At 36.8% G+C, this 288,358-nt stretch overlaps 9 protein-coding genes and 7 pseudogenes across 9 annotated transcripts; 6 read left to right on the plus strand and 10 right to left on the minus strand.

Annotated features, from left to right (window-relative positions):
* The first annotated feature begins 432 nt into the window (after positions 1-432).
* LOC132365913 (NTF2-related export protein 2-like) lies at positions 433-890 on the plus strand (annotated as a pseudogene).
* Positions 891-2,478: 1,588 nt separating this feature from the next.
* On the plus strand, positions 2,479-7,965 carry LOC132365952 (olfactory receptor 10R2). Its single transcript, XM_059923082.1, is given in 5 exon segments — positions 2,479-2,523; positions 3,713-3,856; positions 6,273-6,304; positions 7,060-7,906; positions 7,909-7,965. Coding segments are annotated over 5 exon segments (1,125 nt in total).
* Positions 7,966-20,054: 12,089 nt separating this feature from the next.
* LOC132352207 (olfactory receptor 10K2) lies at positions 20,055-20,996 on the minus strand. The gene has a single exon (XM_059902496.1). It carries the CDS (start codon positions 20,994-20,996, stop codon positions 20,055-20,057), a length of 942 nt encoding a protein of 313 aa, XP_059758479.1.
* Positions 20,997-44,519: 23,523 nt separating this feature from the next.
* Positions 44,520-45,484, minus strand: LOC132365987 (olfactory receptor 10T2-like; annotated as a pseudogene).
* A 6,924-nt stretch (positions 45,485-52,408) lies between these two features.
* LOC132352212 (olfactory receptor 10K1) lies at positions 52,409-53,350 on the plus strand. The gene has a single exon (XM_059902507.1). It carries the CDS (start codon positions 52,409-52,411, stop codon positions 53,348-53,350), a length of 942 nt encoding a protein of 313 aa, XP_059758490.1.
* Positions 53,351-84,743: 31,393 nt separating this feature from the next.
* LOC132366035 (olfactory receptor 10R2-like) lies at positions 84,744-87,072 on the plus strand. The gene is given in 4 exon segments (XM_059923358.1): positions 84,744-84,803; positions 86,056-86,701; positions 86,704-86,999; positions 87,001-87,072. Coding segments are annotated over 4 exon segments (1,074 nt in total).
* A 24,144-nt stretch (positions 87,073-111,216) lies between these two features.
* On the plus strand, positions 111,217-112,129 carry LOC132352221 (olfactory receptor 10Z1-like). The gene is given in 3 exon segments (XM_059902520.1): positions 111,217-111,682; positions 111,685-111,999; positions 112,002-112,129. Coding segments are annotated over 3 exon segments (909 nt in total).
* A 5,816-nt stretch (positions 112,130-117,945) lies between these two features.
* SPTA1 (spectrin alpha, erythrocytic 1) lies at positions 117,946-182,795 on the minus strand. The gene is made up of 51 exons (XM_059902531.1): positions 182,559-182,795; positions 181,357-181,482; positions 179,555-179,695; positions 178,615-178,761; positions 176,656-176,789; positions 175,959-176,103; positions 173,245-173,399; positions 172,162-172,297; positions 171,959-172,060; positions 170,335-170,472; positions 169,631-169,741; positions 168,219-168,296; positions 167,918-168,073; positions 166,361-166,565; positions 164,784-164,965; positions 160,820-161,063; positions 159,391-159,513; positions 157,582-157,799; positions 156,681-156,773; positions 155,077-155,214; positions 153,703-153,854; positions 152,884-153,070; positions 151,601-151,702; positions 147,127-147,218; positions 146,100-146,244; positions 144,409-144,590; positions 142,335-142,434; positions 142,023-142,220; positions 141,077-141,220; positions 140,439-140,542; positions 139,836-139,998; positions 139,442-139,573; positions 138,791-138,928; positions 138,501-138,605; positions 137,235-137,443; positions 135,923-136,043; positions 135,204-135,325; positions 134,579-134,711; positions 133,967-134,065; positions 133,033-133,195; positions 132,357-132,433; positions 129,249-129,458; positions 126,577-126,873; positions 125,636-125,748; positions 124,458-124,475; positions 123,936-123,987; positions 121,029-121,216; positions 120,080-120,133; positions 119,544-119,690; positions 118,619-118,763; positions 117,946-118,071 (listed from the first exon to the last, which is right to left on the minus strand). The coding sequence occupies exons 1-51, from the start codon at positions 182,793-182,795 to the stop codon at positions 117,946-117,948; spliced, it is 7,227 nt and encodes a 2,408-aa protein (XP_059758514.1).
* A 6,254-nt stretch (positions 182,796-189,049) lies between these two features.
* Positions 189,050-189,917, minus strand: LOC132366091 (olfactory receptor 6K2-like; annotated as a pseudogene).
* A 9,531-nt stretch (positions 189,918-199,448) lies between these two features.
* LOC132366115 (olfactory receptor 6K2-like) lies at positions 199,449-200,362 on the minus strand (annotated as a pseudogene).
* A 5,357-nt stretch (positions 200,363-205,719) lies between these two features.
* On the minus strand, positions 205,720-215,047 carry LOC132366160 (olfactory receptor 6K3-like). The gene is given in 3 exon segments (XM_059923715.1): positions 205,720-205,913; positions 214,089-214,221; positions 214,223-215,047. Coding segments are annotated over 3 exon segments (1,134 nt in total). The 5' UTR covers positions 215,030-215,047.
* A 19,958-nt stretch (positions 215,048-235,005) lies between these two features.
* On the minus strand, positions 235,006-235,953 carry LOC132366206 (olfactory receptor 6K3-like; annotated as a pseudogene).
* Positions 235,954-246,679: 10,726 nt separating this feature from the next.
* Positions 246,680-247,674, plus strand: LOC132366301 (olfactory receptor 6K6). The gene is given in 4 exon segments (XM_059923889.1): positions 246,680-246,859; positions 246,904-247,189; positions 247,192-247,475; positions 247,477-247,674. Coding segments are annotated over 4 exon segments (945 nt in total). The 5' UTR covers positions 246,680-246,682.
* A 6,553-nt stretch (positions 247,675-254,227) lies between these two features.
* On the minus strand, positions 254,228-255,160 carry LOC132352232 (olfactory receptor 6N1). The gene is given in 3 exon segments (XM_059902545.1): positions 254,228-254,295; positions 254,298-254,416; positions 254,418-255,160. Coding segments are annotated over 3 exon segments (930 nt in total).
* Positions 255,161-267,244: 12,084 nt separating this feature from the next.
* Positions 267,245-268,200, minus strand: LOC132352236 (olfactory receptor 6N2-like; annotated as a pseudogene).
* Positions 268,201-281,411: 13,211 nt separating this feature from the next.
* LOC132352240 (olfactory receptor 10C1-like) lies at positions 281,412-282,351 on the minus strand (annotated as a pseudogene).
* Between the last annotated feature and the right edge of the window lie 6,007 nt (positions 282,352-288,358).

A 288,358-nucleotide genomic window follows, 5' to 3' on the forward strand; every position in this document is an offset into this window, starting at 1 on the left:
TAATTCTATTGATTTGAGTCTTCTCCCTTTTAAAAAAATTTTTTTTTAAATTTATTTTATTTTATCTTTGGCTGCATTGGGTCTTTGTTGTTGTGTGCGGGCTTTCTCTAGTTGCAGTGAGCAAGGACTACTCTTCATTGTGGTGGCTTCTCTTGTTACAGAGCATGGGCTGTAGGTGCACAGGCTTCAGTAGTTGTGGCACACTGGCTCAGTAGTTGTGGCTCATAGGCTCTAGAGCACAGGCTCAGTAGTTGTGGTCCACAGGCTTTGTTGCTCTGCGGCATGTGGGATCTTCCCGGACCAGGGCTCAAACCCGTGTCCCCTGCATTGGCAGGCAGATTCTTAACCACTGCACTACCAGGGAAGTCCAGTTTCTGAGATATTCTTGACAGAAACTCATAACTCAAATCTCATAACAAGAAAATTACACGAGAGGACTTAGTAATGCCGTCACTGCTGGAACAGGCTGCTTTAGGCTCCCTGATGGCCATGTCCATGGATTTTAAACTTATGTAGATCAGGTATGCAGAGCTGCTGTGGAATTTGTCAATATTTACTATGAGACAATGGATAAAAGAAGACGGGCACTAACCAGGCTGTATCTGGACAAGGCCACCTTAATATGGAATGGAAATGTTGTAACAGGGCTGGAAGCCCTAACTAATTTTTTTGACATGTTGCCTTCTAGTGAGTTTCAGGTCAATATGCTAGATTGCAAGCCAGTTCATGAGCAAGCTACTCAGGCCCAGACTACAGTTCTTGTGGTGAACAGTGGAACTGTGAAGTTTGATGGAAACGGACAACACTACTTCAACCAGAACTTCCTGCTGACTGCTCAGTCTACTCCTAACAATACCGTGTGGAAGATTGCAAGCAACTGCTTCCGTTAGGTAATTATTGATACGTATGTTCCTATTACCATTTTCTTAATTGTTTTGGGTTTATTATTGTAGGTCTTTTCCATCTCTTGTGTTTCCTGCCTAGAGAAGTTCCTTTAGCATTTGTTGTAAAGCTGGTCTGGTGGTGCTTAATTCTCTTAGCTTTTGCTTGTCTGTAAAGGTTTTAATTTCTCCGTCAAGCCTGAATGAGATCCTTGTTTGGTAGAGTAATCTTGGTTGTAGGTTTTTCTCCTTCATCACTTTAAATATGTCCTCCCACTCCCTTCTGGCTTGCAGAGTTTCTACTGAAAGATCAGCTGTTAACCTTATGGGGATTCCCTTATGTGTTATTTGTTGTTTTTCCCTTGCTGCTTTTAATATTTGTTCTTTGTATTTAATTTTTGATAGTTTGATTAATATGTGTCTTGGTGTGTTTCTCCTTGGATTTATCCTGTATGGGACTTCCTGTGTTTCCTGGACTTGATTAACTATTTCCTTTCCCATATTAGGGAAGTTTTCAACTATAATCTCTTCAAATATTTTCTCAGTCCCTTTCTTTTTCTCATCTTCTTCTGGGACCCTATAATTCAAATGTTGGTGCGTTTAATGTTGTCCCAGAGGTCTCTGAGACTGTCCTCAATTCTTTTCATTCTTTTTTCTTTACTCTGCTCTGCAGTAGTTATTTCCACTATTTTATCTTCCAGGTCACTTATCCATTCTTCTGCCTCAGTTATTCTGCTATTGATCCCTTCTAGAGAATTTTTAATTGTATTTATTGTGTTGTTCATCACTGTTTGTTTGCTCTTTAGTTCCTCTAGGTCCTTGTTAAACGTTTCTTTTATTTTTTCCATTCTATTTCCAAGATTTTGGATCATCTTTACTATCATTATTCTGAATTGTTTTTCAGGTAGACTGCATATTTCCTCTTCATTTGTTAGGTCTCGTGGGTTTATGCCTTGTTCCTTCATCTGCTGTGTGTTTCTCTGTCTTCTCATTTTGCTTAACTTACTGTATTTGGAGTCTCGTTTTCGCAGGCTGCAGGTTCATAGTTCCCATTGTTTTTGGTATCTGTCCCCAGTGGCTAAGGTTGGTTCAGTGGGTTGTGTAGGTTTCCTGGTGGAGGGGACTAGTGCCTGTGTTCTTGTGGATGAGGCTGGATCTTGTCTTTCTGGTGGGCACGTCCACGTCTGGTGGTGTGTTTTGGGGTGTCTGTGGCCTTATTATGATTTTAGGCAGCCTCTGTGCTAATGGATGGGGTTTTGTTACTGTCTTGCTAGTTGTTTGGCATAGGGTGTCCAGCACTGTAGCTTGCTGGTCGTGAGTGGAGCTGGGTCTTGGCATTGAGATGGAGATCTCTGGGAGATTTTTGCCGTTTGATATTACGTGGAGCTGGGAAGTCTCTTGTGGACCAGTGTCCTGAACTTGGCTCTCCAACTTCAGTGGCACAGCCCTGACACCTGGCTGGAGCACCAAGAGCCTGTCCTCCACATGGCTGGTGGTCTAGTGGTTAGGATCTGGCACTTTCACTGCTGTGGCCTGGTTTCAATCCCTGGTGGTGGAACTGAGATCCCAAAAGCAGATGAGTGCTTTATTACCGACGATGTTAAAGCACAGGAATCAACAGCCAGATGAAGAGATTCATAGGGTGAGGTTGAGAACAAAGAAACTTCAGTCCTCTTGGAGTTTGGAGCCCAGCATGGTGGCATGTAGAGGCATTCTGCTTCACCAACCTGGAAGCTCTCTGAAACCCATTCTTTCTTCTTTATTCTGCTCTGTGGTAGTTATTTCCACTATTTTATCTTCCAAGTCACTTATCCATTCTTCTGCCTCAGTTATTCTGCTATTGATTCCTTCTAGGGAATTTTAAATTTCATTTATTGTGTTGTTCATCATTGCTTGTTTGCTCTTTAGTTCTTCTAGGTCTTTGTTAAACATTTCTTATATTTTCTCCATTCTATTTCCAAAATTTTGGATAATATTTACTATCATTACTCTGAATTATTTTTCAGGTAGACTGCCTATTTCCTCTTCATTTGTTTGGTCTGGTGTGTTTTCACCTTGCTCATTCATTTGCTGTGTATTTGTCTGTCTTCTCATTTTGCTCAACTTACTGTGTTTGGGGGTTTCCTTTTTGCAGGGTACAAGTTCGTAGTTCCTGTTGTTTTTGGTGTCTGCCCCCAGTGGGTAAGATTGTTTCAGTGGGTTGTGTAGGCTTCCTGGTGGAGGGGACTGGTGCCTGTGTTCTGGTCGATGAGGCTGGATCTTTTCTTTCTGGTGGCTAGGGCTGAGTCCGGTGGTGTGTTTTGGGGTGTCTGTGGACTTAGTATGATTTTAGGCAGCCTCTCTGCTAATGGGTGGGCCTGTGTTCCTGTTTTGCTAGTTGTTTGGCATGGGGTGTGCAGCACTAGAGCTTGCTGGTCATTGGGTAGAGCTGGGTCTTAGCGTTGAGACAGATATCCCTGGGAGAGCTCTCACTGATTGATATTATGTGGGGCCAGGAGGTCTTTGGTGGTCCAATGTACTATACTCGGCTCTCCCCCCTTACAGCCTCAGGCCTGCCACCCGACTGGAGCACCAAGGCCCTGTCAGCCACATGGCAATGAATGTGGCAGTCTCCATTATGAAGTCAGATTATGAGGGTCTGCAATAACTGTTCGGGTAGAACAGGCTGACTTGGTAATACTTTGTCTGTGAGGCTGTCTCCAGCAGCCGATGGCTAAAAGATTAGGTCTCTGCATGTGCTGCCAGAATCTTAAATGTTTATATAGAGATCTTCACTGTTTTCAGTCATGGATTTGGTAGAGATCGTCTCACAAACACCTTACTCTCTCAAGGTTGTGTGCTTGAAACAGCGCTTAAGTCTGAGGCTCTACAAGCTGCAGGAAGAAGAGACCGCCTGGTGTGGCCTGCAAGCCTTGATTCTTGCCATGAACCATGCTGTTGCCGTTATGGAATCTGGCTTCCCTCGCCACTCTGCAGTGAGTTTTCAGTGAAGCTTTTTCTCTGTGCTGATGAGATTCATGCTACCTGAGTTGCCCAAAGCCATAGAGTGCTTAAAAGTTGGGGCTGGCTTACAAACCCAGCAAATCTGGCTCCAAGGTCTGTGTTATGTCACCCAATGGGAGTTGGGAGGCCATGCACCTAAATGCTTCACCCTCGTGAGCCACCTCCTCATACCTGCACCACCACAGGAAGAATCATCTATGCCGTCATGTTTTATACCATGTTGCTTTGGGATTTATTCTTTTTCCTAATCCGTGATCAAGCATAGATTTATCTGAGACCAATATTTGTTAATACATTGAATAAAAAAGACTCTAAAATATTTTCATTTCTACTTGTTAGACTTTGAGGGGAGGTTAAGTGTTGAGTATAAAGAATAATTTTGATCTAAGATAATTTTACTTAATGGGATTCTACATGAATAAATACATTCTTGTCTTCCCAGTTACCAGGTTTTTATGTTTATCCTTGCTAGACTAGAAAGCCAAAACTATTCTATGTTTCTTTGTTTTTTTACCACAGAAGAGACTGTTGGAAATCCTGACTCCAATTTACAATGCTTTTCATGCCTCCCTGACCCATATACAATATTTTTTTCTAAAGGCAGTTTATATATCACAATTCAATTACCCTGCAACTGAACATGTTTTGATTTAAGTATGGTGGACACCACATGAATCTATAAATAGAGATGAGGATGGGTAAGGAAAAGAAAATGAAAGGTGTAGGATTAACTCTGGTTACTTAAGATTATAGTTATCTTGTGTATAAATACAGATAGTGAGTCTTTTGGTATCACTGGTTTGAATCAGCTGAAAACTGTTTTCTTCTTTTTCTTGAATGTCTATGTTGTGGTTGTTCAAAGGCGGGGGGGACATGTGAAATAAATTGTCATAATTCACAATTAACTCAATCCCTCTATACTGCATTCAGTAGAACCTCTTTCTCAATCCTCTGTTCAGGTATATTATCTTCTTTTCTGCTTTTTTGCATATACTTATTGCTATATTAATTGGAGTTTGGAGATAGAATTGAGCATTACTACCATGGTAAATCCTAAGTTGTCAGACTAGAAATGTACATAATTTATATTTAAAATTATTTAAAAGAATTTTTTGAAGATCTGTGATGTATTCCAGAAACACTGAAGCATCCCAGAGAAGGACTCAAATAATGAAAATTAAATGGATCCTGAAATTCCAAAGGTCTCCATTTAGTAATTAAAATAGATACATATATGAAAAATTAAATCATAAATATATCTGAATTTCCTTCAAGATAACCTTTTAAAAATAGCTTAATATACCATGAAATTCACACGTTTTATTTGTACAAATTTGTATCAAATCTTTTATTTGATAGAGTTGTGTGATCATTACCACAATCAAGTTTTAGGACATTTTCATCATCCCCAAAAGATACATCTTACCTGTTTGCAGCCAAATTCCATTCTGTCCCCATCCCAAGGTTATAACTAATATTTTTTCTGCTGATATATATATATATATATATATATATATATATATATATATATATTCCTTTCCTAGACATTTCATATAAATGGAATTTCCAATGTGTAGTCCTTTGCACTTGGTTACTACCATTTAGCATAATGTTTTTGAAGATATTTATGTTGTGGTTTGTACTATAGTTCATTTCTTTTATTGCTGAATAGTATTTAATTTTATGAGTATATCAGATTTTATTTGTCCATAAATTTATTTATTCATAAATGGATAGACAATTGGATAGCTTTCTTCTTTTGGCTATTATGAATAATGCTACTAAGAACAGTCAAATAAAAATATTTATGTGGATAGTATTCACTTCTCTCTGGTATATTCCTAGAATAAAATTGCTGTGTCATTAGGTAACTTTATATTTACCATTAAAACAAACTGTGGATCTGTTTTCAAAAGTGACTGTATAATTTTACATTTTCATCAGCAAAATGTGAAGGTTTCAGTCTCTCTGCATCCTCACCAGCACGTTTCAGTGTCTATCATTTTAGTTATAGTCATTCTAGTGCATGTGAACAGTCATTTAATTGTGGTTTTAACTTGCATTCTTCTAACCACAAGTGATGCTGAACATATTTTCATATACCTATTAGCCATTTGTCAACCTCTGCATTACCCTATCCAAAGGACTTTATCCTTTGATGAAATGTCTGTTGAAAGAGTTTGCCCATTTTTAAACTGCATGCTTCTTTTATTTTAATTGTAAGAGTTATATGTATATTCTGGATATAAATCCCTTATCAGATATATATTTTGCAAATATATTTTTCTCTGTGTGGTGTTCTCTTCATTTTCACAATTGTACCTTTTGAAGTGTATATTTCTGGACTCTAAATTCTAACCATTGTCTATATGTATAATTATATGCCAGTGCCATACTTTCTTGATTACTGCATCATTAAGGTAAGTTTTGCAATCAGAAAGTATAAATCCTCCATCTTTGCCCTCCTTTTTCACAATTATTTTGGCTACTCTAGTTCCTTTTCATAGTCATTTTGTGATCACTTTGTCAATTTTTACAAAAAAAGTTTATGATGAATATATAGATCAGTTTGCTCATAACTGCCTCTTAATAACGTTGAGTCTTACAACACATGAACATGGATGTCTCTTTGTTTATTTAGATTTTCTTTAATTTCTCTCAACAACGTTTGGTGGTTTTCTGTGAATATGTCTTGCACCTCATTTGTTAAGTTTGATCCTAGTTTTTTATTCCATTAAATAAGGAATTATTTTCTTTGGTTCATTTTTGCATTGTGTGTTCCTACTTGTAGAAGGCAGAATAATGTCCTTCCAAAGATGTCCATGTATCAATCCCAGAAATATGTAAATTGGTTAAGTTACATGAAAAAGGGGAATTAAGGCTGGAGATAAAATTAAGTTTGCTAACCCTGTGTCCTTCAGGTAGAGAGATTATTTTATATTATTTGGGTGTGACCATGTAATCACAGTGTTCTTAAAAGTGGAAGACAGAATCAGAGTTGGGGAAATATATACAACTTTCCTGGCTTTGAAGAAGGCGGAGGGGGACCATGAACCAGGAGCTGCTAGAAACTGGTAAAGGCAAGATCTTTCCAACACCTCAAGAAAGGCATACGAGCCTGCATACCCTAGATTCTTATATCCGTGTACCTGAATTCATTTACTTCTCTTTTCAGGTCTTGGCAGAAAACCTCACCATTGTCACTGAGTGACCTGTTGCTGGGTTTTTCAAGCCTTGGTGAAATTCAGTTTGTCCTCTTTGTGGTTTTCCTTTTTCTATACCTAGTCATTCTCAGTGACAATGTCACTATTGTTAGTGTCATCCTCCTGGATAAAAGCCTCCACACACCAATGTACTTCTTCCTCAGCACTCTCTCAACATTAGAGACCTTCTACACCTTTGTCGTCTTACCCAAGATGTTCATCAATCTCCTTTCTGTGGCCAGGACAATCTCCTTCACCTGTTGTGCCATCCAAATGTTCTTCTTCCTTGGTTTTGCTATTACCAACTGCCTGCTACTGGGAGTGATGGGCTATGGTCATTATGCTGCCATTTGTCAACCTCTGCATTACCCTATCCTTATGAGTTGGCAGGTGTGTGGAAAATTGGGAGCCACCTGTGGGATTGGTGGGTTCTTGGCCTCACTAACAGTAGTGTATTTAGTTTTCAGCCTTCCTTTCTGTAGTGCCAAAAAAGTCAACCATTATTTCTGTGACATCTCACCAGTCATTCATCTGGCTTGCACAAATACAGATGTTCATGAGTTTGTCATATTCATCTGTGGGGTTCTTGTACTTGTGGTCCCATTTTTATTCATCTATGTTTCTTATATCTGCATTCTGAGGACTATCCTGAAGAGTCCCTCTGCTGAAGGCAGACAGAAAACCTTTTCCACCTGTGCCTCTCACCTCACTGTTGTTATTATTCACTGTGGTTGTGCTTCCTACATCTACCTGAGACCAACAGCAAACTATGTGTCGAAAAAGGACAGGCTGGTAATGGTGACATACACTATTGTCACTCTATTATTAAACCCCATGGTATACAGTCTCAGAAACAAGGATGTCCAAGTTGCTATTAGAAAAGTGTTGAGGAAGAAATGATCCCTAAAATTATTTAATTGAAATATTATATTTCAGATTCTGTAATAAACATAGCTCTTCTACTATAAGAATGTATTTCCACATCTTTTTAACTGAACATTTTTATTTTTTGAGAGTAGTTGGTGCATTTTCATCTCTCAGCTTTTGTACCTCAATTGCAATATAGAAAAGCTCATATTAGTGTCACTTATGTGACACTAATGTCTGCTTTTCCTCTAGAATAAGATGTTATTATGAGGTTTATTGGTAAATATTGAGTTTGGAATGTTATTGTTTGTAAAAATAGTCAAATAGTTGGCCTGACCAGTGTTATGACCATAGTTAATCACCTTAATCACTCTAGTCCACATATTACAACAGACAGTATTTTGAAAGTAATATCCAAACATGAAATTATCCTCATGAACATGAGTGGGAGAAGACTTGCTTACAATTTAAGGAGTTTACAGAATATCTAAACCCATTCATAGACCCAATTCATGATAGTCCTTCCTCATGGCCAATCTTATCTAAATCGCTTCACTCTATTTTTACCATTTAATCTTTTCTTTTCTACTTTTGACATTTTGTTATAATGTTCCTTTTTACCTGTTTGAGAAATTATTTATATCATCTGTCACAGATTTTATGTTTTATAATTTGAAAATAATGACAGGATACATTAATTGGCATTTTGCATCTACTCACTAGATTTTCTTCCTGGATGTAAATGTCCCTTCAATGCTGAATTTCAGAAAAACTCACCATGGGGTAAAAAGAGATTCTATTCTGTTTAGGACAGCACATACAATTAACTAGACTAGTGCTGTTTTATTATGTCACATGCATTAAAAAAATTAAGAGGTGCAATCTAAAATTTAAAGTTTCTGAATATAGAGTATGTAGACATTAGGGAATTAAATTCTATACTGCAGGAAGTTGTAGCAGTTAAATAGAAAGCTCCAGAAACAGACTCTACACTTAATGCCTTGATCAACTTTCATAAAAAGTGGCTGAGTTTTGTGTCCAGCACTAGTGCTTGGAATATTTTCTACAGCAGCCTGATGCTAAAGTGCTTTTTAAAATTTTTTGTGTATCCTACTTTGTAGGTCTAATTTTCTATTATCCTCTTCATGTGTGGGCCCACTGAATGACTTTTTAATTTAACTCTTATCTTTTTCTTAGTGTTTCTATAGTGAACAGACTTAGAAGAGAGTGATATTGTTATTCTTTGGAGACAAGTGTGTTTATTGCCTATTCCCTATGTCAAAGCAAAAATGGTGCCAGACTATGTTAAACAGGCAAGGAAGCCTTTCTTCAAGGTTATTTTAGTAAAGGAGAAAGACTATAACAAGTCTGAACTTGGCAACTCTGACATCATTAGATGAATGGATAAAGAAGATATGATACATATATACAATGGAATATTACTCAGCCATGAAAAAGAACAAAATAATGTCATTTGCAGCAATATGGATGGATCTAGAGACTGTCATACTGAGTGAAGTATGTCAGACACAGAAAGACAAATATCATACATATATGTATAACTGATTCACTTTGCTGTACAGCAGAAACTAACACAACATTGTAAATCAACTATACTCCAATAAAAATCAATTAAAAAATAAAGTTAGGCTTTCAAGAAAGTACACATTTGTTTGCATACACAGAAACATCTTTTTCTTTCTATAATTCCAAAACTATCTATGTTTAAAACAATAAATTACTATTTACTGAACAGTTACTAAGTGTTAGGCACTATTTTAGTTACAGGATACATTAGTAAACAAAAATAAAAAATCCTGCCTTCATGGATCTTCTATTCTACTGCAGAGACATAAAACCTAAACAATAAGCAGGATATATTAGTAAATTATATGTTAGAAGATTATGTGTGCTATGGGAAAAAAGTGGAGCAAGGTAAAGAGCAGAGGTGTTGGGGGTGATGATTTTAAATAGAGTGTCCAAGAAGACCTCTTTAAGAAGGGGTCATTCAAGCAAATACATGAAAGAAGTGAGGAAGAACATTATAGAGACATAAATTGTCCCTCCTTTTTGTCACCTTTTATGAGTTAAAATCCAGTATCCATCCATGAACAAAAGTACCTCTCAGGGAGTTGGGGGATCCAGTATCATACACCAAAGGATCCAGGAGGAGTTTTTCCCACCTGTGCATTGGATAACAGGTAGATAAACCTTTTTATGCATTATGGAAATGGCAGGTATCTGTGAACTGGCTTCAGCCCCTCTTCATTACAGTAGGGGAGCACCTGCAAAGTGTTGACTTGGACTTACACCCAAGGGTAAAAGAGCCTTTGTAGAAGTCCTGGTTTACAGAGGAGAGATGTCAGCACTCTGTTGGAGCCAAAAAAAAAAAAACCAGAAAATACAAAAAAAACAAACACAAAACAGGTGCATTGGACAGTGTAAGAAGAAATTTGTCAGTGCCACCCGTCCCCCAAGGTTGCACAGCTTGGGACTGAACTAGCTGACAACAACCTCTCCTGAGGGAAAAGGGAGAGAAATGACTGAGTGCCCAGGTTCCCCAGCTGTGTGGGATGCTGCTGGAGAAAACTCTTTCTGTCCCAGAGCACCCAGCTACAGGCAAGACTTTCATGACTGGGTAGGGAGAGGAGATCAGGAAAGGCAGATAAAAATACGGGAGAGCATTTAAGGGATGTGGTTTCTGTTGACTGTGTTCAAGACTGTAGCAGCAAGTCCACCCACAAGCTGCTGGGAAAACCTCACTTGAGAATCCCCACAACTGGCCCATAGGCACCCCCAATACCCCAAGTGCAAAGCCCAAATCTCCCCCAACTCTTCAGCCAGCTCCTTGTGAATGTTCCTGAAGTGTCTGTGAGAGTAAGCTAAGGTAGACAGGGAGGGCAAACAGAAAACAGAAGAGCATCTATGAACAACGGAGAAAGCACAAAGTTGAGCTACAGCACCACCTTCAGGAAAATAAAAGAGAAGTTTCCAATATCTGATCTGACGTGTTGTAAGATCAAGAGAAGAGATACAAACTTAAGAATTCTGCTACATAAAAAGAAATGAAGGAGCTGTTACAGTGGAGGATTACTGGACTGAATGTCAATACTATGACATAGTATGAGTGTGTTTCATGTTTGGTAATTGCAATCATTGTTGCTTTTGTTGTGGTCATCCATGTACAATGCTTGGTGTCAGTCGATTTATCTCTTGTAAAAATAAAATACAGTGTGTGTGTGTGTGAAAAAAAAAAAAAAAAAAAAAAAAAAAAGAAATGAAGTACTGATACAAGCTGTAATATTAGATGAATCTTGAAAGCATACTAAGTGAAAAAAGCCAGTCATGTAGGACCACATCATATATGATTCCATTTATATGACATGTCCAGAAAAGGCAAATCTATACAGACAGAAAGTAGGTTAGTAATTGCTTAGGAATGAAAGTGGGGTGGGAAGATTGGGCATGTGGGCTACAGGTGTGGATTAACTTCTTAGGCTAATAAAATGTTCTACAATTGATTGTAGTGATGGGTGTATAACTATGTGAATATACTAAAAGCCATTTAATTGGACTCTTTACATGGTTGGCATATATGGTACATGAATTATATCTCAATAAAACTGTTAAAAGAAGAATTCTGCTACAAAAGGGAGCATGGATCAGGTGTATCCATGCAAAGTCAGGAAAGCCCAGGGTATAAGTAGGACCAACAAAAAGTATCTTCCACCTGAAGATGGCTAGTAAGGAATGGGGAAGGTGACAGCTACTTAAAATGCGAAAGTAGCAATGTAAATCTCCAAGATACACAATGAACCAAGGAAACATGACATGATCAAAAGATCACAATAATCCTCTAGTAAGTGAACCCAAAGACACAAAGATATGTGATTTGCCCAATAAATAATTCAAAGTAACTTTTTTGAAGAAACTTAATGAGCTAAAACACAAAAAGACAACTCAACAAAATCAAGAGAACAATACAGAAACGAAATGAGAAATTTAACAAAGAGATATGCCATTAAAAAAAGAGAGTCGTACAGAAATTCTGGTGCTTAGGAATTTAATGAATGAAATTAAAATGCAGTAAAGAACATCAACAGCAGAGTAGACCAAAGAGAAGATGGACTCAGTGAGTTAGAGAATAGGAACTTTGAAATAACTCAGAGAACAAAGGAAAAAGTATGAAAATAGCAAAGAAAGCCTATGGGATCTAATGGACATCATCAAAAGAACAAATCTCAGAATCATCGGATTTCTAGGAAAAGAAGACAGGGGAAGAGGACAGAAAGTTCATCTGGAGAAATAATAGTTGAGACCTTCTCAAACCTTGGGAGAGACTTGGACACCCAAGTTCATGAAGCTAATATGTTACCCCATTATTTCAATTCAGAATGATCTTCTCCAAGACACATTATAATAAACTTTCAAAAATCAAAAACAAAGAGAGAATACTAAAAGCCACAAAAAAATAAAGACTGCAACCTACAAAGTAACCCTCATTAGGCTATCAGCAGATTCCTCAGCAGAAAATTTACAGGCCAGGAGAGAGCAGAATGATATATTCAAAGTGCTGAATTAAGAAAAAAAGCCAGCCAAGAGTACTCTATCTGGCAAAGTTATTCTTCAGAAACAAAGGAGAAATAAAGATTTTTCCAAATAAACAAAAGCTGGGGGAGTACATCAATCACCACTAGACCTGCCTCACAAAACAATGTTGAAATGCTGAAAGGAGTTCTTTAAGCTGAAATGAAAGGATGATGATTAGTAATATGAAAATATACAACACACTGGAAAAAGTAAATATCTAGTCAGATTTAGAAATTTTGAATTTTGTAATATGATATTGTGTTAACTATTCAACTGTAGTATAAAGTTAAAATTAGAATGAGTATAACTACTATAATTTCTTCATGAATGCAAAATATAAAAAGGGTTAATTTTGACGTTAAAAACTTAAAAGAGAGGGAGTAAAAGAATGGAGGTTTTTATGCAATCAAAGGTATGTTGTTATCAGTGTAAGAAAGAAAACACAGTTTTAAAAATGGGTAAATGATTTAAATAGTCTCTAAAGAATACATGCAAATCTCTAATAAGCACAGGAAAAAATAGTCAACAGTATTAGTCGCTGGAGAAATACTAATCAAAACCATGGCATACAACTTCACATTTACTAGGATGGCAATACTATTACTACTACTACTACTAATAATAATAATGCAGAAAATACCATGTGTTGGCAAGGAAATGGAGAAATTGGGACTCATACATTTCTGGTGGGAATGTAAATTAGTGCAGCTGCTGTGGACAACAATTTGATAGTTCCTCAAAAAGTTACAAATAGAATTACAATATGATCTAGTAATTCCACTCCTATGTGCATGCTCAAGAGAATTAAATACATATGTTTACCCAAAAACTTGTACATGATTCTACATAGAAGCATCACACATAATAACCAAAAAGTGGGAACTACCCAAATGCCAACTGTTGATGAATGGTTAAATAAATTTGGTATACCTATGCAATGAAATATTATTCAGCCATTAAAAGGCATGAAGCCCTGATACATGTTACAACATATATGACCCTTATGCTAAGTAAAAAGAACCATATGCAAAATACCACATATAATATGATTCCATTTGTATAAAATGTTTAAGATAGGCAAATCTATAGAGACAGAAAGTAGAGTAGAGATTGCTGGGGGAAGAGGAGATGACTGCTAATGCTTATGGGGTTTCTTTTCATGCTTATGAAATGTTCTGGAATTAGATAGTGGTGATGGCTGCCCAATTCTGTGAATATGCTAAAATCCATTGAATCAACATTTTAAAATAGTAAATATTGTAGTAGGCGAATTATCTCTTAACTAAAAAAATCAGATCCAACCATGAATACAGACTTGAAAGAGGTTCATAATATACTCTTGCAGAAAAATGAGTTGCAGAATAATTTAAAGATAGATATCAGATATCTATCTATCTATCTTTCTGTCTACGTATCTATCATCTATCTATCATGTCTCTCTCTCTCTCTAAGTGATGTGTGTTTGTGTGTGCATGTGTATATATTTATAATCAGTCTAACCATAAATAGTGGAAATTCAAGGATAAGAAAGTTGAGGAAGAGAGGACATTTTAGGATCTATTTTATATATTGGTACTTTTTATTATCCTGAGGATCATATGTTATTTAGATAGTTTTACATTTATTTTTAAATAACAATATATTTTAAGTAAAAAAAAAATACTAAGTAAACCACTAAGAATCCTGCTGTTGGAACAGAGAGCAAAGGATATTTTTCCACTGCAACTAAATAATAAAAATTTGTTTAATAGAAATGGTGGCTCAGATTCCCCATCCCCCTCCTGCTGACAACCTGCCTTCGCTTCCTGCCCTCAGGTGTGTGAGAGGAGCATGTTTCTTTCCAATAAATACCAATACATCAAAAAAAAAAAAAGAAAAAAATGGGTGGTATTTTAAAATGAAGAATTGTGTTACGGGTTGAATTGTGTCCCTCTAAAATTCATATGTTGAAGTCTTAACCACTGGTACCTCAGAATGTGACTGTATTTGAGATTAGGGTTTTTAAAGAGCCAATGAAGTTAAAATTAAGTCATTAGAATGGTCATTAGAGATGACTGACACCTCTATAAGAAGAGGAAATTTTTCTTTAAAGGAGGAAATTTGAACACAGAATTATAGAGACAAGATGATATGAAGACATAAGCAGAAGATAGCCAAAAACAAGTCAAGGAGAAAGGCCACAGAAGAAACCAGCCCTGCTGACATTTTGAATTAGATTTCTAGCTTTCAGACTGTGAAAAAATAAATTTCTGTTGTTTAGCCAGGTCTATGGTACTTTGTTATGGCAGCCTTAGCAAACTAATACAGAACATGTGGTATAAATATGTTTTGCATATTTAGGAACTCTGAGTAGAATGAGATGGCTGGAGAGGCAGATGTGAGAAGAGAGAGATTTGAGGACAGCTCATGGAGGACCTTATGGCCATCCCTAAATGCTTACTTTTGTTGGTTGTAAATTGTGAACTTTTGAAGTTTTGAGGAAGAGAGGAATTTGATCTGATATTTTCTTAGGTTGAGATCCATGAGCATGGTCAATTTAGTAGTGGAGAGACTAATAGGAACAGAGATTTTAGGAGCAGTTTAGTGACCTAGGAAGATCAATTACCACCAAATAATTATGATACTTGACTGTTTGTCTTTCTACTATACTTAATACTGTACAAAATAGTCTCATCTTTATCTCATTTAAATGAAGACATAGACCAATATAGGAGAAGGCACCAATCTCCTTATTTTACAGATGAGTAGTCTGGGGCCCAAAGTAAGAAAGTAATTTACTCTTAGTAATTTTCTAGGTCACAGAGTAACGTCATGACATAAAATGTGCCCTCCTTCCTTGCAAATTTTTCCTTTGGATGGCCCCAGGCAGTGTGGGAAGTGAGGGAGAGGCAATAGTGCTGGTTGATTTATGAGGTTATCCACAGAATTGACTTCTATGTCACTACACGGGGAGAGGGTCATGGTGTCCAGGGGTGTGTGTGACAAGGTATGGGAAATAGTTTTCACCATTGTTGGGGCAATGCTAGTGCCTTAGTCATAGCAGGAAGCAGCAGGGACAGTGGCACTGGACATACCCATGGAGTGAAAATTCAAATGAGCTCTAGGAAATGGGTAAGAGAGTGGATTCTCTGTCATGTACCTGCAGTGTGATAATAAAATTTTATGTAATCTCTGCTATATTCAGTGTTTACAAATGTAGTAGTGGGCTGAAAGTCCTGACTTAGCTTATCTCAAAAATTTTAAAGAAATTGAATACACACAAAGACACACATACAGAAATATATTCCTCTATATATGTATATAAAGGGGGTTTGGGGGATTCATGATTAGTATTTTATTTGAAATTTGAGAATATTTATCATATTATCAAGCAGTGGATATTTGAGTGGAATTGATTTGAATTTAAAGATGAAATAAGGACAATTAGTATCACTACAAAATTGAGACATCCTGTCCTTGTAGAAAGTATCCCTATGATTATTCGTTTTATTCTGTATCCCTCGGAAAAGTTTCTTTACAGCTTCATTTTAATAGGTCTTGACTAGAAATTGTTAAATATATTTCTAAATGTTTTCCAAGGAAAATAAGTAAAATTTCCCATTTTTGCAAACACCTTCCTTTAATCTTTTCACACAGTTATGTTGAGGTTCCAAAGGAACTCATATATCCCAGACCTAACACTTTCCTCTTGATATCTTCATTTGTAGGCTGTTTAGGGATTTACTCTTAAACTTTTCAGAGTCCTATAGGCACATATAGGGTTTCTAGTACATCTTTCTACTACCCTGGATCACTCTCTGTAGAGTTCACTTCTACAAATTCCTTCTGAGCTGTTGAACCACTGATTGTTACCAATGATGTCTCTTTTGGTCTGTTGCCAAGCCCAGATAGATACAACATCTGCTCTGCAGCTGTGTTATCAAGTCCCCTGGAATGATTACTTCATTATGGTTTTTTTTTAAATTTATTTTTTGATACAAGTTCTTTCCATCTTGCTAATAAAGATTCATCAAGGGAGATGAGCAACTTTCTTGGCTGGGACATAAGGAATGAATATGCAAAAACTGAAATTAAGTTCCAAAAGATTTTCCATAGGAAAAAGTGCGAGATGAAGTGAAATGGTTGGAAAATCATCTCAGGAAGTATGGAAGGTTTATTTTTTTGGCGGGGGGAAGTATAAGAAGTTACTTCATGAGCAATGAATGAGTTTCAATTAATTCATGAAAGTTGAGTCAGTGCAGAAAGGACAAGGGATATTTTGCTAGAAGTTGGGGATTTTTAGAGTCTTATTTTTGCAATGAACTGATCACCTTCTTCCTATGAGTTATATATGGACTGTATTTCTGGTCACTGGGCTCAATGCCTTATTGAGACAAGTACACTTGTGCCACAGTCACATTTTAATTACAAAGATCGTAGGAAGAGGATGGCTCTACACATATAGAAGTGTGCATGTGTGTTTTTCTGAGGAATTGTTTTCTCAAATGAAAGATGTCTAGGAGAAACTTGTGCTAGCAGAACTAAGCTAGCACAAGTAGAATTAATCTTTTATTTTATAATAGCTGGTTTTCTGAAAAATGTGTGAAACTATTAGTAGCTTATTAAAATCACCAGGAAAGGTAAAAAGACAGTAAGGAATTTAGAAAAAATAATGCATTGAATTTTTTTCTCTGAATGTATCTACCCAATCAACCTATCAACTCTTAATCTTTGTGAATGTTTGTTTTATATCACTGATTAGGAAAACAAAAATCTATGTGTTTTTTATAATCTTTCACTGACTTATATGGAATATATATACTTGAGGCAGGAGAATCTTTGTGTTTGCTAAGCACAAACTTATTCATCTTTCTCAATGTAAATGTCTCTGTGTAGTTATTTAACTGTTGTCTCTCAGCTGTAATTCACCATTCTCTACTTTATATATAACTTAGGTTGAGATCTTGAAAATTACATTTTCTTGAATCATAATTGGTTCATCTGTTCAATGATAAAGAATGTCTTAGAAAATCAGTCCTAATATCAAGGCCAGCCTGATAGGCTACAAATCCAATTTCAGCGCAACTATATTATATCATGGCCAAGATCACAGAAATTCCCTAATTCTGCCTTGGTTTAAGCTTTCCTACAGTGTACTCAAAAGATGTGTATATATATATATATATATATATATATATATATATATATATATATACACATATATATATATAGATATATATATGTATGTATATATATATATATATATATACACACACATATATATAGATAGATATATGTATGTATATATATATGTACGTATGTATATATAGGAGACAATGATGAATGGGAAATAAAAACATACCGATTTATTATTATTGGTTGAATTTATGCCTGAAACTTAAGTGCAGATCTCTCCGTAAGTTCAGCTGGAATACATGGCCTAGTTTGAAGGCTGAAGGGGCTTTGTTTTCTCGCTAAAGCCAGCCCCAAATCCAAAGATCTTATCTCTTTCCTGCAAGTTACATATGACTAAAGAGGGGAGCTAAAATTAACCAAGGGTGTGTGTGTGTTTGTGTGTGTGTGTGTGTGTTTGTGCATGCATGTGTGTGAAAAGAGGAAGGAGAGCAAGATGTTTAGTTTTAACCCATGAGCACAGGCCCAAAGCCAAATTAATTCTTTGGTCACATGAAAAAATAAAAAGAGCAAGAATAAAATGCCAGAAGGAGAATCATTCTAATATACATAACCTTCTAACAAACAGTGATCCTACCCACTTGTGAGTATTCTGCTATCTGACTCAAAATGATGGTATCCACAAGTCTTGGAAAAGAACAAAGCAAAAGTTGGGAGTTTTCTTGTTCCCCCTCCCTCAACACCATATTACATCAGGATAGGGATTAACTATACCATATGATATAAAGGACATTTACCTCATACTTATCAGTATACCTTTTCTACAGATGTCACATGGTTTAGCCTACTGTTGAAGATGAATACTTATGCATTCTGAACTCCATTAATTAAGAAAGTCATAGTCGTCACAAAGGGTCATGTGAGAGCATTGCAGGAGTATTAAAAAAGGAAGTGAGTGATGTGGAATCAGTATTAATTCTACTCAGTAATAGGAAAGACATTTTAATTTTCTGAGTGTCAGTTTTCTCATCTATAAAAAGTAGATTATAATATACACTTCCAAGGGATGCTCTAAAGTTCAAATATGGTGACATTTTAAAACAGAAGCCCATAAGTGCAAATTTGAACAATTAACACATTAAACTGATTCACATTAAGGGTTATCAGTTTATTTCCTTTTCATGAGATGACTTGATAGGCTAGAAGTCTGGGCTGAGCAATGGGCCCAAGGAAAAAGAGAAATTGGTGGCCAAAGAAATTAAATTTGTTTTGGTCTCTGTGACCTTCAGGCCCCACCCTCAGGAAGTCTCAAGCTTCAGAGAAATGGAAGAAATGCAGTAGGCTTACATTCTTAGCAGACAAGCTCAGCATTCCACAATAAAAGAGGGCCCATGAATAAAACATCCAGTTCCTTCCCTCTTCCTTCAACCCCTGAAAGTGTATAAGTCACTGATGAGGAGACTGGTGGAAGAAAAGACTAAGAAATGAAATGATTCGGTCAGAAGACCTTTATTAACAAGTTGATCTTGAAAAAAATATATAAAGCAAGGAAGCAGCTCTCTCCATGGAGCTCCTTGTTTGCTCTCCTTTCTGTAGGAAGGAGAGATGAGTAAAATGTCTAATTCAAATTCTGGCCTGAAATGCACATGACAACTCCCGAGATTCATGAAACAGAAACTGTTTGCTCTTTACACAGATTTTTCTATTTGGTTACTATTTAATAAAATGGGTTTAAGCTTAGCCTGCCTTTCTTGACCACTCTGCGTAATTTTAGGTCTTCTCTTTAACCTATGCCCTTGTGAATATCTTTAAGGAATGCTGACCAAATTTAGATTTGTACCAGTGTATAAAAAAATTAGAAAAACCCCCAGCTCCCAGTAATAGAAACACAGAGGTGGAAAACTTTTTGCATAATTTTCTTATTTGAGCATTAATTAGATATAACTTATGCACCAAAAATTATAACTTTACAAATGTTATCTCATTTAAAAACTGTGATCTGACTATACTGAAAGACTGAGACTCAGGAAACATCCAGAAAAGGGAGAGATATAGAGACAGGAGAGTTAGGGTTGTACAATAATTTGTAGGACTGGTTTCCATTCTGGCTGAGATTGGGTAATGGTATTTGCCAGAGCCTAAAATTCTGAACATATAATTGTATTCCTACATCGTAATGTTAGCCATCCATCATTTTTCCATCAATTGAAAAAACTTCAATAGGCAATAATTTATGTGATCATGGCAAGAAGCTATTATTTTTTATTTTTATATTTGGAAACAAATGAGAAATGATCTCTGTTCTTGAACACTGTTCTCAATTGCTTGATCATTTTTGCTCAGGGAATTTTTCCCCACATACTTTGTGTTTTATTACTTGAAAAGAGCAGAATCTAGATTAATGTCGTGGCAGAGAAATTGTTCTTCCCACAACTCTTTGAAGAGCTGATTTGAACTCTTTATTTCTCAAGCTGTAAATCATAGGATTGAACAATGGAGTTAGGATAGTGTAGGATACTGATATGAGAGCATCCTGGCTTGAGGAGTAGTTGGACTTAGGCCTTAAGTAGATAAAGGAGGCACAGCCATAATGGACAATGACAATAATGAGGTGAGAAGCACAGGTGGAAAAAGCTTTGTACCTGCCTAATGTGGAAGGAAACTGGAGTATAGCAGAGATGATGTGAATATAGGATACCAAAATCAATAACAGGGGGATAACCAGGACCAATGCACAGAGCATGATAATGACAAACTGACTAAAGTGGGTATGGTGGGATGCCACCTTGAGAACAGGAGAAATGTCACAGAAGAAGTGGTGTAGTTGGTTGGAGGAGTGAAAGGGCAGGTGAAATACCAAGGATATGATGATCTCTGCAATAGTAAAACCACAGAGACAGGCAACAGCCACAAGTCCCACACACATCCCATGTCCCATGAGCACTGTGTACCGCAGAGGGTTACAGATGGCCACATAGCGATCATAACCCATGGCTGCCAGCAGGAAGGAGTGCGAGCAACCTAAGAAGAGGAAGGAAAACATCTGGATAGAACACCCCAAGAAGGAGATGGTCTTCTGTGCTAGCAGGTCAACCAGCATCTTGGGTACAATGACGAAGGTGTAGCAAGTCTCAGAGCAGGAGAGTCCAGCAAGGAAGAAGTACATAGGGGTGTGGAGGGCTCTTTCCAGCACAATGGTGGAAATGATGATGGCATTGGTGCCCAGGGTGAACATGTAGACGAGCAGGAAGACAACGAACAGCAGCCGCTGCAGCCCAGCCAGAGATGAGAAGCCGAGGAAGACAAACTCTCTCACCAAGGTCTCATTGACCCACTCCATGGAAGGCAGATCATCAGGAGACAATCTGAGAGAGAAGACAGTGCCAAGAAAACCCCCTGAAAATTAGAAGAATCATTAGAATGATCATTATATTGATCATCATAGCGTGTGTTCTCAGATTCTGAGTTCTAACTCATTTCTCCTCTTTCCAGTTTTTGTAAGACATGAAGAAGTATCTAAAATTATTCAAAGTGTGCATCCAACTTTGAGTCTCCCCAGTATTTTTAACACCATAGGAAAACTTTTTTGACATTTCCCAGATTTAACTATCCCTTCATCTCCATTCCCAGGATGAGGCTGCTATTAAAATTCTCAGCCTCTCACGCTGTTTACTCTGCAAAGCTAGTCCATTCAATTTTATTACCTTCATATTCTCCCACTTTCCTGCAGCTGCAAAATAAATCATCTGAATGCACTCACTTATAGATTACTTTATTTATGACTTTATATATAATCTTCAATAGTTTCTCATTATCCCTCTGCTTATACCTAAATGTCTACTCTCAGTTTAATCTCTCCATAATGTAGACCTACATTCTATCTAACTCTTTTTGCCTTACTTCCTGACTTGGATCATCAACTCCACCGTCTTAAATGCTCATTAAGCTGACTCTTGCTTCTGTATACGTATTCTGTTCCCAAATCTGGAAAACGTTTTCCAAGATGGAATACTTCTACACATCCTCCAATGTCTATCTCAGATTCTTTCTTCCTGCAGACAGAACCACAATCTTTCTTCAAGCCTCTTGTCCATTTTCATCACCTTTCATTAATGCCTACAAAAATCACCTTATGGTTATCTTTCCCATCACCATTCTCACAACTCTTCAGTCCATCTTTCCCCTGATGTCAGACTGATCTTCTGAAATATAAATTGTATCCTATTGCTCACCTCTTCAAAAATTTTACTCATGGCTATAGCACAAAGTGCAGTCTTTATGGTTTTTAAGGTCTCGTTTGGGAGCTAAACTATGTTTCACTGTTTATTCATAGACATTATGGGATGCATCGCTATTGTGCAATATGTTGTATTCTTCCTTGCCTCTATTCTTTGCTCATGTTAGTTTGTTAACCATTTTCTTCTCTACAAATATTTTACCATTATTCTGAAGCCTCAACCAAGTCTATTTTTCTGGGAAGTTTCCTTGGTATGTCGTCATAAAGGAGTTGTTTCTTCCTCAGAATTCACATAAGACATTGATTGCCAATTTGATTTGTTGTTTATTTAATTTTGAAATAGTGTGTTGTTTTTTTCTTTTCCATTAAATTTTATACTCTTAAGGGTAAGAAGAGAATCATAAGCATTTTTATTTAAATTCTCCTCAGCATCTAGAACCATTTTAATTGCCTAATAGTTTTTCAATAAAAATAGTCATATAAATAAAAAAAGCTAACTTGGTATGTTGTTATGTATCACATTCACATCACCACTTTCTTCCCAGAACTCACAGAGTAAGAGAATCCTCAGTGTTCTCTGATCCTTGCCATGAAGATTGTACAAGACCATAAATTTCTAAATATTTCTGTACTACATGGAACTAAGTTTTACCCTTTTGAAGCAAAAGAAAAATCTCAGTTTATAATAGAAAAATAGCACTGAAAAGAGCATCTGGTCACTGGAATTCTATGTACCTAGATTTATTCTCAATTCCTCGTACGTTTACAACTGTCTAGAACATATCAGAATGCAAATAAATGGGAGGGAAATTGTAAAGTGACTTTGAGTTTATCCCATTTTAAAAAGTATATCTTTCAAAATTATATCTTAACTGATATTAATAACAAAAATTAATGTCATCATACTCTACCTTAGATGAGAACCACTAAATCAAGACTATCAGGCACTATTCAACAATTATTAATCAGAATGATTACAACCATGTGTCAGGCGCTAGGTATGTGTTAAAAATACCCATATAAAAGATTTGGTCCAAGGCCTCAAGTTGCTCACATTTCAAAGGTGAGACGTATTCAAAAGAAGAGATTGTTATAAAACGATGTGGTTGAAGTGATGGATATGCATTTGCAATTGTGAGAAAACTGAGGAGACAATTTCTTTTGTATAGCCTTGGAAAAATTATTTTGTATTTATTTCTGAGTTTATTGATGTCTGTTATAGAAATGTTGAATTAAAGCATTCTTGGAAAAATATCATGAGTCTGGGCACTATTTAATTTCTATGGCTTTTATACAGATGTGTAAGAGTTCAGGTAACCACAGTTACATCTCCTGCCTTCTGGAAAGTGCTGCCCTGTCCCTTATATTTTCTGCTTCTATAGTTACACCTCCTCATCCCCCCAACCCAAACCTTGTGAAAGGGACAAACCTTCTCTTTCTCCATCTTATCACCCTGGTTCTTTGTTCAGTACTTAACACAGGATTTTTATTGCCTAGAAGGTATATTTATTAATAAATAATTAGTTATCTTTCTAATTCCAGGATCCTCAATTCTCAGGACTACTAATAAATTTCTACATATATAATCTTGAATTTTACCCTTACAAACACATGTAAAATTGAGTAATATAGGAATAAAATGTAGGAATTTTGAACTTAGATATAAGATTTAATCCTGACTCTAGCACTTTCTTTTGGTAAGATCTTAAATTCTCTAAGCCCCATTTTCTCATTGGTATGGTGAGAAAAGTAATTCCTACTTTCCAGGTTACAGTGAAAATTAATTGAAATCATGTATACAGAAGAGACTAATTCAGTACATAGTGAGTGCTCAATAAATATTTACCTCTTATCACTTTACTGTGGTTCTACAGGGATTAAAATCAGAAATATTTTCATCAATGATATAATGAGCATTTAACTCATGGCAAGTTGTTGAAGCTTCCTTTCTGTACTTTCTCGAGGGTGGGGAGTGGATTTAAGAGAGATTAACATTTTTCTGAATTCTCCAAGCTTGATTAAAAGTGACTTGGTTTTACATGGAGTCCTGTTCTGCACTGGAAGGGAAGCAAGTGTTACTGATCTTGAAGTTCCATGCAAGTTCTTTGGTATCTGGTTGTTCTATAGTCAGAGTCACCCAGGCAGTTGTCCATACCTGGTAGAAAGCAAAGGAGGTATCCTAAATTTTCTATTTTGGGCCGTAGGTTATAGGATAAACTTAGAATACAAAACTGTAATTAAACTTAGTCACATACAAATAACAATGTAGAAGTTTCTCATTATGGACGCTCTATAATTATCAATGATGCCTATTTTATATATGTTTTAATTTACATATTTAGAAATCAACCTCAACTCTTTATTGAGCTCTTAAAGTTTGCAGTAGATTGTTTCATAATCCTCATATTTTATGATTTTATCATTTTGATTATGTTTTAAGCACTGCAGTTATAAATGTGAATAAAATAATTTTTCCTTTCTCAGAGGAGAGAGAATCAAATAGCTAGCCATATTACAGGACAGACTATCATAAACACCACAAAGGAACAAGCAAAAAAGGTCTGAACATGTTGAGGAAAAAACAAACAATTTCATAGAAATCTTTGAAGAAAAAATAGTATTTGAATATTATCTATAAACATTTTGATAAAAATGTAGACTGAGCCTCAGTGACACTATTTATGTAAACATTGTGATAGAGCTGATTAATATTTTCCTTAATGTTGATTGGCCCTTCAGAATTGAACAAGTACCTGCTGTTTTGCTGTCATAGAGATACATCTCTTTTACAAAGGAAATACCTAAATTTACACAGGGCTGTGAAAAGAGAGACACACCTTTCCTCCCTTTTTCTTCCTTTTTTTCTTTACCAAAACCTTCACATTGGGGTCACAAACTCAAAAACAAACAATTCAATTCAGTTAACTTCTTTAGGGATCATCATCCCAAGTATCAGTCCATCAGTATTGCTTTTAATAGTTCCAGGAAGAAAAATAGGACATAATTTTGGTATTAATTTATTAACCAAAATTTAGATTCATTGTATAGAAATATAATGTGAACTATCATTTATCACACATTTTTTCATAGTTCAGACAGGGTGAAAATACTGTTATATATAGTCTCTCATTTGGTCATCATGATCTCGTGAAGTAGGTATTACATTTAATATCTTCACTATAAAGAAGAGTAATTTGAGAATCAAAGTGTTTGTGGGCTCCACTCAAGTTAACACAGCTGGGAAACTAGCACTAGACTATAGATCTTCTGATTGACATAGGAGTAAAATGTTTGCGTGTGTGTATGTGTGTTGGTGAGAAAGGGAAAACAGTATTCTGTCACCCTCCTTTCATAGGAAGGTATTTAAAGAAAAAGATTCCTGTTATAATCTTGTTACAGGCTCAAGTCCCAGCTCCTCTGTGTATTAGTTCCAGGACTTTAACATGTCTGAATCACTTTCCTCTTCTTTATAATGGGATTCATTCTGATATCTGCTAACCTAATTTTCAAGGTTTGTTCAAAATGAATGAGAAAATATCATTGCAATGGTTAAGTGTTACACAAATATTAGTTTTGTAATTATAATTTAGAGTTGAAAAGGGGCAGACAGTTTTGAGAATATTACTCTCATACTGCTTGGTGAAATCCATTGATTTCAGGAAGGGTTTAATAGGATAAAGATGACTTCCCTTCCCCCAAACTGGGGAAGGTATATTGCATTTTTTGTCCTTGTCTCATACTCGAGGATCTCCAGAAAGCTGGGGTCATAAGTGTTATAGCTGTAGGATACCTTAAAGACCTATCCTAGTAGTCTCATTTGACAGAAGAAGAAATTAAACCTCAGAGAGTACTGTGAAGATCCCAAAACCGGAAAGCAACTGGGTGGATGTGTTAGCAATAGAACAGAGGACTTATGTTTTTCAGATGAATGGGATTCCAACAGTATTGTGCTGCCTCCTGAAGATGTTTATTATGTAGGTATTGACTTGGCTCTCTTCCTGAGTCTGCTCTCTGTGACCTTGTGCTCGTGTTTCTGACTGTCTCTGATTTTATGTTCCCCAAAGGCAGGGTTTCTGTGTCTTTATATCTGCCAAGTAAAATTATTTTCAGAGTACTCCCTAAGTTCTCAAACCTGGATTAGGTATTGTAATTTTTTTTTCTAGATTTCACCTAATATAGCCATTTCTGGAAAAAAAAAAGATTGTGATTTAAGATTTTGTAGATATATATATATATATATATATATATATATATATATATATACATACAATGGAATATTATTTGGCCCTAAAAAAGAAGAAAATCCTGCCATGTGCGACAGCATGGATGTATCTGGAGGACATTATGCTAAGTGAAATAAGCCAGTCACAGAAGGACAAATTCCATTTGTATGTGGTATCTAAAATAGTCAGATTCATAGAAGAAGAAAGTAGAATGGTGGTTGCCAGGGCTTGGGGGAAGGGAGAGAGAGGAAGTGGCTGTTCATTGGATATAAAGTTTCAGTTACGTGAGATGAACACATTCAAGAGATCTGTTGTACAACATTGTGCCTATAGCTAACATTATGTTACTGTGTACTTAAACATTTACTAAGAGGGTAGATCTCATGTTAGATGTTCTTACTATAAGGAAACAAAAGATTTTGTGAGGAAAATGTTGAGCGCACTGTTGAATTAAATCAGAACCAAGACAGTGTCTGTGTAAATTTAGGAAGAGCAGTGAGTCAGTTAATTCAGGATATGTATAAAATTTATATGCATAGTTTTATAAAAATTCACTTTAAACCTTCATTAATCCTGGTTAACATTATTTGGAGTCCACATTCTTAGTTGTGGCTGTCTCTTTCTTTCACTGCACCAGCTTGGACCCATCACCCTTCTCTGTCTCTTACCTGAGCTGTGAAAGGACAGGTCCTTCTGGGGGATAGATGTTTACTCTTATTCCCTGTCCACTGTCCAGTTTCTCATTGCTGTAGGTGCTCAGTCCAACATGGTTGCCTGTTATTCATAGATAGTCCCCCATTTGCCACTCCCTCTCCCTAAGAGAAGCCAGAGGCACAGAGGCTACAGGAGACGGAATGCAAGTTGAAGGGAAAAGATCAAAATGGGGCAGAAGCTACTGATCTCTACTCAGCGGTAGAGATATGATGATGGTCTGGGGACTTAGACCCCGACCAAAATAAAGTGTAACCAGTTTCTTCCCAACTTTTTGTGCCAATTGACCAAAGACCGCAAGTCATATCTAATAGTGATCATAGAGCAGTTGGCACTTTCATTGAATTTATTGGTAACTGGCGGTTCTGTGGGTCTCCTGATGCCAGAGTCATTGTCATGGAGACGTTGCACTGGGTTTAATTAAACAGCTGAGTTGATTGTGGAAAATAGAGGCAAGTCATCAAATGCCAAACTGCTCCAAATTGAGCCCGGGCATTAGGGCTTGGGGAGTAGAAGGCTCTAAGCCATGCTCAGATGCAGCAATTTTTGAAAATTTGATGCATTTTAAGTTGGTTTCTCAATTTTATGTTACCAAAGGGATGAAAAGGTAATTACACACAAAATTCATGATGATAGGTACATTATAAAATATGTTTGTTTAGCTTAAAATGTGCTTTTGCACTTACGATTAGGAATGTAGCTTTCTGTCGGTCTGAGAGGGCCAGTTGAGCAAAGTTGCTTTCTGTAGTGAAGGCCCTGGTCAGAATAAGCTGAAAGGAGACTCATTTCACCATTAACCACTGAGTTTATTATTTTTTTTCCACCTCTCTATTCCATTATCCAGAAACTAATGCAGTGTATTGTTATACATAGGAGTCACTAAATAAATATGTGCTGAATGTTGGGTGAATGAACGGTCAGAGACAGCGATACCCTGATAATATAAATGACCTTTTGGTTTAAACAAAAATACCATTATTACTTTTCTAATCTCCAAAGTTTCTAGTTTCCACTTGCCTTGTGGCTAAGCTAGGAATGAATGATTTAAACATCACACATGTCAATGAATGTTAACGACACCTACCAATGGCTTGGTGTCTAATAAGAGCTCATAAGTATCTGACAGATGAAGAAATAATGATATTGAGAACAAAAGTGAGAACAAAGCGAGAGCAAAAAATAATTTAGAATAAGAAATAATGCCCATAAAGAAGTAAGAATTAAGAAGAGTGGACTTTAATATATTTGAATCTGAATGCTGAACCATTTTTTGTTATTGATGTCCATCATTCAGTCCAAGCTCACAGTAGTTTTTTAAAAAACTACTTCATTAAGCTATGATTGACATGGAAAAAGCTGTACATATTTAGTGTATATAACTTGATGTGTTTGATGTAAGTATACACTCATGAAACAATCACCACCATCAAAGCCATAGACATATGCATCACCTCCAAAAGTTTTCTCTCACCAACTTTATTATTACTATTATTATTATTAATTGTGATAAGAAAACTTAACATAAGATCTATCTTCTTAGAAAATTTTAAGTATAAAATACAGTACTATTACCTGTAAGTACTATGCTATATAGTAGATCTCCAGAACTTATCTTATATAGCTGAAATTTTGTACACTTTAACCAACATTTCTACATTTCCCCCCTCCTCCCCAGCCTCTGGCAACCACCCTTGTACTATCTACTTCTGTGTTTGACTATTTTAGATTCCAGACACAAGGAGATCATGCAGTATTTATCTTTCTGTATCTAGCTTATTTCACTTAGGATTACATCCTTGAGGTTCAACCATATTGTGGCAAATGGAAGACCTCATTTCTTTTTTAAGGCTGAATAGCACTGTGTTCTATGTTTTTTATCCACAGTTTTTAATCCATTTTCTTTCATGTGTACCATTAAGCTGTTCATATCTTGGTCATCATGAATGGTGCTGTAATGAACATAGGAATGCAGGTATTTCTTTGTGATTCTGATTTCAATTCTTTATAAATGCCAATAAGTGGGATATCTGGATCACATGGTAGTTTTATTTTTAGTCTTTTGAGGAACTTCCATACTGTTTTCCCTAATGGCTGTACTAATTTATATTACCACCAACAGTGTACCAGAGTTCCCCTTTCTCCACATCCTTACCAACACTTGTTATCTTGTCTTTTTGATGATAGTCATTCAAACAGATATAAGGTGAATCTCACTATGGTTTTAATTTTCACATCCCTGATGACTAGCGATGTGAGTAGGTTTCATATACCTGTTGGTTATTTGTATGTCTTCGAAATGGGGAAACCATAACCTCTTCTATAAATGACTGTGGGAAAAACTGGATAGCAACTTGCCAAAGAATAAAATTAGACCCTTATGCTACACCATACACAAAGATCATTTCAAAATGGATTAAGACTTAAACATGAGACCTGAAACCATAAAACTCTTAGAAGAAAACATTGGGGGAAAGCTTCTTGACATTTGTCTTGGCAACAAGTATTTAGAAATGCCACCATAAGCACAAGTAACAAAACCAAAAATCAACAAGTGGGCTTACATCAAACTAAAAAGCTTCTGCACAGCAAAGAAACAATCAACAAAATGAAAAGGCAATCTGTGAACTAGGAAACAGATTGGCAAACAATGTATCTGATAAGTGGTTAATATCCAAAATGTATAAGAAACTCATACAACTCAATAGCAAAAACAATAACTTGATTTAAAAATTGGTAAAGAAACTGAGTAGAGATTTTTTTCAAAAAAGAAATACAAATGGCTACTCCCACTACTTATAGTACCCCAATTTTATTTTATTTTTAAAACATTTTTTCTCATTCTCATCCAACTGATTCATCCTGAAATTTCAGGGGGAGCAGATGATCTGTACTAAGTCAGTCAAGACGTTGAGTTCTCTCTGTAGTGTTTGGCTATAATGTTTGGTTCAGGATGGGCATGTCATCCAAGTCTGTTCAATCAGGAACAAGATTCAGTCTCCCAACTTTTGTTTTCACATCCAAAGAAGTGAATTATTTCTTCCTCTTGACTAGATTTTGTGAGCTGATGTTGTCAGAGACTGACGAGTTTAGGCTAAAAATGAAGCCAAGACTGAATAGAAGAGCTATGAGATGCATCCAGATGACTGAGGATGACTGTTTGAGTTCTACCAAATATGGTGCTAGAACCATTGTACCACTGGACTTTTCAGCTTTCTTAAACCAAGAGATTTATTTTTTGCTAATGCCTGTTTAAGTTAGATTATCTTTTATTTTCAACCCAAAGAATCTTAAATTATAAGATTCTATTGCATTCCATGATGGATTTGAGATGACTTAAAATATGTACTATTAAGGCAAGCATAAATGTATTATGTAAAAATATAAGAAATTAGAGCCAAAGTAAAGTAAAGATATATGAATGTGAATTTGGGAGGGGTCATTACATAGAAATGTATATAGTGAGCAAATACATGTATTAAATTTACTCTCAAAATTAAACATCAAAGTTCATACTAGCTAATTCAAGAGACAGCATAATCAAGTCATATTGTTCTCAAATATAAAATATCTGAAGGATGTGATTTCCAACAGTACTTCCAGTAGAAGTACTGATCATATTAGTTAAACCATAAATCATCATTGGATATCCAAGCAGAATAAAAGAAGATCTATCAAACAATGTGACCATATCACACATCAGCCTTATAGCCTAAGTGGAAAGTGTAGGCTTATTTATCTACTCTCAGCCCACCCAGATCTCCAGTTTACATGAATCATTCCTCTGGATTAAGACGGACCAGACCTTCCCCAGGTGCAATTCCCACTCTACAACCTCTTCAAGGCCTCAGGAGTTAGGGATGACAAAACAAAACATCCCAGTCCAATTGCTCATGTCTCTTCTCCCTTCCACACCACAAACATGAGTGTGACTCTGAGACCCTGTCATGTTTACTTCAATTCTGTTATCTTGCTCCAATGTGCACTTCAAAATCATCTGATATCCCACATGACCCATCTTTTCTTTCCCTCCTCTTCCCAATAGTTTCTTCTTTTAAAGTTATTCTCAGTATTCTTCCACATTTTCACTTTGTCTTCTCTCTGGCAGTCTGAATTTGAGGAGTTTATCTTACTTCTTTGCTCTACAGGCATCTCCCAAGAGAAGCCAATAGGATGAGAGTCAAATATGTTTTCCTTTACTCAGTTGTTCTGCTTCAAAATCTGCTAGATTCCTCCTCCTGTGCAGTTAGGAGGATAAGCCACAGCTTGAAAGGGGAATAGTTGCGACGGAGGGGACAGGAGGAAACAGGTAGTTCGTTCTAAGTATCAAATCTCTTAAGTTCTGTGTTGTCTCTGGGCCAAGATGGCCCACAGCCAACCAGTGTGTTATTAGGTGGAGGGCAGGTCACAAAAGATAACAGGAAGGAATGTCTAAAACCGCATACAAGTGGATATTGGTATAAGTTAATTTCTTATTAGGAATAATAGGAAGTAACTCACATTAAAACAGATTACAGAGGGAAATCAAAATTATAGCAGAAATTTATTTATTCACTCATATTTATTGTACCTAATTTTACTATAAGTGGATCATTAAAAAAATTTAAATTAAATATATAATTAGTGAATAACACTCTATGACTTACATTATTCTGAACATTCAGGGGATGTAAGGATGAATGAGGTACAGTTCTTGTCCTCATGGTGTTGTAATGTATTCATGGAATAGGAAATAATTAGGAAACAATAATACTCTGTATATTAAAATACATAATTTATATCCATGTACCTTACATTGTCCACTAATCCTTTTCTTTTGTCTTTTCAATTTAGCATTTTCGAGTTGATTCTTTCCTAAATTTTAAGCACATTTTATTAAAGGGTAGCATACATCACAGAAATACACATCAAAGTATATATGTGAATTCACAGAGTGGTGTACCCATGTATCCACAACCAGATTTAGAAGTAGATTATTGCCCACCCCCTTGCCTGAGGAACCATTATTCTAACTCCTACCATCATATATTGACTTCACCATTTAAAAAAATATATGCATGCTATTATATAGTGTGTAATGTTTTTATTTTGGCTTTTTTCATGCAAATTATGTTTGTGAGATTTACCCATGATATTAATAGCAGTGGTAAATTTTTACTGCTGTATAACATTAAATTACATGAATGCACTTCAATTTATTTGTTAGTTGTACTAATGATGAATATTTAGATTATTTCCAGGTAAGCCTATAGTGAAAAGTGCTGTTCAGAACGTAGTTATACCTATCTTTTAGTAACATATGACTCTTAACCTGGTCTACACTAGCAGTGGAATTGCTGGGTAGTAGATTACTGCTGTAGATTGAATTTTTAGCCACAGCTCTTTATCTCTTTCTATGTCTTCTGCTCTGTGACATTGTAATCACTCTAATTAGATACAGAACATAATTCCCGACCCAAGAATTTTGGTTTGGTATTGATATTTACGTTAACCAATGAAATGTGAGCAGAAGGGATAATTCACTAGTTCCAAGTTTGGGGCAAAAGAAGCATTGCTGGTTTTCTGCTATCACCATAAGATAGCTCCCCTTGTCCTTTTAAACCTGGGATGTAGAATAGAAATGCTGGTGCAAATCTGATCCCAACCTATCAAAAGGGGCCAAATGCAAGAGACATGCAGTTTGAAGCAGAGTATTATGCTGAGCTCAGGTTAGATCAGCTAATCCTAAGGCAACCTGCCCACACAGCAAGAAATATTTTTTTGAGTGACGTCAAGGAAGTGGTGTCATGTTACAAAGCCAGTAAGAGAGGCAGAGCTGTGACTCAGACACAAGGATGCCTGTGTCTAGGGTCAGTGTTTTAAATCTCTATCTTTAAAGATAAAATTATATGACTAGAAGGACCTTCAAGATGGTGGAGGAGTAAGACGTGGAGATCACCTTCCTCCCCACAAAAACATCAAAAATACATCTACCTGTGGAACAACTCCTGCAGAACACCTACTGAATGCTGGCAGAAGACCTCAGACTTGCCAAGAGGCAAGAAGGTCTCCACATACATGGGTAGGGCAAAAGTAAAAAGAAAAAAACAGAGACAAAAGAATAGGAATGGGACCTGCACCTCTGGAGGGAGCTGTGAAGGAGGAAAAGTTTCCACACACTAGGAAGCCCCTTCACTGGTGGAGACAAGAGGATGGATGGGGGAGAAGCTTCGGAACCATGGAGGAGAACACAGCAACAGCCATGTAGAGGGCAAAATGGAGAGATTGGTGCCTACCAGCACTCACCAGCCTGAGAGGCTTGTCTGCTCACCCGCAGGTTGGGTGGGTATTGGGAGCTGAGATTCGGGCTTCGGAGGTCAGATGCCAGGGAGAGGATTGGGGTTGCCTGTATGAACACAGTCTGAAGGTGGATAGTGTGCCACAGCTAGCGGGGTGGGAGTCCGGGAAAAAGTCTGGAACGACCTAAGAGGCAAGGGACCATTGTTTCGGGGTGCACGAGGAGAGGGGATTCAGAGCACTGCCTAAATGAGCTCCAGAGATGGACACAAGCTGCGACTATCAGTGTGGACACCAGAGATTGGCATGAAACACTAAGGCTGCTGCTGCAGCCACCAAGAATCCTGTGTGCAAGCACAGGTCACTATCCACACCTCCTCTCCCTGGAGCCTGTGCAGCCTGCCACTGCTACGGTCCTGTGATCCAGGGACAACTTCCCGGGGAGAACACACAGTGTGCCTCAGGCTGTTGCAGTGTCAGGCCGGCCTCTGCCGCTGCAGGCTCACCCTGCATTCCATACCCCTCCCTCACCCCAGCCTGAGTGAGCCAGAGCCCCCTAATAAGCTGATACTTTAAACGCATCCTGTCTGGGTGGGGAACAGATGCCCTCAGGTGACTTACATGCAGACGCGGGGCCAAATTCAAAGCTGAATGCCAGGAGCTGTGAGAACAAAGAAGAGAAAGGGAAATTTCTTCCAGCAGCCTCAGGAGCAGTGGATTAAATCTCCACAATCAACTTGATGTACCCTGTATCTGTGGAATACCTGAATAGACAATGAATCATACCAAAATTGATGTGGTGGACTTTGGGAGCAACTGTAGCCTTGGGGTTTGCTTTCTGCCTCTAATTTGTTTCTGGTTTTATGTTTATCTTAGTTTAGTGTTTAGAGCTTATTATCATTGGTATATTTGTTTATTGATTTGGTTGCTCTCTTTCTTTAATTTATATATATATATATATTATTTTTTCTTTTTTCTCTTTTGCTGAGTGTGTATGTGTATGATAATTTGTGTGATTTTGTCTGCATAGATTTGCTTTTACCATTTGTCTTAGGGTTCTGTCTGTCTGTTTATTTTTTTTTTTTTTTTTAGTATAATTTTTAGCACTTGCTATCATTGGTGGAATTGTTTATTGGTTAGGTTGCTAGCTTATTTCTGTCTTTCTTTTTAAATCTTTTTGATTAATTTTTAATTTTAAATAATATTATTAATTTTTTATTTTAATAATTTTATTGTATTTATTTTCATTTTTTTTTCTCCCTTTTCTTCTGAGCCATGTGGCTGATGGGGTCTTGGAGTTCTGCCCGGGTGTCAGGCCTGAGCCTCCTGGTTGGAAGTTCCGAGCTCAGGACATTGGACCACCACAGACCTCCCAGGTCCATGTAATACCAAATTGCAAAGGCTCTCCAAGAGATCTCCATCTCAATGCAAAGACCCAGTTCCACTCAATGACCAGCAAGCTACAGTGCTGGACACCCCATACCACACAACTAGCAAGACAGAAACACATCCCCACCCATTAGCAAATAGGCTGCCTAAAATCATACTAAGTTCGCACTCACCTCAAACACACCACCGGACACGATCCTGCCCACCAGAGAGACAAGATGCAGCCTCATCCACCAGAACACAGGCACCAGCCCCCTCGACCAGGAAGCCATCACAACCAACTGAAATAACCTTACCCACTGGGGGCAGATGCCAAAATCAATGGGAACTACGAACCTGCAACCTGCAAAAAGGAGACCCCAAATGTAGTAAGTTAAGCAAAATGGGAAGACGGAGAAATACACAGCAGATGAACGAGCAAGGTAAAAACCCACCAGAACAAACAAATGACAAGGAAATAGGCAGCCTACCTGAAAAAGAATTCAGAATAATGATAGTAAAGGTGATCTAAAATCTTGGATATAGAATGGAGAAGATAGAAGAAACGTTTAACAAGTACCAAGAAAAACTAAAGAGCAAACAAACAATGATGAAGAACACAATAAATGAAATTAAAAATTCTCAAGAAGGAAACAATAGCAGAATAACTGAAGCAGAAGAACGGATAAGTGACTTGGATGGTAAAATAGTGAAAATAACTATCTCAGAGTAGAATAAAGAAAAAAAGAATGAAAAGAATTGAACAAAGTCTCAGATACCTCTGGGACAACATTAAACTCAACAGCATTCGAAATATAGGGGTCCCAGAAAAAGAAGAGAAAACAAAAGGGACAGAAAATATATGAGGAGATTATAGTTGAAAACTTCCCTAATATGTAAAAGGAACTAGTCAATCAAGTCCAGGAGGGTCAGACAGTCCCATACAGGGTAAATCCAAGGAGAAAAACAGCAAGACACGTATTAATCAAACAATCAAAAATTAAATACAAAGAAAAAATATTAAAAGCAGCAAGGGAAAAGCAACAAATAACATACAAGGGAATCCCCATAAGGTAACAGCTGCTCTTTCAGCAGAAACTCTGCAAGCCAGAAGGGAGTGGCAGGACATATTTAAAGTGATGAAAGAGAAAAAACTACAACCAAGATTACTCAACACAGCAAGGATCTCAGTCAGATTTGTTGGAGAAATTAAAACCATTACAGACAAGCAAAAGATTAGAAAATTCAGCACCACCAAACCAGCCTTACAACAAATGCTAATGGAAATTTTCTAGGCAGGAAACACAAGAGAAGGAAAACACTTACAATAACAAACCCAAAACAATTAAGAAAATGGTAATAGGAACATACATATTGATAATTACCTTAAACGTAAATGGATTAAATGCTCCAACCAAAAGACATAGACTGGCTGAATGGACACAGACACAAGACCCATATATATGCTGTCTACAAGAGACCAACTTCAGACGTTGGGACACATACAGACTGAAAGTGAGGAGATGGAAAAAGATATTCCATGCAAATGGAAATCAAAAGAAAGCTGGAGTAGCAATTCTCATATCAGACAAAATAGATTTTAAAATAAAGACTACTACAAGAGACAAAGAAGAACACTACATAATGATCAAGGGATCAATCCAAGAAGAAGATATAACAATTGTAAATATTTGTGCACCCAGCATAGGAGCACCTCAATACATAAGGCAAATGCTAACAGCCATAAAAAGGGGAAATCAACAGTAACACAATAATAGTAGGGGACTTTAACACCCCACTTTCACCAATGGACAGATGATCCAAAGTGAAAATGAATAAGGAAACACAAGTATTAAATGACACATTAAATAAGATGGACTTAATTGATATTTACAGGACATTTCATGCAAAAACAACACAATACACTTTCTTCACAAGAGCTCATGGAACATTCTCCAGGATACATCATATACTGGGTCACAAATCAAGCCTTGGTGAATTTAAGATAACTGAAATCATATAAAGTATCTCTTCCGACCACAATGCTATGAGACTAGATATCCATTACAGGAAAAAATCTGTTAAGAACACAAACACATGGAGGCTAAACAATACACTACTAAATAACCAAGAGATCATTGAAGAAATCAAAGAGGAAATCAAAAAATACCTAGAAACAAATGACAATGAAAACATGACAACACAAAACCTATGGGATGCAGCAAGAGCAGTTCTAAGAGAGAAGTTTATAGCAAGAAAATCCTTCCTCAAGAAACAAGAAACATCTCAAATAAACAACCTAACCTGACACCTAAAGCAATTAGAGAAAGAAGAACAAAAACCCCCTAAAGTTAGCAGAAGGAACGAAATCATAAAGATCAGATCAGAAATAAACGAAAAAGAAATCAAGGAAACAATAGTAAAGATCAATAAAACTAAAAGCTGGTTCTTTGAGAAGATAAAATTGATAAACCATTAGCCAGACTCATCAAGAAAAGAAGGGAGAATACTCAGATCAATAGAATTAGAAATGAAAAAGGAGAAGCAACAACTGACACTGTAGAAATACAAAGGATCATGAGAGATTATTACAAGCAACTATATGACAATAAAATGGAGAACCTGGAAGAAATGGACAAATTCTTAGAAATGCACAACCTTCCGAGACTGAAGCAGGAAGAAATAGAAAATATAAACAGACAAATCACAAACACTGAAACTGAGACTGTGATTAAAAATCTTCCAAAAAGCAAAAGCCCAGGACAGATGACTTCAAAGGCAAATTCTGTCAAACATTTAGAGAAGAGCTAACACCTATCATTCTCAAAATATTCCAAAAAATAGCAGAGGAAAGAACCCTCCCAAACTCATTCTACGAGGCCACTGTCACCCTGATACCAAAACCAGACAAAGATGTTACCAAATAAGACACCTACAGGCCAATACCACTGATGAAAATAGATACAAAGATCCTCAACAAACTACTAGGAAACAGAATCCAACAGCACATTCAAAGGATCATACACCATGCTCAAATGGGGTTTATCTCAGGAATGCAAGGATTCTTCAATATATGCAAATCAATCAATGTAATAAAACAGATTAACAAATTGAAGGAGAAATACCATATGATCATCTCAATAGATGCAGAAATATCTTTCAACAAAATTCAACACCCATTTATGATAAAAACCCTCCAGAAAGTAGGCACAGAGGGAACTTACCTCAACATAATAAAGGCCATATATGACAAACCCACAGCCAACATTGTTCTCAATCATGAAAAACTGAAACCATTTCCTCTAACATCAGGAACAGACAAGGGTGTCCACTCTCATCATTATTATTCAACATAGTTTTGGAAGTTTTAGCCACAGCAATCAGAGAAGAAAAAGAAATAAAGGGAATCCAAATGAGAAAAGAAGAAGTAAAGCTGTCACTGTATGCAGAAGATGACATGATACTATACATACAGAATCCTAAATATGCTACCAGAAAATTACTAGAGCTAATCAATGAATTTGGTAAAGTAGCAGGGTACAAAATTAATGCACAAAAATCTCTGCATTCTTATACACTAATGATGAGAAATCTGAAAGAGAAATTAAGGAAACTCTCCCATTTACCACTGCAACAAAAAGAATAAAAAACCTAGGAATAAACTTACCTATGGAGACAAAAGAGCTGTATGCAGAAAACTATAAGACACTGATGAAAGAAATTAAAAACGATACAAATAGGTGGAGAGATATAGCATGTTCTTGGACTGGAAGAATAAACATTGTGAAAATGACTATACTACCCAAAGTAATCTATTGATTCAATGCAATCCCTATCAAACTACCAATGGCATTTTTCACAGAACTGGAACAAAGAATTTCACAATTTGTATGGAAACACAAAGACCCCGGATTGCCAAAGCAATCTTTAGAAAGAAATACAGAGGTGGTGGAATCAGACTCCCTGACTTCAGACTATACTACAAAGCGACAGTAATCAAGGCAGTATTGTACTGGCACAAAAGCAGAAATATAGATCAGTGGAACAGAATAGAAAGCCCAGAGATAAACCCACACACATATGTTCACCTTATCTTTGATAAACGAGTCAAGAATATAAAAGGGAGAAAAGACAGCCTGTGCAATAAATGATGCTGGGAAAACTGGATAGCTACATGTAAAAGAATGTAATTAGAACACTTCCTAACACCATACACAAAAATATACTCAAAATGGATTAAAGACCTAAATATAAGGCCAGGCACTATAAAACTCTTAGAGGAAAACATAGGCAGAACACTCTATGACATACATCACAGCAAGATCCTTTTTGACCTACCTCCTAGAGAAATGGAAATAAAAACAAAAATAAACCAATGGGACCTAATGAAACTTAAAAGCTTTTGCACAGCAAAGGAAACCATAAACAAGACCAAAGGACAACCCTCAGAATGGGAGAAAATATTTGCAAATGAAGCAACTGACAAAGGATTAATCTCCAAAATTAACAAGCAGCTCATGCAGCTCAATAACAAAAAAACAAACAACCCAATCCAAAAATGGGCAGAAGACTTAAATAGACATTTCTCCAAAGAAGATATACAGATTGCCAACAAACACATGAAAGGATGTTCAACATCACTAATCATTAGAGAAATGCAAATCAAAGCTACAATGAGGTATCACCTCACACCAGTCATAATGGCCATCATCAAAAAATCTACAAAAAATAAATGCTGGAGAGGGTGCGGAGAAAAGGAAACCCTCTTGCACTGCTGGTGGCAATGTAAATTGGTACAACCACTATGGCGAACAGTATGGAGGTTCCTTAAAATGTTAAAAATAGAACTACCATATAACCCAGCAATCCCACTACTGGGCATATACCCTGAGAAAATCATAATTCAAAAAGAGTCATGTACCACAATGTTCATTGCAGCTCTATTTATAATAACCAGGACATGGAAGCAACCTAAGTGTCCATCGACAGATGAATGGATAAAGAAAGTGTGACACATGTATACAATGGAATATTACTCAGCCATATAAAGAAATGAAATTGAGTTATTTGTAATGAGGTGGATGGACCTAGAGAGTGTCATACAGAGTGAATTAATCAGAAAGAGAAAAACAAATACCGTATGCTAACACATATATATGGAATTTAAAAAAAGTGGTTCTGAAGAACCTAGGAGCAGGACAGAAATAAAGATGCAGACGTAGAGAATGCACTTGAGGACACGGGGAATGGGAAGTGTAAGCTGCGACGAAGTGAGAGAGTGGCATGGACATATATACACTACCAAATGTAAAATAGATAGCTAGTGGGAAGCAGACGCATAGAGCAGGAAGATCAGCTTGGTCCTTTGTGTCCACCTAGCTGGGTGGGATAGGGAGGGTGGGAGGCAGACACACCAGGGAGGAGATATGCGGATATATGTACATTTATAGATGATTCACTTTGTTATACAGCAGCAACTAAGACAACATTGTAAATCAATTTACTACAATAAGGATGTCAAAAATATATATATATATATATATATATATATATATATATATATATATATATATATTTTATTGTGGTTAAACAAAACAAAATAAAACAAAACACTTTATATAAAATTTACATTTCACCACTTAAGTGTACAGTTCAGTAGTGTTGAGTATATTCATAATATTATAAACAGATCTCCAGAACTTTTTCATCTTGCAAATCTGAAACTCCATAAACAACAATTTCCCTTTTCCTAAGTGAAATAAGCCAGTCACAAAAAGACAAACAAGACTCTTACCTACTGTGCTTTGAAGTGTTTTGTTACACAGCAAATATCAAATGAGAATATGCATATATTCCATGTGCTAGACTCTGCCAAACAGGTTTTCAAAGTGGTTGGACCAGTTTATACTCCGGCCAGTATTGTATGCGACTTCCGGTTGCTCCACATTTGCAACATTGGGTGAGAGTGAAATATGCTCTCCTTTCCTCAGTTATTCTCCCTCCACATCCTCTAGATTTTTCCTCTTGGTCAGTTAGGAAGATAAACCTCAGACTGAAATTGTATTGCAACTCATTTTCATTTGAGACATCCTGGTATGTGTGGGTAATCACACTTGCAATTTCATGATACTAATGAAATTGAACACCTTTTCACAACTTTATCATCCAGTTGGATTTTCTCCTTTTTGAGAGTTGTGTTCAATATTTTGCACACTAAAAAAGGGGGAATACCTCTTTTCCTTATTGATTAACAGAAAATTACGAACATTCTATAAATCCGTATTTAATTCGTCATGTGCATTTCAAATATTCTGGCTCTGAAAATTGCATTTCACTCTCTTAAGGTGTCATTTGATAAACAAGTATTCTTAATTTTAATGAAGTGTAATTTATCAATCTTATGCTTTCTGAGTAATGCTTTGGTATGCTGTGTAAATAATTTTTGCTTCCACAAGATCATAATTTTTTAAACTATTCTAAAAAGTTTATTGCTTACCCTTAAACTTTTAGTTCTAATATCCATGTAGAATTGATTTTTGTATATGGTATGAGATAAAGATTAATTATTTTTTCTTGTGGATATCTATTTGTCTTTGTACTATTTTTTATAAAGATCATTTTTTATACCAGATGTGAGAGGATGCACTTGAACTTCAGTGTCACTTTTTTCATGACCAAATGAATATATATGTATTGGTTTATTTCTGAATTATCTTTTTTGTTGCATTGCTCAAGGTATGTATACTTGCACCAATACTATACTCTCTTTTTCATATGAATTTCTTATATATTTTATATTGGGAACTATAATTCATCTACGTTTGTGCTTCTTTAAGATTACTTGGCTTTTCTTGTTCTTTTGTATTTTCATACTTCGTATTCTTAGACATAGAGATTTTCTTTTCTGCTGAAACTCAGAAATATAATTTATTTTTATATTATTGACTTTATCAGGTGATTTAACAAATGCATTTCATTTATTAATTCTTACTTATCTTTATATTCTTATGAAATTTCTATGTCCCTAATAATATATTCTTTTTTATTAAAGCATAGTTTATATACAATATTATATTAGTTTCAGGTATACAACACAGTGATTCAACATTTGTATACTTTATGAATTGATCACCACATTAGGTCTAGTAACCAACTGTCACCATACAAAATTATTATAATACTATTGACTATATTCCCTCTGCTGTTCATTACATCCTCATGACTTATTTATTTTATAATTGGAAGTTTGTACCTCTAAATCCCATTCACCTATTTTGCCCAACCCCTGGCCTCATCCCTTCTAGTAACTACCAGTTTGTTCTCTCTATATATGACTGTTTCTATTTGGTTATATTTGTTCATTTTTTTTTTTTTTTATATTCTACATATAAGTGAAATCAGACCATATTTGTCTTTCTCTAGCTGACTTATTTCACTTACTGTAACACCCTGTAGGTCCACCCATGTGGTTGCAAATAGCAAGATATCATTCTTTTTTATGGCTGAGTAATATTCAGTTGTATATATACACATATATATTAAGTCTTCTTTACCCATTCATCTATCAATGGACATTTAGGTTGCTTCCATATCCCAGATATTGTAAACAAAGCTGCAATGAACATAGGGGTGCATATATCCCTTCAAAGTAGTGTTTTTATTTTCTTCAGTTAAATACCCAGGAGTGGAATTGATGGATCATATGATAGTTTTATTTTTAATTTTTTGAGGAATCTCCATACTGTTTTCCATAGGGGTTGTGCCAATTTACATTCCCACCAGTAGTGTATTAGGCTTCTTTTCTTCTTCACACCCTCACCAACACTTGTTATTTCTTTTCTTTCTTTCTTTTCTTTTCTTTTCTTTTTTTTTTAAATAGTAGCAATGCTGACAGGCATGAGGTGGTATGTTATTTTGGTTTTAATTTGCATTTCCCTGTTGATTAGTGATGTTGAACATCTTGTCATGCACCTGTTAGCCATCTGTTTGTCTTCTTTGGAAAAAATGTCTATTCAGATCCTCTGTTCACTTTTTAATGGGTTGCTTTTTTTTGATGTTGAGTTGCATTAGTTCTCTTTTTTTTTATTTTAGATACTAACCCCTTGTTGGTTATATCATTTCCACATATCTTCTCCCATTTTGTAGATGCTCTTTTCATTTTGTTGATAAGTTGTTTGTTTGTTTTTGTTTTTTTTCTGTGCAAAACTTTTTAGTTTGATGTAGTTCCATTTGTTTATAATCACTTTTGTTGCCCTTTGCTTGATGAGACATGTCCAAAAAATATTAATAGACCAATGCCAAAGAGAGTAATGCCTAAAATTTCTTCTAGAAGTTTCATGATTTCAGATCATACATCTAAGACTTTGTCCCATTTTGAGTTTATTTTTGTGTACAGTGTGAGAAAGTAGTCATTTGATTCTTTTGCATGTAGCAGTCCAGTGTTTCTAACACTATTTATTGAAGAGGCTGTCTTTTTCCCACTATATATTCTTACCTCATTTGTCGTAGATTAATTGCCCATATAAATATGTGTTCATTTCTGGGACCTCTATTATGTTCCATTGATCTATGAGTCTGTTTCTGTTCCAATGCCATAATGTTTTGACTACTGTAGCTTTGTAGTATAGTTTGAAATCAGGGAGTGTGGTACATTCTGCTTTGTTCTCCTTCCTCAAGATTGTTTTGGCTATTCAGGGTCTTTTGTGTTTCCATAAAATTTTTATAATTATTTGTTCTAGTTCTGTGAAAAATGCCATTGGTTCTGTAAGAAATGCCATTGATAGGGATTGCATTAATCTGTAGATTGTGTGGGGAAGTATGGCCATTTTAACAATATTAATTCTTCCAATTCATGAGTATGGTATAACTTTCTATCTATTTGTGTGATCTTCAATTTCTTTCAACATTGTCTTATAGGTTGCTGAGTACAGGTCTTTTACCTCCTTAGTTAGATTTATTCCTGCATATTTTATTCTTTTTGATATAATTGTAAGCATGATGTCTCTGGCTGCAGGGCCTGGGAACCAGAGCTGGTGCCCCTTACAGGTGGGTGAGGCTGGTCCTGGGGCTAGTGATGGCCCACTGGTGGGAGGATCTGTGTTCCAGGGTCTCTGTCTGAGGGCCCTGGGCATCCTTAAGTTGATGTCAGACTCACTGGTAGGTGAGACTGGGTCCTGGGCCCTCTGGTGGTCAGGACAGGGTCGCTTAGGACCCAGCATGCTGGTGCATGGGCCTGTGTCCCTTCCTGGCTAGCTGATTGGTCTGTGACTTCACAGTACAGTCTTGTGGGTGACCAAGTCCTGGTGCTGATAAGCTAGAGGGAGGATTCTAAAATGGCACTTGCCAGCATGAGTGTTCTCATGTTAGAATGAGCTCCCATAAATGGCTTCTGCCAGTTACTATGTCCCCAGGGTGAGCACTAGCTGCCTCCTGCCTCTCCAGGAGACTCTCCAAGATCAGCAGGTGGGTCTGACCCAGGGTCATTTCAAATTACTGCCTCCTCCCTGCGTCCTGGAGTGTGTGGGATTTTGTGTGTGCTCTTTAAGAGCGAAATCTCTGCTTTGTACAGCCCTCTGGCTCTCCCAAAAGTAAGCCCTTCTGGTTTTCAAAGCCAAACCTTCTTGGGTGTCATCTTCCAGGTGCAGAGATTCTCCATAAGAATTGCAATTATCCTCTGTTTGTGGATTGCCCACTCAGGGTTATGGATTGTTACTATACCCCATCTCTGCCCCTCCTATCCTTCTTGTTGTGGGTCCTTCTTTATATCTTTAGTTGTAGAAGATCTTTTCTGCTAGCCTTCCAGTCTTTCTCTTCAATAGCTGGTCTGTAAATAGTTGTAATTTTGGTGTGTCTGTGGAAGGAGTTGAGCTCAGAGTCTCCCTAATCCACTATCTTGGCCACTCCAGTCAGAAGGACTTTCCAATAAAAAAAAGATTAATGTGACTTGAAGGCTTTACTTCTATTTTTTGATTAAAAAATCAATTTGTTTATAGAATTTAAGTTTTATCTAGGACACTTTCTTGAATATAACCTTCCTGACATATTGACTCACTCATATAGTTTTGGGAAATAAATATCTACTGAGAACCTTTCTCAGAGCCGTCTTCACTTCTTTATTCCTCAGTGTGCAGACAAGGGGGCTGAATAGTGGGGTGATCACTGTATAGATCACTGCCACAAGTTGGTCCTTATAGGAGGAGAAAAAGGATGTGGGCCTCAAGTACATAAAGGAAGCAAAGCCATAGTGGAAAATAACCACAGTGAGGTGGGAGACACAGGTGGCAAAGGCCTTATGCTGTCCCTCCGCTGAGGAGATCTTGAGGATGGTGGAAACAATGAAGACATAGGAGATGAAGATCAACACTAAGGGAACCAGCAATACCAGAATGAGGAAGAAGATAACCATCTCCTTCTGGTTGGTGTCTGTGCAGCCCAGTTTTATGACAGGGGAAATGCCACAGAAAAAGTGGTTGATTCAGTTGGAGGCAGAGAGGGGTACACTAAACACCAGGACGTTGGCAACCACAGAGATCAGGAAACCACAGAAGCCTGAGGCTAAAACCAACTGCATGCAGGTGGCTCAGCTGACAATGAGTGTATAGTTGAAAGGGTTGCAGATGGCAACATAGCAATCATAGCTCATACAACAATTAGGAAACAGTTGGTTTAAGCCAAGCCCACAGAGAAATAGAGCTGGGAAACACACCCAGAGAAACAAATAATCAGACTGTGGAAAGCCCTTGGTCAGCATTTTGGTACAATGACAAAAGTATAGCAGATTTCAAAGCAGGAGATGCCAAAGAGAAAGAAGTACATAGAGGTGTGCAAAGCCCAATTCAGATGAATGACAGTCATGATGGTTGCATTGGCCATCAGAATGGTCAGGTAGTCCAGGAGGAAAATAAAGAAGAGATAGATTTGCAGATGTCCCAGGTTTGAGAATCCTATAATGTTGGACTCAGTGATCATATTCCGGTTCTGTCTCTCCAATAGGCACTGGTATTCTGACTCAGACATCCTAACATTCAGAACAGAAAGAATTTGACAAAAGTGAAATGCTCCCATGGAAACCACAAATATGTTTCTGTACAAAGCTAATAATACTAGTATGAAAAAATGAGTAACAAGTTAAGCACACTGATCAGGGAATGAGGGGAAAGCAGGAGGCATGAGGAGTAGTGATGTAAGTAATATCCTAATTCAATGATATCTGAAGAAATTTATTTTTGTAAGTTGTTTTCATTCTTTGTATTCTTATTTGCACAGAAGATTCATATCATATAAAGTTCATTAAATCAGTAAGTGATTTCAAGCTCATCTCATCCAATCCTGCCATTTTATGGAAGAAGAAACTGAAGCTTAAAAAAATTAAACCATTTGCTTAATTGACATGAGTTCACCTAAACTTAACAGAAGGAGTAAAATGATGAACTTAGAGAAGAAATCAATCAAATATAGACTAGAAAAAGAACATAAAAAATCAATAAAACTAAAAGCTGTCTTTTTGAAAAAATAAACAAAATTGACAAAGTCTCAGCTAAACTAAGTAGAATGAAAGAGAAGACTGAAATAAATAAAATAAAAAATGAGAGAGAAGATATTATAATGTATGCCTCAGAATTTAAAAAGGGACATAAATGAATATTATCAACAATTGTGCACCTATAAATTGGATAATTTAGAAGAAATGAACAAATTTCTAGAAAAATTAATCTACCAAAACTGTATCAAGAAGAAATAGAAAGCTTAAACAGACAATTAACAGATAAAGAGATTTATCAGTAATCAAAAATCTCCCAGCAAAGAAAAGTCCAGGACCAGATGGTTTCATAGGTGAATTCTACCAAACATGCAAAGAATTAATACCAATCCTTATTAAACTCTTCGAAAAAATCAAAGAAGAAAGAACACTTTCAAACTCAAATTATGAGGCTAACATCACCCTAATACTAAGGCCATATTAAGACACAACAGAAAAACTACAGGCCAAGATTCCTGATGAACATAGATGCAAAAATCCTCAACAAAATACTAGGAAATTATTGATAAATGTAAGAGAATGTTAAATTTATTACATATTATTCTTTGGATGCAAGGATGGTTGAAGATATACAAATCAATCAATGTACTATACCACATTAATAAAATAAAATAAAATGCATGATAAAATCTATAGATGTAGAAAAAGTATTTGAAAAAATTCAACATCCAGTAATGATTAAAACTCTCTCCAAAGAACTTACCTTAACCCAGTAAAGTTTATACATGAAAAGCCAACAGCTAAATCATAATTGGTAGGAGAAAATTGAAAGTTTTTCTCTAAAATTGGATACAGTAGGGAGAGTTCCCACTCTCATCACTCCTAATCAGCATAGTACTAGAAGTCCTAGCCAAAACAATTAGACAAGAAAAGGAAATAAAAAGCATCCAAATCAGAATGAGAAAAGTTAAATTACTTCTATTTGCAGATGGTACAATCATATATGTAGAAAACGCTAACAATTCAATCAGAAAAACTATTAGAACTAGTAAACAAATTTAGTAAAGTAGCAGATACAAAATCAACATAAAATCAGCCATTTTTCTATACACAAACAATGAATTTTCCAAAAAGGAAATTAAGAAAACAATCTTATTCACAATATCAACAGAAAGAATAAAATATTTAGGAATTAACTTAGCCAAAGAGGTGAAAAACTTATACACTGAAAACTATAAAATATTGAGAAAGGAAATTAATAGAGAAACAGATAAATGGAAAAAGATTCAGTGTTCATGGGTTGAAAGAATTAATATTGTTAAAATGTCTATACTACCCAAAGTGGTCTACAAACTAAATGCAATCCCTATCCAAATCCTATAAGCATTCTTTACAGAAATAGAAAAAAAGTCTTGAAATTAATATAGAACCATGAAGGACACTGAATAGTCAAAGCAATCTTGAAGAAGGACAGCAAAGCTTGAGGCTGCACATTTTATGATTTCAAATTATATTACAAAGCTACAGTAATCAAAATGGTATGCCTATGGCAAAATCAAACACATAGACCAACAGAACAGAATAGAGCCCAGAACTAAATCTATGCATTTATGGTCTATCTATAACTTACAGATCTATAATTTAAGTTTAAATTTTTATATTAAGCAAAACATTTTCAGAAAAATAAAATCAAATATGTAACAATCATAAAAAAAATAGGATCAATTACCCTACCTAGTGTAAAAGCCCCTTTCTGTCTGTAGAGTATTTGTACAATAGAACAAAGTAGACTGAAGTAACCATAGGCAAGTCTCAATTTCTGTTTTTGTGTTTCCTGATAGAAACAACACTCCTTTGGAAAGTTACACCTCTAAACTACGAAGCGCTTCATTATGAAGTCATTAGAGGTAATAATGAAAAGAATCATTTCCGTCTCCCCTTACATTGATTCCCAGACTTACATATTCTTGTTAATGGAGAATAGGCACAATACATTGTTTGCTAGTTCAGAGTATACACTGCCTTGAGTAGACATGTGGGGTTCCATCATGTGTTGTCACACAGGCGGTGCTCTATCTGAGCCTTCAGTAAGCCATTTAATTTTCTATATGACACCTCATAATGAGTGATATGTACATAGAAGGAGCCAGGTTTCCCATTATTATTTTCTAAGTACAGTTTCCTTACTGACTTATGAGATAATTTCTATTAAAGACCAAGTTTCCAAACATACATAGATCAATGTCTGAGCTCTTCTTTCTGTCTCTTTGTAATATTTAACTCTTCCTATTCCAGTAGCAAGCTCTCTTTATCACTAAGGCATCTTACTATTGGGAAAAGTGAGCCTCTATATCACTTTTCCTTTTTCAAAAATGTCTTATTATTCCATGTAAACTTTAGAAATTTGTATTGTCAGGTTGCCTTCACAATTCATGCTGGGGTTTGGAATGGAATTATATTGCTTTTGGTTTAGCTTGGATGAAATTGACAACTTTATATATATAGTTATTCTAGTAAAAAAAAATTAAGATAACAAGAAATTTAATGATAATGTTCAAATAGGTTTAAGACACTTGTTAAAAATTTAGGTTTTGGCAGAACACCCCAATGGTTCTAATTAGGATTTCTATGGACAAAAACCTGAGAAGATAAATTTGCAATTAAGCTCTCTTTTGATTTATAAACACTAAATTTGAGAATCACTGGACAAATATACCAGTTTCCTGACTTAAAATTCAATGAAAAATTTCCACTTGGCCTCTGCATTACAGTCTTAATTGTGGTGATTTTCCCTTCAGAATCCATAACATATGGGCTCAACTTCCAGTGAAGACATGGGCTAATTATGTTTATGGCTCCTACTCCTCAGGTACCTCAACTAAGGCTACCTTTGAGAAACTTATGACATTATTTTCCAAAATAACCTTGACTTCTAATTAACCCCAGGGCAATGTCTCCAGTGCAGTAGATCAAGTCTCAGGAGTCCAACGATCAGTGTATACTTCTAATAACCACACCCCATGTTGGTCACCAGAATTTCTAAAGATAATGACTTTGGCTGGACAAGTTGAGAGTCCTGATGGATAGAGGAAGATGCAGAGGAGAGCTTCTGTCCCAAGGCAGATTCACTCTCTTTTGCTGATATTTCTTCAGGTTCTGGTCTTTGGCTTAGAATCTACTTGTCAAGGGATCGCAGATCCTGAATGTTTCTGTCTGAATTGAAAGGAGGAGAGCAATGTAGGTACTTACTGAGCAGTGGGAATATTCTCTAGTCTGGGGTTGTGGGGTCTAGACCTGAGTGAGGGCTAGTGCTTGTGAACATTGGCCCCCCATTGCAATTCTGGCAAGTGGCAAGGATAAGAAGGAGAATCATGGGCTGCTTTTAACTTCAGGTACTAAAAGTGATTTGGCATCGTCCATATAGTTCTCTGAATTTTTCTTAATGATCAGATTCGGTCATTTTTGCTGCCAGCTAGATTTTCTTTTCTTTCTTTCTTTTTTCTTTTTTTTGAACTGGTTGCCTCATAGACTACGTGAAACACATACTTAACTAAATCCTCATTTCTCTATCTGCTGTGTACTCATGGATGCATATTTTTAGTTATAATCTAATACTTAAGTTCCATTTTAATAAGGCAATTCAGGATTTTCATGTGTATCTAAGAATACAAAAATTCCACTTCTTTAATATCTGGGGCTGGGTACATAATTTCTCTCAGTTAATTGACTGATTTTTTCCCCTAAGATAAGTATTTGAAAACATCAAAATTTTGCATCAGAAAAATTTGTAGATTTGCTCCCTTTTTGAGGTACCCAGTACCCTCAATTATTGAGTCACTGTTTAAGTTTAAATTATATAAAATTTTTTGGAGCATCGAAGGAGTTAGAAAAATAAGGTGCAGAAGTGTCATCTCCAAGAATCATAACATGAATTCCATTGCTTGGTTCTAGAATATCATAAAGGGAATTTAGGGATCATCTAACTAGAGAATTTTGGAGTCTCTGAGTTGAAAAGTATCTTAAGGATTAGTATTCAAACTTTACCCTAAGTCAAAACTTCTTCTGCAACATGTTATTCAAGGAGCCTCCGTTTAAGTACTTTCAACAGTTTATTACAGTTATTGCTGTATCACCTTTAATTTTAAAAATAAAGAGACTGAATATCCAAGTTAAGTACCTTGCCCGAAGTCACACAAAGCTAGACCTGAAATATAGATCTTCTCACTCCAAACTGAGGGATCTTTTACCTTAATTTTATAGCCTGTGGGTATTTGCTGGAAGATCTTTTTATTCTTCTGCCCTTATGTCTTTCTATCCTTAGTACTGATATAACATGCTCTGTTGGTCTTTGATGTCTTCTTGAGCAGATGGGGGCTACCTTCTCAGATATACTGTGCCAGTGAGTCTCCATACACCACGAAAAGGGAAAATATATCAATCATACAACTCATTTAGACTGTGGGGTTATAGTAAGTGTATGTAAAAATCCCCTTAACTGAAATCAGCTGCTCTCATGGGTTTGAGTCACAAATAATCTAAACTGTTTTCTTTTTTGTTTTTTGTTTTTGGTATTGGGGAGAAACAGGTGCTCCTTCAGCATCAGATAATTCTAACTTCTGTGGTCTACTCTATAATTCATACTCAGTGGGGTGAGAATATAGTGGGGATGAGGTGTGGATTAGTTAACAGTAGATCCAGAAAAATCTTGGGAAAGTAATAAGAAAAGGATAAGCAATGATCATAAATTTAGATTTCCCTCAGTGTTTTGAAAGAGGCAGGGTCCCTTTGTCCAGGTGGAGGTATTATACAGGGAAACTGCCTTGTTAGTTTGCTATTCTTCATATAGAAAGCATATGTATATTATACCAATATATATAAGTATACACATACAAATATATGTATATAACAGGGATATATATGGTATTTACTTTCTTTATATTTATATATAATAGAGATACCTTTAGAGTTACAGAATGAAAAACATTCCTATTATTTGTGTTGAAGAACTTTAAAACCAGCATGTGTGACTATCTAATATTAACTTCAAATAAATACACCTACTAAGTTTGTGACCAATTTCTAGTAATTAAGAAAGAACAAAACTTATCTTCAAATTCTAAGGATAGGTACAGTGAGTTTCAGAAATTTCCGATCACTTAACCTAAGGTCTACAAAGCCAAGGTTTGCTATTATCATGAAAAATGCAAAAACAAAATTCTGGTAGCAGATGCAAACAATTCCTCAACACATAATGATGTAAAAGTTTAAATATACTGAAAAGTGTACAAATGAAGACTGGATACAACCAATAAATGTTAAATGATTTCGCATACAAAGAACACTTTCTTTACTTCTTAGGCTTAGGCAGTTGGGAAATACACCCATGAAAAAATGATCTGATATAAGCCCGAAAAACGACTTTAGAAATAATTTTTTCTAGCAGTTTGCAAACTGTGTTTAGTAGTAGAATATCCAAAAGGAATCTTATTGACATAACAATATGCAAAATATATAAAGCCTATGACTTGATCAGGAGTTGTAATCCTGGAAAACTGCCCAATTGTCACATTCTCTGTCACTCTGTGTGACAAGGAAGGTCTTGCCATTTTTGTAAAACTCTATTTTTCTGAGGCACCTCAGAACAGGAAAAGTGAAGTGTGTTTAAAATGCCACAAAGTAAATGAGACTCTTTCTAACAGTATGATGATTCTTCTCTTTCTAAGAAAAGGAGAAAATTTTCTTTAAACTAATGTTATCTTCTGTTCCACCCTTGGCTCAGTGCTCTAGTTTGTGGAACTTCCAGTAATGTTTGTAACTGGTCTGAAAATTAAAGTTTTTTTTCTTTTTTTCATATTGTTTTGCCTATTGACATAAAATTGTTATAATGAGTAATTGACATAAGGTATATGATATTTTTACCACATATCTTATCATATAATAAGTTGTCAATAAACACAAATCCTCTCACAGTTTTGCTCAGAGATAATCTAGTTCTTTTTTTCCTTCCCTATTTGTGGTTGGATAAACTGAAATTCACCTGCTGTGTCTGAACATTACTCATTCTTTCATTCCACTTTCTGATCAAGTTCAGATAGCTGAAGTTTACCATATTTTTCACTTTTGCAGAGCTGTTTTCCTTAGGCTTGTAGTGAGCAAGGAAAACACAATAATCCATAAGTAAGATACAAGGGGAAAAAAACAGATATTTCCTTAATCCTTAGCTAGAGAGATAACATGTTCTTGGTCTTGGAAAAAAGTCTTCTAATTGGTCATCAGTTGTTCTGTTCCATATTTAGCCTTAATTCTTATTTTGGCAGGTATTTTTGGAGAAAATGAATGAGTTCCGCCAAATATCTGGAAATGCCTGCCACCTGTAGGCTTTGTGCTGAGTTCCCCATGTATTTCTCCCTCCCTGGATCCTGGCCTCTGGCTCTGACTCTGGCTCTCCTAATAACATGACCATGGAATGGGTCAATGAGACCTTGGTGAGAGAGTTTGTCTTCCTCGGCTTCTCATCTCTGGCTGGGCTGCAGCGGCTACTATTCATTGTCTTCCTGCTCATCTACCTGTTCACCCTGGGCACAAATGCCATCATCATTTCCACCATTGTCCTGGACAGAGCCCTCCATACTCCTATGTACTTCTTCCTTGCTGTACTCTCCTGTTTTGAGACTTGTTACACTTTCATCCTTGTACCCAAGATGCTGGTTGACCTGCTGGCCCAGAAGAAGACCATCTCCTTCTTGGGGTGTTCTATCCAGATGTTTTCCTTCCTCTTCCTAGGTTGCTCTCACTCCTTCCTGCTGGCAGTCATGGGTTATGATCGCTATGTGGCCATCTGTAACCCTCTGCGTTACACAGTGCTCATGGGTTATGGGGTGTGTGTGGGACTTGTGGCTGCTGCCTGTGCCTGTGGCTTCACTGTCTCTCTGGTCACCACCTCCCTGGTATTTCACTTGCCTTTCTACTCCTCCAACCAACTACACCACTTCTTCTGTGACATTTCTCCTGTCCTCAAGCTGGCATCTCATCACTCTCACCTCAGTCAGTTGGTCATATTCATGCTTGCTGTGTTTGCCTTGATTATTCCACTGTTACTTATCCTGGTTTCCTATATCCGTATCATCTCTGCCATTCTAAAAATCCCATCCTCTGTTGGAAGATACAAAGCCTTCTCTACTTGTGCCTCCCATCTCATTGTTGTAACTGTTCATTATGGTTGTGCCTCTTTCATCTACTTAAGGCCCAAATCCCATTACTCTTCAAGTCAAGACACCCTAATATCTGTGTCTTATACCATCCTCACTCCATTGTTCAATCCAATGGTTTACAGTCTGAGAAGTAAAGAATTCAAATCAGCCGTTCGAAGAACAATGGTCCAGACTTCATATCCTGTTAATTAAAGAGCCAGTTATTAACTGTTCAGTTAGTTGTATGCCTTTTATGTGTCAAATAAAATGTGTGCTTTCAAATATTTTCTCATTTAAATGTAGAACATGCTGTAATGTAAAGACATTTTTCATATGAAGAGAATGAGGCTCAAAGAAGATAAGACATTCTGGTTCTCTGCCATGAGTAGTGCTCTAAGAAGGCTATGTAGACATGTGAAAAGATTACTAATTTCTAGAATAAATTTCATCACATTTTACTGCTGTAAAGATTTATTATTCAAAAACAAATAAATCCATTGATGAGAGCAAAGATGCACCAAAGCTGTCTAGTTCAAAGGAACAGAAGAATATATGACTATCTATTCCTACCCCTCCTGATATTAGTTCTTCCTTTCCAGAAGACAACAGGCAACCTTGGTCCCCTCCATTCTACAGCGAACTTTAGTGTCCCTTTTTGGTCCTTGGTTCCACCCCCCACCAAATCTACATATTGAAATGGCTTTGCCTTTACTTGGGATTATTTTGTCCTTTCCTTGTTTGAGACTGGAACCTTATTATGGACGACACCTTATTTTGTTCATTTCTTTCTTCTTGTATGTTATCATTGATGAGCACTTTCTATAATCTTCCTAGAAATTTCTCATGAGTTTAATAAATGATTTTTCTGTGTTCCAGGCTATAGTAATGCAAACTTTCCAAGAAAGCAAGTAAATGCCCCCTTTTACCAAACTATAATAACAGCTTCCTCTCTGTCCTTCAAATGCTTACCAACAGTGGCCTCAAGGCTCTTACACCTTTCAGTGATAGATTCCTTAAGGCTTTACAGATTTTCCTACCATCAGATTCAAACTCAATGCCATATTTTTAAAGTTTTAATTATAATAGCACCCTGACTTTAGATACCAAATTCTGTTCTAGTTATTTATTTCCATTTAGCAAACTACCCTGTAGTTTAGCTAAGATAGCAACAGTTATTTATCTTACATACAAATCCACAATTTTGGCAAGACTTCATGGGACAGCTTGTATCTACTTTTTGTGGGGTCACCTTAGTTGACCCAACTAGGGCTGAAGGGCCATTTACAAAATTGGTCACTTATGTGGCTCGTTAGTTCATGTTAAATGTTGGCTGTGTGCAAATCTGGGGCTATTGGGGCTTCCCTGGTGGCGCAGTGGTTGAGAATCTGCCTGCCAATGCAGGGGACATGGGTTCGAGCCCTGGTCTGGGAAGATTCCAGGTGCCGCAGAGCAGCTGGGCCTGTGAGCCACAATTACTGAGCCTGCGCGTCTGGAGCCTGTGCTCTGTAGCAAGAGAGGCCGCGATAGTGAGAGGCCCGTGCACTGCGATGAAGAGTGGCCCCCGCTTGCCACAACTAGAGAAAGCCCTTGCACAGAAACGAAGACCCAACACAGCCATTAATAAATAAATAAACAAATACTTAAACAAACAAACAAAAAGAAAAACAAAAAACAGTGGCTTAAAAAAAAATCTGGGGCTATTGAGTCTTGGTTTCTTACCACATGGATTTTATAAGGAAGGACTGCTTGGGCTGGCATGGTGGCTAGAGTAGGATATCAAGATGGCAGAGTATGAGGACACCAAGCTCACCTTGCTCCACCCACACATAAAAAATACAGATACATGTGGAACAATTCTCAGTGAAAACAAACTGGAGACTAGCAGAAAGGCTCTTATACAACCAAGACTGTAAGAAAGATCTACACAGGGTTGGGTAGGGAGGGAAGAGAAGTGATCAGGTTGGGACATGCACCCCTCGGAGGGGACACAGAAAAAGAGGGAGATTACACAGGCTGAGAATAAGTCTGAACCACATATTGGATGCCACAGCCCTGAGGTCTGACACCAGGAGGACGAGATCCCTTAGCTGGTTTGAAAACGATGAGGACTGACAGCAGGGCTGTAGAACCTAGACCCTTCTCATGAAGAGCATGTACATGCTTGCTTACACCCAAAACAAGGTAGAAGAAGCACAGTGAAGATGCCCAGAACTCTGGCCAGTTTTTCACAACCACCCCAGTGCTCACCCCAGCCCTGCTCTGGTCCCTCTTGCTCTGCAACACAGCTCCACACTAGGATGAAGATGCTGCAGCAGAGGAGAAGGCACAGTTTCAGGGGACAGAGACAGCTCAGACCCAACACAGTATTCAAACTGGGTGCTGGCAGCCATTATGGCATTCATGGGAGCAGCAGATCAGAAGTAGTCAGAATTCTGACTGATGCTGGGACAGCCCCAGCCTATGCCCTTACTCATGCCAACTCAGTTAAATGTAATAGATATACACAGGACATTCCATCCAAAAACATCAGAATATACATTTTTTCCCCCAAGTATACAGGGAACATGCTCCAGGATAGATCAGATACTAGGCCACAAAACAAGTCTCAACAAATTTAAGGGGATGGAAATTATATCAAGTATTTTTTCTGGTTCTAATAGTATGATATTAGAAATCAGTTATGGTAAGAAAAATGGGAAAAACACAAACATGTAGAGACAAAACAACATGCTACTGAAGACACAGTGGGTCAATGAGGAAATCAAAGAAGGAATCAGAAAATACCACAAAACAAATGAAAATAAAAACACACTTTCCAAAATCTAAGGGATGCAACAAAAGCAATTTTAAGAGGAAAGTTTATAGTGATACAGTGCTACCTCAAGAAAGAATAAAAGTCTCAAATAAACTACCTAATATACCATTTAAGGGAATTAGAAAAAGAAGAGCAAACAAAGCCACAGTCAGTCAGCAGAAGGAAGGATAATAAAGGTAAGAGAGAAAATAAATTAAATAGAGACCAAAAAAAATAGAAAAGATAAATGAAACCAAAAGCTGGTTTTTTGAAAAGATTAAAAAAAAAAATTATCAGCCAAGCTCAACAAGAAAAAAGAGAGAGGACCCAAATAAACAAAATAAAATTTGAAAGAATAGAAATAACAGCTGATGTCACAGAGATATGAACAAATCGTGAGAATATTACAAACAGTTAAATGCCATCAAATGGGCTAACCTAGAAAAACTGGATAAATTTCTAGAAATATACATCTCCCAAGACTGAATCAGGAAGAAATATACAATCTAAACAGACTTATCATTAGAAGTGAAATTGAATTTGTAATACAAAAAAAAAAAAAAATCTCCCAGCATACAGAAGTCCAGGACCTGGTGGCTCACAGGACAAATTCTATCAAACACATAAAGAAGAGTTAATGCCTATTATCAGACTATTCCCCCAAATTGGAGAGGATGGAACATCCCCAATTTTATGATACGGGACCCTCATTACCCTGGTACCAAAACCAGAAATAAAGAAAATTCAGCCAGTATCTCTGATGAATGTAGATGCAAAAATCCCCAACAAAATTTAGCAAACCTAATTCAACAATATATAAACAGGATCATACACCATGTTCAAGTGGAATTTATTTCAGGGATACAAGGATGGTTCAATATCTGCAAATCAATCAATGCAATACACCACTTTAACAAAAAGGAGGGGTAAAAAATCACATGATCATCTCAACAGATGAAGAGAAAGAATTTGAAAAAAATTAATATTTATTCATGATAAAACTATAAAACTCTCATTGAAGTTGGTATAGAGGGAACATATCTTAACATAATAAAGGCCATTTATGACAAACCCACAGCTAACATAATACTCAATGGTAAAATGCTGAAAGCTTTTCCTCTAAAATTAGGAACAAGACAACGATGTCCAGCCTCACCACTTCAATTTAACACAGTGTCAGAAATTCTGGCTACAGCAGTCAGACAACAAAAAGAAACAAAATTCATCCAAATTAGAAGAGAAGAGGTAAATTGTCACTATATTCAGTTGACATGATACTATATATAAGAAGCCCTAAAGTCTCCACAAAAAATATTAGACCTAATAAATGAATTCAGTAAAGTTGCAGGATACAAGATTAATACACTGAAATTTGTTGCTTTTCTATACACTAGTAATAAGCTGGTAGAAAGGGAAAGCAAGAAAACAATTCTGTTTAAAACCACATCAAAAAGAATAAAATAAATAGGAATAAACTAAACCAAAATGTGAAAGATCTGTAGTCTGAATACTGTAAAACAATGATGAAGGGAATTGAAGAAGATACAATGAATTGGAAAGATATCCTGTGTTCATGGATTGGAACAATTAATATTATTAAAATGTCCGTACTACTGAAAGCAATCTACAGAATCAATACAATTCCTATCAAAATATTCATGACATTTTCACAAGTAGAACAAATGTGAAGTAGAACAAATAATCCTAAAATTTATATGGAACCACAAAAGACCCTAAATAGCCAAAGCAATCTTGAGATAAAAGAACAAAGCTAGAGGTATCACACTCCCTGACTTCAGACCATTCTACAAAGTTATAGTCATCAAAACAGTATGGTACTGGCACAAAAACAGACACATATATCAATGGAACAGAATAGAGATCACAGAAATATACTTATATACCTATGATCAATTAATCTACAACAAAGGAAGCAAGAATATACAATGAACAAAAGACAGTCTCTTCAATTAGTGACACTGGGAAAACTGGACAGCTACATGTAAAAGAAAGAGATTAGAACATTTTCTCATACCATACCAAAATAAACTCAAAATTGATTAAAAACTAAATATAAGGTTGGAAACCAGGGCTTCCCTGGTGACACAGTGGTTGAGAGTCTACCTGCCAATGCAGGGGACACGGGTTTGAGCCTTGGTCTGGGAGGATCCCACATGCCATGGAGCAACTAAGCCCATGAGCCACAGCTACTGAGCCTGCTCATCTGGAGCCCGTGCTCCGCAACGGGAGAGGTCGCGACAGTGAGAGGCCCATGCACCGTGATGAAGAGTGACCCCCACTTGCTGCAACTAGAGAAAGCCCTCACACAGAAACGAAGACCCAACACAGTCAAAAATAAATAAATAAAAAAAATAAAATAAAAAAAAAAGACTGGAAACTATAAAACTTCCAGAAAAAAATACAGGTAGAACATGCTTTGACAGAAATCGTAGCAATATTGTTTTTTGGATCTGTCTCCTATAGCAAAAGAAACAAAAGCAAAAATAAACGAATGGGACCTAACTAAACGTAAAAGCTTTTGCACAGAAAAGGAAACCACTGACAAAAGGTTTACCCTACTGAATGGGAGAAAATATGTGCAAATAATGTGACCAATAAGGGGTTAATATCCAAAATATATAAACATCTCACACAACTCAATATAAAAAAAAGATTAAAACATGGGCAGAAGACCTGAATAGACATTTTTCCAAAGAAGATATACAGATGACAAACAGGCACATGAAAAGTGCTCAACATCACTAATAATCAGAGAAATGCAAATCAAAACCACGAGATATCACCTCACGCCTGTCAGAATGACTATCATCAAAAAATTTACAAATAACAAATGTTGGCAAGTATGTGGAAAAAAGGATACCCCAGCAAACTGTTTATTGGAATGTAATTGGTGCAGCCACTATGGAAAACACTATCGAGTTTCCTCAGAAAACTAAAAATAAAACTACCATATGATCCAGCAATTCCACTCCTTGGTATATATCTGAAGAAAATGAAAACACTAATTCAAAAAGATACATGCACCCCAATGTTCATAGCAGCTTTATTTATGATAAACCAACCTATGGAAGCAACTTATGTGTCCACCAACAGATGAATGGATAAAGAAGATGTGAGGTATATATATAAATATATATACACACAAGAGAATATTACTGTCACAAAAATAATGAAATTTTGCCATTTGCAATAACATGAATGGACCTGGAGGGTATTATGCTTAGTGAACTTAGTCAGACAAAGACAAATATTGTATGTTATATTTATATGTGGAATCTAAAAAAATAAAACAAACAAGTGATTATAACAAAACAGAGAGACTCACAGATATAGAGAACAAACTAGTGGTTACCAATGGGGAAAGAGAAGGCAGGATGGGCAAGATGGGGGTAGGAGATTAAGAGGTGTAACTTACTATGTATAAAATAAATAAACTATCAGTATATATTGTACAACAGAAGGAATATAGCCAATATTTTATAATAATTGTAAATGGAGTGTAATCCACAATAAAATTGAATCACTATGTTGTATACCTGAAACTAATATAATATTGTAAATCAAATAAACTTCATTAAAAAAAAAACATGTATAGGGAATAAAAGTTGATGTTCCAAGATAGCCAAGTGACACATGAAAAGATGCTCAACATCTCTCATTATTAGACAGATGCAAATCAAAACTAAAATGAGGAATCACCTCACACAGATCAGAATGCCCATCAGCAAAAAGTCTACAAATAATAAATGTTGGAGAGGGTGTGGAGAAAAAGGAACCCTCCTACACTGTTGGTGGGAATGTAAATTGGTACAGCCACTGTGGCGAACAGTATGGAGATTCCTTAAGAAACTAAAAATAGAGCTACCATATGATCCAGCAATCTCACTCCTGGGCAAATATCCAGAGAAAAACATGGTTTGAAAGGATATATGCATCCCAATGTTCATTTCAGAGCTGTTTACAATAGTCAAGACATAGAAGGAACCCAAATGTTCATCGACAGATGAATGGATAAAGAAGTACATATGGTACTTGTATATTGTGGTACATATATACAATGGAATATTACTCAGCCATTAAAAAGAATGAAATAATGCCATTTGTAGCAACATGGATGGACCTGGAGATTATCATACTAAGTGAAGTAAGTCAGACAAAGACAAATATCATATGATATCGTTTATATGCAGAATCTAAAAAATATGATACAAATGAACTTATTTACAAAACAGAAACAGCCTCACAGACTTAAAGAATGAACTTATGGTTACCAGGGGTAAGGGTTGGGGGGGAGGGATAGATTTGGAATTTTGTATTGACATTTACATACTACTATATTTAAAATAGATAACCAACAAGGACTTACTGTATAGCACAGGGAACACTGCTCAATACACTGTAATGGCCTATATGGTAAAATAATTTGAAAAAGAATAGATACATGTGTATGTATAACTGAATCATTTTGCTGTACACCTGAAATTAACACAACATTGTTAATCAACTCTACTCCAATATATAAAAAATAAGTTGATGTTCCAAGAATTAGGAAGTAGAAGCTGACAGGCTCTAGAGACCAGAGTTTATAAACCAATATAGCATCAATTTTGCTATAATCTATTGGAACAAATAGTCATTCAGCCTACCCAGATTCAGGGGAAATATATAGCTTTCAGATGAATCTTCTCACTGAAAGATTTCCTTAAGATCTAGCCATGGCCCCAATCTGTGACATAACTGAAGGAGAGAGAAGCCACCAAGTTCTAGTCATCAAATTCTTACTTAATACTTTGGAATTTTCTTCTCCTCTTCATGCCTGCAGCATCTCTGATATAATTTATACAAGAGCAGGTCACATGAGCCCCTGAGAAAGACATCTATGAGTGTCTAGTATTTCCCCATTTCTAGCCCAAAGTGTCTGGACTCACTGCCAGAGGGAATAAATATGCAATGTGAAATTAGGAGGTAGACTCCTGAGAAGTCTCAGCCAATACCTAAAACAGGGCACTATGACATCTTACTCCAGAACCCAAATTTTCTTTCTTTCTTTATTGAACAAATATCAATCACGCTCATGTTATATTCCAGGAACATATAAGTTTCTCATGTGTCTGAAAGATCTATGTTGCTTCTGCCCTTCTAATTTTCTGTCCTCTATTCTTTGTATCTTTCTTCCTCTCTTCTAGCTTTCAGAAATGTGAATATGAAATGGATATTTTTCTCAGAACTAAGAATAAAAATTTAGTCATTAGGTAGGGATACTCAAAGGAGGTAATTAACAAATTACCTGTCTGTTTTAACAAATAGGACCAAGAAAACTTCCACCTCTCTAATAAGTCCCCAGAGAATTTCTGGGAGGAAACCAACTAATTTCCACAGTATATTAGAAAGGGACTTTTCTTTGACCAACTAATTCTCATAGTATATTACCATAGTTCTACTTGTTAATTGGGGAAATTATGGGCAAGCATTGGGCAAAATGTGGTAATTAGATCCCTATGGAGATAAACATTTCAATTACTAACCAAGGCATTGAAGTCATTGCTAATGTAAAAAGGAAGACCATTGTCATACTCATTGAGGATATACCTAAACTATCCAAGGTACAGGTGATATTTTTGTGTGGAGCAATGTAGATAGTTTTCTTATAATGGTCCAGAGTTTGTAGAAAATGGTAGAAGAGCCCTTGGATATTATGACAGTGAAGATAATTTTGGTAAATTTCACCTAGAAACCTTCATAGAAGATTCCAGGATGTGTCCAAGAATGAAGACACCTGCATGTTACTGGGCACTAAACTCCGATTTGAAAAAAATGTGAAATTTTTATTTTTATTTAGGGACTCTTATTTCCATATTGAGAAGAGCAGTGACAATCCACTTATTTTTATGTCAAATTTTAAAATTGTTGAGTTTTCCCTGGAGCCAGTGATCTGTTATCCCCTAGTTGTTAGTAGTGGAAAATAGAAAATGTGATCAAATGATAGAAAGGGCAGTTCGATGGTGAAAAATGTAAGGATAAAGAAAGATCAAGATCAAGAGAAAGGCAGGGCCACAGGGTAAGTTTTGATTTTTTCATAAGGGGATACAGTATAAGAAAGAAAGAGAACAAAAATTTATACAGAACATGGAAATAAGGAGAACATAAAAAGTATTTTTACTTAGGAGGCACATGGTGGTGCAAAGGGGACCAAACTGCTGTAAAGTGAACTGAGATCATTATTAATTCATTAATGGACTATTTATTTATTCATCAAGACTTTATATTTCATATATTCCATATATTTAAATATTGGGTAATGTTTTGAGAATTCACAGGGCATATGTTGTGGTATTTATCCTTGAGTCTGTCTGGTCTATTGGAGAGACAATCAGGAGACAATAATTTGGATGTAACATGTTGAGTATTTTGATAAAGACACATGAAACAACCTTTAAATATATTAAGCTTTAAATATACTAGAAACAACAAATTCTTCCTAGACACATTAGACAACGTTCAATAACTGCTGACTTTAAAAAGTGTGAAGAATGAGTGGATCACAGATGAAAGTTAGAGGATATTTGTGGCTGACATTCCTTTCTCTCTCTCTCTCCAAGAAGTCTTGAAGTACAAAGGCATATATAGAAAACTCTATGTATTTTAGTGCAAGTCCTGTGTGATTAAAATTTAGGTTGCAAATGTAGATAAGGGGTAAAATTAGTTGCCTTTTTAACCAACTTAAGAAATTGGCTTTACCTTACAAGTGGTGAAGAGTTATTGAGCAAAATAATGAAAAATCAATTTGCTCTTTCCCCTTGTTGAAGAGGCAATTTAATTACCCTATATGTCCTTTTCTTTTTCCATCTTTTTATTTTCTCCAAGCTTTCCTTGAACGTGTAATATCCTCCTTTCCAAATTCAGAAAATAACAATACCACTTGTTCGTCCGCACACCCGAAAGACTGTGGCAGCAGCCTCCCTATGGCTCTTTTATAAAAGGTATAATGACATGAAATGGTCTGTAGGACCTTTACTTTCTTTCCTGCTTATGTCTGCATGTCCAAATCCAAAATATTCTCCCCAGCTTGTTTCAACTGCCATCTCTCTGCCATGCAGCTGTCTCAGATCCCAGAATCTGTAAGTAACAAATCTTTTCCCCTATAGAATTCCCATATTCCTTTTATGACACTTCATGTTCTATTTTGTGTAAAGGTTTTATCTCCAGTAGACTATAAGCTACTTGTAACCAGGGTCCTTGCCATTTCATCTTTTATTTACCCACAGTACTTAGCATAGTGCCTGGCATGTAACAGAAACTCCACAAATATTTGTCAATGAATAAATCAATAGCTATTTCCAAAAAACACAATCTGCTATTTACCAAATATTTTATGCAACATTCCAGACTGGGTTAAGTACAGTCAACGTTTTCCATAGTTAATTTATTCTGCAACTTCAGTTTCCACATAAGTTCTGTGGATAAGTTTGAAAAAATAAATGACGTATTACAGGGGTTAGCAGGGGAGGGTCAGGGAATAGCCATTGAGTAATGTGGCCTTTCTTTGCTTTCAGAAACTCCATCTGTCTTTGGGTAACTAGTCGCTGTCCTTTCCGAGGATGACCCTATAAAAGAAAAAATATTCAAAGAAAGGAGACCAGGAAGTTGGAAATGTAGAGAAGATATCCCAGGAGGAATAATAGGGGAGTCTTTGTTCTGGTCAAAAGCACAGGGTGTACTTCTTATTTATAAAGTTTAGAGATAAGGCAATTCAAAGATATCAGAAGTCCCATTTCAAAATTTTACTAAAACTTTGTCTAAGCAAAAGATCAAACAATAATAGAAATTGTATTATTTGTAAAGGACTTTAAGACCAATAGTAAAGTGCTGTTAAAATTTTAAAAGTTTATGTGATGAGATAATGGAGAAAACCATTTGATAATAAGAAAAGAAAATGAAAAGGCAGCACTTTTTTTCTTCCAGTTTTACTGAGAATAATTAACATGCAACACTATATAAGATTAAGGTATACAGCATACTGATCTGATTTACATACATCATGACATGATGATCACAATAAGTTTAGTGAACACCCATCATCTCATATAGGTACAAAATTAAAGAAATAAAAAAATAATAAAAAATTAAATAGAGGAAAGTATTAATAATTATATTTTTTCTTGTGATGAGAACTCTTAGGATTTACTCTCTTAATAACCTTCACATATAACATACAGTAGTTAATTATATTTTTTGGGGATGACATCAGGGATCAAACCTATGCCCCCTGCAGTGGAAGCACGGAGTTTTAACAAGTGGACTGCCAGGGGAGTCCCTTCAATGTTCTTTTTAAAGCTTAATGAATAAAACTGACATTCATATTTCATGTGTGACCTCCATTTTCAAGGTAAAATGTAACTGTATTCTCCCTTGAAATTTTACTTAGATTTTCAAATCAAAGTGTATAAAATAATCAATAAAGCTCTCATATTTTAAAATTACTACTTATATTTCTATTTTTGGCTCCCTGTTTTCAATTTTGTATTAGGTCTTTTTATATTATTTTTATTCTTACTAGTTAAATAATTAAGGCATTTTAACATCTTTATTGGAGTATAATTGTTTTACAATGTTGTGTTAGATTCTGCTGTATAACAAAGTGAATTAGCTATATGTATATATATATCCCCATATTCCCTCCCTCTCGCGTATTCAACTATGTTGAATAATAGTAGTGAGAGTGGGCATCCTTGTCTTGTTCCTGATTTTAGAGGAAATGGTTTCAGTTTTTCACCACTGAGAACGATGTTGGCTGTGGGTTTGTCATATATAGCCTTTATTATGTTGCGATAAGTTCCCTCTACGCCTACCTTCTGGAGGTTTTTTGTCATAAATTGGTGTTAAATTTGGTTGGAAGCTTTTTCTGCATCTATTGAGATGATCATATGGCTTTTATCATTCAGTTTGTTAATATGGTGTATCACATTGATTGATTTGTATATATTGAAGAATCCTTGCATTCCTGGGATAAACCCCACTTGATCATGGTGTATGATCCTTTGAATGGGCTGTTGGATTCTGTTTGTTAGTACTTTGTTGAGGATATTTGTATCTATGTTCATCAGTGATATTGGTTTGTAATTTTGTTTTTTTGTGACATCTTTGTCTTGTTGTGGTATCAGGGTAAGGGTGGTCTTGTAGAATGTGTTTGGGAGTGTTTGTCCCTCTGCTATATTTTGGAAGAGTTTGAGAAGGATAGGTTTGAGAAGAGTTTGAGAAGGATAGCTCTTCTCTAAATGTTTGACAGAATTCGACTGTGAATCCATCTGGTCTGGGCTTTTGCTTGTTGGAAGGTTTTTAATCACAGTCTCAATTTCAGGGCTTGTGGTCTGTCTGTTTATATTCTCTATTTCTTCCTGGTTCAGTCTCGGAAGGTTGTGTTTTTCTAAGAATTTGTCCATTTCTTCCAGGTTGTCCATTTTATTGGCAGATAGTTGCTTACAGTAATCCTTCATGATTCTTTGTATTTTTGCAGTGTCAGTTGTTACTTCTCCTTTTTCATTTCTAATTCTGTTGATTTAAGTCTTCTCTCTTTTTTTCTTGGTGAGTCTGGCTCGTGGTTTATCAATTTTGTTTATCTTCTCAAAGAACCAGCTTTTAGTTTTATTGATCTTTGCTATTGTTTCTTTCACTTCTTTTTCATTTATTGCTGATATGATCTTTATTATTTCTTTCCTTCTGCTATCTTTGGGTTTCTTTTGTTCTTCTTTCTCTAACTGATATGTGTATAAGGTTAGGTTGTTATTTGAGATTTTTCTTGTTTCTTTAGGTAGGATTGTATTGCTATAAGCTTCCCTCTTAGAACTGCCTTTGCTGCATCCTATAAATTTTGGGTCGTTTTGTTTTCATTGTCATTTGGTTCTAGATATTTTTGATTTCCTCAGTGATCTTCAGGTTATTTAGTAGCGTTTTGTTTAGCTTCCAGGGGTTTGTATTTTTTACAGTTTTTTCTTGTAATTTATATCTAGTTTCATAGTGTTGTGGTCAGAAAATATAATTGATACAATTTCAGTTTTCTTAAATTTACCAGTGCTTGATGTGTGACCCAAGTTATGATCTATCCTGGAGAATGTTCCATGAACACTTGAGAAGAAAATGTATTCTGTTGTTTTTGGATGGAATGTTCTATAAATATCAATTAAGTCCACTTTTTTATTAATGTGTCATTTAAAGCTTGTGTTTCCTTATTTATTTTCATTATGGATGATCTGTCCATTGGTGAAAGTGGGGTGTTAAACTGCCCTACTGCTTGTGTTGCTGTCGATTTCCCCCTTATGGCTGTTAGCATTTGCCTTATGTATTGAGGTGCTCCTATGTTGGGTGCATAAATATTTACAATTGTTACGTCTTCTTCTTAGATCAATCCCTTCATCCTTATGTAGTGTCCTTCTTTGTCTCTTGTAGTAATCTTTAAAGTCTATTTTGCCTGATATGAGAATTGCTACTCCAGCTTTCTTTTGATTTCCATTTGCATGGAATATCTTTTTCCATCCCCTCACTTTCAGTCTGTATGTGTCCCTAGGTCTGAAGTTGGTCTCTTGTAGACAGCATATATATGCATCTTGTTTTTGTACCCATTCAGCCAGTCTATGTCTATGTCAGTCTATGTCTCTTGTAGACAGCATATATATGCATCTTGTTTTTGTACCCATTCAGCCAGTCTATGTCCCTAGGCCTGAAGTTGGTCTCTTGTAGACAGCATGTATATGCATCTTGTTTTTGTACCCATTCAGCCAGTCTATGTCTTTTGGTTGGAACATTTATTTCATTTACATTTAAGGTAATTATCAATATGTATGTCTTATTAACATTTTCTTAATTGTTTTGGGTTTGTAATTGTATGTCTTTTTCTTGTCTTGTGTTTCCTGCTTAGAGAAGTTCCTTTAGCATTTGTTGTAAAGCTCTTTTGGTGGTGCTGAATTCTCTTAGTATCTGTAAAGGTTTTAATTTCTCCATCGAATCTGAATGAGACCCTTGCTGGGTAGAGCAATATTGGTTGTAGGTTTTTCCCTTTCATCACTTAAATATGTCCTACCACTCCCTTCTGGTTAGCAAAGTTTCTCCTGAAAGATCAGTTGTTAACCTTATGGGGATTCCCTTGTATGTTATTTGTTGCTTTCCCTTGCTGCTTTTAATATTTTTTCTTTGCATTAATTTTCGATAGTTTGATTAATATGTGTCTTGGCATGTTTCTCCTTGGATTTATCCTGTATGGGACTCTCTGCACTTCCTGTACTTGATTGACTATTTCCTTTCCCATGTTAGGGAAGTTTTCAACTATAATCTCTTCAAATATTTTCTCAGGCCCTTTCTTTTTCTCTTCTTCTGGGAACCCTACAATTCGAATATTGGTGCATTTAATGTTGTCTCAGAAGTCCCTGAGACTGTCCTCAATTCTTTCAATTATTTTTTCTTTACTCTGCTCTGTGGTAGTTATTTCCACTATTTTATCTTCCAGGTTACTTATCTGTTCTTCTACCTCAGTTATTCTGCTATTGATTCCTTCTAGAGAATTTTTACTTTCATTTATTGTGTTGTTCATCATGGTTTGCTGTCTCTTTAGTTTCTCTAGGTCCTTGTTAAACGTTTATTTTATTTTCTCCATTCTATTTCCAAGATTTTGGATCATCTTTACTATCATTTCTCTGAATTCTTTTTCAGGTAGACTGCCTATTTCCTCATCATTTGTTTGGTCTGATGGGTTTTTACCTTGCTCCTTCATCATCTGCATATTTCTCTGTGTTCTCATTTTGCTTAACTTACTCTTTTTGGGGTCTCCTTTTCTCAGGCTGCAGTTTCATAGTTCCTATTGTTTTTGGTGTCTTCTCCCAGTGGGTAAGGTTGGTTCAGTGGGTTGTATAGGCTTCCTGGTGAAGAGGACTAGTGCCTGTGTTCTGGTGGGTAGGGCCGGATCATGTCTTTCTGGTGGGCAAGGCTGTGTCTGTTGGTGTGCTTTGGGGTGTCTGTTGACTTAGTATGTTTTTAGGTGGACTCTCTGGTAATGGATGAGGTTGTGTTCCTGTCTTGATAGTTGTTTGCCATGGGGAGTCTAGCACTGGATCTTGCTGGACGTTGGGTGGAACTGGGTGTTAGCATTGAGACAGAGATCTCAGGGACAGTACTAGCCGATTGATATTAGGTGGGGTCAGGAGGTCTCTGGTGGTCCAATGTCCTGAACTTTGTTCTCTCACCTCAGAAGCTTTGGACTGACATCAGCCTGGAGCACCAAGACCCTGTCAGCTACACAGCTCAGAAAAAAAGGGAGAAAAAAAGAGTGAAATAAAACCAAAATTAAAATAAAATAATTAGAATAAAAAAATTACTAAAATAAAAAAGTAATAAAAAAGAAAAAAAGAAGAGAGCAACCAAACCAATAAACAAATCCACCAATGATAACAAGTGCTAAAGACTATAATAAGATAAACATAAAAATCAGACACAAGTCAGTTGCAGACAGCAAACCCCAAGTCTACAGTTGCTTCCAAAGTACACTGCCTCAATTTTGGGTTGATTTGTTACCTATTCAGGTATTTCACAGATACAGAGTACCTCAGGTTACTTGTGGGGATTTAATCCACTGCTCCTGAGGCTGCACAGAGAAATTTCCCTTTCTCTTCTTTGTTCACACAGCTCCTGGTGTTCAGTTTTTGTTTTGGCCCCACCTCTGCTTGTAGGTTGCCCTCAGGGTACTTTCCCTGCTGAGACAGGACACCATTAAAGAAGCAGCTGATTAGGGGGCTCTGGCTCTCTCAGGCAGTGGGGAGGGAGGGGTAAGGTAGTGATAATTGGAATGCGGGGTGAGCCTGTGGTGGCAGAGGCCGGCGAGATGTTGCAACAGCCTGAGGTGTGCCGTGTGTTCTCCCAGGGAAGTTGTCCCTGGATCACTGGAGCCTGGCAGTGGCAGGTTGCGCAGGCTCCCAGGGTGAGGGTGAGGGGCACGTGTAGATAGTGACTTGTGCTTGCACACAGGATTTTGGTGGCTGCATCCATAGAGTTAATATTTCATGCCTGTCTCTGGTGTCCGCGCTGATAGCCGTGGCTCATGCCTGTCTCTGGAGCTCGTTTAGGTCGTGCTCTGCCTTCTGTTTGCAGACAGGGAAGGAATCCCCTATCCTCACGTACCCAGAAACAATGGTCTCTTGCCTCTTAGACAGGTCCAAATTTTTTCCCAGACTCCCTCCAAGCTAGCTGTGGTGCACTAGCTCCCTTCAGACTGTGTTCACACAGCCAATCCCAGTCCTCTCCCTGGGATCTGATCTCCGAAGCCTGAGCCTCAGCTCCCAGCCCCCACCCACCTTGGTGGGTGAGCAGACAAGTCTCTCAGGCTGGTGAGTGCTGGTCGGCAGTGATCCTCTGTGCGGGAATCTCTCTGATTTTCCCTCTGCACCCCTGTTGCTACATTCTCCTCCATGGCTCCGAAGCTACCCTGCTGCCCATCCCCCATTTCCACCAGTGATGGGTCTTGCTAGTGTGTGGAAATTTTTCTTCCTTCACAGCCCCCTCTCCAAGGTGCAGGCCCTGTCCATATTCTTTTGCCTCTGTTTTTTCTTTTGCCCTACCCAGGTACATGCGGAGTTTCTTGCCTTTTGGGAAGTCTGAGGTTTTCTGCAGCTTTCAGTAGGTGTTCTGTAGGAGTTGTTCCACATTTAGATTTTTTTTCTTGTACTTGTGGGGAGGAAGGTGATCTCCCCATCTTATTTCTCTGCTGTCTTGAAGGTCTCTCCCCAATTAAGGCATTTAAGTTACTACATTTCTCTATAAGTACAGCATTGGTCATCTCCATTATTTTGTTCTGTTGTTTTTTTCCTTCCTAACAGTTTTGTACTTGTTATTTATTGCCCAAATATTTTTTGTTATTTATTGCCAAATATTTTTTATTTACTATAGATATTTCCTTGCTGTTACCTAAATAATTTCTGTTATTTATAGTTTTTTTTTTTGGTGTGTGTTAATGAGAGAATTATTTATATAAGTTCTACTTTTAGAATTTATTGGATTTCAATTTTCAAATTATTCCTTGTAAAGTATTTTCATTAAATTAACTTTCAGAGTGCATATTATTTTTTATTTTGTGTATATGGGACCCATCATGGTTTAATGGTACTGAATCCATATACTTCACTGCATATGCAAATTAGCTTTTTATTATATTTCTAGCAATATTGACTTACTAATTTTGTTATGAAATCTGTTTTTAAATTCTAAATAAATCTTTTGGAATTTAACATATATATTCTACCCCTAAATGCACCAAAATTACAGCAGGAGTATTAAAAACACAAAAGCACTCATTAAGAAGTCAAACAAGAAAGGACAACACACAGGAGATATTAAAAAATTATAGAAGCAAAAAAATTAGTTCCAAGTAGAAGAGTGAGTGCTGAAAATAGAACAGCACAAGGTGGGAAATAAATGAAAAGCAATGAATTCACAGCACAGAACTGTCTGAACATCCTCCTCTCAACTGAGTTTCTCAGATGACACAAAATGGGTAAGATTGGCTTAATGTCTTCCTAAGGAACACAGCTTCTCAGACAGTGCTTCTTAAATCATCTGCCATGAAGGACCAGTTAGTTTTCTTTTTCCATTTGATCACAAGCCAATACTTCAGCAAAGTGCAATAAAAAATGTATTGTTAGAAAACAGAATGAAAAACATAACTGTTCTATTCTTTGTTCCAAAGGATGTGTCCACTGATTAGATGTTTCAATAATACCAAATTCTATAAAAGTTGCTTAATACTTACAATTTTCTTTGTTTGTTTTTTTCCTTTTATTGAGGTATCTTGGCATACAGTACTGTATAAATTTAATGTGTACAGCAAAATGATTTGGCTAACGTATATCATGAAATGATTATCATATTAAGTTTAATGAGCATCCATCACCTCATATACATATAAAATTAAAGACAGAAAAAGTTTTTTCCTCATGGTGAGAAATCTTAAGATTTACTTTCTTAACTTTCTGATATATCATACAGCAGTGTTAATTATATTTATCATGTTGTACATTAAGTCTCTGTTACTTATTATCTTATGACTTGATGTTTGTAGCTTTTGACCACCTTCATCCAATTCCCCCTCCTCCCACCACCAACTCTGGTAACCACAAATATGATCTCTTTTTGTATGTGTTTGTTTGTTTATTTGTTTTTGAAGTATAAATGACCTACCACACTATCTTAGTTACTGTTACACAACATAGTGATTCAATATTTCTATAAATTTCAAAATGATCACCACGATCATGTTATATGACACCAATGATGTATGTAATTTGTATTACATACAAAAATGCTACATAAAAATTGACTATATTCCCCACACTGTACATTTTCATACAAATTCTCAGAGGAAATGTTAAAAAATGCATAGAATAGAAAATATTATAATTAATATACTCATATAAAATATATTGCATCCTTGGGCTTCCCTGGTGGCGCAGTGGTTGGGAGTCTGCCTGCCGGTGCAGGGGACGCGGGTTCGAGCCCTGGTCTGGGAGGATCCCACATGCCGCGGAGCAGCTGGGACCATGAGCCACAATTGCTGAGCCTGCACGTCTGGAGCCTGTGCTCCACAACAGGAGAGGCCACGACGGTGAGAGGCCCGCGCACCGCGATGAGGAGTGGCCCCCACTTGCCGCAACTGGAGAAAGCCCTCGCACAGAAATGAAGACCCAACACAGCCAAAAATAAATAAATAAATAAATAAAATTTAAAAAAAAAAAAAAAGCTAAGAAAAATTTAAAAAAAAAATATTGCATCCATGAAAGTACAGTACATTATGTTCACATTTTATGGAAATAAAATACACTGACAGGAAAGCAACAAATCATGATTGACATATTGATAAATTATCACAAAGTGAACATGCATGGGTCAAAAATTAGACTATTACAAACAAACACCTCATTACTCATTCACTCTTCTTCAACAGAAACAACACTCATGCCTTCTAATATCATGCATTAGTATTTGCCTAGTTTAAAAGTTTATAACAATAGAATTCTAGAGAATGTATCCTCTAGAACTATTTTTATAGTTTTCTCCAGTTTTTTCTTTTTCCCCCTCTCTTCCTATCTGCTTTTTTTGTCATGGCCTTGTTCATCATGTTTATTCAGTCTTATTTTTCTCCAAGTTTACACTTCATTTATAAAATGGTTTCTCTTTTTCTTTTTGACACTTCCTCCATTTGGTACATTATAGTAATTCACAATTTTTATAGGTTATATTCTGTTTATTATTATCAATATTAAAAAATATTGGCTATATTCCCCATATTGTACAATATATTCTTGTAGCTTAATTTATACATAATAGTTTGTACCTCTGAATCCCTTACCCCTATATTGACCCTCTCCCTCTCTTCTTCCCACTGGTAACCACTAGTTTGTTCTCTATATCTGTGAGTCTACTTCTTTTTTGTTTTATTTACTAGCTTGTTGTACATTTTAGATTCCACATATGAATGATATCGTGCAGTATTTGTCTTTATCTGCCTGACGTTTCCCTTAGCATAATGCCCTCCATGTCCATCCATGTCATTGTAAATGGCAAAATTATATATATATATACATATAATATATATATTATATGTTTTTATATATATATATATATATATACACCACATCTTTTTTCCCCCATTCATTTGTTGATGGACGTTAGGTTGCTTCTATAACTCGGCAATTCTGAATAATGCTGTGATGAATATTGGGGTGCATGTATCTTTTTGAATTAATGTTTTTTTTTTTTCCGGACATACACCCAGGAGTGGAATTCCTGGGTCATATGGTAGTTCTATTTTTAGTTTTCTGAGACACCTCCATACTGTTTTCTGTAGTGGCTGCACCAACTTACATTTCCTGAAATGGTTTTACTTTCATTTCTAGCTGCTTCCTGATGTTCCTCTGTTTCCTAAACTTCTCTTTCTCCAACCACTCATAACCGAATTATTTTGAATTATGATCTTTGTTGTTATTTCACATATTCTATCACTTCTAAATTTCTTTTAGCTTATTTTGAAATATTTGGTTAGTTTTCACTAATTTTATGAGTATATCTTCCCGGCTTTTGCAGGTTGTGTTCCCCAGGAAGCACACACTCAGAGCCCTTGGCATGTAGGATGTTTATTAATAAACGCCTGGGATTAACACCTGTGGAATGAAGGGGATGTATTGGGCAGGGAGAGAAGCTAAGCTGAAGGCACTCCTAGTGTCAGCCTCAGCTGGCCTGACAGCAAGATCTGTAGAGGTGTCCAGAGTTGGGCCAAGATGGCCAAGAGTTTAAAAACCTGCATCAGTCAGTGTTTGGGTGTGGGCTGCTACAGGAAAGGGCAGTAATTTGGGTGAGGTGTCTATGTTGTTTCCAAAAAGCCTGGAGAGGCAGACAGCTGAAGCCTGCCTACCCACAGCACTGCCATCAGTTGGGGCAACAAGTCCTTTGTTTTCAGGAGAATCTGCACAGTGCATCTTAGTTTTCACTACAGAGGCACAGTTATTTCCTATAGGGATGTTGTTCTGCCGTTTTTTTTTTTTTTTTTTTTTCTATAATAACTTTGAATGGGATCTGAGCATGCTCTTTTTCTGGGTTCATGTTTCTGTGAAACTGATTTTCTTGTACTCTTAGAAGGGGAGGCTGGTTTAGCACAGTATTCATCGTTTTGTAACTGTAGGGCTCCCTCTTGTGTTGTCATTAGAATGTATGCAACTCTTAATTGGAGCATGTGCACTTTTCTTGTTTTGGCTGATGTTCTCAGATTGGCCAATTGATGTTTCAGGTATTGCCTTTGGATGTTGTTTTTTGTCCTTGTTGTTCTCCTGATATTAGGACTGCTGGAAAAATTGCTCTTTTCCTCTGCTTTCTCTTTCATGATTCTTAATACCATATTTTGAGTTCCTTGAGTATATTTTGTTGATTTGTTTTTGAGATGTTGCCTTGGGGGTCTTAATTTACCTTTTGCGTTTACATTTTTCCTTATCTTACTTTTAAATTAAGGGATAATTTATGTAAATAAAATTCAGATATTTTAAGCGTTAGTTATTTGTGAGATTTTACAAATACATTCACCCATTTAACTACCACACCAATCAACAAATACAAGATTTTTGTCACCCGCAAATTATTTTATGCCATTTCCTAGTTGACCTACCTCAACTAGTTCCCTACCTCAGGAAAACACAGTATTGATTTCTTTTATCTAGCTTTATTGAGATATATTGGCAAATAGCATTGTGAAAGGTTAAGGTTTACAAAATGATGCAAAATGATTACCAAAATAAGGTTAGATAACATTACCATTATATCACATAATTATCTCTTTTTTTTTTTTTTGGTGAGAACATTTAAGATCTGCTCTCTTAGCAGCTTTGAATTATATAATACAGTATTGTTAACATAGTCACCATACTGTATATTAGATACCCAGAACCTATTCATCTTATAAAGGGAAGCTTGTACCCTTTGATCAATATCTCCCCATTTCTCTCAACCCCAACCCCTGGCAACCATCTTTCTAGTCTGTATGTCTATGAGTTCAACTATTTTGGATTCCACATATAAGTGAGATCCTATAGTATTTGCCTTTCTGACTGACATATTTCACTTAGCATAATGCCTTCAAGATCTATTCATGTTGTTACAAAAAGGCAGGATATCTTTTTTTTAATAGATGAATAAAAAAGAATTTTTACAATATATTTTATAGGGAACTAATATATATATATATACATATATTTACTTATTTTTTTTTTCTATCTTTAGCTCTTTTTTAATCTATGGTATTTCTTGTGTCTTGTCTAAGAAACACTTTCCTAAACCAAGGTTAAAGAAACATTCCCTTATATTTACTTCTAGAAGTTTTATAGCTTTAGCTTTTATGTATGCTGTGAGTTTAATTTGTTTATGTTTCATCTCTTAACCAAATACATTGAAGCATAATTAAATACAATAATACACCCATTTAAAGTATACAGTTTGATGCGTTTTGATGAGTCTGTATACCTGTGTAACCACCACCATGATCAAGATACAACACATATCCATCACCCTGAAATTTCCCTCATGCTCCCTCCCTATCAGCCCCCTATATCACCACCAGTCCCAGGAAACCAATGATTACTTTTTGTCACTAAAATTCTGTTTGACAGTACTAGAATTTCTTATGAATAGAATCACATAGTATCTACTTTTTGCTTTTTGGTTTCATTCACTGGACGTATTTTTGAAATTTATCCGTGTTGGGTGTGATGTAGTAGTTCATTCTTTTTGTTTCATTTTATAAATACACTACACTTTGTCCAGGAACATGATGATGGACATTTAGTTTTCTCTCAGTTTACAGGTCTTAGGAATAGAGCTATACAGATATTTGTGTACATGTATTTACATAACTGTATGGAGATATTTTTCATTCTATTAAGCAAATATCTAAGTGTAGAATTGTTGATTTATAAAGTAAGCATATGTTAACTTTACAAGAGATTGCCAAACAATTAGGCAAAATAATTTTGCTATCTTACACTCTCAACAGCAATGTATGACGGTTACCAATTACTTGACGTACTCAATAAAACTTGACAGTCTTAATTCCATCCCTCAAGTAGATGCACAGTGGTACGGAATTGTGGTTGGAATTTGAATTTCCTTGATGCCTAAAGATGCTGATTATCTTTTTGTGTGTCAATTGGCCATCTCTGTATTTTCTTTAGTTAAGTGCCTCTCGAATCTTTTATACATTTCCTAATTGGAATGTCTTTCCAGTTTTTAGATTGGATCATTTGTCTCTTTATTGAATTGTAAGGCGTTGTATTTTCTAGGTATAATTTTTTTGTTACATATATATTATGCAAATATTTTTACCATGCTGTGATTTGCTTTTACTTTTTTATCAGTGTCTTTTGAAGAGCGAAAGTGTTTTATTTTTTAGTTTTGCTAAAGTACATTTTATTGACATTGACTTTTATAGTTCATGTGTTTTGTCTCATATTTAAGAAATATTTGCAAAACCTAAGCTCACTAAAATTTATCTAATGTTATTTTCAAGAAGTTTTATAATATCAGTTCTTGCAGGCAGGATATAATACATTTCCAGTTGATTTTTTTATAGGGTGTGAGAAAAGTGCAAGTTTTTTTTTCCCTATCCAAATGCACCATTGTTGGAAAGATTATCCTTTTGAAACTGCAGAACACATTTCGGGACTTAGTATATCATAGGTTCTTCTGTCTCCACACAGAAAGAATTCATTAAGAGACAGAGTGACAGAGAAAAGAGGAAAGAGTTTATTAGTATAGGACACTTGTGAGAGATACAAGCGGGTGGGCAAGGGAGTGTTGCCCCGAAAGCTTAGTGGGCTACATTTTTATAATCAAAGGAAAAGTGGGTAGGGAAAGACCACCTTCTTCCTCATTCTTGAGTAGATGTCTGTCTTCCATTATTAGCTCCTCCTCCATATCAGGCAGGGGAGTTTTCTTGTCCTTACTTTGTCTCTTTACTCTGTCCCTATCACTTTCACCATTGAATTGCCTTGGCAGCCTCATAGAAAATTGACTATATCAATGTGGATCTATTTTTGGACACCGTATTTTGATCTATTTGTCTACATTTATACAAAAAACAGTCTATTTAAACGGAACTTTATAAATAAGTCTTGTATTTCCCTCTGGATTCTGCTCTCTTGGTTCCTAGGGGAAGCCATCTATGAGAGGGTGATATACTTCAAAATTGCTCGGAAGCCACCCTCTGGGGTCCTGGAGGAAGCCATTCATTCAAAGGTGCTTCAGTATGGAAATCTCTGGGAAATGCCTGTGGGGATGGTACTGCTGAAATTGAGAGGGAGTGCCACTGGGTGTCCCACATGCTGCTTGTCTTCAGGCAGAGGCAAGCACACAAGAACGAGGTAGAAAATTGTCTTCTAACTCTGGAGTCCCTTTATCACCTTCTACTGACAAAGCTTAGTATAGTGTCAGCTGGCAAGAGAGAAATATTCCAGGATCCCAGTTAGAGCAATCAAAAGAAATTTGTAACTGAAATGCAATTACATTCTTAATTTTCACAGTCTACTTAGAGTTAATATTGTATGACTATACCTGAAATGTAAAAGCTTTGGAATTATATAGATCCATTTACCCCTATCCTATTCTTTATTCTAAAGTGTATTACATCTCTATACATTAAAAACCCATAAGAAAATGTAATAATTTTTGCTTCATTCATACATATTCTAAAGAAATTAAGAAAAAATAATCTTTCATGTTTACTCAAATATTTATGATATTATTGCTCATCATTTCTTCTTGATGATAGGTTTTTAATGTCTATACTTATTCATAGTATCCTGAATGTAAAGATGAGATTTTGGAGCAAGGATAGATTATTATTATTTACAGCAATAACTGAATAGGTTTCCACTGACCTAATCCTTCTGAGGTTATATGATGAGAACCAGATGTCAGCCTACATATATGAGGGTCTGCACTCTATAATAGAAATCCTGAAATTAGAAAGCTGGAGACTACATAGGAATTGAATTGTTGTTAACCTCCCCCATTGAAATATAAACACATAATTATGGGAAGATAAATCTCTCACTAATTATTTAGCTATATTTTAGGTTTCAAAACTTGTCCTTTAAGCTAGATCTCAGGCTTCTTTACTCAGAAAGCCTAACTAAGAGGAAAAATAAGAATGTTCACTTTATGCCACCTAACAATTTGCATTTCTGTCTAGTATAATTTCTCTTTTCTTGAATAATTTCCTTTAGTATTTCAGGTAGTATGGATCTGTTGATGACAAATTATCTTTGTTTTTTAACTATATAAAGCTGTCTTTATTTTGCTTTTAATCTTGAAGAATATTTTTAGTGGAATTATAATCCTGAATTGGTATTTTTATTAATTATTTTTCTTTCATCATGTTTAGGATTGTGTTCTACAGTTCTCTTGCCCCCGTGCTTTCTGGTGAGAGCCAGCATTAATTTGACTCCTATTTCACTCCTTGTATGATGCGTGTCCTTCATCTTTTTTTTTTTCCCTTTTGTACTTTCAAGATTTTTTTTTTTATCATGTCTTTTAAGCAGTTTGACTATAATGTGCTTAGGCATGATTTTCTTCATATTTATCCTGTTTGAGATTTGTTGGGATTCTTGAATCTATAAATTCATGTCTTTAAGAAAATTTGTGAAATTTTTGGCCCTTATTTTTTTCAAATAATTTTTCTGCCTTATTATCTAGCTCATTCCTTTCTAGAACTCCAATTACATGTGTGTTACACCATTTAACATAGTTTTCCAGGTGCTTGAGGTTCTGTTTGCATTTTTTTTTGTTGTTTTCCCATCTTCTTCACATTGGGTTCCTTCTTTTGATCTATCTTCACATTCACTGTTTCTTTACTCTGTTATCTCCATTCTTCTGCTAATCTCATCCAATAAAGATTTTTTTCCAGATAATGTATTTCAGTTCTATCATTTTTCTTTTTTATTGTTTTTTTTTGTGGTTTCTATTTCTCTTCTAAAATTTCTTATATGCTTACAAGAAAGCACATTTTCCTTTACATCATTGGACATAGTTATCAAAGTAGTTTTAAAATCTTAGTCTACTAATTTCAAAATTGAATTATATATAATTAGGTCTACACTGACTGCTTTATTTCTTGAGAATGGACATGTACTCCTGGCTCTTTTTATGTGAAATAATTTTGGATTTAAACTACAATCTGGTGAATACTATGTTGTAGCAACTTATATTAAGGTGACAATCATTGGTCTTTTTAGTTTTAGCAGGTAAATAGCTTGGTTGGACCAAAATTTAAAAAAATTTCACTTGGGTAGTAGTTCAAATCTCTGTTTATTTCTTTTGTACTTCCGGACTGCTTTGAGTCTTTCTCACACATGTGTGCTTCAGGAGTCAACCAGAAATTTGGGCAAAATATATACAGAGATTTTGAAATTATCTCTCTGGCTCTCTCTTTCCAGGATTCTCTCCTCCCATTCCAGCAGTCCTAGTTACCCCAGACTCTATTTTCAGGTTCTTCATGCCAGGAAGTCTGTTGGTTTTTGTTTTAAATTTTAAACTTTTCACAAACTGTGGTGACTGTGGTCTTCATTCAAACTAAAACTCTATCAAAGAGAAATCATCCTGTGTACTTACCTTCTTCCAAGTTTTGAATGCATTCTAGATCTGCCTGCTTTTATTTATTTATTTATTTTTAATTTTTTATTTTATTTATTCATTTTTTTGGCTGCGTTGAGTATTCATTGCTGCGTGCAGGCTTTCTCTGGTTGAGGCAAGTGGAGGTTACTCTTCATTGCAGTGCACGGGCTTCTCACTGCAGTGGCTTCTCTTGTCACGGAGCATGGGCTCTAGGTGGGCGGGCTTCAGTAGTTGTGGTGTGCAGGCTTAGTAGTTGTGGCTCACGAGCTCTAGAGTGCAGGCTCCGTAGTTGTGGCGCACGGGCTTAGTTGCTCCGTGGCATGTGGGATCTTCCCGGACCAAGGCTCGAACCTGTGTGCCCTGCATTGGCAGGTGGATTCTTAACCACTGCACCACCAGGGAAGCCCCTGCCTGCTTTTATTCTATCTCCAGTGTGTTCAAGCAGCTGCTTTTTTTGTTTTTTCCAGAGTTTTAGTTGTTATCTTCAAGACGTTTGACACACCAAGTACTTAACTCATTCAGACCAGAAGCAAAATTCCTACTTGCCTTTACTTTTATGAAAGTTACACCCCAAAATTTTAATAAAATATTTTATGCAATTTAAATATTTTTCTTAATTCCTACTGAATCATTGATTCAGTTGAAAATAAATGCAGGAAATATAAAATTATATAGGTGTCTTAAGAAGAAAATTTAATTTGAGAAATTGTGTGCCTACAAATTATTGGAAAGTTTGAAAGAATCAGAAGTCTGTCACTGGAATTATTGATTTAAGAGAACTTGACCATAGCTGAAATCTACACGTCAAAGAAATGTTGCTGCTGCTGCTGTAATATTTTTACTGTCTTCTCACAATACTCACAAAAGTAGGGAGCAGAAACTGAGTCTAACTCCTACAGTATACTCTCAGCACTCAGGTTCTTATTATTTTGCTTCTCTATATAAGCAAGATAAAAGAAAGATGACCTCAGTTGTGCCTTCCATTTTACTACCATGAGGAAAACCGAGAAAAGAATGAAACTGAAATAGAGAAGAAAGAAGAGCTAAGAAAACAGATAACTTGAGCCTGTGGTGATGTCATAGCCTATTATTCACAATTTGCCTGCAACTCATCATTTGATGTTCTGATGTTTGTTCAGATATGGGAATGATGAATTGGATTCCTTTTATCTACTGAGTCTAATATAACTTGGATTTTTTTTTTCACTTTTTACAGTACAATAGACATAAATTATACTGGAACCATTTCAAGTGTATCAGTCAAGGGACAAACCCTACCTCCTCCATCCCTTGCCATATGTTGGGTGAAAAGTCTTGCGAAATCAATCACACTTTGTTCCAACTTCTATCTAGAAAGAATATTGATTAAATTCAATATTTAGCTGTGTGAGACTGAAAACCTTTTGAATTGTATGGCTAAGAGTGGAGTTTTAAGAATTTCATCTTCATTTTTTTCCCTGTTATTTGGATAAAGCCAGCTTATTGCAAAAGAAATCTAACACAAAGTGTGAAGCTAAGTAAGTGAAAGACAGAAAGACTATTCATTTATTCAACAAATATTTATTGAATACTTATTATGTATCAGGCAATATCCTAGAGATGAGTCTAAAAAATTTAGCAAAACAGGAAAAATTTTCCCATGGAGATGGAAAATAGAGATATAAATGAAAAAAATGTAATTTAAATGCACATAAAATTGTGATATATGTTAAAGAGAAAAAGTAAATTATAGATGAGGGTGTTTTTCAGAGGTTGACTTCTGAGTCAAGACTCAGCATAATGTTGTAACGCAAGTCTCTGAATTGAGCCATATCTGATGAGATTTGTCTTGAACTTCCCAGTGATTTAAGCTAATAGATTCCCTTTCCTTATGCTGGTTTGTATTGTGCTCATTCACAAGAAAATCAAAGCTACTGATTAACATACAACAGTTTTCTTTTCATAATTTTTAAGATTTCTTCTTTACACTTTTCCATTTCCATTTCTATCTATCACTTATGTGCAGAGTATGTTTTGTGTATTGGTCTTGGTTCTCCAGAGAAACACAACACACAGAATGTATTCATATACATTCTATTCACAGGAATTGGCTCATACAGTTATGGAGGTTATCTTAAGTCCAGAATTGTTTCAAGAAGTGATTCTGAAATGTGACTAACTGCAGTATTTTTCAGATTTATTTCTGCTCCGATACCTTAGAGGTCTTTGAACAGATTTCTTTAAAGGCTTATGCAGCACCAAAGCTGAAGACTTGGTCAGCACCCCGTGGGGAAATGTTTATTTGGGAAGATGCACTGAGCAGACCAGCTGTCCAAGAAATCCAGGAATTCAGCAACTATTAAGAGGAACTGTTGTGCACATTTGAAAATTGCTGGAAGCAGCAGTAGCTACTGTCATATCTCTGTTGGTAGCCTCTGAAAATGGTATAACTGGAAATAAAAAACTGAGTCAGTAATCATCTCACTTGGGAGTTTCTGCTGTTCTGAGAACAAATGCTGGGGACTGCCAACAGGTACTTCTTTGCCCGTAGCCACTGATGAGATCTGCAACAGAGTCAAATGTGAGAAGACCTTGACTAAGTGCCTGCAATCCTTTCTGACCTCTCCCCGTGAGTCTCTCATGACTCATGAGGGAGGGTAGAGAGGGTGATTTTTTCTTCATTATCTCACAGAAGAGGAAGAATAAAGATTTCTAGAAAATTTAAAGGTCTAGAAATTGTGTTGGCTGAGCCCAGCAACAGATAGCTTGACTTTAACTTCATTTCAAATATAGGATATGAAAACAGTGGCACACAAATGTGGAACAGGCACTTAACTGTTTTTCCTTCAACCCCACAAACTCTCTCATCTGCTTTTGGTCAGTCCAACAGAGAACTGCAGGAAAGAATGAGGATAATTAGGGGACTAACCAAGCCTTCTAGGATGCTACTCAATATTTTTTCATCCTATTCCCTACCCTTGAGGCCGACACTTGATTGGAGGTCTTTTCATCTCCATCAAGCCAGGAAGAAGTGGAGTATCATCTCTGTGACCTGCACCTAAACAGTCCACAACTTTCCTTCAGTCCTCAAACCTGTTCTTTGTCACTGTTCTTCAAGGTCTCAGTTTTGCTAGCTAAGATTTCGCCCTTCCTCATCCCTCACACTATGCTCTTATGCCCCTATCCTTGGTGCAGAAACTGAATTTGTAGAGTTCACATGAACCTATACTAAAAAGAAGAACTTTGCTTCTTCTTTTGCAATGATAAAGCTGGCTTTATTTGCCCTGGTGAAGTCCAAGGAAGAAAAGGACTTCTCCCTCGCCTAGCAACCTTAGAAAATACAGCCGTGTGTTACCTCTTATAATATGGGTTTTCCATATTTACTTCTTTTTCTTAATTTGCAACAACCTTCAGTTTCTAATGAGCTACCAGGCAACCTGGGACTAATTGCCAATTAATTGCCAATGTCAGGTTCTCCTGTTCCCTTTTTATCTTATTGGACCTGTGAGATTTAGGATCCATGTTGTTTTCCGTATCCTCTTTACTCATTGAAAGTATTGGAACTGTGCCAAAAATAATGTTGCAATAATAGCTTCCTGGAGTTTTGATAAGTATAAATATAAACCAGCATGTTGGGGCTATAACTAATAAGAGACAAAAGAAAAGTTCTTCAATGATGCTTTAGGGGATACTTAGATTTCTCAGCAGAGGAGGAAGGAATACAGAGTTTGGGGGTACTGAGATGTCAGTAGTAGAAAGAAATAGAATAGAGTCATTTCAAAATAGAAATGATTGTAGTAATATTAATTTTTGACTCCTATTTGATTAGATTTCTAGGTTTCACTGACTTCTAATAGCTTTGTGCTAGGGAACTTAGAGAAATCTGCCCTGTTGGGTTATTTTATATGAAAATTTGAGTAAAGTTAGTGTTTGGGTCTAGTGATAGAGAAGTGCCAGTCACCAATGATAATTTTAGAAATGTTCTAATTATTCCGTGAGCTTTAGTCTATCTATTAATGATGGTTAAAAAAGAGCATGTAGGGAGAGCAAGGCACAAATATATATGATAGACTTAGAAGATGGAGGATAATACAGGGTTTTGGGGTGATAAACAGGGCACCACCAATGAACTGTAGTAGGCACAGGGATGGCTACAAACAAGGGTTATGAAATATGCTCCCCAATCCCATGGAACTGACTCCCTCTCTATCAATCATCTCTGAAAGACTGATTCCTTTCGAAAGGCTTTCCTGAGTGATTGAAAAAGAAAGGACAGAAACTGCTTATTTCCTATCAAGAGTGAATTTTCTACATTTACTTCATTTAATGTCCATTCTCGAATGTCACATGAAACTATTCTCTGGTGAAAATGGTGTATTAGAAAAGTCTAATAAGCAATGAGGAAGTAAAAGAAATGAATGCATAATTGAGTTATCTTTCCTTACAGATCTTCTGCTGTTTTTAGACCTCACAATCGTAACATTCTGTGGACGAATAATCTACTGCATAAGCCTCACAGATGGGAACTGAGGAGGTAAATAAGTTACATTCCTCAGGGAATATCCTAGTGGTTTGTTTTGTTAGCCATCTAGTGATGCATTAAGGTATTTTGAAGAACCAGAGTAGTAGTAATAGTAATAATAATAAAAGCAATGGTAGGGACATTCATGAGAACTTGGGTCTGGTTAATGTTCTACAACTTCTTGGTTGTGTGACACGTTATTATGTAGATAACATAATTATAAGTTTGCAGTATGATCTGGTAGGTTGTTAGCTGAATCTCTGTTCCCAGATTCTCCATACAAGGCTTAAAATTCCACCATCTTTTTCATGAGCTTAGATAATGCCTTTTACAGCTGCCATCTTTAAAAAAATAAAATAGTTAGTCATCAATTAATTAAACAAATAGTTCTTAAGTAGCAATTTGTATTCATATGCTATGGGAAATACAAAACTGCTCCCAAGGTATTTACACTCTGGTGTATGAAAAAGTAGAGGCTGGTACTTTCATGATACATTTCATACACAATAGAAAGTAGCTAAATAATTTAAGAGAAGGGAAAATTGATATCACTCTTATCATTGGAGACCAGAGTAGTCAGAGGTTGCAGCTTCTATTTAGGTGATCAAGAATGGATAGAAAGTGAATAAAGGTTTTCCAGGTGAAGGGGAAAAGATGAGCAAAAGCACAGAGGCGAGTTGCAAGATGAGAAGACATAGTCTTTGCATTTGTTGAAGAAGGCAAGGTGATTTACTATTATTTAAGAATGGTACTTTACTTAATGGTACTTTACTTATACTAAAATAGATATGTATCAGAGGTGGGATGAATTGGGAGATTGGGATTGACATATATACACTAATATGTATAAAATATATAACTAATAAGAACCTGCTGTATAGCACAGGGAACTCCACTTCACTGTACAGTAGAAACTAACACAACATTGTAAAACAACTATACCTCAATAAAAATAAATTTAAAAAATAAAAAAATAAAAGTAGATATGGAGTAAACGGAAATATTAATTTAACTTATCAATAAATTAACACATTAATGAATAAATAATTTGATAGAAATAATGACTTGTCTACTCAGAGAACCTGTCAAATCTACCCATTAGCCTAATGGTCACTATGCTCCATTCAGATAGAAAAATGAAACTGATACTTCCGCTTCTCTTGAAAGTGAGGGATCCTGAAGTGAAAACACTCAAAGATGGTCTAGATTAAGAAATATACCTCAAAAATGTAGGATTAACAGTCAACTGGTTTCTTCAATTGAACTATTATACATTAGGTAAAATTTTTTCTTTTTGTATTCCATTTCCGTGCCTTATGTTTTCCAACTATTTGGTTGCTTTGATGTTTTTTATTACTTTACAAATTCCAACTTGATTTTAGTTGAATTAAAGCAGAAAGAATTTGCTCATCCTTTAGTAAGGAGTAATTGGAGGAGCTGAAACTCCTTGAGTCCAGGTGTATCCAATGCCATGGTGAGTTCTGTTGGAAATCCAGGGAAAATGTGAAGAGTTGTAATGGTTCATACTGAAGTAAGGTCTGATTGGTTCGATATATCTCCTTCTGAAGTCTGAAACTACAGTTACAGCAGAATTCTAAATCAGGTCTATATTCTTGGCAGAATGGTAGGAAGTTAGTAAGATCAATTATCAACGTGACTGTAAGAACTTTGTGTTTCTCTAGAGCTACTTAAAATGCACTAAGGTCCCACCCAAATCCCATCAATTGAGTGAGTCAAATAGATTGTTTGATTAGGGGAAAGGATGAACGAAAGTCAACACAATATTATTGCCTGCATAAATAAACACAAATAGGAGTTGGGTTTGCATGTTGGTCTAGTAGTTTTTTGAAAACAAAACAATAAGATTAAAAAATAAAACCTGAAGCAGACATATGTTTAAAGTATCTCCAAAAGGAAACTTAAGAAAAACTAGCACTAATTCCTGAAAATTAAATAACTTATGTAGCAGAAACTGACATTTACTAGAAGTTTATAGTATGCATGTGCTCTGCTAAGTACTTTAATTTTCATAAGAAAACTAGTAAAGAGATGCTATTAGTACCTTTATGTTACAAATGAAAAAGCTGAGACACAGAGGATTACACAGATAATAAATGGTAGAGTTAAGTTGGCATGCAGGAAGTTTTCAGACACTTTCATTCCCTAACTGATATTTGAAGTAGGGAGTGTGAAAATAATTTCCTAGACTTAAACACTATGAGAGATGCAGAAACGTCAGTGGGAACTTGTAATCTGAGTTTTTGGAAACAATTCCATAAATTGACATGATTGATAGGGCATTTCCTACTAGCATTAGTCCTTACCCCTTCTCCTATTTAGTATTCTTCAACCCATAGTGGAACTAACTATCTCCACCTTTCATGGTAAAAAATGTTTCTTCATTCTTGTTCTCTGTAGATCAATATTGGGGAACAAGTCAACCAAACTAATTTCTCCTCTGTCACAGAGTTCCTGTTGCTGGGATTCTCCAACTTTGGAGAAATCCAGCTCGTCTTCTTTGCTGTTTTTCTGTGTCTATATTTGATTATCCTGAGTGGAAACATCACCATTTTCACTGTCATCAACCTGGATCACAGCCTTCACATACCTATGTACTTCTTCCTAGGGATCTTTTCCATCTCTGAGACAGGCTACACCTTTGTCATCCTGCCCAAGATGCTTATAAATCTGTTGTCTCTGCTGAGAACAATCTCATTTGTTAACTGTGACACTCAGATGTTTTTCTTCCTTGGCTTTGCTGTCACTAATTGCATTCTATTTGGTGTCATGGGTTATGATCACTATGCCACCATCTGTCATCCACTTTGGTACTCTATTCTTATGAGCTGGCAGGTATGTGGAGAACTGGCAGCCACTTGTGCTGTGATTGGTTTTTTGTTCTCACTGATAGGCTCCCTCTTAGTCTTTCAACTACCTTTCTGTGGCCCTAACAAGATTAACCACTACTTCTGTGACATCTCACCAGTTATCCAGCTTGCCTGTACTGATACCTACATCAACGAAGTGGTCATCTTCATTGGTGGAGTTCTAGCACTCATGGTCCCCTGACTTTCATGTTCATTTCTTATGGTTTCATTGCTCATACCACCCTGAAGATCCCATCAGCTGAAGGCAAGCGAAAAGCCTTCTCCACCTGTGCTTCCCATCTTACTGTAGTCATTGTTCACTATGGTTGTGCCTCCTTTGTCTACCTGAGACCATCATCCAAGTACTCATCCAGAAGAGATAAGCTCGTGACAGTGACGTACACAGTTGTGACTCCATTGTTGAATCCCCTGGTGTATAGCCTCAGGAACAAGGATGTCCAGATGTCCATTCAGAAAGTGACTGGCAGAAGAGGATTTTATCCTAAAGCTCTATAATGAGAATACTTCACATATACAAAAAAAATATTTTCTGAGGACATATCAATAACTATAAAATGATGATACTGTTGTCTTTCATTTACATAACACTTTAAAACCTCATAGTGAGAGATTCTCCGTGGTATTATTTTGATAGGCTTTGTGAAGTGCATTCTTAAACTTGGTGTAATTCTTAATCAGATGCATATTTCAAAAGCTCTTAAATATGAACAGGGAAGTATTTTGATTTTTCAGAATATTTAAATAAGAATGATTTCAGTCTCTTCCAGGAAGGATAAGTAACATTGTGAATGGTAATTCAGTATAGAAGGTTCAGTCATCACAAGTTCTCAATAGTTTAGCAAAACCTTAACAGGACCCTTCACAAAAAATCATGAGAAAATGAAATAAATCTAGTTGAAAATTATTAACATAACCATGAGCTATTAGTGTTGGAATGGACTCAAGACTATCACTTCCAACTGTTCTGTCATTGCAGGAATCTCACTTGCAGTATTTCAGCCTCTAGTTTAACCACTGTTAAATATCTCTGTTATAAAGCTCCACTTTTATATAGCTTCTTCCTTTTGGTCCCACTTATTATCTCCAGAGATGCATATCTTGTGTCTAATATTTCACTTACACAACAGCAATTCAAATATTTGATGATGAGTGATGTATGCTTTCCTAAAAACACCTTTAACCTAGGTGATGACTCCTTTGATAAATCCTAGTCATCTTTCTCTGGATTATTCTCAAGGTACTTTCCATTCTGTTAATAGCATTCTTCAAAAGAGTCACCAGGGAATGGGTGTAATACTCCAGGTGACTTAGGATAATCATTTCCCTTATCTTGGAAGTCAATTTTATACTAATACAGCCTGAGTTTCTTCCCTAACATTTCCCTATAAGCTCTATCGCATGTGTACCCTTCTCTAACCCCTATGTCTTTTAGACTAAAGGATTTTATATTATATATCCACATTCCTATCTTTATGAAGCCTATTTTGATTAGTTTAGTTTAGTTGTATTGTTCTTTATCAATTATCACCAATTATCAATCTTCTGTTCTCTGCAGAAGGTATTGCACATATGCTCACTTCTACTTAAAACAACAATGATCTACTCTCTCCTCCCATAGCCCTCTCAGTCACTCCTTCCAAACACAATGTTACCTGATAACATTGCATCATACTTTAGAGAAAATGTAAGGTATCAAACTGAAATCCCCTCTTTTTTCTTGTCACTGCATCTGTAAACGTACTTGTACCACAATTATTCTAATATTTTCTTCATTCCTATTACAGCGAAATAGTTCTTTTTAGTTTTCTCAAATGCCTCTTCCTTTGCAAATTATCTGATTTTGTCTGTTCCTTATTTATCAGTGCTCCCTGAGTCCCTCTCCATGCAATTAGGTTTTCATTTTTTCATTTTAGAAAACAGGGATTGAGGATTTGAAATTATGTGAGTATATTCAAAATATGAATGTATCTAAAGTTTTTCAGATTGTGCGCTTTCTGGCTGGTTATACCAGACAATACATGCTCTCCAATATATAGATCTAAAGAAAGCTAGAGGAACTCAAAGGAATTGATCATTTGAGTTGATCAATTCAACCCCTAGTTAAAGACATTTTTACTTCCCTCTGGTTTTGTACTAGGGAAGAACAAATCTGACTTTATATTAGAGCTATTTCTTTTAACCGTTATATCCTATTGCTTTTGCTACAAGTTAATCACCAAAGGGATGTTACCTATAAGCTTAAATTATACATAATGGCCCATCTCTGGGAACCCTGTCTCCTATGTAATGAGTGTTAAGCTAAAATACCTTTGTTCAGCTCACAGGAAACATCCTGACCAGGTCCACCTGTGAATGGCTGCAGGAAGGAAGAAATTAACACATCCCGGAATCAGGACTTTACCCACTTCCGTTTTAGTATAAAAGAAGCCTGAATTCTAACTCCAGCAGGATGGTTCTTTGGGACACTAGTCCACCATCTTCTCGGTCTGCTGGTTTTCTGAATAAAGTCACTATTCTTTGCCCCAACAAATCATTTCTCGATTTTATTGACCTTTAGTATAGTGAACAGTACAAGCTTGGACTGGGTAACAGTTTGTCAAGTTTTTAGGTAGGAAAAAGCAGTTTCAGTATCGATATTGGAAAATGAAGATGTGGGGGGAATCAACTGACTGATATCAATTTAATAAATTGCTAAAGCCAGCTTTCAGGTTCTATGAATTATTTACTCTTTCTTTAACTATTTACTGAGTACCGGTTATATGATGGAAGAAACAAAGATAAAATAAACATTGTTCCTGTTTAAAAATATTGAATCTACTACATACTTTCCCAAACTCCTCACACAGATAAGAATAGTGGCTCTTTTTGATTAAATAAAAGCTGCTAATAGTTATATATATATATATATATATATATATATATATATATATATATATATATAGTAAATGATGCTCCCTTTCTCTTTTTCTTTAGTTCCCTTTCCTAAACATTTTTAAATTAAAATATCATATATGAAATGTAATGAATATCAACAATAAGGTAAATAACAACTTCTGCTTTTCCCAAGATGAATTAATAGAGATTGGACTGGAACACCCCCAACTTAAAAAAATGGAACACTGGAAAAATATGCAAAACAGCAGTTTTCAGACATTGGACAGCAGGCAGCATAAGATGTGGTCCATGAAAGAAGAGAAACAATTTCTCCACCTTATAACTTGTAAGCAGTTTCTAGGGTGCAAAGCAAAGAATACGAATCCCAATAGCAGACACTAGAGAAGGCTAACTTTAGTTTAAAAAATGCTGAAAGTGAAGTTTGTGGTGGAGAGGCCAAAAGAGAAAAGAGCAGTCTCTGACTGACTTATTTAGCTAGGGGTGTTTATTATTCTAGTAACTATGTCTTGGTATTAACCAAGTGAAGGTAAATACTTTCACAAAACACAAATAATAGATATTACTCTGTGATCATGATGCAGTGAGAAAAAAAAATATTTAAAAATTTTAAGTACTAAAGTTAGAAGTTTAGTTATCACAATTTTTGTTTGAGGGGGAATCCAAAGAGTGCCAGGTGATCTCACTGAGTTATGAAGACAGAGATTGGAGTTCAGAGAGGACAAAGGGGCCTTTTACAAAAAAGAGAACTAGAAAGGAGTTAGCACACAGAAAGAACTCTACATGTCTAAAAAAAGAAATTCCATCAAATCTTTGGCAGAGTACTGACACACACATCTATGAGAAGAAAATACCTCTTGTAGAAGATGGGGAAAAAACTACTGTAAGCAATAAACCACATTATCCCTAGAGCTCAAAAAAGAAGTTTAAGCTCCCAACAGCCAGAGTAGACTTTGTAGGACACACAGCACAAGGTAGAATCCTCATAATGGTATTTTCTTAGCAGTTGGAATAAATCAGTACTAGTTTAAAGGCTGCTCTGATGCACTTTAAAAAGCTTAAGAGAAGGCTTAAAATTATTTAACTGATTTTAAATGAAATAAAGTCAGATCTGAACAAGATATAATCATACTTAATACAACAAATGTTAGCAGCAAAAAACATAAAATCAACAATTTCTGACATCTAATAAAAGATATTAGACATTCAAAGATGCAGGAGGAATATAAACCAGGAGCAGGAGAAATATTATTCAATAGAAACAGATCCAGATTAGTTCACTGGCAAAAATTACCAAATGTTTAAGGGGGAAATAATATCAATTCTACACACTCTTTCTTATGGACTGAATGTTTGTGTCCCCTCAAAATTCATATGTTGCAGCTTCAACCTCCAATGTGATTGCATTTGGAATAGGGCCTTTGTGCAGATATTTAAGGTTAAATGTGGCTGTGCTCTCTCTACCCTGTGAGTGCACAGAGACAGGTGCCTATCTACAAGCCAGGAAGAGTCCTCAGGGGAAATGATTGGCTTGGACCTTGATCTGGGGCTTCTAGCTTTCAAAACTACAAGAAAATAAACTGCTTTCTGAAAGACACTTTTAAGAAAATAAAAGGCAAGTCACCAAGTGGAACAACATATTAGCAAAACATATCTGACAAATAATTGCACCAGAGTATAAGAAGCATTCTTGTAGCTTAATATATAGTAAGACAAAAACCCTAACTTAAAAATTGGGCAAAGCATTTGATTAGACACTCCCACAAAGAAGTTGTTTTTTGTTTTTTTTTTTACAAAGAAGTTTTATAAATTTTAAGAAAGTCAATGAAAAGATGCTCAACATTAGGGCAAAGCAAGATAAAACCAATGAGATACTGAAAATGACCGCATCAAAATTCTAACATTACTAACCATTGGTGAGGTCATAAATCAACTGAAAGTCTCATACATTCCTTATAGGAATGTAGAATGATTCAGCTACTTTGGAAAATTTGGCAACTTTTTCATAAACTTAAGCAGGAACTTATCATACTGTCCAGTAACAACACTATAACAACTCTCATCTCCTGAAGAGAAATTAAAGTTTACATTTACAAAAAAAAAAAAAAGAACTTATCTTAATCTTAAACATGCATAGAAGATGTATTAATAAAAGCCCCAAACTAGAAATAGCCTGAATGTCCATCACCTGTTGACTAGAAAAACGAATTGTGCTCTACCCATGCAATGGAATAACACTTAGCAATTCCATATGACTGATATATATGACTACATAGAAGAATCTTAAAGTCATTATGATCAGTGAAAGTAGCCGGACACAGAAGAGTACATATTGTGTGATTCCATTTAAATGAATTCCTAGAAAAGGCAAAGTTAAAGTGATTAAAAAAAAAAAAAAAAAGCATATCAGTTGCCAGTCGCTGGGTCTAGGGGTATGGGTAAGAGATTTAGTTAAAAAGGACACAAGGAAACTTTTAAGGATGGTGGAAATGTTCTTTATTGTGATTGTTGTTGTTTTACAACTACATACTTTTCCAAAATTCGTTGAACACACTTGAAAAAGGTGAAATTTATTAATGGAATCATACTTTACAAAGCTAATTTTGAAAAAACTAACTGTAATAGAAGAAGTGAAAAGTAATTTGTCATAAAATCTATGGTAAGGAAATATAAAAAAACTGTTCTTTTAATGCTTAAAATCTTGAAAACACAATGTTTCTAAATTTTTACTTGTTTTTCTACAAATCTTGGGCCACTCGTTGGCTTTGAACCTTTTTAAATACAAATGAGTCAATTAAGATGAGATGGTAACTTTACTTAGATTGAACAGATGTCAATATCTTTTGTGGAAAAATAGAGAATGGGGGAATGTGGGGAGGGAGAGAGAAAGAGAGACAGAGGGACACACAGAGAGAGACACAGACACAGAGAAAGACACAGAGAGAGAGGGAATAAATCTACAAATATATAAAAGGAAAGATGGAACAAAAAGAGTGAGATTTATAAGGGAAGAAAGTAAAGATAGCTGAAAAATGACAAATTAGAACCGACAAAATCGGAAGGGAGTGAGGGAGGAACCAGAAGGCCCATAAAATCAAAATGTGTTCACAGGAATTCCCTACTGGTCCAGTGGTTAGGACTCCACACTTTCACTGACGAGGGCGTGGGTTCGATCCCTGGTCAGGGAAATAAGATCCCGCAAGCTGTGCAGCACAACCAAAAAAAACCCCAACAATACAAAATGTATTTACAATTCCCATCTTCGTCTTCTGTGTTCAAACATGTATATATTCAATTATCTTTTCAACCAATATTTATGAAGAACCTACTATGTGCCAGACAGTTGAATGTACAGATAATTTTATTTTAATTTTATTATTATTATTTATTATTATTTTTAACATCTTTATTGGAGTATAATTGCTTTACAGTGGTGTGTTAGTTTCTGCTTTATAACAAAGTGAATCAGTTATACATATACATATATCCCCATATCTCTTCCCTCAGACAGCTCAGTGGTGTCTAAAGACTAGATGGTTGTGGCTAAAGCTTCCAAAACTATGTTGAATAATAATGGTGAGAGTGAGCAACCTTGTCTTGTTCCTGATCTTAGTGGAAATGGTTTCAGTTTTTCACCATTGAGGATGATGTTGGCTGTGGGTTTGTCATATATGGCCTTTATTATGTTGACGAAAGTTCCCTCTATGCCTACTTTCTGGAGGGTTTTTATCATAAATAGGTGTTGAATTGTGACGAAAGCTTTCTCTGCATCGATTGAGATGATCATATGGTTTTTCTCCTTCAGTTAGTTAATATGGTGTATCACATTGATTGATTTGTGTATACTGAAGAATCCTTGCATTCCTGGAATAAACCCCACTTGATCATGGTGTATGATCGTTTTAATGTGCTGTTGGATTCTGTTTGCTAGTATTTTGTTGAGGATTTTTGCATCTATGTTCATCAGTGATATTGGCCTGTAGTTTTCTTTCTTTGTGACATCTTTGTCTGGTTTTGGTATCAGGGTGATGGTGGCCTCGTAGAATGAGTTGGGGAGTGTTCCTCCCTCTGCTATATTTTGGAAGAGTTTGAGAAGGATAGGTGTTAGCTCTTCTCTAAATGTTTGATAGAATTCGCTTGTGAAGCCATCTGGTCCTGGTCTTTTGTTTGTTGGAAGATTTTTAATCACAGTTTCAAGTTCGGTGCTTGTGATTGGTCTTTTCATATTTTCTGTTTCTTCCTGGTTCAGTCTCGGAAGGTTGTGCATTTCTAAGAATGTGTCCATTTCTTCCAGGTTGTCCATTTTATTGGCATAGAGTTGCTTGTAGTAAACTGTCATGACCCGGTGTATTTCTGCAGTGTCATTTGTTACTTCTCCTTTTTCATTTCTAATTCTATTGATTTGAATATTCTCCCTTTTTTTCCTTGATGAGTCTGGCTAATGGTTTATCAATTTTGTTTATCTTTCAAAGAACCAGCTTTTAGCTTTATTGATGTTTGTTATCATTTCCTTCATTTCTTTTTGATTTATTTGTGATCTGATCTTTATGATTTCTTTCCTTCCTAACTTTGGGGTTATTTTGTTCCTCTTTCTCTAATTGCTTTACGTGTAAGGTTAGGTTGTTTATTTGAGATGTTTCTTGTTTCTTAAGGTAGGATTGTATTGCTATAAACTTCCCTCTTAAAACTGCTTTTGCTGCATCACATAGGTTTTGGGTTGTCATGTTTTCATTGTCATTTGTTTCTAGGTATTTTTTGATTTCCTCTTTGATTTCTTCAGTGATCTCTTGCTTATTAAGTAGTGTATTGTTTAGCCTCCATGTGTTTGTATTTTTTACAGATTTTTTTCCTGTAATTGATATCTAGTCTCATAGCATTGTGGTCGGAAAAGATACTTGATATGATTTCAATTTTCTGAAATTTACCAAGGCTTGATTTGTGACCCAAGATATGATCTCTCCTGGAGGATGTTCCATGAGCACTTGAGAAGAATGTGTATTCTGTTGTTTTTGGATGGAATGTCCTATAAATATCAATTAAGTCCATCTTGTTTAATGTACCCTTTAAAGCTTGTGTTTCCTTATTTATTTTCATTTTGGATAATCTGTTCACTGGTGAAAGTGGAATGTTAAAGTCCCCTACTATGATTGTGTTACTGTCGATTTCCCCTTTAATGGCTCTTAATATTTGCCTTATGTATTGAGGTGCTCCTATGTTGGGTGCATAAATATTTACAGTTGTTATATCTTTTTCTTGGATTGATCCCTTGATCATTATGTAGTGTCCTTCTTTGTCTCTTGTAATAGTCTTTATTTTAAAGTATATTTTGTCTGATATGAGAATTGCTACTGCAGCTTTCTTTTGATTTCCATTTGCATGGAATATCTTTTTCAAACCCCTCACTTTCAGTCTGTATGTGTCCCTAGGTCTGAAGTGGGTCTCTTGTAGACAGCACATATACAGGTTTTTGTATCCATTGAGGCAGTCTATGTCTTTTGGTTGGAGCATTTAATCCATTTACATTTAATGTAATTATCAATATGTATGTTCCTGTTACTATTTTCTTAATTGTTTTGGGTTGGTTATTGTAGGTCTTTTCCTTCTCCTGTGCTTCCTGCCTACAGAAGTTCCTTTAGCATTTGTTATAAAACTGGTTTGGTTGTGCTGAATTCTCTTAGCTTTTGCTTGTCTGTAAAGGTTTTAATTTCTCCATCATTCTGAATGAGATCCTTGCTGCGTAGAGTAATCTTGGTTGTAGGTTTTTCTCCTTCATCACTTTAAATATGTCCTTCCACTCCCTTCTGGCTTGCAGAGTTTCTGCTGAAAGATCAGCTGTTAACCTTATGGGGATTCCGTTGTGTGTTGTTTGTTGTTTTTCCCTTGCTGCTTTTAGTATTTTTTTTTTTTTTGTATCTAATTTTTGATCATTTGACTAATAAGTGTTTTGGCGTGTTTCTCCTTGGATTTATCCTGTATGGGACTCTCTGTGCTTCCTGGACTTGATTGACTATTTCCTTTCCCATATTAGGGAAGTTTTCAACTATAATCTCTTCAAATATTTTCTCAGTCCCTTTCTTTTACTCTTCTTCTTCTGGGACCCCTATAATTCGAATGTTGGTGCGTTTAATGTTGTCCCAGAGGTCTCTGAGACTGTCCTCAGTTCTTTTTGTTCTTTTTTCTTTATTCTCCTCTGCAGTAGTTATTTCCACTATTTTATCTTCCAGGTCACTTATCCGTTCTTCTGCCTCAGTTATTCTGCTATTGATCCCTTCTAGAGAATTTTTAATTCTATTTATTGTGTTTTTCATCACTGTTTGTTTGCTCTTTAGTTCTTCTAGGTCCTGGTTAAACGTTTCTTGTATTTTCTTCATTCTATTTCCAAGATTTTGGATCATCTTTACTATCATTATTCTGAATTCTTTTTCAGGTAGACTGTCTGTCTCCTCTTCATTTGTTAGGTCTGGTGGGTTTTTGCCTTGCTCCTTCATCTGCTGTGTTTTTCTCTGTCTTCTCATTTTGCTTAACTTACTGTGTTTGGGGTGTCCTTTTTGCAGGCTACAGCTTCGTAGTTCCTGTTGTTTTTGGTGTCTGTCCCCAGTGGCTAAGGTTGGTTTAGTGGGTTGTTTATGCCTCCTGGTGGAGTGGACTAGTATCTGTGTTCTGGTGGATGAGGCTGGATCTTGTCTTTCTGGTGGGCAGGTCCACGTCTGGTAGTGTGTTTTGGGGTGTCTGTGGCCTTATTATGATTTTAGGCAGCCTGTATACTAATGGATGGGGTTGTGTTCCTATCTTGCTAGTTGTTTGGCATAGGGTGTCCAGCACTGTAGCTTGCTGGTCATTGAGTGGAGCTGGGTCTTTGCGTTGAGATGGAGATCTCTTGGAGATTTTCACCATTAGATATTACATGGAGCTGGAAGATCTCTTGTGGATCAGTGTCCTGAACTTGGCTCTCCCACCTCAGAGGCACACCCCTGATGCTTGGCTGGAGCACCAGGAGCCTGTCATCCACATGGCTCAGAATAAAAGGCAGAAAAAAAAGAAGGAAATAAAGAGTAAGATAAAATAAAATAAAGTAAAATAAAATAAAATAAAGTTATTTAAATGAAAAATAATTATTAAAAAATATTTTAAAGAAGTAATTAAAAAAAAAGAAAGAAAGAAAGAAGAGAGCAACCAAACCAAAAAACAAATCCACTAATTATAACAAGTGCTAAAATCTTTACTAAAAAAACCCAAAAAACAATAAAATGGACAGACAGAACCCTAGGACAAATGGTAAAAGCAAAGCTATACAGAGTAAATCACACACAGAAGCATACACATACAAACTCACAAAAAAGAAAAAGGGAAAAAATAATATATTGTTGCTCCCAAAGTCCATCTCCTCAATTTGGGATGATTCATTGTCTATTCAGGTATTCCACAGATGCAGGGTACATCAATTTGATTGTGGAGATTTAATCCGCTGCTCCTGAAGCTGCTGGGAGAAATTTCCCTTTCTCTTCTATGTTCGCACTGCTCCTGGGATTCAGCTTTGGATTTGGCCCTGCCTCTGTGTGTAGGTCGCCTGAGGGCGTCTGTTCTTCGCTCAGACAGGATGGGGTTAAAGTAGCAGCTGATTCAGGGGCGCTGGCTCACTCAGGCCGAGGGGAGGGAAGGGTACAGAATTCGGGGCGAGCCTGCAGTGGCAGAGGCTGGTGTGATGTTGCACCAGCCTGAGGCTTGCCATGTGTTCTCCCCGTGAAGTTGTCCCTGGATCACGGTACCCTGGCAGTGGCGGGCTGCACAGGCTACTGGGATGGGAGGTGCGGATAGTGACCTGTGCTTGCACACAGGCTTCTTGGTGGCTGCAGCAGCAGCCTTAGCATCTCATGCCCGTCTCTGTGATCTGCGCTGATAGCCGCAGCTTGCCCCTGCCTCTGGAGCTCTATTAAGCGGCGCTTTTAATCCCCTCTCCACGCACCAGGAAACAAAGAGGCAAGAAAAAGTCTCTTGCCTCTTCGGCAGCTCCACACTTTTTCCCTGACTCCCTCCCAGTTGGCTGTGGCACACTGGCCCCCTTCAGGCTGTGTTCACGCAGCCAACCCCAGTCCTCTCCCTTGGATCCGACCTCCGAAGCCCGAGCCACAGCTCCCAGCTCCCAACAGTCCCAGCGGGTGAGCAGACAAGCCTCTCGGGCTGGTGAGTGCTGGTCGGCACCGATCCTCTGTGCAGGAATCTCTCTGCTTTGCCCTCTGCACCCCTGTTGCTGCGCTCTCCTCCGTGGCTCCGAAGTTTCCCCTCTCTGCCACCCGCAGTCTCCGCCTGCTAAGGGGCTTCCTAGTGAGTGGAAACCTTTCCTCCTTCACATTAAAGGCTGTGCCTCCACAGCTCCCTCCCACTGGTGCAAGTCCCGTCCCTATTTTTTTGTCTCTTTTTTTTCTTTTTTGTTTTGCCCTACCCAGATATGTGGGGAGTTTCTTGCCTTTTGGGAGGTCTGATGTCTTCTGCCAGCATTCAATAGGTGTTCTCTAGGAGTTGTTCCACATGTAGATGTATTTCTGATGTATTTGTGGGGAGGAAGGTGATCTCCATGTCTTACTCTTCTGCCATCTTGAAGCTGCTCCTCCTGAAATTTTTTCTGCCCAGCTAGTGACTCTAGGTATTCTTTGATAATTCTATATCTCATTTAATCTCATCCTCCTTGTACTTCCACAACATGTTTTTCTTTATATTTAATGCATTCCCTCATTTTTGTATACATTGACCTATGATTTTTCCTCTACTGCACATCAACATAATTAATAACTCATTTGTAGAGCACACATTTTGCCAAATTCTTTCATATGTTTATTGAATTTATTCTTCACAACATAAAGTAAATGACATTGACAAGTATGAAATGTATAAGGCAGGTGTGATTATTTTTTTCATTATAGAAATAAGATAATTATATCTATGAAGTGTCATATTTGTAACAATAATCAAACTGTTTTGACTTAAATGGTACTTTTTTTTTTATTTATCAATGTTTTCTCCTTGAGGAAACAGACTATGAGTCATATATGTCTTCACTTTTAAGGGTACTGGAGAGCATTTCAAGAATAATGATTTATTGTAATTGTTGGATGAGTAGGTCAATTTTTTTTTAAACTGCTGAATATATAAAAATTTCTATTTTATTTTGTTATTCAACAATGTATAGCATGTGATCTTGGGCATGGAGATTAACAGACCTTTCACTGTTCATTAGATTTGGTTCAGGCTAATATTAAGAATTCTTATGGGAGATAACCTCATTGTAGTTTTGATTTACACTTCTCTAATAATTAATGATGTTGAGCATCTTTTCATGTGCTTTTTGGCCATCTGTATGTCTTCTTTGGAGAAATGTCTCCTTAGATCTTCTACTCGTTTTTGATTGGGTTGTCTGTTTTTTTGATATAGAACTGCATGTGCTGTTTGTATATTTTTGAGATTAATCATGTGTTGTTCACTTCATTTGTAAATATTTTCTCCCATTCTGTGGATCGTCTTTTTGTTTTGTTTATGGTTTCCTTTGCTGTGCAAAAGCTTTTGAGTTTAATTAGGTCCCATTTGTTTCTTTTTGTTTTTATTTTCATTACTCTAGAAGGTAGATCCAAAAAGATATCACCTCACACCTGTCAGAATGGCCATCATCAAAAAGTCTAGAAACAATAAATGCTGGAGAGGGTGTGGAGAAAAGGGAACTCTCCTACACTGTTGGTGGGAATGTAAATTTGTACAACCACTCTGGAGAACAGTATGGAGACTCCTTAAAAAACTAAAAATTGAACTACCATATGATCCAGCGATCCCACTCCTCAGTATATATCTGAAGAAAACCATAATCAAAAAGATACATGCACCCTGATGCTCATTTCAGCAGTATTTACAACAACCAAGACATGGAAGCAACCTAAATATCCATTGACAGAGAAATGGATAAAGATGTCGTGGCACACATATACAATGGAATACTACTCAGCCACAAAAAGAATGAAATAATGCCATTTGCAAGAGCATGGATGGACCAAGAGATTACCAGACTAATGAAGTAAGTCAGACAAAGACAAATATCATATGATATCACTTATATGTGGAATCGAAAAATAAATGATACAAATGAACTTTTTTACAAAACCAAGAAGACTCACAGACTTCAAAAACAAACTTATGGCTACCAAAGGGGAAATGTGAGGGGGGGAGGAATAAATTAGGAGTTTGGGATTAACATATACACACTACTATATATAAAATAGATGATCAACAAGGACCTACTGTATAATACAGTTAACTCAGTATTCTGTAATAAACTTTATGGGAAAAGAATCTGAAAAAGAATGGATATATGTATATTTATAACTGAATAACTTAGCTGTACACCTGAAACTAACACAACATTGTAAATCAACTATACTCCATATAAAATTAAAATTAAATTAAAAAAAAAGCATTCTCAAGGGAGAATCTAGCTAGTCACTGTGAGTCAGAAGAAGCACTAGGAAAGTGGTTTAAATTATAAATGTTTCCAGAAATATTTCACAACCTACTGACTCTACCGTATAGATCTCTTTGATTATTTGTCCTCTTAGACCTGACAAGACTTTTGTTCTTTCATAGTCACACATGAGTCACATGACCTAATTTTTCCTGTGAAGTCTTTCTCCATCCCTGTTTCTCTCTCTCACTGTAACCACAGCTTCTTATCTGTAATTATCTTCCAAAGAGAAGACTAGAGTATTCCTCTGACTGTTTTCCTAAGCATATATTATGTTGGACAGTGTTGAATTGATCCATGGGCTTCATCAATACAGCCTTTTAGGTAAGCCACCTAGTATCCAAACTCAGTGTGAGTCTCCTTGGTACCCAAATCTATGCTTGCAAATTACTGTTTCACTTTCCCCTATAAACAGCTTTCTGAAGCATTCTGGACTGCTTCAAAAGAATTTATCTCCCTGTCAAGAAATACTGAATTCTAATATGCCCCTTTGTCTCTCACTAAGCTATTTGAAAAATTCCATCAGTAAAGCAATTTACACACTAAAGTTTGTAAAGTCTCATGACTCTTCACAGTAAATACGTAATAATGCAATTATATGGATTGTGACACTAAGGATTAAATAAGTACCCCAAATTGGGAAAATATATATTATTTATGTACATATTTATATTTATCACATATAATCATAAATATGTATTTATATTTATTATATTATATATGCTGCACCCTACACTCAGCTATCTCTGAAATTGTCGCTACGTCAGTTATTCTGAAATTTAATTTGGGATATGGATTTACTGACAAAAGAAATACACACTCTTTCCAAAGGTAAAGAGAAATGATAATTTGGAGAAAATATAGTGACAATTAGTTATGATGAAAAGAGAATCAGACCATCTAGAACAGTTTCCTACCTTGTGTATTTTATCAGGGTTCCAATGCCAATTCAGTGTTACAGTTATATTCTTCCAAAATAGTCTTCACATTGTTGGAAGCATACTTTGTTCTTCACTCAAAAGAGGCAAAGATCAACTTAGTATGAAAATCACTGGTCAAAGACTCTGTATTCTTAACTTTATCACTCCTAATTTAGTGACATTGGGAAAGTCTCTGTACCTCCTGGGTCTAAGTTTCCCCACCTAGGAAGTGAGAAAAGAGGTCCTGACTTTGTGTAGTTCAGCTTTCTATGGCTCTAGAGTTTTTAGACATGAGGTGTGAGCCTAGGCCAATGTGCTAGTTCCCAACACTCAATAAATTGCAGTGGCTTAGAGCCTTGCCACCTACTCTTTTAGAGATAGTATCTGATAATCGTCAGGGATTGAGGTTCCTCAGTTCTAGAGCCTTGGTTCTGGTTAGGAGTCCTTCAGGGACTTCTCTCTTCTTTCATCAGAGAGAGTAAAAGATTTTTCTTTCTCAACTTTGTAATTTCTTCTCATTAGTTGCAGGGCTTTGTGTAATATGTAACTTGTAAAACTCTTCTGGTCATCTCTGGGGATTTAAAACTTGCAGGATTCATATTCTGCCCATAACCAAGGCTTCCTGCAACTTCATAAGTTTCATTTTGGCAGGGAGGGGAGTAACCTGCATCCCTAATGCTCATTCAATTCACTTTTCCACTCATTATAAACACTTTCCCTCTAATCACTGATTCTTCCCTGGGTATCATTTAAGAGCTTACAGTGTTTAAAGACTGTACTATGGGAGAACTCAGAAAAGTATTAGGAATAGTATCTTCTTACAGGGATGGATACCTTGGTGGAAGAAATGTTATGGACCCAAATTGGGTCTGCTCACCCATTCCCACTAAAACCAATGTACTGACTTTGGGTGTGATGAAGGAAAGTGTAGCATTTATTACAAGGCCAGGCAAGGAGAATTGGTGGCAGTGCTCAAAAAAATCTGAACTCCCAAATGGATTTCAGGGAAGGATTTTTAAAGGCAAGTTGAGGGAGAGAGTTGCAGGGTGTGTGATCAGTTCATGAACGATTCTCTGATTTTTTGATGGTGAGGTAACAGGGTGGTGTCTCAGGGGTTAACACCACCTCATCAATCTTTAGGGTCCAGGCAGATTGGGAGCTACATGCTCATGTCATCATGAAATTAACTTCTTCCACTCAGTGGATGTTTTAATATCCGTAAAACAACTCAGGAATGTATGTCAGACACTGTTATCTATGTCCTCCAGGGAGAAAGTAAAGGTTGTGTAACTCTGCTATGTGGCTGATGTATTGTTTAGTGTTACGAGTTCTCCTGGAACAACTACTGTTTTTGTTACTACGTGTTCACATTCTTCCAATTATTAACAATTGAACCAGATTTTTGTGACTCAGGGGAGGTCTGGGAGACTAAAGCTTTTCTACAAATAAGATGTAGGCAGAGGACATCGGGGGAGGGAAGGCCCCATAGGGACCTGCTTGATTACAACTCCCCATTTTCTCTGATATTCCTCAGTTGTGAGGGGGAACAAGTGCAGGACAAGAAAGGGAATAAAGTTATGGATAGAGAGGTTAATCATAAACTTGACAGAGGAACTTGGTCTTAGGGGGACTCATTTTCAGAATGAAGGTAGAGCCAATGAAAGTGAGTTATCCTGTAGTGTGTTGAGAACTCAAACAGTGGTCAGACAAGATAAGAGAAAATGAGCCAGAGTGGTCAGAGAAGGTACCATGGAGAAGTGTTGGGAAGACTTCTAAAACAAGAGATGTTGGTATTCTAGTTCATGGTGGGATAAAGTATCTTGTTGTAGTCCAACACTTCCACTGATGTAATGACTACATAAAATTTGTTAAATAAACATATTTCAAAAGTAGTATAGATATATAGATATTGGATTGGCCAAAAAGTTCATTCGGTTTCAAGTAAAAATAAAAGACACATTTTTCATGTTCACCAAGAACTTTTTTGAACAACGTGTTCATTAACCTAATGAACTTTTTGGCCAAACCAATACATAGATATAATGACACTGAGATTTTAAAAACTCTTAAAGAATATATATGGATGACTAAGGGGAACCTGGAAAGATGTTAAGCTTTATAAGTCATTAGGATATACAAATTAGAAGTACAATATGATTCTACTACAGAACTATTAGATGTCTAAAAATTAAAAAAAAAAAAAAAAAAAAAAGGCCATACTAGTATTAGTGAAGATTTAGAAAACGGTAACTCATACACTTCTGCTGGTGATATAAAAATGACAAAATATATGGGCATTTTGGTGAAGTTTTTGACAATTTTTTAAAAAGTTTAATTTGCTTATATCCCAGACTAAATGTTATATATTAAATTTATTTGTTATCCCCTCTAAATACAACTAAATAACCTGGAAATACTTCAACAGACAATAATAAATGACTCTGAAAAGGGAAAAGGAGAATATGGATAGACTGGGGAATTCAGGACTTGAAGAATATACCACAGTGAGTCCCCAAATATTTTATTTTATCCCCCATTTATCTCAGACTGGGATGTGGAAAGCCTTGTAACATTCGACCTGAAGCTGTCAATGGGCATGAGCAACAAAAAAAAAAAAAAAAAAAAGAGGAAGGAGATTAAATTAAATACTAAAAATATGTTCTCTCTTGCCAAAAGACCAGGAAACCAGAAGGGACTTAATAGAGATACACATAGTCAATGGCAGTGGGGATTCTACTCTGCCTGTAGCTGTAGTGTCAGCAGACCTGGAATTTTAACTCAGCCCCCACTTCATACCAGCAAGCCCTGCCTGTCTGTCTAAAGTAGCATTGCCAGCAAGGCCTGGAAAGTAGCCCATCCTACATCTAACAGGAAGATAAACCATATCCTGTACCACAAGATCAAAAAATTAAAGGGATGAAACTGTACAGAATTTATTATGGTTCTCCAACCTGATAGAATCAGTTAGAAATCAACAGCAGAAAGAATATAGGAAAATTTATGAACATGTGAAAAAAAATTCTAAACAATCCATGGGTCATAGAGGAGGTCTCAAAGAAAATAAAAACAATACATATACCTGAATCAAAATGAAATTACAGCTTAAAATTTGTGGGATGCAGCTAAAGCAGTACTGAAAAGTACATTTATAGCAATAACTGCTTACATTAGAGAAGAAAGGTCTCAAATAAATAATCTAAGTTCTATCTCCAGAAACTAGTAAAAGAAGAACAAAATTGTTTCCCAACTTCATTATAGGTTTAATACAATGCCTTTCAAAAATCCCAGAAAGGTTTTGTTTGTTTGTTTGTTTTTGTAGAGAAAGAAAAAATTAATCTGTAATTTATATGGAAAGTCACAAGCCCTTGAATATCTACAACAGTTCTTGAAAAAGAAGAATAAAATGAAAGTAATCATTCCATCTGATATTAACATCTACTGTATAGCTACATTAATCAAGACAGTGCAATATTGGCAGAATTTATTAAAGAGCCTGACTTCATATTTTGGTTTTCTGACAGTTTATAAACCGTTATATCCCTTCCTCTTCCCCTTCTACCACACATCTGGGCAAGCTGATAAAAAAGGCCAGTGCTCCAACCATGGAAAGCTTCTGCATGGGAAATCTCACCCTGCATTCTCTCCCTAGTCCTCATAAAAATGCCAAGCCAGTCTCCTCTTCCCACTGCATCAAGTCATTTAAGATCTCTTTGGGAAATGTCCTTTATATTGGGAGTTGTCCATTCTTAGTAAGGGGAGATAAATAATCTCCCCACATAAAATATTCCCTTACATTGCATATATTGATATTTTAATATACTTCAGTAGTTCTTTTTTTAAAAAAAAATTAATGGAATTTAAATGCAATAGTAATTTGTTACCTTGCATCTTACATTTAAAACATAGCTTTTATTTTCTCTATGAACTTTGCTGATATATGTTTATATATATACATATATATACTTATAAGTTTCTAACTGATCATCTTATCAAACTTCTCTGCAACAACATATTTACAGGTTGATTTTTTAATCTTTTAATATATTTTTGGTAAAAGAAAATTTGAATAAATGTAAATAAAAATTTGATAGAAAATTATCCATGAATAAGAGATGCTTCAAAAATTAATATATATCTAATATATATCTAATGGATAATATGTATTCATTATATTTATTATAATGAATAAATAATATTTATTCATTATAATATATTTATTAGATATGTTCAATAGATATATCTAATATATCCATGAATAATATTTCTTTTTGCTAAAACAAGATTGATCAGGATTATTTTTATTCCAGTTTTCAAAAAAATAAATGCAGCTTAATTCTCTGAATTCCTTCTAAGTTATATTTCATTAGTAGCCTAATGGTCCATCATTAAAAGTGAGTTTTAATAATTTATTGGAGGACAATATTATTACTTCTTTTTTTCTATTGTTTTTTAAAAACAATGATGTGAAATCTTCTGGGCTTGCAAAAAAAATTATTGCCTATCGTTAACATTCAACTTTTCAATTTCTGAAAATCTTATCATGAAAGGATTTTCCATTTATTATCAAGTGATTGTCAGTTATAATTGTTTATCTATTACTTATAAACACTTTGACAAACTTTTCTATATTCAGAAGTTTGGGGGAAATATAAATACTATTGATTTCAATCACCTTGTTCAGTAGACTTTTTATTAAAATCTTTAGCTTATAACATACTTCAGCTATCTATAGATCTATCCCTCTATTTCCCTAATATTCAAAAATGTTTGAGTTAACAGATTTCACTCATTCTATTTAGGAAACTCTCTGTGATAAAACTTATCTGACAAAAATAGGACCTCTGCTTCCAGAGGATGAAGTAGGAATACTTTTCCTCATTCCTCCCACTTAGTACAACTAAAAACTGGGCATTATATCTAAAACATATAGAAGAAGTCTCTGAAATCAACACAGATGCTTTCCCAACAAAAACAAACAAACAAAAAAGCCCTGCTCCTTCTAGTCAAAGGACCAGAAAAGCGGCTGCCTATTAAGACAGAAGAAAAACTATTACTTAGAGAAGTACCATTTTACTACAGATAAATACCATAGAAAATACTCTAACACCACCTGCACCCATACCAAATAAAGTAGGGAGCTTGAATTTCCACGCTTATGAGGCTGTAACAAGGTGCCCTAACATCTTCTCTGGTATGATGTCAGAGAAGGGTAAGTAGGGAACTAGAATCCCTGAAGGTTGGTAATTAGCTCCCCTCATTGCTGAGTGAACACCAAACAGGAAAAACCCCAAAGAAATCCACACCAAGATACAAATAGTCAAACTTCTGAAAACTAAAGATAAAGGAATAATCTTGAGATCGCTGAAAAAAAAAAAAGACATTTTACCTATAGTGAAAAACAATTAAGTACAGATTTTTCATCAGAAATAGAAGGAAGTGTTTTGCAGAGAAATGAATTTCTTTGCCAGCTGATAGGTGGTATGTGTTTTCAAAATTTCATAAACATGAACACTTAAGAGAAAAACCTAATTTTCCAGAGAAAGCAACATCTTCAGCTTAATATAATTTAATTGTCCAAAGAGCAGATGCAAATGGTCTAACACTAATAATCTATTTCAAACTTTTATTATTTTAATTTTTCAATTTACTTTTTATTGAGATAATGAGGAATCATTGGTTTATAACCTTATTAAATTTAATGTGCACAACTTTATATGTCCAGTTCTGTATATACTATAGTGTGGTAACCACCAAAATTTTAGTTTCCATTCATCACCATATAGTTGATCCCATTTACCCTTTTCCCTCTCCCCAGATGCTTCTCCTCTGGTAACCATTACTCTGTTTTAGATATCTATGTGTTTATTTTGTTTGGATTGGTTTGTTCATTTATTTTGTTTGCTTGTTTGTCCTTATATTCCACATTAAAAACTTTTATTTATTTTTTAAAATTTTTATTGGAGTATAGTTGATTTACAAATTTGTGTTAGTTTCAGGTATACAGCACAGTGAAATCAGTTATACATATAATCACTCTTTTTTTTTTTAGATTCTTTTCTCATATAGGTCACTACAGAGTATTGAGTAGAGTTCCCTGTGCTATACAGCAGGTTCTTATTAGTTATCTATTTTATCTGTTAGTTATCTATAGCAATGTGTATATGTCAGTCCCAGTATCCCAATTTATCCCTCTCCCTGCTTATCCCCTGGTAACCATAAATTTGTTTTCTACACCTGTGACACTACTTTTGTTTTGTAAATAAGTTCATTTGTACCCTTTCTTTTTTAGATTCCACATATAAGTGATATCATATTTGTCTTTCTGTGTCTGAGTTACTTCACTCAGTATGATAACATCTAAGTCCATCATATTGCAGCAAATGACTCTTTAAACTCTTCCCAAAAAATTGCAGAGGAAGGAACACTCCCAAGCTCATTCTACGAGGCCACCATCACCCTGACACCAAAACCAGACAAAGATGTCATAAAAAAAGAAAACTACAGACCAATATCACTGATGAACATAGATGCAAAAATCCTCAACAAAATACTAGCAAACCAAATCCAGCAACACATTAAAAGGATTATACATCATGATCAAGTGGGATTTATCCCAGGGGTACAAGGACTCTTCAGTATACACATATCAATCAATGTGATACACCATATTAACAAACTGAAGAATAAAAACCATATGATCATCTCAGTAGATGCAGAAAAAGCTTTTGACAAAATTCAACACCCACTTATGATAAAAACTCTGCAGAAAGTAGTCATAGAGGGAACCTGCCTCAACATAATAAAGGCCATATATGGAAATGACTATTAAGTTAATGATATGAAAAACCAGAGAATCGTGACTCACCAAAACGTTGAACATCAAAGACAGCCTCTTCAATAAGTGGTGCTGGGAAAACTGGACAGCTACATGTAAAAGCATGAAATTAGAACACTCCCTGACACCATACACAAAAATAAGCTTAAAATGGATTAAAGACCTAAGTGTAAGGCCAGACACTGTCAAACTCTTAGAGGAAAACATAGGCAGAACACTCTATGACATAAATCACAGCAAGATCCTTTTTGATCCCCCTCCTAGAGAAATGGAAATAAAAACACAAATAAACAAATGGGACCTAATGAAACTTAAAAGCTTTTGCACAGCAAAGGAAACCATAAGCAAGACAAAAAGACAACCCTCAGAATGGCAGAAAATACTTGCAAATGAAGCAACTGACAAAGGATTAATCTCCAAAATATATAAACAGCTCATGCAGCTCAATATTAAAAAAACAGACAACCCAATCCCAAAATGGGCAGAAGACCTAAATAGACATTTCTCCAAAGAAGACATACAGATTGCCAAGAAGCACATGAAAAGCTGCTCAACATCACTAATTATTAGAGAAATGTAAATCAAAACTACAATGAGTTATCACCTCACACTGGTTAGAATGGTCATCATCAGAAAATCTACAATCAAGAAATGCTGGAGAGGGTGTGGAGAAAAGGGAACCCTCTTGCACTGTTGGTGATAATGTAAATTGATTCAGCCACTATGGAGAACAGTATGGAGGTTCCTTAAAAAACTAAAAATAGAATTACCATATAACCAGCAATCCCACTACTTGGCATATACTCACAGAAAACCATAATTCAAAAAGACACAAGCACCCCAATGTTCATAGCAGCACTATTTACAATAGCCAGGTCCTGGAAGCAACCTAAATGCCCATCGACAGACAAATGGATAAAGAAGATGTGGTACATATATACAGTGGAATATTACTCAGCCATAAAAAGGAACGAAACTGGGTCATTTGTAGAGACGTGGATGGATCTAGAGACCGTCATACAGAGTGAAGTAAGTCAGAAAGAGGAAAACAAATATTGTATATTAACGCATATATGTGGAACCTAGAAAAGTGGTACAGATGAACTGGTTTGCAGGGCAGAAATTGAGACACATATGTCGAGAACAAACGTATGGACACCAAGGAGGGAAAGCGGCGGGGGGGCTTGTGGTGGTGGTGTGATGAATTTGGTGATTGGGATTGACATGTTTAATGTATACACTGATGTGTATAAAATTGATGACTAATAAGGACCTGCTGTGTAAAAAAATAAATTAAATAAAATTCAAAAATTAAAAAAAAATAATAAATTAAAAAAAATCTACAGACAGTAAATGCTGGAGAGGGTGTGGAGAAAACAGAACCCTCCTACACTGTTGGTGGGAAAGTAAATTGGTACAACCACTATGGAGAACAGTATGGTGGGTCCTTACAAAACTAAAAATTGAACTACCATATGATCCAGGAATCCCAGTGCTGGGCATATATCTGAAGGAAACCATAGTCGAAAAGATACATGCACCCCAATGTTCACTGTGGCACTATTTACAATAGCCAGGATATGGAAGCAACCTAAATGTCCATCAACAGAGGAATGGATAAAGAAGATGTGGTACATGTACACAATGGAATATTACTCAGCCATAAGAAAATAACAAAATAATGTCATTTGCAGCAACGTGGGTGAACCTAGAGTTTGCCATATTGAGTGAACTAAGTCAGACAGGGAAAGACAAATATATGATATCACTCATATGTGGAATCTAAAAAATAAAAGGGTACAAATGAACTTGTCCACTAAATAGAAATAGAGTTACTGATGTAGAAAACAAACCTATGGTTACCAGGGGGTAAGGGGTGTAGGGATAAATTGGGAGACCGGGATTGACATATACACACTACTATGTATGAAATAGATAACTAGTAAGTACCTACTGTGTAGCACAGGGAACTCCACTCAATACTCTATAATGACCTCTATGGGGAAAGAAGCTAAAAAAAGAGTTGATATATGTATATATATAACCGATTCACTTTACTGTACAGCAGAAACTAACACAATATTGTAAGTAAACTATACTCCAACAAATATTAATTAAAAAATTAAAATAAAAAAATAAAATGAGAAAAAAATGTTTGATGTGTTAAGTGTATAAATTTGTTTCTGTTTTCTTTAAATAAAATCTCTTTCAGAAAAAAAAAGAAGAAAATGATACAATGTTTGATGCAAAATAGATATATAAATTATTGTTTGAATCACAATCTTAGCATCCCTTTGTTCACATTTCCTTTTCTGCTTTTCCCAGAAGAATATTTCCATTCAATGACAAGCACAAATAGATTGCTTCCTGAAACATGGCCCACTGGGACTGGAGAATCTTCAGAGAGAGAAGCTGTTTTGATGGAAGTAGATATGATTCACCACATGGGCATAGGGGTTTGGAAGATTCCCTGTTATCATTTGGGAACATCACTCTTTGTTCAGAATAGGAGTTTCTGAGCTGGATCTCAGGTCCCTTCTCCCACAGGCAGTGGGTCAGTCTAGTACATGGATGCTGAAAGGCAGGACTAGCCCTCACTATGAGCCTCTTCAGGTGAGTGGAGAATCCTCTTTTGCCTAATCTCTCAGGGACAGTGGAGCCTGACAGCTGATCTTTGGCTAAGGGATATGCAACTTGCCCTGAGCTCTGACTTTTCCTTCAGTGCTCTGCATAGACTCACATGAAAAAGGGCTTGTGGAACGAGTGTTATAGATACAAGAGATTATTGTTGAGCAAACTGTGTCTTATTCTGTATTCATGTTACTGTCCTACAGTGTCTGAGAAGAGTCATCATTGTTTGGGGGAAATAATGTTAGATTAGGACTCAAGGCACTTTTTCTCTGGTCTTGGCTTTCTATGACTTCAAGAAAACCACTTTACCATCTTGGCTCTGTTGCTTAGTCTATAAAATAATATCCATCAATCCACCCAACCTCAAGTTCTAACAGGCAACATGTCTGTGTCCACATGTGTATTATGTTGCAGTGTTATGTACGAGGTTGGTATGAATGTATGTGTGTTGTACATATCTACATATGTATGTGCTCTCTGAATATATATGCATTTACAATGTATGTGCACTGTAATGGTAATGTAATATTACCATTAATGTAATATTAATGGTAAATGTGCAGTGCAGAGTTTTAAATGTGTAAAATGTGCATAATTATGTGTGAGTGCTTTGCATGGGTATGCATGTATATATGTGCCTGCATATGTGTAGTCATGTATGTATGTGCACATATGTGCATATTGTGTATGTTTGTATTCATGTATGCACATATACACATGTGAGAATAGATCCATACATCCGTGTGTCTAATAAGTGTATTTCTGAAGTTTATTGCTGTCTAAAAAAGAGCTTTCTTTTTGAGTTACAACAAGTACAAGGAAATGAGAATCCACCTCATTTTGCCTTCTAAAGAAACAAGGCATCTTCTGGCAAGGTGGAAAGAATCAAATCTATCAGGGATGTCACTCAGAATGGAGCAAACCAATGCAACCTTCTGCAGGGGCTTTGTATTCCTTGGCTCCTCCATCTTTGGGAAACTGCAACTCCTGCTCTTCGCATTGTTCGTCTCCCTGTATCTTTTCACCCTGACCAACAATGTCTTCATTATCATAGTCATCAGGCTCGACAGCCATCTGCACACCCCCATGTACCTCTTCCTTTCCTTCCTACCTTTCTCTGAGACCTGCTATACCTTGGGCATTATCCCTAGGATGCTTTCCGGCCTGGTCAGGGGCGGGCAGGCCATATCCTATGTGGGCTGTGCTGTCCAAATGTTCTTCTCTGCTTCGTGGGCCTGTACCACCTGCTTCCTCCTGGCTGTCATGGGCTTTGACAGATATATAGCCATCTGTGCCCCACTACACTATGCCAGCCGGGTTGGCACCTCCTTCTTGAGTGGGTATCTCTTTGGGATGGGAATGACACTGGTCATTTTCCACCTTCCGTTTGCATCTCCCATGAGATCCAGCACTTTTTTTGTGACACGCTGCCAGTGCTGAGCCTGGCCTGTAGAGATACAGGCCTGAGTGAGCTAGGGATCCTTACCCTCAGCCTGTTAGTCATCCTGGTCTCCTTCTCCTTCATCACTATCTCCTACACCTGCATCCTGACAGCAATCCTGAGGATCCCCTCCAATGAGGGGAGGAAGAAGTCCTTCTCTACTTGCCCCTCACACCTCACAGTGGTCATTGTTCTTTATGGCTGTGCCTCCTTCATGTACTTGAGACCCAAAGCCAGTTACTCTCTTGAGCGGGATAGCTTATTGCTGTCATCTATACTGTGGTGACTTCCCTCCTCAATCCCACTGTTAATAGTCTAAGAAATCGGGCTGTGCAGACAACCCTGAGAAATGCTTTCCGAGGGAGATTGCTGGGTAAAGGATGAAGGCTACCCTAATGGGACAGTCTCCTCTATGTAGGCTGGACATACCCCAGAAACCCAGGCCAATGGGCCAGATATTCAGGGCTTTAGGCCAAAGCTACCCCACCTCCAATTCCCCGAGAGAGCCCCATCCTGTCTCTTGCATGCCCCCCCAGGGCTTCTGGGGAATGCAGATGCAGGGCTTCCTGCTCTTGTTATTGTGCTTAACTCACACTGATCTCAGAATCTGAATTTTCACTTTCAGCCTCCCATACACCATGCTTAGTTCCTGAAACCCAGCTCATTAAGAATTTTCTAACTGAGCTGAACAAGATGAGGGGAGTTTCAAGTGCCCAAGTTCAAAACAGGGCTGGCTGGGGCCCTGCCAGGGATACTGTAGAGATTTCTAAAATCATTACATAATTAGATTATCTGACCAATAATGTTCTTCCAAGATCTGAAACTCAGTGACTATCAGGTTGGCAAATCAGTTTGAATGCTTTCCTAAATGAAGAGGTCAGTTATTATTATTTTTTCTCTCCCAAAAGGTGTCTTTAATCTTTTTATGTAGTTGTCTTCTTTATCTCTGGCTCATTATTACTTTGGCCTCTTCTTTTTAATTGGCTCTTCTAGTTGGGTAACTTCTATTTCAGAAAATATATTTATTTCCTATTTTCCTCAATAATAGCTGTTGCTCTCTAATGGCCTCCTAATCTTGGGTGTAAGGACCTCCTCACTTGGGTCACTCCCTAGTATGGATACTACTCTTTAGAATCTATGGTGGAACTCTCTATCCTGCTTATTTTACTTTCCACTCACAATATGTCATGCACGGTACCAGACATTTCTAGGGATAAGTAAAGGTGGAATGAATTCACACAGTTGTCAGGAAGGAGTTTGAATACAGATTCTGCCACTTACAGTGTGACCCTGGGTAAGTTATTTAATCCTTCTCAGCTTCAAAGTCCTCACCTGTAAAATGGTTGTAGCTTTGTAGTTTTGTGTTGCTGACTAAACAGGGTCATACATGTAAATAATTTAGTGCAATAACTGGATCATAATAATCTTCCAATAAATGTCAGCTGCTACTATTAATAATGTGCTAAGCAAAGTGATACTGGCTTTTAGTTTAGGGAGAGGTTATTCTCGGTGGAGGATCAGAGCAGATTTCATGTCTAAGGTAGTACTTGAACTTGTTCCCAAAGAATGAGTAAATTTTGAATGCAGTAAGTGGAAATAAAGTACATATATTCTAAGGAGACGGAACAGAATAACTACAGTCTCAGTGACAAGACAATGTAGGCTTATTACAGAGTGTGGTGAGTTGTCCAGAGGGACAAAAATATCTCACAAATGATGGGTGAAGTTAACTTGGGTTAAGATTTCTTTGAGGAGAGCATTGTGAATACCTTGCTTCAGACTTGATGCTTTTGGCAGTGGAAGGTAGGACACAGTATACCTTTGAGCAGAGAGTGGAGTTGAATCTGGGAAGTGATTTAGGAAGATTAATCCAGAAGCAGAGAGGATGATAAATCTCACCAAGCAGAAAACAGAGGCAAGAAGATCAGTAAGAAATCCATTGCCATCATTTAAAGAAAGGCAAAAAGACCTGAACAAGGATAGAGGTATTGGAAACTGAAAGAAATTGAAACATAAGAGATTTTGAAAATGTCAGATTCGTGTGATTCTTCAGTGAGTTAGAAGTGGGACAAGACTTAAGAGAGAGGAAAGAACTTACATTGGGGGAATGTTTTTTCAGATAGGAATCCATATTTTTCCATGCTCTCAGGGAAGAAACACATCCTTAGGGAGATTTCGGTGGAAATCAAATTTGGCAGGAAGAAAGCGAGTCCAGGAGAAGAGAATAGGTTGTAGAGAAGTAGGAGATTTAGTTAAATGGCAGAAAGGACTTGGGTTAGGGGAGAAAAGCCATGTACTCTAGGTTCCTTTTCACTAGGTCTGGAAGTAATCTCCTCATTGCATTGAGGTATTTGAGCAAATTCATTTCCAAAACGTATTCAGTTCATCTAGCATAACATTCCCTAAATGCACACTCAGCAATGATGGGTAAAGATGTTCTAAAAATTGCTATGTAATACTCAAAGGTCAATCTACCTTCCAAATGTGGTAGTCTTAAGTATGAAAGGGTATAAAAATCACATGAGGGGTCTTTCAGTATATGTTCCTGGAAGCCATCTCAATAGACCTTGACACAATTGATCTGGGGTGACAGGCAGAAATAGTTTACAAAATGTGCCTAGGTGATTCAAATTCCCTCCTTGGATTGCGAATATGGCCATGTGCTTAAAAAGAACAAATCCTCCTCCCAGTTATATACACACATATACACATAGCAAAGCAGAGGTTCCTCTGATGTGAACATGACCACATATGCCCAACTCATGGTTCTTTAAAGAGCCAATTAATTCCATAAAGCTCTGGAGTCAGATTTCCTGAGTTTAAAGCCTAGCTTTGCCACTTTTTATATGTGTGACCTAGAGGAAGTTTATTAACATTTCTGTGCCTCCATTCTCAATGGCAAAATGAAATTTTAACAGTATCTATTTTGTAGGCCTTTTTGTGATGATTAAGATAAAATCTTTATAATAGAGTCTGCCATACATGAAACACCCAATATGATCATATTTTATTTTATTTTTTTTAAAGAAATTCCTTTATTTATTTATTTATTTTTGGCTGTGTTGGGTTTTCGTTTCTGTGCAAGGGCTTTCTCTTGTTACGGCAAGCGGGGGCCACTCTTCATCACGGTGCACGGGCCTCTCACTATCGCGGCCTCTCTTGTTGCGGGGCACAGGCTCCAGACGCGCAGGCTCAGTAGTTGTGGCTCACGGGCCTAGTTGCTCCGCGGCATGTGGGATCTTCCCAGACCAGGGCTCGAATCCGTGTCCCCTGCATTGGCAGACAGATTCTCAACCACTGCGCCACCAGGGAAGCCCGACCATATTTTATTATTTGGAGTTTCTAGGCAGTATCACTTTAGCTTGACATATTTGTTACCTAGTTCATGCTGGCAGAAGCCAGCGCCGGCAGTGTCCAGCATCTTATATTTCATGATATAACCATCTAAAGAAGAGTAAAGTGCTGTTACCTGGCACAGTGTCTGACTGGAGAATGTAGGAAGATGGACCTAGATCCAGAGACCTGAGAAGAGTAGATACTGGGAAATGGATCAGGCTATAGGAAAAAAGAATCAGATGGCTTCCAGGCAAATGTTTGGCATCAGGGAAGCCCATAAAATGTAAAAGAGAGAGTTCTGTTAAGAGTGGAACAGTTTTTGAATCCCAACCAAGCAGTAGGAATCATAAAAGAAAAATCAAGAATGTAGCCACAGGGCTGGGTCTCAGAGGCAGGTTCCCCTCTATAAATTGTAAAGAAGAGAGTTACCAAGAAGCAGCAGGGATTCCAGTTCAAAGTAAGTAAACAGAACGTCAAGAAAAGATCACTATGAAATATGAGGAACTTAACCCTGAGATCAAGAGGAAAATTTGATACAAGTTCTAATTGTTATAATATTATAAATTGAATATTTATAGTCCCCAATTAAGTTATGTATGATAATTCCCATATTACCATTTTTTGCTTGAGTGTATGGGTGGTCAGAATTTGATTTCAGAAGATGCTGTATGTAACTCTAACAGTACCATCTTCTTAGGGCATTTTTGTTGATTCTTTAGATAAATACTATCTTCTTTAGCCTCTACATTATTAATCTCTTTTTATGAGATGGTACTAATGGTCCTTTGCCTTAAAGACTCACCACATGCCTAATAATCTGATTTAGGACTTACAGATACTTGGCAGGGTTCAGGAGAAGAATGGAACCATAGTCACCTTTGCCTTTGGTTATTACAAACATACATTTTTTAGATTTTCCATATTCGGGCAGTGTGATGTTAAATGATACTGAATTTTGATGGCTTACTGGGCTATGAATATTTTCACCTGTAATCATATTTGGTAACTCATAATTTGGTAACACAATTTAGACATTTATGAACATTTTTTGAAATACTTTTTTTATTGTCATATTTCATAGCACCCAATTGTTTAAGCAAAAATCAGTAAAAACACTTATACATTATTAGCAGCAAAGACAGCTTTATAGTTTTAACCAAAATTTCTTTAAATGGCTCCTTGTGACAGGATTTGTCCCTTAGCAAGGACTAATTTCTATGCAAAGAATGGGATTGAGACTTGAAATGGTAACCAAGTGGCAATATACATGGATTGGGAGGTAGAGACTGTTCGTGCAGGATACAAAAACAGCTAGGCAGTTTCATACTGAGCAAAGAAATGAACTAAGTCTTCTCACAAGCAAATGACACCATAAATTTTGACAAGTCAGAACAGAATGTCAGCATTCAAACCTGTTCAGATCAAACCTGGTCTGGAAATTATTTGGAAACAGCACCACCTCTTGTTTCTTTTCTTTTCTTTTCTTTTTTCTTTTTGAGCTATTTTTTTTATTAGAGTATAATTGCTTTCCAATGTTGTGTTAGTTTCTGCTGTACAGTGAAGTGAATCAGCTATATATATACCTATATCCCTTCCCTCTTGGATTTCCTTCCCCCACATCCCACTCATCTAGGTCACCACAGAGCACCGAGCCGAGCTCCCTGTGCTATACAGCAGGTTCCCACTAGCTATCTATTTTACACATGGTACTGTATTTATGTCAAACCTAATCTCCCAATTCATCCCACCCTCCCTTCCCCCTCTGTGTCCACATGTCCGTTCTCTACGTCTGTGTCTCTATTCCTGCCCTGCAAATAGGTTCATCTGTACCATTTTCTAGATTCCACATATATGCGTTAATATACAATCTTTGTTTTTCTCTTTCTGACTTACTTCACTCCGTGGAAGCAACCTAAACGTCCATCGAAAGATGAATGAATAAAGAAGATGTGGTACATATATATATAAAGGAATATTACTCAGCCATATATAGGAACAAAATTGGGTCATTTGTTTTTTTCCTTAATTCTATAAAAATTCTACTGACTCTTAACACTAATAGGAGATATAAGTAAATCAAAACAAGGATTCTTTTTATCACATTAAAATTTTGGAGAAAATTCAGGGACATACAGGACAAAAAGAAGACCTGCCATGCTCATATTTTGCTGTTCTGAGAGTAATAACATTCACTCTAATGGGGAAGTATGAAAAATGGACAGATTGAGAAGAAAATGTGTGTTGTGCTGGTCTTCTCTGTGTGATTCCATTTCATAGACTAAAATATTGGGGTTTCCCAGAATATCAAATATCTCCATTTTCAAATGTAAGAATTTAAACACATTTCAAGCTCAAGAAACATTGTTTGTAAGTTATCTTGCATCTTATGTATCTACTGTATCCAAGCACTTATTTACAGTGTAATTAGCTGCCTATATTTACATTACAGTACAATTCTCAGAAATATAGAAACCCAATTGAGTCAGGAACATTTTACTTCATATTGCTCTATCAAAAAGAACTTCAAAAATGTTTTTTTAAAGGAAATACTTTATTCTATAATCAGAAAAAAAAAAAACCCAAAATAATAAGGATAGGTAGAACCCAACAAACGAAAAATAGAGACCTTGTTTAATACCCCTCAGCAGTGACTAGTTGCATGTAAAATAAACCCATGGCCTCCTCTCCTCCAATTTTGTTAATGCCTTTATCTCCCAAGCTCGAGAATTTTTTCAGGTCCTGCAATAAATGTAAAACACACACACACACACGACTATCTTTCCACTCTCTGTACTTGCCTGTCTCCTTCATCTCCCAATACTTCCCACAACACCAAGATTCTCTGACCCAGGAAAAGCTGCTTATCACTTGCCAAAGTAGGAATTGATGAAGCCAACATAATCATAGCCAGCAGGCTGGCTTCGGCCCCGTGGGTCCATGTATTGCTGCATATGTGAGGCACAGAATGACACTTGTTCTGGGGTTAGGGCCTGAAACATAAAAAAAAAAAAAAAAAAAAAAAAATACAGTAATAAGAATTAAAAATAGCTGGCTCTTTGGGGCTTCTAATATGCCCTAAACTCAGGAAGTGGAGAGACTTTGGAAGAAGAAACCAGCCCTGGTCCTATCACGTGCTTTACTTATAGAAAGAAATCTATAATTTCTAATGAATAAGACCAACTCATCTCTTCAACTTAGTTCTTATCCAAAGAGTCCCATCTCACTCTGGCTGCACTATCTACACCATTCTCTAAATTTGACTTATTAAATAAACAGGATAAATAAATAACCTTAAAAGCCAAGTAGCATGTTTGGGATTGACATTGATAGTCATTAGAGATTGACTGTAGGTTTTTGAGTTGTGTCAAGACAACATGAGTGAGCAAAGCAAATGATATCTAGTGCATAATACTATCTGAGAAAAAGTGGGGGAGGGGAATGTGGTTGCCTATGGTAAGTAGGCAGCCAAGCCTGAGATGAACAAAATATAGATTATGATGAGAGTGTAATGAGAGTGGATGCAAACTGGAATCTGACCTGCTTCATGTCCTCTTTGGTAATATAGGCCTTGCCCTCTGCCAAGGCTTGGAAAGCATCCTCTAGTTCATCGCTGGACTTGATGTTCTCTGACTCCTTGTCGATCAGGAAGTCGGTATAGTCGGTTTGTGAGATATAGCCCTTTCTGTTGGAGAAATAGATCAGGAATTGTCCCCTCTTAAGACAAAGAGGAAGGCAGATCCCTTTCTCATCCTACTCAGTGTCTCAGACAGAGAGAAGCTGGATTCTCCAAGTGCTTTTCCCATCTCAGCTCTCTGAGACTATGGGCTAGGATCTCTATTTGACCCACATCCTCATGCCCTTACAACCAAATAAACCGTTTCCTAAGTTCTAGCCTCTGTTTCCACATGGGTCAGTCAGCCTGACTCTCTAAGTAGAATTTGGGGATTTTCCACTAACACCAGTCTCTAAGTATCTCAAGCTCTTCAAGTTGAGTTGAAGACCTCTATTTCTGATCTTCTTTGGTCCTTGGTATAAGAAAGAATTGGTCCTTAATAGAAACATAATCCCTCTATGACTCTGTTCCACCCTCACAAGCACACAACAACCCCATCTGCAGGAGGTGGCCTTTGAATAATCCATATCTCATTAAGATCTTACACAAGGGAAGGAATTATTCTCTCAAGTTCCTTTCTCAGAACCAGCTGAAATTCATAGATCAAACATAAACCAGGAATTGAACAAATTGCAGAGCTGGTGCCTGAGTTGGAGTTAGTGCCATGAACTTCTGAGCTAATCCTAAAAGGGCACCAAAAGCTGCTCAATTCATTTATGGTAGTCTGTATATTCCTACTCTCAAGATGAATTAATTTCATATTTTATGGATCATTTTACTTTCTGTGCTTGTCTCCCCCTCCCCAAGCCTCATTCCCTGCTATGGTCTGGCCCTTGGTCTTCCTCCTACCTCCCTGGATCAACAGCATCCAAGAATTTCTCAAACTTGGGCTCAGGTTCACCTTCCTCCACCATGGGCAAGTAGTAATTGAGCCCTCTCAGGCAGGACCGGAAATCTTTGTGACTTAAGCGACCTGTCAGATTCTCATCGAAGTGCCTAAAGAATAAAAACATTTTATCAAGTTCAATAGGAATCAGATTAAAAAAGAAAATAATAGTTCTTGTTGTACTAGTTGGGGCTTTAGTAACATTTCATAAGGTTATCAGTTGAGTGGAGAGCTTGCCTGTGTTTCCACACTTTTTTTTAAAACTTAATGGATGGAGGGAAATGAATAAAATGTTGAACATAAAATAAATGTATTTCCTAAAATCAAGGAATCTCATAGACATACTAAAAGCCAAGACTTGAAGCTAAATAACATATCTAGATCTTCAATTAAGATCCTACTAAACCACATTGAGGGAAAAAAAAAATAATAGTTACTTGGAAATTCATTCTGATTGTCTGGAAAACAAAGAACCAATCAACTCTGAAGTTATACTCACCTGAAGGCTGTTTCAAACTCCTGTAGTGTCTCTTTACTCAGACCAGTGATGTCTCTGAAAGGAAAAACAAAAATTAACCCATGAAATAAACAGAGAAATAAAAAAGACATGCCATAAGAATAAGAGAGGAATTTTAGTGACTATTATGCTAGTCAAGTGATCTAGTTCAGGGGTTGGCAAACTATGGTCCATGGGCCAAATCCAGTCGGTCACTCACTTTTGTATAGTCAGTGAACTGAGAATGGTTTTTACATGATTAAAAATAATCAAAAGAAGAAGTCTGTTTCCTTAAACATTAAAAATTATGAGAAGTTCAAATTTCAGTGTCCATAAATAAAATTTTATTGGAACATGTCCATGCTCATTCATTTATGAATTATCAATAGATGTTTTCTCTTCACAACAGCAGTGTTGAGTAGTTAAACCAGAGGTTATATGTCTCACAAATTGTACGATATTTATTATCAAGATCTTTACAGAAAAAGTTTGCCAATCTCTGATCCAGATAACTAATGCTGCCAAAATAGCTATGGAGAACTAAGGCTGCTCTGATATAATTAATTTATTTAGAAAAAAAATGAAATTTTCTCTTCTGCTCTATACTTTGAATATTTATTTCATTCTAGACATTTCGGGGGGAATTTTACAAAAGGGAACGCTTTCTGAAGAGGTCATATAAGATGGTGAATAGACTCAGAGAAATGGATGGTGAGTAGACACAGGGAGATGGGACCACTGTGACCCAGTTTATAATAGCCTCCTATAAAAAGAGAAATATTCATTCTGTGGGTCAGTAAAGAGAGAGAATATCGGTTCTGGGGATAGTGAATGTACTATCACTGAAGCAACTCCTGTATACAGTACCCCAAACTTTAGCTCTTGGAGCTAAGTTTCTAATACCTAACACCACCCACACCCTTGCCCAGCCCTGGCTGTAGGTTCTCAATACCTGGCTTGGATCTGTTGTTCTAGACTGTGTTGCCTTCTCATCCCAAGCTGGTAGAGCTGGTCCCATTGCTGAGCCAGCCCAATGGTGCTGTATTTAATGTCTAGGACCAGAGCCTCTTCTAAATTTTCCCCCAGGTCCTCAATCTTGGTCAGCTTACGCTTCATTGCCTGGATCTCCTTCTGCTTCCTCTGGAAAAAGACAAAGAGAGGCAGTCACCCAGCATATGAGATCCAAACCTAGGGATGATACAGAAGGTAAGAAGCTGATACATTTAGACTTCCCTTCATTGTTCCTTTTCAATTATCTTCAGGAGTTTTCCTCTCCTCTGTAAAAAATGAACTACTCAGGAAAACCACCTCACTTATATTTGTATTCCTCATTTATAAAGTGGCAGAAAGGTTAACTGATATGACTTCTATCATTCTGGTAATCTGTAGTATATAAATTTAAGTGTTAACAGTTATATACTGCAGATAAAGAAGGGTAGGATTTCCAGGATCCATGCTCCCAGTGACCTGCATCATGAATTATTTGCACTATTGATTGTGGTTGAGCTCTGAGGTCCACTTAAACTTCCCAGTGTTCACACTTCAGTGTCCTTCATTGGCTTGGACAGACTTCCACAAGACTCTTCTGTCATTCAGACATATTATATGCCAAACATCTGCATTTAGGTCATGTTTTCTGAACAAGGGAATGTCTTTTCCTAAAGAGGAGAGGAGTGAATTGGTTGTGATGAGCGGGGTAGTTGTGAAAACATATTAGATATTACAACGGTTTGTGGCCCTCCAAAAATCAATCCTGTCTGACAACATCTTTTTAGCATTAAGTTCTCTCATTAGGGATAAATTAGATTTAATTAGTTAATTTTTTCTTCTGGTGGTGGGGGGAAAGAAAATAAGGTTAAGGTTAAAAACACTGTTCTAGCCTACTGCTTTTTTTTTTTTCTTGCCATTTTATTTTATTTTTTTAACATCTTTATTAGAGTATAATTGTTTTACAATGGTGCGTCAATTTCTGCTTTATAACAAAGTGAATCAGTTATACATATACATATGTTCCCATATCTCTTCCCTCTTGCATCTCCCTCCCTCCCACCCTCCCTATCCCACCCCTCTAGGTGGCCACAAAGCACCAAGCTGATCTTCCTGCTCTATGCGGCTGTTTCCCACTAGCTATCTATTTTACGTTTGGTAGTGTATATATGTCCATGCCACTCTCTCACTTTGTCTCAGCTTACCCTTCCCCCTACCCATATCCTCAAGTCCATTCTCTAGTAGGTCTGTATCTTTATTTCCATCTTGCCCCTAGGTTCTTCTGACCATTTTCTTTCTTTTTTTTTTTTAGATTCCATATATATGTGTTAGCATACAGTATTTGTTTTTCTCTTTCTGACTTACTTCACTCTGTATGACAGTCTCTAGGTCCATCCACCTCACTACAAATAACTCAGTTTCATTCCTCTTTATGGCTGAGTAATATTCCATTGTATATATGTATCACATCTTCTTTATCCATTCATCTGTTGATGGACACTTGGGTTGCTTCCACGTCCTGGCTATTGTAAATAGAGCTGCAATGAGCATTTTGGTACATGACTTTTGAATTATGGTTTTCTCAGGGTATATGCCCAGTAGTGGGATTGCTGGGTCGCATGGTAGTTCTATTTGTAGTTTTTTAAGGAACCTCCATACTGTTCTCCATAGTGGCTGTATCAGTCTACATTCCCACCAACAGTGCAAGAGGGTTCCCTTTTCTCCACACCCTCTCCAGCATTTCTTGTTTGTAGATTTTTTGATGATGACCATTCTGACTGGTGTGAGATGATATCTCATGGTAGTTTTTTATTAATTTTTTTTTTTTTTTTAGTTTATTTATCTATTTAATTTTGGCTGTGTTGGGTCTTCGTTTCTGTGCGAGAGCTTTCTCTAGTTGGGGCAAGCGGGGGCCACTCTTCATCGCGGTGCGTGGGCCTCTCATTGTCGCAGCCTCTCTTGTTGCGGAGCACAAGCTCCAGACGCGCACGCTCAGTAGTTGTGGCTCACGGGCCTAGTTGCTCCGCGGCATGTGGGATCTTCCCAGACCAGGGCTTGAACCCGTGTCCCCTGCATTAGCAGGCAGATTCTCAACCACTGCGCCACCAGGGAAGCCCTCTCATGGTAGTTTTGATTTGCATTTCTCTAATGATTAATGATGTTGAACATTCTTTCATGTGTTTGTTGGCAATCTGTATATCTTCTTTGGAGAAATGTCTATTTAGGTCTTCTGCCCATTTTTGGATTGGGTTGTTTGTTTTTTTGATATTGAGCTGCATGAGTTGCCTCTGTGTTTTGGAGATTAATCCTTTGTCAGTTGCTTCATTTGCAAATATTTTCTCCCATTCTGAGGGTTGTCTTTTCGTCTTGTTTATGGTTTCCTTTGCTGTGCAAAAGCTTTTAAGTTTCATTAGGTCCCATTTGTTTATTTTTGTTTTTATTTCCATTTCTCTACGAGGTGTAGCCCACTGCTTCATTCAATTATTAAGAGATAATCTAGATTCAAATTTATTTTCTTACCACATCAAATAATAACAGAAATTTGTCAATGTTACAAGTTGTAGGCCAGGAACTTTTGCATTTGTTCCCTTACTTAATCATTAGAGTAAGTCTATAATGTAGCTATTATTGACTCCATTGTATAGATACAGAAATTGAAGTTGAGATTTAAGCAAACTGGCATCCATGTCCATGAAGTGGTGGCCAAAGGTTAGAATGCAAATTGTTGGCAAGGTTGACACCAGAGCCTTAGGCTTTTGACTTTTGGGCCAGGGGATTTACCTAAAAGAATCACCAGCTTCCTCTGCGTAGTTTTTCTTGCACTTTTTGTAATTCCAGCAATGTTTAGAGCTAATGAATGAACATTACTTACTTTATTTGCTTCCAGCTGGGATTCCAGAGTTCCTGTTTCTTTCAGCAAAGATCTAGTTAAGAACCAGAGGAAAACATTATTTATAATATCAGAGGTCAGTATTTTACACAAACAGACCAACTCAAAACCCCTACACTTCTATAGTTCTTCCAAGTTATATGGCCTTTCTGAAATGAATTTTCACAATGCCAAATTTTCACGAGACCAAACCCTCTCTGTTTATTGGCAACAAATGAAAAGGAAAGTAAGGCTGTCCCAGTTCTTCTCTGCCTACGAGAAAGTTTCCATACTTCCCTCCTAGTTATTATTCTTGGATATATACCCTTAACCTAATGTAGGCAAGACTTCACCTACTGGGGTGTAGGGTCAGAATGATATACACTTTGCTTCTCTTTCTTACCCCACATTTTACTTAGGGACCATCAGATTGCAATGGGATGAAGACGCTTTAGTACTAAGGCCTCCTAAACTAATTATTTCGAATGATACGACAAAACAAACATGATAACATAAAATACTGACCCATCCAGAAAATAATCCCTGGATATGGAGGTCCAGAACAGGAATCAGAAGAGAGAAAAGTGAAATCACATGTTAGCATGGTTTACTGAAATGATCTTCTTTCTTCAGATTTATGATACATTCTAAATTCTTTGTACCTAGAAAGTATGAACCTGTTCCACCCACTGTCCCCAAAGTGTCCCCCACACTGAGAAGCTCAGAGCCTTCTGTGCATCTCTTTACTTTAGGATGAAGGGCTCAGGTGTCAGGTGATATGCTCAGTGTTGGGCACCTGCTGCCAGGGGAGGAGGGACCAAAACCAGAGGCAAAGGAGGGTGAGCTGTGTATCCTCTGCTTTCTGTCAGATGTTTTATTTAGCCATGATACAGAATTTCTTTTTGTTCATTGTCTGATTTATCCTTGTCAATGTGTTTGTAGGAACAGTAGCATGGATTGTCTAAACCAACACTTTAACTCCACAATGCTGACCCACCTGCTGAATACAGTTTACCAACTTTGACCATTTACTCATTTATTATACCTTCTAAGTTTCCTCTTTTCCAGGTCATTTGCCCCAGAAGATGTGACAAATGTTATTCTCATGTATAGAACATTTTGCATTTAATAAAAGCAATTAGTATATATTATCTCACTTGATTCTCTTCACAGTTTTAGTAGTCAAGCAACATAATAATTTCCTATGAAGTATTCACAGTGTACTCTGCTCTGGTTGTGCCAATAAATACATATGTGACCTTGATCAAGTCAAGTTATCTACTGAACTTCTTTCCACATTTGGAAACAGTGGTAATAGGATCAGCTCTGTACACTTTTCAAGGTTGCTCTGAAAGTTGAGATAATGGATCATAGAAATACTTTGTAAAGTACAAGGGGAAGGCAAACATAAGGGACTGCTATTATTTTTAGACTGTAATTATAGGCAAGAGGGAAAAAAAGTGAGAGTATCAAGGAGAGAATACAGAATGGGCAACGAGATGAAATTCTCATTTCTCAATTTTGCAATGATTGATTTAGAGTACAGTCGATTCCAAATACAAAGCACAGACAGGATATGGTGATTTTAGGACAGCATAAATACTGTAAGAGTTCCCCTTCCTTCCCATAGTTATGTATTTCATCCCTATAGTAAATGGAAAGTATAGCATAGGGATCATGAGTTTGGGGGTATCACAGCACACCTGGTCTGCACGATCCAATCAAGGAAGGCACTGGCATTCTGTTCAAATTCTTGGCACATCTCAAAGTTCTTGACCTGTCTTGCCTCTTCCTTTTCCAGCTCCTGCTCTCTTTCCTAAAACCCCAAATCACAGATAGTAATGTGCACATTGCAGACCTTTCTTTGCAATAAAATAACTGTTTCTGAGGCTCACCTGCACATCTTCCTTCTTCCAAATCTCACCTATCTTCCACTACTATTGCCTGTGTGCTCACTTTTCTTCCAGCCCACCTCTTCTCATCTCAGAAATGTGAAAGAAGCTTATGCAACTTCCCATAACTACTTACAGGTGTTACCAAGCCCAGTAACAAATAAACTAGTAACAAAAGCAAATCTTTCCTCAACTCAATTTTTTTCCAGTTGAAATTTCATTTAAATGAACATAAAAGTAGCTTTAAAGGAAAAGATAATGAGTTGCCAAATGAAACTGGTGATTTTATAGTGAAATTTTTCTTTGTAAAATTTTAAAATACTTTCCATAGCTTCCATAATGAGCATTACTATAGACAGACAAAAATTAAACACAAACACATTAAAAAGGCACTTTTGGAGATGTGTATAAAATAGAGAATGCCTTGGAGTATATACACTGTAAAGATATATACAAACCTCATGGACTTCTCATAACCTATTTTTAGAGCCATCTCCTGGAGCTCGTGCTTGCTTCCTTGAATCACCACTCAACACCCAGATGCTTGAGACTCTAACCTATAGGGCATAGGGCTATGCCTGTTGTGAACATATTTCCAAAATTTTTCTTAGATTGTCTCAGTGCATGACTGCTGTCCCAATATAATTATTAATAGTGTTTCTTTCTTTCTCAAAAGTCCCCAAACTTGGATAATATATCAAGTGAGCATGCTCACTATAGCTAGAGGAACTCTCTGCTCTGCCCCAACCTACCTTGATGATGTCAGATAGGTGATTCCAGATCCTTTCCAGCACCTCCACTGTTAACCAGGTATAGGGGCTAGAGGACACATTTAAGGCCTTAATCTGCTGGTCTAGCTCTAGCAAGTAGTTGAAGTCTCCTTGGGCCCTTGCCAAGGAGGCCAAAAAGCTCTCATGGTCCTTCTGCAGCCGCCGAATTGCATCCAGTGAGACACAGCGCACAGGCTCTGACAGATCCTCCTCAGCATTCTCACACCAGTTGTTGAAAGCTGAAACCTTGTGTGCAAATTCCATGAATAGATCCTCGGCCTATAGAGGGAAAAAAAAAGACACCTCCATCTTTTCTGATAAAGCTCGTCAGCAGAAAAGAAGATTGAGGATAATAAAAATGATGGTCTTCAAGTATTTTCAGGGCCAACACTCTAAGAGGGCAGAACTAAAACCAATGGAGACCATGTGATCAGATGGATGGACATGCAAGTTCAAGGTACAAGCCCTGATCCTAGCATTTTCTCTTTTTCTTCCAACACTTACAAATGAAGTTGGATGACTTCTAGGATTATATTAGCTATAAGATTCCAAAAGTGGCAAGGGTAGATTTCAATGATAAGATTTCATGATTTCTTGTTCTGACGTCTGTGTTCCAAGTCTACTTGGTACATAGTAAACATGCACAAATAAATGTTAAATGAATGAATGGATAATTGATTGAATAAAAAGTATCATTTGTGGGATAAGCATTTCTTCTTTCTCTCCTCTGATCTTCTGCAGACCACACTTCTTTGATGTCTCTTTGCATATAATGAGTTCTCATCCTACCTTCCTTCTAAACCTTGTTCAGGGCTCATCTCATGCCTGAATCCCCCGCTTAAACCCATTTCCTACCCTCTAACCTGTATCCTTATCCATGCAATACTCTTTGGAGTTATTCATATGCTCTGAATGACTTTGAATTTCTAAATGAGAGAAATAGCATGGATTGTCCCAAACAGTAGGTAATAGAAAAGTTTTAGATTTAAAATACATCACATAGGGACTTCCCTGTTGGCTCGGTGGTTAAGAATCTCCCTGTCAATGCAGGGGACACAGGTTTGAGCCCTGGTCCGGGAAGATCCCACATGCTGCAGAGCAACTAAGTCAATGTGCCACAACTACTGAGCCTGCACTCTAGAGCCTGCGAGCCACAACCACTGAAGCCCATGCACCTAGAACCCGTGCTCCACAACAAGAGAAGCCACCGCAATGAGAAACCCGTGCACCGCAACAAAGAGTAGCCCCCACTCGCCGCAACTAGAGAAAGCCCGCGCGCAGCAACGAAGACCCAACACAGCCAAAAATAAATAAATAAATAAATAAATAAATAAATTTATAACAAAAAAATGAAATAAAATACATCATATAGTTTGGGTCAGCAGATTGTACTTTCAAAGAGATTTATGTTATACAGATATGAAAATCAGTTTTCATCTCCAAACATAGGAGTTAAAGAGGAGAAAATTGACCCAAATGGAAGGAGATTACAAAGGTATTACACCATTACACCTTCTCTGTATTCATTTCAGCAATCTATACACTAAAATAGACTAAACACAGAGAAAACTAATATTGCCCCTACCCAAGAAGGACATGAAAACCTATAAATAATGCCATATTATTTTCATAATATTATGTATCAACTGAAGATTTTACAAAGATTTTAAAATCATAAAATAAAATAACAAAACTCTTTGCAGTTTGAAAATTAAGTAAAATAGAATCAGAACATGAAGTATCTTCTTATGTAGAATGTGTGTATGTACATATATGTGTGTGTGTGTATATATATAGATATGGATATGCAGTTGCCCATTAATTGCTTTAAATTTTCACTTAAGATTAATTTCTGTAGGTTCCATGTCCTTCAATAGAGTAGAAATTAGTTAAGGGTCTGATTTTTTATTTGTGTGTTTTCTGATTCCTGTAACTCCCTACCTTAACTTGTTGCCAAATGCAATACTTCTTATGGTCTAGAAATACTCAGTAATTTCACTGATCATCTTGACTTCCTTTTACTATTAATATTTTTATCATCAACATCCAATACCTTAGCAGCCACCACTAGAAAGAACATTTTAATAACTTATATCCATATAGAACTTGGTGGTTTATATTGCATTTTCAGATCTATTATCTCTTTTAATAGTAATAACATAGAACCAGATATGATGGTGATATTACCCTATTTTATAGATAAAGAAATCAAGGTTCAGAAATGTTAAGTGACACATGCAAGGTCTCCCAGCTAGGAAAGATGAGAACATAAGTTATACTTGTCTAATATTCCTTTTATATGAGTTAGAAAAAAAGACAAGGACAACTTTGACTCCTACATGCCAGTATTAGTTCTTCCATACAGTAAGATGTTCTATCGCTTGTCTCACCTACCTGTTTCCATTATATGTACCTGGCTTCCATCATAAGTCAGCTGGATAACTGATAAATCAGTCAAAAAAATACTCCCTATCAATCTAAAAAAATGAATTGCTTCTTGCTCATAAGAATGTCTTCCTGATTCTTTGCAATGTACTCACTTAAATGTCTATAGTATTCAAACACGGTTTCCAGTATCTATTTCTGGATTTCATGGCTAAAGTACAGATAATCTAGGACTGATGGTGGTTCATCATTTTTTTTTTTTTTTTTACCTTCTGTAGGGGCAGCTGTTTTTCCAGCAATTCCTGTCTGTGGGCTTCAGAAGCTTCCAGCAGCTGTTCCCAGAGCCTCAGCAGGGCAGCATGGCGCTCCTTAATGGCTTCGGTCTGGCTGTGCTCAGCAGCCACCAGTTGGTCCTTCAGGTCTGTTATTTCACACAGTCTCTCTTGCTGGAAGCTCTGCAGACTGGCATGCAGTGTGTCCTGAGAAAGACCCATAGAGAAGCTGTGAACAGAAAAATAATGCAGATTCCAAGGGGTCATTCATACCTGGGTTCCACAAGATTGGACCTACACAAGAGTTTAGAGTGATGCCCAAGGAAAAGGAAATAGGATTTAGAGACTTTCGTAAACATTTGGGATTGGAATTATAGTTAAATTCCAGTGCTTTAAAATTGGATTTTAGATTAGGTACAAAATTAATATTAAGGGAGTATTGGAGCATGATGTGATATTCCAAATTTTTCCAAATCAAAACTAAATCCTTCCTAAGGCTCACATTCTAAGACTCTTTTATATCACTTATTAGATTTGACATTCTAATTAGCAGTAGTGCACTACTAGAAATCGTGGAAGTATGCAAACTAACAAAAGACCTTATACAGGTGCCAGTTATACAAATGATTGTGTGTGTGTTCATGTGTGTGTGCAAATGATATCAGAATCACAAAATTCAGGATGTTCCATTTCCAGCTTTAACAGGGTGGTATGTATTTGACCAACTCTCCCTTTGAGAACAACTTTTAATGCTGGATAAAAGTACAAAAAAATCAGCTGTTTGAAAGGAATCAGAATGCAACTCAGGTAGCTATAACTTAAGGGATCAAAATTCCAGGGAGAAGGAAATAGTAGCAAACTAAGAGTAATACTCTCTATCACTTTTCCCTTTGAAGTATAAGCTGTACAGGGTGAGGTAGTGGAGGAAGCAGATGCTCAGATCTTTTGATCATCTCATGGAACTAAAGGAACAAAAATTGGAGTTCTGGGAAACTGGGTCATCCACGGTTTGAGGAAATCATGAAAAGGGAGCTGCAGAAAAGGAGGCTCAATAATCTCCCTGTATGTCCCCCTCAGGGTATTTATAGATTCCTAAACACGAGTCTTAGAAGTCAAGCAGAAAACAGTAGCTAAGAATGTAAAATCTAAAGAATCTAAAGTCTAAAGAATCTAAAATCTAAGAGTTTTCTGCAGTCACACAGTACTGAGATCAGGACACATCAAGTAGGAGCAGACTTAGTGAAAGAGGTTTAGTTGAAACCTCTAAAGGCCCTAGGTTTAAGAGCAAACTGAAAAAGGCTAGTCCTCAGGAAAACTGAAATCACATCTTGAATCATTACTGAAAAAAGTGGGGTTGCATAGGGGATAGGGTAGGGGAGGTGTTGAATTATAGCTTTAAATAAAACTCATGAATTAATTACTTTAAATGTAAATGGATTCACTACTCCATTAAAATCATCAATAGATAATAAATCAATACTCATCTATATGATATTTATAAAAGACACATCTAAGACATACAGACACTCTGCACTTCTATGTTCATTGCAACATTATTCACAGTAACCAAGATACGGAAGCAAACTAAGTGCCCATCAACAGAACAATAGATAAAGAAGATATGTGATATACACATATGGAATATTATTCAGTCATGAGGAAGAAGGAAATCTTGCTGTTTGCAACAAATTGGATGAAACTTGAGGGCATTATGCTAAGTGAAATAAGTGTCAGAGAGAAAGACAAATACTGTATAATGTTACTTACATGTGGAATCTAAAAAAGCCAAACTTAGAGAAACAGCCAAACTTAGAGTACATTGGTGGTTGCCAGGGGCTGGGAGGTGAGGGAAATGGGGAGAAATTGGTCAAAGGGAACAAACTTCCATTTATAAGATTAACAAGTGCTGGAGAGCTAATGCATAGCATGGTTATTATACCTAATATTTCTATATTATGTACTTTAAAGTTGCTAAGAGAGTAGATCTTAAATGTTCTCACCTTAAAAAAGAAATGGTAATTATGTCACAGGATGAAGGTGTTAGCTAATGCTACAGTGGTAACCATTTTGCAATTTATAAATGTACCAAGTCAACAACAAAAACAAGAAATATAAAGGCATAAAAATATTTTTAAAGGGTTGGAAATAGATATACATTGCAAACAGTAAACAAAAGAAAATTGGTATAGTATACTAATATATGAAAAAAAATTTAAGAAGTGTTAAAAAAGTGTCATTGGAGAGAAAGAGAAACTTTTCATAATTAAAAGAATCAATTCATCAAGATTATTTCATAATTCTAAATGTCAACACAACTTTTAACCTAGCTTTAAAATATATAAAAATAAAATATTTAAACAACATAAGTAACAAAATCTGATAGGTAATATACATTATTGCAAAATCCACATTCTTTTCAATTGTACAAAGACTATTCACTAAAAGAGACCATTTGTTGGATATAGACCTCCTAAAATAATATAGATTGTATTTTTAAAGTACAGTTAAATAAAACAGATATAAATGTCAAAAAAGATAATTAGAAAATTCCCAAATATTTGGAAATTAAGCAATAAATGACAGAATAACCAATGGGTCAAAAAAGAAATTAAGTTAGAAATAACAGAACATTTTTAATTGAATGATAACAAAAATAGCATATGAAATTTGTGAGATGCAGCTAAGGGTTTACTTAGAGGAAAATGTATATCCTCAAATCAATATATTAGAAAAGAAGAATGGTTAAGTATTTAACAACCTCAATATCTATCTTAAAATTTAAAAAAATCAAGTAATATCAAAGGAAGTTAAAAAATAATAAAGATATAAAAAGATATTAATGGACTATAGTACAAAGATACAACAGAGAAAAATTATATAGCCAAAAGTTGGTTCTCTAATAAAAATGAACACCTACTGGCAAGACTGATGAGAGAGAGAAAACTAGCAAATTATCTCTATCACGAAGGAAAGGGGAACAATATTACAGGTCCTACAGACAGTAAAACCACAAATTTAGGAATGAAATAATCCTCTGTGAAGCTTCTGTGTGATGTGGGTCTTGGACTTCATGGGCATCTATCAACAAGGCAACCCTGCTCTCACCTGCTTTGCCAGGAGAGTGAGGAAGGCAGCGAGGTCTGCGCCATTGCCATTGGTCTTCAGGCTTGTTTCTTTCTCAGCTGAAGAGCAAAGATAATTAATAAGAAGGGAAATAGAGTTGGTCTTGTATCAGCCTTGGTAAAGAGAAAAGGAATATTTACTATAGGCCACAAGAGAGCCTCCTGACTCTCAAAACAGATGATTCATTGGAATATGGGGGGTGTAGGGTCCAGTGAATTGTTTTTCTAGACTTATGCAGGATAAAACTGATTGAAACAGAGCTGGAGCCAAGAGGACTTCTGAATGTTTCATAAGGAAAACTGCAGACTAGACATAAATTATAAGTAAATCAAGCACACAGTTTATTGCCTAGAATGTTTTGCCATGGCCCTATCTTGCTGAATATCACATGTGAAATCACCAGTTTCCAAAAAAGATGTTCTCTGGAATTATAGTACTTAGTTATCCCCTCAGCATGTGTCTCTGTGTGTTTGTGTGTGTGTGGGCATGTGTGTGTTTGCACATGTGTGAGTGTAATTGTAATTGTGTCCAGACGGAATAGGAGTAATGAAGGGAGCATCTTTCTTCCCATGGTAAGCAACAGAGCCCCAGGATCCATTCTATAAATGGAATTGTCAGCGTTTCTCAAACCTAAGACTCTGGCCCTCACATGTCGTACCTATCCAGGCCTCAACCACATCAGCCTTCCAGATGAACTGCTGAAAGTCATAATCATCTTCCAGTTGTAACTTCCAAGCAGCCATTGCCTTGGCCAGAGAAGGGGCCTTCTCTTTTAGAGCCTCTATCTTGGTAGAAATCTTCTCTTTATGCTGACTTTCCTCCTGTAACACCAAGGTCGAAAGGAGGAGAGACAGATATACTGATGAGTGTCCAGGGACAGAAATGTGAATTCTTTAGTACTATTAAAAAGCTCTCATCTCTCCCATTCCAAATATATAGCTACTCTCTTCTAGGTCTAGTGAAATTATTCTATTATTCACCTATAATAGAATAATATCTATTCCGCCCAGATGATTATTTCTACCCCAGCATTTGGACAATCTTCTCATGTTTGTCCATATAAGTGTGATCTTCTTAGTTGGCATAAGCATCTCGAAGGTACAGAGTCATCTTTGTTTAGGATTCTTTTGTATTCTTTAGGATTCAGCATTTAGATCACTAAGCCTCTGTTAAAACAGGCAGCTAAACAAAACAATAGTTCTCAAATCACAAAGAGGTTTCAGTGGGGTCCTCATCTCTAGAGGCATGCAAAGAAATTTCTTCACATTCTTACAATACTCTATGACCAAAGCAAGTCACGTATAAGATATTTTCAAAGGCCATATTCTGCAGAGGATAAGAGTAAGAGTGTCAACAAATGATTTTTTAAAAACTCTAAAAAGTGTACCTATAAGAACTTGAAAAAAAACTTCCAGAAAACAGAAATTGAATAAATAATTATTTACTGAAACAATAACAACAATAACAAAAAAGCAGCTTAGAAGAGATTATCAAAGTTCTATGTATGATTTTAGCACTGCTCATGATTCTACATTTGGGCCAATCCCTTTTTGAAAATCCTTTTTTGACCCAGAACCCCTAGCGCAGCTCACCTTGCTCAGGATGTCTTCTCCTTGAGCACACACATTTTGCACTCGGATCTCATGGACAGCGAAGTCATTCTCCAAAGCTTCGAGTTTCTTTAACAAGCTCTGTGTAAATGAGTCAGTGAGAATCAAAACTTCCAAGACTAGACAATCTATCCCACTCACATTCTGATTCCCTTTGATGCCATTCACCAGGGATGATTCAACTAAATTGGCAGACTAGATGAGTGTCCACTTACTCCTGCATAGCTCCACTAAATTCCTCTCCCCAAACTCTTCACTTGCCAGAAAGGCAATCTTACCAGAAAAAGAGCCAAAGGAATACAAGTGACATTGTTTCTAACTTACCATGTGACCTTAGACTTTTCTGGATTTGGGAATGAGTGTTGATCAAGGTAATACATAAGGATTTCTTCACATTGAAATTTACATAATTCTAGGAAACATTCCATCTAGCAGAAAAATATTAAGTATCAAGAACATCGTATACTAAGAACTGACCTGAAAGTTTTCTTCCACCAGAAGAAAGATTCTAATTTTACAGGTGAAAATATTGACTACTTAAGAAAAGATTCAAATTGAAGAGAAGAAAATTGATCCATTCAGCCTGTTACTCACCTGAGTAGCAGCCAAAGTGTCTCCAGAATCCCCTCGGGTAACCATAGCTTCCTTTTCACTGATCCAAGCTTCCTCCTCCTCAGCATTCTCCATGAATTCCAAGTATTCTAGGGACTCTCCCAACCGAATCCCTCTGTAAGAGGAAAGTAAATCCCAAAAGATAAGAAAAAACTAGTAAGCAGTGGGAATGTAGCAGAGTGGAACTATCTTGTAAGATTTTAATTGGCTATAGGACTATATGGTTATAAGGGAGAAAAATATTCCATCATTCTTTTATTACTAAGCACTGCGTGTAATATTAAGACTGGGGAGATGTATAAAGTAAAACGGGGATGTGAGGGACAATGTGGTATGAAGAATAACACGTATAGGGTGACAATGATAAAAGACAGCTGCAAGTAAGCACAAGAGTAGAGGTATATTCACAACACAGAGGCAGTGTCATTTCTGCCTGGGGTACATGGGGAAAGCTTCATGGAAGACTTGGCATTTGAGCAGGCACTTAGAAATTAGACAGAGATTGGTAGCTGGGGAGAAATGCTGAGCAAGCACTCAAGTATCTTCTCAATACCAATCCAATACCTGCAATACAAGAAGAGAATTGGGCCTCATAGCCCCAACTCACCGAGTCTTGGTCAACTCTTTGAGCTGGTTCCAGTGTTGAACAAACTGATCCAGCCTCTCCCGGATCTCCTCTCGCCCCACGGCAGCCTTGTCTCCCAGCCTCTCTGCCATATCCAGCACATTCTGAAGAACACACCCCCTCCATGTCACGTTACCCCACAACCTCTCCCCATTTATCCACAGTTTCCTGGCAAAGTATCTAGCCCTTCACACCCTCTGGCTCATTTACAAACTGGAGGTACTCGAGGTGGTCCTGACAATCCTGGGAGAATGAAGAAAGCTGCATTAAGATCTAGCAAGCTAAACTTCACCAAGTATTCGAACAAATACCTTGATGTTTGAATGAGGCTACTTTCCAGGATCTGCTTTATGCATTATTCGTGGGCACAGGGTGACCCTGCTGCCAAGCCAAGACTCAAGGTTGCCCTCTTCATACAGCTCAGCTCAGGTACAGCTTTTCCAGATGTCCCAACCTGTAACCTAATTGTCAGCAATTGTGCCCTGGACTAAAAGTGCTCTTTCCACGGAAGAGCATGAGTTTCCATGCAGATTCTTCTATTCATGGGAGACAAAATGTGGAGGAGAACACTTGTGAACTCTACAACTAACTCTCTGTGTGACCTTGGCATGCCACCTTCACGTTTTGTAACCTCAACCTATTTATCCATAACATGGACTACTATTAGATTATCCCAGTCTTTTCAGGTTTCATATTCCTACCTGGATGGTGGGTTCATGTGCCACCAACTCCCCTTCTAGGCGTTTGTGCTTCTTCAGTAAGTTCTGAACCCCCTGCAGATCCCTCCCGTAATCCTGGGATCGCACTCGTACCAACTTCTCCCTAAGACCAAGGAAAAAACAAAAAATGCAGACTTTAGACATCTGACGTCATCCTAAAATGAAGGTTTTCTAAGAGTGTGTGTTTGGCTGGGGGTGGGGTGGGGGTAAATTCTGGAACACTGTGGTGTCATTAATCACAAAGTTAATTAGAGGCAGAGGCTTTCAGCAAAATATTTGACTTATGGCAATACAAATTAAAATAACATACTGATCTCTGCCATATGCATAGCCATAACAGCCTTCCCATTACTTCCTTTGCCTGTCTATGTGTGTATCTTCTCCTCTTTGCTCAAGAACTTACAGTAATGTTTCTCTTTCAAAAAACGTGAAAATTAGAGACACACACACCTACATATATACATATACAAACATATATGCATATATGACCTTTGTTATTTTTGTCTATTAATATCAGTAACTAATTTAAGTAGAATAGGTATAAAGAGGGACATTATAGGAATCATGGCCGTTGGATAGGTTCTGAGTGTAAAATGTTTGAATATCACCATGAAGCTTGGTAAAAGACTTCGTAGACAAGATTATATCATCTTACTAATTCTAAAAAGGTTCAAAAATGTCCTACTAGCTGCCCTATGCACATTTCTTTCCTCTAATTCATTGATTACAAATAAGAATCAGCAGGTTTGTAGAAGAGGAACATGATGAGGCAGGGTGGAAGCAGGGCAAGTAATTTAATTTGCTAAGATTTTCCAATCATATTTTTTACAACAAAAGTAGAATTAGCAATAATACCATAGCAGCATAGCAGCATTTTATGCCAGTGTCAAGTTCAGTGGCATATTACAAGAGATACACAAGATACAGAAAGAATCACGACAATGATCTCATCAGTCCGGTAAGTTGTAAATGCTCAGCTCTCTCATTCAGAATGAGCATTACACATTCTATGAGCTATCCAAAACAAATATATACAGTTTCTTAATTTTCTTCCCAGAATGTATGTGAACTGCTCCCCACTCCCTCCGTGCTTGTCTCCCTCTGCCTGCGTACAGTGAAAAAATTTGGGAAAAATAAAACCAATGTTCATTTTAGGCTAAGGCAGACATGAGTAAGAAGTAAAGCGAACTGCAAGAAGCAACTATGTATTTCATTTCAGCATCAAATAAGAACATGTTTGGTGGGTTATCTATTTTCTTGGACTATCTATGCAACGTGAGCTGTCAGTACATACTCTATCCAGAATTCCTCATTGTCTAGGTCCTGGAAGAACTGGAACAAGGCATAGGCCTCTTTCAGTTTCTCATGGTGTTCAGCTGCCAATTTCTGGACTTTCAGGAAGCGCTCATTGACATTATCCCTTTTCTCCACAATCTGGTCAGTATTGAAAGTCCCGCTGGAGATCAGATCTGCAGCCAACATATTCAGGTCCTCGAGTGCATCCTAGAAAGCCCAAGTGTCCTCAGTGAATAGTATAGTATAGATATTAAGTAGACCCTGGACTTTAACCACCACTAGTTCAAGTTCAAAGACTGGGTCAAATAGATCAATTTTGAAGATAATGAATTTGACCTTATGCTCTTTTAACTCAGATTGGATAAGTGCAAGACCAGAGGCAATATGGATAGCATGACTACATTATTCGAACTATACATTTGGCCTTCTGATGTTTTCCCCTGTATTTTCTTCCTCTCCCCATATGGAAAATAAGACCTTGGTGAACAATGCTGTGTCTCCAAGCAGAACTATCTTTTCACAGTGCAGATTATGACACAGATTGATGGACTGAAATATTCAAGAAGAAGCTACTCTATTGGTAATATTCTTCAGCTGGTCCCACCCAGAACACAGCCTCCTTCTGTGTCTCTTTGCATTCTAAGTCTGCCCCTTAGTGATGTCACAGGGAATATCATCAAGTCCTGAAACTGAACTTAGAAAGCCTTTGACTTCTTGCCCTTTCTGTGGGTATCTGTGTTACCCAATAAAACCGATAATATAAAATGCTCCAGTGTGAAATGAACACCTGTCAGAATGTTTATTACAGCTCCCAGGACACATCTATGCTTGATATTAGGATACAACTGGAATGCTCCATAGAATTTTCAGAGTGTATTTATAGTTCAACTCCACAGCCTGTGTCCCATATTTTTTTTTTTTTTCAGTAGTTCTGTAAAATAAACTTCTATTTTCTCTCAAAGACCAGATCAGATATTCAGCTTTGGAAGAGAGTGAGTTTATATGCATAGGTCATTAAAAAGTAAACAAGATCATTTTTAGGATCTACTTCTTGGAGTCTTAGAATCTATTCAATATAATTTAATGAAAATAGGTTAATGGCTCTGAAGCCCATGGACTTGACCTGATTATAATGACTGATGGATAAGAACACTACGTTCAGTTTTGCAAGTCTATGTTCTCCAATGGACTCCGAAGACAGGAGAGAGAAAAGTCACAAACATTTCCATTCTGGCCAGAGGAGTGGGATTCCAACACTACTTACCTTTCGGGCCAACATCTCTGTTTCCAATAGCTGATGCTTCTTGAGCAAGTTTCCTGCCGAAGCCAAATCCCTGGCGTGATCTTTCATGGACAGCAGTGTCTCTGCCTGGGAATGGAAGGATAAACAAATAAAGCTGCCAGACACAAACTGTCTTTAAGGAGACCAAGATTAGCAACTACATCCCCAAAGTTTTCCCAAGAAGAGTCAAGGAAATTGTTCATGCAAAAGTCTGTTTATCTGACAAGTATTTATTAAGCTCCCATGCCCACACCATTTCCAGGTATAATTACCTCTGAGAGCCAGAACTCAAAGTCCCGGATGCCTGTGTTGAACCTCTGCTGGCGACTAGCTTCATTGAGCTTCTGTCCTTTGTCAATTGTTCTCTCAAACAAGTAGTCCCAGTTTTTCTCCAACTCTTCTACTTGACCCTAGCCTCCCAAAATTGAGTGGTCATTATGGTGTTTAGGGTCCTGTGACAACTTGAAAGGATAACGTAGGGAGGCTCTGGAGTTAGGGTCTAGTCAAAATCTGCCAGTACTGGAATCTTATATATTGATATTTTAAATCAGTTATGCTGGTTTAAATCTGGGAAAGCAACGGGAGGTGTTAGAAGAAATTTTGAATAAAGGGTCATGGGCTGATTACGGAGGCTGATGCCTAAATATCAAAGCTCTTAGTAGTAAGGATAGAAAATATAAGGCAAGCATGATAACACATAAGAATTAAGTCTAAAGCTTTCTTGGAGGTCAAGGTACTGAGAATGATGGGAGTGATAAGGTCTGAGCATCACTATTTTCCTCCGCCTTTGTGCAAAAATCAAAGGAAAGACAATTCACTATGAAACATATTCCATATCCCTACACATGGAAACATTGAAAGAGTATAAAAGATTTCTCTTCATGTGCCTTTGTAGCCCAAAACCCATTGTGAGCAGAACCTACCTTCATGGTCTCTTCATTGCCATCACATGCCCTCCTCTCAATCAGAGTGTTCCCCAAGGTGATGACTCCTTTCACCTGCTCAGCTCGGCCATAGACCTCATTTTCAAAGGTCTTGTGCTTCAGATATTTTCTCTGAAGGGAAAGCAGAAACTAAGTTACCACCTAATTTAGGAAGCAAGATGAGATAAATTCTGTTTAAAAGGAAGAGTTAACATTTCTATCATAACCAAGGTGATGATAACTTCTGAAGAACTCACTCCACGTTAGACTCAGAAGTCCCTGAAGGCAGTGACAGTGCTCTGAACAGTAAGGAAGTGTTCAGTATCGCAAGGTGACCATTCATCCAACAATCTGAGTATGTTGAAGTTTTCTAAGATTCTTATCTTGAACTTGCCTGAATGTTGGTGGGGTCTTTGTAGGATTCATCACAGGCTATGGGCAGCATCTCACTGATCCATTCTTCTTGGTCCTTGAGGTCATGGTAGAATTGTTTTAGGTCAGCATAGTCTCCAAGTTTCGTTCGCTCAGCAATCAGCTGTTCTTTGAGAGCGTTCCATCTGGAAATCGGGGCTAGATTACTCTCTGTCCTCTACCATTCCACCAAGCTTTGATGCCATATTCATGAATCTTCTTATTTGCTTACCTACCCTTTCTCCTCTCATTATTTATATATTTATATGTCATGTATATAACATAGTTATATATTATTTATTCATATATTTCCTTATATATTACATATTATTGTATATTTATATGTTATATATAACACAGTCTCATTATTTTCAGATATGAAATAAAGTGATTAAGTCAGGTAATTTCTAAGGTAACTTCCAAGTCTTTCATTCTATGAGTCTAGATCAGAACATTTCCCAAATTTTCAAGGTAGTTTTAGGCATTTAGAAATGAGAACTCAGTGTTACCACCATCTTCAATGTTAACAAAGAGGCCACTTTGCTACATCTACCTATAACTCACAAAACAAGTGCTCAGGACTGACCTGTCTAGTACCCGTTGGCGCCGAGCAGCAATCTCTTCCTTGGCATAGTGGTCATTAGCTATGAGCTGCTCAGCAAAAAGTTCTAGCTCAGTGATCTTCTCTTCCTAGATAAAAGAAAGAGAAAAAACCCAGATGCACAGAAATTAGGCCCTTCATGCAATCCCAGACTCCCTCCTAGAAAAGGACGGTCATATCCTTTGTGGCTTCACAAAGGGAAACAAAACTAAGGCCAAAAGGTAGATGCCTTATGGGGAGGTGGATTTTAACTCAACAAGAGGAGAAACGATAATGATACAGAAATGAGCTACTTCCCATCTCAGCATGGTGCTGAGTTCCCTATAGAAGAGACACTTCCCATGGCCATTGTAGAAGATGATTCCTACATTGGATGGGATGTTAGACAGTATATTAAATAGCTTCCAATTCTAAAAGTCAAGTTTTAAAAAGCTGGATTTAAAGTAAAAAGTCCAATGTCACATGCGACTTGGCTAAGACTAAGCCACCATGTGCCCTGCCTACTTCAGAGTTTTCTCTAAGAATCAAATGGGAATTAAAATAAGTATAAACCACAAACGTGTAGAATTTCTGTTATTATTACTAATAGTTATTATTGGAATTCTTATGTTAGTTGTTATTACCTGGGCAGTGATTGCTTTGTCCAAATCATCACGTTTCTTCATCAAGGCCTCCAGACTGTCTAAGGAACCCTTATCATCTGACCTTAGGTAATTCTCACGTACCACCATCCAGCTCTCAGCCTGATCACAGTTCCCTCGGAAAAACTATGGGGAATAAAGTTGAATGTATATGATATATTCATTCCAGGTGGACAGAGGAAATTATCTCCCCAGTCTCCTGTGATATTGATATAAGGGACCCTGTAAGGGGTGCCAATATTCTTCCAAGAAACATTCATACCATAAATCTTAGCTATACTGGACCTTTTACTCTTCCCTGAAAAGATGTTTTATGTTCTCATATAAGCTATACTCCATTCTTGGGGTACTATTTCCCATATCCTATACATAAGTACTGGCTGGTTATTTCTTTCAGACTCTAATAAACTCTGGTATTTTTCAGGGTAGCCTGTGACACTCTCACTCTCTTCCCTCAAAAGCGTTAATCACTCCGTCTGCCATAATCTCAAAACACTCATACATTTTATCAGTGATTATCTTACTGTATGAGAATGATCTGCCTACATGTCTAATTTCATTACTTTTAGAAAAGAGACACTATCTTACTAATCTTTGTGTTCCCAGGGCCCTGCACACAGTAGGTTCTCAATAAAACTCAATCAATCAAACCCTCAATCAATCAATAAAGTATAATCACCCAATTTTACGCCCCCCATGCCCTGGGGCTGACCCCCATTTTGTTTGTTTTTTTAACAGGAATAAGGAGTAAAGAACACCACAATGAACAGTCTACAGAGCAGGAAATACAATGTCAGATAATCAAGAGATGCCCTTATGCTTTCAGCATGGAAGTCCAGTGAAATAAGCACGTGTATTAACCATGTAAAATTACATAGATGGAACAGACTGCAGCTAATCCTGCCTAATGATTGAGAATTTGCAGTACCTGCAATTCCAGACACTGATCTAGCATCTTCTTGCGTTGTTCCCAAGCTTTCTCCAACTCATCTCTCTCTAGTTTGACAGCTTGAAGCTTTTCTTCAATTTCAGGGCTGGCACGGTGCCCACTGCTTATAAGATGTGTACCGAAGTCTTCTAAGGCTTGGAAGGTGGGAGCCTCGGCCTCCATTTCAGCAAGATGCTCCTGTGGCAAAAAGGGGGCAGAGACTGGTGAGGCCAGTGACATCTCACCAAAGTTGTAAAATGAGGGAAGGTTGTGAGGTCATGTGATCAGGCACTACGGCTTTTGTAACCATACCTGGTGTCGCTCTATCATGATCTCTGTGCCAGTTAAATCCTCAGCTAGCTCCTGGGATGATACCATGCCACCAATGCCACTGAGCCAATTCTGTTGGTCCCTAGAGAAAGAGACATATTGAGATTGACAAGAGAATCTTGTAACTTGCTATAGAACTGTCTGTCCTTGGGCTTTTTCTCCTCTAGAAAACATTTCCATATCAGTATTTTCTATCAGGTTTATATACTTCACACATTTTAGATTTGTTGTTTTCACTTTATAACTTAATAATAGCATTCCCTTGCATTTGAAATTTTCTTCACTTATTATCTCTTTTGATTCTTGCAATAATTTTGTGTAGAATTCTGGGAATTCTTTTTTTTTCCATTTTGGATATGAAGAAGTTGGCCTAGAGAATGTAAGCAATTTTCCCATGTGCTAAAACTAAAAGCAGACATCTGGAGTAGAACCCAGACACTGGAATCCTGGACTGGTACATATTCCATTACTGCTAACAAGTCTTGTTCCTTTAAAGTGGATAGATCTTGGGTTTAAAGATCTATTTTAGTATAGAATCTCAGGGAAGGCATGTCTTTCTTCTTACTTTTATTCCCAATAGAATCCAGTACATGTTTCTGTCCAACACATACACACACATAGCACCTCCACCCCCTACTCCTGTGCTATTGACTAAATCAGGGCCATTTCCCACTCTTTTAGCAGTCAAGAAATTAGACAAGGAAAGCGCAAGTACATCTGCTCCAGATGGTAAATGTCAAATAATAATGCATTGACTTAAAAAATTATATATGATGGTCAGATTAAGCATCTCATGAAGAATGCCCTTGCTCTTGTTTGTTAAATAGGAATCAGTAGCTTTAGGGCAGAATGGTCTCTTCTTTTGTAAATTTATTTATTCACTTATTTAAACAACTGAGTTTTATTGGGTGTTTACTAAGCACCAAACATTGTGAAAGAGATATATTTGTGCCTTCCAGGAGCTCACACTTTATACTGAAAGAAGAAAAAAAAAAAGCAAACAAAACATAGACACTAATACATATTTTTAAAAAGTACTAAAAAGCAAGACTGTCCTAAAGAGATAAAATAAGGTGTTAGAGTTGCTCTGAGGGTGGGGATATTGCTTTTGAAATATTGAAAAGTAAGACTTCATAAAGAGAAAGAGGCGGCATTTAACTTGGAATCTGAATTACAGGTAGAACCTATATATACAGAGATATATGAGCATATATATGATTTGGGAGAATGAGTATGGATGCTATTTATTTATACTGTATGAAAAACTATAGCTTTCCAGAGACCCTGAATTGGGGAGGGTGTTACCAAGGGCAACTGCAATCATTTGCCAAAGTTTCCCCCTTTTTTCTTCAAAAGTGTTGCATTGCAAACTACTACTTCCTGAACCCTCAATTCTAAATGATCCTCTCAGCAGACTGATATGATGGGGCAGGATGTGAGAACTGTTCCACAGATAAAGTGCATATTTGCTAAAACGTGATAATGTCTAAAGTCTTTAGCAAGGCAGTGAAACTTCTCCAGGACTTGATTTTAACATTTCTGAGTTTATCTCTTGCTAGTTCTCCTTACCCCTGTGACATACAAAACCCAGGCTCTAGCTGTCCCCACATCATGGGTATTCTGTACCTTTCTTATTCTCACACTTTTGTTTGCATAGTTCCATCTATTTGCTAGGATGTGTGTTTTGGGCTGTATTATGTTCTACCATGGTTATCTGTATTCTTCTTTGCTTCTCCAGTAGACTAACCCCCCCTATATCCTGTAATTCCTGATATAACACCTTATATATAATATACACTCTATAGAAACTTACTTAATTGGTATAGATAACCACACATTCCTTCAAACTGAAATATTTCAGTTTGAAGGAATTGGCTTGAGATACTGAAAATGAGAATTTTGTGCCTTACTGGAGGTACAATCTGGGCCTAGAGGCACACTCCAAACCCAGCAGTGAAGAGCACCTGTACCTAGACTGCTCCTAGATGCTCTGCTCATGGGCCAGACTTGGAAATTGCCCACACCACCTGGTGGAAGTCTGCCTCTGGAGCTTTACCTGGCCTGGCTGAGGAACAGGAAGAATTTTAGGTCCTCCTGTAGGTTCTCCTTACGTTCCTCCGTAAGCCCAAGCAGGTCATTCCAGGCCTCATTCAGCTCCAGTCGCTGCCTCTGCAGGTCATCGGTGGCATCTGGGTGGGACTCACTGAGCCGATCTGCTGTCTCCCCCAATACAGCCACCTAGGAAGTCAAGAGCTCTGATAATCAGCCTGGAGTAACACCTGAATCTTAGGAAAGGAAGAGTTCCAAGTCCCGGTGGTGCTCCTTCCTCAAATAGACTTCAATGAGGTACAAGAACAACTTGCTACTTTATAAAATATTGTACATTTAAGAATAAACCTTTGTAAAAATAAATAAACAAACAAATAAATAAATATATAACAAGGCTATCAGGCACGGTGATTGACTCGGTGGCAAATGTCTAATTTTTAATGTGAAAATCTATTCAATGTAGACATTTTCTGTGCTTCTTTTTGCTTTATATGATAATGCAAGTTCTATGATGTCTCTGATTTTTCCAGAGTGTATTTGGCAAGCTCTAGAGATTATTTTTTGGTCAGAGTAGGATTAAGCTCCTTCAATCCCTTGCTAAGGAAACTCTGTACCATACTCAGGCGTAGATCTGGCCATTTCCTATTTATCTTAGGCTGCTGACCTCCAACTAACTTCTGTAAGTTCTGGCCTATTGGAACTCACTAAAGAGGTACTTAGATAGTAGGAAGTTCATTTACAATATATTTTCCCTCAATGTAATTTGGTGCAGCCACTGTGGAAAACAGTATGGAGGTTCCTCAGAAAACTAAAAATAAGTTTTTAAGAAGAATTCTAAGAATTCTAAGAATTACCCTATGATCCAGCAATCCCACTCCTGGGCATATATCCAGACAAAACTATAATTCAAAAGATACATGCACCCCTATGTTCATAGCAGCACCATTTACAATAGCCAAGACATGGAAGCATACTAAATGTCCATCGACAGATGAATGGATAAAGAAGATGTGGTATATATACAAAGGAATATTACTCAGCCATAAAAAGGAATGAAATAATGCCCTTTGCAGCAACATGGATGCAACTAGATATTATCATACTAAGTGAAGTAAGTCAGAAATAGAAAGACAAATACCATATGATATCACTTATATGTGGAATCTAAAATATAACACAAATGAACCCACCTATGAAACAGAAACAGAATCATGGACATAGAGAACAGACTGGTGGTTGCCAAGGGGGAGGGGGTTGGGGGAGGAATGGAGTGGGAGGTTGGGGTTAGCAGATGCAAGCTTTTCTATATAGAATGGATAAACAATAAGGTCCTACTGTATAGCCCAGAGAACTATATTCAATATCCTATGATAAACCATAATAGAAAAGAATATAAAGAAAGAATGTATATATATATATATGTATAACTGAATTACTTTGCTGTACAGCAGTAATTAACACAACTTTGTAAATCAACTATAATTTTTAAAAATTTAAAAAGTTTTCCCTCCATGTGAATGGTCCTGGGGCATGTCCTCTTAGTGGACTTGCCTTAGGGACAAGGTAAAAGTACAAGTATGCAGTAGGATAAAGAGAACTATAAGAATAAGAGACTGGACAATAAAACCAAAGAAAAGGACATTAATAGGTATAAATATGAAGATGAATGTGTTGGAAAAGCTTAAAAGCACGTCTCACCTTTTCCTCCAGGGGTATGAGGTCCCTCTCAAAGCCCTCATGCTGTCGCTGAAGGGCTTGAACACTGAACAAGTCTGAGCCAGGGTCAGCAGCACTGAGGGTCTGGCACTTCTTCTCAATCTGTTCCTTGGTGTCATCTGCTTCTCTGGTACATGAGAGTGAAGAGTTTAAGAATAATAGGCATACTAGAGGCAGACTAGCTGAGTTCATAAAGAAGTCATCACTACCACCATCATCATCCTTTTTAATGTGTTAGAACTTAGGTGCATTTAATCTTTACAACAACTACTTGAGGCCTAGTTACTATTACCAGTCCCATTTCACATATGAGAAAACTAAAGCTTAAGAGGCTAAGCAGAAAAAAAAAAAAAGAAATTAACTATTTTTTCAAGGTTATACCACTGCCAAATGGTGGAGCCTAACTTTCAACCAGGTAGCCTGATGGAAAACTCCATGCTTAACTGTTGCGTTTCATGATTTTCCAACTTAAGCCATTCTAAACAAGACCTGTCTGCTTCAGTTTTCCCTTCTCCGAATATTCAAAAATACATTTATACACAGTAAAGGTGTTTGGCTTTCATTAGGCTTGTTCATTCATTTGTTTGCTTACTTAGTTGTGTGTGTTTCTTAGTATAGACACAGATTTGGAAATCAGACATAAAAAATTGTTGAATCAGCAGTTGGAGTCAATATGATGTTTCTTGCCCTCTACTGTCTACTTCTAGTTCAGAAATGTAATTACTTAAACCTCTTGTTTCAACTTCAATTTTCATTCACTATCATGAAAACATATAAAGACTGCTAATTATGTATGTACCAGGGCCCAAGCCTAGGTACTAGAAAATTGAAGTTTGTTGTCTGGGAGTAGTCTATGTGTCAAGTGAGCAATCTACTACTGAAGCGCCTGATTTCTGATTTTCTCCAGGAAGAAGGGTTAAATTTATAGCTATGGATCTACTATACTAAGTAGAATTGGCAGTTCTTGAGCGGGTTCTAGAGTAGCACTGTTTTCAGTTAAAATTCTTACCTGTGAAACATTTGGACAGCATGGGCACTGCCCAACAGCTGGCGCTGTTCCTCTGCCAGCCTCTGCAAGGACCCCCAGCGGGCATTCAATTCCTGAAAGAGGCAAACACAGACTTTAGTTAGGGAGCTAACTCAGACAGCTCAGTGGTGTCTAAAGACTAGATGGTTGTGGCTAAGACTTCCAAAACTGTGTTGAATAATAGTGGTGAGAGTGGGCAAACTTGTCTTGTTCCTGATCTTAGTGGGAACAGTTTCACTTTTTCACCATTGAGGACGATGTTGACTGTGGGTTTGTCATATATGGCCTTTATTATGTTGAGGAAAGTTCCCTCTATCCCTAATTTCTGGAGGGTTTTTATCATAAATGGGTGTTGAATTTTGTAGAAAGGTTTCTCTGCATCTATTGAGATGATCATATGGTTTTTCTCATTCAATTTGGTTATATGATGTATCACGTTGATTGATTTGCGTATGTTAAAGAATCCTTGCATTCCTGGGATAAATCCCACTTGATCATAGTGTATGATCCTTTTAATGTGCTGTTGGATTCTGTTTGCTAGTATTTTGTTGAGGATTTTTGCATCTATGGTCATCAGTGATATTGGCCTGTAGTTTTCTTTCTTTGTGACATCTTTGTCTGGTTTTGGTATCAGAGTGATGGTAGCTTCGTAGAATGAGTTTGGGAGTGTTCCTCTGCTATATTTTGGAAGAGTTTCAGAAGGATAGGTGTTAGCTCTTTTCTAAATGCTTGATAGAATTCTCCTGTGAAGCCATCTGGTCCTGGGCTTTTGTTTGTTGGAAGATTTTTAATCACAGTTTCAATTTCAGTGCTTGTGATTGGTCTGTTCATATTTGCTATTTCTTCCTGGTTCAGTCTCAGAAGGTTGTGCATTTCTAAGAATTTGTCCATTTTTTCCAGGTTGTCCATTTTATTGGTATAGAGTTGCTTGTAGTAATCTCTCATGATCATTTGTATTTCTGCAGTGTCAGTTGTGACTTCTCCTTTTTCATTTCTAATTCTGTTAATTTGAGTCTTCTCCCTTTTTTTCTGGATAAGTCTGGCTAATGGTTTATCAATTTTGTTTATCTTCTCAAAGAACCAGCTTTTAGTTTTATTGATCTTTTCTATCATTTCCTTCATTTTTTTTCATTTATTTCTGATCTGATCTTTATGATTTTTTTCCTTCTGCTAACTTTGTTTTTAATTTTTTTTCATTCTCTAATTGCTTTAGGTGTAAGGTTAGGTTGTTTATTTGAGATGTTTCTTGTTTCTTTAGGTAGGATTGTATTGCTATAAACTTCCCTATTAGAACTGCTTTTGCTGCATCCCATAGGTTTTGGGTCATTGTGTTTTCATTGTCATTTGTTTCTAGGTATTTTTTGATTTCCTCTTTAGCCACAGCAATCAGAGAAGAAAAAGAAATAAAAAGAATCCAAATCGGAAAAGAAGAAGTAAAGCTGTCACTGTTTGCAGATGACATGATACTATACATAGAGAATCTAAAGATTCTACCAGAAAACTACTAGAGCTAATCAATGAATTTGGCAAAGTAGCAGGATACAAAATTAATGCACAGAAATATCTTGCATTCCTATACACTAATGATGAAAAATCTGAAAGTGAAATTAAGAAAACACTCTCATTTACCATTGCAACAAAAAGAATAAAATATCTAGGAATAAACCTACCTAAGGAGACAAGAGACCTATATGGTGAAAATTATAAGACACTGATGAAAGAAATTAAAGATGATACAAACAGATGGAGAGATAGACCATGTTATTGGATTGGAAGAATCAACATTGTGAAAATGACTATACTACCCAGAGCAATCTACAGATTCAATGCAATCATTATCAAACTACCACTGCTATTTTTCACAGAACTAGAACAAAAAATTTCACAATTTTTATGGAAACACAACAGACCCTGAATAGCCAAAGCAATCTTGAGAAAGAAAAACGGAGCTGGAGGAATCAGGCTCCCTGACTTCAGACTATACTACAAAGCTACAGTAATCAAGACAGTATGGTACTGGCACACACAGAAATATAGACCAATGGAACATGATAGAAAGTCCAGAGATAAACCCATGCACATATGGTCACCTTATCTTTGATAAAGGAGGCAAGAATATACAGTGGAGAAAAGACAGCCTCTTTAATAAGTGATGCTGCGAAAACTGGACAGCTACATTTAAAAGAATGAAATTAGAACACTCCCTAACACCATACACAAAAGTAAGCTCAAAATGGATTAAAGACCTAAATGTAAGGCCAGACAACATCAAACTCTTATAGGAAAATATAGGCAGAACACTCTATGACAAAAAATCACAGCAAGATCCTTTTTGACACACCTCCTAGAGAAATGGAAATAAAAACAAATGGGACCTAATGAAACGTCAAAGCTTTTGCACAACAAAGGAAACCATAAACAAGACGAAAAGACAACCCTCAGAATGGGAGAAAATATTTGCAAATGAAGCAACTGACCAAGGATTAATCTCCAAAATTTACAAGCAGCTCATGCAGCTCAATATCAAAAAAAAAAACAAACAACCCAATCCAAAAATGGACAGAAGACCTAAATAGACATTTCTCCAAAGAAGATATACAGATTGACTACAGATACATGAAAGAATGCTCAACATCATTAATCATTAGAGAAATGCAAATCAAAACTACAATGAGGTATCACCTCACACCGTCAGAATGGCTTTCATCAAAAAATCTACAAACAATAAATGCTGGGGAGGGTGTGGAGAAAAGGGAACCCTCTTGCACTGTTGGTGGGAATGTAAATTTATACAGCCACGATGAAGAACAGTATGGAGGTTCCTTAAAAAACTAAAAATAGAACTATCATACGTCCCAGCAATCCCAGTACTGGGCATGTACCCTGAGAAAACCATAATTCATGTACCAAAATGTTCATTGCAGCTCTATTTACAATAGCCAGGACATGGAAGCAACCTAAGTGTCCATCAACAGATGAATGGATAAAGAAGATGTGGCAATGGAATGGAACAATGGAATATTACTCAGCCATAAAGAGGAACGAAACTGAGTTATTTGTAGTGAGGTGGATGGACCTAGAGACTGTCATACAGAGTGAAGTAAGTCAGAAAGAGAAAAACGAATACCGTATGCTAACACATATATATGGAATCTAAAAAAAAAAAAAAAAGTGGTCATGAAGAGCCTAGGGGCAAGACAGGACTAAAGATGCAGACCTAATAGAGAATGGACTTGAGGATATGGGGAGGGGGAAGGGTAAGCTGGGACAAAGTGAGAGAGTGGCATGGACATATATACACTACCAAATGTAAAATAGATAGCTAGTGGGAAGCGGCTGCATGGCACAGGGATATCAGCTTGGTGCTTTGTGACCACCTAGAGGGGTGGGATAGGGAGGGTGGGAGGGAGGGAGATGCAAGAGGGAAGAGATATGGGGACATATGTATATGTATAACTGATTCACTTTGTTATAAAGCAGAAACTAACACACGATTGTAAAGCAATTATAACCCAGTAAAGATGTTAAAAAAAAAAAAAAAAAAAGACTAGATGGGGCTTAAACCCTGGTTGTTTTCATGTTATCTCCTTTAGAAAATGCACAGGTTCCTTTCTTTCTTGGATAGCTTGAACTTGGGTCTCAACTATGCCAATGTAGTTAAGAAAGGAATTTGTTTTCTTCTGAAACTGATGTTCTAGGGTGGAACAATCCACCTTAGAGCAGCAATTGATGTTGGCTGCCACAGAGATATATTACAACCTCTAAAAAATGAGTGGAAAGTGTTGCCTTGGTAGTTAGAAGGTATTACCTTTCTCTATGAGAAATATAATACCGCTCTGTGTCTTGAAATTACTAAACCAGGTAGCCTCTTAGAACCCTATTTTACTGTAGAGAGTAAGCAAATTGTTCCTATGCACTTTCCTTCTCACTCTTACCCCAGGTCAATCACCACAAAAGGAGGCAGAGACTTCATCCTCACTGGTTTATGACAACTCAGAGAACTGGACTAGACATTCTATTAATTCATTACATCTTTTATGGAACCACAAGTCCAAATCTGAGTCAGGTCTAGAATGCTTTTTCCCCCATCTCTATTACCTATATTCTTCTTTCATCAGATTTTATCAGAGTATCTCTTCCAGTAAACTTTATTGATTAACCACTTCCCACTGTCATAGTTCCTTTATCTGCATTTTCTTTGTATTCATGCATTTGATCACTGAATTTCTTGTGGCGATGGGGGGTGTGTGGCAATTTATAGATTTCAGATCAGTTAAAATGGATACATGGCTGGACTATCTGAACTATTTCCTTTGACCTTTCCTGTAGCTAGCTCCATACTGTCATTACCTTCTGCATGTTCTAGTTGATCTTCAGAATATGAAATTAAGTATTTTTAAATGAAATGAAGATTTCCCAAACCTGGTGGTGAGAAGAAATAAGGAGCCATAGTTACCTGCTGTATTTGAGCTCCTTCTGGTGTCAGAAGCTCTTCAAATTGAAGATCATCAGCCACCTTGTTGATATCCCTCAGCCGAGGCTCATTGGTCTTCAAATCCTAGGTGGGAAAATGTATCCAAAGCAGTATAAATCCCCTTCTCAAGAATCTTTCATACTTACCTGCTCATCTTTGCCCCGACTTGGCTACAGGTTAAAACATATTGCTAACCACATTTGCAGAACACAGCAAACTGCCTTCCTCCAATCTGCCACAAAGAAGAGTACCTTTAAACTCCCTGATACCCAGTGGCTATCAAAAACGTGACAAGAGAGCTGTTATTTATATGGATTATGGAGCACATTAATTTTCCTAGATTTCTCCCTGGATTAAATTATACCATCAAAGGAGTCTATACCTGAGCCATGTAATGTTCTTTGCTACCAATACAAATTCCTCCACCTTTTGTAGAATTTCATTGCCTAAGTTGCAATTTGCTTATATTAAGATGTTGTAACAGCTCTAGGGAACTCATCACCATGTCTACGGTGATGACATTGTTTATTTCACTATGAAATGGGCTTTTAATGAGTTTCCTCATGGAAGTCTCATTCTTGGTATTCTTTTATAAATTGTACCCTCTTTTTTTCCCCTTCCCTTTCTTTCACTTCTCTCTCTCTCCATATGTATATATATGTGCTTTATCTTTATCTATCTATCTATCTATCGATCGATCAATCGATAGCTTTGTATAGTTTTGAGTTCCATGTGTAAGGAAAGTATCATATGGAAAAGAAAGGAGGAAGTAGTTTATACTAATTGCTAGTTAAAATAATGGAATGGATCTGAGAGAATAAAGGAGAATGGGAAAGTTTTAGGTAGGCAGAAAATTAGAAATTTTCTGGTTGTAAAGTCAGGTTGTTCTTCCCACCTTTCCATCCAAACTTCTGCCCCATAATTAGATCTTGCAAGAGTCTCACAACACCCCATCTCAACCTGGGCAGCAGGAACACAAGACAGTATAGGACAAGTTGTGAAGATTCTGGGAGACCAGCACTTCCAGTAGGATGTGGGAATGGCAGGAACTGCAGGCTGCAAAGTCAGGGTGACTAGTTTCCTCTGCATTTTCCTTCCACTTGTAATATCCAGAGAAATATTTGAAATGTGGAAGTCTCAGTAGTTTTGGGGAGGATATTTAGCAAATATGAAATTAAGGAGTTACTGAGGAGGAGATATGGGGTAAAAGGAAATGATGATAACCCTCATAAAGCCATCTAGAGGAGTTGGTTCCTCTTTCTCACCATTTGGAACTCATCAAACTTTTTCTGCAGCTCCCAAACATCATCTAATTCCACCCCGCTGTTTTCTGCCTTTTTTTCTCGGATCCAGTCCAGCATGTCTCCTGCCTCATAGGCCAGCAAAAACTCATTGTAACGTTGCAATAGACGACGTCTGCGTTCTTCTGCCCGATCCAGGAGAGAAAGGTACCTGGGTGAAGAAACAAAGAGAATGGGAAATCTGGAATAAGAGATGGAGAAAACACAGAAGAGTAGAGGCAGGGTGAGAAAGGGAGAGAATGAAAGGGACAAAAATGAGAGGGAGGAAAAAATCAAAAGAAAACAGTAAAGAGAAGAGGAAATAAAGATGGAAGGAAAATAGCATTGAGAACAGAGAGACAAAAGTGTTTCATTTAAAAACAATAAAAATGTCAATGTTCCAACAGTATGACTGGCAATATGCCTTCCTCATTCTATAGAAGTGAAAATCTCACATTCCTATTGACAACTGGATATGAAGTAGCCTGGCATAGTAAAGTTCACACGGAAGTCAGAAGACCTTTTGATAACCTTGAAAGAGTGAAAGAGTGCCAGGCAGGGAGTCAGAATACGTGACCCTAATATGTGTCTGACCTCTGGCACTTGACTTAATGGTTCTGGGGTTCCCTTTCCTCATTTAAAAAGTAAAGGGTTTGAATTACCTTAAGTTTACTTTCAGCTCTTAAAATCTGTGAATTTGCAAAGCATCCTTAATCTAACAGATATAGAATCATAAGACGTGTTTTTGACCAATCTGAAATGTTTGGCCAAACACTGTTCTGTTCTTCAGCCTTCAGAACTTACTGGTTCTCAATCTGTTCCTGACGCTGGGTGATGTTGCCTGGCTCTTCTCGCCTCCGTTGTGGGAGCATAGGAAACTCATCACGGGCAAGTTTCCTGACGTAGACAGCTGGCACAAAGCCTTGGTGATCATCAGTTTCCACTTTCCACCAGTCCTAAAGGGAGAGAAAATCCCCACTTCTTCCTTAGTTCTTGGAAAAGCCACATATAGGAGAAGTTTTAACCCTCATAACTAAGTCTCTAGGCAAAGGGACAGGCTGATGGCCAGATGAAGCAAACCATTGCTTATGGGTAGCATATAATTTTTATATATTACAAAGAAGATACATCAGAAGTTGCAGGAATTGCAGAGATAAGCCTCTGAAGTCAAGGAATCTGATACTTGATGTTAGATCCTTAACTGTGATGAGGTTTTCAAAAACTGACAGCCATTCTCTTCATGATGGGGCATTTTGTCCACTAGGAATTCACAAAAAACCCATAGGGCCAGAATCGAACTGGGGCTTTTCGTGGGTGAAGCACCTGCATATGACAATATTGTATAATAACTTCTCACCATCCCTCTCCCAGAGCCCCTAAATATTGTGTGTTGCCCTGAAATTCACCTATGCCAATGCTTTATGCTTAAGTATGACCTTGATCTCCACAGGAGGGTTGCTATACTAACTGCTCTGGAGTTAACATCCTCAGAGAATAATGTGGTGAAATGAAGACTGAGCAAAGAGAAAAGAGGACTGGAACACAGCTTATTTGATAATAAAAATCTTGCTTCTCTAAAAAAATTACTTGTCCTCAGAGTAACAAATCCCAAGCTCTCTTTTTTTCTTCTCAATCATTTTTGGAGATTAATGAAGCATTAGAATATAAAAATATTTCTCGTGCTCTTATGAGAAATATATTTAAAATCCTAGACAATACTTTGTCAGTATTCTCACAGCCATAAGGGCTAAAGAAAATCTAAGTTGACCAAAGACTTCTCCTTGACCAGGCTCCTCTTAACCCCAGCCATTTTTGTTCCATTACTAGGAACAATGGGTCAGAAGAGGAGCAAGGAAAGATGAGAAGAAATAGGCAGTTTAATCCTGTAAACATATTACAGAATTGTCACTCATGGCTTACATGTCTTTGGGCTAGTTACTTAAGCTCTTTGAGTCCTCACTTTGTTAACTGTAAAATTGGTATTATAATCTCAAAAGATATGTACAGGATCCTACACAGCATCTGGAGGAACGATACTGCTCAATAAATTATGGTTATTTAAGAGAGAGAGAAATAGAAAAATATTGGCTGGTTAAAACATGGGTATCTGGCAGGGTTGGGAGAGTCGACTGCAAGAGCCACCCTGTTGATGGGGAGAAAGGTAGAAGGGAAAGTCACCTTGTTGATGGAACTGAGCAGTGTTAAGATATCATCTTTCTTCATGGTGACTTCTCGGGGGCTGCGGGCCTGGAAGTCATATAAGGCCACAACCCTCTCTTCTCGAGCAGCTTCCTCCACTGGTGCAGCCTGTTGTTGCTGAACAAAAACAGTAAGCAGAACAAGCCAGTCACCCATAGGAAAGATTTCCCTGTACAGCCTACCCATGGTGGGCCATCCCTGCACCTTACAGGAGAGGGGAGCCCCTGGCTGAAATCTCTTACATGGCTGCCAGTAACAGAGCTACTGCAATATGCCATCTTCAGAGATATCGTTCCATCCTAACACTTCTCAGGGGACAGGCGGGCTGGGAAATATGAACACAGAGTGAGCAAGTAAGAATGTAAGTTTTCAAAAACATATTAAATGCTCTAAACCACCAGTTCTTAAGCAGACAATAAAGGATTGTATGCATCCATGTTCCAGAAAATTGTTTGAGAAAGTGAAAGACCCACTATCTCTCATCACCTTCTCCATTCCCATTGGAGCTGAAGATGTACTTCCCCTTACATATCCCTCTGATTTTGTATCCTTCAAGTACTGTTTCCTCATAACTTACAATTCATAAATCCATCTGTTTTTGTGTAGGCACCCACTGTGCAGAGCTTGAGGAAGGCACAGCACCAAAGCTCTCTAAATATATATTGACTTGACATAGTGAGTCTATGTCTTTTCTACTCCCAATGTATGGATTCAGAGCCCCTCATAAGACAGAATTCCTTGAATGTCAGAAGTGTACCTCTGTTGCTTCCACTATACCATGAGATACCCATATCATTTAGTTGATTCCAGCTCCCATCACTCTTCAAGACATTTATTTTCACCTTGCAGTCTAGCCATTCTCACATTCTCAATCCTTTGCATTTCCCATTTCTCAAATACACTTGATTATTTTGTGCTTCAGTGCATTTGCTCTCATAGCTTATTCACTAGAAGAGCCCTTCTTCTCATTATCTGCATAGTAAACTACCTTTAAAAAAAATAAACTGGCTTGCCTCAGCTATGAAGGTTTTCCTATCTTCCAGCACTCTTATTACAAGAGAATGAAAGACTCCTTTCTTTGAGATTCTTTTTCCTGTTCATATATCTATTATATGCAATTATTTGTTAAAATTTATGACCTAATAGACTGTAATTTTCCTTCAAGTCAGGATTATTTTTTATTCATGCTTGCACATGGTAGACATTTAATAAGTGTCAGTATATTAAAAAAAAAAAACCTAAGAAAGGGAGGAAATAAATCAGGAGGGAATATAAGAGGAGAGATGCAAATAAAAGAAGTAAGAAAAGAAGGAGAATGAAAATATAAAATGAAAAAGGAAAGCAAAAAAATAATATACCAGTGAGTAAATGATAATACCTACTGAGAAATTCTTATAAACTAAATCTCTGTAGGTGCTACAAAGATGCTACAGTGCCTGCCTAAAGATCACAGGACTATTTTCTATTGCAGTTGCTTCCTGGACTATGTAAAGTAAAAACTGGTAACAAAGAGAATCTCCTAATTAATTCCTTTTACTCTGTGGTGGAGAATGTGATTCTTGTCATACCTAAGTCCTTCTTACCTGACAGGCTTCTGCCTGATCCCGAAGAGCTTGCATACTGTTTCCAAAAGCCTTTAGATCCACCAGAAAGGCCTCATGCTTCTTTAGAAGAGCCTGAATTTGTTGATGGGAAGATCATCAGAAGCAAATACAGGAAGAACACTAAGCATCCCTGGGGAGGGTTTCAACTATTGTTTTGTGTTATACTTATTGTCCTAATTCCTGGTACGAGACACTCTCCACCTATAATAAATTTTTTAACTCTAAATTTGCAAGTATCAAGAAAATAAGAGTTAAATGAACAACAATATCAATATATTTGCTTTAGTCAAAATAAAGTCAAATTGCAAGTGTTTTCTCAATGCACATCACAGCTGAAAAAGGATACTGCTGAAAACATTGCTTTGTAGGATTAAATATTGGCATAAGTTTAGATGCCCATGTCAAGTATTTCTAGTGCATAGGGTTTGTGAAATACTATACTGGCTGACCATAGGACAATGAGCAAAACAAAGAAATGGATATAAAGGGTAATTATGACCTTTGAAGTTCTTCTTGCCCCAACGTGTCTGCCTGACTTTATTACAATAAAGTAATTAAGTATATGTTAAAACTATGGTTGGTTTGTGAAATCCCAAGCTCAGTCTGGGAAATTTAGGATGGGACCAAGACAGGCATAGATGTCTGGTCATGCCTTTTTGGGCTTAGATAATCTCTAAGAAATATGGATCTCTGTGGGGTTAGGAAAACGTGGTGTATCTTTTGTGATTTCTGTTAAATCAGGTTATCCCAGCAGATGAAAGCCAAAGGTTATCACTCTGGAAACTCCAAAAAATCTGAGAAAACCTGCAGTTGTCACACAATCTAATCAGGTACTAATTTGATGAGTACTAGACAATATCCTTCCCTGTGCCCACCTTACCCCAGCTGCTTCTTCATCAGCCCCATAGTTAGTGTTGTCTACTATAGGTTCCCTCTCTCTAATCCATGCTTCTGCTTCATGCAGGTCAGCTAGGTATTGCTGGAACTGGACATTGGCTTCAAGATCATTCTGCCGTCTAGCAGCTCGAGCCTGGAGAGATTCCATATTCTCATTCAAACTCTTGACCCTAGAGGCCACATCTTCTGCAGCAAAGTGTCCTATGGAGTAGTTATAGAAAAGGAGAGTTTTACCCTCATTAATGTCCATTATACTTTAATCCTTTTGGTGACCTGGGAGAGAGAAAGGGAGCCATGAGAATGATGCTGCATGTAGTCAATGTGACATTTCACCTAAGTTCCTGGGAACTGGGATGTCATAAGTGAGATTAAGCATCAATAGATGCTAATGGGGTATAGGGTATATGTGTGGTGGTGAATTGGGTGGTACAATCTCTGATATACAGACTGAAAACAAAATACCTATGTGTGGGTACTGCTCAGAGTTCCAAAAACGTGTATTCTCTAGCTTAAGCAGAAAATTCAGCATATTTTCATTTCTTTTTTTTTTTTAATATCAGTGAATTAAAATTCATTCTTAGGATTGTGTTAAGTATGTTTTTTAGAATTTGGTGAACACCTCCACAGATAAACCAAGAAGATACAGTGAAGTGTTGGCAAAAATCAACAAGCAGATTTTCATTTTTGCCCATAAAAGATTTATTACTACAGGAATTGTTCTCCCATCCTAAACAACTAGAAAACAAGACAGAGTGTAAGATACAATGATTTTCAGAAGATAGGCAGAGGAGTGTGACTCCTGAGAGAAGGGAAAGAAATGAGCTATGCCTTATGATTGCCACAGTTTATGCTTGGGGCAGTTTGTAGACTGCAGTGCTGGGAGGACTAGCCCAAATAGAACTAGCAATCATACCATGCTGAGGAGACAGAGATCAGAGTTGGGGGAAGACAAGACAGCTAGAGCTTGTGGAGCAGAGTACTGAGAAGGGTGCTGTACTGGGGATGGAGTTTTGGGGATACACAGAGAGGTCCCATGAAGTATGTGACTGATTACTCCTTTGCACGCATGTGTCAGGAAACTCTTCAAGGGTAAGGAAAAGAAGACTGGAAAGCAGTAGGCCAAAAAACTCCTAAGGTCATATAGAGTTGTGAATAATTAAAATTAGCTCCCACCAAAGTGAAAAGATATTACAATACATGAAGTAGTATCCTCAGAAGGGTTATACCTTAGTAGTGGACTAGTCTCTAAATTAGTTCCAGAATAAAAACTTCCCTGGAAGAACCATAAGAAAGCAGATCCAAGAAGCTCAACGATTGCAAAGCTAAAGAAACAAAGACCACTACACCAAGTTATATTGTAATCAAATTGGCACAAATTGGTGAAAACCAGTGATAAGAGAGTCAGAGGAAAAAAGACATTACATACAAAAGAGCAAAGATAGTAATGAGAGCAGACTTCTCACCAGAAACTCAGCAAGTCAGAAGACAGTGCAGCAGCATCTTTAAAATGCTCAAAGAAAGACAATATCAGCCAAGAATTTTATATCCAGTGAAAATGTATTTCAAAAATGAAGGCAAAAGGAAGTCTTTTAGACCGAAACAAAAGCCCAGAGAATTTATTATTAGCAGGACTTCATTACAGGAAATGTTAGAGGAACTTCATGTAGAAGGAAAATTATACAGGTAAAAGTATCAACGTAGATAAAGGAATGAAGCCCTAAAATTGAAAAAAAAAACTTCTCATATATTTGGCACAGTGATGACAGGTCAATTCAATCTGAATCATACATACCTTCCTCTACCATTTTGTTCCCCCTCTCTGTTATCACTTGGATGCGTGGCTCATGGCTGGCAATATTAGCCTGGATGACTTGGTGTCTGTTCAGAAGATTCTTGGAGGAAATCAGGTCCTTGCCTAGAGATAAAAATAATTTCAAGGTCATTGTTATAGTGCACAGAATAATAAGAAGCTACTGTACTTCTTTTTAACTCCTGGACCTACAAGTTCTTCCCATTAAAGTTCATTAAGTGGGCTTCCTAAAATTTATGCTGTTTGTCTGAATTAACTCTGCTCAGCTTTGTTCTTCCCCTTGCCTCTTTGTACTAAGAAAATGCATTATTCTATAAAAGACAATGAATAAATCACTCTTCTCTTTGGATGACAGGTAGCAAGGCACGTAACTCTTCAGCTCAAACTTCCAATAATTTCATGCAACCAATTTTCTTTCAACATGCTGTGGTATAAAAAGCAGGATCTTCCACTTGCTTATTTCTATGGATGCCATAAAGTTATTAAGTCCTCTAAACTAAAAATAACTGTTTTGTAGTTTTCTTTGTAAAGATTAGACAAAACCTACAAAAAGTGCCTCGCTCATTGGTTAACACTAACAAGCACATAATAAATACTATGTACTGTTAATTTCCTGCTTCTAAAGTCCCCAGTTCCAGCTGTCTACTTCATCCTCCCTGTCTCCCATCCACACTTCTACTCTCTTTCCTCCAAAATTTTCTTTCCTCCAAAATTTTCTTCCATATACTTCACACTAAATATCTCCAGAAACCCTCTATGCCCGTCTCTCCCTCAAAGAGATCTTTTCTCTTCTAGGATGTTTTCCCAGACAAGCCCCTCTGTTGTCATATGGTCCAGCCTCTCATAGATGTACCCAATACATGTATATTAAGTTTGCATTATATTTATGTGCACTTTTTTTCTGTATTTCAATGCAAGTGTCCTGGCACTAACAATGGTGGACTGATAGATTCCAAAGGAAAGGAAATTATGTACTTTATCTGCTGCTTCACCCCTTTTATCCTTGTAATAGCTCATACATATCCTTGTGATAGCTCCCCTTATAAAAGGGAGCCACTGACAATATAAACAAAAACACTTGTGACCTCAAACGCTAACCATGACTGCTCAGCCAAGGACCTTGGCAATAACTTAACTTAGAGCAAGTAGCAAAAAGCTGGTCACTTTAGCTCTTCCCAGAGGCCTTAAATTCATGGCATTCTTCATGTCTGGTTTTAGGAGGTAAACTTCTCAGTATGAATTATTAAAAAATCCTTTTTTTTTTTTTGGAAAGCAGGAAAAATTTTCAAGAGTCTAAGGGGAAAGACCTGAGGGCAAACTTTGCTACTGTATTCCAGATCTCTCAAACTATCTGCAGACCTTGGTCTTCTCCTTATGGCTCCGCCTGCTCGGGCTGTACGGCTGTACTAACCAAGGTAGGTGGAAGCTGCAGAAGGTTCAGTCTCTTGGATCCAGGCCTCCTCATCCTCTGTGTCTCTGCAGATCTGGTGCAGGAGGAGAAGGTCAACGAGCTTATTCTTCCGGTTGGCCAGTCGCTTTTTCAGGTCTTCAAACCGAGATACCAGGGACTCCTGCCTTGCCCGTATGTCCCCAGCATTGGGATGGCCTATTTCTTCAATATATGCTGCCAGGTCTGTGAGGGTGTCCACCTGGTCCTGAGGAAAAAATAGCATCGGTGTCAGAAAATCCCATCATTCAGTAAAAAAGGATGAGAGTTGGGCATCTGGCATGGAGGGCAGGACGGGGGGTGGGTGGTGATGAGGAGAATCAGCTCTATATGTGCTCATGTATAAACTTCTAATCAGTGAAATAGAGTGGGAAAGTTTGCTACACTAAGAACCAATTCTTCAAGCTAAAGGCTATTTATAAGAAAGTAGTTCTGAAACCACGTGTTAGAAAGGACAAAATATGTATAGAGTGTGCCAAAGAAATCAGGGAAACCAGAACTACAAATGCTTGCTTGTTTGGGAGTAGTGATAAATTGAGGCCCCAAAGAAAACAGCAGGAGGCTTTTTCTATCTCAGTTCCCTTTCCAGCCTCTTTCTCACCCTTTAAAATGATCTGGAACTGTAAATAACAAGGAAATTTCTGAGGCTTAGGTTTGTTGCATAGCAGGAACCATGCCTATGAGATGAAATGTGACGTTACAAAAACAAATGTCAGAACCTCAGAAAGAGAAATTAAAAGGCCTTTCTTTGGCCACTAACTAATTGTATGAATTTAAGTAAATAACGGTCCCCATTTGGGTCGTATCTGAGAAAGGAGGAAAATAGAAACAGAAGTTTGAAGGATTTTCCTAGAAATAAAATTTTAATCGTATTACTATATGGTAAAATAGATACGAGAGATTCATTTCATCTTTATTAATGAGGTCAACTGTAACTGGTATAGCAGGAGCACAGAATACAGGATTTTTGTTTGTCTACTTGTTTCATTTTGTTGTTGGAATGGGGGTGGTGGTGATAAGAGAAGTTCTTCAAAAAATGGATGAGCAGCAGGTATTGGTTTTACTTATTCTACTTTGCCATCCAGTGCTCAACCTACACAGGGTTTGATCTATCTCTTCTTAATTTGGAACAAACCATTGATCATCAATAGCTTCTTAAAATGTATACTCACTTCTCCGTAAAGAAATAAAGGCTCTGCAAAGAGTTAAAATTAAAATCTCCTACTAACCAACTGTTCTCATCTCTTAGGACATTTTAACTTTGAAAAACATCATTGTGTAATAGAGCGATTTTCAAACATCATAAATGTCATCATGATTATGGTTTCACTGTACTATTTGAAAGCTAATGTAGTGCAAGATGCTTCAGACTAAAGAGATAGACTTGGCTGCTAGTCAATTGCCATTTTATCCAGCTCTTCACCTATTTTCATAATAGTTTCCTCATCTATATAATAAGGACTTTGGGCTAGAGAATACTCATGATCTTTTCCAGCTTTAATAGTCCATAGCTAAAATTTTTTTTGCAAGCATGATATCTTAGCCACTACTCCAACTAGGAGTGTAACCAAGGAGAATCCTATGGGGCCTTCCCGGGACAGATCCCTCCCATACCCTCTGTTTTAGCTCCTCTCTGAAGTTGCCAGGTAATAGTATCTGATGCATGTTTCCTGAGTTTTTCAGATGCTAAAACCAGCACCAAATGGAAGAAATTAACTAGAATACTTGATGATCGTGAGCACATAGCTCCCAGACCTTCTGGAACTGAAGGATTAATAAGGTTAACTGCCATGTTAGCTCAGCATCAACCGATCAGAGAATTGTGCACGAGCTGATCACATACCCCGCGACACCCCCTCTCTCTCCTGGTCTTTAAAAATGCTTTGCTGAAACCCTTCGGGGAGTTCTGGTTTTTTTGGGCTCAAGTTGAGGCAGGAGATAGATGGCCCCCAGGCTGAACAGTTTCTCCCCTGTGGACAGATACTCCAAAATAGCAGGAGAGAGGAGTTGAACCCTGCCTAGGTAAGAGATAAAAACCACATATTCCTCATTCTTGAAGTCAAGGAGACCTTCCCAACTACACATGTGCAGAAAGGCTCCCTGAAGGTAGAAAGGAAGGGGGCGCTACCCCATAGTAAGTGATGTCAACCTACACATAGGCCTCTTTGCTGGAATCCATCTTTGCTAAGAGATGTGCACGCACACAAGGGAGAACCCTGAGATATACCAAATATAGACTCAGAACCAGGAAAAGCAAGATGATTAGCCAAAGGAAACATGGAAGAAATGCCCCATATTAGTGATTCAAACTATCACGAGGGCGCGACTCTCTCTCTGAGCCCACTCGTGTGTCTATCCACACATACTCATTTTCCCCCTAATAAACACTTTACTTGTTTCACTACTTTCCGTCTCTCTGTGGAAATTCATTTCTACACAGCTGATGGGCCAGGGTCTTGTCACTGGCCACTGGTCCCTGGTTGCCTAGTGGCTAGGATTCAGTGCTCTCACTGCCACAGTCCGAGCTCAATACCTCTCCGGGAACCGAAACTCTGCTCCAAGCTGCTACAGGCTGAGGCATATGAAATCAAAGCCACCCATTCTTGCATGGCCCTGCAATACACCTTTCTCCGCTCCAAACTCCGAGATTTCGGTTTGTTGGGCCTCACTGTGCATTGAGCACAAGAGCTTGTGTTCCATAACAGGAGAACAAATTCCTGGTGATTGAATTTCCAAAATAGGGTCAAACTTTCCAGAATAGGGTCAAATACTCCTACTTATTACATGTTTACACATTCTGTTCCAAACTTTCCAAAATAGGGTCAAACTTTCCAAAATAGGGTCAAATATTCCTATTTATTACATGTTTACATACGCTGTTCCTCTTCTTTGTAAGTTTTTATTTACTTTTCACCAAATCTTTTCTTTTTCCTTCTTTGAAGATCTGTTGCAAACTCTCTTCATCCATTTAGATTTCAAAGCTATCTTTATATGGTTTTCCTAACTCCAGCCTTTTACTTCAAGCTCCATCAAACCATACCTAGAGCTATGTAAGTGACTGGGTTTGTTTTGTTTATTTCTATTTTCTGTAGATTATTCTGTCTTTTCCTTTTAACTAAGAGTAATCAAAGAGCAGACATCATAAAAGTGTATTTTAGCAGGACAAATCAGTGGGACTTTGTAGGGAACAGCAGAATAACTTTTAAATACAAGCTAGGATTCCTGGGATGAGAGATTGAGTCAGCTGGAAGTGGATTTCCACTGAGTTCTCCAGAAACTCACATGCAGTATCTATACTCTAGAAACTCATTGGATAAATTTATTTAAAATAACAGTGTGGTGGGATTTCAGTGGGTAACTCTGTAACTAAGGGCCTAGCCATCCGCTTCTTAGTCCTGGCCCTGCTGTTAATTTTCTCTGTGACATTGGGGAAGATACTTCACTTCTCTGGGTTTCAAGTTTCTTAAGAAAAAAAAAAAATGGTACAATTAAAAATATTTTCAAACTTTGAATTGCAGGATGCCAAAATAGAAAGAGGCAATTTTATAAAAACTTTTATTTTACAAGTGAGGATACAGAGATGTGAAAAGGTGAAAAGATACACCAAATATCACAGAACTAGTAAGTGATAAGGCTATATATAAAACCCAGGTTTTTGGATTGAGAGTACAATGTTATATTTAGAAGAGTCAATAAAGTCTTGTATCAGCCATGGGGTTCTGACAAAAGACACAAGGCACCCAGGAGAAAGGCTGGATTAAAGGAGATATTGGAAAGAGATAGTTTACCAACTAGAAGTTTTGAATTTTTACCTTTGGTTTCCTGCTCTCTCTCTCTTTTTTTTTAAACAATAATTACTTATGATCAGTGTGCTCAGAACATATACAGGTGATCTGGCCTATAATTGTCCAAAGAGCTAGCAACAAACCTGACGAGCAGCCATGGCAGACTCCAGGAGGCCGTGTTTCCTGAGCAGATTCTGTATATCAGCCAGACCTTTCCCATAATCCTCAGACTTAGCCTGCCATTCTACCTCCTCCAGCCAGTGCTTCAGGTCTTCTGCATTATTTTCAAATTGCAGTTGCTTGTTAGCTTCATATAACTGGGTCCCTAGGAAAAGATAGCAAGTATAAGACAGGTGTCATAACCGATCCTCATTACATGCTAAAACATGTTACATCAACTTAAGGAGCAATATAATATTTTGACCCTCCAGTGGGAAAAAGTATAACTGTCTCCCATGTGATTATACAAGAACTTACCATAAATTTGTAGAATTCGGATGGTATTTGTTTTTGAAGATAGTAGTGTTCTCAAAACAAAGATAAACAATTTGTTCATTTCTTGTTGAGGTATAGTGCTGCTATGTTAGATTTTAACTATCTTGGGTATTTTCATGTCACTTGTTACTCTCTATTGAGACCTCCTTTTCAAAGGGATTCAAACACAAACACTGCATTTTCTGAGAGAAGTATAAAACTTGGGGTTGGCTCAGTTTGAAATTTTGAAGTGTCTTCTCCTGAATATCTTTCTTAGAACTTTGCTAGGCCTCTATCTTGGTGCCCGTCCTTCATCACAAACCATGCCTACAATTTTCTCTTCCAGAGAATATCTTGATTATCCACATTGTTCTCAGCTAAATTCTTCATTCTATGATCTTATAGCAATTATTTGCGTTATTTCTGTGAAGCAATTACTATGATGTAGAGCAGCAGCAACTTCTTATTGTTACAATCAAGTTGAATTTTTTTTTTCCTAAACCAAAAATCAGGATGACATCCAACAAAATCAGTATGATGTATCTTTTCTATAACCAGGGCAGAGTCATGTCTATAGATGATGTTTATAACAAGGGGGATATTGACAGAGAAACTTTATTATTTGTGTTAATTATGGTAATTGATTAATTTTCCAAAATAAGAGGTGAAGTTAAATTTAAGTAGAGGCTATTCAAGCAGACATGGGAATTTTCTAAGAGCTTACCACAAAGCCTGGACATGCTCAGATAGGTAAAAAAAAAACAACAAGTCATCAAGCCCTATTCGTAAGAATAAAATATCATGGGAACATCATATGTGGCACCAACAATATTTTAATGTCTAATTTTATACCCTGGGTCAGAAAACCTTGTTTCATCTACAGAACCAAAATATGTATAATCTAATTTAAGGACACTAGTTTTAGGTGCATAGCCAATACTGAATTCATGGTATCTGAATATTTATTCAAGAGGAAGAAAAAAGTGGAAAAAAAAGTGAAGAAAACAAAAGTAATTTCAGTTGAAAAGACCTACATACATGAAGAAAACATAAAATTGTGTTAATATATAGTGTGATAAATTTAGGTTAGATTTTTAAATTTCTTGACCAGTAGAGGAAGACACAGGGAAGCAAATGAGTAGCATCCCTTCTTATAGAGGTCACTAGGTAAACTCAAGGTGGTAAAGATGAAGAAGGTGGGTTTCAGAATTTAGGAATTCGTTTTCAACAAGACTCTGTTTCTAACCTTTCTGTGCTGTAGCCTCCAGCAATTCCGTCCATAGTTTGGCAACTTCACTCAAACGAACATCCACACTTTCAGAGGCATAATGATTGCTCTCAATCATCTCCTGGCCAGTTTTCTGTAGGTTATTGAGCTGGATCTCATTAGCTGCCAATTCTTCTTCAAAGACTTGCTGCTTTTGAACCTGGCTCTTCAAGTTCTGTGTATCCTGAGACAAAATGAAAACAATTAAAGAAAACCATTCCTTGAAGAATGAGGGGCAGACATTTTGAGGACAGGAATTTCTTTTCACTATAAATCTAACTGAACTAAAAAGAGGATATAAGGCAGAACTGTCCTAGTCCAAGTATAGAGCCAGAAGAGGCTTAGGAAACTGTGTGACCAATCCCTCCTCTATACAAATGACAGACATGGCTAATCAACCCCTGAATTTATTTCTATTGAGTCTGGATATAGTCTGAAGATCATTTTAAATACGACACCCCATGCAAGCATTAACAATCTATCAGAGCTGTCATGAAAGATGGAGATTATTTTCCATTCCTGTCCTAGTATATGAAACATCCATCCTTTTGTCGCATATACAGAAGATCTGTTTACCCTGCACACACTGGAACCATAACTCCTCAGGAGAACACAAGCACATAGTGCTGAGTTTTCCAGAATGAAAGGTACAGATTAGATGCTCAAAGTTCTATAAAAAAACGTAAGAACAAAAGCATCAGAGGTATACATTTAAGACTAAATGATATCTAGAAAGTAAATACTGTGAATAGATATTGGCCTAGAAATCAAAAGACTAATTCTAGCCCTGATTGTAAATGCAAAAATTTGTGAGTATATATGTGTGTGTGCATAATAGTTTATATTGTGAGTGAAAAATATGTGTTTACACAAGCAGAAGGTAAAGAAACCTATGTATAGCTCAGAGATAATTCAGAAATTTTTCAAAGTCATACAAACTAAGACAGGAGAGGGACAGAATTCAAGCCCAGTTTTTACCTTCTCCAAAAAGAATTCATGCTTCTACCCCTTATGTTAAACTGCATTCTAAACATTGATTCTTGGCTAACCTTGGGCAACTCACTTCACAATTCAGATCCTTGGTTTCTTCATCTGTAAAATAAGGAGTTGTTCCTTTCCAGCTACAAAACCGTGTAAGTCTATATTATATCAAACCATTAGGTTACTTTTGAGTTCCGGGTAGCTTGAATGTACATTATGATTAGACACAACATTTTCCTACTATAAGCGTGCAGAGGGCAACAGAAAAGGGGATAAGCAGCTAAATAAGGAGAGTTCCTCCCTTCCTCCGTTCTGTTAAGGACCACTGGAAATTGTGCCAGAGAAAAGGGGTGATGGGTAACAGAGTGTAGGAAAACCGGAAACTAGATGTACAGTCTTGGAGGAGTCATTGCCCTTCTCTGAGACTCTGTCTCTCCACCTATAAAACGAGGCTCACCAGCTGAACGCTATTGTCCTTTCAGTTCCAAGACTAATTCCATGAAATTCAGTCCCGATGAGTATGTCCAGGGTCTGCAGTTTGCAAATCCTGCCTACCTTGTAATCTTCATCATCTGCCAACTTTTTCTTCTTGTTGATCCAGTTCTTTAAGTCATCTGAGTCCTGATACAGTCGCTGCAGAAGCAATGAATCCTCCAGCAATCTGCGTCGAGTGGCAGCCCTTTCACGTAAAGCATTCTGTCGGGCCAACAGCTGGAAAAACCATAAACAAACTCACTGTCAGCAAAATCAAATATGGATACATGAGATTCACTGCCCACCAAGGTTATCATGCTCTAACACTTTCCCTGATCCCGTGCATAAGCAGGCAGAGGCACATCTGGGACCTTGGACATACCCCATCCCGGATAGCAGCAATGTTCTCTGAATCATAATGGTCATTATCAATCAGTTTGGTTGCAGTCTTGTCTAAGGTCTGGAAAAAAAAAAAAAAAAAGAGTGGTTTTCCTTCAGTGGCCACTGAGTAAGTGGCCCCAGTTTGGCTAGCTGTTTAAAAGGGAAGCATGACAATGTCGGAAGTAGACAAGTTTCAGGGTCAGAAGATCTAGGTCCTACTTCTGATTTCTGTTATAAATTGTATTTCAAAATGTATTGTATCTCAGGCAGGTTAATTACCTTCTCTATGTCACAATTTTTCTTTTTTAAATCTAATTTACAGTAAATGAATCCTGATGTCACTACGAGGTGAATATCTGATCTAGTCTTAAATTTTTAAGAAGAAGCCTTATTGATATAGTCACGTCCAGTGCCACCTGTCTCTATCTACCTATCTATCTGTCTATCTATTCATCCTTCCATCCATCATATATCATATATACTTTTATCTACATCTATATCTCTAGCTACATGGGGAATGGAGTCACAAATTATAGACATGAATTTTTACTCATATTCATTCGTGATTCCCAAAATTGCTAGGGCTCAGGATGGATTAATTGATTGGGAATAGGAAAGTGATCTAAAATAAACAATAGCATTTTATAAACAGTAATTTATTTTACACGGTTAGATTTTACCAGTGAAAATCAACTTAACAAGCATATGGACTGGGAATGACCATATTAAGCTCTGTATTGACTGAAGACTAACAGAGAAGACTTGGAATTTTGTTGTTAGTGTGGTTGTTGCTGCTGGTGGTGGTATACATGCACACGTACAAGTTTAAAGTCAGCACTGTTCTAGGGAACATACAGTAGATTGGACAAGTAAAGTCTTCCTCACACTTCTCTGAGACTTGCTTATGTATTGACATAAGACATTTTCTGGGACATTGTACTTACAGTTCACAGGAAGACTATAGTAGCATTAAAGGAGAAACACATAGATGAATATATACAGGAAAAAATAGATACTACTTAGATATCTAGATATTACTAAAGAAAACCAAATGGAGATATTATTGGAGGGGAAAAATATAAAAAGTAAATAATACATTCAAACTTTTAAGTTATGATTCTATGTCGGATATGGATCCAATAGTTTCTATTTATACTACAGAAAAAATAAGACAATCATGCACTTTATCAGAAAATATAAATGGCTCAAAATCATTAAAACTTTCTAAATATGTTTTGTGGAATAGAAATGTATTGATAAAAAATGGGTATGATTATTTTTCTGGATGTTTTCTCTTTAAAGAACAACCCTCATGTTATGCCTGACAGTTATGAGTGATTCTAAGGATTGGTATTGTATGAGATGATATATACAAACATGAAGCCAATACCCAAACCAGGGCCCATTTCTTACTGTGATCTTCTCCTCCTGGGCAGTAAAGGCTTCCTCAAAGTCATCATGCTTTTGAAGAAGGGCTTCAACACTGCCCAAGGAGTTTCCCAAGTCCTCATTTTCCAGGAAGGCCTATAGAAGACAGAAAGATACATCCCAGCTGTACCTCACTGGTGAGAAACATTCCCTTTAGAATATCTCTGAGAAAGGAGTAAGGAAGGAGGTGAGGGGAATAGAGAGCAAGGTGGGAATTAGCACAAAGTAGGAGAGGAGATAGAGGCTAACATTTAGCAGCAGGAGCTTGAGTCCCTTCCCAATCTTCTCATACAACTTTATCACTTTTGTCTCTGTGTCTGAACCAACCAATCTAGGCACAATTCTGAGATCTCAAACACTCAAGAGGACCACTCACCTCCTCCAGGAAATCTCTCGTTAACCCTGCCTGACTCATTACGTTTTCTCTTGCTGAACTCTTAACAACTGGATATTCATTTCACCTCATGTTCAGTAGAGCTTAAAGACTCTCTGCTTTGTATTTAGGTATTTTTCTGTGCATTTGTCCATGAGGGAATTTCAAGAGCCCCACAGAGAGGGCCAATCTTTTCTCCTCCTTGTGGCTCACCCTCCAGTTCCCAGGTGAACTGAAGTGGTTGTAAGGGTGTTGATAGTAGTAAGTAAGGAGAAGGAGAAATGGCTTCTGGACACTTTCTGAGCCCCTTTGTTACCTCTTGTCTACTCATCCAACTGTCCACTTGCTCACTGTCACGGTAGAAGAGGTGCAGTTCCAGGCACTGCTCATACTGCTGCCAACGCTTGTCCCACAGTTCCAGCAGAGCATCCCAATGGGAGGTAAGTGCTGCCATCTTTGGAAAGGAAGAGATAATGTGCCAGGAAGATATTAAATTAATTTATTTTATCCTATATTCACTGAGCATCTAATAAATGCAAGGCTTTTTGAAGGATACAAAAATGAATAGGAAATGGGCTTTTCTCTTAAGGCTGCAACATCTAAGTGAATCACTGTAGTATAGGAAAAACGGGATAAATACCATAACAGAGGTACACCACACTTAATATGTATAAATAAAGAAGAAAAGATTAATTCTGATTCGAAGAACCAGGGAGTAGAAGTATAGAAAGTACTGTATCAAACAAAGATTTGAAGGGCAGGGAGGTGTGGATCAGGATTGTAGGAGGACATAATACCCCAAGCAAGTAATTACTCCAAGTAATCATTAGATTATATGAAGTGCTCCAGAGGAAAGTGCAATATCTTAAAAAGGTAAACATTTAATGAAATTCAAGTTTATAGGGCACTTAAATGATCAGATTGAGAAGTTTGCATTCTATTCCAAAAGCAAATAAAAACCATCACGGTGAAAGTGACATTCACAAACTCATAAAAGCCTTTGTTTCTGCCCAAGCATCTGCCCAAGAAATTCCAGCTTATTAAACAGGTGCTGTGTTAACTCCATTAAAAAGACAGTAACAATTCTCAGAATCCCAGGATAATAGGTAAGTTTTCAAGGATTTAGGGTCCCACTATTCCTTTGGCAGGAAATAGTTAAAAATAAAAATCCGTATTATAATTTTCCCATAGAGTTCTTGATGAACTGAAAATACGGTCATCTCAACCTTCATCATATAACACTGGGGGCTGTGCTTGGAATCTAATGATACACAAAGAGCCTGCAAATCTTATTTCAGTTGTCATCCCAAGGAGTTCCTGTGACTCTGTGACTGGAGTAAAATGTCTCAGGGATCAAGAGGTTTAGCTGAGCCCTTGGGATCTAGGAGGTTAGGATGATGGCAAACCTGAATCTTCATTCAGTGGAATTCTGAGTGTTTAAAGCTTTCCTGTTGCTTAATGGAGACTTGAGAAACACAGATATAGGAAAATCAGTTTGATTTGAGGTTGTATAGAGGAGAGAAGAAAGGGAGCCATGTGCCAGGAACCATACTAGGTACCTTAGGGAACCCAAAGATAAATAAGGTGTAGCCCTCAAAGAATTCACCATCTAGAGATGAGCATGGGAAAGTGATAAAACAGAGCACATGTGACAAGGCAAGATGGTATGGAGGTTTCAAATTAGGTAGAAGGTAGGTGATGAAATTAGTTAGGTTGATGAAGTAATGTCTCAGAGGTGAGGAAACACACATCAAGTCCTGAGAACTTCAAATGCCTCAAATTAGCTAAAGCAACATATGAAGGAAGCAGGGTGATATTTGGGCCCATATTAAGATGTTTATACATCTCCTGTCCTCTTTCAGAGATTGTCATATTAGTATGGGATTAAGTGAAGGCTTAATATGTATCAAAATTTCACAAATTCTGTTAAACTAGATTACCTTATCCATGACTTCGTCAGATGCTTCATGATTGGCATCCAGCAGGGCTCGACCAGTCTCATTAGCAGATTGAAATCGGTCATCATAAGAGTCAATCTCATTCTGTGGTCACGAGACAAAATGTTTTAAACTGCAGCAAGAAACCTTCTGGCATTGTTGGAAACCGCCCTCTTCCTCCTACTAGGGAGGCCTTTCCTCTCTACCTTATGCTGCTGATGCCTGTCCAGTAGGGCTTCCCCACCAGTCACATCTGTGGGCAGCTCATCAGCATTGATCAAAGCAGTCTTCTCCTTCATCCAGCCTGAGAGCTCATCATAGTCAGATAAGAACCTCTGGTACCTGAGGGAAAGGTAAGGGAAAAGACAGGAAGGAAGAACCAGATACAAATGGACTTTGAACAAAGAGTCAGGGTTGGGTTGGGCTAAGATGTACAACATGTGCCTTGCCCTAATCCTACACCTCCCATTCCTCTGATGTACTTCCTATTCCTTTAGCAGTGCAGGTTGTAAATCCTTCACTCCAGGTTATGTATTCCTAGGGCAGATGTGTCACTGTGTGATGAAGCACTTGGACATGACATCTCCAACATCACAAAGTCACATCCCAGATGCACTTGAAGTAGAATAAAGTACTCACAAGGAGGCCAATAAATAAGGACATAACATAACCAACAGGAAGCCTAAGGGACGACTAGAGTTAGGGTTAGGAGCCCTCATGTATTTTAGTTCACCCTTCACCATATCAGTAAAAACAAAAACTACAAAAAAAAAGATTACCTATTCAAAGAAATCAAAAGCTCACCAGTTCATTTTAAATCATATCAATAAGATAAACACTATTTCCTCGTGATTTAATAACTAATCATAAAAATTAACTACTGAAATGATGTCCAGGTGTTTTGTAAGCTGACTTACATTCAGGAAATAATTCTAGATTTATTTTGTGTTCTTCAGCTTGCAAATTAATTCCAGTTCCTTAGCTAGGGCCAGGATTTTGACATGTTTCTTCAGCTAATTTTTCAGCTCCATGGACCACTTCATAGCTTCTTACAAATGTACAAACAGAGGAAAACAGGAAGGGTACAGGTGAAAGGAGGTGTCATGCTGAGGATTATATCAGCCTGCAAAGGACTTCTCCTGGCAAATTAAAATTTCTTTTGTCTCTACTGAGCAAGCAGGAGGGTTGGGTCACTCATTATTTTACTCCTTTCACTCTTTTATTTCTGCTTTTGATGTTATACTTTGACCTAGAGATAGGTAAAGCAATAGAGAAGAAGGATTTCTCACCTATAAGAAGCCTGCAGCTTTTCATATCTGCTGGTAGCCAAGGTGCGAATGTGTCCCCAGTTGGAGACCAGATCCTCTTTCATCTGCTGGATCTGCGCTGCATCTGAAGGATGGGAAAGCTTCAACTTGTCTGCTTTGGCACATAACTCCTTCACCTTTGGGATGAAAAAGAAACCTAGTATGTGAAGGTGGGTCAACTGTATGGTGATGGATGGCAACTTTGTAGTATATACGGATGTCTAATTATAATGCTGTACATCTGAAACTTATATAATTTAAAAAAAAGAAAAAAGAAAAAGAAACACAGTGGGAAATCCAAGCATTCTGGTCCTCTTGGCAAAGTTTTATGGGAAGAATGTAACATAATAATCATAAGAATTAGAATAATTTATTAGTGCTTTTATATTGATATATTTATATTAATATACTCATGTAACTATATTAACAGTAATAATTTACTGATTACTTTTTGTCTCTCATTGTGCTAAGCACTTCATATGCATTTTCTTGTTTTATAGTCTTCCTTTAATAATACTGTGAGGCAAAACTATTCTTTTTCCCCTTGTATGTGAAAACTGTGAGGTTGAGTATTTTATTTGCCCAAGGTCATTGAGCTAGTCAGTGTCAGAAGCAATGTTTAGACATACATCTGTCCTTCATTACCCTCTATACTAACTCCATAAATATTATTGTGGGAATCAGAAAGACATTTCTGCCAAGGAAAATTTCTGCCAAGAAAATTTCAGTAATGCCAGGCCGTTTTGAGCACAATTCTTGAAGAGCAGGCTTACTAGGGCAAATTCCACATGTTACCATTAGACCTTCTACTATACTCAACTGTAATTAGGTGTTGTCTAGGACTTGAGATTTCATTATCATTATTCATTAAATCATGGTATTTTATCATCCATAATTAGAAAAAAAAAAAGACCAAAGAGGAAAAATGAGGAAGAACAAAAGAAGTAGAATGGTGAAATCATTTTCAGAAACTGGACCCAGGGACAGAGCTATGATTAAAGCATAGCAAGTAGGGATCTTCCTGTGGGCTGACTCCACTGTAGAAGCTCAGACGTAATTAAAGTTATGGTTAAGTTGTGACGGGAAGAAGTAAGAATGGGAATCATTCAAGAAAACAGGCTTGCTCCAATTTCTAGTGTGTCTATACCTACTGTAGGTATAGGAACTGGGGTTTTCCAGTTTCCAGAAGAAAACCCAAAGGTGGGTTTAGTAATGTGTTTTGTTTTTTTTTTAACATATTTATTGGAGTATAATTGCTTTACAATGATGTGTTAGTTTCTGCTTTATAACAAAGTGAATCAGCTATACATATACATATATCACCATATCTTCTCCCTCTTGCATCTCCCTATCCCACCACTCTAGGTGGTCACACAGCACTGAGCAGATCTCCCTGTGCTATGCAGCTGCTTCCCACTAGCTGTCTATTTTACATTTGGTAGTATATATAAGTCCATACCACTCTCTCACTTTGTCTCAGCTTATCCTTCCCCCTCCCTGTGTCCTCAAGTCCATTCTCTACATCTGCATCTTTATTCTGTCCTGCCCCTAGGTTCTTCAGAACCATTTTTTGTTGTTGTTATTGTTTTTTTAGATTATATATATATGTGTTAGCATACGGTATTTGTTTTTCTCTTTCTGACTTACTTCACTCTGTATGACAGACTCTAGGTCCATCCACTTCACTACAGATAACTCAATTTCATTTCTTTTTATGGCTGAGTAATATTCCATTGTATATATGTGCCACATCTTCTTTATCCATTCACCTGTCAATGGACACTTAGGTTGCTTCCATGTCCTGGCTATTGTAAATAGTGCTATAATGAACATTGTGGTACACGACTCTTTTTGAATTATGGTTTCCTCAGGGTATATGCCCAGTAGTGGGATTGCTGGGTCGTATGGTAGTTCTATTTTCAGTTTTTTAAGAACCTCCATACTGGTCTCCATAGTGGCTGTATCAACTTACATTCCCACCAACAGTGCAAGAGGGTTCCCTTTTCTCCACACCCTCTCTAGCATTTATTGTTTGTAGACTATTTGATGATGGCCATTCTGACTGGTGTGAGGTGATACCTCATTGTAGTTTTGATTTGCATTTCTCTAATGATTAGTGATGGTGAGCATTCTTTCATGTGTTTGTTGGCCATCTGTATATCTTCTTTGGAGAAATGTCTATTTAGGTCTTCTGCCCACTTTTGGATTGGGTTGTTTGTTTTTTTGATATTCAGCTGCATGAGCTAGTAATGTGTTTTAACTGTCTGAGTTTATTATAAAAGGGGAAGAAGAAGCTTACTCCTTTTTGACTCAGTGAAGGACAAAAAGAAACAAGGTTCAGTTCCAACAGGAGAAAGCATAATTAGATAAAAGAAAAGACTCTCTGGCCATAGGGTACTGAGTGAGATTAGGAAACCATTCTTGAAGCTATCTATTTTGGTTTAAATTATGAAATATATTACAAAAACATAAGCATATATAAAACATATATGTATATTTAAATAAAAATAATTAAATAAAATAAGAGATATCCAAGATTCATGTAAAAGTTATAAACTAGAATAAGGAGGTATATTCAAGTGGCACAAAATATCTCCTTCATTGAAATAGTGAATTTACTGTGTCCTATGGAGACGAGATGAACACCAAATGCCTCTTCTAGCTCAAGGGATTAGTCATTCCTCCAACAGGCTTACCTTGTCATTCATGACTGCAAGGTTCCTCTCAAGTGTCTTGTGACTGTGAAACAGTGCCTCAGAGCTCACAAGGTCTTTGCCATAGTCCTCAGAGGTGACTTGAGGCTCCTTCTCCTTAATCCACTGGATGGCTTCAGTCACATCCCTGTCAGACATCTCCATGAGCTCCAGCAAAGGAAGAAGGCAGGCATTCCAGGGCAAACAGCACACAGCAAGGACCAGTCTAGCTCACTCAGTCAGAAATTACCCTATTTTGCCCCACACTAGCAAAAAAGTAATGTAAAGTGTTCTTGCTTTTAATGGTTTCCATTGAGAGTTAGAGACTTGGGCATCCTGACAATTGAGCCTCCGGATATACTTCCTACACCTGGGTCAGCTCTTCACGAATGTCCTTCTTCCCAACTTCACCCTCCATTCCCTTCCAGTTCTTAATCTGCTTTTCTTGCCTCTGCAGAGCTTCCATCACTAATTTACCAGTGCTATTTGTATTGCTTTAATCTCCATTAGACACATAATTGGCTATAGAGTGGGTCACAATTTTCTTAACTACTCTCTCCCTTGTTGTCTTAAAGGCAAGCACATGAGTTTCTTTTTTTAGAGGTATTGGCCACTAATTGCTAACAGTAGACAGAGGCTAACACAAATAACAAACATGGTGCTCTTGCAGTTTCCTACAGTTCATTGGTGAGATTCCTACCTTTTGAATCGCTGGAGGTCTGCAGAACTGGACAGCATTTTCTGTCGTTGGAGAGCCAGACCATGGAGCCGCTCCCAGGCTGCATTCACTTCCTCCTGCTTTGACTGAATCAAGGGCAGCTCAGGATGCTTTTCCTATGGGAGAAAGTCAATGCTGGACTAATGCAAAAAATCATTTAAACACTTCTTATTTCACATTGGTCCATACTTTGTCAGAAGTGGAGGATGGCCATTTAGCCAGATATTACACTTCACCTTAGCCCTGCTCCCTAACTCTTACTTGATCCACATCACCAAAATCTAGAAAACCAAACCGCCAGATATTGTATCTTTTGCCCACAGCTCCAGACTAGCTTACTAACACAGGTTGTCCAACCTCATTATTTTCAGAACTCTATCATGTTGATGTCTGCTAACTCCCCTCAAGATCCTGGAAACCAAGGAAAAGAAGAGAAAATTCCCTTTGTGAAATCTGACTTAATTTTTCAAAACTCTAATACTGTGTGTCTTGGTTCTTTTGGGGTCCTGATACCTTTGAGAATCTAATGAGAGCTATTTCCCTCTTTGCAGAATTATACAGACATGCAGATAAACTTAATTTTGCAGAAAACTTCACACATTTTTGCAAACTAACTGAAGCAATGAGATTTATGAATACTAGATTAAACTAGCAGCATCAGCCCATTTTGATACTTGACAATTTTGAGTAGTTCCCAAATGCCCAAGTCTCCCTACTCCTCCTATCCCCATTTATTCCCATTTCCATTTCTATTTTGAAGCCTCATCAGACTGAATTTTCTGCTTCTCCTTCCTTGCTTATAAATAGAAATGATATTCTATGAGCCCCAGCACTTAGGCATCAAGAGGCCTTTCAGCTTCTGTTCTTACCTTCTTGGAACACATAAAAAAGCATGATCTACTGAAAGATGAGAGAGCATATGGAGAAAACCTTCATTTTCCTTGCTAAATCTCCAGACATGGGAGCAAGGCCATTTTAGACCCTCTAGCCCAACTGACTCATTGTATAACTGCAGTTACTTAAGAATACCAGGTGAGATCAGCAGAATAACCCAGCTGAGCAGCTGAGTCACTGAATCATGAATCAGTGAATCTGATTCACTGAAAAAAATAGGTTGTTTGTGGTAGTTTGGTAGATAGTAATAGCTAACTTAAAAATCTCCACAATAAGAAAAAGGTGATAGAGGGAGAAAATTTGGGGACTGTTGGAAACGTGGCCTGGAAAAAAATTGAGAAATATGTTATTTTCCCCTACTCCAGTACCCATTCATCCTGAAATCTTGGTTCTATTAACACAGAAACATCATTCCCATTATAAAGTTGCAGTGATAATGAAACCTTAAATGGAAAAGCATGATAGCCAACTGTTAGAATTTCTAATTCCTTCATGTACATATAAAATCAGACTGACTTCCCAGTTCTCACATATGTTAGGATTATTGATTCACACACTGAGTTTTTAGATGCCCAGAAATTAAAAACTTATCTAAGCACTTAAGAAAATGAAGGTAAATCTGCCTCCTTTTCCCTTCCCCCCAAAACACAAAAAAAATTAGTTTAATGATATCATATATATTATGATAGCCCACCATTATTTTATATTCTTTGCCACTTTATTCTGGTTCTTCTTCATGAAGAAAGAGTGCTTCATAAATTTGAGAAATCAATGTACTGCATGGTGCAGGAGTAACCCCATTGTGGATTGAATTCCTTTATGTAAACACATATACACTCACTCACTCACATCTCCATTTCCGTGGACTGGCAAGGGATAAATTCAGAAAGGAAAGGAAACTGCTCCGGGCATGTTGCTCCAGGGACAAGCATACCTCTGCTTTCTCACAATGTCCTATATCTTTCATGTCCCATCTACTAATGGCCAGAGAGTCTTCTTGAAGATCAAACCCTTTCCCTGGCTTGGCTCTCTTGTTTCCCACCTCACCTCAGCACACTCATTGGCATATTGGTTCACTCCATTCACTCTCTCCTTTCGAACTGCCAGATCCGCTTGGAAATCTTCAAACTTCTTATGCAGAACCTCTGTGCGCTCCCAGTCCTCACCCAACTCCACTGATGTCACTATAGCCTCCTGTAGACAGAGAAAACTCCGTTAAGTCGCCCGTAAACATTTAGGAATTCCTGCAGGTCAAATGCCCAAAATCCTTGCTCACATTCCCAGGATAACTCAGAAGTAGATACTGGTGGAACTTGGGAGAACCCTTCAGGAAAGAGCCAGAAGCAGCAGTGTATTTCCTGAGGTGGCATTCTGGCCCAGGGAACAGTGGTCTTTGGGGTAATTCTTTGGAGAGACCAGGAACATTGTTAGCAAAAGCCCCTGGGAACACCCTTTTGTGTTTTGGAACCTGAAAAATAAATTCATCCTGGTTCTACTCAATTCAACATACTGAGCATTTACAAAAGTATTGTGCTATGCACTTGCTTGTGTAAATGTTCAGTCCTAACCATAGGATTATTCTTTAAGTATGTAGAAAATAAAAACCTCCCTAGTTATAGGTACTGAGAGACAAAGAATTAGGTAAAGAACTGCAATGCTCTAAGCTGGACACAGAGTAAGAGCGAAAATCTAGGAGTGAAGGCTCATGGAAGGTAGAACGGGGACAATCCTAGATCATCTTTCAATGCAGTTTTTGTGTAAGTCTTGTCTTCTTCATATTCAGATGCATACATTTAGACTTATCCCCCTACAATGTTAACTACCTCCAGAATACCCCTAAATCTTTGCCAACATTCCTCTTTCTTCCAAGGAACTAAGCCCAGGAAGAGACATCCTGACTTCTTTATGAAAGGTCTGCATTAAATGGCTATGGGTGTCTGGGGCAGATGGATGGGAAGTCCTATATGTATACTGTTTGGTCCTATACCTTGTCTCCAATCCACTCCAAGATGTCAGCACACTCCTGTAAGTACTGCTGAAGCTTCAGGGCCTGCAGCAGCAGGGTGCCCTTCTCTTGAGTCAGCTCCAGCAGCAGGTCCCACAGGTGGCTGAGTTCCTCCAGAAGGACCTATGGGGAAAGTAAAACCACTCAGGCACAGTACCTGCTGTGGAGCAGCAGGTATAGACTCAGAAACCTGTGCAGAGAGGGACCTGGATAAAAATCCCTCCTCCCCTTCACTCGGGCATTAATTGAGCAACAGATATTTAAAGGAGGAAATAGGACATGTATGTGAATAACAATTAAACCATATGATCTTCCATAATAGAAAAAACTTAATAATGTTTTGGGGTTTTAGAGGATGAAGTGATTACAGACAATAAGACAGGATAGAATAAGAATTTATGAAAGAGTGCTCATTTGAATTGGACCTTGAGGGATAGATAGAATTTTGATAGGTAGACAATGGGCAGAGGGTGTTCAAAGTACTGAAAAAGGCATAGAAAAAACTTAGCATGGACTGTTTGTCAGAAAGGATAAGAGTTACAACGTTTTTCTGACTTATAAAGGAAATAGTGGTACCAAAGCAATGAGAATTTGGGAGTATATAGTTGAGGGCCCTAACGCCAAGTTAGCTTAGAAGAGCAGATTTTACATATACTGTAAAATTGAAGGTGTCATATATGTTATGCCTTCAAGATTCTTGTATTTTTCAACTACTTCATGGCCCTAAGGTAACATGTAACATGTAGACCACATTTATCTCTGCATCCTGCCGTGGTACAGACTGATATAGCCCCAGTGAGTCTGATAGATGTGAAGATGTTTCAAACATTTCACAAATATTTTAATTAATGTAAGGGATTGGTTTTTGTATAAATTATACAAAATGATTTTTATTTTATGACAATAAATAAAATTTGAGATTTTCTTGTTACAGAGTCTTCTTTCTAATAAGGTTTATTCTGGTTAATGTCTGTATCGCCTGACCATGTTTTGTTGACAGTAAAGCAAACTAGAATTTGTTTGCTAAATATGGAACTACAGCCCTAATTTTTAAATATAACACAAATTTGTTTTGAAATTTTTTAAAAATATTTAAACAGTAAAAAAAATTCACTTATACGAAAAAGAACCTGAATTGACTGTATCAACACAAACTTGTTGGAAGAGTATATGAATTACGTCAGAAAAAAAGCTGATACATTAATAATGGGTTCCATAGTGGTGGTGATCTTCAGTCTTCAGGGTTTAGGGAAGACAAGGGATTTTAGGAGGTTTTTTTTCCCCCAAAATGAACAGATGAGAGGGTATGGAGGACTACAATAGTAGTCATAGTATGTGGGCTGTGAAGAGAAAGAGACATCATAGACAAAGGGAGAAAGATTTCGGAGAAGATTCAAAGAAAGAGCATCCCTTGTTTAGAGAGTTTAAGGGACAAGGACCCTGAGGCTAGAAGAATTAAGTAGAAAGGACATTTCAGAAAACCAATTCATCTGGGTTGAAGTAGGTTTGATCTTGAGCCACCTATACTGTGGTGGCATAAGCAGGAATGTGATGCTGTTTGATGACAGCTTTGTATCATAGCTCTTCTCCCCACTCAAAGGAACACTAGGACATCCCATCATTTTTCCTGCCCCAACCCAAGTAAAAGATAAAAGGCAGTACCATGGTTCCAAGCCAGTTATATCAAGGTTTATACCTGTTGTAATCAATTAAAACTCTGATAACATAATCAACATAATAACTTAATTATAAACATCTCTCACAGAGCCCTGCCATAAATTTACCTTGGTGTCCTCATGGGCAAAATGCCCCTCAGGAAATCGAACTTTCCTGGTTTCTTCCAGCTCAGGAATGACCCTCGATTTTGCTTGCACCTCTGCTTCAAAGGATTCATGCTTCTGATATTTCCCCTGAAGATTAGAAATCAGAGTTTATGGCTAATGCAGCCTGGTCTCCCTGGAAGGGATGTTCTTTTATTCCTCTTCTTTCTTACAGTCAGAACTACTTGTTTCCCAACCTAGATTAAGTGATAACCTATGACCATATCTGGAGGAGACGTATCCTAAAAGAAGTGGTGGTGGCACCACTGCACTTAGGTTTTCAAAGGGTCCAAGGCTCAATGTCCAGGACCATAGAGGAAGTTTTTTTCCAGTCCCCACTGCCTTCGAGGAATTTCCAGTAAATATTATTTTAAATTCTCAATTGCCTTCTGTGGAAATGAAATAATGTAACACAGAGTTTTTCCTCTTCAGAAAAGAGGAACTAAATATTACTGAAAGTAGTGAAGAATGAGGAAGATGATCATGGCAACAATGGCTTTTTTCTTTAATTGAGAGGTTTTTGCATGCCAGATTATGCTTTTGCTGTCATATATAAATTGATCCATTTAGTAGATAACACTTTGTTCTTGTTCCAGGTGCTTCCTCTCCAATATCCATTGCATATTTTAGGCATGCAAGCCTTTCTTCTGATCCTGACTGTGCCTCTTTCTATAACATTGTACAAGTAGGAGTGGGAGCTTCCACCAAAACTCTCCACCTGACACCTCTCATTTGAACTTAACAAGAGGCATGAATAGTCATTTGGGAAAAACCCTGGTTAAATCATATCTTTCTGAAGAGAGCGAAGAGCAGTTGTTTCAGAAACATTGATGTCTCTTCACCTCAATTCCATCCTTAATGTCACAAAATATTGAAATCACATAGTGTGTCATAAATTCTTTGAATTCTCAGTGTTTGGCCCATGGGTTAACTTCAGAATGAATTTATAAAGTATTATCTAGAATGAGTTCCCTTTGTAAATAAGACATTGAGGCTTAAGGAGTTGAAGACGTGTTATTTAAAGACAGAATTACAGTCCCCAAAGTCTAATCTTTCTGTTACATCATCCCTTTACAGTTTACCAGATGCACACCTACATTATGAAAATGTTTCCCTCCCTAGAGATCTTAGAGTCTACTCTGGGGAAGTCAATGAAACTAAATGACCTGTATGTTAGTTGGGTCTTCATAGCTTTTATCGCCTGCAATCTTGATTTTCTCCAAGATCCATTTCTCGAGGTCATCTGCATCTCGTATGAAAACCTGGTAGTGATAGGAATCTTCAAGCTTCTGACCCCTCTCAGCAACCAGTTGCTTGAACCTTTGGTACCGGTTCAACACCTCCTGACGCCTCTCCTGGATCTCTTCTGCTGTTTCCAGCACCTTTGGTCCACCACTCTCCATAGCCTGCAAGTTAAAAAGCTTCTACCTATTGCTGGTTCTCAGATCTCTAGTATACTGTCCTTTTATATGTCTCAAGGCATTTACTCATATTGGACTTATGTTCAGATATCTTTAAGCCTATAAAAGCCTGTTTTTAGAAAAACTGTAGTACATTTATATAATTTTAACCATAAACAGCTACAACTTAGGCTAATAATTCTTGATCATTCAGAAAACTTTTCCAACTTTTCACATAAGTGTGTGCTAACATTAATAAATTTAATAAACTTAATAAAGTTCAATAAATGCTTCTTATTGGACTAATAATCGAAGACAAGTTTAAATTAGCAAAATCACAGAGTTTCAGATTGATAAAAAAGAAATATAATTTTATTGCTTTCAAAGGCTGAAAAGGTGTTAACATGTACTGATAAGGATGAACTTAATTGAATGAATAAATAAAAATGGCTTGCAATTAACTTGATGAATGATATATCCCAAAGTTTGAAAAGATTGAATTCTTCTTACATAAAAATATAACTAATATATTGTTTACTCTTTTTATTTGCTTTATTTATAAACACTACAAATCAAAAGTTTGGCACATTTGCAACCTAATTATCACAAATTTCAAATTATTAGCATCTCAGTAATTGGCTTTTGCTATATAAAACATTATATTACTATCAAACAACATAAAATATTATTTTCCTATAGTAGAATCCAACCTATTTGTGACAACATTCAGCAAAATCTCCATAGGGTCCACCTTCATTCTTCTGGATATAAGCATAGTTTTCCTAGCTTACCCCAATGAAAACATTCAATATAAAGCTTAAATTTTAGTCTCCTTCTGCTATACATAATTGCTATTCTGTGGATGGCCTTTACAAGTTTGGCTATAGAATTAAATCCTTCTATGGAGACTCAAACCTTTACTGTGTGTTACTTTGCTCCAAGTTACTAGGTTGTTCTCCATGTGAACCCATGTAAACAGGTCATTGCTAGATTTTGGTGCTGCATAGTCAAAAGCTCAAGGTCATTGTTTAAAGTGAGACATTCATAAAAAGAGTTAAAATTAAACTTCTTTACTTCTTAAGAATCAAGAAACAATTGCTGATCCTGTCAAAGATAGTACAGAAAAGTCAAAGGAGACAGCTTTCCTAATTATATTGGTGACAAATTGTACTGTAAAGAATTCTGTACTCACGGTTTCCTTTGGAAAGTGTTAAGCTTTTCCTAAAGGTCAAGAACCTGTCAAAATAAAATGTATCCAAAAGACAGAGAGAGAGAGAGAGAGAGAGAGAGAGAGAAAGAGAGAGAAAGAGAAACAATTCACATGTAGTTGTCTAGTCTAATTCAGATAGAGATGAGAGAAACGTTACATATGTGGCAAGACAACGAAAAAAAATAGCCCTTTACTTGGGCCAGAATCCCGCCAGCTACAATCTACATTATCTTCAGGAGACAGATTCAGCTGAGGCAGCTGCTAACTTTCACAGATGCTGGGTGACTCAGCGGCTTGCGGGACTATGGTTTTCAAAGTTTTTCAACAGGACTTTATAAAAAATGAAAGCAAAATTTTTAGAATGAAAAATTAGAAAAAAACTCAGTTATAGATGTAAGATAGAGGCAGTGTTAAGATGGTGTTTTGTTTCTTTGATTAGTTTTAGATTTTATATCTGACAGTTGTAAATCAGGAAGGAATTCTGGAATGCCCATTCTTCACACTCTGTGCAGAATTACAAGAACTCAGGGCATACATATGTTCTTGTTCTAGCCTATCTCTAGGAAATGCAAATCAACGACTCCGTCAAAACCCAACTACAAATTTTTAGCATCCTTTAAGCAACAAGACATCCTAATTCTTGCTGTAGAGCCTTTGTCAAAATAGAAAGAAAATTTTATTCTTTGCCTCACAGATTGGGTTTTTAAAGTCTGATTTAGCCTTACCCTTAATCATTTAAATAAAAAGAACAAAGGAAGTAAGATATATGCTTTTTTATTTGCATTTTGTGAAACAAAAATTAGGATATTTCATTTGACAAACTAATGAATTCATAAAATATTTGAAAATTGGACAAAGTTCTAAACTGTAGGATAAAAGTCATCCTAATTTATGTATTATTTTTAATGGAGAGAAAAGAAACAGAAATCCTTCTCCAAACATATATATATATATAGTTCTTTTAGGCAACTTTACAAAAATGAAACAAACAAACCAAAAGAAAACAGTGGGATGGTTTCAGACCCTCCTAAAAAACAGTGGGTCTATCCATGCCAAACTTCATTCCAATATAAATCCAATTTGAATAATCTAGCTTTCATGGTCTACTAGGGCAGATCAAGGTTCTACATTTCTAGTTTCCTTTCTTCCTGGATCATCTCACCCAATGAAATTGAGAGAGCTTTAAATTCTCTTCTTGAAAATATAATATTTACTTTTTCACATAGTTTCTTTATATTAAAATCAAATTTGGGTGCTAAAAGCATGAACACAAATATTAGAGAATACATTATATCACATGAACCAGGGAAACTCTGACTGGAGTTGGTTAGGGAGGAAATATATTTTTAATCTTTATCCAAGAGATAAGAATCAATTCGAATCTACCGTGTCTTAATTTATATATTGACATGATTAATTTACATTAATTTCTACTCTTTAGAAGATTCTGTGAAGCAGATATTATCAACCTCATTTTTATATGAGAAAACAAAAGTAGTCTCTGAGAGGTAGTCTCATCCCATGGTTGTTTGGTTTGTAAGTATTTAAACAAAGGATAAAATCCATGTGAGTGTGACCATCATGCCACTCATCTATTTTAGTCAATCTTCTCTTAGTCCACCAATATTTCTGGTTGACTTATTCCAGGATCTTCTCACCAAGAGTGTCAACCATGTGATAGCATTGTAACCAAAGAAATATTAGGACCCAATTAGCAGGATTGGTCATCATGAAATAGAATAAAAGTGGACCAGAACAATAGTCATTAGAGCAGGCATCAATGTGAAAGTGCACATGAGACAAGGAAGAGAATTTATACATCAAGACAGAAGTGTTCTTTGAGTTTTCAGTTGTCGCACCCAGGAGAGATTCATGCTAATAGTTTCTGTGCCAACACCCTGGCTGCCACTCTGGCTGCTGCTGACTTTAAATTCAGTCCCACCCTATCTTCTCACTCCCTTTAGATTGACAGAGTTTCTTCAGTCTCTGAGCATGTTTACCATTATTAGTACAAGTATCAGGGTGTCTCCTTGGGATTGATGGAAGGGCATGATGGAAAACTCTTAAACCCTGGTAGCTTAACACTTGGACCTCTGACCTTCTTGCCACTATTATAGTTTTCCAAGAATGTTTATTGGCTCTGAGGACATGGAGGCCTTGAGTACAGGGGACATAGGTAAAGAATGTATGAGAGACACTGTAGACGTTTAGAATCATGTATAATCTTTAAAATTGCATGTAGCCATGTATATAAATGAATGCTAAGAGGTTACAGGGAAAGCGTGAGTTGATCACAGACAGCTTCATTAAAGAGAAGTCTTATATTCAGTTTTACAGGGTGGGAGTAATTTGGAGAGCTGTTTTATTTGATCATGGTTATCAGCTCTGGGCAGAACTGTGCTTCACACACTAGTTTTATCAGCACTGCCCAGCTTGCCTGAGTCTCTTCTTAGTTATCAGATCTTCTTTTCCTGGACTCAGAAGCTCCAAGAGATGCTTTATATCCCCAAATTCTAAAGTCTCCCCAATTTGCAACACTAAAATTCATATGCTTACTGTGGATATTTTGGAGTTCAACTTTCTCAGCCCATTTACCAACAAGGAAAAATATGTTAACTTTAACGTAAAACTAAGTTTTCCCATGGAATAGAAGTCATCATTATTTTATTTTTAAAATTTTATTTTTGTTTCTCTAGAGTTAGTTCTCATTTTAAAAGGTCTCAAATAGTTGTCTCCTAAATGGGTTAAAATATTAAATATTGTCATTCAAAAAAATAGAAAGACCTTTTTGCAGTGAACTGTATCCACTTTAACTCTTATCTCTTCTGGTCCTCTAAAGTTATTTGTCCCTTAACTCTATAAGGAAAATTACATAATTAAAGTTTACAATCCTATAATAAAAAATAAAACTCTTTTTTTCCCTTACCATTATCTTCTCTCACTCTCCCTTACTTATTTTATTATTTTTCTGTTTTATTTATTTGGTATTATTATTCAATGTGAATAAGAAAAAACAAAACCCATGATGTCTCCTTTAACAACAAACTATGTAATTATAATTGAAAAAGACCTTGGGATAATGGAAAGTGCACTGGATTTGAAACTGAAACCATCTAATCTGAAGACTCAATTCTACCATTTTATAATCAGATGAATATTGGAAATTTGCTTAAATTTTATTAAGTATATAATGGGAATAGTAATGACAAGGCTACTTATTCCAGAGAATTTTTATATGACTTAATTTAGATGGTTGATTAAAAAGCACTTTATTTAAATATACACAAAAAAGAATTTTTATTGTTATGAATAATGCCAAGCACATATATTTCATTTACTTCAAGTCATATATTTTGTTCTGAATCAGAAATCTGAAGTGCTTAACTTTTAAAGAATGATTTGCAATGTATCATTAGAAAATCTTATATAAAATTGCTGAATGTTTCCATCCAGTGATAATTATCTCTGAGTACAGCAACCCTTAAGGAAACCATATAGGCCTAAATCTTTACAAACTTTATAAAAATGGCATTTTTGGTGACATGGTCCTACTCAGGGAAGAAAGAGCACAACTAAAAAAAATATTTCTTATTAGAATAAAGGAAAGTAGGAGCCAGGACTAGACATTATTTCCTTTATAACCATGACTAAACTATGAAGTTTAATTCTTATATTTAAGGGTTTAGATTCCCAAGATATCAATAAAATCTTATTAAACATGTAAATAAAGGCCAGTCATTGAAATTTAAGTGGGTTATCTGTGACATTGCTTCATTTCACTATTAAAAATTACTCTAAGTGTAAATACACTATGTATCTTATCTTTATTCATTATCGCTGGCTCCCCTGCCATCCTCTGTTGAATGTGTGAATAGCCTTAGTTTTGTATAACATAACTTTTTTATAAATTATAATTTTGTCAGGAGACAAAGAATACCTCTGTTTATTTACTCTTTTTGTGAACCATTATTGAGCATTTCTCTGGGCAAAGAATTCTAACAGGCATGGGGAATATAGAGATGAACAAAATAAGATACCTACTTTTAAAGAGTTCACAAACTAGAGCGCTCACAGAAGACATGTAAACCATGACACAGGATAGAATAAAAATCATACTAAGTAGAAGCTCAAGAAATGTGTTACAGAAACACAAAACAAAGACTGTTTCTTTCTTGTTTCAGCTAATTATAGCAGGAGATGTTTTGCCAAATTTGGCTCCCTGTGCACCTATGCTAAATAAAAATACAGAGACAGAGAACTGGAAGATAAGAAATAGAGAGGCTTTTTATTTTCTTTGCCAGGCAAAGGGAAGACACAGTAGGCTAACACCTCGAGAATTGTGCCCCCCTCCTTGGGGAATCGGAAAAGATTTTATACGTGGGGCCCATGGTCTGGGGTAGGTGATAAGGATTAAAGTAGTGAAGGTCTTGCATTTCTTTTCTTCTGCAAATTCATGGCCAAAGCTGGCACCAGGGAGCTCAGCAAACTGGTTTGTTGTCACTGAAGTTATGGCTCGTGACCTTCTTTCTGAAATGAAGAGTGCTACAAGGGAGTGTAAGGGGAGAAGAAATGCCAAGTGCAAAGAGTAATTCATATGGAGTCAGAGAATAATCAGTTTTGTGAAGGACAAGTCTAGTTACAAGTGTTTGTTAGTAGTAACAGCTAAAGAATAACCAAGATTGCTTAACTCTTTCAGGCCTGTTTATATTGTTTCTCCAGCCTGTTCATCATTTCCAAATTTTCCTTGTTTATCAGAAAAGTCTCATTTCTATTTTTGCTGCAACAGTGTCAGGACAGAGGTAGAATTTTATGAGTCCTTCTGGATTCAAAGAATAAACGACGGGACTGTGTGAGCCTTTGACCCATTTTCTTTGTATTCCATGATTAATCAATCTCTGAGGACATTTCCTAAGTGAACAGAGATTGGATGGATAAATGTCCCACTTAGAGTCAGTGCACAGAAAAAATAAACACAGCAGCAACACACTGAAAACATAAATACAGATACTGGCATAAATATACTTTGTTAATGGGTATGTCTTTTGTCTTATTTGATAGTAGATTGGCATGTGTGCACTTTTATGGCTTCCTTGATCTCTTTGCTCCTTAGACTAGATAATTGAGTTAAAGGATGGCCATAACACTGCAAAGAGTGGGCTAATGGCCACTACAGGAAAAGGAATCCTTAGTAGAGAAGCACAGGGATGTAAAGGCTACATTTCCAAAAAAATATCAAGAAAATAGCAAGGTGGGAAGCACATGTAGAAAAGGCCTTTGGTTTCAGCCAACAGAGCAGATAATGTAGGATTACTGCAATGATACAAACATAACCCAAAACCACAAGCAGTATAACCATGATGATCTCCACAGCATGTACAATTTCTAAAACCTTGATTAAAATAATCTATCAGTGTTCATGCATGTCAGATTCAGGATGAGGTCAAAGTTGCAAAAGATATTTTGAATTTGATTTGGACCACAAAATAATAGTGTAGATATCAAGCAATCTCAGGAAGTGGCATGAAGAAGCCACAGAAACAACAGCCTACAGTCAGCTGAGTGTAAGACTGAGGTGTTATGATTGTGGGGTAATAGAAGGGGTTGCAGATGGCCAGATATCTGTCTGTAGCCATGGTGGTGAGTTTGTAAAGCTCAGAAATGACAAGAGAGTAAAATAAATGCATATGCAGGAGGCACTTAGTCAGAGAAATGGTCTTCTGCTCGCTGACTTGATTGGAGAGTATCTTGTGGATGATGGTTATAGTATACCAGATCTCCAGGAAGGAGAGGACACTGATGAAGAAATACATAGGAGTGTGGAGGTGGGAATCCAGTTTGATGAAAAAGAAGACCATAAGGGTCCCAGTGATGATAAACAGGTAAATTAGGAGCAAGATATAAAAATAAGCGTTCATCTTCCTGCAAATGAAGAAAAAAAAAAAATCCAGTGAATATGAATTCAATCACTGCTGTCTGACTTTTACTTAAAATCTTCTCAATGTGGGGCAGAAAAAAAAATAGAAAGAAAAAAGGAAGTAGTAATTGGATAATCAATTAATTCATTTATTATATTTTTATTTGTTCATTCAAGTATTTGGTCAGCGCTTACTATGTTCCATGTGCTGTGTAATATGGTCAAATGAGAGGGATCACTTAAAAAGAACCAATATTCCAAATGCATAAATTGCTGTATTTCTCCTAGCTAGCCACACCGTAAGATTCAGCTTATATAGTCAATTGCCTCTGTTACCCAAGAACACAACTTTATAATTAGCAGAATTGTCCCCTTTATATTTCCTTCATTTCTTTCCTCTATATCAGCCCCTCTCCTGGTGAATAAAGAATAAATCATGGTTCAGCTCAAATAATACTTCCAATGAATTATTCTAGTTAGATTAAATTTATCTCTCTGTGGTACTCCCATAGCAATTAATTTTGCACTTTCTATATCATGGTTAATAATACAATACCTTGTCTGCTTCTCCAATTCCTTTTTATACTCTATTTTAATCAGATGTTTTACACTAATAAGTGCTCAGTAAACATGTGTGAATGTGGGAGGCAGGCTTGCACACCAGCACACTTAAGCAGTCATGACTCCAACACAATAGAAAGGCATACACAGCCCACATATAGGAGACATCCTTGTACGCTGTTGATGAGACTGTAAATTAGTGCAACCATTATGGAAAATAGTATGGAGATTTCTCAAAAAATTAAGAATAGAACTAGTACATGACCCAGCTATTCCACTCCTGGATATTTAACCAAAGAACACAAAAACTCTAATTTGAAAATATATTTGCACCCTTACATTCATGGCAGCATTATCCACAATAACCAAGATATGGAAGCAACCTGTGTCCATTGATGCTCAAATGGATAAAGAAGATGTGATACACACACACACAGACACACACACACAACGGATTATTAGTCAGCCATAAAAAAACAAAATCCTGGGCTTCCCTGGTGGCGCAGTGGTTGAGAATCTGCCTGCCAATGCAGGGGACACGGGTTCGAGCCCTGGTCTGGGAAGATCCCACATGCCACGGAGCAACTAAGCCCATGAGCCACAACTACTGAGCCTGCACGTCTGGAGTCTGTGCCCCGCAACAAGAGAGGCCGTGACAGTGAAAGGCCCACACACTGCGATGAAGAGTGTCCCCTGCTTGCCGCAACTAGAGAAAGCCCTCACACAGAAATGAAGACCCAACACAGCCAAAAATAAATTAATTAATTAATTAATTTAAAAACAAAACGAAATCCTGCCATTTGCAGCAACATGAAGGAAACTTGAAAGTGTTATGCTAAATGAAATGAGTCAGATGGAGAAAGACAAATAATATATGATTTCACTCATATATGGAATCTTAAAAAAACAAACACAATAAAGCAAAAAAAACAGATACAGAAAACAGATTAGTGGTTAGCAGAGGGGAAGGCTAACCGTTAATTGGGTTAGTTGGGGAGAGGGTAAAATGGTGATGGATGGTAACTAGACTTGTGGTGGTGATCTCTTTGTAGCATATACAGATGTTGAATTATAATGCTTTCCACCTGAAACTTACATAATAAAAAATATATGAATGGAAATGAATTTTATTGAAAGTGGAGAGGTAAATAGCATATGGCTGAGCAAGTTGAATTCACAACTATGACAACTTTGACCTGAATTTTGAAAAGTGAGAAAAAGTTTGTCATCTCCCTTTTTCCTGTAGATGAGCGCAATAAATTCAGTTCTTCTCAGTGGGCATGTCCTATGTGGAGCAAACAAATAACATGGAGAAAGAAAATGATATATGTAATTGGAGTTGGAAAGAGTGTTTGACTACTTGATCTCCAATACTTTTTGGAAGAAGATAGGGAATAAATATATAAATGAAACAAATGCCTTATCCCACTTAATGGAACCTTCATTCTTCCAGTTCTTTAGACCAAATTCTTTGGAGTCAAGCTTGTCTCCTCTCTCACACCCCATATTCAATCAGTAAGCAAATCAATTAGTGATACCTTCACAATATTTCTAGAACCAACTACTTTTTTTTTTAATTACAACTTCTTTATTATATAGAGTTTTAGTACTTACTCATTGGACAACAGATAACATTTTAAAGAAAGAAACAATATAAACTATATCCCTCTCCTCAAGAATAGACCTAATATAACTGCTTCAGGGGTCTCTTCACTTTGCATACCAGATATCCTAAAAGTTTATTGTGATATGATTTGAGATCACTGGATGTTTTGGGCAGAAATTATTTCAAACAGAACCAGAGAGAAGTCACCTTGGCCACTGAAAGTCCTGGGAATGTCACAACAGCACTCCTGGTACTGTTGGAAAGAGTCCCCTATAGTCTTGAGATATTACAGTAGTTTGTGAGTCATGAATTTAGGGACACACGTTTTAGGAGCCAAGGCAATGCCAAGGGCCCCATGATGCCTGGTGATATTTGAAGGAATCTGATTCTTAGGATTCAGATGTAATGACCAAATGGACTTCTCATTCTAATTGTCAAAAGGAAGCCAAATTGCTGAATTGCTCTCTTGCTAGTACAGAGAAAAGGACACCGCAGTGTATTATGGAACTCCACCAGGTAAGAAGGCTTTATATGTAGCATATTCTACTGTCGGGTTTAATCCTGGGTTTAAAAACAAAACTCATAAAAATATATTGATTTCATTTACCATCTTCTCTCTTTTAAACCTACTACTCATAGGTGTACGACTTAATATTTGGAAATGGCAGGCCACAGGATTCATCCTTTTTATTTAAAATAGTGTGTGTGTGTGTGTGTGTGTGTAGGTGTGTTTATTTTTTTTGCATATAACCTATGCACTTCCTCCCATATACTTTATTTTTTTAACACCTTTATTGGAGTATAATTGCTTTACAATGTAGTGTTAGTTTCTGCTGTATAACAAAGTGAATCAGCTATACATATACATATATCCCCATATCCCCTCCCTTTTGAGCCTCCCTCCCACTCTCCCTATCCCATCACTCTAGGTAGTCACACAGTACTGAGCTGATCTCCCTGTGCGATGCAGCTGCTTCTCACTAGCTATCCATTTTAGATTTGGTAGTGTATATATGTCAATGCTACTCTCTCACTTCTCTTTTACTTCACTATGTGTGACAAACTCTAGGTCTATCCACCTCACTACAAATAACTCAGTTTTGTTTCTTTTTATGTCTGAGTAGTATTCCATTGTATATATGTGCCACATCTTCTTTATCCATTCATCTGTCGATGGACACTTAAGTTGCTTCCACATCCTGGCTATTGTAAATAGAGGTGCAATGAACATTGTGGTACATGACTCTTTTTGAATTATGGTTTTCTCAGGGTATATGCCCAGTAGTGGGATTGCTGGGTCATATGGTAGTTCTATTTTTAGTTTTTTAAGGAACCTCCATACTGTTCTCCATAGTGGCTGTATCAATTTACATTCCCACCAACAGTGCAAGCAGGTTCCCTTTTCTCCAAACCCTCTCCACATTTATTGTTTGTAGATTTTTTGATGATGGCCTTTCTGACCAGTATGAGGTGATATCACATTGTGGTTTTGATTTGCATTTCTCTAATGATTGGTGATGTTGAGCATCCTTTCATGTGTTTGTTGGCAATCTGTATATCTTCTTTGGAGAAATGTCTACTTAGGTCTTCTGCCCATTTTTGGATTGAGTTGTTTGTTTTTTTGACTTTGAGCTGCATGAGCTGCTTGTATATTTTGGAGATTTATCCTTTGTCAGTTGCTTCATTTGCAAATATTTTCTCCCATTCTGAGGGTTGTCTTTATGCCTTGTTTATGGTTTCCTTTGCTGTGCAAAAGATTTTTAGGTTTCATTAGGTCCCATTTGTTTATTTTTATTTTTATTTCCATTTCTTCAGGAGGTGGGTCAAAAATGATCTTGCTGTGATTTATGTCATAGAGTGTTCTGCCTATGTTTTCCTCTAAGAGTTTTATAGTGTTTGGTCTTACATTTAGGTCTTTAATCCAGTTTGAGTTTATTTTTGTGTATGGTGTTAGGGAGTGTTCTAATTTCATTCTTTTACATATAGCTGTCCATTTTTCCCAGCACCACTTATTGAAGAGGCTGTCTTTTCTCCATTGTATGTTCTTGCCTCCTTTAGAACCAACTACTTCTTAAAACATTCATACTGCAACCCTGGCCCAAGCCATCAACCCTTGCCTGGATTTTGCATAACCTCCAAAAGTGTCTGCTTTTGCTGTTGCCCTCTTTCAGTCTATCCTCAGCGCCAAACTAAGATAAATCCTATTAAAAGGTAAATGAAATAATTTTGCTTCTCTGCCGAAAACCCTCCAATGGGTCCTACTTTACTCCAAATGAAAAGCAAAAGCCTTTACAATGGTCTTTTAGTTCTTATGTAATCTGGCCCAACAAAACTTTTTCTGACTTCATCATCTATGTCTCCACATCCACCCCAATCGCTCTATCCATATGCCACCTGGAATGTCCTTACATTATAGTCTTTGCACTTCCATGCCCTCTACCTAGAACATTCTTCCTTGAAATATTCACATGCCTAGAACTTATTTTCTTGTACTTCTTTTGGCCATAATTCAAATAATACTTGCTGAGAGATGCCGTTCCTGATTACCTTACTTAAAATTAATCACATTCTAGCCCCAAAACTCCTTATTCGCTAACCGTATCTTATTGTTTTTTCTCCCTACCATCTCTTACTACCATTTAAAATATAATTACATTTTACTTAGATTATTGTCCACCATCCTTTCATATGTAGACTCCGTGAGTACAAGGATTTTTTTCTCTTTTTAAAATAGTTTTATATGTAATGCCTAGAACAGCAAGTGGTACAGAGTTGGCATGTAATTCCCTCTTTAGAATTATATGATATATACCATTTCTATTCCTTTCAGGTTGCTGTTACATACAGAGCAAGTTTCTTGAAATACCTAAGACAGAGATAGGTCAAAGTCCCTATGGCTGATGGAAAAGATGTAATTAGGTAACCATACTCATATTACAGAGGAAAAGTGGTGAAAGTGTTAATTGCGTCAGGCTATGAATATGTGCAAATGAATAGGTTAGAATAGTGATGGGAGGAGAAATTCTGAACTTATAAGTAAAATATCTAAGAAATTGTTTCCTAGCTATATAATGATCAACATTTTAAAACCTTCAGCCTGCCATTAAGTTTTATATTGTTCATACCTACTTGCCTTAAGGTAAATGAATTTAAAAGAGTAACAAACACTCTTTTTCTAGGAATCTAGATGCTTTGTTTCAATAGACAAACCTCTGAAAATCTATTATTCAAACTGCAGGAAAGTTAACAAGAGCAAAATAATGTCAGCAATGGAACGGTAACTCATAGCATCTCCTCCTTTTTGCACTCTCCATAGATGTGACAGTACAGAAAATCAGAAGTCATGAAGCAATTCAATAGTCATTTATTGAGGCCATTATTATGTAGAGCCCAGTGCTAGGCACAGGGAGCAATGCACATATGAACCAATGACACAGTGCTTCAAGTAGGATGTATTAATGATAATTCAAGGTAGAAAGCAAGCAGTGTCATAAGAGTGGCACAGATAAAGTACAATGAAACTTCAGAGCAGTTACTGCCCATTGTCTCTGGAGTCAGAGTGTTGGGATTCCTGTCCTTATTTGGCTACTTTTATGGGTAAATTACTTACCTGCTCTTTGTCTCAGTATTTTCAACTGCAAGTTAGAAATGATGAGATGACTTATATTGTAAGTATTAAATAAAGTAAGAGATGTGAAACACTATGTGCTTGGCACATAGAGAAAATAAATGTTAGTTATAATCAAAATAATTATTTATTCTCATTTTTTAAAGGGATGAATAAGTTAAAATATGCTTATTAGGAGAGTTTAAGAACAGCACAGTCAGTAATGCTGAGACAATACTATTAAGTATTGCTTTGGTGAGAAAAGCATGGCAGTTTGAAGTCTGGACTCATTTTTGTTACTTGCTCTATCATTAGCTAACTATGTGAACTTAAAAAGTCTGTTTGCTTCAATTGTTTTCTTGTTTTTTTGTTTTTTGATCTGCACAATGGATGTGATAATATCAACTGCATGAGTTTGTATGAGGATTAAGTGAGTTAATCCAGTGAAAACTTGGTTTATAGGCCATAGTTCTTATTAAAACTAGCCTCAAGTCCTCAAGCCCATGTTGGTTTGTACCAAAAACTTTTCCTAAATTAAATGCAAGTAGAGTTCTAAAGGTATATAAATAAAGATTAAAAAATAAAGGTAAGTATATAATAAATATTCTTCATGTCTCAGAACAAATACAATTTCTCTTTGCAATTTTTCTTGGTTTTCCAGCACAGTTACTAATTCTGCCATGATTTTATGAATTTTGTTGTTATTACTTTTTATATTGTACTTCTATGGGCCTCTCCAATTCTTTAGTGGAAACTCTTTTAGGTAGAGGTTGTATCTTTGTCCAGAACTTACCACACTGCTTGACATGTAAAATTTGCTCAATAATTAATTGTTCAATATGTTCATGCAGATAAGATTTCTGATATTTAAAAAAGTGATGGAAAGTAGTTAACAGTGAACATAAATAACCATCTTCAGATTACGTGTCATTAGTTATGAAGGATTTTCAGTAAGTGATTATATACTCTTTCATTCATTTATTTATGTATTTAATATAATCTCCCCAAAATATCATAAAATATAATAAGCAGGTTGGTGAGGTGGGAAGCAATGTGAGAGAACTCACTGCTCAACCCTCAGCAACGTGAATTCAAAAAAAATCACTGTAAGAAGTTCCACCAGTAGATTAGCGCCGTGATCTCCCCTCTGAATGGTGTCCTTACTTTTGACCATCAGACACTGCCATATGCTGTTTCTTTTCCTTTTGTTTTTCTCTCAGTTTGGAATCTTCTTTATTCAACACACATGAACACACACACGCATGCACAGATACACACAGGTTAGCTAGGAAAATTACATTCACAATTTGGAGTGAGGGCGTATTTAATCTTAGAACCTTTATAAGCAGCGTAGTAAAGCAATAAGATCTAAGTTTTAAGAAATAAAGTAGTCTCAGTTGGGAGAGCAGAATAGAAGGTGAGAAAGTATGGATGTAAAAAGGTAGTTTCAGCTATATGCATTTTTAGGGACAATGATAAATTTTGAGGGACTAGGAAAGTGATAAATACATTTTATATTTTAAGGCAGTACAAGAACTTTTAAACATAAAATTCTCTCTGTTTGTCCATTTGGACCTCCTCTCTCTCTCCATAATGTGCAGTGTGCATCTGCATTACACATCAAAAAGAACTTCTCAAAGATGGGAGTGTCTGCTGGACCGTAAAGATCGGTTTTTTTCCTTTCTTCTGACCCTAGCAATGTAACTTCTTTAAAAAAAATATTGTCCTTTCCCAACTCTGTAGGGAGTCATGATGACTTGATGCTTGCTTTGTAACTGCTTGCCTGGACTATGTATCCTTGTTGAACTTTATGTAAAATATCAATATGCCATTTTGATGCATGATATTTTGTCTCAAAAATGTATCTGACTGTGCCTTTGACCTCTAACAGGAGGAACAGTTCTCAGAGCTTTCTGAGAGCCTGTCTCCCTGGTTATAATGCTCAGTTTGGCTCAAATAAAGTTCCCTTTATTCTTCTTAACTTGATTGTTAATTGGACTTTTATTGAGAAATTGATTATATACTACAAAATCTTAAAACAGACAAAACAGATAAGAAAACTGTGTAACCCTTTCATATGCTGGAGATTTATGTATATCAATTCTGTAACAATATTGTACTTAGAAAAGTACAGTTAAAATAATTAATCAATCAGTAATTTCATTCCTCATGTTTTATGTAGAACATTAAAAATACATACACTATTTAAACCCAGCAACACTTCTCGTACCCCTTTTTCCCTCTTCCCTTATTTTCTTACACTAAGTATACTTTCTGAAGACTTTCCTTTACCAAGACCTCTCCACCCACAACCTATGATTGTTCTCACATTTTCTCTCTTCTCTATCTGAATTCTTTATCAGATAGCATTATCCTCTTCTTATAAGACATTTCCCTTTACTTCTGTCTTTGCATCATAAGACAAGGGTGAGGATGAGGGCATAGCTATGGCACACTAGTGGGGAAGTGAGGCTGACTACCATAGGATTCCTAGGTGGGCTAGGGAAGAGTGAAAATCTACTAATATTTGCATAGTAATCAGCTTTATTATTGCATCCCCATGAGGTGTGAGCCTTGGAGAAAAGCACCTTTTATGAAGCATAAAGAGAAGAATCCACAAGAGAAAGAGCCCTCAAACAAAATAAGATTTAAAAAAATAGAGTCCAGCACCCTGAAATCCAAGGGAGAAGAGGTTGAAAGGGAAGCACTGTTGTCCAATATGGTTGATCAGTTGTCTGGGACAATCAGAATGCAGCATGGTGATATTGGTTTATTTACTTAGTAGATATTTATTGATATTATTGCTCAATTAATAAGTACAAAACATTTGATTACAGTGAAACCAAGGATTACATTTTTCAGTTTATCATGAAAAAATATTGATTAGCTAATGAATAGATTAGTTATATTACTTTACTTTTTTTTAGAGCCAAGGTTTTTGTTTGTTCATTTATTGCACTTAAAATATTCTTCAGTGACCTTCTTGGCCTGAGATTCTTTGCCATAGTCCTTAACTACCACAGAACTGCAACCAACCCTTTTACGGGGTTTCTCTCTCTGTCAGTTTTAAAGAGACCTATCCATTCTCCTCATTTCTAGTGGTCATTGATATTAATGAAGTTGATTTGGGGTTCAGCAAAACAGCCTCCACTAACTTGACACACAGGCTCATTAGAGGTAGACGCAGGGCTTACTGCCTGTTATTGACACAGACATGGAATTAATATTGTGTAGTACTGCCAAGATATAAATCATACAAGGGATTCATAATAGAACCTGCTGAAAAACATCTAGACTGTTATTTATCAATACATGAATACTCAATTAGAAATTAGGGTTATCCTTCAGGTATATCCATTGGGAATACCATGGAGAGAACTTAGTCTTATGAAGATGGTTTTTCAATTACCATATCTTACAAACAGAATTCTCGACTCTGTTAAAATTAGTAAATTTTTAACCAGATTACTTCCACAAATTAAATTTACCTTGAATAAACTGAGTGGTGGAAAACTTAATCAAAAAAGTCAGATCCAAAATATGTCAAATTGAATAAAGTTTGAAAGAAACTATTGAGTTCAGTTATTAGTGAATTTTGTTTATTGGTGACTTTTGGGAGACCCGTTTTAGCAAAAGGCTGATGGGAAAGACGTATTGCAGAGAGTTGAGGATAAAAAGGCTCCAACAATTATATAGACTCCCAACTGCTAGATCTTACTTGAGGTCCCTGGTCTTTTGAAAAATGATGTTAGCTTGACTTATGTGTTTTTTTTTATAGCTTCCTTTATCTCTTTATTCCTCAGATAGATAATGGGGTTAAAAAAAGGGAGACAAAACTACAAAATCCAGAGCAATGGCTGTATCTCAGAATAAGGAGTAGGTGGCAGAGAAGTGTAGGTACATGAGAGCCACACTGCCAAAGAAAACCAGAAAGACAGTGAGGTGGGAGATGGATGTGGAAAATGCCTTGCAATGACCCTCCGCTGAACGAATACGTAGAATTACAGCCACAATACCAACATAGGACATGAAAATGAGCATCACACCTGTAATGATCTCCACTGCATGGACAACATCCACTGCCTGAATCATGATGATGTCTTGTGTGTCTGGGCAGGCCAGGCTTGGCACTGGGAGGAAGTCACAAAAGATATGCTCAAGGTGATTAGAGCCACAAAATAGCAGTGTGGAGATCCAGGCAATCTCAGTGAGGGGCATGATAAAGCCACAAATACAGCAGCTTAAAGTCAGCAGGGCACGTAGCTTAGGGGTTATGATAGTGGGATAATGAAGAGGGCTGCAGATGACCAGGTAACAGTCAAAAGCCATAGCTGTCAGGAGACAAAACCTCACTCATGCCTGTGGAATGAAAGAAATACATCTGCAGGAGACAACCACTTAAGGAAATACTCTTCTCACTAAGCAGGCAAGACAGAACCTTTGGTATGGTAGCTGTGGTTTACCAGATCTCCAGAAAAGAAAGGGCATTAATAAAGTACATGGGAGTGTGGAGGTGAGTATTCAGCTGGACCATTGTGATGATGACTAGGTTTCCAACAACAATGAAAACATAAATGAAGAGCAGTGGAACAAAACAGATGACAGGATCTCCCCAGGAATAAGGGAAAGCAGAGAAGATAAACTGAGCTGTGGTTTGATTGGGGCTCTCCATCTCCAGGTGAGAAATGAGATTTCAATTCCTACTGCACTCAAGCCTTCTAGGAGATGCTTACTATTGGTCATAGAGTGAGTACACTCATCAAATACCAGCATCTGAATAAATCCATGTATTTGGGCTGTAGAAGAAGAAGGAATATTCCATATTCCATAGATACTTACAACTAAAATTGGAGTATGGAAAAAAAAATACAGTCAGAAAACACAGCCAGTATATTAGACCAATGATTCTCAAAATTCAGCATGCATCAGGATCACTTGGAGGGCTTGTTAAAACTGAGATTACGGGTCCCCATCCTGAGAGTTTCTAATTCAGTAGGTCTGGGGTAGGGTCAAAGAATTTTCATTTCTAACAGATTTCCAGGCAATGCTAATCCTGCTGATCAGAGGACCATATTTTAAAACCACTGCATTTAGACAAAGAAAGAACTAGATGAGGTAGTGAAAGAATAGCAAGGTGATGTTTTTGCCCATATTCAAGTCTTCTTGATTTTCTAACAATCTCCCCATAACTGTTTCAAAATTCTTCCTTCTAAACTCTCAGTTCCTCATCTGATTCTTGGCATATGATTTAATTGAATATTTTAATGATGAAGACAGACATCATTAATAAATTCCACCATCTTCCTCCCTTTTCTGCCTCTAAATAACACATCCTTTCTTTCATCTCTCTTTTCCTTCTCCATCTCCTAGGAAAATTGATCTCAAATGTATTTTGTATCAGAAGTCTTTAGTCAAATGAAATAATTGATGGAAACTGACTATGTCAAGAAATAAATGCAAAGCTCTTCTAGTATAATTATATGGGGTGGATGGGTGGAGAGAGAGAGCTGTAGTGTTCTGTAGAATACAGTTTAAATAGAACACATTTTAATATATTGTCCTATTCCTTTATCTCCTGTTCAGAACCATTTGTTTTACTTTCTTTAATGATTTCCTCTCTTCTGCTATCAAATATGCACAAATCTTATCTTGAGAGGACAGTCCTATCTCTATTCAGACTATTTCTCTCCTTTGTATCAACACCATTATTTTCTATCATGTTAATATGTATTTACTGTCTTCATTCCCTCCTGAATCCCTTTGAATCAACTATCTTTCAACTTTCCATATCTCTTTTCTTAAGTTATACCAATGACTTTCTGATTGAAAATTCAATGGCCTCCCTCTGTCTTTGTTGCCACTAACCTTTGAAGGTCAATCACCCAATCCTTGGAAGTCTTTCCTTCTTTTGCCTATTCCACACTACATTATACAGGTTTACCTCATTGGCTATTCTGTCTTCCACCTCCCAAGTTTATGGAAATAACACAAAATTCTATCTTTGTTCTTTGTTTCTCATTCCATATTCCCTTCTTCAGAGAGAACTCATTTACTCAAGATTATTGATCAGCTCCTTAGGTTTTCAACTCTCATTAATTAATGTGACTCCAGAGTTACTTGTTTTGTATCTCAGTCCTGAGCCCCACATTTTCTTTAGGACTCTCCCACTTAGATGCCTCACCTTGACCCAAAGTTGCCACCTCCACCTGTTATGGAGTGAATTGGGTCTTTTCCCCAAAATTCATATGTTGAAATTCTAACCCCGATACCTCAAAATGTGACTGTATTCAGAGATAGGGTCTGTAAAGAGATTATTAAATTAAAATGAGGTTATTAGGTTGGGCCCTAATCTGATATGACCAGTGTCATAAGAAGAGGAAATTTGGACACAATTTCAGAAGGAGGCTTATAGGAAAATTCAAGGAAAGGCAGCCATTTACAAGCCAAGGAGAAAGGCCTTGGAAGAAATCAACTCTGTCAAAACCTTGATCTCAGACTTCTACCTTCCAGAACTGTGAGAAAATAAATTCTTGTTCAAGCCATTCAGTCTGATACTTTGTTAACCCCAACACTCAACCAATTTCCCTTGCTGATTTTCTTATTTTTGTTCTTCTAGATACCAACTTTACACATTTTTGCATCTATTGTCCCATCATGTCTCAAACCTAATTAATCATCAAAGTCTGCTTAACTGTTTTTTTGCTGTATTACCAATATCTTTTATTTCCATTGTCTTACCCCTAATTCAATGTCTAGTCATAATGTCTACACTATTGTAATGGGTTTCCAAATGTTTCTGCTTCCGGTCTTACTTTTCTCATACAAGCCTCCATTCCCTCAAGATCTATCTTGCTAGAGCATCAGTTTACTCATGTGACTCCCCTTCCACACCTATACTTAAGTTTTACATTCTCATCATTTTCTTCCTCTAAATTGTCCCTTCTTTAAAAAGGAAACAATCTCAAATCCTCTAGGATAACACTTTTCTAATCACTGAGATAGGAAAAAAATAAGCTCCCTTTTTGTCTGTCGTTGATTAATAACTTTGTGTTGTGTGTGCATTAGGAAAGGGCACTTTATTAATGGTCTATTATTTATATTAGCTATAGATATATTTCTTCATTGATTATGTGATTAAGTCCCATCAAACTCCCAACTACATCATCTTTCTTTAATATTGCACTGAAACGATTTTTTGTTATTTCAGCAGAAAACAAAGCCATCTTATCTACTGTTGCTGTAAAAATTATTCATTACCAGTCCAGTTTAGTAAACCTGTTATTAATCCAAACATGTCACTTTCATTTTCTGGTCTCTGAATATTCCTGAAAGAAATCTTTCCTGCCTGAAATATCCTCTTGTTCTTCCCAAGCTCTGCCTCCTTTTTATTTTATTTAATTTTTTTTGAATTTTTGAATTTTATTTATTTTTTTTATACAGCAGGTTCTTATTAGTTATGCATTTTATACATATTAGTGTATATATGTCAATCCCAGTCTCCCAATCTGCCTCCTTTTTAAACTAACCAAATTCTACATGTGTTTTTTCTAGTTTTAACAAGCTAATCTCACATGTCTCTAATCACTCTATTTCCTGTAATATTTATATATCTATATATCTTTTCCTCAAAATAATTTTCCCTTTTAAAGATTGATTTTTCATATGCATATCTGATCTTTCCCATAAGTCTTGATGTCCCCGGTAGTAGTCACCACATCTTGTGACTATGGTCCTATGAACTAAACTGGTCTACTAGTTCAAGAAAGTGCCCCTGTGCAGACCCAGGTCTAATTTCCTATTCTATTGAAGAGATGTGGCCTAGCCAAAGAAAAGGTAAGGAAAATCGAAACCAAAAAGAAAAACTATTAGACTTTCCCCAGTGAACACTTTATCTTTATCCAAAACTCAGTAAAATTAAGTCTAGTACAATTGTCAGTGACGTTAATACCTAACAGTGAACTGGAAATCTCACTTGATTCCTGAAACACTGATTCCTGAAACATTTCAGAAATCAATCACAATGCTCATTTGTTGTTTTAAAGCCATCCCATGAGCTTTGACCCCCTTTGTATCCCACCCATTTCTTGGGAAATTTAGTAACTGAAATCATTTTTCTTTGTACTAACTTGCCTTATAACAATCTTTCCTGATTCCCCCTTGCCCAGCCTTCCCAACAGTTACTCACAGTATCTACATTCATACTAGGGCTGTCTATTGTCATGTGTGAGTATTTTTCTTTCTCTGGATACCTACCATTCCCCAAAATTAGTTAATTTACTGACCTTGTTGCTGTTGGGTTCCAAAGTTGGAATAAACATGGGTGAAGACTCTATCTTTCTCTACCCTGATGTGGTCAACCATGTAAAGCTACTGAGACAAGAGACAAGCATCTTTTTCTCTGCTGCTATGTTTCTACCCTGAGCTATCCATCTAAACTATATTTCTTTCATCAGTCAGTGATTAAAAAGATCTGACTTTCCTGTAGAGCTCTTTCCCTCTCCCCCACACCTTTGTGTGTACAAGTATATCTTTTCCTAAGCCTAACTAGAAAGGGAAGATGGACTCTTGGGAATTCTACACAAGTGAGTTAAGATAAGTAAGAAAACAATCATTCACGTAATGGTTCCAATTAGGAAAAAAGTTCAGGCCTGTAATTAGGAGAACCCCAATCTGAGGCAACTCCAATCCAGGAAAAATGAGAAAATCCAGGAACTTGAGTCATTGAAATAAATGTTTGTTTGTTTGTTTTTTAACTTCCTTTTCTATGGCACTTCTGATTGGATTAGCTTTTAACTAAATCAAAAGCTGAAATTCCAAGAGTCAGATCTGAAGAATGTTAATGCAGTAGAGGGGAGGAGATTTGTGGAACAATAAAAAGAGTGATCTGGGCTTACATCTACTTACTTATTTCTAAGACATTCAGCCAAATTTTGGAAAAATAATTGGCCTTCCATATGCTCCACCTATTAGCCCCATATTGAAATTTGTAGCCAGTGTTTTAGCTAATCATGTAGATTTTTCCCTGTTTTGCCTCTTTTTTTGTGCATAAAGGTCAGGGAAGAGAAATGACAGGCAGGACAGTACCCCAAAGGTTAAAGCAAATCAATAGTTTTGTATGTTACTCCTATTAAGATTGTTTCCATTTTCATTCATTTATTCACTAAAATTTCTGAGAATAAAAAAGATTAATAAAATGTAATCCATTTCCTTCATTTCTTTAAATGTAATGACTTTTCTTCCTCAAAATAAGCTAAATAAATATGCAGTAATGAGTGGTATTATGAGTTCAGACAAAAACACTCTCACAAATTTTCCTAATACAACAGTTACTAGTTAAAGAATATCACATAGAATTAATAAGAATTTTGTGCCACATTTGGACTAACCCAAAACATTTTGCTTATGTACATATGACAAGCAACAAGGATAAAAATGTAGAATTGTCTTTTCTACTTGTTAAAATTCAATCTGTTGTGCATATTTCTTTTTCCCACATGGTTTGAAGAGTTTTTTAGCATTCATTTTACCTTGAAAGATTTTTTAATTCCATAACTTTATTTTCAAACACAAATCAAGTGCAACGTGACTCTAAGCCACCCACACAATGAAGAAAAAATGTAGGAAGGAGAATGTAATGTCCAAAGGATGACTCTTTTGCATCTCTTTACTTTCCACTACTCCACCCCTGCTCTATTTCTAAATGATCTCAAATCCCTTTAATGTGTAAAAGTTTTTTAACATACAAAAGAACAGGCAGCATGGTTAAATAACTACACATCTGATGCAGGTAATCTTTCTGGAAATAATAGAATTATTTTAAAAGATTATTAACAATACAGTTCTAAAATACCTACAACCCGAAAGAATATCTTAAGATTCAGATAAGAAGCATTAGTTATTAAATTTCTGCAATCTCAGGATGGTACAATGTCAGACAAAGCCCACACACAGCAGAGTACAGTAATTTATTAAGTGTTTCACACATGGTTTTTAAAACAATAATCATTTATCCTCACACACATAAGTCTGTTAATCAGCTGCAATAGGATGAGCTATGCTCAACTTCAGGCTCTGGGCTTTGCGTTCCGGGCTCCAGGCACCAGGCTTCAGGCAGGTTGGGTTCAGGTCACCTCCACATGTCTCTCGTTCTCTGAACCAGTGACTCTGAGACAGGGCTTCATATGGGTCCAGTGATGAAAGGGAAGCAGCTATCTGAAGCAAACCTAACTACAAAGGAACATATTCAATACCTGTAACATTCATTGGTATCTCAATAGTCAATTAAAGGAAAAGCCCAATCCAAATCTGTGTGACAGGAAAGTATATGTTACCCACCATGAATCCATTCGTTGTAAAGTTATGAGTTTATAAATCTGTTGCAGGGATGTGAAGAATTGGGACCAAAGACCCAAATTACCAGTTTCTTATTATAGTTGTACTGCAATTTCAGCTTGCCAGTGATAGAATTGATATGCTCCACAGAATAACTAGACTTTCATTTAACCTATACATCAGTTTCCATACTATTGAAGTTGTATCAAAAGTGTTACATTGATACATTATTTGCGCAACCATTTACAAAAGCAATATTTTTACCAAGAGCTATAAACATATTTGCACATTTGCTTTTAATGTCAATTTCTTGAAATTTACCTTGAAACAGAAGTTTTTGAAAATGGAAAGGGCTTTATGCAAGAAAATGATAATTGCCCTATTTATAAGAATGGTGATAGTCAAAAAACAATATAGAGAAACAAACAATAGAGAAACAAAATGGAGAAATAATTTGTATGTCCAATCAGTGAAATACTTTACCATAATTAAACTGAGGGTTTTGAATATATTGTGGAAACATGAATACATTTTAGTACATAATTTTGTTTTAACATATTTATTATCATATCACATATATATTATCTTAAAAATATTATACAAATTACATATTTTAACACAACATGGAAGGAAAAATAAACAATGTTTTAGAGAGGTGGATTAAATCATTAATAAATTTGATTGACTTTAGATGGAAATATATGCATTTATTATGTTTTAACGCTCTCTTGCATTGATTCTAAATAAGATAATAAGTTTCCATGGGTAGGAATCTGACCTTCCTAACTGCTTTATTATAGTAGTTAACACAATACCAAATGCAGTCCATGATGTCCCAGTCATGATAGTATCACATGCAGATCACATCAGTACCTGTATTTTTTTCTTTTTTTAATTGAAGTATAGTTGATTTACAGTGTGTGTTAGTTTCAGGTGTACAACAAAGTGATTCAGATATATATATACACATATATATGTATATATATATATACACACACATATATATATGTGTGTGTGTATGTGTGTATACATATATATATATACATACATATATATATTCTTTTCTATTTACCATAGCCAAGACATGGAAGCAACCTAAATATCCATCTAAAGATGAATGGATAAATAAGATGTGGTATATTTATACAATGGAATGTTACTCAGCCATTAAAAAGCATGAAATAATGTCATTTGCAGCCACATGGATGGAGATAGAGATTATCATACTAAGTGAAGTAAGCCAGCCAGTACATGTATTTTAAATGTCAGCAAAGCTGACTGAAAAAGAAACAAAGATAGGGGGATAAAGTCAATGGCCTGGGTGCCAGGAATTCTTGCTTCTTCTTAATGTCCAGTAACTTATTGAAAGGGCTTAGAGAAATCACCTTAGTAACACAGAGAGTTATCATGTACTGTCACTGAACTACATGGGCTTCATAAGGAAACTAAGAGTATTGTAAAGACAGGTTAAATACCAAAGAAAGGCATTGAGTAGTAAAGGTAATACCTATTAATATTATATTAACATTTATACAATTAATCATTTTGAAGTAACAGAGTAAATTAAAATCAAATAAACAAGACTATAGATACAGAAAAAAAATTACACTGACCCTAGAAAGTCAGAAATAGAATTGTTATTGTTGTCATCTCTGTAAGGCCTTGGAGGACTTTCTTTTTTTTTTTTTTTTAAACATCTTTATTGAAGTATAATTGCTTTACAATGGTGTGTTAGCTTCTGCTTTATAACAAAGTTAATCAGTTATACATATACAATATGTTCCCATATCTCTTCCCTCTTGCATCTCCCTCCCTCCCACCCTCCCCATCCCACCCCTCTAGGTGGTCACAAAGCACCGAGCTGATCTCCCTGTGCTAAGCGGCTGCTTCCCACTAGCTATCTATTTTACATTTGGTAGTGTATATATGTCCATGACACTCTCTCACCCTGTCACATCTCACCCCTCCCCCTCCCCATATCCTCAAGTCCATTCTCTAGTAGGTCTGTGTCTTTATTCCCGTCTTGCCACTAGGTTCTTCATGGCTTTTTTTTCCCTTAGATTCCGTATATATGTGTTAGCATACTGTATTTGTTTTTCTCTTTCTGACTTACTTCACTCTGTATGACAGACTCTAACTCCATCCACCTCATTACAAATACCTCCATTTCATTTCTTTTTATGGCTGAGTAATATTCCATTGTATATATGTGCCACATCTTCTTTATCCATTCATCTGTCGATGGACATTTAGGTTGCTTCCATGTCCTGGCTATTGTAAATAGAGCTGCAATGAACATTTTGGTACATGACTCTTTTTGAACTATGGTTTTCTCAGGGTATATGCCCAGTAGTGGGATTGCTGGGTCGTATGGTAGTTCTATTTGTAGTTTTTTAAGGAACCTCCATACTGTTCTCCATAGTGGCTGTATCAATTTACATTCCCACCAACAGTGCAAGAGAGTTCCCTTTCCTCCACAGCCTCTCCAGCATTTATTGTTTCTAGATTTTTTGATGATGGCCATTCTGACCGGTGTGAGATGATATCTCATTGTAGTTTTGATTTGCATTTCTCTAATGATTAATGATGTTGAGCATTCTTTCATGTGTCTGTAGGCCATCTGTATATCTTCTTTGGAGAAATGTCTATTTAGGTCTTCTGCCCATTTTTGGATTGGGTTGTTCGTTTTTTTGTTATTGAGCTGCATGAGCTGCTTGTAAATCTTGGAGATTAATCCTTTGTCAGTTGCTTCATTTGCAAATATTTTCTCCCATTCTGATGGTTGTCTTTTGGTCTTGTTTATGGTTTCCTTTGCTGTGCAAAAGCTTTTAAGTTTCATTAGGTCCCATTTGTTTATTTGTGTTCTTATTTCCATTTCTCTGGGAGCTGGGTCAAAAAGAATCTTGCTGTGATGTATGTCATAGAGTGTTCTGCCTATGTTTTCCTCTAAGAGTTTGATAGTGTCTGGTCTTACACTTAGGTCTTTAATCCATTTTGAGTTTATTTTTGTGTATGGTGTCAGGGAGTGTTCTAATTTCATGCTTTTACATGTACCTGTCCAGTTTTCCCAGCACCACTTATTGAAGAGGCTGTCTTTTCTCCACTGTATATGCTTGCCTCCTTTATCAAAGATAAGGTGACCATATGTGCATGGGTTTATCTCTGGGCTTTCTATCCTGTTCCATTGATCAATATTTCTGTTTTTGTGCCAGTACCAAACTGTCTTGATTACTGTAGCTTTGTAATATAGTCTGAAGTCAGGGAGCCTGATTCCCCCAGCTCCATTTTTCGTTCTCAAGATTGCTTTGGCTATTCGGGGTCTTTTGTGTTTCCATACAAATTGTGAAATTTTTTGTTCTAGTTCTGTGAAAAATGCCAGTGGTAGTTTGATAGGGATTGCATTGAATCTGTAGATTGCTTTGGGTAGTAGAGTCATTTTCACAATGTTGATTCTTCCAATCCAGGAACATGGTATATCTTTCCATCTATTTCTATCATCTTTAATTTCTTTCATCAGTGTCTTATAATTTTCTGCATACAGGTCTTTTGTCTCCTTAGGTAGGTTTATTCCTAGATATTTTATTCTTTTTGTTGCAATGGTAAACGGGAGTGTTTTCTTAATTTCACTTTCAGATTTTTCGTCATTAGTGTATAGAAATGCAAGAGATTTCTGTGCATTAATTTTGTATCCTGCTACTTTACCAAATTCATTGATTAGCTCTAGTAGTTTTCTGGTAGCATCTTTAGGATTCTCTATGTATAGTATCATGTCATCTGCAAAGAGTGACAGCTTTACTTCTTCTTTTCCGATTTGGATTCCTTTTATTTCTTTGTCTTCTCTGATTGCTGTGGCTAACACTTCCAAAACTATGTTGAATAATAGTGGTGAGAGTGGGCAACCTTGTCTTGTTCCTGATCTTAGTGGAAATGGTTTCAGTTTTTCACCATTGAGGACAATGTTGGCTGTGGGTTTGTCATATATGGCCTTTATTATGTTGAGGAAAGTTCCCTCTATGCCTACTTTCTGCAGGGCTTTTATCATAAATGGGTGTTGAATTTTGTCGAAAGCTTTCTCTGCATCTATTGAGATGATCATATGGTTTTTCTCCTTCAATTTGTTAATATGGTGTATCATGTTGATTGATTTGCGTATATTGAAGAATCCTTGCATTCCTGGGATAAACCCCACTTGATCATGGTGTATGATCCTTTTAATGTGCTGTTGGATTCTGTTTGCTAGTATTTTGTTGAGGATTTTTGCATCTATGTTCATCAGTGATATTGGCCTGTAGTTTTCTTTCTTTGTGACATCTTTGTCTGGTTTTGGTATCAGGGTGATGGTGGCCTCGTAGAATGAGTTTGGGAGTGTTCCTCCCTCTGCAATATTTTGGAAGAGTTTGAGAAGGATAGGTGTTAGCTCTTCTCTAAATGTTTGATAGAATTCACCTGTGAAGCCATCTGGTCCTGGGCTTTTGTTTGTTGGAAGGTCTTTAATCACAGTTTCAATTTCAGTGCTTGTGATTGGTCTGTTCATATTTTCTATTTCTTCCTGGTTCAGTCTCGGCAGTTTGTGCATTTCTAAGAATCTGTCCATTTCTTCCAGGTTGTCCATTTTATTGGCGTAGAGTTGCTTGTAGTAATCTCTCATGATCTTTTGTATTTCTGCAGTGTCAGTGGTTACTTCTCTTTTTTCATTTCTAATTCTATTGATTTGAGTCTTCTCCCTTTTTCTCTTGATGAGTCTGGCTAATGGTTTATCAATTTTGTTTATCTTCTCAAAGAACCAGCTTTTAGTTTTATTGATTTTTGCTATTGTTTCCTTCATTTCTTTTTCATTTATTTCTGACCTGATCTTTATGATTTCTTTCCTTCTGCTAGCTTTGGGGTTTTTTTTGTTCTTCTTTCTCTAATTGCTTTAGGTGCAAGGTTAGGTTGTTTATTCGAGATGTTTCCTGTTTCTTGAGGTAGGCTTGTATTGCTATAAACTTCCCTCTTAGCACTGCTTTTGCTGCATCCCATAGGATTTGGGTCGTCATATCTCCATTGTCATTTGTTTCTAGGTATTTTTTGATTTCCCCTTTGATTTCTTCAGTGATCACTTCGTTATTAAGTAGTGTATTGTGTAGCCTCCATGTGTTTGTATTTTTTACACATCTTTTCCTGTAATTGATATCTAGTCTCATAGCGTTGTGGTCAGAAAAGATACTTGATACGATTTCAATTTTCTTAAATTTACCAAGGCTTGATTTGTGACCCAAGATATGATCTATCCTGGAGAATGTTCCATGCGCACTTGAGAAAAATGTGTATTCTGTTGTTTTTGGATGGAATGTACTATAAATATCAATTAAGTCCATCTTGTTTAATGTATCATTTAAAGCTTGTGTTTCCTTCTTTATTTTCATTTTGGATGATCTGTCCATTGGTGAAAGTGGGGTGTTAAAGTCCCCTACTATGATTGTGTTGCTGTCAATTTCCCCTTTTATGGCTGTTAGTATTTGCCTTATGTATTGAGGTGATCCTATGTTGGGTGCATAAATATTTACAATTGTTATACCTTCCTCTTGGATCGATCCCTTGATCATTATATAGTGTCCTTCTTTGTCTCTTATAATATTCTTTATTTTAAAGTCTATTTTGTCGGATATGAGAATTGCTACTCCAGCTTTCTTTTGATTTCCATTTGCATGGAATATCTTTTTCCATCCCCTCACTTTCAGTCTGTATGTGTCTCTAGGTCTGAAGTGGGTCTCTTGCAGACAGCATATATATGGGTCTTGTTTTTGTATCCATTCAGCCAGTCTGTGTCTTTTGGTGGGAGCATTTAATCCATTTACATTCAAGGTAATTATCGATATGTATGTTCCTATTCCCATTTTCTTAAATGTTTTGGGTTTGTTATTGTAGGTGTTTTCCTTCTCTTGTGTTTCTTGCCTAGAGAAGTTCCTTTAGCATTTGTTGTAAAGCTGGTTTGGTGGTGCTGAACTCTCTCAGCTTTTGCTTGTCTGTAAAGGTTTTAATTTCTCCATCACATCTGAATGAGATCCTTGCTGGGTAGAGTAATCTTGGTTGTAGGTTTTTCTCCTTCATCACTTTAAGTATATCCTGCCACTCCCTTCTGGCTTGCAGAGTTTCTGCTGAAAGATCAGATGTTAACCTTATGGGGATTCCCTTGTGTGTTATTTGTTGTTTTTCCCTTGCTGCTTTTAATATGTTTTCTTTATATTTAATTTTTGACAGTTTGATTAATATGTGTCTTGGCGTGTTTCTCCTTGGGTTTATCCTGTATGGGACTCTCTGTGCTTCCTGGACTTGATTAACTATTTCCTTTCCCATATTAGGGAAGTTTTCAACTAAAATCTCTTCAAATATTTTCTCAGTCCCTTTCTTTTTCTCTTCTTCTTCTGGGACCCCTATAATTCGAATGTTGGTGCGTTTAATGTTGTCCCAGATGTCTCTGAGACTGTCCTCAGTTCTTTTCATTCTTTTTTCTTTATCCTGCTCTGCAGTAGTTATTTCCACCATTTTATCTTCCAGGTCACTTATCCTTTCTTCTGCCTCAGTTATTCTGCTATTGATCCCATCTAGAGTATTTTTAATTTCATTTATTGTGTTTTTCTTCGTTGTCTGGTTCCTCTTTAGTTCTTCTACGTCCTTGTTAAATGTTTCTTGCATTTTGTCTATTCTATTTCCAAGATTTTGGATCATCCTTACTATCATTATTCTGAATTCTTTTTCAGGTAGACTGCCTATTTCCTCTTCATTTGTTAGGTCTGGTGTGTTTTGACCCTGCTCCTTCATCTGCTGTGTGTTTTTCTGTCATCTCATTTTGCTTATCTTACTGTGTTTGGCGTCTCCTTTTCACAGGCTGCAGGTTCGTAGTTCCCGTTGTTTTTGGTATCTGTCCCCAGTGGGTAAGGTTGGTTCAGTGGGTTGTGTAGGCTTCCTGGTGGAGGGGACTATTGCCTGTGTTCTGGTGGATGAGGTTGAATCTTGTCTTTCTGGTGGGCACGTCCACATCTGGTGGTGTGTTTTGGGGTGTCTGTGGCCTTATGATTTTAGGCAGCCTCCCTGCTAATGGATGGGGCTGTGTTCCTGTCTTGCTAGTTGTTTGGCATAGGGTGTCCAGCCCTGTAGCTTGCTGGTCGTTGAGTGAAGCTGGGTCTTGATGTTGAGATGGAGATCTCTGAGAGATTTTTGCCGTTTGGTATTACGTGGAGCTGGTAGGTCTCTTGTGAACCAGTGTCCTGAAGTTGGCTCTCCCACCTCAGAGGCACAGCCCTGATGCCTGGCTGAAGCACCAAGAGCCTTTCATCCACACAGCTCAGAATATAAGGGAGAAAAAAATAGAAAGATAAAAAGAGGATAAAATAAAATAAAATAAAGCTATTATAATAAAAAATAAGAAAAAAAATTATTAAGAGTAAATGTATTCAGAAAAATTTTTTTTTAATTTTTAAAAATAGATTTATTAATTTTTTATAGTAAAAAATAAGAAAAAAAAATTTTTAAGAAAAAAATTTATTAAGAAAAAAATTTTTAATTTTTTAAAATAAAAAATATGAAAAAACTTATTAAAATTTTTTTTAATTTCTAAAAATAGAAAATACGGAAAAAATTATTAAGAAAACATATATTAGGAAAAAAAAATTTTTTTAAGTAAAAAAAAAAAAAAAAAAAAAAATGGACGGACCTAACCCTAGGACTGATGGTGAAAGCAAAGCTATACAGACAAAATCTCACCCAGAAGCATACACATATACACTCACAAAAAAAGGAAAAGGGGAAATTAATATATCCTTCTCCTAAAGTCCACCTTTTGAATTTGGGATGATTCGTTGTCTATTCAGGTATTCAACAGATGCAGGCACATCAAGTTGTTTGTGGAGCTTTAATCCGCTGCTTCTGAGGCTGCTCTGGAGGACTTTCTTTACCAGTCTATTCACCAGCTTATGGGGAAGAAAGTTGGACTAATTGTATAATTCTTTGAAACCCTAGTCTATTTGGGCTCAATATTTTGTGAAGAAGTTCCCTTTGTATAGAGGACTGCAGCCTAAATTACATACCAGATATATTAAACACCTTTGGGGAGCAGAGGAGCTTCTTAATAGCATCTTTCATGTCCTTATTTCTCAGGCTATATATAATGGGGTTGAAAAAGGGAGCAAGCACAGAGAATGTTAGAGCAATGGTGGTGTCCCAGAATGGGTATATAAGTAGCAGTGAATCTAAGATACATGAGGGCCACACTGCCAAAAAACAGCAGGAAGACAGCAATGTGCACAGCACAGGTGAAAAAGGCCTTTTTATGACCTTCAGCTGAAGGGATGCCCTGGATAACAATGATAATTCGAATGTAAGAAAGATAAATAATCAGACCTGTTATTAGAATAGCGAGAGCATGAATCACATCTTGCACCAAGATCACAAAGGCATCCGTGCAGGCTAAATTTAATAAAGGAGTGAAATCACAGAAGATCTGATGGATTTGGTAGGGACCACAGAAAGGTAGGATAGAAATCCACATAATCTCAGGTAGAAGGATGAGGAAACCAAAGATACAAGATCCTGCAGAAAGCTGAGCACATAGTCAGGGAGTCCTGATGGTCAGGTAGTGGAGTGTGTTTCAGATGGCAACATACCTGTCAATGGCCATGACAGTCAGCAAGCCTCCTTCAGTGTTTCCGAGTGAATGGAAGAAGTACATCTGCAAGAGACAGCCAATGAAAGAGATGGTGTTTTTATTGCTGATCAGATTAGAGAGCGTCTTAGGAATGGTGGCTGTGGTGTATCAGATCTCAAGAAATGAAAAGATACTTACGAAGTTATACATGGGATTGTGAAGATGGGCATCCAGCCTTATAGCAAAGAAGATCATTAGGTTCTTGATTACAATAAATGTGTAGATGAAAAGTAAAGGAAAAAAGTATAGGAGGCCACCATCCTGGAGTTTGGGGACCCCAGTGAAGATAAACTCAGTCACTGCTGAAAGATTTCCACTCTCCATATCCCCAGAAGAGCTACCTGTGAATGAAGAAGAGGGTACACCCAACTAACAGAGAAGAAAATCAGTGCAGCATAAATGTAAATGGTATTTTGTTACCTGGTATTTTTGTGTTTTGACATTTCCCAGATTCAAAATAACTGATAACCTGTCTATATCTCTCATCTTTTTGTTTGAGAGACAATATAGCATGATGATTAGTAGCATGGGTTCAAATCAAACATTCTGAGCCTGAATTTTCATTCTGCCACTTATTAGTTGGGTAAATAGGCAAGTTACATAATCTCTCTGAGCCTCAGAGTCTTCTGTAGTTGAAAAATATTAGTGCAGAATTATGAGTATTAAAGGAATTAATGTATCAAAGTCCATCATATTAATATTGATCCATATTTGTTAGTTATCATTTCCTACCTTGAACAGCTTTCTAAAAGAATAATATTAACAATTTATTAACTGTTAATTGTCATTAACAATTTATTAATTGTCATTTAGATCTTGTTCACTCCTCAATCACTTGCTGTGTGACTGCTTTCTCTACTACTATACAGAAGCCATTCTGTCCTATGTATCAGTGACATGGTAACTGCAAAACAGTGAAAAAGTTTCAGTCATTACATTACAACTACACTTTGGCATCAGAAACTACTGATTGCTACTACTTGAAGATTATCTTCCTTGGCTCTCATGAAACCACCGTCTCCAGGTTTGCCTTCTTCCTGAATGGAAGCTTCCTCTCGGGTGTTTTGTTGTAACACTGTTTCTTATTTTATGTGTTATAAACTCATCTTCTTGACCCATTCTATAAATGGCTCTGTGCTCCAACTTCCTGCTGTGGTCCCTAAAACCATGTCCTTCCTTGTTGTTGATGAACACATACTCTCTGTAGTTTTCCGTTCTTTCAGATCTCCAGCACAGATATGTTTCCTGAACTTTAGACCTGTATATCCAATATTCCCCATCTGCCACTCTCTCATGCTGCACTATGGAAATTTTCAGAGTTCACCATGATTTCTCCTGGGTCATTGCTTATGTGAATGTTAACCCTCTTCTTAGAAGCCTCTCTTACTCCCTTTTCTTCACTTGAATACTTCCTAGGCTTTCCTCAAATTTCAGCTCAACCATTGCCTCCTATCAGAAGCTCTACAAATCTTGCTGTGGTCTCATCTCCTTCCCTACATTCACACACACACACAAACACACACACACACACACACACACACACCTGGGTTTATTCTCATCTGTGTGTCCTACAGAAGGATTCTACCATAATCCTTATTATGTCTTATTGTAACTTATTTGTTTAACTTCACTAGACTGTGAGCTTCTATTACAGCAGTATCAACATTTTGTCTTTCACAACCCCTGGCATGTATTAAGCACTTGAAAGTAGCTATTTTTTAATGAATATGTTTGGATCAGACTTACAAACATAATTAAAGGTAGAAAAATCCAGAATACTGGTAGGAAGGAAACTTATAAGCACTTATATCTTAGACAGCTGTAAACTCTGAATAACTAGATGTTATTTCTGATTATAAATATGCAGAGCCCAGAACTCCAAAGATGGCGATTTCTCATAAACCCTAGTCCAATGCCAAAATTCAAGCCTGTCCAAATCTTCATTATTTGAATCTTTAGAGTGTGTCTCATCCTCAACATAGGAAATGAATACTTCCTTTCCAGACCTCAGTGACCCTCAACTCACCTCTGCCAGATACAGTAGGGGTCATCCTTTTCCCTGGGTCTCTGCATTCTTTTTTTTTTTTTTTTTTCTTTTTTTAAAGTATTTATTTATTTATTTATGGCTGTGTTGGGTCTCGTGCGAGGGCTTTCTCTAGTTGTGGCAAGCGGGGGCCACTCTTCATCGCGGTGCGCGGGCCTCTCACTGTCGCGGCCTCTCTCGTTGCGGAGCACAGGCTCCAGACGCGCAGGCTCAGTAATTGTGGCTCACGGGCTCAGCTGCTCCGCAGCACGTAGGATCTTCCCAGACCAGGGATCAAACCCGTGTCCCTTGCATTGGCAGGCAGATTCTCAACCACTGCGCCACCAGGGAAGCCCTCTGCATTCTTAAATGTTCCTTCATCTTCTCTGGAAGGGTTGTTACAGCCATCTTAAGAAAAATACTAAAAAGGAAATGAGTTCCACAGGGGCTTCATCCATTGGTAATAAATAGAAAGCAATCTTATTTTTCCCCATGGGGTCAATTATCAGAGTGCATCTGCAGTTTTTTCTCAGTAGATCTCCAGATCAAAGAGGAATCAGTGCTCCAAGGAAGACTTACAGGTTCTGGTAACCATTGTTACCCCTTTTCTTGTCATCATTATGATTTAACCAGCCAGTCTCCATTTAGGTAGGGAATTGAAAGTGTATCATATACAGAAGAGCCTTGATTGGACCCATTCCTTTCAAAAACACTAGAAATAAGACATGTTGAAGGAGACTTACTGGCATGTTAATTATTGTGAATAAATGAATGAATAGATAAAGGAACAGTTTCCATGAAAACAGGTGATTTGGAAGTGTGCCACACTAAACAAGATGGAAGAACGGCAAGTTTTTTCTCCAATATACACAGGGTTTTCCTTCAGATTGTTTCTATTGATTCTGCTGAACTCTTTATATTCCCAGTTTTTCACCACAAAATGTGTTAAAGATTTGTATGTGCTTCTTGTATACCACTTCCTTCCACTCATTCTTTCTGAAATCCCTATAATTTCTTCTCACCTTGCTGCCATAAGAAATACCTCCAAAAATTTTATGAATTTATGAACATAAATAAAAACATATCTATTTGCTGTAAAAATGGAATTCTTCTGTGTGTGAGAAGACTTATTAACATAAGATTGTATTTGTTCCAATGTAACAAAATATATCTGCCCATTTAAAAGCAAACTCAATGGAGTCTATTTGTGGTAGGATGAGTAACTATAAAAAAATAATTTAAAATTTCATGTGGCACAGCAAATGTTTGAAAATAACCATGAAAATTTGGATAACGAAGGCTTACTTAGAGAAATAATTAACTGCTAGATATTCAAACTTATTGTAAAGCTACAATTATCCTATCAATATTGTGTAAGGACATGCATATGTCAACATGTTAGAGGGTAGATAGCTAGTTCCAGAAACCAATAGGGGAAGAAATGAAGCATTTCTTGTGGCAAAATGTGGTATTGCATCACTGGAGAGGATGATTTATTTAATATGATCTGGACATAAGTGGATACATAAAAAACAAAATAATTTTAAATCATTATTTTGCACCACACCCAAAAATTACTTCAAAGAGATTAAAAAAGAGAAGAAAGGAAATAATAATTAGACAAAATATATATGGGGAAGAATTTCTTAATCAAGAAAAAGATATAAAACCAAAAAGAAAAATATAGAGATAGTTGGCTAACTAAAATTTATCCCCTCCCCAAAGGAAATATAATAGTGTATTTTTTTCAGAAAAAAATTTTTTAATGATAATTCATGTACAAAAGTGCAAAACTTATAAATATGTATCTAAATAAAATTTTACATTGTGAACATACTTGTCTAAACTCTACACAAATCAAGTATGACTTCTATTTTATCCTGTTAACAAACATGTCCTGTTTGTTCACCTGTATTTTTCTTTTATTTTTAACATCCTTATTGGAGTATAATTGCTTTCCAATGTTGTGTTAGTTTCTGCTGTATAACAAGGTGAATCAGTTATATGCATACTTATATCCCCATATTCCCTCCCTCTTGTGCCTCCCTCCCACCCTCCCTTTCCCACCCCTCTAGATGGTCACAAAGCACCCAGCTCATATCCCTGTGTGATGCCGCTGCTTCCCACTAGCTATCTACTTTACGTTTGGTAGTGTATATATGTCAATGCTACTCTTTCACTTTGTCCCAGCTTACACTTCCCCTTCCCCACGTCCTCAAGTCCATTCTTTACGTCTGCGTCTTTATTACTGTCATGCCCCTAGGTTCTTCAGAACCTGTTTTTTTTTTTTCCTGTTTTTTTTAGATTCCACTTATATGTGTCAGCATGTGGTATTTGTCTTTCTCTTTCTGACTTACTTCACTCTGTATGACAGACTCTAGGTCCATCCACCTCACTACAAATAATTCAATTTCATTTCTTTTATGGCTGAGTAATATTCCATTGTATATGTGTGCCATATCTTCTTTATCCATTCATCTGTTGATGGACACTTAGGCTTCTCCCAAGTCCTGGCTATTAGAAATAGTGCTGCAATGAACATTGTGGTACATGTCTCTTTTTGAATGATGGTTTTCTCAGGATATATACGTCCAGTAGTGGGGTTGCTGGGTCATATGGTAGTTCTATTTTTAGATTTTTAAGGAACCTCCATACTGTTCTCCATAGTGGCTCTATCAATTTACATTCCCACCAACAGTGCAAGAGGGTTCCCTTTTCTCCACACCCTCTCCAGCAGTTATTGTTTGTAGATTTCTTGATGAAAGCCATTCTGACGGTGTGAGGTGATACCTCATTGTAGTTTTGACTTGCATTTCTCTAGTGATTAATAATGTTGAACATTCTTGTATGTGTTTGTTGGCAATCAGTATATCTTCTTTGGAGAAATGTCTATTTAGGTCTTCTGCCCATTTTTGGATTGGGTTGTTTGTTTTTTTGATATTGAGCTGCATGAGCTGCTTGTATATTTTGGAGATTAAACCTTTGCCAGTTGCTTTGTTTGCAGATATTTTCTTCAATACTGAGGGTTGTCTTTTTGTCTTCTTTATGGTTTCCTTTACTGTGCAAAAGCTTTGAAGTTTCATTAGGTCTCATTTGTTTATTTTTGTTTTTATTTCCATTTTTCTAGGAGGTAGGTCAAAAGGATCTTGCTGTGATTTATGTCATAGAGTGTTCTTCCTATGTTTTCCTCTAAGAGTTTTTTTAGTGTCTGGCCTTACATTTAGATCTTTAGTCTATTTGGAGTTTATTTTTGTGTATGGTGTTAGGAAGTGTTCTAATTTCATTCTGTTACATGTAGCTGTCCAGTTTTCACAGCACCCCTTATTGAACAGGCTGTCTTTTCTCCATTGTGTATTCTTGCCTCCTTTGTCAAAAATAAGGTGACCATATGTGCGTGGGTTTATCTCTGGGCTTTCTATCCTGTTCCATTGATCGATATTTCTGTTTTTGTGCCAGTACCAAACTGTCTTGATTACTGTAGCTTTGTAATATAGTCTGAAGTCAGGGAGCCTGATTCCTCCAGCTCCATTTTTCGTTCTCAAGATTGCTTTGGCTATTCGGGGTCTTTTGTGTTTCCATACAAATTGTTAAATTTTTTGTTCTACTGCTGTGAAGAGTGCCAATGATAGCTTGATAAGGATTGCACTGAATCTGTAGATTGCTTTGTGTAGTATAGTCGTTTTCACAATATTGATTCTTCCAATCCAAGAACATGGTATATCTCTCCATCTGTTGGTATCATCTTTCATCAGTGTCTTATAGTTTTCTGCATACAGGTCTTTTGTCTCCTTACAAAGGTTTATTCCTAGGTATTTTATTCTTTTTGTTGCATTGGTAAATGGGATTGTTTCCTTAATTTCTCTCAGATTTTTCATTGTTGGTGAATAGGAATGCAAGATATTTCTGTGCATAAATCTTGTATCCTGCTACTTTAACAAATTCATTGATTAGCTCTAGTAGTTTTCTGGTAACATCTTTAGGACTCTCTATGTATAGTATCATGTCGTCTGCAAACAGTGACAGTTTTAATTCTTCTTTTCTGATTTGGATTCTTTTTATTTCTTCTTCTTTGATTGCTGTGGCTAAAACTTGCAAAACTATGTTGAATAATAGCAATGAGAGTGGGCAACCTTGTCTTGTTCCTGATCTTAGAGGAAATGGTTCCAGTTTTTCACTATAGAGAATGATGTTGGCTGTGTGTTTGTCATATATGGCCTTTATTATGTTGAGGTAGGTTACCTCTATGCCTACTTTCTGGAGAGTTTTTATCATAAATGGATGTTGAATTTTGTTGAAGGCTTTTTCTGCATCTGTCGAGATTATAATATGGATTTTATCCTTCAGTTTGTTAATATGGTGTATCACATTGATTGATTTGCATATATTGAAGAATCCTTGCATTCCTGGGATAAACCCCACCTGATCATGGTGTATGATCTTTTAAATGTGTTTTTGGATTCTGTTGCTAGTAATTTGTTGAGGATTTTTGCATCTATGTTCATTAGTGATATTGGTCTGTAGTTTTCTTTTTTTGTGACATCTTTGTGTGGTTTTGGCATCAGGGTCATGGTGGCCTTGTAGAATGAGTTTTGGAGTGTTCCTCCCTCTGCTGTATTTTGGAAGAGTTTGAGAATGATAGGTGTTAGCTCTTCTCTAAATGTTTGATAAAATTCAGCTGTGAAGCTATCTGGTCCTGGGCTTTTGCTTGTTGGAAGATTTTTAATCACACTTTCAATTTCAGTGCTTGTGATTGGTCTGTTCATATTTTCTATTTTTTCCTCATTCAGCCTTGGAAGGTTGTGCTTTTCTAAAAATTTTCCCATTTCTTCCAGGTTGTCCATTTTATTGGCATATTGTTGCTTGTAGTAGTCTCTCATGAGCCTTTGTATTTCTGCAGTGTCAGTTGTCACTTCTCCTTTTTCATTTCTAATTCTGTTGATTTGAGTCTTCTCCCTTTTTTTTTCTTGATGAGTCTGGCTAATGGTCTATCAGTTTTGTTTATCTTCAGAAAGAACCAGCTTTTAGTTTTATTGATCTTTGCTACTGTTTCCCTCATTTCTTTTTCATTTATTTCTAATCTGATCTTTATGTTTTCTTTCCTTCTGCTAACTTGAGTTTTTTTGTTGTTGTTGTTTTTCTTCTCTCTCTAATTGCTTTAGGTGTAAGGATATGTTGTTTATTTGAGATTTTTCCTGTTTCTTGAGGTAGGATTGTATTGCTATAAACTTCCCTCTTAGAACAGCCTTTGCTGCATCCCATAGTTTTTTGGGTCGTTGTGCTTTCATTGTCATTTGTTTCTAGGTATTTTTTGATTTCCTCTTTAATTCCTTCAGTGATCTCTTGGTTATTTAGTAGCATTTTGTTTAGCCTCCATGTGTTTGTATTTTTTACAGTCTTTTAATTGATATTTAGTCTCATAACGTTGTGGTCAGGAAAGATTTTATGATTGATAAGATTTCACTTTTCTTAAATTTACTGAGGCTTGATTTGTGACCCAAGATATACTCTATCCTGGAGAATGTTCCATAAGCACTTGAGAAGAAAGTGTATTCTGTTGTTTTTGGATGGAATGTCCTATAAATATCAATTAAGTTTATCTGGTCTAATTTGTCTTTTAAAGCTTGTGTTTCCCTATTTATTTTCATTTTGGGTGATTGGTCCATTGGTGAAAGTGAGGTGTTAAAGTCCCCTACTATTACTGTGTTACTATCAATCTCCCCTTTTATGGCTGTTGGCATTTGCCTTATGTATTGAGGTGTTCCCGTGTTGGGTGCAGAAATATTTACAATTGTTATATCATCTTCCTGGATTGATCCCTTGATCATTATGTAGTGTCCTTCTTTGTCTCTTGTAATAGTCTTTATTTTAAAGTCTATTTTGTCTGATATGAGAATTGCTACTCCAGATTTCTTTTGATTTCTATTTGCATGGAATATCTTATTCCATTTCCTCACTTTCAGTCTGTATGTGTCCCTAGGTCTGAAGTGCATCTCTTGTAGACAACATATACATGAGTCTTGCTTTTGTATCCATTCAGCCAGTCTGTTTCTTTTGGTTGGAGCATTTAATCCATTTACATTTAAGGTAATTATCGATATGTGTGTTCTTATTACCATTTTCTTAATTATTTTGGGTTTGTTATTGTTGGTCTTTTCCTTCTCTTGTGTTTCCTGCCTAGAGAAGTTCCTTTAGCATTTATTGTAAAGATGGTTTGGTGGTGCTGAATTCTCTTAGCTTTTGCTTGTCTGTAAAAATTTTAATTTCTCCATCAAATCTGAATGAGATCCTTGCTGGGTAAAGTAAACTTGGTTGTATGTTTTTCTCTTTCATCACTTTAAATATGTCCTGCCACACCCTTCTGGCTTGCGGAATTTCTGCTGAAAGATCATCTGTTAACCTTATGGGGTTTTCCTTGTATGCTATTCTTTGCTTTTCCCTTGCTGCTTTTAATATTTTTTCTTTGAAGTTAATTTTTGATAGTTTGATTAATATGTGTCTTGGCATGTTTCTCCTTGGTTTTATCCTGTATGGGACTCTCTGCACTTCCTGGATTTGATTGACTATTTCCTTTCCCATATTAGGGAAGTTTTCAACTATAATCTCTTCAAATATTTTCCCAGACCCTTTTTTTTCTCTTCTTCTGGGACACCTATAATTTGAATGTTGGTGCATTTAATGTTGTCCCAGAGGTCTCTGAGACTGTTTCAATTCTTTTCATTCTTTTCTCTTTATTCTGCTCTGTGGCAGTTGTTTCCACTATTTTATCTTCCAGGTCACTTATCCATTCTTCTGCCTCACTTATTCTGCTATTGATTACTTCTAGAGTATTTTTAATTTCATTTATTTTTGTTCATGTTTGTTTGTTCTTTAGTTCTTCTAGGTCCTTGTTAAATGTTTTTTTATATTTTCTCCATTCTATTTTGAAGATTTTGGATCATCTTTATTATCATTACTCTGAATTCTTTTTCCAGTAGACTGCCTATTTCCTCTTCATTTGTTTGGTCTGCTGGGTTTTCACCTTGCTCCTTCACCTGTTGCATTTTTTTTTTTTTCTCATTTTGTTTAACTTACTGTGTTTGGGGTCTCGTTTTCTAAGGCAGCAGGTTTGTAGTCCCCATTATTTTTGGTGTCTTCCCCCAGTGGGTGTGGTTGTTTCAGTGGCTTGTGTAGGCTTCCTGGTGGAGGGGACTGGTGCCTGTGTTCCAGTGAGTGGGGCTCTATCTTGTCCTTCTGGTGGGCAGGGCTGCATCCAGTAGTTTGTTTTGGAGTGTCTGTTAACTTAGTATGCCTTTAGGCAGCCTCCCTGCTAATGGGTGGGGTTGTGTTCCTGTCTTGCTAGTTGTTTGGCATGGGGTATCCAGAACTGGAGCTTGCTGGCCGTTGGGTCGAGCTGGGTCTTAGCGTTGAGATGAAGGTCTCTGGGAGAGCTCTCACCAATTGATATTATGTGGGGCAGGGAGTTTTCTGGTGGTCCAAGGTCCTGGACTCAGCCCTTCCACCTCAGAGGCTCAGGTCTAGCACCCAGCCGGAGCACCAAGACCCTGTCAGCCACACGACTCAGAGAAAAGCAGAATGAAAAAACAAAAACAAAAACAAACAAAAACAATAAAACAAACGGAGAGAACCTTAGGAAAAATGGTAAAAGCAAACCTATACAGACAAAATCACACAAAGAAGCATACACATACACACTCACAAAATAGAAAAAGGAGAAAAAAATATATATATTAAAAAAAGGAAGAGAGCAATGAAACCAATAAACAAATCCAGCAATGATAATAAACACTAAATACTAAACTAAGATAAACATAAAACCAGAAACAAATTAGATGCAGAATGCAAGTCTACAGTTGCTCCCTAAGTCCACCGCCTCAATTTTGGGAACATTCGTTGTCTATTCAGGTATTCTTCAGATGCAGGGTTTATCAAATTGATTGTGGGGATTTAATCTGCTTCTCCTGAGGGTGCACAGAGAAATTTCCCTTTTTCTTCTTTGTTCGCACAGCTCCTGGGTTTCAACTTTGGTTTTGGCCCTCCCTCTGCTTGTAGGCTGCCCTCAGGAGTCTGTTACCCACCCAGACAGGAGGGAGCTAAAGCAGCGGCTGTTTAGAGCTCTCTTCCTCACTCAGGCCGGGGGGATGGGGGGGTGGGGGGGAGGGAGGGATACCTTAATCATAATTGTAATGCGGGGCAAGCCTGAGGCAGCAGAGGTTGCAACAGCCTGAGGCAGGCTGCGTGTTCTCCTGGGAAAGTTGTCCCTGGATCACGGGATCCTGGCAGTGGTGTGCTGCACAGGATCCTGGGGGGATGTGGTTAGGACTTGAACTTGCACACAGGATTCTTGGTGGCAGTGGCTGCAGCATTAGTGGTTCATGCCCGTCTCTAGGGTCTGAGCTGATAGCCACAGCTCGCACCTGTCTCTGGAGCTCACTTAGGCAGTGCTCTGCCTTCTGTGAGCACACTGGGAAGGAATACCCTCTCCTCATGCACCTCAAAACAAAGGTCTCTTGCCTCTCTGGCAGGTCCAGACATTTTCCCAGACTCTCTCCTGGCTAGCTGTGGTGCACTAGCCCCCTTCAGGCTGTGCTCACACAGCCAACCCCAGTCCTCTCCTTGGGGTCTGAACTCCAAAGCCCGAGCCTCAGCTCCTAGCCCACACCTGCCCTGGCAGGTGAGCAGACAAACCTCTCATGCTGGTGAGTGCTGGTTGGCACCGATCCTCTGTCAGGGAATCTTTCCGCTTTGCCCTCTGCACCTCTGTTGCTGTGCTCTCCTCCGTGGCTCCAAAGATTTCCCCTGCCCACTCCCCATCTCCACCAGTGAAGGGTCTTCCTAGTGTGTGGAAACTTTTCCTCCTTCACAGCTCCCTCCCAGAGGTGTGGGTCCTGTCCCTATTCTTTTGTCTCTGTTTTTTCTTTTTTCTTTTGCCTTACCCAGGTACGTGGGGATTTCCTTGCCTTTTGGGAAGTCTGAGGTCTTCTGCCAGCATTCAGTTGGTGTTCTGTAGGAGTTGTTCCACATGTAGATGTATTTTTGATGTATTTGTAGGGAGGAGGTGATCTCCACGTCTTACTCCTCCACCATCTTGAAGGTCCTCTGTTAACCTATTTTTTAACCTTCAGTTTGATTGCGAATTTCTCCATTGTTCATTTGGATTCTATCAATTTTTGTCATAAATCTTAAGCCTATGTTTTTTGAAGCACAGACAATACAGTGTATTCCATTTTAGTTAGAAACAGATTGATTTTTGTATGGCTTTGTTTCAAGATAATTTCATTTATTATAACTGTTGTAGAAATTTTAAAATTTCCTCATGTCATAGTCTCTTTATTTCCAGAATTTCAATTCATTAATATTGCATTTCTAGGATTTAGTTTTCACATAATCTATCTTGCATGACATTATATTTTCTTTGAATTTTATGATATTTTCTCAAGTCAAAACTCTAGATTAGTTTTCTAGTGGTCAATATTTTCTTTACTTCTTCCATTGAATTTTTTTATTTTTTAATGATTTTTATTTATCACTAACATTACCATAACAAAATAATACATTTCATACATTAAAAGACCTCTACAATTTCTTTATAGATTTAAATTTAGAATATTTAAAATTATTTTTGTAATTCTTTCTTAGGGCAACTTATGGTTAAATATTTGCTATTTTTAACAGAATATGCACATTTTTAACATACCTTAACCTCTGTCCAACTGTTGTACCATACCTGAAAATGCAGATTCCAATGTAGAGTTCTCATACACACACATGTACACACATATGTACACACACACACACACACATACACATCCCTAAATGGCACACACAAAACATACACAGAGACATATACACAGTGCTGGGGGATGGGATGGGGACATATGTGCCTTCAAAATAAGCAAACAAAGAGAAAGCCTGTGGGCAGCAATGAAGACCCAATGCAGACAAAAATAAAGAAAGAAAAATAAATAAATTTTTTTTAAAAATCGAGTAGTAGAAGATTTTTTAAGTAGGAAGAAGGCCCAATAGGTGACCTATGAGCTCTCTCTTTGGAATCTGTTTTTGAAATCTTTTCAGTCAGGCTCCTAAAGAGGCAATCCATTAGAGATATTGAAAAGAATCAGAGATTCTTAATGAATACATAAGTCTTCCTATTCAAGTTCCTCAATTGAATTACAGATGAGGTAATTTTCTGAGAATTAGAATTTTAAGGATAGGAGATTTGGAGAAAATGGCTGAAATGCCTCAAGGAAAAAAAAATGAGCTAACTAATACATTCAGTGTTTTCTCTGTTACATTCATGGCCTACCTAAGGTTGGAGATCACACTTTTTTTTTCCCTTCAGCAGCAGTCAGGAATCTAGTTGTAGTATCTAAAACATTACATGGTGGCATTGACTCAAAGCACTTGATAGAATAAGGTAGACTTGTCCAAGAGAGAAAAACACCCAAAGATAATGGCATAAGTTCTTTAGCTTTGTGGATTTGGGGGTTTAAGATGGATGGAAAAGAATGTGAAGACAATAAGGCATTGATAACTGCGAAAATAGATAGAGGTCTAGAGACTGATATTTCAATGAGACTCAAGAGGAATTGTAACAGAAATAATCTAATTAATGAGCTAAAAGGAAAAGACCATATTCTTAAAGACAAATATATTAAAGTTTAAAATATTTAATACGGAATACTTACTATATGTCTAAAGTCCTAGACATGGGAGAAAATTGATGCTATAAATTCAAGGGCATTTAGTAAAATTTTCTGAGAAAAGTTGTTAGATGAGTCATTCTTGTGGACTTTAATGTCTTCAGATGACCCAACTAGGACTGAAGGTATCAAACTATATGCCAAAGAAACAATCTTTAGGTAGCAGCAATATAAGGAGGTAGAGAATACCAATAAGACATTTTCCCTAGAATTTTCCTCAGCCTAGAGGCACATGGGAAGTGGTAGAACAGGAAACTTTCATCTGAAAAAGGTATTGATTTTAGAAAAGAGGTTGATTTCAGTTAAACGAGGAGGTAAATAGACATTATAGACACAGAGAAGGTTATTTGCCAAGGGAAAAAATGCTGTTGGGGAGTCATAGGAAAGAATAGGAAGGAATGATATTAGTCGGGATTAGTAAGAACAGAGCTATATTGGGATGAGACTCCCAGACAAATGATAAAAGACTATTATACTAGATAATGGCCAAATATGTTAGGATTGAAAAAGGTGTCCAAATATTATCTGGAAGCCTGGTTTAAAATATTTCTATATTGGTGCTCAGTTTCATGGGAGCTATGAAACGGAGGTGGGGAGGTGGGAATTGTCACTTTCTCTCATCACACTATCACAGTAAATGATTCAAAGATTCACTGTTACTTTCACTTGTTTCAGTTGTTGCTTTAATCCACTACTCTGACACCTGGCAGTTCAACTCTCTCTTAGCTCAGCTGAGCCCTGACACATACCCATAAAGAGATTAAGGGAAGGGGCAAAGAAGATTTATATTATCTCCAATTACAAATCAGTGAAGAGATAACTACTACTAATTCCTTAAAATGGAGAGGTTTTGGACCTTTAAAGCAGTCAGAGCTGTTGTCTTCTTGTGTTTCTTGCATCTCTATTTCCCCTGAGTGACTGGTATTAATCCTTTTAATAGAATCTAGGTGCTTATATTTTAGCAAAATCAATATTGTGCTCTACAGAACTTAATATGAAATTTATCTGTTGGAGACTGGGAGAAGAGAAATGAGCTGACCCAATCCCACTGGAGAAAGGAAGATGTGCATAAAAAAATTGATCTGGAGTTACAGACTGTTTAGTTTGAGTCAATATTCTGGGATATGATTTTCAGAAATAGGCTACTGATATACTTAACCTCTCTTTATTTCATGTTCTCATTTGATTTATATTCACTTCACTGGGAACAGAAACCAGTGTGTAAAACGGTATCCCCTGGATCAGAGTTAATTTAGAGAAAATCTGAAGGTGTAAAAGCAGAGGAACTATATCATTATTAGGGAAAAAGTCTTAATTATTCAGCCCATCATGCCCCAGATAAAACATAACATTTTCACTAATTTTTAATCTTATAAATATATCTCCTCCCCTCTGAACCTAATTCCATTCAGCCATTCATGCAATCTCAAATATGTCCCCAAATATTTGGTATTTACGTCAACAGAAGGAGCACTAGATAAGTGTCCTTCCCTTCTACCCAGTAGGTAATTTACTTTCTCATTAACACCGGACAAACCTGCATCTTGGACCCACGTGCATTCTCCTCTTACCTCTGACAGAGACAATGAGGTCTGCTCCCTTTTCTGTGTTTAAGCAGTTCAAGTCCCTTAAGTACATCAGGAAAGACTGTTATACTTGTTTCTGAAACCTTCTTGGGGAGATTTCTCTACTGGAAGATTTCCCCTGATGACTGGAGAAAAACAGCAATTCTATTTCCCCCTAGGATAATTAGTAGAAACCTTCTCCTCTGATCTTCTCTCATTAGTTCTCCTTTGTGTTAAGAACTCCGAGTCTTCCTTATGTATGGCCTCTTTTGATAGATTTGCTCAGAATCAATACACATGAATACAAATTATTATGAAGAATTTCTTTCAACAGGATTAGGGTTTTTTGTTTTTTTTTTTAACTTCCCTACCCTCTGAAAGGATAGTGGCATTTTTCAAGGCCTGTTGAATTTCCCTGAGGAAGATAAAATATCCATTGCAATAACATTGTTGACTGTAACACACTATGCCATGATAAATTTGTCTACTTTGCTGAAGATACTCCTTTACCACAAGCTCTAAATATAGACCACTACCCCTCAGTATGAGCCCACACATACAGGATTAGTTTTAGTGGTTCCAATAAAGATTTTAGCATAATGTGGGGATACCAATCATCTCCATATGGCAAAGAAAATGGCACAATCTTAACTCTTCCCTGTATCCATGCCCTTTGCAAGGTGATTTAGCAGCTCTTCCTACCAAGAAGTGAAATCTCTTTCCCTCCTCTGAGTCCCCCTTGTGAATTAATTTGGTTATAGAATGCAACAGAAAACATCCTGTGTTCATTTCTGAGCCGAGTCTCAAGAAGCCCGTGCATTCAGGCTCTGTATTAACACTCCAACCAGCCTTTATGTGAAAAATAGGGACTAGCCTGCTGCAGGAGGAAAGACTTGGGAAAGAATGCAACCATCTTAGCTAACATTGTCTTAGTTCAGCCAGCTCTAGGCAAACAGTTGCTGACCCTCGATGCACTAGCGAACCAGGACTAAAAGAACAATCTATTTGATTCCAGCCAAAATTAACACATAAATTATGAGATAAAGAGATAGTTTCTGTTTTAAGCTCTAATTCTGGGGCAGTCTGTTCTGTAGCAGAAAAGCATTACTATGTTCCCTTAAATCATCTTTTCCACCTCCACATTTGCTCCACTCTAATTTATATTCATACAACAGGGATGCTGTTCTAAGAATCTAATATCTTCAATCTCTTCAGTGTCTTCACTTGGCAATTGGAGTAAATTCCAGTATCTCATAACATGGCCTACAAGTTTGCATATTTTGCTTCTAATCTTCATCTCATGGCTCTTACTGTGTTTCATTTGCACATGTGCATTTTGTTCCTACAATGGTTTTCTTAGAAACCCAGCTATTTCTAATCTCAGGATGTGTGCACAATTGTTTTATCTTATATATTTTCCTGGCTGACTCCTTCTCAGTCTTCAAGTGTCAGCTTAAGTGCTGTTTCATCAAAAAAGCGTTCTCTGCCTCTACTTCTAAATAGACATCCAGGCTTATTAATTCTTTTGATGCATATTGCTAAATTACTCTAGAAAAGATTATACTATTTTGATATCCTGTCAGTACTGTCAGAGAGTACATATTTATTTTCTTCATCACATTTAAGTTGTCACCATTTTTAAAAGTACAACTTGTTTTTTAATAAAATGCAATACTTAATTATAAATAAATTAGAAAACTATAGATAAATACAAAGTTAAAAATAGAAACAGCTTATTAACTCTCTATGACAGTCTCTAGGTCCAACCACGTCTCTACAAATGACCCAATTTTGTTCCTTTTTATGTCTGAGTAATATTCCATTGTATCTTTGCACCACATCTTCTTTATCCATTCCTCTGTTGATGGACATTTAGGTTGCTTGCATGTCCTGGCTATTGTAAATAGTGCTGCAATGAACATTGGGGTGCATGAGATATCATCTCACACCTGTTAGAATGGTTATTATCAAAGGGATAAGAAACAACAAATGCTGAGGATGTGGAGCAAAGGGAACCCTTGTACACTGTTGCTGAGAATGTAAATTGATACAGCCACTATAGAAAACAGTACAGTGATTCCTCAAAAAATTAAAAATAGAACTACAATATGATCCAGCAATTCTACTTCTGGATATTTATCTGAAGAAAACAAAACCACTATCTCAAAAAGATAAATGCACCCCCTTGTTCACTGCAGCATTATTTACAATAGCCAAGATATGGAAACAACCTTAGTGTCCATCGATGGGTAATGGATAAAGAAAATGTGGTACGTATATTCAGTGGAATATTATTTAACCATAAAAAAGAGTGAATCTTGCCATTCGTGACAACATGGATAGACCTTGAGGGCATTATGCTAAGTGAAATAAGTCAGACAGAGAAAGACAAATACTGTATGATCTCACTTATATGTGGACTCTAAGAAGCAAAACAAAACAAATAAACAAAACATCAAACTCATAGATACACAGACAGACTGATGGTTGGCAGAGGTGAGGATAAAATGGGTAAAGGGGGTTAAAAGGCACAAATCCCAGCTATAAGATAAATAAGTCATAAGGATGTAACGTACAACATGGAGATTGGGACTATAGTTAATAATACTGTATTGTATATTTGAAAGTTTTCATCACAAGAAAAAAATTTTCTATGTCTGGTAACAGATGTTAACCAGACTTATTGTGGTGATCATTTCACAATATATACAAATATTGAATCATTATGCTGTACATCTGAAACTAATATAATGTTATATATCAATTCCATCTAAATTTTTAAAAAGGTCTGACTAAATAAATAGATAAAAAGTAGAATTATAGAATACATTCCTCACCTGTACAATCTTGCACAACATAGTTATTCCTTGTAAAAAAAAAAAAAAAGAGAGAAAGAAACAGCTTATTAAATATGTATTCAAAGATAATCAAAGTTAAAGACCGAAATTCAGTTTTCTTTCAAGCTTAGGCTCACAACCCATTACTAAGAAATGAAATCAGTTCTAAAAATGGTTTTAATGAAATAGAATAGGGGGAAAAAAAGAAGAGAAAAGATAAGAAGTACTGTATGGACTAAGCATAGCCTTTTGTAAAAATATTGTTTTAGTTATAAATATGGATATGAATATGTAAATATATGCATATATGTGTGTCCTATATTATGGTTTAAAATATACTGTGAATCACTTAACACAGTATTTTAGTGATCCCACTTGCTGCTTATTACCTCATTTCTCTGCTTTCAGTGGTAGTAAAACTCCATGAAAGAGTGGTCTGTACTTGAAATTTCCAATTTTTCTTTAATTCTTTTCTATTCAACTGATCAACTCGGGCTTTTACTTCCACTATTTCATGTACACTTCTTTCATTAAGTTTAACAATTACCTCCAAGTGTCTAAGTTCAAAGTCAACTTCCAGTCCTTATCTTACTTGACTATTTGCAGGATTTGACAAAGCCAATCACCTTTTTCTCCTTGATGTATTTTGTTCACTTGAAGTTCAGATCTTTGCTCTATCTTATTGATCATGCCTCTGAATCACATTTTCACTAGCTTTTACTGCTGCCTGGATTATTCATTATTCTCCCTCCATATATCCATGTGAACAACTCAATTTTCTTCAAATCTTTGTTCAAATGTAACCTTCTAATGACGTCCAATTATGATCACTTTATTTAAAATTATGATCTCCCTACCCACACCAGATCCTTTTATCCTGCAACAGTTTTTTTTTTTCTATTTCATACAGACTATATGATTTCCTTTCATTTTGCAATTTCTTTCTTATTTTACATATATATATATATACATTTTAATATCTCCCCTATCACAGTGTAAGCTACATAAGGGCAGGGAATTTTTTTCGGTCTTATCGCAAGCACCTAAAACAGTGCCTGGCATAGTGGCCTTAGTAAACATTTGCTGTATGAATAAAGAAATGGGTCACATAATTATTTCCTTAGTGGGTTAGCATCTTTTAAACTCAGCAAGATTTTAGAGCTAACTATAGAAATGTTTAATAGACTCAAAACCTATTATTTATATTTTGCACTAAGGAATTTGTATATATTTAGTATTTTATGTATTTGCATTATTTAAGATAATTTGGCCTATTAGAATACCAAATCTACCTTGCAATTCTAATTTTAGAGTTGTAATTGAGCAATTAATTTATACTTTTTTTAAATCAATCTTACTGAGGTAAAATTTATAGTCCATAAAATGCACACATTAAGTCAAGGTATTAGGCCTTTTTATTTAAAATTGAAATCTTACTACATTTGTCACAGTATTAAAATGTTTAAAAGGATTTAGGATTAGCCATATTTATAATTTTGTTTTTTGTTTTGGAGGGATTTTTAAGATTATAAATGTTATTTTTAAAACCTGTGGAGGCTTTGTTTATTGAGTCAGAAAACTGAGGTACTTGAAAACAAAATAGTGTATATCATATTTAAATGTAATTTAAAATGATTTAATTGCCAAGTTTATAAATCAGACCAAATATTTGTCAGACACCTTTAATAGTGAATAATAAAATCTGTTAGATTTATAAATGGAATACTAAGATTTTAAAGCAGGAATTCAAAGATCGAAGTACTAGGTTTCTAAACATTAACCTCAAATAAATTTCACTTTAATTTTATAACTGAAAAAAAGTCTATATATTTTTCTTCACCACCCCCCCCCCCCAAAAATTCTCATGGGTTTCAAAAAGCTCACATTAATATAGACGAGGATTTGCATTTACTGGAGTGAGAGGGGATAAAGCATAGAGATGGTTCCATGAGGCATGAGAGGAAATGGGTCTGGAGCTGATCCAAAGTTGAGAGTTAGCACTTTTTTCCACCTTAACACTCCCAACTGGGTTTAAGGATTTATCTAGCTCCTTGACTGAAGCTGATTGAAACTTTTTTCTTGTGTTCTATACTACTGATATTTCCAGTTTTTGACACCTCTTTTCCTCCCTCACCTTCTGGTTGGCTTCCTGCTTTCTGTGACACCACGGACAAGTGGTTTGCTTCCCACAGCACTGGGAAAGAACTTCTTTTTCTAGAGACAATTTACTCAACCCCTAAAACCACTAGTGCAGTTTTGTAGGAGGAAGGCATGGACCTTTATCCCAGAGAATAAAATGTGTGTGAGTTTTTAAATGGTGAGTATAAGTTCCAGGACAGAGAAGAGGAAAGGGAGGAATATTCCAGAACAGAAAAGTGATAAGAACAAAGGCACTGAGGCATGAGACTGGCACAGCATTTTAGTATAACAAAACACAGAACATTATATTGTGATATTGATTTTTTAAATTAGCATCAATGTATATAACAGCAAGGTATAACTATATATATTTACATAATTTATGGGGTTTTTTTAGTCCCAAGCCTATATGTCTTGCCTATTTAATTTTCAAGCTTTCAAGAGTGCTTGGTCTGGAATTTTCAAAACTATGTGAAACATAACTCATGAAGGAGTTAATAAAAACAGCATGACACAAACTTCACAAGGTCAGTGGTGATATGGGCTGCACAATTATTGTTATCTATCATAAGGCAACCTATGGAGGGGTAAAGGTCTCTTAGATGAATGTTAGGAAGCCAGGCTTCTTGTTCAGGCTTAAACCACTTCACTGTTACACATCCTGTTAATCTTTTTTAAAATTAAATAATAATAATAATAACTGATATGAGTACTGTGAATATAAAATGAAAGAGTAGGTAAGGGAACTTTTTAGATATTGAAGAAATAAATATGATTATTGTTTAGCCCAGTATCCTCATTGATTTGGAGTTACAAAGTGTAAAAAATATTCCATTATAATCTGTAAATGCTATAAAGATAGGTAAATCACAGAAGACTTCCTCTGTCAGATTAAACAATAGTTCTTATGTTAGAAAATTGGAAGTCATACCCAAACTGCTACATAAAAATAAAGCATGCACAGTAGTTTTAAAAACTGATTTGTTAGCATTTTAAAGTTATGGATATAGTTCTTTGAACAGATATGTGTGAACTCTCATTGGCTTCCAGAGACACTGAACATTTTTTGAGAACAGAGGATTTTCTTGATGGCGTCTTTCATGTCTTTGTTCCTCAAACTGTAGATTATTGGGTTGAAAAGTGGGGCAAGGACAGCGAACATCACTGCAATGTCCTTGTCCAGTAGTGGTGGGAAAGTGACAGAGAAACGCAGGTACATGAGTGTCACGCTGCCAAAAAACAGGAAGAAAATAGTAATGTGGGCCGCACAAGTGGAGAATGCCTTCTGATGGCTCTTACCTGAGGGAATCCTCAGGTTCACAGTGATAATTCTTAAATATGAAAGGGTGATGATACAGACAGAAATCAGGATGGAAATAGCATGAATCACATCTTCAACACATCATGGATGTGTCTGCACAGGCCAAGCATAACACAAGTTCAAAGTCACAGAAGAGTTGATGGATTTGGTTGAGACCACAGAAGGGAAGGGTAGAAATCCACACATTCTCTGGCAGTAGCACAAGAAAGCCAAAGATGCCAGAGCTGGTGGAGAGCTGGATGCATAGTTGAGGGGTCATAATGGTTGCATAGTGGAGAGGCTGGCAGATGGCATCGTACCTGTCAATGACCATCACTGCGAGGAACAGGCCTTCTGTGACCCCAAGTGAGTGGAAAAACTACATCTGCAGGAGGCAGCTAATGAAAGAAATAGTCTTCTCTTTACTGACAAGGTTGGAGAGCATCTTTGGGACGGTCACTCTGGTATACCAAATCTCCAGGAAGGAGAAGACACTGATGAAATTATACATGGGATTGTGAAAATGTGTATCCAGCTGGACAGCAAAGAAGATCATGAAATTTCCAACAATAATGAACACATAAATAAAGAGCAAAGGAATGAAGAATAAGAGACTACCTTTCTCAAATGAGGGAAATCAGAGAAATAAAACTCAGTCACCATTGTCTGATTCTCCCTATCCATATTTTCAGGTGTTTCACTTGTTGCCTGATGGAATCAAATATAAAGAGTCAGAACTCTACCTACATTCAAATAACAATAGAAACTTTCTTTTCAAACAGCTCAACAGCCTTGAAATGAGGTTGATTAAATTAAATAAAGTAAACTATGTGAGCTACTTCGCAAATTATAAAGTGATCGTGTCTAACTTGCAAATACTTTTTTAGTAATGATAATACTTTGTATTATCAACTCTTCTGTTGGCTAAGCAAACAATTTTGCTATTTGGACGTATAAATGGGTACAAACTCTCCTGAATGTCAATTTGGCAATTTTTATTGAGAGTCTTGAGACTGTTTAAAGCCTACCTTTCACCATATAGCCTAAGGAAAATATTTTAAATATTAAAATATGTACAAAGATATTCACTGGAATATTTATAGATATTTTTATCTATCTCTCTAGATAGATAGGTAGATAGTTTTATTTTTGACACAAAATATTGGAGACACAAAATTAGTTATGACAAAATGATCCCCTCTGTCGATATGAATAAGACCATTTTTAAGTAGGTATCTTAAAAACTAAGTGCAGTACTGTCTTCCCTTGCTGGCCTCATAATTAACAAAATAGAGTAAATGGAAGAGCCAAATATCATACTGAATTCAATTTACTTTAAAGCACAACACCTTAGACCCGTGTGATATATCTGTGCATGCAAGTTAATCTTAACCTGGGTTAGTTAATAGTCAACAGTAAAGAGGGTTAGTTAATAGTTGAAATACCCTAATCTAGAAATTACACTCTAGGAGTGGTTTGGTAACATTTCAAAGACTTTAGTTAGTGGTCTACAGCCAGAGGCAGGTAGCTTCAAGTATCCAGAACTGCATCTTCATCATAGGGCTCATTAATTAGCGTAGAGCAGGTCTCCTCAAGTTCAGCACTATTAACATTATGCACCAGATAATTTTTTGCTAGGGGTTGGGAAGTGAGGGGTTTCCCATGCATTGTAGGATGTTTGGCAGCGACCCTGGCCTCTACATGTTAGATATCAATAGCACCGACCCTTTCTTCAGCCATGATAAACAAAAGGTCTCTAGAAATTGCCAAATATTTTTGCAGGGGACGGGTGGGAGTAAAATTGCCCCAGTTGAAAACCAGTGGCATACAGAACTTTAGATTTCTTTTTCTGGTTAGAAGCCAAGTGACTGAATATGTGGACTGGCTAGAAATAAACCTAAACTATTTCTTGAAGTGATATTAGAATGTGAGCTTGTCAAGCAGCTTATACAGTGTGGAGGGGTGAATAGGTCCATGATTCATTCATTTCTGTGCTCCTCCCTTAACATAGAATCCATCACCTGATCTCACCAGGTTAGCTTTTCTACCAGTGAGAATTTTGTTACATTTTGTCTTTGATAGAATCTTCGTTCATTCTTCTAATCGGAGAGCCTAAGGAATAGAGTTGGGACTTCCACGGGCTTCCAAAAACAAGTTTGATAGTGGTTTTTGTGCCTCCTAGCTAATAAATGTTTGTGCACATGGCAGAATTCTGAGACCTGCCTTCATTGCATTAAACTACCTGATAGTTTAGCTATTGGAGATGGAAATTCTATAATTTCATGACATGATAGAGGTATTAAGGAGCACTATGATGGTAATCAGACTGTAATGTATAAATGCATCAAATGAACAGGTACACCTTAAACTTACACAATGTTATATGTCAATTTATCTCAATTTTTAAAATTTAAATAAAGAAACAGATTAATCAGCAGAGGTGAAGAGTCATAGTTCTAGTGGCCCAGACAAAATTTAATAGATGATTTCTCCAGGGCTAATGTCCCAGACAAAATTTAATAGGTTACCTTATGACCACCTCTAGTACTACAACACAGATTCTCCAAAATCCCTCATCCCTGAACTACTTACTGTCTTTCCCCCTACCTCACATGCCTACAAAATGTCAGCAAAGTTTCCACAATCTTTCTTCATTTAAAACCAATGGAAAAAAAAAATCTGGTTCCCCGTATTCTTCCCCAATGTATAGCAAACAAAACCATTCACCCATATGCCAAAGTACAGAGCCCACCCCTCATCCTGTACCGACATCTTTCAGAAACTGAAGGCTGCCTCCTGTTTCCCAAATGTCTTCATCTTCATTGTTCTGCAGTCCAGCAAATCAGGTTATAACCACAACCACAAATCTAGCTTCTCAGAGAATAGCCCAGTGGGAGAAAGGCTTTCTTCTGAAGGGTTCTCCCCCAATGCCTAGAGGAAAGCAACTCCATGTCCCATGTGGTTAATTAGAGGAACACTTGCTGCCATGCTCCCATTCAGGAGGTTGCAATACCTATGGGAAGCTAGGTCTTTGAGTCAGGCTAGAAATCAGAAGGAAAGAGATAGTTTCTTTTCTGTCTAAGGGGTGAAAGAATTGTTTATATAAAAAGTGTCTGCTGAAACAGAGGAAGGGTAAGGACCAAAGGAGTCAAGCTAACAAAATGTGGTTCAAAGGCAGAAGGATTTTCTCCATTCTTCACTGAAGGAGATTCAGAGCAGTTCAGAGATAGCACAGCACATCTCTGAAGTATACTATAGAAGATTCTGTCAGCAATTGCACAGTACAGCTCCGCAGAACTTCTTCAGAAGGATCCAGGATATCAAAGGACCATTATCAGTCGTGGCAGGAAGGAGGGGCTCACATGCATGAGATTTCACGGGTCTACTGAACCCAGAGGCAGAGAGCCCCAAGGAGCTGGAGCGAGGATTTCACACTCCTTGACTGTTTGATAAAGCTTACATTTAAACTATTTTGGCCTAGTTTCCTACCACTGGCTCTACTTATTACCTCTTTTATCTTTGATATTTTTAGTTTCTCTTTTACTACTGACTCCTTCCCCTCTCTTTCAAACATGCACATTTTATTACTGTATCATAGTATCTAAGACACAGTATATCTACTATACCTCAGAGAAAGTTAACCTTGATTACATTGCCAACTCCAGTTTTTTCATCTTTTCATTAGCAAACTTCTCAAACGTCATCCACATTGACTAGTTCATTTTGTATCAATTTATTTATTCATCCTCCACAGACTATGCAGAAGCCATACGGCTAAAATTGCATTAATTCCACATTTGCCAATGATCCTCTAACCACAAAATGTTATTGCCATTTTTTCAGTTTTCATTTCCCCTGACAATATTCACTCAGCAAATATATCTAAAGCGGTTTCAAGACATTAAAAACAGGGAATAATGATAATAATAAAGCTAGATCATTTCCAAATTTCACCCGTTGATCATTTATTTGTTCTTGTAATTCTCTTTCTTGATTTTCATGATACAGTCATGTCCTTGTTCTCTGTTAGTTCCCTGAACACTTTGGAAGAAGATCGTAAAATAGACTTAGGTTCAAATTCTGACTCTGTCACCTACTTAGCTACATGGCAATGAGGGATGATGCATAACTCATTTCAACTTTAGTTTCCTCACCTTTAAAGTGGTTGAGAATAATGCCTAATTTACAAGAATACTGAAAAAGATGAAATGAGATGAAATACATAAATGCCTTAACATATTTTTGGCACATACTTAGTAAATACTATATATTATTATTAATTATTATTAAACCCATTTTCCTCCACCCACCAATTATATTCTTTGTCTCTCTTGTCGTTCCCTACACTTTTTTTCTAGTATCTGGTGCATCCTCATAGTTCATTTATAATCTCTACTTAAATAACACTTATATCTGTGTTCATAGGCTTGTCATCTCTTCTGAAGTTCAGTTCTTCATCCTTAATGGCAATCAGAAATTTCTACTTAGAAGTTCTTTCACATCTCAAAATAACATATCTATAACTCATCTTATAATCACCCCACTCCCTTACTAGCTTTTGCTTTAGCTGTTGCTTGATCTGTCAGTAATGGTGCCTGAAAACTAACTCAAACTTAAAATCTGTCTATTTAATGGTCATCTTTCAGTTGTCAAATCCTATTGATTATTCATGTATATTCTTATCTTTTTATCTTCATTATTACTGTCTTATTTAGCCCATTACCCCAGACTATTGCAGAAAAGAGTCTGATGCCTGAATGGTGATGAATAAATGCTAGTTACACGAATTAATGATATTTCCTACTTCCATAATTTCTCTGCATTCTACACATTATCAAGGTGCAATTTTGTTCATTAATGTTCACTCAAAAATTACCTAATGACTTCATATTTCTTGTAAAATATATTTTAAAAATCCCAAATCTAGGCATTCAAAGACCTCCAAAATCCACCTAACCTGACCCTCCAATGCTGTTTCTCCACTAATTCACTCTACAAGCCCTCTATTTCAAATCAAATATATTTAGTATCCTACAAACATAGTTCTTGTATTTTCACTTCTAGACCTTAGCTAATCCTCTTCATTAAGCATATGTTAATTGAGTCCCTGGGCTGTACACTAGAAGTTCAAATATGAATAAATAATTATAGATAATCATCAAATTTAGGCACATATCTAGATAATTTCTACAACATATGTATGCATTAGATGCTTTAGTAACACAAAAGAAGGCCCCCAAACCAGCCTGGGAATAAAGAAAGACTTCCTGGAGGAGAGGATAATGTGCTGAATCTTGAAAAGTTGGTAAGAATTACAGAGGTGAAGTGTGTGCACATGTTTTGGGTAGGGAGAAGAAAGGCAGGGTTGAAATTTCAGGAAGAGGGAAGAACAGGAAAAAAACCAAAGCACAATGGATCAACATAGCATTGTGAGAGTATAGCTACAAAGAGTTTGGTTGCTGGGACTTACAGTGTAAGGCAGGGAATAGAGTGGGAAATGGGGCTATAGAGATGTGTAAGCAAAAGCTCAGGAATGTCCTTTATTTTCTCTGTCTTCCTTCTTCTTAGATTAACCAAGTCCTATTAAATGATACTGCAAGTTAAGTGAAAAATCATGATAGGGAATATATATTTGGGAATAATTAGTAGAGTTGTAATTGAAAGGAAAAGTTAATGTTTAGCTAGATTTGAGTTCAGAGGCTCAAGGTTCAATTTCTTCCCTGCCTTGTATTGCCTATGTGAACTGGAGCAAGCCTTTAGCTGCTATGAATTGTTCCATGTGCAAAATGGGAATAACTCTTGTCTTGGCTTCCTCATACAAATAACTGTTTATTTTTAATTGTGGTGAAAAGCATGTAACATAAAATTTACCATAGTAAACATTTTTAAGCATACAGATAGATATTTTTAAAGAATTAAATGAGATGTGTATTTAAAACTTCAAAAATATTATTATTATCTCAGCAGAAGAAATGAAAAACATAGTGAAAAATGAGTGAAAAGCTGAGAAGAGAATAGTGTTTACTGATGGTCTATTCCAGAGAAGCATGATCCTGAGTGAAGTCTATTTTGACTCCTATAGCTATTCTGGGCCCCAGAGCCCAGATCTATACTCCGTTATGAGAGATAAGGTTATTTAGCCACAGGAAAGATTTTGAGTCCTGACCCTGAGGAATGCCTAATTCCTATGTGACACTTTTCCCCTAATATGTCCCTTAGAGGGGAGAATGAGATGCACCACATTTTTTAGATCCTGCATTATTTAAAGAGAAACTCCCAGGAAAGACAATCTTTGCATTCTAGATATTCCCTAAAGAGCATTCAGAAACATCTATATCCTTATTGACAAACTAGCAGAGGGGGCAGGTTGTTGCAGAGATTCTGAGGAGCGTTCTTGTGGTCTCAGGCAAGGTACATGCTAAAGACTATTAAAAGGACATTATCCAGTTAAGACTGCTAACCTGCCTTTTACTGTTATTGTGCCTGCCCAATAATTTCCCTATACCCTTAGATCTTCTGTACCCAAATTGTCCTGGCCTTTCAGGGTAAAATTTTTTCAATATATGGAGTAAAACTTCATATTTTTAGGACTTTATCACGTAAGTAAAGAAATTAGAATAATGAGATAGGAAATCTAGAAGCAACATTAGGAAGAATATAGTTCAGCTAACAGCTAAAGATACTGATAATATCTAAGGTGTTTCCAACACTAAAATGTTGAAGTTCAAAGAATTCTGGATTCCTGGGGACTTTCAAAGGAATTTACTGCTTTTTTCCAGGATTAAAATCTAATGCAAGTTTCTTTTTACTCTACAAGGAATATTTGTAGGCTGAGCGCCTTGGGCACTGATGATTATCTTCATTCCAGGATTTTTTAAAATGTACTTTATGTGTCTCAGGAGCAAAAATAATGTTTTGTTCAACTTTATTAGCCCCTGAACCTATGGCAGTGACTGACACATAGCAGAGGATCAATAAATAATTATGTTAATTGAATAAATGTATAGATGATTAATAACAATGCAAACTTACTACTGAGAAAAGCCTCACTCAAAGCAACAAAGTAGTCACTCTATTTGCCTTTTATGAGCCACTTAACTCTGAACTTACTTTTTCATAGCCCCATAGTCTCTTCTTGCTTTATCCATCTGTGCTCTCCATAATGACTACTCAGCCTGGCCATTCTCTGGTACTTTAGGCTGAGAAATGATAACACAAAAAAGACAGAGAAGTGGCTACTTCCATCAGAGAACACTCAGATCTCTCACATATTTCCCCATGCAGGCCCTCTGCCCTTCTGCTTCACTGGTGCCTGTTCCCTTCTAAAGTCTATCTCTCCTACCTTTCTTTCCCAAGGCTTGAGGCATAAGGCAAGAAGCATCTTCTATAAGTTAATTTTCCTAGCCTTCAATGCATTTATTTTAATCTGTGTATGACCTGAAAATAAAAAAAAACACATTAGCTCTCTCATCTCACACCTAGTACAGTCTTAAATATATAGTGGTACTCAGTATAAGAAACAGAATGACTGATGAATCCTGATCTAAATTTCCCACCGTGGTATGAATAATAGTAGTGGCTTCTAAGACCTACAAACCAGGCTTCCAGTTATTGCTTTGGATCCTAGCTATGTGAATTTGGGCAAGTTATTTTTCCCCTCTGGTTCTCAATTTCTCTACCCGTAAAACAATCATAATCATCTCTCTACCATAAGTAGAAATAAATGAGATAAATGAGATAAAATATGTAAGGTGCCTAATATCGTGACCACCACAGGGGAACTCTTCACTAACACTATTTTGTTTATCCTTTATGATTCCCTCTGAGGAGCCTTTTGTCTACTTGAGGGAGATAATGCTGATATTCAGATATTTAAAATGCAAAAATACTGTTAGACATGATGAAAGAGGAAAATATGCTTTTTTTTTGAAAAAAAACCTTGCAAGTCATATATTTGATATTACATAGTTCATATTATTATTAGTCATATATAGCACATTAAGTCAAATCAATTCTAGTCAACATGCATATCATATCCAATAGATCATGAGCTTAATCAGCAAGCCACATGAAACCATCAACCTGCTTGGCATGTGTCCCTCTTCTCTCTCTGGTACCATAACTTTTGGGGGTTTCTATTAATGAGCTTTATCAGACATCTGGTTCTTACTTCAGGACCACCCCACCTAAAATCGCCCACTCTTTCCCTTTAAATAAGACATCCTGATGGACTAGTGACTACTCAGCCCATGCTCACACATAACTGTGGTTTCATGCGTTTGGTATTTTTTAATTTTTAAAGGGATGCTGTAACTCAGCTATGGCCATCTGAAGCCTTAACATAGCCAAATAAATTGTAGCTGGACTTTAATTGAATATTATTTACCAACATCATCAACCATAAGTTGCTATTCAGTCAATGGTTACAGGACATGAGGGAACTGCAGACACACATGCACATACGTACATGTACATGCATATGCGTGTGTGTACACATACACGTATACATACTTATATAAGTAGGCATATATGCATATGCATTGAACAGGTAAATGACCTGTTTAACAAACCCCTGTTACCCCCAATAAACCCCATGCTCTACATGCCTGTAAGGCCCTGCCAAACCCCCAAAACAAGGCAAAACATACAAATACATAGAATTTAGCTATCTACCCAATAAACATGAACAACTTAATGCTCAAAATTAGATAGACCTAGAGAATAAACCCTAATCATACCAATAAACTACTTAGATATTTACCATTTATATAGATAGACATCTCCCTAGATCTATCAAGCATTTTTTATCAAAATTTTAACACTAAATCTAACATAAACCACATAAAATAACTATATACATGTTACTTCACTGTGTAAAAACAGCTTGTTAACGTAGCTTAAAATCTAAAGCAAGGCACTGAAAATGCCTAGATGAATTTACCAACTCCATAAATACATAAGTTTGGTCCCAGCCTTTCTATTAGTTTTTTGTTTTTTTTTTGTTTTTTTAATTGGGGTATAGTTGTTTTACAATGATGTGTTAGTTTCTACTGTACAGAGAAGTGGCATTCCCTGCGCTATACAGCAGGTTCTCATTAGTTATCTATTTTATACATAGTAGTGTATATACGTCAATCCCAGTCTCCCAATACATCCCACCTTCCCTTCCTTTGGTGTCCATAGGTTTGTTCTCTACATCTGTGTCTCTATTTCTGCCTTGCAAACCAGTTCATCTATACCATTTTTCTAGATTCCACATATATGCGTTACTATACGATATTTGTTTTTCTCTTTCTGACTTACCTCACTCTGTATGACAGCCTCTAGGTCTATCCACGTCTCTACAAATGACCCAATTTCATTCCTTTTTATGGCTGAGTGATATTCCACTGTATATATGTACAACATCTTCTTTATCCATTCATCTGTCAATGGACATTTAGGTTGTTTCCATGACCTGGCTATTGTAAATAGTGCTGTAATGAACATTGGGGTGCATGTGTCTTTTTGAATTACGGTTTTCTCTGGGTATATGCCCAGTATATTGCTGGGCCATATGGTAATTCTATGAGAGGGTTTACTTCTGGCAGTGAGGATCAATAACTCTTCTATGATAATGGGAACATTTACCGGACATTGGCAACTTGGATTCCAACAGGAAGAGATCAAGAAAATAGAAAGGAGAAATGACATAAAAATAAAAATGCAGGAAATTTGTCCTATATGGCAGAGCTGATGGGTATGTAGAAAAATATTTGGCTTAACAATTTGACTGGCAAATAGAGAAAGACAAATGTCATATGATATCGCTTATATGTGGAATCTAAAAAAATGGTACAAATGAACTTATTTACAAAACAGAAATAGAGTCACAGATGTAGAAAACAAATTTATGGTTACCAAGGGGGGGAGGGATAAACTGGGAGATTGGAATTGACATGTACACACTACTATATATAAAACAGATAATTAATAAGGACCTACTGTACAGCACAGGGAACTCTATTCATACTCTGTAATGGCCTATATGGGAAAAGAGTCTAAAAAAAGAGTGGAGATATATATATATATATATATATATATATATATATATATATATATATATATAACTGATTCACTTTGCTGTATATCTGAAACTAACACAACATTGTAAATCAAGTACACACCAAGAAAAAATTTTTAAAAATTAAAAAAAATAAATTGAAATCTATAAAAGGTAAAAGGAAAAAAAAATTGACAGGAACCTGATGAGAAAAGGCAATAAATATCAGGCTAAGACCTTTGGGTTTTATCCTTGAACGTTTTTGGAAAGACGAGGGACAGTAAAAGCCATGCTTGGAAATGTTCATCTGTAGAATGACTTGATGGAGGTAAGAAGACCAGTGAAAAAGATGTTAAAATAGTCAAGGTAAGAGATAAGCATACTGCTATCACTGAGTTTAATTAGCCTTGCAAAAAATTTAGTTGTCCTTTCTCCCCAACAACTAGATGCTGGCCTGATTTCTTTTGCAGCTGATTTTTGTGACACTTTCTTCACAAGATTGTCGTAGTTATTAGAGGAGGTTTTTTTGTTTGTTTGTTTTGTTTTGTTTTAAATTCAGGATGATTTCCTCCCTTTGGCTCCTATATGTGGCCTTTCTAGGAGGGATGGGATGTGTAGGGGTGAAGTTATATGTTTGCTCAAAATTCAATGGTCACTACTCAGGTACAAGGTGGTTCTGGAGAGACTCTTGGCCTGAGCAATTATCAATATCAACAACTGAGAGAGGAGAAGGGAAGGGACTTACAGAGAAAGCAGAGGAGAGGAGGGATAGTCCTGATATCTGGGTACTTACTATCTAGATGGAAAATAGACTTGTTACTATGAAACCAACAGAAAAGAGGCAGAGAGATAAAGCTGAATACTTTAGCCAGACTAAGATTAGATATCAGAGCTAGAAAAGATGGGAGAGCAACATGAAGACTTATTGACAGAAGGGATGCTGATAGTATTTTCTATTTTTAAATTGCTTTTCTAAAGAACAGGAGTTGAGAATAGTTAGAAAGAAAGGCATGTGTTTTAAAACTAAACACAGAAGGGCAGAGAGTGGGGAGAAAAACTCAGAAATTAAAGTGACTGAACCTCCAGAAAATATTTCCAGAAAATTAAATTTGTGTGCTGCTTTGTGTTTTCTTTGTATCATTTGAAGATGTTTACAAAAAGATTCATTTAGGGGTCCAAAAGCAAATATTTCAGATGTTTCTGGCATAGAGGTGCAGCTGAGAGATATTTCTAACTGGCCTGTGTAGGGCCCCAGTGTCAGCTTAAGTAACTGATTACATAGAAGAGTGAAGCAATTTTCAATGGGTAATCTCCATCCCAATTCCAGGAATTTCTTTGTCTCCTTTCTTACTTTCCCAGATGACACAGGTGATGACCAGTGGAAATCAGAAAAGGGTGACTGAGTTCCTCTTCTCTGTGTTCCCACACCTGCATGAATGTGCCCTCTTACTCTTTATTCCCTTGCTTCTCATCTATGGATTGATCATAACAGGAAACCTAATGATATTCATTGTCATCCAGCTGGACATGATCTTGAACACCTCCCATGTATTTCTTCATCAGAAAAAAGTTGATCTTGAACACCTCCCAAGTATTTCTTCATCAGTGTCCTCTCTTTCCTGGAGATCTGGTATACCATGACCACCATCCCCAAGATGCTCTCCTGCTTAGTCAGTGAGCAGAAGACCACCTATCTTGTTGGTTGCCTCATGCAGATGTACTTCTTCTACTCACTTGGTCTTGCAGAAGACTGTGTCCTGACAGCAATGGCCATTGACAGGTACATAGCTATCTGCAATCCTCTCCATTACCCAACCATCATGACTCCCAAACTTTGTATCCATCTGACAGCTGGATCCTGTCTCTGTGGCTTCCTCCTGTGCTTCCTGAGATTTCATGGATTACCACCCTGCCTTTCTGTGACTCCAATCAGACCCAGCAGATCTTCTGTGACTCCACACCTGTGCTGAGCTTGGCCTGCACAGATACATCCCTGGTGGTCATTGTGGATGCCATCTGTGCAGTGGAGATCCTGGCCTCCTTCCTGGTCATCGCCCTATCCTACAACCGGATCATTGTGGTGATTCTGGGGATGGCCTCGGCTGAAGGCCGTCACAAAGCCTTTTCTACCTGTGCTGCCCACCTTGCTGTATTCTTGTTGTATTTTTGGCAGTGTGGCTGTCATGTACTTGCGATTCTCAGCCACCTACTCAGTGTTAAGGGACACAACAATTGCAGTCCCTTTTGTTATCCTTGCTCCCTTCCTCAACCCCATTTTCTATAGCCTGAGAAATAAAGATATGAAAGATGCAATTGGGAGGCTTTTCTGCTGCCAGAAGAGGGCTGGTGGGGTTGGGAGCTAGATTGAGATCCTAGAGAGTCTGAAAAAACTCCTGGGAAGTTCAGCATTGCGCTGTTCCTTGTCTTGTTCATGATTATGCTTCTCTTTCTATTGTCATAGCTACTTGTTCTATTATTATAAGCAAGAATGAATAACTGCTGTGTCCAAGTCATTGGTAGCAATCGTATAGCATGTTTACATCGACGCCTTTAACGTGGTTGTGGTAGCTGAAAACAGTACACGTGGGTTTTCCCGCTTTATAGTGCAGGCTAGGTTCTTCCTTACACTGTATCAGCTAGACTCCTGACCTTCTCTTCTGTGGTCCCACGTGCTGGTGAGGCCAGAGAGCAGGACAGAAGAGACATGAAAGACACCATGGTTCTTGATGTTGCTGTTAACTTTCCCCCAATCCTCTTTCCAGTAATGAACCCCATGTTGTTCAGCAGTCCACATCAATAAACAATTTCCTGACACTAGAGAGAAGGCTTCTCCACTTTTAGCTTATTTAATCCACAAAGTTAATTAACAGCCATGTTCTGATCATGTACACCATGTGTTGTAGAATTTTAGGCCATTGGAGTGACATCGAAATTAATAACGGTAATAGTCTACTATATGTCTCTAGTAATTTACCATTTAAAATATTTTTACATATATGAATCCTCTTCATGTTTTAAAAAGAACTAAAGTAATTAGGTCAGATACCACCATTATTTAAGTGTTGGAACAAAAGCTTGAAGAAGTTTAATGACTTGCCTAAAGTCATATAGGTCGTTGGTGACAGAGCTGGGACTTAACCTAAGAACTCTACTTCATTCTCTGTCCCCAGTAAATACATATTTTCATTTAATCTGTTCAGTGTTCAAGAAAAGAAATTATACAAATTTTTCCCCCAAAGTTTCATGATATCTTACCAGTCTTCGATGAGTACTAGGAGTCGTGTGTTCTTTCCTCTGTGAATTTCTCAGTCCTCAGGTGATTGTGGCATCATGGAAAGACTATTGGACTATGGGGTTCAAGGACAAGATTTTATACCTTTTTCTGCCACTAAGTTGTGCCTTTTCCTTGTCTGTAAAATTACATGTTTGGATTATGTCAGTGGTTTCCCAAACTGATGATTCCCAAACTGATCATCAGAACCTATGATTGAGAAAAAAGTTCCCAAGAATATTCTGATGATGAGTCAGATGTGGGAATGGCTGGATTAGATAATTACTAAGATCATTCCTAGCTCTAGGGCTCTTTGATATGCATAAGAGATAAGATTTTTTTTAACTGTCTGAGTTTATGGTAAGGGCCTTACATGTATTGACCTATTTATCCTCACAACAATCCTGTGAAATAAATATTAAACCTTCTTTTTTTTTCCAAATGAGAAACATGAAACACAGAGTGTCAATAACTAGTCCAAGTACGCAGAATAAATTGTTAGGAATCCAAGGCAGATACTCAAGTCTATCTGATCCCAGAGACAGGTCTTTATATGCCATGATCTTATGCCCATTTTACATAGCTTTGATCCTAGACCAATTACTAAACCTAAGAAGCATTCCAAAGGAAATATGGTATTCAGTGAGTAAATGTGATGACTAATTAAACAGAAAGTGGTAAAAGGGTTTACTCCTCCAGATTTCAAAATTTATTTATTTAAAAAAAAGTTTGAATAGCAATTTTATGTTAGATGCTCTGTTAAGTACAGAGGGTTCACTTAGTGGCCTTTGGAGACCTTGGAGTCTAATGAATCATTATCACTGCTATTTTTTTTACAACAAGTTTTTTTAATAAGAAATGGGCAAAGCCAGCTTTCTTTTCAGAATCAAAATGCAGAACAAATGGAAATATTATGGTATTTAACCTTCACAAGTTCGAGCCTCCACAAATAATGCAACCAAGTTTTACAATTTTAGCAGCCCTTCTACATACACTCTATCTTCTCTATCTTAGTTCCAAATTTTATCTTCATTCCCAAATATGCCAATTGCATTGTTATTTAAAAAGAGAGAGCCTTCCCAGTTCCTGTCAAAAACTACTATTTAGCTTACCCCTCCACTACTCAGCAAACTACAGAGAGGATGGAGTGTAATACGAGCAGTAGAGTCTTACGCAATTCATGAGGACCACTTAGTCCTTACATGAATCTGGTTGCTAACATTTCTATTATATTGTGACAATAACTCCCGACTGTTATCTCTGAGAAATGGGGGGAGTAAATTCTTAATAAAAGACACCAGGTACAAAGCAACATTTTACTTTTGTTGTGATTAAAAAAAAAGTCACATTTTACAGATAAAATGTAGAACCCTGAAATACTGACATTCTCTTATCATGCACAATGCTGAGGTTCTCTTACAATTCACTTTAAAACTGCAATTAAAAATGTACAAAAAAGAAAAGAAAAAAAAATCAACCCTCAAAGTATCACTGCTATTAATGTGTCATTATTCATTGAATTCACAATTTTTCTTGGCATGAAATATAATGGTTCCTATAGCCTCATTGTTCCCAGCCATTAGGCTATTTTATTTCCTCTAAACTTTCCAAAGTTTAGTATTTGTGCTTCAGGTTGCTTTGAATATGTACCATTTTTTGTCCTTCCCTCTCTTTCAATCCTGCACATTGATTCTTTTCACAAGGATAACCTTAACCTTTGGAATGGAAGCTCTCCTACACTGTTGGTGGGAATGTAAATTGGCATAGCCACTATGGAGAACAGTATGGAGGTTCCTCAAAAAACTAAAAATAGAACTACCATATGACACAGCAATGCCACTCTTGGGCATATACCTGGGGAAAACCATAATTTAAAAAGATACATGCACCCCAATGTTCATTGCAGCACTATTTACAATAGCCAAGTCATGCAAGCAACCTAAATGTCCATCAACAGAGGAGTGGATAAAGAAGATGTGGTACATATATACAATGGACTATTACTCAGCCACAAAAAGGAACAAAATAGTGCCATTTTCAGAGACATGGCTAGACCTAGAGACTTTCATACAGAGTGAAGTAAGTCAGAAAGAGAAAAACAAGTAACATGTATTATCGCTTATATGTGGAATCTAGAAAAATGGTACAGATGATCTTATTTGCAAAGCAGAAATAGAGACACAGATGTAGAGAACAAACTTAGGGATGCCAAGGGGGGAAGAGCGGGGGTGAGGTGAACTGGGAGATTGGGATTGACATATATACACTACCATGTATAAAATAGATAACTAATGAGAACCTACTGTATAGCACAGGGAACTCTACTCAGTGCTCTGTGGTGACCTAAATGGGAAGGAAATCTTAAAAAAAGGGGATATATGTATACGTTTAACTGATTCACTTTGCTGTACAGCAGAAACATTGCACACACGACACAGCACAATATTGTAAAGCAACTGTACTCCATAAAAATTAATAATAAAAAAGAAATTATTGGTGACACCAATGACAAGCCCATATCAGGTTACAGTAGCAAAAGGAGAAGGAATAAAGGAGGAAGGAGGGAGGATCTGTCATACAGGTGGAGGCAGAATTCAGAGGAACGAGACTAAGATGATAATTCCATCCATATTCTTCATTGCTTCACTCCCTTGACCTCTTCCTAGGCCCAGCCCTATTTCAGTACAGGAGTATCTCCTATGTATAATAGTGCCTTTGCTTTCTGCTTAAGGTCATCAGCATGAGAGAGTAGCTATTTTCCCCATTTGTTCTGAACTTGAAGTTACCTTTGGAGACATAAAGTTGTCTCTACACCTGTGAGGAATCACTCTTTAGCATATCTGAACAAAGGTAATTTAGCTTCTGCTTGAACACTTAATCAAGGTAGTCTCCTACAATGTTAGGTAGTTCTAATTTTCAGATAGCTTCTCCTTATTAGAGTAAACTTAGGTGGTCACTAAGACTAAGGATTTGAGATCATACTGTTTGGACATGAACCTTGGCTTTTCCACTTTCCAGCTGTACAACCATGGGGAACTAGCACAGCTGTCCTGAGCCTCTGTATCCCTGTCTGTAATATGGGATCTTCAAGGATTTTGAAGACTAAATGCTATAATGTGTATAAAATGCTGAACACAGTATTTCTATAATGCTTATCAAATATCAGTTATTATTAACCAATGCTTCTGTTACTTTTATTATTTTTCTGAGCTGAAAATCACTTCCAGACCCCTAATCTTGTACAACTCCAGGGGATGCCATTCAATCTTTAGTTTTTGCTTTCTGGAATCCCAGTAGCAAATGCTGGGTTACCCAAATTTCACAACATAAATTACACAGGGCCAAGAACGGAAACTGTGGTATGAACTTTTGGCTCAAACAAAAGAACACCTTGCCCTTGCACACATAAATAACAGAGTCTTGGTTAAGATGCAACAATGTCTCCCCATGTTGGAAATTTACTGTCTTTCAGAAGACACAGTTCTTTATGTTTTAAAACTAAAAAAACAGTGAGTTATAACTAAACCCTTTAGCAAAAGAGTCAGTACTCTCAGACCATAGGATTAAACACTGCTTCTCTAAAACTGGGATTGGAGGTCCTCGTTCTCTCCATTTAAATTTCATTTCCCTCCGGCAGGGATTGAAACCCCAGGGAACAAAGCACCAGGTCTGCATAAAGTACATATGTTGGCTATGCAAAACCCTGGTTTGGGCCATTTAGCCAGTGATATCCCTAAATTAAATACTTATTTTCCTTTAAAAATTAAATGTTTTATTGTTTATTTTGCTATGCTAGATCAACTTTCATATATCTTATATCTTTGGATTTATCAACTCCCACTCAGGGTAAAGTACCAAAATCAAGGAGATAACATTTATTTTTGATACATTATCTCTCCTTTCAATAATCTCTTCCCAACCCATCCCCTTCGTCCATTTAAAATCACTATGTTCAGAGAAAATAGTCAGTAAAATATCTATATTTTGAAATAGAATTTATTTACAAGAACTTGTTTTCACATGCAGAGTCCCCGATTCTGATTTGCTCTGAAGTTTTGGCAAGTGTCATATCTAAGTCTAAATTTCCAATTCTGTAAAATAGAAATAATTATTGCTTTCATAAATATGGCTAATTATGATTTATCCTTTACTTTTCAGTTTAAATGTAACTTACTCAAGGAGAGAGTGCCTGTGTATTTTATTACTAATTACCACAATTTAAATTAATTAATTGTAATTAATTATAAATTAATTGCCATCTTAATGTCTAGAATCTTCAAATCTTTTTAAACACCTTAAGCACAGGAACTTAAAAAAAAACAAAACAAAACAGGGTAGCATCTGTTTTGTTCATCATTTTATGTAAAGCTTAGCACATCATCTGCTATACAGTAAGAACTAAATAAATATGTGCTGACTTGACCGAATGGATAGATGGATATCTTTAAGATGGTAGAAATACAAATACTTTGGGATCTTTATTATGTAGATCTATGTAATTCTACATAGAATTAAAGATTTTCGTATAGTCAACATTTGATTGTCTACTAACAGTAGATATCCAATGCATAAATAATCCCTAATACCAACTAATAATTGAATCTTCGTATTTCTTGTATGCTAAGCTATAGGGCTATTTTTCATACATTAAAGGTAATAATTAGTTTAAAATGAAAAAAAGAAGTAGTCCAACATAAAAAGTAATCCTATTTCCTGCCATGGACTCTACTCCTTCACTTTCATACTTTATACTGGGAATAGATATTAAGACCACTGAGACCAACACATCTCACAGATTCTCCCTCTGGCTAATTTACTTCTTTTTTCCTTTTAAGAAAAGTATCTGAGAAGTATTTTTGCTTAATTATATTTTCCTTGATATTGTTCTAACACTCAGAGTAATGATGAGAGTTCTGGGCAGAGTAAAGGAAATAAAAATAAATGTAACTTTTTTTTTTTTTTTTTACTATCAGTTATATGCTGGACTTTTTGTACTGTGGTTTACAAACCTTATTACTAATTCTCAAAACAACCATCAAGAGCATATTTTTAATAAATGATGAAATTGACTCTTCAATTAAGAAAGTTTGAGTTACTTTACAGAGATCATGTAATTAATAAGTGACTAAATGAACTAGGATTTAAACCCAGATATATGTGATCTCTAAAACATGCTTTTCTCTACTATACCAGTGTTTTCCATTTTAATACATAAATGATTGATATACATGAAATGATTATAAATGGTACATGAAAAACCATTTTTTGTTCTAAAATTTATTTAGCAAATATTATCATTTATCACATGACAATGTATTTACATTAAATCAAGTAAATTTGAAAAACTTACATATTGTAGGTAAGACACCGATTTGACCAAAATCCTAAGTATGGTGTACAAATGTCTGGGATTTGAGAAACACTGCAGTGCATCATATTACTAGAGAGAATTTCCAATCTCTGGTCTCAAGTCACATGTGGCTGCAGCAAATAGCATAATGGCTGCATTAACACTGAAAACTAGGCAGCAGTTCAGTATCCCATGTAGAAAATCCCTGAGCACTTGATATTTCATCTATGGCTACTGAGGATACCCAATGTCACCATATCCTCAGCTCCACACACTTGGCCTGCCTCCTCCACCTTCACTCCAGCATCCCTGTCCTCTTTAACTGCCTCCTCACAGCCTCCTTGATCTCCTTGTTGTGAAGCTGTAGATAAAGGGGTTGAGGAAGGGTGTGAGCACCGAATAGAACACGTACAGGGCCTGGTCATAGTCCAGCAAGTAGCTCTTCTTCAGTCACACATACATGAAGAGGATTCTTCCGTAGACGGAGAACCACAGTGAGGTGGGAGGCACATGTGAAGAAGGCCTTCCTCTTACTTGCAGCTGGAGGAATTCTGAGCACAGTGCAGATGATCGGCACATAGGAGCTGAGGATCAACAGAAAGGCAGCCAGGATCTTGCAGGAGTTGATAACAAAGTACACTAGGACATTGATCGATGTGTCCGTACAAGCCAAGCTCAGCACAGGAGGGAAATCACAAAAGATGTGCTGAATGTGATTGGGGGCACAAAAAGGGAGGTGGGAGACCAAGGAAATTTCAGCCAGTGGCCCAGCCAAGCCTCCTAACCAACAGCCAACAGCAATCTTGACACAGAGTGCTGGGATCATGCTGGTAGGGTAGTGGAGAGACTGACAGATGGCTAAGTACCTGTCATAAGCCATAGCTGTGAGGAGATAGCACTCAGTAGCCCCAAGAGAGTGGAAGAAATAGATTTACAGAAGGCACCCAGAGAAAGAAATGGTCTTCTCACTGAGCAAGTTCAACAGCATCTTGGGGTTGGTGGCAACTGTGTAGCCAAGCTCCAGTAAGGAGAGAATGCTGACAAAGTTGTACATGGGTGTGTGGAGCCGTGAGTCCAGGCAGACCACCAGGAATATCACCAGGTTGCCCAGTATAGAAGTGAGGTAGATTAGGAATAACAAAAGAAAGAGATAAGCCTGAACACCCTGAAGATGGGGAAAGCCCAAGATGATGAACTCTGTTACCTGGCTCCAATTCCTGGGCTTCATTGTTCACCATTCGTATCTCTGGAATGTAAACTATGGAAGGATGAGAAAGAATGTTGAGCCAAAGAAGTCCCAAGAAGAAGGCTCAAAATACTTTTCTTCTCCCTCTGCACCTCCAGAGTAAAGCACATTCAGTACCTACTCTAAGAGGCCAGAGTTTCTATCCCTCCCCTCAGCCACTGTCAATAGCCTCCTTCGGAGTATCCAATCTTATAATCAGACTTAAAACATCTTCTCTGATTATACAGCCCATTTTGGGCCCCTGTAATCCATTCTATAACCAATTTATCTTGCTTAATGGAATCTATATAGGTTTTAGAAATTTAAGTATTCCTCATCCAAGGTTTATATTATCATTTATACATAGTTCTAGTCTAAGATATAAATTATCATTTATACTGATAAAGTATTGGTAGTGTACTGGACCAAGATTCCATCATTTTAACTATATATTTTTATTTCTAATTTTAATTGATTGTCTTCTTCAACTTTCTGGATACCAAAGAATTAACCTTTTCACCCCCAGCTCCCTCCCATTTCCTTCTGGATACACAGATCTAAGAGCATCTTTCATGGTCATGTAGATCAGAGTTTCACCTCTTTTGGATGCTGGTGAGAATCCCAGTCAAGGATAAGGGGGTTTAAGTAAATAAAAGAGGCACAGAAAACCAGGAGGCAAATCTATCTCTCTCCATTTCTACTCCAAACTGTGGCCACTTTATCAATCCTTCCTACCTACCACTTTCCCCCTCCACCAATCTCAAATCCACTTTTCTGACTTATTGCTTCACAAATGGTAAATATTTATATTCCACTGTGTTGAGGTCAATATAGCAGAAGTTAACTGAACATTTTCTGTGTTGTAAGCATTATACCTAGAACAGGGGCTTAACCGATAAATAAAATATGGCACCTGAAGGTGAGAAACTAATATTCTAATAGAGAAAACAGAGAAGAAACTGATTTCTTTACAACTATTTATTGGAAAATTCCATCACCATAGAAATATGCTACTATTCTCACAAATTTTGGAACACAAAACAAGCCCCCAAATTCTTTCTTTTGATTCACTTGTCCCACAGCCACTGCTCTATTTGCTTCCCTGTCCCTGCAATAAAACTCCTCCCAGAGGGGGAAGGGTAAGCTGAAATGAAGTGAGAGAGTGGCATGGACTTATACATACTACCAAATGTAAAATAAATAGCTAGTGGGAAGCAGCCACATAGCACAGGGAGATCAGCTCGGTGTTTTGTGACCACCTAGAGGGGTGGGATAGGGAGGGTGGACGGGACATGCAAGAGGGAGGAGATATGGGGATATATCTATATTTATAGCGGATTCACTTTGTTATAAAGCAGAAACTAACACACCATTGTAAAACAATGATACTCCAGTAAAGATGTTTTTTTAAAAAAGTAAATAAACATCACACACAAAAAAAGAAAAAAAACTCCTTCCAGGAGTTGCCTATACTCATTGCCTCTAATTCCTCTTTCCCTGTTTCCTAATTAGAACTTCATCACATCCTCTCCATCAAAACTTCCCTCCTCAGAGTTACCAATTATCTAAGATTTGCAAAATGCAATTGGCATCTCTTATTCCTTTGCTTACTTGGACTCTCAGCCGTTCTTGACAGACCTGATCTATCCTGCCTCTTGACACACTTTCATCACTTGGTCCTCGGGATGCTATACTTTAGGTTTCTTTCTACCTTAGTGATATTTTTCTTCTCTTTGCCCTACCTTTTTAATATCACAGTTTGCAGAGGTCAGGATTAATTCTTCTTTTTTCTTTCTTTGTAAACTCAGTGCTTTGTTAATGTCATCCAATGTCGTGGCTTAGAACACCATATATGCGTTGACTTCTAAATGAATTCCCCAACCAACAATTCTTTCCCTTACTCCAGACTCATATATTCTTCTGCCTACATGCATCTCCTATTGGGCATCTAGTAGCTATCTCAAACTGAACTCCTGTGGGCACTATTCATAGTCTTCCCCATCTCAAATGATGGCAATTACCATCTTTTGGCTAATGGGCCAAAATTCTTGCAGTCATCCTTGTTTCTATCTTTCTCTCGCACATCCAGGATCTATATTTCACTTGGATCAAGCCACTGTCATGGTGAACCTCTGTTACTGTAATTGACTCCTAATGGATCTTCTTACCTGCATTTGTCCATCAATAGCCTAATCTTGATGCAGCAATCAGAAATATCCTTTTAAATTATTAAATCAGGTCCTTTCTTTTCCACTGCTTAAATCTCCTCAGTGACTTGACATTTTACAGTCTTTGTTGTAGCTGTTTCCTCTTCCTAAAAATTTTTTCCACCGAATATCTACTTGGATATCTTTTTCATTTATTCCAAGCCTTTGGTCAAATCTTGCTCTCTCAACCAACCTTACCTGGACCACCCTAAATAAAACTGCAGTCTACCTCCTTTTCTACATCCATGTCCTGTACTGATATCACCTTCCCCTACTCTACTTCTAATTTTTTCCATGGTACTTATTATCTTTTAACATAATATAAAAAGTATTTTTTTATTATCCCAATTATTTATTGTTTCTCTCCTCCATAAGAATGTAAGCTCTTTGAGAGCAGGGAATTTTTTGTTTGTTTGGCCCACTGATGTACTTCAAGTGCCTAGAGTTTTGTCTGGAACGTGATGGCAATTCAATAAATACTTGTTAAATGAATAAGCAAATTCTTTAAGATAAATGCTAATTTGCATATACGGTAAGGGTTGGAAGAGCAGTAAGTGAGCCCTGGGTGGGAAGTGGAGATCATAAAGACCTCACAGAAGACATAATTTTCATTTGAAATGAAAAAAAAAGTGTCAGAAGTTCCCAGATGGAAAATTTTTTTAAAAAGTATTCTAGGCACAAAGGAATACTTGTGTAAAGGCGAAGTGTTATAAAAGGCATCCAGTCTCCTCTTTCTGCCCTCCAAGATTCTTACCACTTCTTCCCTCTCCAGGACCCTCTAATCCCAGCCAAACTAATATTATTTACTTTGCTTTTTTCTGGCTACACTTTCTTCTAAACCCAGGCAACATGACTACCTCTTATACCAAAACCTTTCTCATTCCAATATTAACATATGATGTTTCTCTACTAAGATGCCAGAGGACTGCTTCTGGACAGAATTCTTCTATGGGTGATCTTGCTTCAGCAGAATCATTTTAAGATCAGAGATTCCCCTTTTGCTTTAGTTTTCCTCACTTTGAACTCATATCTGTCTACTTCCCAATTCTGCCTTCTACCTCCTTCAAATCTTGGATGCAGGTACGCCTCCTCTAAAATATTATCCCAACTGTTACACTGACTGTATCCTCCTCTAGTTTTTGTTCCTTGTATTATGTTCCCTCTGCTTGTACTGGATTCTTTTTCTGCTGTCCAGCCATCATATGTCGTCGGTCAGTCTTACTACTTTTAAGTCATAGCCAAGGCCAAGTTGCTTATTTAGCTATCTATCAAATTCTGAAATTCCTCTTTTAGAGAGAGAACCATGAGCTTCTTTTTAATCACACAGATACCAAAAAAAGATATAAATTAAATATACTTGTAATGAAGGAGGAAGTTCATTGGTAGGAAGAACAGGCATAGGTAGTGTAGAAGTTATTAGTGCAGCTTACTAAGTATTTCTATACTTTCAGGTACATGTTAAGATTGTACTTCCCTGACTCTGGTTAAGCTTGGCATAGATTCATGGATTCATCTGGCCAATAAAATGTGAAATGGAGATGGAATATGCCTCTTCTGTGGCAGATTTTTTTTTTTTTTTACAGTAAGTCCTTGTTGGTCTTCTGTTTTAAATATAGCAATGTGTACATGTCAATCCCAAACTCCCAATCTATCCTTCCCCCTCACCCTTCCCCTCTGGTAACCATAAGTTCATTCTCTAAGTCTGTGAGTCTGCTTCTGTTTTGTAAATAAGTTCATTTGTATCATTTTTTTTTTTTTTAGATTCCGCATATAAGCGATATCATGTGATATTTGTCTTTCTCTGTCTGACTTACTTCACTTAGTGTGATAATCTCCAGGTCCATCCATGTTGCTGCATATGGGATTATTTCATTCTTTTTAAAGGCTGAGTAATATTCTATTGTATATATTTTCCACATCTTCTTTATCCACTCATCTGTCGATGGACATTTAGGTTGCTTCCATGTCTTGGCTACTGTAAACAGTGCTGCAATGAACTTTGAGGTGCATGTGTCTTTCCAAACCATATTTTTCTTTGGATATATGCCCAAGAGTGGTTATGCTGGATCAGTGATGTACTTCCTAATCTGTCCTATTTAACACCAAGTTATTGAATGCTGTATACATTTGGGTTCACCTGTTTTAACTGAATCTCCCTAACAATGCCTGAAGCTCATCCTTTTAATATTTACTTGAAAATAAAATTGTTAAAAGCTTAAAAATAAAATAAAGTTCTCCAATTTTTATCCAACTCAGATCCTTTTTTTCCTAAATGTTTTACATTCCTTCCCTCTAAATTTAAATATAAAGCACCATTCCTGGAGCTATCCTCCATATCTGGTCTCCCCAACCCCACTCGTAGATGAGTTATTTAGAGACTTCAACTCAACTTTCAGATATACATGGGGGTTGGCTTCAAGGTTGAATTTTGGAAGCCAATATCTTGTTCTTTCCTTTCTCAAGAGGTAAAGTTTCCACTTGACTCCAAAGACTTATTCTCAAGCTATACATTGCTTCATTGCTCACTGATGACCTGCTGTCATTCACTCCCTGAATACTCTGCCTGGGAAATCAAAGTCACTATGACCAGGTCAAGCATTATATCCCACTGAAAACAGGAACCTCTGTACTCTTTCAACTCCCCAGTTCACAACTCTCAGAGATTTTGACTAATCCCCTCACACCCCACTCAATATGGCAAAAAATACTCATGCTTTTCCCCTTACATTGTTGTTTTATTTCATTTTCTTTTATAATTTTTAAATACTACTGTAATTCAGTTTCCAACACAAGAGACTTCGAGTCAGTGTTAGAAGAACATTAGGAACTATCACTCACTCTAGTAACCTCCATAATTTTGGATTTCCTTGGATCAATAAGAATATTTTAAATGTATAAGAGATTCCACCAATTTATAAAAATAAAAGATCTTTTAATATCACCCAGAAAAAGAAGAAAAACTGAAATAACAGAATAAAAAGAAACAGTCTGCACCAAACTTTATAATGTCCTTATGTTTTTCATTTTTATTCAAAGCAGTGAAGACTCAGATCCTCTTACTCATGAAGGAATCCATGTTATGGGCATCAAACCCACAAATGGGCATCAAAGCTTTGCTGGGACTGACAGAGCCAGAAGGTCCTTACCCCATTAAACAGTTCTTTCCCATTGTTGAAATGCTTCAGTTTGATAAACTTCTTCCTTCTATTGACCTGAAATCTGAGTTTCACCCACCATTCTTAGTTTTTCTCTGTGGAAAAAACCCATTGTTCTAGTACAGATCCATAATTTTAAACACTGTTTTCAACATCATAGGGATTTCACTGTTTGCCAAATGGGTCCCTATATTTGGTATTGCTTCTTTTGTTTACAGTGTACCCTCACTAGAATACACTTTATCCAAAGTCAGTCCGTAGACACGTAAGCCATTTTCTGGCTCAAGTTCCCTCACATTTTCCCTTGACCATCCAAGGTGAACACTGACCTGTCCTGCCTCTAAATTTCCAGTAACACTTCCTCACTTTTCCTCCAATTATATCCTGTCATGCACTACAATTATTTTTCATGCATATATCTTATTGTCCCAAAGCAACTCTCTGTGAGATTTCTGAAATTAAATAAATCTCATATTATGCCCCATCTTCCAGATGCTTAGCACAATACTTGATACATTGCAGCCACTGTGGCTAATGAAAAAAATTATGATAATTAAGACGACTTGCACAGCTCCTTAACTCACCAGTTACTCATCCTCTCCCATTGGTCTCCTGATATTGGAGTCAGGGCTCTTATAAAATCTACCGCATGTGTAAATTAGCATTTTTCTTACTTCAGTCCTTTGCAATCGTATTTTATTCCCCTTACTCCAAAAAAGCTTTTTGAACAAAGTCCTTGCATTCTATTTTCTAGTCCCTACAGTTACATTATCCATAGGCCCAAATTATTGAAGCATAGGACCGAAGAGCTGGGAGTTAGAAGGGGGTTGCATTTTAGAGATCATCTTGTTCTATGTCTTCATTTTGCAAAAGAGGAAACTGGAATCCAGAAAGGAGAGATGACTTTCTCAAGGTCACACTAATTAAAACATAGACAATTTGCTAATTCTGAGCCCAGACTCTCAAACATTTGGAAAGCAGAATATCTGTGTGTGTGTGTGTGTGTGTGTGTGTGTGTGTCAATAGTTTTTGTGTTCTGAATGATATGTCCTGTGATCCCTAATTATTCTCCTCCTCTCCTTATTTCTGAATGCTCTAAGTTTCTTCCTAGTGCTCAGACTAGAAAATAACATGATGACAGAAATGCCTGACTGACAAAATTCTTACCCAGAGCTTGACAGTGGGAGGGCTCTTGACTTTGGCAGCCCAGCCACCGCTCAGAGTCTGGAGTTGGGGAAAAAAACTCTCTGCTCACTTCCAATCTCTTATTTACAGTGTTACAGTCACATACTCTTGAGGCCTGGAAGAGTTGGAGTTTAATGCTTCGATGGAACCTATGGGAGTAAGTCAAACCATGAAAGGTTCCTCTCCCATGACCTATATTCTCAATAGGGTCCTTATAGAGGCAGAAACCCCTGGGTCTCTGAGCAAACCTCCTGAGGTTGCTAAAGTGCTCCCTCAGGAAGGGAAACTGTCATACAAGAAGTTCATTAGCCAGTGGTACTTCATAATCGAGTAGTTCACTACAATAATAATAACCACTATTCCAAGTTGAGATCAATATCTCTCAGGGCAAAGATTTTCTTCAGTAAAAACAATAATTCGTGTGGGAGCTCTATGTTCAAATGGGTTCCTGTGTCGTGCGACCTGAAAGAAAGCATATACCTTCCAATTATGACAGGATCTTTCTAAAATGTGACTGGCTTTATTGGACCCTGAGAGAATAAGGATGGAGACAGACTGAGGACATAAACACGATCAAGGCAGACACCTAATCCTGCCTGTTGCTTGTATCTATAGCAGTTTTATTTCTCTTACACACAGGAGCTTCCTCTTTGCTGTTATTTTGCTCTGAAAAGAGCCCTGCCTCAGGATCTTAGATTTCAACCCCAGTTGTTCTTCCAGCCATTTATGTGATATTGGCCACCTAACCAAGTGTTTGATACTCCATATTTCATATGAGTAAGATACTACTTTCCTCATATGAAAGTAATAATGATCAAATGTGATAATGAATGTAAAAATGTATTTATAAATTATAATATATTCTGCAAAAGGTTTTAAATAAATTTTTCACTTTCCCAGTCCCATTCATACCTTCAATGTTGTTCATACAAATTTTTCCTTCTCTACATCCTAATCTATGCCTTGAGGATTTTACTTTTTTCAGACTGAGTTGTGAGGGTTATTTTTTTTGTTTGTTTTTTTGTGTGTGTACTTTAACTAATCATTTCTATTTTGAGCCAAAGTGTTATTTTATTCCTTGATTGTTATGAATAGATTTTTAACTAATAATTTTATTTAATTAATGACTATTGATTTATTCTGGTTTCTAAATCTCCATATGCCAACTATGGATAAATAACAACTATCTTTTTAATTAAAATTTCCACCCTTCTCTATTTCATTTTCATTCACTTCTTTTTGTGAACTAGAATACGAGCTATCCTTGAAAGATCTCCACTAATTCTGCTACCTCCCCTCCAACTGATATCCTATCTTTGCTGGTGTGTGGATAAATTATGCACCTGGCTTTTCCCTGACAAAGATTCTCCCCTTGACCAAACTCTAGCCCAGTTCCTCTGAACCTTGTCCTTAACTAAGCCTCAAACTTGTCCTATAAGAACTATAGACCTTCAGTACAAAAGGTTTGGCTACCCCCACCACCAAACGCATACACATTAAAAATCTTGAACAAACACTCACATAGTTTCTAACAGCTCAGTGCTGCATCCCAAGGATGATCCTAGCCACCACCTTAATAAAGTTGCTGCCTGAGAAAGTTCAAAGCTGTCAGAAGAACTTACTATTTATTCTAGCTGACACCAATAGGCCCTTGATGACCCTTTCTTAGAGCTTTTACTAAAAAGGGTTTACAACTGTGACTCCTTCCCTTATCCCTTTGAGATGTATATGGATCTAACTCAGGAGTGTCTTTCTCAAAGGACCTGAAAGCCATTCCTTTAAAGTATAATCATCGGGAAAGATAAGGCCTCTGTCACCCGGTCTCTGTAGGAGAGTAGAATCTTAAGTTAGATCATTGCCAGATAGCAGACACAGCTGGCCTAATTGCATTTACACGGACCAACCTTTTAAAATTTTTTATTTCCCTGACTCTACTGAGTGCATTCTCAATCCCTTCTCCACTCCCTCATTCTTCTTTAAAACCCCTGTCACCTCTGTACAAATTGAAGTTGAATTCAGTTCACACTGGACCTTCTACCCTATTGCAATAGTATATTACTGATTAAAATCTGTCCTTACTACTATAACTAGTGTCCAGCTTTGTTTATCTTTGACACCCCTCACCTTGAAAAAAAGCCCTCATTTGTAGTATTTGTTGATTTGCATAGTGTAAATATTCCCACCATGCCTGATTTCAAGCTACCTGCTCACAAAATCCCTGACAATTTAACAATCACCTCTCAGGAATTAAAAAACTACAACTAAATAAGATAGTAGAGGTGAATCTCATAAACATAATGCTGAGTGAAAGAAATCAGGCACAAAAGAATGTGTACTGTAAGAATCAACCTATGTAAAATACCAAAACAGGCAAAATCAGTCTACAGTGTTGGATGTCAGGTTATTGGTTATACTTATGGGAGGGAAAGAAGGAGTGTGTTTAATGTAAAGGTGCATTGAGAAAGTGTTGGAGATATTTCCAGTGTTCTGTTCAGAATGCTCATTACATATAAGAGTTCAGTGTGTGAACACCTCATTGTGTTGCATATTTATGTTTTGTACAGTTCTCTGCATGTTTGTCCTACTTCAGTAATGTTTTTAATTGGTAGTCTACCATCTAACTTGTATATTCTGCATCCCTTTGCCTAGTTTTAAGTTCTGCATAATAAAAGGGTTGTGGGGCCAAGAACAGGAGTTGGCATAGAGTACATCATTTACTCGGAGTGTAGTCAAATTCTTACCACATCAAATAGAGGGAGTAAAACAAACTAGGAATCAGGCCCAAAGAATGTTGAGTCTTTCCTTCTATAATTTCTGACTCCTTTTGCTTTCTGTTTCCCATGTAAATTTACATTAAATACATTAGAACTAGGTGTGGAGGATTTGTAAGAAAGACGAATGATACTACCTTTCATTCGTAAATAGGAAGGGAGTGGGCTCCAGTAGTGACTGGAATCAGGACAGAATCACTAAAGATCAAAATAAGTCAGTGACAAGAGTGGGTAAGATTCATTACATTTTCCATTTATTACATTTTTATTGAATGCTCACCATGTTTAGACACTTGCTAGATTCTGGATATATATATATATATATATATATATATATATATATATATATGTAGATAGATAGATAGATAGATAGATAGATAGATAGATCAAGATACCAAACTCACATGATTTTATTTTTTTATTTTATTTCTGTTCAATCTTTTATTAGCTGTGAATCCTTGAGTGATTATTTTAACCTTTGGTTTCTTCATCTGCAATACAAAGGATACCTACTTCATAGAAAGTTTTTGTTTGCTTGTTTGTTTTTGTTTTTGTTTTTTTGAAGAGGATATCAACATCGGGGTTTTTTTTTTGTTTTGTTTATTTGGTTTTTTTTAACATCTTTATTGGAGTATAATTGCTTTACAATGGTGGGTTAGTTTCTGCTGTATAACAAAGTGAATCAGCTATACATATACATATATCCCCATATATCCTCCCTCTTGCTTCTCCTTCCCACCCTCCCTATCCCACCCCTCTAGGTGGTCACAAAGCACCGAGCTGATCTCCCTGTGTTATGCGGCTGCTTCTCACTAGCTATCTATTTTACATATGGTAGTGTATATATAAGTCCATATCACTCTCTCACTTCGTCCCAGCTTACCCTTCGCCCTCCCTGTGTCCTCAAGTCCATTCTCTACATCTGTGTCTTTATTTCTGTCCTGCCCCTAGGTTCTTCAGAACCTTTTTTTCTTTTTTTAAGATTCCATATATATGTGTTAGCATACGGTATTTGTTTTTCTCTTTCTGACTTACTTCACTCTGTATCAAACTGACATGATTTTAGACTAAATATATTTTATAGACTTGTAGGAAAAACTGAAAAATTATATCTATATCTAACTATATCTACATATACACAAATGTGCATACACATTTAAATTTTGATACATATTTTGAAGGAAAAAAATTCTTCAAAAGAAAAATAAGTAGCATAAATTAAGATGAGTGTGCAGAAGTCCTTGAAAAGATAATGTCATTTAAAAGTGACATTTGAACAGAAACTCATGCAAAGAGGAGTGAGCCAATTGAAGTGTTGCTGGGGTTGGGGGTGGGGGCAGTGTCAAGTTTCTGAAGCCATACAGATCTTAATTTATTTGAAGAACTCAGAGTGACAATGTGGCTGGGTAAGAGCGAACTGATGGAGAAGAGGTGGGAGTCAATGTTGGAGAAGAAGGAATGGGAGAATTTTGTTGAATCTTATAAAGTTTGATGAGGCTTTGGATTTTATCCAAAGTGCAATTGGTAATCTTTCACGGTTTTAGAGAATGGCATATCCAATTCAGTTTTAAAATATGTCACTTTAGTTTTATATGGAAAATATATTAGAATAGAACAAGAGTAGGAGCAAGGAGAGTGTGTAGAATATTATTGTATTAATCCAGTCGAGAGATACTGGAGATTTACACCAGGATATTAACACTAAAGGGAAAGAGGAAAACAAACAGATTTGAGGGTATATTTTGAAGAAGGATTGGCATGTGTTAATAATGCAGGGGTAGAAGAAGAAGAATTGAAATAAATTATTTGAAATTTTCTGACCCAAGCACAGAGAAACAAAAGCATCAAGCTTTCAGGACTGGAAAATTGAAAATTTACCTGTGAGTTTCATCAAACATTCAAAGAATGAAAAATTATAATCTTATAAGAACTCTTGAAGAGCCTAGGAAGAAAAGAAATCTTCATTTTTGACCAGTTAATTTTTAAATTCTTGAAATACATCCAGCTAGAGTTGTTAAGAGGCACTTGGATGTATAAGTCTAAAGCTCAGAAGAGAGTTCTGATTTGGAGATATAAATTCAAGAGTTGTTGGCATAGGTAGGGATGAAATTTAAATCCATAGGAATAACTCTGAGCATCTAGGAAGACAGTGCTACAAGACAAAGAAGACTGATAAAGACCAATTAGAGAGATAAGGAGAAAATTAACAGACACTGATAACATAGAATCTAAGAGACAAACTTTTTTTGAAGAGGAGTTGGTTAAGTGTATCAAGAATTCAAGAAAGAGGAAAGACAAGAAGGGTCTAATGTATTTGGCAGTGTGGAGGTCATTAATGACCTTGGCAAAATATTGGTTGAAAGGTCGAAGCCAAAGCCAGATTGAAATGGGTTGAAAACTGAATAGGAAGTGAAGAACAGGAGAGAGATTGCACCATTAATCATGTTGAAGTTTGACTGGAAAAGAGAACAGAGAAATAGACTGCTAGCTAGCTGGAAATGTGTGACCAAGGAAATGTGTATGCTTAATTTTAAGAATGGAGATACTAAAGTATTCTTAAATTCAGAATGCACTGTTCAAGTAAAAAAATAAAAGCATAAAGATGTAGGAAATAGAAGAAAACATAAAGAAATAAAGCCTTTGAGAAGGTAAGAGGAGATGGGATTCATTGCATGTGTGATGATGAGAAGATTATTCAAGGTCAGGACAAAGGTACATAGAACTTTTATGATATCAACAGTGAAATGGAGGAAGGACCTTGGTCAAAAGTCAATGGTGGGTGGGACTAACTATCTCTCCCTTCCAGAAGATGGTTCTCTTAATGGCCTTAATGAGTCCCTTGTTACGAAGACTGTAGATAATTGGGTTGACCAGTGACGTTAGTACAGAGTAGACTACAGCAAGTGTCCAATCAAGGGTCAGTGACTAGCTCTTCTTTAGTCGCATATACATGAAGATGATGATCCCAAAGAATATGAGGACCACAATAAGATGTGAGGCACATATAGAAAAGGACTTCTTTCTTCCTGCTGTTGTTTTTGTCTTCAATATAGCCCCCAATGATTCTTCCATTAGACACCATAATAAAGAGGAAAGTGATAAGGATGATGAAGGCATTGATGGCAAATCCACCAGGACATTATTGGATGTGTCCTCACAGGCCAGGCTCAGAAGAGGTGGAAAGTCACAGAAGAAGTGTTGGATTTCACTGTAGCCACAGAAATGGAACTGGGAGACCAGGATGACTTCAGAATTGGGACACAGAAAGCCACAAGTCCAACAACCAGCAGTCATCTTGGCACAGAGTGTGGGGGTCATAATTGCAGGATAGTGGAGGGGCCAGCAGATGGCCGGGGATCGGTCATAGGCCACTGCTGTAATAAGGTAGCATTCAGAGGCCCCTGGGGAGTGGAAGAAGTAAGTCTGAAGTAGGTATCCTGAAAAAGAAATGGTCTTCTTATCACTGAGAAGATTAGCTAGCATCTTGAGGATGGTGGTGATTGTATACCATAGCTCCAAGAAGGAGAGAACACTGACAAAGTGGTACATAGGTGTGTGTATAAGGCTGCATCCAATCGTATGACTAAAAAGATGGCCATGTTGCCACTGATAGTGAACAGGTATGCCAATAGCAGCAGGACAAAAAGCCAGCCCCTGACATGTGTCACTTTGGGGAAACCAAGGAGCACAAGTTCAGCCAGGCTTGAATGGCTGTGTGGCTCCATGGGAGGCTGAGGTGGGGAAGGAAAGGAGAAAAAGCTAGACTGAGGTGACTGCAAAATCCAACTCAGAACTTTCTCTTTACTGTTTTGTTTTTTTTTATTTAAAGGAGAAATTTAATTACTACTACCACAGCTACTACTATTTATACTACCCTAAAAATAGTAATCGCTAACTCTTATCAGCACTCACCGTGCATCGAGCATTTTACAAGTGTTTTGCATTCAATATTTACTTAATTTTCACACATCCAATGAGATAAGTACCATTGTTATACTTATTTTGCAGATGATAAAATTTAGGAATAGAGAGAATAGTGAGGTTTCATATAGATACCAGGTCACAGAAACGGAAGTTGACTTTATGCACTCTAATCCCATGGTATTTACCTCTATACTATGTGACCCTCCCCTAACATTATATTCATAGTTTTTCCTTCAGTCAGGTCTCAAAGGATGAATTTTGTCCATGAGACTAATGCAGTGGCAAGGCTTTTCTAATTGTTCAGTTCACTTCTCTAAACCTTATTGGATACACATGTGTCAGGCATAAGGAGTACAGAATTAAACAAGGTATAATCTCTGCGACCAGACACTTGCACCCTCCTGGGGAAGCCGACAAAGCAGTCATCTTGATATAGCCTGTGAAGTACAGAGCACTACAGAGTGCTAATGGAGGGGCCCATTTCTCAGATGAGGATGACTGAGAAAGGCTCCTCAGAGGAGGAAGGATTTGAGCAGAATTTTCAGTAAGAGTAAGAGTTACATGAAAGGGGAAAAGAACCATTTTAGACAAAAAGCACATGTGCAGGCACTGAGCGGGAAGCAGCCTTAGTTAAGGAAATGCATGCTCCCCTTATGGTAAGGCAACTGGGAAAGCTCACCCAATCATTTGGGGCCTTACCCCAAAAGGTGGGGGGAACCACTAAAGAACGTTAGGCAGATGAATGATGTAATCATATGTAGATTTTTAAAACTTCACTGATATTTAACTATTCTAACCTCAAGCTCAGAGGTGAAGGTGTGAATTTGCCTTGTCGTTATTGCTGATGGAAAGATGAGTAGGGTGTTAACACATAGGGTGAGAAAATGCAGACTAAAAAATGAACACAATAAAGTGGCAATTAGCATAAATCCTGCATTTTCAGAAAAACAACTATAGGTGAGAAATACATAGCTGGCTTGGTGATATTTCATAGGAAAAAGTATTAGACATTCTAACTGTTCTCAAGCACAGAGTGAAGCAGGTGCAAAAAGAAAAGAAAGAAAAAGGAAAAGAAACCATCACAACTAAAAGAACACAAACAATGTGACTTTAAATGCATAAAAATGGTAACCAATGTCAGTCACACCATATCCTGCGTAGATCACACTGCATTTGGTGAGGGCTATCTAAATTCTAGCCACCAAACTGACAAACTGCAGTCTCTTGCTTCTTTTGGTAATCCTAACATTTGTCTTAACACATTAAAGGTATTCAATGCAAACTAATTGTTTAGTCAAACTAATTTAACAATTGCTTAAAAGTTAGTAGACACCCCCAATACTTTCCCTTCAACTCATACCAGGTACCTAAATCAAAACATTGCTCCCAAACCCAAGTGTCCTGCAGTGGAAATTAACTTCTGGACTTGATATTTTTAAATGCTAAACTAATTCAAAGCAATTAGTGTTTAAGGCATTCTACTTGAATCTCTCCTATGCTAAAGGAACTGTATATTTACCTCTCTAATAACAGGGGACAAATACGCCAAAACAGAAATCTTTGCTTGATCACAATCTGGCACCTTTGCTCCTCCTAACCATTTGCTTCTAGTTTACCTCTCATCCTCTTTTCTCCATCTGGTAACTGCTTCTCATCCTTCAAAATGAGGTCAAATGTTAGCTCTTTAGTGAAGCCTCTCCTGAATCCCCCAGAAAATGTTACTTATTCCTTCTTCTATGTCCTCATATTGTTTACAGTGTCCACTTAACATATTGTAACAATATTACCTCTATAATGAATCTGTATTCCCCATAAATTGGTAAGATCTTTGAGAGTACATGTAGTACATTATTAATTCTTGTATATCCCCCACCAATGCCTAGAAAAATGAGCATAGAATTGTGAACTCAATGTTTCTTGAATATACTTAAATTTTTGTAGACTAAATTTATGTTTTTCAATTACATCTGAACACATCCTTCTTGTCCTCTAGGCATCTCAGGCTTAATACATCTAAACTTAGCATCTCAAATTTTGTCTTGCCTCCCTTCCCCTAATCCTGTTGAAAAAGTCATCATTACTCTCACCCACCCAGAAAAATTAAATCCAAGAAATATTTCGATCATCTTTTGGGTATAGTAAGTTTATTGATGATGTTTTATCTTTCTACAAATTAGCTTTTTTGAAGCTAACTGTATGTGTAGGTTGAGTAAATTCTTACAAACATGGAATAATTTCAGGAGCATTTTGAAGACCTCTAGATCTTACACTGTTACATCACCAAGTGTCTTTAACCCCCGCTCCTCCACCCCACAGTTAGAGAGCCTGTGTACAGCCCTCTCTAGGTGAAACCTTTTCAAATACAGCTGCTCCTGAGATGATATAATATCTCATTAGACCTTCTTAGTTCAGTTCCTATGTCATGAATGATACTCTAAGAAATCTCTACTCTCCGCCATCCATGCCAGATGTAACCAGTCTATGGCAGTACATAGGGAAACTTCCTGTCTCTCAAAATAGCCATTAGCCAATCTCTTGGTTGTACAGTGTAAATTAAGTATCAAACAGGAGGACAGTAGACAAGATAACCTTTAAAATTTCTTCTAAATCTGATACTCTCTGATTCTCAGAATTGGACATGCCAAGTCCCAGTTATTTAAGTCATCTTTCCACTAACCCAACTCTCTAACTTCAAAATATTATGTTTTCAGATACTTTATTATAAGTCCCACCTTTCAGATCCCCAGATCACCTACCAGCCACTGAACTTCATTCAGTATCTGCCTTTGCCTTGCTTTACTCAGATACATGTGGGAGATGGAGACTATATCCAGGAACCTTTCCTCTTCTTCAGCAAGTTCTATCCCCATGGGGCAGAGTCCCCAGAGCTAACCCTGACTGTCTCAGGCCACGAGGGGCACAGGCAAGGGCGAGACCTCCGGCCCCAGAGGCAGATGAGAATCAGGCTCAGGAGAGGCTCCGGGGAGGGCACGTGGAGAGAGGCCATGTCTGTTTTCCACCAGGTGGGCTCAGAGAAGCCTTTCCTCAAATGCTTGCTATCTTATCTCCCCTTTTTCAACACTTCCCCTCTCCCCATCTCCAGTGACTTCTCAGCACAGACTCTTGGACTCTGCAGAAATGACCCCCAACCCTCCTACAACTCTTTCCATAAACACATGCACTCACAGTTCCTTGTCTCACCTCACAAGTCCAAAGAGACTTTGTATATTTCCTCATCTTTTCAAACAATGACTTTTCCTGATCATGTGCCTGATCCAGCCCAACATTGTTCTTCCTTTGAGAAGCCCTTCTGATAAGAGCTGCTTGTTCTGAAAAAAAAAAAAAAAAATAGGTTTTAGAGCCTCAGAAATCTTAATTTCAATCCGGCACTCATAAAATAACCATTTACTGATCCTTTGCTAGGTAACATATCGTTCTAAGCACACTGCATGTATTAACTGATATGATCCTCATAATTACTCTATGAGGTTGGTACAATTCTTATTCCCATTTTACGTTTGAGGAGACTTAGGCACAGAGAGTTTAAAAATATGTCCAGGGTCACACAGCTAGTAAGTACCCTTGTCAGGATTATGAACTCTGACCCCAGAACCTGTGCTCATCACTTCTAAGCTACGCTGCCTTCAGAATTGTTGACAGCGGTTGAAAGAACATAACCAAGGACACATAGCCACAAATGGTGCCCATCTCAAGACCTGTACCCCTGACCACCACTCATTACCTATGTGCCCTTAGGCAGTCATTTATCTCTTTGAATCTATATAGTCTCATGTATAAATGTATGTTGTGGGGGTTATGTGAAAATAAACACAAAAAATAACTGTATTAGTTCTAAAATGTGTCTACACACATTCCTGTTTCACTTAGTAGGTGTAGAGTAGATGTTTGTTCATTAAATTCCTCCAGATAACTCTGGGCAGACATTTGTTACGTAATATCTCACAGCCTTATTTTCTTCACCTTTAAAGATGGCATATTTGGGTTGCTTTGAGAATCAGAGACATGACAATGCCTCCAGGCGAAGAACAGGAACACACCTAGAGTTTAACAAAATTGGGTTTATTGCAGTGAGGGAGATCACACATCATGTGGACCATGGAGCATTTCAGTAAGGGGTCATTAGAAAAGAATTATTATAGGATGTGGGCTCGTGTTAGGTGATTTAGGGGAAGGTTCAAGGAAGCAGGAATTGGTCTGGATTGGATCCTGTCAGTTACTAGAGATAATTCTATGATTGGGTATCTTAATGAATTTTATTCAGAAGGTAGACTAAACTTGCAATTGATAAAGAAACAGCAGTCACTCATATTAGCTAAGAAAGGGAAATTTTTTTTCTGATTTGTATGGTGATCTTGTTTTTGTATGTGCTTATACATGATTATCAAGCTGTCTTCTTTTTTCCCCACCTCTTCATCATGGTCAGACAGTGACCTTGTCTGATGTTGGTTTTCTGTGAGAACACCACGGGCTAGATTTGACTGTCTTTCTCTTTCTCAGATAAAATACATAAAGGGCAAACTACAAAGTCTAGTACAGACTAGACAACCCATAACCTTTTTCTTTCCCTCCCAACCATTACATCATTTCCCTTTTAGTGTCTCCAACATTAATTTTTAATTTCCCTATTAAGGAGTTCACTATATTACAAAATAACCAAAGTAAGTACAACTCTGGATTGTTTAAAATTTAGTTTTCATGAATGGAAATCCATCTCCTTGTCACTTCCATGCATTGGTCCTGAGGCGATCTTCTGGATCCAACATATCACTAAGTTCCACAAATACTAGAACACAGGCTTTATGTCCTGCTTTGATTATCTTTTCTTGCAGCTGAAGAGACTTCAGCTGATCTACATGTATGTTAAAGTTCCTCAACATACTGGTCACTCCTTCTTAGATTGGCTTTGGTTTGTCATGGTCTCACTCCCTGAAAAGAGCAACAAGGTTACGAAGATTTCATACAAAAGTAGAAATCAGTTAAATCTATTACATTTTTTAATCACACTTCCCTCTGCTTGAGACAGTCCCAGAAAAAAAAATCCTGTTACTGTATCCCTCTACCTTGGAACCCTTTCACCAAGGTAATGCCTCCTCATTCTTATGGTCTCCACTTTAACATCTCTTATTCAAAGAGGTCTGACCTGACCATACTATATAAATACCCTGTCTTCCAGCATTTTTTCTGTTTATTGCATCCTGGCCATTCCTTTCACAGCACAAATTTTAATTACTTATTCATACATTTATTTCTCTCTTTTCATCAATATATGATAAAGTCAGTGAAGACAGAGACCAAGTGTGTTTAATACCGTCATTCAGTGCCTAATATTTTTCCTTGCACAAAGTAGATATTCAAGAATTATTTGTTGAAAGAATTAATTAAGAAAAAGCTTTTCTGATAACCCACCCCCCCACACACACACATATAAATATACACAACATTTACAACCAGGATAGACCAGATTCTCCTATTACATGATTCCAGAGAACTGCGTATTTCTGAATTCCTCCCATTTCTAATAACTTATCCTCTATTTACACACTGAACGTAAGCTTCATGAAGGCAGAGATTGTGTTTGTTCTATGTGTGTCTATTCAACGTTTTATTTATTTATTTATTGGCCACACCACACAGCTTGTGGGATCTCAGCTTCCTGACCAGGGACTGAACACAGGCCAGGGTAGTGAAAGCCCGGAATCCTAACCACTAGGTCACCAGGGAACTCCCATTCATGCTATATTTTTATTGCCTGATACAATGCCTGTAGTAGAGAAGATATTCAGTACAGTTTTTCAAATGGATATAAATATTTTTTTTCCTGCCTATACTTGTCTGGAGGGTTTTATTATGGTTATTGAACTTGCTCTTTTTGTTTTGAAACCCAAGCACAAGACCCTTTCTTACCTCCATTAGAGTGCATCTTGTGAGATTCAATCTATTTTCCTAGTGCTTTCTGATGCTTTTAGATTCTGATTCTGCCCTCTGCCCTTTTGTGTATTCCTCCCAACTTTATCCACAGATTTTACAGGTATACTATTTAGGTTCTCCTCCAGGTTATTAGGTCCACTGTTGATTGAGTAGAGACCACTCTGACAGACCCCTAGATCCTTTTTTTGAAAGTCATTTTGAAATAAACATTCTTTAGGAAAAGTTATTTTTATACCTATAAGCTGTCCTAACAATACTCTCACCCAACCCACATTTTTCCTTTTCTCCCCAGGTATATCCAGGGCATGTTCATAGGATTGGGATCCTGTAGGCAAAAGGAAATAGATGGTAAGAAGCCCTGATAATAATTGAGTAGAGCTAAGAAAAGCATTGTGTAAAACATCAAAGGACACTGTCTCAGAATCAGAATCATCAGTGGGGAGATGCCTAATTAAAAACCAACATGAAAATGGTAAGTGACCACTTATTAGTTTGTCCTGAGAATATAATTTGTCCTAAGATTATAATTTAATCAACTTAATGCTTACCAGTCTATACATTATAGGATAACATGTAAATACTGTAGGGAAGGGGTGGGCAAACTTTATTAGAGCCAGATAGAAAATATTTTACGCTTTTCAGGCCCTATGTCTCTGTCATAACTACTCAACTCTGTGGCTGCAGCACAAAAGTAGCCATGGACAATATGTAAATAAATGTATGTGGCTGTGTTCCAGCAAAGTTTGTTTCCAAAAACAGGCTATATACCTGATTTGGTCCATGGGCCATAGTTGGATCCAGGGCTGTAGCTTGGGAACCTTTTTTATGCGCACGCACGTACACACACACACACAAACATACACACTATGTTGAATGACTTTTCTCTGACTCTAGTGTTTTGAGACTGCTTCCATTTGTCATGATCCCTGAAAAGATATCTTTCCCTACTGAGAAAGTAATCATTCTGCAAAAATGCCTTAAGTGAATGTAGAGCAAATAGATATTCTTCTACGAGTTTTTCTTATTTAGGCTTCTATGCAACTAACAAATGTAGAATTTTAGAGAGCCACGCCCTGCCTCGCAGAACTGGAAGGCAGTGCCCTTTAAATGACTTATAGATGGCAGAGATAATACCAGCAAACCCTGCTAGGAGCAGTGATCACAGTGAAATGTCATCTAAGCCCCCTTTAGAGGAAGGAAAAACTGGCATATTAAGATGATGGGGGTTTCCACCAGACATCAAGTGAGTCAGAAGGAAATAAACTATAAGGAGGAAAGGAAAGAAATAAACTATAAGAAGGAAATAAACTATAATTGAAAGGAAACTCTAAAGCCATCACTTGGACCTCAAAGTTTGTTTAGAAACTCTTTTCTAAATCTCTTGATTATTATAAATAGGAGAAGCATAAGAATACAGTTATATAAGCCCCCCAAAACTAGACAATTGTGCATACTAATCAAATTGAAGCAAAGTTCTTCAATAAGATTAATGTTGACTCTGCTTAGAAGTCTACCATAAGCACAGACCACATCTGTTTTGCTTTTACGAATTCAGGGAAAGAAACAGGACTGTATTGCTGTTAATTTTTATTATGCACATAAAACTTAAGCTTTCATTTTTTCATGAGCTATAAAATATTATTTGGTAGATTCTAGGATGTCATAAAGCATGTCCAATATGAAAGATTAAGAATGGTCATAACTCGTTTTTGTAGTTAGTCCTTTCAGATGTATCTGATTTCCCCACACACAAAAAGAGTTTAACCTTTGTTTTTACAAGAAGAAAGATTATAAAAATTCAAAACAGCTTTTAATTTCTAAAGGAATAATCACATTAACTTCCACCCTTCTGTTTGAGTTTGTAGGAATCTAAAAAAATTAATTCTTTTAGCAAGTTTTAAACTGAGCATTATGTGGAACTTTCTATAAACTTGTGACAGGCACCCTATAATCTACTGTTCAGGATTCCAATCTCTGAATATTTTTCAGCTTCTCATATGGAATATACATTCCGACATGGCCCATTTTAGTTCTGTTTCTAAAAGAAACACTAGAGAAAAGCATCACATTCAAAAGAATTCTTTACCATATAAATCAAAGCTTAAATTATAATTTATTCTAATACTGTCACCTTCATAGGCCACTGAGTATAACTAAATTATCTTGTAAATCTGACTCACTTGATGCCTGGTGGAAACCCCCATCACGCTAATGTGCCACCTTTTCTATTCTTTCTTTTTCTTGAATGTCATGACTATTCTTGACCTTGGGAAAAATTGTCAAATTCCATGCACACCGCTTTTGGAATTCATATGAGATTTTGTTTTATTAATAGGCCAATTTAGAGAGAAGAAATATTTTTCTAATATTGATGTCCCATCCATGAATGTGTTCTGTATCATCACATATAAAAGAGCTATATAATGACTTTAAATACAAATTTATGAGTTTTCAAAAAAGTTTTGAATATCTTTTTTTTTTTTTTGTATACAGCAGGTTCTTATTAGTCATCAGTTTTATACACATCAGTGTATACATGTCAATCCCAATCTCCCAATTCTTCACACCACCACCCCCACCCTCCGCGGCTTTCCCCCCTTGGTGTCCATACGTTTGTTCTCTACATCTGTGTCTCAATTACTGCCCTGCAAACCGGTTCATCTGTACCATTTTTCTAGGTTCCACATATATGCGTTAATATAAGATATTTATTTTTCTCTTTCTGACTCACTTCACTCTGTATGACAGTCTCTAGATCCGTCCACGTCTCTACAAGAGACCAAATTTCGTTCCTTTTTATGGCTGAGTTTGAATATCTTTTAAGTACTATATATATATTATAAATTGTCTCTTTCATTGTATTTTATGATTGTTGCTGTTATACAATAATACAGTTGTTTTTGTTTTTTTTTCATTGAGTAGTATCTAGCAAGCTGGTCAACCATAATGATGCTAATAATTTATCCATGGTTATCTATGCTTCAACATAAATACCATCTAAAAATAATTAAAGTTTTATCCAGTATTTATACTTTTAATTTCTTTACTCTTTTTGCTTATTTGCTTCAATAGCCAGGAGCTCCTATAAAATGTTGACTAGAAATTGTATTATCCATTAATCTCATTTTGTTCTTGATCTTAAAAGAAATGCTTTTCACACATCACTATTAGTTATGCTGTATGATTTTAGAAAGTGCCCTTTATCAGGATAAGGAAGTCTTTTTTCATTTGTAATTTTATTATTGTTTCTTACTTTTTAATTATGAATTATTATTGAATGTTTTTTTATTCTTGAATCAAGAGATATTCATCATGGTTTTTCTTTTTTAATCTGTTAATATTATAAATCATATTATTCACTTTTCAAATGTTAAGTAAATCTTGCATGTCTGAGATAAACCAAATTCAGTTATCATCACTTAATATAGATCATTGAATTTGGTTTAGGATTATTTGGAGGGAGAATTTTGCATTGATGTTAATGAGCGAGAACGGCCTGTGATTATTTTCTTCATATGCTGGTTTTATTTATTTTGGAACCAGCAACCAGCAAGCTTCATAAAATGCTTTGCTGAATTGTACTTCCAGTATATTTGTTCTATTAATGAGTTCTATAAAAATAGGAATTACCTTTTTCTTCAATATTTGGTAGAACTCTCTTGTTAAGCCATCTGGGCCCAATGGTTTTTTTCTAGTAATATTTTTAACTTCTAATTCAATATTACTAAGATTTTCTACTGCTTTTGAAGTTGATATTGGTAATTTTCAATTTTCTGAAAATGAATCTAGCTAATTAAGTTTTTAATTACTTAACATATATTGTTAATACTATCATCTTATCACTTTAAACTTTGTAGTTTAAACCTGTAGTTAAATCAATTTTTTATTCTTATTATTTCCTATTTTTACTCCTCTCCCCCTTTTATTCTTTGTTAGTCTTGTCAGGGGTTTAATTTTTTTCCTAGAACCAACTTTTTGATTTATATATCCTCTTTGCTATATATTTATTTTTATTATATTAATTTCTGCTCCCATATTTATATTTTTCCTCCTTCTACTTTCTTTGCTTTTTCTCCCTAATATATTTTTCTAAGTGCCTAATTTGGATGTTTGCTTGACTAATCAATTTTGCACATTTTTTCTTTTATAATGTAAACATTTAAGGCTATGAATTTCTCTCGAAGAATCACTTTAGCTTTATCTTATCAGTTTTGAAATTATAATTTTTATTATTGTTCAGGGCTAAATGTTTTCTACTTTCTCTTATAATTTCATCTTAGATTCATAAGTTGTTTAGAAGTGTTTTTTTAATGTCAAACATAAGGATATTTACTAATTTAATTATATCATGAAACTAGTCTACAGTTTAGAAACTAGTCTACATAGTATTAATTCTCTTAACTGTGTTGAGACTTTTAATTTATTTTTTAGTTTTATTGACATATAATGGACAAATAGAAATTGTATATTTTTAAAGCATACAACTTGATGTTTCAATATAGGTGTACATTGTGAAATGATCACCACAATCAAGCTAATTAAAATATCCATTACCTCCCACAGTATGATTTTTCTCCCTTTCTCTCTTTTTTCCTTTCCTCCCTCCCTTCCTTCCTTTCTTTCCCTTTTTGTTATAAGAATTCTTAAGATCTACCCTGCCCTCTTAGCAAATTTCAAGCGCACAATACAGTATCATTAACTATGGTCACCAGGGTACAAATTTTCAGTAAGCCTTATATTATAGTTTAGCATTTGTTTAATTCGACATGAGCTTAAAGTCAATCTGTATTCTATGTTCCTTCAATGGAATATATATCTGCCTGGTATATATTTACTCTGGAGAGGGTTTTCAAACATCTTACTATGATAGTGGGTGTGTTAACTTTCCTTATGGTTCCCGCACCTGATTACCAAGAAACACTGAAAACCACAGCCCTCCTCCATGGGGACAAGTTCCTTCCACTCCATGGCAGAGAGCATAACACACAAACTAGGCAGGCTGGTTCCCAAGAATAGGAACAGAGAAAAGGGCTGGGCTACACCTGCCCAGTTCCTCTTCCAATTTCACCAGATTACATCAATGGCTCTCAGACTTGAACTTACTTCAAATCACCTTGTGTTTGGGGAAAGCTCAAAAAGGTTTAATGATTTGTTCACTGAGTCAAAGAACTAAAGAAATTACCTATAATTTCTTATTTTTAGAACTATATGACTGTAGGGAAAAAATACCTTTCTAATACTGACTATGCAGGCTCATATAAATCATATTTTAAAGGATTTTCTCTAGCTAACCTACATTTAAGTAAAAAAGTCATCTGTGACCTGATTCCTGGGTTCATACAGACTGAAAAATCCATAGTTGACAGGAATGGTAGGGAGGGTGAAGACTCAGCCAGCAGAATCAGACCCTCTGTTTTTTAAAATGCTGTTCTTTCTTCTTGCTCAGTAAAGTTAAACTTTTTGAATTGAGTTCAGATTCTTTACCTACTAACTGAATTTGGAAAGACATTCATCCATTTACCTGCTATTGGAGATCTAATGAGAAAATGGACACAAAATATTCAAGTATAAGTAAGAGCATGGTAAAATCATGGTTCTGGGAAGCAGAGAACCCACTCCTACTTTTGGAAAGGAGAGATGGCAAGAAGCCTAGAGCAGAAAGGCTCACCAGAGAAATCCTTGTTAAGTCTCATGGTAGTCATGTTCTCTAGAAGAAGGAGAGTTATTCTATGGGAAGAATAGTTTGTATGTCACTCCACACACATTTTCTCCCAGTAATATAAATTAAAATAAACACCAAGTTATCCTTGCAATAGAAATAAAGTATTTCAACATCATTAGTTCAGGACACCCTAAACTCATTTACTCAATCATTTCAAAAAATGCTGCCCAGGAGAATTCTTTTTAAAATGAGTTTTCCTTTTGTATTTTCAGTATAGTTGTGACGATGTTATCCTGATACAAAGAATCTCCAAGGGGGATACTACAGTTTCATGTCTTATTTGAAGAGAACTTTCAGAAAAGTACCAACCGAGTGCCTAGGGTTTTAGGATCCCAAAATCTGAGATTTGAGGAAAATGTCAGAATAAACTTCTATGAAACTTTTGTTTTCCTCATTCCTTTTCTGCCAATCCGTGCACTCCTTCCCTCCACTTTCTATGACCTCTACCATCACAGATATACACAAATTAAAATAGAAAAATCTATCTCTTGATATTAATCAATATGTTGCTGCTGGGGTATAGAGCATGTGTGTGTGTGTGTGTGTGTGTGTGTGTGTGTGTGTGTTTGAGAGAAAGAAGGCAATTGACTCTTCACAACAAAACTATAAGCTCTTTGAAAACAAATTGTGCCTCCTTTTTATATCTCTTCTTGGTTCCCAGACCTAGTTTTGCACTCAAAGAACCCTATCAATAATGTTGCCTTGTTGACTAACTGACGATTTCAAATTCAAAGAGCAGAATACATTTCTATAACTCACATTTAACCATCAGCACACCCAGGACCCTCATTTCTAACCCCCTGATCTTCCCAGTTAGAAAGTTAATTTTGAGATCCAGCTTTAAACATTCTTTTATGGTGGCTTCACCCAGAAACACTGAACTCCACGCTCTTATGAACCCTCATCCCATGGCTCACCGATCAACATCTAAACATTTACCCAAGAAGTTCTTTTACTTTTCCTTCTACTTAGCTCCTTTACTACTTTCTCAATGCTTCTCCAGGAATTCTATCTCGAGCAAAGTCTCACAGTCAGTTTTTTCCAAATTCTTTTAAACACAGTTATGTCTCTCTCTAAGTTCTAAGTCTACCTTGGTATTTGCACTTGCATCATTATTATTTGATTATTTTTTAAGCTATGTGATCTTTCACCCATATTAGACAAGTATGGGTTCAGAGGCCATATTTCTCCACCCTCTACAAATTTCCCAATTTGTCCCTATCTAAGACCTCAAACCATTTAAATTGGTATATGCACTATATTTAACAAATTATTTGACTAGTTGATTGACTAAGCAACTAAAGCCTACCCTTACCGAATGAATGGCCTATGGATTGATCCTCAGAGTCTCTTCAACATAGCCCTTATCCTTTGGGTGACACTCATGACAGCCTCCCTCACTTCCTTGTTGCTGAGAGTATAAATAATGAGGTTGAGAAAAGGAGTAAGAAAAGTGTACACCAAGGCAATAAGCTTGTCAGTGCCTTCAGGGTGACTCTCAGGTGGCCCTACATAGACAATGAAGGCAGAGCCAAAGAATAGCGCTACTGCAGTTATACGGGAGGAACAGGTGGAAAAGGCCTTGGCATGATTGGCAGCTGAAGGCAGCTTCAGCACAGCTCTAAGGATACAGTCCTAAAATGAGCACAAGTTTGCATGCATTGATAATGCCAATCACTGCAATGTGGACTTTAACATGCCAGCTTGTGTCCACACATGCCAACTTCATTAATGGTGCCAAGTCACAAAAGTAATGAGCCAACTCTTTTAAACAGAAGGGCAGAGTGGTTGTGAGGCTGGCTGGCACAAGTGCAGCTGAGAAGCCAGCCACCCAAGTGGGCCCTGCTAGCCATAACTGTACCTGTCTGCTCATGAGTGCATGTTAGTGGAGTGGGCGACAGATGGCAAGGTAGCGGTCCAGCGCCATGACACCCAACAGTTAGCACTCAGTCATGCCCAAGGAATGGAAGACCTATAGCTGGACACAGCACACAGTTGATGAGATGGGTGAATGCCCATGGAACAAGGTATGCAGCAGCATGGGAACTGTGATGCTGACATATCAGAGTTCCAAGAAGGAGCGGACACTGATGAAGAACTACATGGGACATGTGGACAATCCAGAATCTGTCTGAATCAGGACAATGATAAACAAATTCCCTGCCAGGGTGAGGAGATAGATGCACAGTGTCCCCAAGAAAGCAAGAGGTCACAGGGTTCCAGTGGTAGTGAAACCAGCTAGGAGAAAATTCTGGGTCCATGTGTGATTGACATGATCCATGATTCCTAGGAGCAAGGGGTAAAGACAGAAGATTAACAACATCAGGATTTTTCCTCTATACAGAAAATTTTCCTAGGGTCAAGAACACTGAATGTGAGCACCTGAAAGGAACTTAACATTATCTAAGCAATGTTCCTCACTTTGCAATAGAGGAGTTGCAGTCCTGAAGGTACACATGGTTGGAACTGTTGTTGACAGTGTTGGAACTAGAAACCAAGGCTCCTGAGGCCAGTTCAGTCCTTTTCTATGCTATAATACTGTGCTCTAGTTACTCCAGAAACTGACTTTCTTCCCTACTCCATCATCAGGAAACAAGAAACACCTAACTACTGGTTGAAAATAGCTATAACAAGGGATGATGGAGAGAGTAGAGGAAATAGACAACAGTCTCCAAACTTAAAGCAAAACTGTCATTTATTAAGTTCTGCAGACAGGAAGATATAGAGAAGCATGCATAAAGCTGAGGGCCAATTCTCTTAGTACCTTAAGATTACAAACTTTAAGAAATATACCTTTATGTAAGGTATATTTAAATCTAAAACTGAATATATATATGTATCTATAACTGAATCACTTTGCTGTACAGTACACACTTTGTGTGCTGAAACTAACACAATATCATAAATCAACTATACTTCAATTTTTTGTGTACATATATATAAAGGAAACTGAAGAGATAAGAAAATCCTTACCTCTATCCTTCTTATAGTTTTTAATGATTAAAAAACAGCAATATAGGGCTTTGGAGAAGAGAGAAAAATTATCCCCTAAAACTGACTGCTGAGGCCTCTTTCAGGAATCCCCTCTAGAGTTTATAGACTAGTTTTCTAAGGAGTAGGAAAAAAAAAAAAAAAAAACAGAAGGGAAATAAAAGAAACACAGAATTTCTGAGAACAGTCCCTGAAGTCTCACGTCCATGGTGCCTGATGATAGCTCACTTAAGAGTTTCATTCCTTTGAAAGATGATCTCCAAAGGAGAAATGCACTGGGAATTCTCAAGGAGGAAAACCATGAAGTCAGAACACCCAAGCAAGAAGTTCTATAGTATTTAAAAAAGAAAAAGTCTTCCTTTAAGTCAGGGATTTGGTTTTGAGAACTTGCTCTGTCACTAACTGGCAGTGCACTGTCGGCTAAGCAACTTCTTGCATAACCTCAACTTCTTTTTCTCTAACACGAAAATGTTTGAATAGATGTTTTCTAAAACTCTTACAACACAGATAACTTATAGTTCCCTAAAATCACTGAAAATGTTTCTGGGTGGTGGGGGACATTAACACCATGGTTCCTAGCATTTTCCTCTCATAGCCTAACAGACCTCACCTAGGAAATGTCAAAGTGCTCCCCTACTCCTCTTCTTCAGCATCTCTTATCTCTGATGCACCATCCAAAACCATTACCTGTTTGGATGAAATTAACACTTGTTATATCTTCCTCAGCATCCTTTCACCCCAAAACACTTCTCTACTTATATCTCATGTTCCTGGAGATGCTAGTCTCCCAGGGGATGCTTACAATGCGTTCAATGGTATTGCTGCATGTAACTAGCTCTCGGTAGGGGTTCCTCTGGGGCAGGATATTGGGCACAGGAAAGTGAAGCAGAGTAGCTCTATTTCTTAAATGACTTTTCTCCACCCTGCAACCCTGACTGTTGAGCTCTGGGATCAATTCTCAGGGACATTGTCTTTCTAGGCCACTAGAACTTTGTGAAAATTCCATATAGCTTTCTATAGAAAGAGACAACCCATCTTGCATAATCTTATGTACACAAATAGTGTACACACTGAGTGCCCCAGAAGTGAGTTTCATCTTCTTGAAAACTGCATTGCATGGAGACTGCTCAGTTTCATTTCCACTCAACTCCAGTAATAAGAGCTAGGTGACCTAGGAAGAGTAAATCATCAATTTGTCCACTACTAACCTACTACACTATAAACATCAGCGGCACCATCACTTCTGCTTTGACTCTCTTCATCCCTGTGACAATCATCACCACCACTACCTTCTCCATGTCCAGTATCATTTATTCATTGATTCAATCATTATTGAATATTTACCGTGTGCCAAATACTATTCTAAACCAACACAACCACCAGTATTCCTACTCGCTATCATCATTTATACCACCACTGCCATTATAATTATATGGAACGTCTACATAACGTTTATTCAGTTTTCCATCATCGTTGTCATTTTTATTACCATCAGCATCATCTTGATAAAAGTCCTGCAGTCAGCATACAAATTCTGACCTTGACTGGGCATTATACATAAGCATGGACTGCATGGATATAATGGTCATATAAGTAACAGATTGAAAGAATTAATCCACTGGAGAATAGTAGATTTGCACCATTGGCCGATGCAAATGTGGCTTCACATTTAGGAATCAGAGGCAGAGGACAAGATAATAACAAAATTAAATTGGCTATCAGAACATTAATCATGGAATATTTGCAGATAGACCACATAAACCTAAGAGAAACCATTAAATCTCCTCAAATCAGCCAGGAAAATCTTCCTGTGAGAGCTGGAGTTGTTTTAACAACAGAAAAGTGTGATATTTGTTTTTGAGAGTTTTGCTTTAGAAAATAATGTAACCTCAAGATTGGAAGAATCTGTCCTTGAGTAAAATTTTTTTCAGATGCTTGGGCATTTAGAGGTTCTTGTTCCATATTTTCTAACCTTGTGCATAGATTCCACTTCAAGTGAAACGCCTGACAGTTCTCCAGGATAAATAGTTGCAACTACCATTTGATGAAATTGCTACATCCCTCACATTCCCGAATACAAAAACACCCCAGTTTGCAGCCTTGTTTATGGAGCTATAAGGCAGATTCTGGGACAGACTTCACCCATGCTTTTCAGTGTTCAATTGTATATAATCCTGGCTTGCACCAAACGAGTATATAATGGCTGTGCATTTGCCTTCAGAAAGCAATCAATGTAATACAAATATGTGTTTATAAGAAGCTCAAACACAAACCAAAATCAATGCAAAACATATATTCAAAATATTTAGCACTGTAATGAATAAGGAATGAGGTGTTTGACCTGAAAGTAGCATGAAGAGGGAAAATAAAAGTTGAAGCATTTCAAGTTTAGGTCTTGCTTAGCTAAGCAAATTGTTTATTTTCCTCTCATGTCATCCCCCACCAGTAAAACATGCTCAATTAACACTTATTCTGTATTAGAAATGGAGCAAAAGAAAAGAACAAGGTCTGATGCTTCCATTAAGAAATTCATGATTTAGCAAAAGAGGCAACAAAGAATGTCTATTAGAGTGTTAAGAGAAGAAAACATTATCTCAAATGTCAACATTGTACAATGATTACTAACATTTGAAAAAAAGCCTATATTACAGGAAATTATTAGAAAGGAATAGATGAATAGTTGTTTTAAAATAATTTTATAAGTGATTTAGAATTTTTATTTATCTATATATTCTATATTATGTATATATTTATATGGAATATTGTTTTCCAAGAGAAAAAATGTGATGATCCAAAGGTTAGAAAAGGAGTTACCAAAGGCAGCTTAAATAGTGTGTGGAGAGGGGAAACCAGTGATTCTGTTATTCATTCATGAAATATATTTATTAAATGCTTCCTATTTCACACACCTCTTACTGAGCAAAGTATAAGATGCATAAATCATAATCCCTTTCCTCAAGATACTTAATTTGGAGTGTGGGTGATCAATCCCCAAATAGGCATTTATAAAACAATAAGGGCACTTAAATACATGAAAAGATATTCATCTTAACTAATAATGATACATGCAACTTTAAACTGCATTGAAATACTTTTATTGCCTTCAGACTTACAGAGATCCAGAAGTTTAAAAACACGCTTTATTGGGAAAACTGCAGGGAAACAGACAATTTCATACATTGCTCATAGGAGTACAAAACAGCAAAATAAATTTGGAGGAAATTTGAGCAATCTTTATGCAAACTACACATTCACCTGTGCCCAGCAATCCTACTTCTAGGAATTCATCTTGAAGATATGTATATGAAATGATGTATACACAGGGTTATTCATTATAGTTCTGTTTGTAATAGTGAGACTGGAACAACCCATGAGCCTTTCAGTAGGGGACTGGTTAAATTAAACACACAATGGAACACCATGGAACTGTTTATCAAAATGAGAAAGCACTTTCTACAGTGATAGGAAATTGTCTCCATGGGGCTTATAAGAATACTCATATTTACTTGTTTTTACATAAAGAAACACCACACTGTTGTAGGAAACACTGATGAAAGTTGTTTCCTATTGTGGAGAGTAGGGCTGGCACGGGACCAGTGGGCCTGGGTTGGAGAAATACTTTTTACATATACTTTTTTATGAATTATTTTGATTTTTTAATAATGTAGGTATATTATCTATTGAAACCAATGTGTTTATTCTTAAAATATATGTCAATACAGTGGCATAGTGCAATCATACATCCTGGTTTGCTCAAGTGAGTTCTAGTTAATACCTGTTGTCCCAGGATAATTATTAATAGTGCCCTGCTTTATTCTTAAAAACATTTGGGCTTTACTTCGATGATAAACTGAATATACATCCTATGTGATAGAATGTTAACTTTGATACTACTGCAGAATTTGCAATCAGAGTTGATATTATATATATAACTTCTTCTAGAGTGATAAACTGCTGTCAACATGGAAAAAGGAAAAGGTGACCCTGAGGGATCCACCCCAGCGTGTCACATTCATACATTGCTTCTGACTTCTTTTCACATCTTAGCAAATTTTAAAAAGTGTTAATAAAGTCTGCTTAAATGCAAACTGTCCAGAGTCTGTAATTTCCTCAGGCTCTATCTTATCACTCAAAGGGTAAGGTAGAGGGAGATGGGCAACTCAGCTCACCTAATACCTATGTTTGTTGGGAAGCTCTGCCCTAAGGAAGGTCTGAAGGGAAGGACCTCAGAAGGTTTAGAGAACAAAAGATTGTGAAGTAAAGAGTAAGATGAGTTTGAAGCACTGAGTTGATCTAAAAAAGAGTAGTGACTCCTGGTGGGGTTATAGAAAGGACACAATCTCTGTCATCTCATTTGATCCTTAGAAGTCCATTCTTTCATTCACTATTTTGTTCACTTATTCATAAATGAAAGAATACACCAGGCTCCATACCAGAAATCACTGGTGAAATATATGCTACCTTGAGTTGTAAGATGTCTCCACAATAGGATTGTAAGTCCTCAAGCTCACTACGCAGTATTGATTAATGTGACCCAAGAAATTGTCAGTGATTCTTTTGGACGGCCACCTGGGAATGTGCTGACTGAATAGTAATTTGCTAACCCCATGACCACCCCAATAAAGACAAGCTGAGATAACCACAGTGTAGGAGAACAGAAAGAGTAAGAAGAGGATAAGGGCCCCAAAGCCATGCATTAAGGGATAGTATAAATTTCACAAGGGCAAGGAGAAACACACAGGATGTCTAGGGTGATTTTGAACACCTAAGCCCAAGGAAGATGTTCAGTTTGGAGTATTATCAATTCTACTGGCCCACAGATGTGACAAAAGTGTGAGATATGTGTAAAATCAGGCATACCTAAGGGAAGAAATTCTCCTTGAAAAAATTTATGTGACAAATTTGAAGTAATAATGACTATCTCATATGTAGTGTTAATTATTCTATATGTTTTATGTGTATAAAATAATTTAATCCTCAAAAGAATTCTTTGAATGAGGTTTTACTGCTGTCCCCATTTTACAGATGAAGGAACATCTTACAGATGGAAAACAGGAAGATTAAGTGAATTGTTCAAGGTTGTGCAGAAAGAAAGTGGTAGAGATGATGATTGAATCCAGGTACCAGTCTTCAAAATCCCTTCTCTGGCCAATACACAGCCCTTCCTCTAGAATAGTAAAGATTTTATTATTTATGGAGTACCTCAAGCTTCAGGAACATTTAAGTATTGATCACTTTACATGTTTCATTTCCTTTAATCTTTATAGGACTGTGTGGTAGAGATCATTATAAATAGT

Source organism: Balaenoptera ricei, chromosome 1 (assembly GCF_028023285.1).
Source record: "Balaenoptera ricei isolate mBalRic1 chromosome 1, mBalRic1.hap2, whole genome shotgun sequence".
Lineage (NCBI taxonomy): Eukaryota > Metazoa > Chordata > Mammalia > Artiodactyla > Balaenopteridae > Balaenoptera > Balaenoptera ricei.

Excerpts from the sequence above, each read along its gene's own strand:
- LOC132352212 (XM_059902507.1), top strand. The coding sequence starts at position 52,409 with ATGGAATGGGTCAATGAGACCTTGGTGAGAGAGTTTGTCTTCCTCGGC.
- LOC132352207 (XM_059902496.1), bottom strand. The coding sequence starts at position 20,996 with ATGGAGTGGGTCAATGAGACCTTGGTGAGAGAGTTTGTCTTCCTCGGC.
- SPTA1 (XM_059902531.1), bottom strand. The coding sequence starts at position 182,795 with ATGGAGAGTGGTGGACCAAAGGTGCTGGAAACAGCAGAAGAGATCCAG. Across the intron at positions 140,543-141,076 it reads ACAAAGCAATCACTGCCCAG|GAAGAGAAGATCACTGAGCT; the intron begins GTAATAACAACT and ends TCTTTTATCTAG. Across the intron at positions 135,326-135,922 it reads CACATGAACCCACCATCCAG|AATGTGCTGGATATGGCAGA; the intron begins GTAGGAATATGA and ends TGTGTTCTTCAG.